Source organism: Meriones unguiculatus, chromosome 10, assembly GCF_030254825.1.
Source record: "Meriones unguiculatus strain TT.TT164.6M chromosome 10, Bangor_MerUng_6.1, whole genome shotgun sequence".
In the NCBI taxonomy this organism is placed as follows: Eukaryota; Metazoa; Chordata; class Mammalia; order Rodentia; family Muridae; genus Meriones; species Meriones unguiculatus.
In genome coordinates this window covers 6,588,043-6,871,448 of record NC_083358.1, presented here as the reverse complement: position 1 = coordinate 6,871,448, position 283,406 = coordinate 6,588,043, and the positions used below count along the sequence as shown (strand labels likewise).

At 52.1% G+C, this 283,406-nt stretch overlaps 5 protein-coding genes, 1 long non-coding RNA gene and 1 other non-coding gene across 12 annotated transcripts; 2 read left to right on the top strand and 5 right to left on the bottom strand.

The window, feature by feature from the left end:
• Nucleotides 1–46,694: 46,694 nt before the first annotated feature.
• C10H16orf95 (chromosome 10 C16orf95 homolog) lies at nucleotides 46,695–63,889 on the bottom strand. Its single transcript, XM_060393249.1, has 8 exons — nucleotides 63,872–63,889; nucleotides 55,689–55,786; nucleotides 53,969–54,020; nucleotides 53,297–53,437; nucleotides 51,177–51,323; nucleotides 50,534–50,570; nucleotides 47,627–47,843; nucleotides 46,695–46,926 (listed from the first exon to the last, which is right to left on the bottom strand). The coding sequence occupies exons 1-8, from the start codon at nucleotides 63,887–63,889 to the stop codon at nucleotides 46,908–46,910; spliced, it is 729 nt and encodes a 242-aa protein (XP_060249232.1). The 3' UTR covers nucleotides 46,695–46,907.
• Nucleotides 62,387–93,053, bottom strand: Fbxo31 (F-box protein 31). 4 transcript variants are annotated; one of them, XM_060391851.1, is made up of 10 exons: nucleotides 92,715–93,053; nucleotides 80,595–80,666; nucleotides 79,078–79,164; nucleotides 75,105–75,181; nucleotides 74,603–74,770; nucleotides 73,055–73,129; nucleotides 69,124–69,311; nucleotides 68,374–68,527; nucleotides 67,149–67,498; nucleotides 62,387–65,856 (listed from the first exon to the last, which is right to left on the bottom strand). In XM_060391851.1, exons 1-10 carry the CDS (start codon nucleotides 93,010–93,012, stop codon nucleotides 65,634–65,636), a joined length of 1,692 nt encoding a protein of 563 aa, XP_060247834.1. In that variant the 5' UTR covers nucleotides 93,013–93,053; the 3' UTR covers nucleotides 62,387–65,633. The 4 variants fall into 4 exon arrangements, with proteins under 4 accessions (XP_060247834.1, XP_021486821.1, XP_060247835.1 ...); XM_021631146.2 differs by having other exon boundaries at nucleotides 69,124–69,233; XM_060391852.1 differs by lacking the exon at nucleotides 79,078–79,164 and having other exon boundaries at nucleotides 92,715–93,049.
• LOC132656796 (uncharacterized) lies at nucleotides 85,026–92,704 on the bottom strand. The gene is made up of 2 exons (XR_009594515.1): nucleotides 89,690–92,704; nucleotides 85,026–87,430 (listed from the first exon to the last, which is right to left on the bottom strand). It is a non-coding gene; the product is annotated as an uncharacterized LOC132656796 (long non-coding RNA).
• A 421-nt stretch (nucleotides 93,054–93,474) lies between the features above and the next one.
• On the bottom strand, nucleotides 93,475–93,547 carry Trnam-cau (transfer RNA methionine (anticodon CAU)). Its single transcript has one exon. It is a non-coding gene; the product is annotated as a tRNA-Met (tRNA).
• A 9,841-nt stretch (nucleotides 93,548–103,388) lies between these two features.
• Map1lc3b (microtubule associated protein 1 light chain 3 beta) lies at nucleotides 103,389–111,904 on the top strand. The gene is made up of 4 exons (XM_021631150.2): nucleotides 103,389–103,543; nucleotides 107,095–107,150; nucleotides 109,738–109,844; nucleotides 110,406–111,904. Exons 1-4 carry the CDS (start codon nucleotides 103,504–103,506, stop codon nucleotides 110,578–110,580), a joined length of 378 nt encoding a protein of 125 aa, XP_021486825.1. The 5' UTR covers nucleotides 103,389–103,503; the 3' UTR covers nucleotides 110,581–111,904.
• A 1,187-nt stretch (nucleotides 111,905–113,091) lies between these two features.
• Nucleotides 113,092–159,683, bottom strand: Zcchc14 (zinc finger CCHC-type containing 14). Of its 3 annotated transcripts, XR_009594514.1 has the most exons (14): nucleotides 159,046–159,682; nucleotides 139,172–139,295; nucleotides 130,955–131,028; nucleotides 124,789–124,860; nucleotides 123,547–123,656; nucleotides 122,683–122,777; nucleotides 122,543–122,597; nucleotides 121,803–122,085; nucleotides 120,492–120,583; nucleotides 119,880–120,007; nucleotides 118,921–119,061; nucleotides 117,372–118,832; nucleotides 115,445–116,179; nucleotides 113,092–115,360 (listed from the first exon to the last, which is right to left on the bottom strand). XR_009594514.1 is itself a non-coding variant. In XM_021631148.2 (13 exons), the coding sequence occupies exons 1-13, from the start codon at nucleotides 159,640–159,642 to the stop codon at nucleotides 116,124–116,126; spliced, it is 3,288 nt and encodes a 1,095-aa protein (XP_021486823.1). In that variant the 5' UTR covers nucleotides 159,643–159,682; the 3' UTR covers nucleotides 113,092–116,123. The 3 variants fall into 3 exon arrangements, 2 of the variants coding, with proteins under 2 accessions (XP_021486823.1, XP_060247833.1); XM_021631148.2 differs by having other exon boundaries at nucleotides 113,092–116,179; XM_060391850.1 differs by lacking the exon at nucleotides 118,921–119,061 and having other exon boundaries at nucleotides 113,092–116,179; nucleotides 159,046–159,683.
• Nucleotides 159,684–226,502: 66,819 nt separating this feature from the next.
• Jph3 (junctophilin 3) lies at nucleotides 226,503–282,658 on the top strand. Its single transcript, XM_021631151.2, has 5 exons — nucleotides 226,503–226,919; nucleotides 246,590–247,367; nucleotides 273,651–273,775; nucleotides 276,353–277,236; nucleotides 281,211–282,658. Exons 1-5 carry the CDS (start codon nucleotides 226,538–226,540, stop codon nucleotides 281,289–281,291), a joined length of 2,250 nt encoding a protein of 749 aa, XP_021486826.1. The 5' UTR covers nucleotides 226,503–226,537; the 3' UTR covers nucleotides 281,292–282,658.
• Nucleotides 282,659–283,406: the final 748 nt, after the last annotated feature.

Below are 283,406 nucleotides of genomic sequence, written 5' to 3'. Positions count from 1 at the left end.
GGCTCTCCCTGTACCTGGAGCCAAGCACATTCGTCAGCTCCGCTCATGGGGGTTTATGAAGACCCAGTAGGTCCTGGGGCTTGTTCAAGGTCCCCGAGACCCTGAGTTAGATCTTGCATGCCTCATTTCGACACGCGCTGATGGGAAATGCCAGGGAAAACATTTTATAAGTTTAAGAATACAAACAAGCATATTAAAAGCTTTCCAAGGTGTCCATTATGAAAAGCATGGGTGTGAGGGGCACTGAGCCTGGTGGAAAGGGAAGGCCCAGAGAGACGCAGAGGGAGGCCCCTCCCCCGCCCTCCTCCTCAGTTCCCTGGAAAACTGTTTTCACAGGTGGAAAGTGACTGCATTTCAATGGGGATCAAATCCCAGCAGCCCTGGCAGCCCTCACAAGCGCCCACGCGGAGCAGAGCCTGGTTTGGCTAATTTCCCACCCTGTAGCCTATTTCTGCAGGTCTTTGGATATTAAAAAAAAGGATAAACTCAGCTAAAACCCAAATGCATCAGCTCACTCTGGCCCGGCATGTGGGAGAGTGTCTTGCAGCTTGTCTTCATGTCTTCATCCCTCTCTTTAAATGTTGCAAACTTAAGAATCACCATGCCATGTGTAAAATCCTTATGAAGTCCTATCCACAGAAATGCAGCAACCTCCCCTCTCCTACCCCACCTACCCTGCCCCGCCCCCGACCCATCCTCAGCCCCACGACCACCCACACCCCATCCCCAGACAAAGCTTGTGGTGCTCAGAGAAGAGTACAGGGACTCAGTTTTCTTAAACTGTGAGGTAATCTGGTCCTCAGGGCTATTCCTGTCCCAGCAGTCACCCAGCCGGCCCTGACAAGATTGGGGGCTGAGAAAGGGATGGCCACAAAAAGCTCTAGGGATTCTGGAGCCCACCATCCCAAGAGAAAGGCCTTAGACTGCCTTTAACAAAATCAGTAAATGCTGCTGCCAGCCAGGTTCCTGCCCCTGAGAGCCACTGTCATGCTTTATCTCACAGACTTGAAGCACTGAGAGGTTGTCCAAAGATACACAGCCAAGAGATAAAAGGGCCAGAATTTGAATCCTAAGGGACAACCAGCATGGAGCCCAGAGAGTGAGGGGAGATGGGAAGGGAGGCAGATGAGGCCCGAATCTTGCTAGGTACCCCAAGCCAGCCTTGAATTCTTAGCAATCTTCCTACCTCAACCCCCACCAGTCTGGGATTACAAGCATGTGCCTGTGCCCCCAGCCCACTCTCCGTTCTTCACCATCATGCTCTCTGCCCATCTGGGTGCCTCTGCTCTCCGGGTTGTACTTAATTGAAAGGTTCCCCACTAGACTATGACCTCGTCCTCCAGATGACACACGTGGCCCAGGCAAGACCTCTGGTGTGAGCTAGAAAAGATTTTGCTTCTTTGGAGGAAGAGACAGCCCTGTTGTGCTTTGGGGAGAGCCAGAAAAGTGTCGAGGTAAGAGTTTAGTCCTGCCGCTCCGTGATGTGATTGGAGTCATGAGGGTTGTACAGGGTACAACCTGAGCAACTATCCACACGAGCCCTACCACCCAGCCTTAGTTGGTCATTGTGCCACAGCGGGACGAGAGGAATGCAATCCCCGGAGTCACAGCTCTCAGCCTCGTTCCCCTCATCCTTCCAGCCACCTCTCTAGTTCTTCAGCCTCCAGGGCTGCCCATCTCCCCACCCTACCCCCACCCAGGTGGTTTTCACCAGAAGCCTCCCAGCACAGCCTCCTTATCATGGGCTTGAACACCATCCATACCTCCCACCCCCCGGGTTGAAAATGCCCTTGTCCCCTCATGAAAATGCCAGGCAGAGGCTTCAACCCCTTGTCACCCTATGAACAGGAAGGCACTCACAAAGAGCCAAATGGTCCTCAGTCAGCCCCCTGCACTAGCGTCCTTAGCTCACACACAGACGCTCATGCCAGTAATCCCAGCCGCACTCAGGAGCCTGAAGCAGGAAGACAGCCCTAAGCTCAAAGCCAGCCTGAGCTACATAGCGAGTATATCTCAAGAAACAGAGCTGAGTGGGGCTCGCCTATTATCCAAGCACTCAGGAGGTAGGGGCAGAAAGGTCAGCAATTCAGGGTCATCCTTGGCAACATAATAGATGAGGCCAGCCTGGGCTACATGAGACCCTGTCTCAAAGGAAACAAAACCTAGGGATCACAGCAGATCTCCTTCAAACTGGATCTTTTCACAATGTTGCTTTGGTGTTGGGATGGGGCAGAGTGCATCCCAGGGCCTCAAAGCTGCTGCTGAGCACAGAGGCTCCTGCCACTGCTGAGCATCTGTCTAGAAGACCAAGTTGGAGCCTGGACAGGGACAGTCCACCTGAGCACAGGTCACAGCGTCCTCTGAAAGCAACGCCAGCAGCAAGGGGCTGAGAACAAGGTGGACGGCCACAAGGAGGGCCTGGGGAGCCAAGGTTCCTGCCGATTGCCAGTGACACACAGAAGGTGACTAAAAGCAATGATGTGCCATCGTTTTACAGTAAGGTGAATGCTTCGAGGAAGGCTCTGGGCAGGGAGAAGAAGACCAGTGAGAAAGGAGTGAGTGAGGGTGATGGGGGCAGAATCAACAAAAGACAGCAACAGTCATCTCAAAACAACAGAATCGAAGCTGCCACAGAGAGAAGGGAAGAGAGGGGCAAGAAGGAATGTGCTCAGAGTGAGACAAACACATGAACATCGCCTTACATAACCCTATGTAATGAAAACAATTTTTTGATGTTTGATGTATGTGCACACACACGCACACACATACACACATACTTCATACACCGAAAAAGAAAATAAAAAGAAACCTATTACTTTGTATACTTACTAAAAAATAATAAATTTCTTCCAATGCTTTATTTAAGCCAGATATTTGTGCTATCATCGATATCCTTAAAATACTACTAACACCCCAACACTCTGCTATCTTTGGGATAACCAAAGAGGCCCAGAGAGCCACATCAGTGTCAAAGCCGAGACCCAGAAGATGAGAGACGCAGCTTCCCCTCCCAGAGCCACTTAGCGCTGAGCGTCCACCACGCTTCTGACGGGAGCCCTGTCGTGTACACGGCCATGTGTCCCCTTTCTACACAAGCAAACGGTCGATGAGAGGACGGGAGTGTGTGTGACTGACTCCACTCAGTGGTGAGGACTGCGGTGGCAGTCAGGGCAACAAAGGGGGGGTCCAGGAAACCTAAACGATTGACAAAGGAGAGCCCCCCTCCAAAGAATGCCTTGTACCCATCTTTCCAAAGCTAGGAGGCGCCTTCCTGGGAGGTGAGCACTTCCTTATCCCACAGGCCTTATTCCTCACCAGGAACCCTTCCCTAAACAGGTTGGATTCTTGTGAACTCTCCAACAAAGTCCCAGATTCCATCCTTGTAACCCCAGACCCGGGACCCTAATAGGACAGGCGGTTTCCATTTTCCTCAGCCTCCTACTTTTCCAAACAGGACAGGAAGATGAGTAGTCTTCAAAGAATTCTTCGTGTTCATACGAAAAGGCAGATTCCCATCTGCCTGGAGGTTGCTTTTGGGCCAAAGCCACAGAGATCATGGAGGGCCTCTGGATGCTCAGATGAGCTCCCTGCCGCCCTGCTTCACCCCAGCAAGGCGGAGGCCAGCCCCGCTTTGCAGAGGCCCAGCCCCAGCTCTGCTTCCTACAGCCTGCAGCTCACTGGGGCCCCCAGACCTGCAGCCTCTGGCAAGCCTCCCACTCGCGGGGCTGGCGGGCCTGCGAGCCCACATCTGCTGTCCTGGCCACGGTGATCTATGTTCCCACCGCCAAGGCCTGCGGTGCCAGCCCCACGGTGAGAGCTGGATTGTGGTGGTCTGTCTGTGTTTGTTGAAATTGGGCCTGGAGCAAGGGCCTCGCCGGCGAGACTCCCTGGAATGTGCGCAAGGCCTGTGCAGCCAGCTCTGTCAGCAAGCTCAGGAAATGGCTGCAGGGCTGGGCCAGCACAGGCTCCCCCAGAACCCACCATCAGGAGGGGACCAAGGGACGGACGCAGCTGCCAGGACAGAGGTCCCTTTTGTGTGGGGCACCACCATCCTATCCTCCCAGGGTTTGCAGTATGAGGCCCTGATGTATCTGGACCAAGTTAAAAAATCAAATAGGAAACTAGAATTTTTTTTTTCATTTGCCTCACAGAGCATTTTCCAGAAAGAAAACTAAGGCATGCTGTGTTTGAAGCTAGCATAGGCTCTGTTCACCGGTGTTAAAGTAAGAATAGAGATGCGTTGCCAGTCTAGAGGGTACTTTGCCTGCATTTATATCTGTGGACCACAGGCCCACAGTGGCCAGAAGAGGGTGTCGGATCCCCTGGAACTGGAGTTACAGATAGTTGTGAGCTGCTAGATGGATGCTCAGAATCAAACCTGGGTCCTCTGGAAGAGCATTGAGGCTTGTAACTGTCGGATCCCCTGGAACTGGAGTTACAGATAGTTGTGAGCTGCTAGATGGATGCTCAGAATCAAACCTGGGTCCTCTGGAAGAGCATTGAGGCTTGTAACTGCAGAGCCACCTTGTACTCCTTACACTAATCCAGCCCATTTTCCAGATTTCCCAAATTTCCAAATGAGGCTGTTCTCATGGGTGGTCAGGGGACCCAGTACCGGCTGAGGGCAGAGCGATGTGGTGGCCTCTAAGAGAGGCATGACAGAGGTGACCCACTTCCCCAGGAACCATCTTAGAAACAGGAGTGTAGGCTACAGGAGGGGAGCTCGGGCACACTGGACCACGAGCAGTAAGTGCTCCTCAGGGGTTTCCTGTCAGAGGTGGCAAGGGCAGGTAGAAAGGCCAACAGAAACAAGAGTATGGACTCTCTTCTTTTTCTCAGCTGGTCACTGTCAACTCTGGGCCTCTGTCACAGTGTCTGGGGATGAATTCGACATGATGGACTATTGTTTTTCCAATAATTAAGTAATGTAGCTAGGAAGGGTTTATGACAAAGAGAAAAAGTATGAGAAGATAATCCCCAGTTGGGGAAAAAAAAAAAGGTGCACTTCCAAGTTTATTACAACTAGAAGGAACCCATGCTTACACACTGCCCGCAGCTCTGTTCCCCAGTGTGGAGAAGCGTGAAGCATGGCCAATGGGAAAACCTCAGCCCACTCTCCACTCTGCTGATCTGAGGGTCGTCCCCAGCAGCCCAATTGGTGGTTCAGCTCTGGCTGGATGAAGGGCTCACGGAATGAGGTGCAGCTGGCAGAGGCCACACCTGTATATGACTGATGTCACTACACTCCAAAAGTGGGGCCAAGAGGTGCTCATGGCAGGGTGAAGTAGGCAGGGTACAAACAGTGGGACATGAATGGACACCCACGTTGGCTGCTGGGGATGAGATTGCTCGGGCTAGTGTGATTGAATTACACAGGGCCGAGGGATGCAAGGGGTGTGACCTTGGGTCTCAGATTGGTAGGTCATCCTGGGTTCAGAAGGGGTGGGTGAACTTGAGAGAAAGGGGGGCTTTTGGAGGGGAGGCTTTAGGATGCTCGGGGGTGTCAGAGGACCAGCAGGGCTGGGCTCTGACATCTGGTGTCTGGCTGGTCTGATTTCTCAATGTTCTGGAGTGTGTGGTGAGGGAGTATAATGTCCGCCAGCTGGCCAGTGCAGAATAAAGGAATGTGTGTCAGGCAGCCTTGTCCAGCTGCCATGTAACAAATGGTTCCCCGTCTTCTCCTGTAGCTCAGGTTACCACTGGCCAGCAGCACATAGTCTGCAGGTTTCCGGCCAGCAGACTTGGGCTTTCTGCTTGTCCTGCAGTGATGACCTGAGATGTAGACAGACTGGCCACATGGCTCCTTGGCACGGCCTCCCTTTCAACCTGTCTGTTTGTCTGTCTTTCTATCTCTGTGTGTGTACCTGTCTGTCTGTCTATCTGTCTATCTCCCCAGTGCTACTCCACATGGTTTGACCCTCTGATAGGTAGCCTGGATTGAGTTCAGGCTACTGGATTGAGACTCACAGAACCTCTCAGGGAGGACATTAATACTGTTCCCTTTGCTTATGTTGTCCCAATAGCCCCTTTGTCCATCCCAGGCTCGGGAGACAGGTATAAGCTCTGGTGGAGAGAGGGTCACCTCATTCAAGTGCAGGGACAGGAGACCCCAGGTGCATCCCGAGGCTGCCTGGGTACTGCTTTCTGGCTGTATTTGTTTGCAGATGTTTGCTTCCTGGTTCTTTCACAATGTCACTGTGACCCAGCAGCTAAGGGGGCCTATCCCAGCACAGTGGAGCCTCCAAGACCAGTCCTGGCACATTCAAGGACTGGGCAGATTACCATGGGCAGAGTGCAGTAGATCTTCAGTTAGTCGATGGACAGAGCACAGAAGGTGTTCTCCTTCAGCCGTCAGGCTAGCCTGGCTGGCCAGTGAGCCCCAGAGACTCCCTCAGTCTGTCTCCCCAGTACTGGGATTACAGGTGCACACCACCAAGCCCAGCTTTGATTCATCGCTTCGGATCAAACTCTTGAGTCCTCATGCATCTGAAGTACTTTCCAGACCGAGCTATGTCCCCAGCCCATCCGCTGGGTTTCTGCATTCCAGGCCAGGACATGGCCAGCCTCACCACCTTCAGAAGGGCTGTGGATTTCCAGGACATTTGGCAGGAGGCCTTCTGACGCAGCCAGGCTCCTAGGAACATATTCACACGTGTTCTCACACAACTGTGCCAACGCACATGCGTGGCAACACTCACACTTTGCAATAGCAAAGACTCTGAGAGCTTACTCAGAGAGAACGGGTCGGTGAATGTGCAGTGCAGCCTTACAAAGAACACCGCGAGGTTGAAAAGGAAGGAGGAAGCTCAGACATGAAAGATGGGCCGAGGCGCACCCTGAGTGAAGAGAGCAGGCTGCAGACCCCGGAGCCTCCTACAATCCCATTTGTGTAAGAAAGCAATAAATGCGCATGATTGTTTATACAGACATTGGAAGTTCTGGGCACAACGACATCAAACCCTTCACCAGCCGTTCCGAGAAGCATCGGCCGCTGTGCTCCAGTTCTCTATCGCTTGAATTGCTTCCAAGAGCGGCATGCTCGGGGCGAGTGAACGTGCCCTTCCTCTGCTTTCTGTTATGGAAAAAGTCAAACTTATGCCACAACAGAGGGGAACCTCAGCGTTCCCAACCCCAGCTTTAGAAGCCATGGGCTCCCTTCCAAGCCTGCTTCATCTCCACCCTGCCCTTCAGCCCCCCCCCCCCCTTCAGCACACCCAAAACTCACATCATGCCCCAGTGACAGAAAGCATCAAGCGGGTGCCCTGATTCCCAGTCCCTCGTTACACTGTTAATTACCTTGCAACAGCTTGCCTTCTACCAGAACTCAGATAAGGGCTGCACATTGAAATTGCGCTCGCCTTGGGTTTGGTGTATTTATTACCCTGTGTGTATGAGTGTGAGTGAGTAGGTGGATGCGTGCGTGTGCCATGGCCTCTGTGTGGAGGTGAGAGGGCAACTTTCTGGAGTCGGTTTTCTCCTTCGACCATGTGGGTTCCAGAGAAGGAGTAGAGAACCCGTACTTACAGGCAGGCAGACCCCGGTCACTGCTCTCTAGCTTTTATTCAGCGGTTTATTCAGCAGGCACGATGTCTGCCCCCAAAGCTAGCCCATCTGTATTCTACAGTGTTGAAAAGCTCAAGCCTGTAAGGGCAGCTACCTAAGATCTGTCAACGGACAGCATGAAGGTTCAGGGCTAATGGTGCAGGGTGGCACTGCCTGCCGTGCTTGAAGCATCCAGTTTCACAGCAGCCCCGGGAAAACCATCCTTTTTTTACCCCATGCAAGGTTTCCAATACTACCAAGAATAGAGTAGCACCAGCCCACAGTGAACCATCTGGGGCCACGTGCATCTCCAAGCCCCTAGGCAACAGAGTTTATTATATCTGTAGCTAGAAAAAGTAAACAAATATGTTAGGCCAAGCTCTGCTACCTGACTCCTCTGGGTCAAATTTACACAAAATGTTTCCTGGCTCTGACCTGGCTTCGCCACTTAGGAGAAAGGAAAAGTCTATCTGTGTGCATGCCATCAGTGGAGAAGGCATAGCAGTGGGAGCAGGAAGCGGCTGGTTACATTGAGGCTGTAGTCAGGAAGCAGAGAGAGAGAGCTGGATGCAGTCCAGGACCCCACCCACAGGAAATGCAGCCCTCATCTAGGGCAGGTCTTTCCTCCTCTGTTAAACCTCTCGAACCATCCTCATAGACACATTGAGGGCATGTTTCCATGGTGACACTAAACCCAGTTCTGCTCCTTAGTTCTTATCGGCAGTGTGACACAACCTGGAGTCTCCTGAGAAGGGAGACTCCTGAGTTGAAGATTTGCCTCCATCAAGGGCCTGTGGCTGTATCCATGGAATTGTGTTGACTGATAATTGATATGAGACGGACGAACCATTCTAAGTAGAGCCATTCCTGAGCAAGCAGGCCTGGACTGTGTAAGAAAGCTAAGAAAAAAGAAAAAGAAAAAGAGAGAGAGAGAGAGAGAAAGCTGAGCAAGCCTGTAAGCAGTGCTCTTCTGTGGCCTCTGCTTCAGTTCCTGCCCTGACTTCCCTCAATAACCTGGAAGTGTCCGTAGCCTTTGGTCACTGTGTTTGCCACAGCAACAGGCGGCAAACAAGAATACCAATCAAGTTGACATGGGCGTTCTCATCAGTAATAATCCAGGACCCTACACTTGGAAGGTCCTTCAGGCTGGGGAGGATTGGGCTCCATAATAGGGTTCAGGAAAGCTGAGGGGAATGCAAAGACAGTGGTCGCTTCACCCACACGCTGGCTACCAGTCACGGTGCCATGGGTCTCCTGCTCCCAGAAGCCCTTGAGGCCTGGCATTGGCACCCATACTGTGAGCACATGGTGGGCACTCTCCATTCCCCCAGCACATCTTCTTGTTCTCATAGCCTCAACCTGTGACACAAGCAGCCTCTCTCCCAGTCAAACACCACCTTCTAGCGAGGGGGCCATCTTCTTGTGACTCTGCTCTCAGGGTTGCAGGAAAGAAGTCATGGCCCAGTCAGGATCCTTCTTTGGGTGGTTTCATGGTCCTTAGAAAGGAGTGGCCACTGCAGAAGAGAAAAAGCAGGGTAAGGCCACTCTGCCTAAGGATGGAAGAAGTTGCTCAGGGCAGGAAGCTGGGGGGGAGGTGGGGGAAAGTGACAGAAAAGGATGAGGAAGAAAAGAAGATGGAGGAAGAAAATGAATAGAAGGAAAAGGAAGAAAAAGAAGAAGAGGAAGAGGATGATGGGAAAGAAAAAGACCAGGAAGAAGAGAAAGGAGGATGCGAAAGAGGAAAAGAAAAAAAGGAACCGGGAACAACAAGAAGAGCTGGAGTTAGAGAGTAGCTGAACTATCACAATCAGCAGACGCTCTCACCCTGTCCTGTGGTCTGGATTTCACTTGGGCCGGGGGGCTGGGAGGGGCACAGGGTGTAGGTCCCCACCAGGCTCTAGCAGCTGGCCAGGCACTGCCACCGAGTTGTAAATGGGAGCTGTGTTGGAAGGCAGCTTGTGCTTCTGTGTGGGTTGGGGAGTGGGGTACCTCTCCGCCCCTTCCCCCCACCCTTCCCCAACCCTCCCAGCACCTGTCAGGAAACACTGACCCCATTGCGGAGCTCAGCTTTACACGGACTCTGTCTAACACCTTGTAAAGAAGGCCACTGGTGCAGAAGATTAAAGGGCACCATTAAGTAAGTTGTTTTATTTCTTCGGAGACCGAAGGGCAGGCTGAAGCTGTGTGAGGAAACATCGCCCAGTTGTTTACTCTCTGTTACCAGGCACCGTGAGGCACCCCAGAGGCACCCCAGGCAGGTCACGGTGGTGGTTTATAAGGTGTAACTGTTGAGGGGCGGCCAGCACCAGCCTGTGGGGAAGCCGGGGCCGTCACATGGGTCAGCGTGGAAAGTCAGCACCAATAAAAGCTCACAGGGCCCCAGCCCAGTGGGACCCTGAAGGAGGTCTGCTTGGCTCTCAGGTCCGCAACAAGGCCTGTATGGAAGGTGTGTCAAGACCCTACCCATTTACACTGCTGTGCTCCTGCCTGGGGACCCCCAAGGAGCTCAGGCTGGCTACAGAGCCGCGCCTGCCATTCTGGTCACAGGGTGGGGACAGGGAGGGGGAAGATGACACAGCCTGGGACGTTTAGGTCTCTAGGTTCTGGCCCTCTTCTCACCTGCTCTACTCAGGAAGCAAGAGACTTTGGTAAAACCTTCCATGTTGGAGGAACAAAAAAACTGTGTGGATGGCTGGACTCGAACCAAGGGCTTTGGGGGCAAAAAGTCCAGAGGGGCAGGAGCCTTCCAGACTTGGTAGCAAATAGACTCTCTCTCTCTCTCTCTCTCTCTCTCTCTCTCTCTCTCTCTCTCATTCTTACTCTCTCTTTTCCTCTATTTCTTCTTTCTCCTCTCATGGCTCTCTCACTCCTTTTTTCTTTCTCTTCTTTTTCTCCTTTCTCTTTCTCCTCTCTTCTCTCTCTCTCTCCCTTTTATTCTATCTCCCATCTTTCTCTCCATGCTGCACCTGGGCATCTCCTTTCACCCTTGGCTGTGCCCATGTCTCCTGTTCCTCTGGTGCGGGGTGCCACCCACACAGACTAGGTGACGTGCCCAGCCCTAGAAAGAAATATCTGAGTCTCCAATCTCTAGATGGGAGGATCTGAATGACCAACGTGGAGTTGGCTCTATCCATCCCCAGTCCAGGAACCAAGGGCTGGAGGATCACAAGGGAAGTCACCCACTGCTTCTTCCTCCTTCCCTGAAGCCATCACACATCCCATTTCCAAAAGCATACCAAAGCCGGCCATGGTGGCACACATCTTTGATCCCAACACTCAGGAGGTAGATGTAGACAGATCTCTCCAAGTTCAAGGTCAGTGTGGCTTACATAGTAAGTTCCAGGCCAACCAGGGCTACATAGTGAGAGCAAGTCCAAAGAAGAGAGAGGGGGAGAGAGGGAAAGAGGAAGGGAAAGAGAGAAAGAGAGAGAGAGAAGCCCACTCCATGTCTTCTAACAAAAGTAAAGTAATTTCTAAAAATAAATTTATTTCCATCTAGGAACATAGCTCAAGGATAGCACATATGCCTAACAGGCACTTAAAAAAATGTTAATTTCCAAGCTGGGCATGGTGGTATGCTCCTGTCATCCTAGCTCTTGGAAAGCTGGGGCTTGAGGGCTGCTCAGAGTTCAAGGCCAGCCTGTGCTATAGAGTTAGAGCCAGAAGGGAGGAAGGAGAAAAGAAGGAGAAGGGAGGGTAAAAAAGGAAAAAGAAAAGAGAGAGGAAGGGGGAAAGGGGAGGGAAGGGGAGGGGAGAAGAGAGGAGAGGAGAGGAGAGGACTCATTTCTGAATCAGCCCCTTGCTCTCTTGGTTCTCCCTTGAGCAGCTTCCCTCCTCAACAGCTTGCCGGTGTCCTAAGTGCTACTCTTGTTTACATGCCTGTTGTATTCACCCAGAATCACAGTTTGATCTTTTGAAGAGCATGCACCATTGCCATGACCAAACCAGGCCCAGCCTCTGCCCCTTAGCGGAGCTGGGGTTAGGACTTAGGGCTTGTGCACATAAGGGAGCAGGCACCAAAGACAACAGCTCTGACCCGGAAACTCCTCAGGGGTCACTGGCATGGGGAGGACAGGTACAGCTCCAGATGAGGCGGGGTTCCCAGGGGGCTTGGAAGGAGGAAACCTGAAGATCAGGTGTGCCAAACGCTGACAGGCTTGTTCTCTAATTACATGATGCTCAGCAGCACAAAGGGATGAAGAGCGGAGCGGGAGGGGCCTGGGTGAGGGATGCTGTTACTCTAGGATCTCAGTGACGAGCCGTTTTCTCAAAAGATAATCAGATAAGGAAGCAAGAGGGAGACTTGTCATGAGCTGCCCTCCAGCACAGCACTGTCTACAGGAAACAGACATTAATGAAATGCCGGAGATCAATCCAGAAACCCTGAGGAGGACAGGGGGAGGGGCCCAGTAAATGAGCATCTAACAGCCATTTCACTGGCTATGTGACCTCCATGACAAACAGGGGTCCGGACCGCATTCCTGGACACCTCATGACTCTGGACAGCATGGGACAGTGCTGTGTGGGGCACACACGCTGCTCAGGACAGGGACATCCATGACACCAGATCTTGGTCCTGAGACTCCTCCCCTCCGCACCCAGTGAGGGCAGGCAAGACAATGCCTTGGGTCTGACTCCTGGATTTCCTCTTAAACTCAGGGCTGAGAGGGTCAGCCCTTCCTCGGAACCTCAGGCCCCAGTCTGAACAGGGTTTTGTGCTAACCTCAGGTCAATCCTCCCGTCAGAACCCCGGGATCCCATCTTAATGAGGACATGAATGGCGGCTGCCAGAAACCCACTTGCCGACGTCATGCTCACTCTTTGACTCAGTGACTCTTGAACATGACAGTGACCACAGAAGTGGTGAGATGCACATGTCACCACACCAGGGGGACAGGGGCCTTTGATAAAGTCTTTCCTTGATTTGTCCTGACCATTCTCAAACTGAAGCCTTTTCCTTTGTCATGTCAAACCTAGGGAGCAGCCTTTACTATGGGCAGGCCTGATTCCGTTCGGCCCTCAACAAATCGATGGCAGCAGGTGTTCGCCATACCTTCCTTTGACAAGTAGAGAAGCCAGGAACCAAAAGGGCCAGCTAACCTGCCAGGCCACCGGTGTGAACCCACCAGCCCAGTCCTACAAAGGCACCCATTTCAGAGAAGGGAAGTAGAAGAGGAGGCACGAACTGCCCATCAGCACCTTGGGCCTGGATGACCACCTCTGAGATAAACTACTGGAGTGCCTCATGATGAACCTAGTGCCTGCCTCTTCCCATTTGAACAAATCCATGCTAGTGGCAGAAATCAGCTCTTATCCCAGGGCCCAGAAGGATGTTTCAGCATCTTCTTTGAAGAAGGTCCAGGCCCTGCTACAGCCAGACTGAGTGGACAATCCCTCCTTGCGGACACAGTAAAAGGCAGACCTCAGCGGAGACCAACAGTCTTGTCTCCTGTCCTGCCAACAAGCAGGGACCAGTTCACCCCAAGAAGCCGACCTGGGAGCTCCATGGCAAAGGTGGTACCCGCATCATGATTTCCTTTTGCACAGGAAGGGGTGATGTTAGAAGAGTCAAACCAAGTAATTTTTTTTTTTTTTTGGCTTAGTTGGTTTTGCTTTTGTCATCATTTTTTAGTCTTTGAGACAAGGTCTTTCTATGCAGTCCTTGTGTGCCTGGAACTCACTGTGTAGTCCAGACTGGCCTCAAACTAACAATAATCCTCCTACCTCAGCCTCCTGAGTATTGGGATTACAGGGCTGAGCCACCAGGATGTATTCAATTTAAGGAGTTTTACCAAGGTCCCTCCAATGCAGTATATTGGAGCCCAACAAGGACTCTCAGAGGCTGTATGGCCCCGCCCACCCAGGGCTTGGGGGAAAGCTAAGCAGAGCTTGGGCCAAGGGCACAAAGACACCCCCAAAAGGCTGCACTGGGACCCAAGAATTACACAGGGGGGCTCCAGAGTGCCTGGGCTCACTCTGCCCAGCGAACAAGAGAGACCTTTCATTACGCTCTCAGGGGAGGGCTCAGAGAAAGCAAAGCCTTTCACGGCAGAAAGCTCAGCAAAACTGGGTTTTCTTAAAAAAATAAAATTTTAATCAATTTTTGTGGTTTCAATAAAAGCAAAGGATCCTGTGGGTTTTCCCTCCAATTTTTCACCATTTTTCATTAAAACAACAACAAAAAAAAAAAAAAAATGTTCAGAGACCATTTTCTCTCACAATGAAAGTGACAGCATTTGCCTAGGGACAACTTCTTGGAAAAAAAAAGAAATCTTTGTGACATTCCAGCCTGCAACAGCCTTGCTGGAGAGGCAAAGATGTCACAGAGCAGCATCGATTCTGCTGCAGAAGGTGTGTGAAAGGGGCTGCTTTACTTTTCAGAGGGCAGGTCACGAAGGCCCCGTGGTGACTGATGTGACTATGAAAGCTGTCCCGTCCTGAAGCCCTCCTAAATCAGAGCCACCATCTCTGAGGCCCCAGGAAGAGGGCTAACCTTCCAGCCCTACATAGCCGTCACTAACGCCAGTGCCGAGACCACCCGCAGCCCTGGGACCCGACACCAGGCCTCTGCCATTGCTCTCTTCATTTCTTTGACTTCTCAATTCAAGTATGTGCCCCTTCTCAGCAAGACTTGACAGCTGGGCCTGGTGGTGCTAGCCCATCATTCCAGCCACTCAGGAACAAGCCAGGATGATGGAAAACTCAAAGCCTGCCCTGTACTACAGAGCCAGTTTAAGGCCACTTAGCAAGACCCTGTCTCCAGGTAAGAAGTAACAGAGCCTATGAAGTGGCTCAGTGGTACAAGGCCTGAGGATCAGCCCACGTCACCAGGAAGAAGTGAAACCTGCCTTTCCCGCCATTCTCCATTCCAGGGACTAGGCTCCATCTTCACTTTTATACTAAATCCATTTTCCAGCTACCTAGAACCGAAGTTGCATGACCTTCATCTTCTTGAGCAGGAGCTTTAGCAAGACCTCCCAAACTCGACCAAATGCTCCCGTGCAGACAGCAAAGAAGAATGCTCTGCAACCATGTGCTGTGCTCCACACCTTTAATCCCAGCCCTTGGGAGGCAGACGCAGGCGAGTCTGTGAGTTAGAGGCCAGCCTGGTCGACAAAGAGAGTCCAGGACAGCCAAGGCTACACAGAGAAACCCTGTCTCAGAAAAATAAATAAATATAAATAAATAAATAAAAATTCAAAACAAAAATAAATAAATTTGTTAAAAAAAGTTTTTTTAAATACTAACATTCCAGAAACCTCTATAAGTTCCCTACTGGTGAATGTCTCCTGGATTCTTGCTTCCCAACATGCCAACATGCCAACGGCTGAGCCAGTTCCTGAATACCACACACCTCTAACTCCAAATCACAAATGCATGTGTCCATATCAGTGCCAGAGCTGGAAGGTCGCTTGGAGCACCGATTCCAACCTCACCATTGCACAAATGAGGCCCAGAGAAGGGGTGTGGCTTTTCCAAGGCCATGAGCTTGGAAGTAGTGAAACTGAGGGGGTTTACTCTGGGAACAGACCTTACTTCACAAATGTGACTGGCTCCTCCAAGCTGTGTGAGAACAGGCTTCAGGATTTTAAAAACGATTTGCTTTTATTTTTAAGTTATGTATACATATGTACATTCATGTGAGTGCAGATGCCTGTAGAGGCCAGAAGAGGGCGCCAGATTCCCTGGCGCTAGAGTTACTGGTGGTTCTGGGCTACGTGACATGGATGTTGGGAACCAGAGTCAGGTGATTTGCAAGAGAGGTAGATGACTTTAACCACTGAGCCATTTCTCTAGACTTCAAAATTGAAACTATCAACAGAAGTTCATAATTTAGACCTAGTCCATTTCTACTGATTCAGGATGATCAACAGGCTCCCAGTAGGTGCACATTTAAGCATGTATGTATGTGTGCATGTGTGTGTGATATCTGTATCAGGGTAGGAAGATCTCTAAAACCTTCACAGCCAAAGTTCCGGGAATCATGGGTAAAGCAAACCAAAGGACCTATTCCACTTCTTTAACTCCAGGAGTCTATAAGGACCCTGAAATAATGAAGAGAGGCAAAGAACACAAAACAGGTTTGGCCCCCAGGGAGCCCCAATCCCAGAAAGCTTATGGCTGAAAAACACATACTGCTCTCCATCCCAATGTGTGGAAATAAATTCTACACTCTGCCTGGTGTTGGAGCAAGAGGAAAAGCCAGCCTCTTGATGGATGAATGAGGCTTCCTTCTTGTGCACAGTGGTCCGTCAGCATAGTCCGTGAGGTGATTGGGACAATAATGGCATTTAAACTTTCCCCAGCACCATGGGTGTCAGGCCTGTGGCTGGCAATCAGGAAGCTTTGGCCTGCCCCTTCCTCGTTGCGGGGCTGCAGGGGGCTGCAGCGGGCAAGCTTGGGATCCGCAACATTAGGGCCCTGTGTGCTCCTAAGGCGATTGATTGAATATGTCGAGAATGTCTTAGTGGTAAAAGTGAGTGGGTTTTTCTTTTCCTTTCTTTTTTTTTCAAGGAAAATTTTATTGGGAATATTTTTTCCCCTTAGGTGTGAAATTTGGCAGGCAAGTGTATTCTCTGATGGACTGTTGAAGACTGGGTCAATTAGAAATGAGTCTCGGGTCCAAGGCAAACACCTTGAGCCTGCTAAGTCTCCTTACGGTGGTTGTCTGTAATCTTCTGAAAATAGTGCAGCGTTCTGTAAAGAAACGTTACCCAGCGCTTACGGAGGGGGCTGACTCCAGCCTTCAGCTCTCAGTAAATTGCTATTAGACGAGGGATTAGCCTCTGGTTTTATCTGAAAAGTCCCAGAGGAAGCCATGGCTCTCTTGGTTTCCCGAAAGGCGACTGCAGGAGGAGGCGACAGCAGGGGGAGGCTTTCCACGGTGGCAACAGGAGATTGCCACTGGCTGCTCACTCCTCCAGCCCAGGGGCAGGAGACACACTGGGCCCATGGGAAGCCCTCTCCCTGAAGCTGGGCCACGTGTGTGCACCAGCCACCACCACTCCTTTCAGCTCCCCCCTTTCTTCTCTCAGACTCCCTAAACTGAGCAAATCACTGGAGTGGGGGTGAGCCTGGGGAGTCCCTGCAGAGCACCGCCTCATTCACCCTGCTACAGGAAGCCCTTCTCCCCGTCAGAACTGCCTCCTTGGTGTCCTTTCTCTCTTCAAAAAACAACTCCTTTGTTTTCATTTTATGTGCATTGTTTTCCCTGCTTCTGTGTAAGGGTATTGGGTCCTGGAATTACAGACAGTTGTGAGTCTCCATGTGGGTGCTGGGAACTGAACCCAGGTCCTCTGGAAGAGCAGCCAGTGCTCTTAACCACTGAGGCATCTCTCCAGCCTGGTGTTTTGTTTTGTTTTGTTTTGTTTTTAAACTTTTTACTTTTTTGAGATGGCATCTTGCTATGTAGCCAAAAATGGCCTCCAAATTCATGATCCTCCTACCTCAGCTTCCTGAGTGCTGGGATTAAACGCATGTACCAACACCTCTGGTTCTTGGAGCACTTATTAAACCAAGTGAGAGGTCCAGCTGGCATGGAGGACAGAGAAAACAAAGCCCTCCGCCCCATACAGACAGCTAGCCTGGCAGGTAAGCTGTGCAGATCAATCCGTCAGCCAACCAGCAAACAGGGATCAGGGGAGAGGAGCTTCCCACAAGATGTTAGGGAAAAACATCTAGAGCTCATCTAGAAAGAAATCTGCAGAGAGTAGCAAGCAGGTACAATGACAGCCTCTTTTCTGCTGTGTGTGTGTGTGTGTGTGTGTGTGTGTGTGTGTGTGTGTGTTAAGTGTCTTTCTCTACCAGTTTGTTTGTTTGTTAGTTTTAAGGCATGGTGGTGTACATCTTTAATCCCAGCACTCTGGAGGCACAGGCAGATGGACCTGTCCCACCACCGAGGCACACGGACACACACTACCTCGCCTGGCTTTTTAAGCTAGGTATTGAAGATCCAACCACAGGTCCTGAAGCTTGAGCAGCCAGCATTTTACCCACCAAGCCACCAAGCCACCCCTGATGTCCTTCTCTAACAACAAATCTTTTCTAATCACGAGGCATTCTCCAATGCTTGGGAGCCCCCTCCCCCCCCTCCCCACCCCTAGCCCGAGATACCTGTGCACTGATGGTGTGAATGCAAGCTCACAGGCTGTCACGAGAAAATCATTACCGAAGCCATCAAAGGATTGAAAACGAACTAGTGTACCGTCCAGAAAAGCCACCACTGGGAATGTAACTGAGGAAATGGATCTCACTGGCCAAAGACATGTGCACTTGGGTTCATGACCGTCACCCATCGGGCTGAGAATGGGGCTTGACCCACACGTCCATCGACAAATGAAGGGAAGGAGCCATATGCGTGCAAGCGCACACGCACGCGCACACACACACGCACACACACACACACACACACACACACACACACACACCATGGAATGCTAGTCCATCTTAAGGAAACCCCACCCTCCGCAACAACCTGGATGAACCTGCAGGTCACTGTGCCAAGTACGTGAGGAGCCCCGTGAGGTATGCTAGGAGACCCTGTGAGGTCCACCAAGAGATCCTGTGTCACTCTGCTTGATTTAGACGTCCTATAAGGCCACCTGTCAAAACAGTCACGGAGCTGGAGAGGGCTCAGCAATTAAGAACTCCTGCCTTCTCGCAGAGGACCCGGGTTTGGTTCCCAGTACTGACAACTGTGGCGTCCCAGGGAATCTGATACCCTCGTCTAGCCTCTGCAGGCTCCAGGCACACATGTGGTGTGCATCTTACCTGTAGGCAAGACACCCATCCACCTGAAAATAAAAACAGTAAACACGGAGCGGTACTCAGTGCGTGCAGTCCACACCTGCTCCTTACACATGTGGCAGGGTGTAGGGTACCCCCTGGCACATGGGGCCGCACCAGGGCGCCCCTCTCTGGAGGCGACACAGCCTCACGGCAGGCAGCGCTGGTTCCAGCGTCTCTGAGCGTGCGTGTGTGCAGACACTCACACGTTTAAAACCGTGAAACCCGAGCCAGGCCTGCTGCGTCGCTGTTCCAGAGTCAATTTCCTGGTCCTGCAATTTTACTGCTGCTGTAAGATTCCAGCACTGGGGAAGCCGAGGGGGAGCACGGGAGACCCCGAGAGCTGTTTCTGCAGCTTCCTGTGAAATTCCCTCCATTCTGGATGATTTGGTGCTGCAGGATCTGAGTGGCACCACTTGTAACTTGTAACCTGCCCACCGTCTGGGTGGGGAGGGGTGTGGGAACTGTCACTGTACCTTCTGCTCGAGGACCCCAAGGCTTCTGAAACCCCAGATCTCACGAACTGGAGAGTGTGCTGGGCACGTTCCGCCATGGCTACATTTCAGCCCCTTCATGGTTTCCCAGGGGCTGAAGAGGTGGGCCAGCTGGGGAACCGCTCCCCGCTCCAGTGTGAGACTTAAGTCCACCTCCAGCATACACAGAAAATGCCCAACGGTGATGTATGCCTGTCGCCCCAGCTCTGTAGGGACAGGGCTACCCCTCCCTGGGTCTAGCCGAGCCAAACTGGGGAGCACCAAATGCAGTGAGACCCTGTCTCAAAAAAAATAAATTGGGGGTGGGATGCTCAGTGACGAAGTACACTTGCTGCTCTTTCAGAGGACTCGGGTTTGGGTCCCAGCACCTACATCAGGCCTGTAACTCCAGTTCCGGGGGATTCAATGCCCCGTGGCAAGCATGTGGTACACATAAACTTAGGGAGACACACTCACATGTACGTAAGTAAAAATAATAAACAAAAAGAAAGGTAGGAAGTGAAAGAGGAAGCAAGATCTTGGGCTAGAGCTCCAGTCTCAGGGGTTAAGAGTATGTAATACAGGGGAGGAGGGAGGGAACTAGAGGGGGGGATACAAAGTAAATAACGTATAATTAAAAATAAAAATTAAAAAAAGAGTATTTAATACTTCTGCTCCCAGCCCCCTGGTCAAGTGACACACAGCTGCCTATAACTCCAGCTCCAGGGGATCTGATGCCCTCTTCTGGCCGCCATACGCAATGCACTCATGTGCACATACCCACCACGTAGTTTAAAAATAAAATAAATTTATTTACACTTACCCCCCCCAAAAGTTAATTTTTTCCTGGCCTGTTCATAATCTTAAACAACTGAGAGCTGGTTCACGATCTTGAAGGGACATGAACAACAGAAAGCAATTCTAAACTAGGCTTAGCACCCTTGATCCCAGGACTTGAAAGGAAGAAGCAGGCATAGCTGTGAATTCAAGGCCAGTCAGTCTACAAAATGGATTCCAAGCTAGCCTATGGTTATATAGTAAGCCTTGTCTCAAAAAAAAAAAAATACATTTTTTTTTCTAAAATATTAGCCAATGAGAAAAACTTGCAGACATTGCAACCCTCCTGTGATGTATTGTGCCCTGACTACACCTCCAGGGCCTGGGAGGGAAGACTGAGGGAATGCACCATGCTTCCCTTAACTGCCAGCTTTGTGGGTTCCCGTCTTGCCTGGTGAACCTGGCCTACACCTCCCTTCTCTATGTGCATTTGTGTTCACGTGGGGCTTCACACCAAAGCAATGTCAGACAGGGCAAACATTTGTCCAGAAAAATGCTTCCCAGTGTTACCTCCCCCACCCCCACCCCAGAGTGCTTGGCTGGGAATGAAAGCCTGGTACACACACCCGCTGCCAGAGGACAGGAAATGGAGGCCTTTGCTCAGTATATTTTCAGCTTTCATGAGGTGGTGCTGGTGGAAATTCGTCAGCTTTTCAGCTGAAGACAGCCTGAGCAGGGCTCTCCCCACCCAGCCAGCCCCAGGCTCCGAGAAGGAAGCTCGGAGGTTGGCATCCAGGGTCTCAGGGAGCAGAGGAGTTCCTGCTCACTTCTCGTCTTCCAGGGGCCAAGTCACACACAAGGGAGATGGGGGCAGGCAGGACCCCGTAGGTCAGAAGGGGGGTCACTCTTGTCCTGGACCCCTGGCCAGCGGCACCATCACCGCGTCCCTACCACCGCACTCTCACCCTCCAACTCTTGTGTCTCGGCCTCATCCATGAAGCTGAACTGCATCCCAGAGGAGTTAGCTCCAAGCCGCTCGCCTATCTGTACTTGCAAACATAACCTGATCTGGGGAGAGTTTAGCAGGTGGGACCAAGTGAGTACGACACAGGCCACCCTGGATTGAGACGAGGATGGTCCAGGGGCTGGTGCCCCCGAATGAAGAGGACAACAGGACAGGGGCACTGAGAAGCCATGTGAAGATGGAGGTTAAGGCTGGGCAGGTGCAACCAAGCCAAGGGACACCAAGTACAACCCCCAGTGCCACAGGTGACAGAAGAGGCAGGTTTACCGCCCCCCCCCAAAGAGTTGGAGGCACGTGGCCCTGCTGACACACCTTGAATTCAGCGTTGGGCCTTCCAAACCAAAGAATTCTTTCTACCTCATTCAGCCCTCAAAGGCTTCGTGGTGCTTCCTTGCTACAGCCCTTATGGTACCCGTACTATTTTCTGGTGTTCATGGTCAGCACATGCCAGGTAGACCCTTGCCAGTTAGCACCAGGTGAATTCTCAGAGGTCAGCCCAGCATTTCATGGGGCAATACCAAGGGGGCCGTCCTTCTGAGGATGAGTTTGGGGAGAGGGGGAGTTGGAGCAACAGTGGAAGAAGCCTCCTGTTCCTCCTGACATGTCCCCCCAGAACCCCGAGGTGGCACCACGCTCTCGGATCACCCACCAGCCCCTTCACCATAAACCCCATAGCTCCAAAGCAGAAAAGGAACAGCCCAAGACACAACCACCTTTTCACAGAGATCGTACCAGTCGGAACCCGGGTCACCTGACGCTGGCAACAGTTTTGCAAACGACATAACCACGGGCATGGAGGGGCCACTTCAGAGGACATCCCCTAGTGACAGATAGGTGACACTGAAGGTATTCTCATGTTGATCAGCACAGCCAACGAACCGTTTTCTCAGAGCATACAGAACTGTGCACGCGCACACAGGTGCACATCCTCACACATGCACGCCCCCTGTCCTCACATTCCTGTGAAGACACATTCCTGTCTTCTCACAAATGCTGTGTATTGAGCCTGATCAACTGAACCTACATAAAGCTGTGGTTATTAAACATGTCCATCTGGTTGTGTGTCCATTAGGATTTTATTCCCAATGAAAGGTTATAAGCCTTAATTTATTTGCGGGAGAAAGGATTCCCTGAGGGTGGGCTGCACAGGACTGTGTGAGAACAGACGGCCAGTCAGGACTTAGGAGTCTGTGACGGAAAGGAGACTCGTTCTGCAATTTGAAACATGACGTGTTCCTGGCAATAGGTCAGCCATACATTTCAAAATTAATCTTTAATTAATTTCAATCATAAAAGAAGTCACCGAGTAATTAAATTCCTTGCCTCTAAGCATTTTCATTTAAATAAAAAGAATCCATTCGCTTTATAACTGACTCAATACAAATTCACAGACCCAAAAATACCAGACCAGAGCTGGTAGGCCTCGCCAGACCACAAAACTGGCCGTAGAGGCCACCCTGGGCCCAGCTTCAGCTCCCCCTGTGGTCCTCAGTATGTTACTGGGGCCTGGCCTTGTGGTTCTGTGAAGCATGTCCTTCTCTGGGCTGGGCCCTAGGGTTCTGGACAGGGGACCTGCCACCAGGATCTGCTAGAGGAGCCGTGGGCACCTGCTATAGACAGGCTAGCTGTACAGGCAGCACACCAACCGTGCACCCTCTGGCCGCCCACCGGAGACTAGGAGCCACCAAAGGCTCCCACCCGTGCTTGGCGCCCTTCATGGAAACAGCAGGAGTTCTGGAAGCTTCCGGTCCTTCAGGACCAGGGGTCTGCCCCTGAACCACCACAGTGGTTCTTTCTTCAGCCTGCGCTGGCTCACACCCGGGCTGCAGAGGCTCCCTTCACCAGTTCACACCCAGGCCACTAACGCTAACCCTCTTATCAGCCCGGAGGCCTTTGCACACGCAGCCCCTGCACCTACCCCATCCGGGTTCCCAAAGCCTGCTTCCTTTGGGCATAAAAACACTGACTTCAGGGCTCTCCCTAGACACCAAGCCCCCTCCCCCTCTCACCTAAGGCTGAGGAGCCTCTTCACGAGTGTCCCTTCCACACTCCATCCTGGCACCACGTCTCACTATTTCTGCCTCCCCGACCAGGCACGGGCCTAAGGGAACAGACTGCAGCCTCACGTAGCCCAGGATGCCCTTGAACTTCTGATCCTCCTGCCTCCTCCTCGGGACTGCTGCCATTACAGGTATGAGCCACCACAAAGGTCATACAGTGCTGGGATTGAACCCAGGCCCCGTGCATGGCAAGCAGTCAATCCACCAATGGAGGCGAGGTCCTGCCCAACCCCTGGACTGAGCTCTTTAAAAAAATAAAAGAGCTCTCAGTGACTGATGTATTTAATTAGCACCTAAAATATAGTTACACTATATATTTTATAAAACGACTAATCCACATGTGTGCAAATTTGCCTCTAAGGACAACTTAGCATTTTTACGATCTGCTTTCAATATTTCCCTATTGTTCCAAAGTAATATTTCTTGCTATTAAAATACATAATAAAGTTCTCAAGGAAAAAGAAACACCAGAGGCAGCCTAAGCAGGTAACTGAAGGAAACTGAGGCCTTGCACAGCCACCTTCCTTTATCCACAATGAGGGAAAGGGCTGACATTAATTTACCTCCTTGGAATACGTCTAGGAAAGCTTCAGGACTAACTGGAACCTTCCCCGCCTTAAACACAGTGATCTTCCTGGGGCACAGACACCCCAGCCCCATCAGAGAAAGCTGTGATGGCAGCCAACCTGTGCTGAGGTTTGACATGGTAAGGCCAAGTATCCTGGCCATTGCAGGCCACTGGTGACTGCTCTATGAATATCCACTGCTGCTCTCTGACTGTGAACCTTTCTGTTCTGTGGAAAGACTCTGCGTCCTGTCAGAGAGAGCCACCAAATTTCAAGTTCCGTGGGTCTCCCTGAGACAGAGCAGCCCAGGCCACCCCAGGTAGGGCCACCAAGCACATGTATGCTGAGATGCTATGGGGTCTCAAGGCAGGAGCCAGGAGAGAGGCTGGAAGTCGGGCCACCTGAAGTGTGGGGCGTTCTTGATCCCAGCCTGTACTGTGTGGCCTTAACCAAGTCCTCAGCCCTCAGGCTCCTCATCTGTAGAAGAAACGTCAGTTCCCAGACTATGGCAGGTGTGTAAAGGCCACAGAGAAAGCCCTGGCTGAACTCAGAACCACAGTCAAATGTCCACAGGATTCAGAAAGCCCTGCAGTCAAGAGGCAGCACCCACTCAGGCCACCACTGTGGCTCATGCTTACCTGGGGTCCTGGGGCAGTGTGGATATTGGGCTGCAATGAAAGGGAAGGCAGCTGGAATTGAAATCCAGCTTTATCATCATCCGCACACTGGACCCCAGAGGGGATGTCCCCAGAGGGGATGAGAGGAGAATAGAAACAGCTCACCAACTCTTTGATGTTGATGCTACATGGAAAGGACAAAGTTTTGATACATCAGGCTAAATAAAAAACATGCTTGCTCGCACCCTTTTTATTTTCGCTACCAAGAGACTACTGGAAATTTTTAACCTTGAGCTTGGCTCATGGCTTCTCTGTTGGACAGAACTGGTTAGATGGGTTGTGGGTTTGAACCATTTGCAGACCTGCAGTTAACAATGGGAGTGGCTTTTACTTGTGCCATCATCTAGAATGTAGCAGCCCCCCTCCCCAGGTATGTCTGTTGGCATCCCTTCAGCATCCCTCTAGCCTTGCAGGACCCTGGGGTAGGAGGGCCATGGGGGTGGGGTGAGGCCTTTGTGTGGTGAAGAAGTGATTGGCAGAGAGATGCTAAGCAAGAAAAGCAAACAGGATCCTCCATGTGTGGTTATTTCAGAGAAATGGCAGAAAACAAACAAGCAAAGAAAAGTAGGAGAGAGAGAGAGATCTAAGCCATTAATGAGGTCCCTTAGAACTCACTCCAAGCTCCAGGGGGTTAGGGGTGGGGCACAGGAGAGACAGGGACAAAGGAAGCTGCTACAAAGGGAGAGGGAACTAAGAGAAGGGGAAGAGAAGGAAGAGTTGGGGGATGGGAGACTGTTCAACTCTAAAGTGCATCTGGCTGGTGCTGGCTGTGGAGGGAGGCAGGAAAGAGAGTGCTCCACCTCTGGAGGTCATTTTTCAAACACCATATACCTCACAGAGCAGCAGACATCGATTTCCAGCTCCTGATGGCTTTGTGTTCCCACTTGTAGGGCCCTCGGGCCTCTCAACCCAACTGATGAAGGGGCTTTCGGCATCTGCCACATAGCCGTGCAGTATCTGATCTCAGTGGGATTGGGGACAAGGCCACGCTCCTGGGGCCTCCATGACTGCCCTGGGCTGGGGTCACAAAGCAAAAATGCATGGAAGGTTTGTCTGCTGTTGCTGGGGTAGAACCAGCTGGAACCCACCTCCACCTCACACTGGCCAGCAGTCACTCTAACCACAAGGGTCAAGAACTTGCCCTGGACTGTGTCCTGGAGGCAGTGCCATCCTTAGAGCTTTGGAGACACCCAGAATGAAAGGATGGAGGTAGCTAGCAAGGCACAAGACACAGCTCCTGAGCCATCACAGAGGCCGTGTCAGGCAGGAGTAGCTGGGTTTGCAGCACCAGAGTCCTATGCAAGTGCTTGCTTTCCATGGGAGCTGCTCTGCATCACAAACCACTTGGCAGACACGGCTGTGAAGCAACAGCCTCCGTCCACCTGAGAGTGCTCTAGTGATTCCCCTGCCCAGCCAAGCTCACCAAACAGAGGGTCTTGCCTCTCTGTGCTGCTAGCCTCCACCTCAGAGATACGAGGTGACTCCAGACCCAGAGAGTTTCCCAGAATGCACCACCCTGGAGACATCCATCTTCCTTCCTTTCAGAAGAACCTTCCTGACTCCCTTTCTGCCAGGGATGGATGATGGATGGATGGATGGATGGATGGATGGATGGATGGATGGATGAATTTGTAAATGGATGGTGGGTGGATGGGTAGATTTGTGAGTGAGTAGATGAACAGGTGGATGAAAACTGAAGAGACAGCTCAGAGCCTTCCTGAACCTTGTCTGTCAAGAACAAACTCTGAAGCGGTGGCTAGGCTTTGAATCTTCTACCACTGTGTAACCTCAGACAAGTGACTTAACATCTCTGTGCATTTCAATGATGTCCAACCCAACTGGGCTGGGGAAAGGCAGCCCAGTCCTTTACTGTACTGGGAACATGTCAAACAGGTCCAGACAGCCAGACCAGTAACCGGAATCATGTGCTTTGTGAGCACACCCCTTATACAAAGAACGGAAAACCAGAGGCTCCTTTAAAACCCAGCTGTGCCTCCGCAGCCCCTCAGAGCTCAGGACTGAGAACAGAAGGCAAGGAGTTAACCTCCAGCCCCCGGGAAAAGGATTAACAGCCTGTGTCTGTTTAGTTACTCAGCTCTCTGACTCGCTGGAGAAAAGTATCTTGAAAGATTAGATTATGCAGCACGAACTACAGGGCCACAGTGCTGAGAAGGGGCTCAGCCCCCTCCCAGCTAAGCTGGATCTGCAGGCTAATTTCCCGTAGGTGGTCTGGTTTCCTGGAGGTGGAAGGACAGAGCAGCCTTTCCAGGCCCCTGGGGTTACAGCGTGAAAGCCACTTTTAAACCTTAAATTAAAAAACCGAAAGGCCACGTCCGTCCTGTGAAATCCGGGTACTTGATCTCTCGAACAGCAACACAGCCGAGAGCTGAGCCACGGAGATGGGTCAGGGAACTATAGAAACATGTCCACAGTGAATAGCGCACCAGGCAGGATGGCATGTGCCTGACAAGAGTATCCAAAGGGCAATCGTCCTCTGAGATGTTCATCACGCTTGGGATACGAGTGAGTGAGAGGTTTAGAAGGGACACTGGCAACACGGTCCACACAGTGATATTACAGGCTTCTGAGATGCGCTTTGACTGGGTACATAGACAAGAAAATTGTCCTTGCTCCAAACGTTAAAAAAAAAAAAAACATTATGCTGGAAATGACAGAGGAACAACAGTGCCTGTGGCAGAATGTTCTAGAAGTGTTAACCTTTGAACACTCCACCAAGTCGTACATCTCCAGAGTTGCCCCTGGGGCAACGTCCGATACGCAGCTGAGAAACCGTGGCCACGTCACAGATAGAGCTCTCTTGCCGTTTCTGAGCTGTGTGGCCCTGGACCAGCTTCCCGGCCTCTCTGAATCTTAGTGCTCTCAGCTGTGAAATGAAAGAACGGGAGCCCGGGTGTAACTGGGTTGGTGGAGTGCTGGCCAAGCAGGCATGAAGCCCCCAGCACCATAAGCCAGGTGTGAGTGGCACACACCTGTCATTCCAACAACTCAGGAGGCAGAGGTGGAGAGACCAGAAGTTCAAGGTCATCCTCGGCTATATAGTTAGTTTGAAGCCAGCCTGGGCTACATGGGACCATGTCTCAAAATAATGTAATACAATACAATACAGTATAAACACGAAGTGAAAAATGGATAGAACTGCTGTTATTTCCCCACCAGCCAGCAGACCGGATCTTCACTGCCTGTGAAGATGCTGTTCTGCAACCGTGACGTGCTCCAGGGAGAGCTGTGACTGCTGTAGTCACAGGTTCAGCCCCATCTCCACAGCTCCATAGCTCTGGTCTCTGGTTGACTACTGTCAAGGGGACACCGGCTCAGGTGATTCTCTGCTCTGAGGGGAAACCGCCTTTGGCTGGCCGGGATAAAGCAGTGGTTTTTATACAACACTGCCTAGCTGCGGGCAGCTTCAGGAGTTGGCAGAAGGCCAGTCAGTCCCCTGACCTTGTGCTAGGTTCACACCACGTCCGCTTCTTGCCTGAAGTCCCATCCTCCAGGCCATGCTGCTGAGTCCCGATCTTTCCTGAGCCAGGCGCCAGTAGCTGGAGACAGCCCTTCTGCCTCGGAGCCCTGGCCACCCACAAGGAGCCCGGACACTGAGAGAGCCATGCACACACTGGCCTGTAGCTCCCACGTGATGCCACTCTGTGCGGCCCTCTCAGTGGTATCCCTTCTCCTTTCTCTTCCCTACCATTGTTATATTATGGGATGGACAGCAGTAATGACCTTTGGAAGCCGTCTGCTTTCCAGTAGCTGTCTTCAAGGACACGGTATTTTTATTCCGGACTGTTCTGATGTTCTCTTCCTTTGAGTCAGAGTCAGGAACGGCTTCTTGGTGGGCTCGGCCAGCACATGGCCGTTTACCGACAAATGTTACAGGTGGCCTGCCCCTTCTGTCTTTGGGCAGAGGACAAAGTTCCGCCAGCACTGGGCTTGCACTTCTGGGAGCAGGGAGCCCACAGGACAGCCAGAATAATACTGCTGATATTATAATCAAACTGATTAAAGAGAAAATCAAAGGAGGCCAGAACCCCTGCCCCCCCCCCCACCGTTCTAGCTCACTGCAATCATTCTTGTTAATGAGCTGCTCAAATGTGCAGCTGAGCTCTGCCCCAGCCAAGAGCCCCGATAGGAGCTGAGAATGGGGCCCTATTACCTCTTCACGGCCTTCCTTGGCACAAGCCAAGACACAGAGCGATACCTCAGGGTAGTGATGGGTTCTGGAAGGGACACATTCTCTTCTTTCTTTGTCTCTTTACTTACACAAGCACATGCTGCAGCTGAGGACTTCAAAACAAATTAATCCAGAGTGAAGGTTGGGAACAAAATCTCCCCGGGGACAGCAGTCGTGTTTGATGTTGGTTTTCTGTTTGTTTGTTTTCGCACTCTTGCAGCTTCTCTCCTGAACAATGGATGAAGCTATCTTTGGCTATCAGGCAAGGGCTGCACTGCCTTTTAGTCAAAAGCTGGACAGGTATCCAGACACCATCTCCCAGTCAAAGCCCCAGAGTTTGGTCACCCCTTACCATCTCCCAGACTCCTCTGCGGGCCGCACACTCACACTCCACCTCCAGGGTGGTTGGCTCATGTGGCCACAGTGGATATCTGCTAATTATCAGGGACTACCTGGAAGTCCCCTCGGAGTGTTGTCATGAAGACCCACCCCATCCTGCCCCAGCATGAACTCCGGATGAAAAGGCAGCTGTCATCGCAAGCTTCGTCCCCCGGCATTCCCATCCGGAACTCGGCCACCCATGGCCCTTCCCAGGTGTTCCGATCCTTATCTCCCGCCCTCTCCAAGCTCCTGGTGCTGGAATACTGTGTCTATGAATTCTGCCACCTGGCCCAAGCTCTTGGCAGCTCCCTGGAGGCTCTGGGATTGGGGGGAAGGCGGGGGGGGGGGTTGGCTCCAGATGAGCCTAAGAAACCCTGGCTGGAGAATCCCACAGAGCGCTGGGACAGTGCTGAGAAAGGCAGAGTGGACACAGCCTGGTCCGTCATGGCATGAGGGATCAGTGACTCTGAAAGTTTGTGTCTCTCCAGCCCAGGCACATGTAGCCATCTCCTGGGGACTGCTCCTCCGCCATGAAGCATTTGATCCATCAGAAGCCGCCATGTTCTTGAAGGAATCTACATCATCCTTTGCCAGTCTTAGCCCTACCGGTATCAGTGGCCACGTTTCCAGCAGCTAGAAAAAGCTGCTGATGGAGAAAGATGAGATGCCAGGGGCATGAGACAGACAGGAGGCTCGCACAGTCCTGAAGGGTTACTTACGTGTCCAGCCCCACCTTCCACCCCACGAGACGGCTGACTGAGCTGTGGCCTGGATCTTGCTCCTGTCACTCCAGAGTTCTGGTGAATCCAAGCAAATTTTCTTATTTAAGTCCTGGTAAAATGTATATTTACCAGGGGCTGGAGAGATGGCACTGGCTGCTCTTGCAAAGAACCCGGATTTGGTTCCCAGCCCCCACGTGGTGGCTCATGACTGTCTGTCTGTAAGTCCAGCTCCGGGGGGCCTGATGTCCCCCTTTTGGCTTTCACGGGAACCAGGTGCACACATGATGCACAGACAAACATGTAGACAAAAGATCCATACATGGTGTGTGGGTCCAGTCTTGTTGCTGCTGTTGTTGGAGAGAGGGTTTCTCTGTGTAGCCTTGGCTGTCCTGGAACTCTCCAAGTAGACAAGGAGGAACTCAGATCCACCTGCCTCTGACTCCCAAGCCCCAGGATTAAAGGTGTGCGATGCCACACCTAGCTAGTGTACACTTTTAATCCTAGGAAGGTGGATCTCTGTGAGCTCAGGCCAGCCTGATCTACACAGCAAGTTCCAGGCTGGCCAAAGCTACACAGTGAGACCCTGCTGAAGAAGAGGAGGAGGAAGAGAAGGACAAGAAGAAAGAGGAGGAAGAGAAGGACAAGAAGAAAGAGGAGGAAGAGGAGAAGGAAAAAACATAAAATTAAAATCTAAAAGAATTTTTTTTAGAAAATTATTTACCAACAACTATTTTCACACCAACGTGTGTGTGCAAGTATGGTTGCCTTTGTGTGCCCACACTCTCCCCCTTTTCTTGTTTTGAGACACAGTCTCAACATAGAGCGTGCCATCTCGCCCAGGCTAGCGGCTGAGAGAGCCCCCAGGTCTCGCTGCCTTCTCCCCAGCATGGGTGATAGAAGTGTGCTCCATCACACCCGCTTGGTTCTCACAAGACTAAAAAGCAAGCTCAAATCGCCATGCCTCTGCAGGAAGCCCTTCGCCAACCAACCCATGTCCCCAGCTCCATGTTAACTATTTTTTAAAGCACATAGCAGTGGCATTTAGTCTGTTTACAGTCACACAACCACCAGTAACTGCCTCTGGGGTGTTTCCTTCACCCTAAACCAGTGGATCTCAGTCTTCCTAATGCTGCAACCCTTTAAAACTGTTCTTCATGTTATGGTGACTGCCAACCATAAAACCATTCCACTGCTACTTCATGACTGAAACTTTTGCTGCTGTCATGAATAACAATGTAAATATGAGATACAGGATAGCTCATCTTCGATCCCTGTGAAAGGGCCACCCAACCTCCCCCGAAAGGTGTCACGGGTTAAGAACCGCTGTCCTAGAAGGAAACCCACCGCCACAGCATTCACCATGAATCTGCTTCCTCAGCCCCGGCACCACCATCCACCCCACCCCCGCACACACCCTTTACTACAGACAAGACTCGCAGAGGCTAAGAGAATGGCCCAAAGCCCCGGGATGTGAGCAGCCGAGCAAGAGCGAGAGCCCAGTTCCGTGTGGGCAGAAGTGCAGAAATGAAATCATATGCAGTACAGAAAGCCAGTAGACCACAGCAGTGACAGCGAGATTGGTGTGTGAAGCTCCAGCTATCACAGCTGGCCCTAACTGAGCACCCCGGACACCGCACAGCCCACCAGGGTCTTGGCCACCCATTGGACTCCACAGAGGCCTCTTCGGAGCTCTGAGCTGGTGCTCAAGACACACATCTCCAGCATGTGCCGGCTTGTAGTCTCTCGCTCCCTGTCTCAGCCACAGAAAGGTCCTCGGGAGGCCCTCACACACGACACAAACCGTAAGTGACGGTTTCGTGTGTCTGCGTGGTTTCGTGTGTCTGCATGCTCCCTCATCAGAGGATTCACCTGGCATTAAAAAACCCTTCTGCAGCGCCATCTCACAATGGCCGTCTCCAAACAACAGAACAAAGCCTCAAGCTCTGTGTTTTAGGTACCTAATGTTCATCTTCCTTTGACAAAAATATCTCCAGGGCTGGAGCAATGGTTCAGTGGGTAAAGTACTTGCCATATAAGCACAAGGCTGAGTTCAATCCCCAGAATCCACGCAAAGAGCTGGCTGTGGTAGTTCCTGCCTGTAATCCCAGTGTGGAGCACAGAGAAAGACAGGTCCCTGGACCCACAGGGCAGACTGTCTAGCTGAATCAGTGAGCTCTGGGTTCAGTAAGAAACCCTGTCTCAAAAAAAATAAGGTGGGGCTAGAGAGATGGCTCAGCAGGGTAAGGGGCTTTCTGCAAAGCCTACAGACCTGAGTTCAATCCCAGGGTTCCACAGTGGAGGGAGAGGACCAATTCCCAAAAGTCCTTTCACCTCTACAGATGTGGTATTTGCCTATATAAATAAACATAATAGTTTTGTAACTAAAGAAGATGGAGAGCGACTGGATAAGACCATGGATGTCAGTATCTGGCCCCCCACACAATGCACATCTACATTCATGCTCACCACACATGCAGACACAAACACACATATACCACACGTACACAGAATTACTCCAGTGGATGCCATATAAAATCCAGTCTTTTGCATGTATATACTGGGAGGGGAAACACATGCCACAGCCTGTCTGTGGAGGTCAGAGGGCAACTTCAATGAGTCCATTCTTTCCTCCACCATGTGGGTCCCAGGGCTTGAACTCAGGTCAGCAGGCTTATCGGCAAGTGCCTCCTACTTCCTGAACCATCTCGCTAATCCTGCATGCTAATTAAAAAAAGTTCCAATCACTAGGCGTCCATCCGGAGTCCTAGCACTCGCTAACCTGAGGCAGGAGCATACAAGAGTGAAACCCACCTGGGCTGCTTGACAAGATCCTGTCCAAAAAAATAAAACAAGCTAAAGCAATAGAAGCGGGCCTAAATTTCAGGGGGAAATGGCCACTGCTATCAGCAGGGTATCCGTCCAGCCCCGTGAACAAAGACAGAATAAACAGCGACACTGTGGCTCCCACAGCAGTACCGTGAATGGTGGGACTGGAGGAATGAGGGGGAAAAAAAAGATATTTATACCACCCTGAAAACCAAGAAGGCACCGTGTTGAACAAGGACCCTTCACGTGTGCGCAGGAAGGCCCTGTGATCACAGCTCCACGGGAGAGTGTGTCACAAACAGCCTTTCACAGCCACAGCAGCCATGGGAGAAACGGGAATCAGCTGGGGGTGGGGCCTCTTGCTCTGAACCTGGAGGTGCAGCGGGGGAGGGGACACTCGGGATTACAGACTGTCACTTGAGCGGCACAGCCAAGGCGAGCCAGGAAACGCTCTATGTGAGCAGCGAAGACCTGCCACTCTGATTTTACACTCCAGACCCCTGAACAAAAGCCACACTGTGAGGTGCTTGGCGGGGCTTCGGAGGGAAGGGCTGCTGGTTCCCTTACACTTTAACGACTTCCGGGTGTTGACTAAACCTGCAGGCCAGTCCAGGCTCCGCCTCCTCTCGGCTGCCAGAAGCTGGGGTCCCTACTCAGGGACAGTCTGCCTGTGCCTCACCTGGAGACATTCCCAGACCCTGGGGCTGCAGTCTGGTTCTGTCCCTAGAAAACCAACTCTGGCTACAGCTGACATCAGCAACCCAACAGACAGCCAAACAGCAGCCTGACGAACTGGACACACGTGCCTGCATGGGTGTGTATGCATGTGCATGTGTGCAGGCACATCTCTGGATGTGTGGATGTGCGTTCAGAGCTAAATCCAAAGTGCCCCCCGGGATAGTAGCCACTGACGCAGCGGAGCAGCCAAGGGGAGTCAAGGGGGCCCAAAGCGCTCATGTACAGTTTAGCCTGAAGCTTCCAGAATGATCCAGCCAGCCCTCCAGATACAGCTCTGGGGATTCCAAACCTTGTAGGGGGCCTGAGGTCCTGGGGAGAAGAGCAGGGGACCTAGCAAGCAGGCACAGAAGGCTAGCTGGGATCCCAAACCTCCTCACAGTAACAACAGTGGCCACCACTCAAGGCCTTTGCACAGCGAGGAAGGACAGCTAGAGGAATGGCAGATAAGCCTGAGGGTGGAGGGGAAACAAACAAGGCAGGAGTGGGCCCCAAGGAGGCCTGAACAGTCAGGGGTCCCCTGAGCTGGATGACTGATTCCAGATCTGTACTTTAGAACAGGAAACCCTAGTGATACTCTGTCCTTGCTGGACAGGTTCACTCTGCCCTGGTATGAAGTCACTCTAAAGACACAGCCAGGGGAATCTAAGGCTGAGCACATCCTTCTTCAAGTGGGTGTCCGCAGCCACGGAGCTGCCCTCCTACAGCCCCTGGCTGAGTCTCTCCACCTCCACGCCTTTGCCCAAGCTGTCCTGCCCACTGTACCCTTTCCATGTAGATACTGAAGGAATCTTATTCTCCATCAGACTTCTCTGTCCACCACCCGATGGGAGCCCTCAAAAACGGCCATGGTGCTCTCTGCCCTCAGGTCCTCAGGGAGGGTCCAGCCTGAGAGCCTAGCTGCCGCCATTCCCCATGCACCTGTCAGCAGCCCCCATAGAAACCTCCAGCCACAGAGCAGGTAAGGCTGAGCTCCTTGTCCGTGCTATCACTCCTGTGTCTGCCTTTAGCGTTGGGAAACTGGGCCTTGGGGTGATTCTGAAGCTTGGGTTCCGTCTTCACACCTGCTTCCACTCTCTGGGAAAGGTGAGATGATCTGAGATGCAGCTCCGAGGACCTCTCTGAGGGACTGGAAGCCTGGATAAGGGGCCTAATCAGTGTCCAGCCTGAGCCTTCCCTTCCTACGGGCACCCAGCCAAGAGCTGAATAAAAGTGTCTTCTGAAGCAAACAGGCCTCAAAACTTAGTGCATAGCCTGGGCAGAGACCTGAACCCATTCCTATTTTCTTGATTGTTTTTCCCTTCCACACTGCTGGCCCAAAGCCCCATCACTTCCTCTTGCCTCTCAGCAGTCTGGGGATAAATCTGGCTTCCCTGAGGTCTACACCTGGATCCATAAAGCGGGGGACAGCACCACCTTCTGGAAATCAGGTGCAGGGCAGCAGCATCCAGCGTGATGTGACCGGGTTACAGAAGCTGTGGGCTGGCCCTGAGACCAGAGCCGCCAGCCTCGGCCTAGCTGTATGCTGGGTCAGAGAGCATACAAGAGAGGCTGAAAGCGATAGGCAGGGGTACTGACACTGCAGTACTATGTGGATGAGCTGGGAACCTGAAGGAAGAAGGCAGACGAGGAAGGCCACCTCTGGTGTAATAGAAAAGATCCAGATCAGATAAGCCAGGGAGACAGAGAGCAGAGTGGTGATAGCCAGGAACTGAGGTGTTTGCATGACAGGAAGACGGGCAAGAGGCTATAGCCCCTGGGTGTAGCAAACATCTCTGTGTTTACTGCACAGATTTCCTTCTATGTCAATATGTTCAGCTCCCTGTGGGGGAGGCAGATTGGGGGAGCACGAGCTGGGTCTCGGCAGGAGCACACTCTCATGAAGGGGACTCGGGATATGAGGGACATCAGAGTAGCCCTCGGGTGTAGAGCGGGCAGTGGAACTGGGGGGAGGTCTTTCGGCAGAGATGCAGAGGTTCTGCTGTGGGGCAGACTCAGGTTTGCTCCTCAAGCGCCCAGACACTGGTATCCACCATTCCCCAGCCTCCAGTGCACCCTCAGCCTGCCCCTGCAGCCCTGCCCACAGGTGACTCTTCTCTTGCCCCATAATGAGGGGAACAACCAGAAATGGGCTTCACCCCACAGGACAGGCCCCTCCCCCAAGCTTCCCTAACCCTCAGAGGTCCCTGAAGCTGTCCTCACCCCAGCCCATCTCACTGTCCCCGGGACGCTGAAGACCATCATCTAGAGCTCACCATAGCCATGAAGCCTGATACCCAGGAGAGCTCAGAATCAGCATAGGGTCCCGGGGGACGACACACACGTTCTAAGAATGCTCCATAGTAAGTTACAAAGAGCACTCTTCCTGAGTCCTGACCAAGGCCAGCCTGGGCTACACGATACAATCTTTAAAAGACACAGGGAGGCATGGTGGAGAGATGGCTCCGTGGGTAAGAGCACTGGCTGCTCTTCCATATGGACCCGGGGTTCAATGCCCAGCATTGACATGGCTGTTTATAATGGCTGTTTATACCAGTCTGTAAACTCCAATCCTAGGGGATCTGATACCCTCTTCTGGCCTCTGGGTACCAGGGTCAGGCAAAACACTTACACACATAAAATAAAAATAAACGTATCTTTAAGAAAAAGAAAGAAAGGATCCAGCAAGTGAAAGTGTTTGCCTCCAAGCCCCATGACCTGGGATTCACATGGTAGAGGGAAAGAATCAGCTCCCACCGACTGTTCTCTGGACTCCACACCTGCACCATGGCACCCACGTGCAAACACATGCACACAAGATAAAATAAGCTAATGAGAAATAAAGTAATAAATAAATAAGGTTGAGCGAGGTAAAGACACTGGACATCCTCCTTTGCCGTCCATCTACATGTATGTATACACAAGCACATTCATGTGTGCAAATCTGCCATAGACACAATGGCACCTACATACACGTGTGTTATCCACACGTGTGTCCACCACACATGTGTTATCTGCACACACACGTGCAAATCCACCGCATACATGATGTTTAAAGCGAAATCAGAAGCAAAGCACTGTAGATTGACAGACACGAAGAAGTAGAATGAAAGCGGGTTGAGCGAGTAAGAGCGTTGGCCACAGTGCAAAGGCCGGAGTCGGGATGTAGTGACTCTGCATCCGGAGTGGCAGCTGCCACACTGTGAGGACGGAAGTCTTCAGACCGGTGTCCACCCACTGCCACCTAACACAGGACTGGCATCTGGTAGAGTTCCCAGCCCTTGTAGATGGGTGAGAAGCCCTGAAGAGGGCACTGAGGAGACTTCCACCCACATGTCTGTCACCAGAGTAGTCAGAAAAATAAATAAATAAAATTACCTAGAAAAAAAAAGACAGGCATGGAGGGCCACAAGCAGCTGGTACCGTGGAATGTTCTTGGGCCCATATCTACACGGCACACTTAGCCTGGGTGGGTGTCTGCACCTCTCGGTCTGACCTTGGCAAGACCCCGAGCAGCTCGGCTGGTGAATCTGCCAGGAAAGAACCTCTAGCCACCCTTGACGACCCCCTGGAAGCAACGGGCTTAGGTCTTATACCCAGATTCTAGGCCAGGAGCACTTAAATCCATATCTGCTCATGAAATCATCATTTTTTCCTACTTTCCTTCCTTGAGATTATGTATCCTGTTTCAGAGGAACTTCTATGGCCAACAAGGCAGTGGGAAGCCAAGGGCACGGGTGTAGCAAGAGGGAGTCGGGAGCCATCATGGGGGATGCTCACAGCCCTTATCCCATCCCTCCCCCACGCCCACCAATTTACTCAACAACATCTTGACCCCTCGCTGTACACAGGCATGGAGCAGTCCCTGGCCTGGCTGGACTCTGTGGACCTGCTTCTGCCCAGGTTCTCTCCCACTGTCCCACAGGAAGGCAAAGACATGCCAAAGGTGAGTCCACAGAAGGAAGGTGAGAGCCAGTGTCTGAGATTTGCCATCTAGAGACCATAATTTCTTATGTATCTCCTTAGAAAGTCCTAAAAGAGTGAGTCCCAATCACCATGATGTAGACTAAGAACAACCCTGACTAAAGTCTTATACCAGTGATCTTCCTGCCTTCAGAATACTAGGATATCAGGTGTGTGTTGCCTTACCAGGTGGGTGATGGATTTTCACATTGTCTTCATAACAATATTTCCCCAGGAAAGAATGGATAGATGATGGATTGATGGATGGATGGAGGATGGATAGATAGGTAGATAGATAGATAGATAGATAGATAGATAGATAGATAGATAGATAGCTGAATGAAGTGGAAATTTCTGGTTTCTTTGAAGACTCTGTTTTGTCAAGTGATGTTTTGCTGCTGCAAGCTGGGCATGTAATGTTTTTCTGGAGGTTGGCTTGTGAGAAGGCACATGATATTTGGCTGCAAGCAAGGGGTGTGACTGGCCAGCTGAGAACATCCGTGGGGGGACGCTTAGGAGAGGAGATATCTAGAGGCCCACTCACAGGGAGACGTGGCTTTTTGGATTGACATCACTGCACTGATCCTTGTGCTTCAACACTTTACTTCTCAGAGAGAAACATTCCAGAGAACTTCTCGGGACAATCCAACTGAGTCTTGTGGCTTTCGCTGACTTGTCCCAGTCTTCTGAATCATGTTGCTGCTTGGTGTTGGCCTTTGGACTGGACTGCTGGTGTCCTGATGACTGAATCTGGTAATCCCCTAAAGAGCCATAGACCCCCAATCAGCAGAAAATAGATAAAAGAGGTCTGCAGCCCTTTTCCCTACTAATCTCCTATCTAAAGTCTGGGGGTCGCAAGGGAGGTAAAGGTGTTTAAGAACCCTAAATAAAGGGCTGGAGAGATGGCTCAGTGGTTAAGAGCATTGTCTGTTCTTCCTAAAGGACCAAGGTTCAATGGCAGCTCACAACTGTCTGTAACACCAATTCCAAAGCATCTGACATCTTCATATTAATGAAGATTAAATAAATTATTTTTTAAAAGAACCCTAAATAAAGTAGGTTTGGTGAAAAATCTAAGCCAACAGATAAATGCATGATGGTGATAAATAGATGGATAAATGGTAGAAGATAAGTGGATGGATGATGGATGAATGAAATATAGATGGATGGATGGTAAATTGATAGATGGGTGAATGGTGTCTTTGTTACTTTTCTAGTGCCATGACAAACACCATGACCAAGTCAACTTATAGAAGAGAGTATTTATTCTGGGGTCTCACGGTTCCAGAAGGTTAGTGCCTGAGAATCACAGCAGGGAATGTAACAGCAGGTAGGTTTACATGGCACTGGAGCAGTAGTTAAAAGCTTAAATCTGTTCCACAAGCATGACTTAGAGAGCTTAATGGGAATGATATGGGCTTTTGAACCCTCAAAGCCAACCTACAGTAAGACACCTCCTCCAACAAGGCCAGCCTTCCACTCCTTTCTAAACAGTTCCATCAACTGTGAATCAAGCATTCAAATATTTGAGTATTTGAGGGATATTCTCATTCAAATCGCCATAGATGGATGGATAAATGATGGATGGTGGGTAGATGGATGAATAGATAATGTATGGATGGATGGATGGGTGAGTGGATAGTGGGTGGATGGTAGATGGATGGATGGGTGGGAGATGGGTGGATGGGTGGGTGGAAGGATGGATGGATGGATGGGTGGATGGGTGGATAATGGACAGATGGTGTATGGATGGGTGCTGTGGGAGTTGAATGGGAATTGTCCCCATAGGCTCGTGTATTTGAATGTTTCCTAGTTGATGGACTATTTAGAAAGGATTGGGAGGCGTGGCCTCACTAGAGAAGATGTGTCACTAGAGATGACCATCAAGGCAGAAAGCACGACGGGAGGCAGACAGGCATGACACCAGAGCAGTAGGTAAAAGCTTACATCTGATCCACAAGCAGGAGGCACAGAGTGTAACACTGAGCCTGGTTTGAGGTTTTGAAACTTGAAAGCCCATCTCTAGTGACACATCTTCTCTAGTGAGGCCACGCTAGAGAATGGATGGATGGATTGTTGGTATAATGTTCTTGTGGAATGTATACAATTCACCCTTGTTCATTCAAATGCTGATTTCTCTACTGCTGGAGCCGGCCAGCACAGTCAAATAGTACCTGAATGGGGAGTGAGGATTGAAAGAAATAAAGCAAGACACAAGGGATCTCTTAACAAAAAGTGCTATGGTCAAAGCCAAGTGCAAGGAGTGAGCCCTGAATGCCAGGCATAGGCGCACAAAGGACATTGTCTTAGACAGAATTGTTGTTGCTGCAACAAAACACCAGAACCAAAAAGCAGCTGGGAAGGAAAGGGCTTATTCTGCTCATATTTCCACATCGCTGTTCATCACCAAAGGAAGTCAAGACAGGAACACAAGCAGGGCAGGAGCCTGGAGCAGGAGCTGATGATGAAGCCATGGAGAAAATGCCTTCCAGCTGGATCTCATGGAGACATTTCCTCAGCGGAGGCTCCTTTCTCTCTAATGACTCTAGCTTGTGTCAAGTTGACACACAAAACCAGCCAGTACAACTGACTTCTTGTCACCTGGACACACAAACACATCACTATTAAGCCACAACCCTTCCTTTCTTATTCATCCCCAAGATTTCACATTAAAAACATAAATAACTTTAAAAGCTCCACCGTCTTTATGAATTCAAACACATTAAAACTCCAATGCTTTTAAAATATCCAATCACAGGGAAAGGGGGTTTAAAAAAATATTCAATCTCTTTCAAAATCCAAAGTCTTTTAAAAAGTCAAGGTCTCTCAATTATGGGTGCCAGTAAAATAAAAATTAAACCAAATACTTTCTTACTTCAAGAGGGAAAAACAGGGTACAGTCAAAATCAAATAAAAGCAAAACCAAATTCCAACCATCAAATGTCTGGGATCCACTCACGATCTTCCAGACTCCTCCAAAGGGCGTGGGTCTCTTCTCCAGCTCCACCCTCTGCAGCACACAGAACTTTGTCTTCTGAGCTCCAGCTGGCTCCACTCCAAAGCTGCTGCTGTTCTCCTGGTGGTCACCATGGTACTGGTATCTCCAAAACTGCTGGGCTCCCTTGTTGCAACTGGGCTGCACTTTCACCAATAGCCTCTCATGGCTCTCCTCCTGGTGCCAAGCCTCAACTTCTCTGCATGACCCCTTCAGTCCTGGGCCAGCAACTGCCGCTGAGGCTGCACCTTCGCCAATGGCCTCTCACAGTGCCAAGCCGCAGCTGCTCTCCATGACCCCTCCGTGCCTTCAAAACCTGAGTGACTCTTACACGTTACCAACTCCAGCTGCCAGCACAATCTACAACTGTGGCTGCCTCTTGAACACAGCTTCTCTGTGCAAAAAAAAAAAAAAAAAAAAAACAAAAACAAAAAAACAAAAAAAAACAAAAACCACTTCCCAGAAGATTTCACCTCAAAGATGCTGGTCTCCTCGTAATCACGCTAGTTTCTTAGCTCCAGCTGACCAGCATCAAATATCCAAGTGTCATAAAGGTTTCACTTGAGTAGTTCTAGTCTTCTGTTAATTGCAGCTGATTCTTCAGCTTCAGGTGCCCAGAATGACAGAATCTTAAAACAAAACATCAAAACAGCCCTGATAGTCTTTACACTTCCCTCTGGAGCTTCATAAGCTTCATAAAGCCTCCATCTTCTGCACTGCCCTCAACGTTCTTATCTTCCAAGCTCCCACAGGACATCTCACTGACGTCTCGACGCTCAATGGTTCTTCCATCCCAAAGGTCCAAATTCCATCCACAATCCTCCAAAAAACATGGTCAGGGCTGTCACAGCAGTAGGCCACTGTGCTGGTGCCAGCTTGTCTTAGTTAAGGTTGCTATTGCTACAACGAAACTCTATGACCAAAAACTAAGTTGTTGAGGAAAGGGCTTATTCTGCTTATATTTCCACATTGCTGTTCATCACCAAAGGAAGTCAGGACAGGAACTCAAACAGGAAAAGAACCTGGAGCAGGAGCTGATGCTGAGGCCACGGAGGGTGCTGCTTACTGGCTTGCTCTTCATGGCTTGCTCAGCCTGCTTTCTTATAGAATCCAGGACCACCAGCCCAGGGATGGCTCCACCCACCATGTTCTGGGCCCTCCCCCATTGATCACTAATTGAGAAACTGCTTTACAGGAAGTCCAGCATTTAGGGGGCTAAGGCAGGAAGACTGTGGATTTAAGGCCATCCTGAGCTACAGTGAGACTTTGTCTCAAAAAAAAAAAATTTTTTTTAAAAAGAGGAAAGAGGGAGGAAAAGAGAGAAAAACAGAGAAAAAGAGACAAAGTATGAAGGAAGAAGAGAGAAGTAGAGGGAGGGCAGATTGTAGGACAGATTCTGGCCTTTTGAGGCCCCAGATGACCCCCAGGTGGCCCTACAAAGCTAAGTAAGCTTGCTCTGGTCTCTGTATCCGGTCTACAAGCACAGGAGTCCCAGATCCAAGACCTCTGCTTTACAGACCATTAAATATTAGATCAAATCATGATCACGAGGGACATTATGCCATTGGTGGAGAATCACAGTGCCAGGCTGGCCTTCAGAACCTACTAGCCAGGCACAGCATCTGAAGAGAAGGACTGCGGTATCAGAGAGCTCCTGAAGCAATACAGAAGCGTGATAACTTTCCTGGTGCGAAAAGCCTCGGCCACAGACTGTCAAGCCTCCAGGCCCATGGTGAGTATCCAGGAAACCCAGAACTGCAGTTACCACTGTAAAGCATCCTTGCCCCTTTTCAAAATGACAGATTCACAAACATGGTTCTATGCGTAAAATGGTTCCTTGGTGCAGTGGCGCAAATGTCGTGGCAGTGGCCAGCCACTCTCTGATTGGATTTAAATGTCACTCCACCAGACAGAATTCATTCCTGGTACTATCTTCTGGGCCAAGAACCCATTAATGGCTAGGTTATAAGCCCTAGGCAAACATCCAGCACTATTATTCTGCTAAATGGACATAAGGATAAATTCTCCCCTAAGTTCTTAACTCTAGACTCGTAAATTAATGACCTAAACCAGCAGCTCTTTCTTCAGTGACAGGTTAACTGAGAAAGAGGACCAGGAGATGAAAAAAAAAAAAAAAAAAATAAGGAAGATTAGGTAAGTTTGGGATCAGAGAGTCTTGAACAGGCTGATGGCTCATTCCAAACAAGTTTATTATGTATAGCGTCTTATACACAGTTTATAGGTGAAAAATGGGACAGAGTCAGTATCATACAATGGAAGAAAAAAAAAAAACAGGAAGCTAATCAAGCAATGTGGATATCTCAAGTGTGTTACACACAGACCAAGAGCTCAGTGGCTTTGGGACTTAGAACCATCACCTTTCAAGGAGGGGAAAGTTGAGTTCTCTGAAATCCCCAAGGCCTGGGCTTCAGGACATCATTGGCCTTGTCAAGAGCCTTCCTGGTTCTGGGAAAAGATCTAAATTCCTTCTCCACACATCAGGGCCTGAGGGAAAATCCTGGACCAGCCTGGCTCTCTACAGATGAATGCATCTTTCAACCTTCATCAGAGAAGCTGTTTTTATTTATTTATTTATTTATTTATTTATTTTGTAGTAGATGATGATTAATGCGGAGAACTACAATTGGCCAAGGTGCCAAAAATTAGAGATAGCAGAGTGCTTGACTATGCATGAGAAATCTGTAACACACACACACACACACACACACACACACACTCACACTTCCACTATGTTTGGGAATTGTAGTGGAAGAGAGGGCAGAGACTGCAAGAGCCAGAGGGAGTAGGCACTTGCAGCAAAACCTACACAGGAGCTTACACTGGCTATGGCTGCATGCAAATACCCCAGCATGGATGTGAGAGAGGACCACAAACTCCCACCCTCATCTGAGGAGCTATGGGCAGCTGACGGCTACGAAGGAAAGGCAAATCGGTTTTCTTCAGGGATGCAGCCCCTGAGAGACTACCCAGGATTCAGCAGAGTCCTGCGCTGGTGCACACACAGGCAAGACTAGGTTCACGTGATGGGTTTGGAGTGTAGGGAGAGTGCACACATGTAGTTGGGAGGGAGAGTTTGGGGGAAATAAGGAAGGAATTGGAGCTTAGGAATGCGGGTAGAGTTAATAAAAACATATAATTTAAAAATGAAACATTCATAGACAAAAAAAATGTTCTCTGGAAGGAATAGGGAGCAGGTACCTTGGAAGGGGGCAGGAGAAGGAGCAGACATTATAGGACAAAGGAGGAGCCTTTCAGAGGCAAGAGGGAGAACAGGCATTGTGGACAGAGCAGGGACTATCAAGGGGTTGGCGGAGGCGGAGGCCATAACACGGCAAGAGGCCTCACCTAACAACAATCTCTCATGGACAATTCTGCCTGGCCCTGGCAAGGCAGCCCAAGCTCAGAACTCCCCTGCCCCCACCAGGCTTCCCTCACCCCACAAAGCCTGCACCTTTGGCAAAACACACGGGTAAACCTGGCAGCTGAGGCCCCTCGCCCGCTCGGCAATCACCTCCAGCTCCCCGAACCCTGAGCTGGAGGGCTGTGATGGCTGTGATGGCTGGCATTTCCTCCTTCCATGTGGGATGTTTGGAAAGGACACGCTTGCTTGGCAATGCTAACATGCTCAGGAATGCCAGTCTTGGCCGCCTCCAGAATTCCAGCACCTTCCAAAGCCCCTGGATCAGCCTGGGTTTTGCTGTCTCAACACAAAAAGTGGTGTCTTCAAGCAGGGCTTATTCTTAGAAATGGCAAAGGAAAAAAACAGGAAGCTCCCATTGACCTAGGGAGGCCTCTCAGGACCCCTGCCCCAGAGTTCAGTGAGAACCAGACAGCACTGAAAATTCTAGGACATGCTCACCCCTGAGCAGACATCATCAATTGATTGAAGAGCTTCCATTTCCCCCACCAAGCCAGGCTCTCTAAAATAAGCTCACCTGCCATTCCCTTGGCAGGGAGTGTGGAAAGTATCCTCTTTGGTGGGTAGGGGTGGAAAGAAGGCCCCTGTCCTGCCTGGACAGGAAGCAGAGACTGGGGTCAAGCCTTGCTGCCAGCAGCAGTGTGACTATGGACCGGACACTGCCCTCTCTGGGCCCAGCATCCCTGTTTGTGAATGAGGTTACTGGCCCCTTCCAGCCCCTTGTGATTAGGCTAGCCTAGTCAGACATAGGTAATCAGAAGGTTCTGGGAACTAGCCAAGGGGAGAGAGGAACAAAGAAATCCCACAAGGATGGATTACAATTAAGGTGGACATCCAGCCAGCATCTCTGCCCTGCCTTAGTGGTCTGGCAGAGCCACTGGGCCTCTTACCTCACAGCCCCGGAGCTGAGGTGCACTGTGGGACTGTGTGAGGGAAGTCTATGAGACACAAGAGGCCAGCAGGGGGCCCTCCTAGGCATAGGGCAAGGCAAGGGAAGGCAAGCTGCAAGGGCTCCCCCCAGAGCCTGTCCTGCCCTTCACATACCAGCCGACTTTCCCAAGGCCACGCCTGGGCATCCGGCACCTCCATGAGCAAGAGTCTGATGTCTTCTGGCAGGATGGGGCTCCAGAACTCATTCCTTTATTCAGGGAAGTTGTCACCAAGTGCCACTGTATATAAGTTCATTGCTGGGCCTTGAGGAAGACAACATGGCCTCATCAGACAAGGTCATCAAGGGCACCTTGGCTGTGACCCAGACTAGGCCCTAAGCTAGCACCATGTGGGCAAGGAGCCTCTAGCGTCACCACAGCCACAGGTAGGACCATTGCAGTCAGATACTTCCATGAGTCTACTGGCAAGTTTTTTTGGTGTTTGTTTTCTTTTTTTTTTATAAGAATGTTGGGTTCTGGGTCCTATGTAGTCATATGTGGAGATCTGGAACTAGGAAACCATTTATCAGCTGTCAGCCTTGGGATTCAGGCTCCATTTCTGACTCAGACCAGCTGTGTGCAGAGAACAAGGCCAGATCCTTTTTCCTGCAGATGGGGAGGCAGGAACAGTCAGTGTCCAGGGTCCTCGGCTGCTCTGTTCTCCCCAGCACTGAGCAAGAGGACCCCTAAATTTCCCCACCTCCTCACTAAGGGCACCCAAGGACTAGGGGTTAAGAGCATCTTCTGTAAGATGCTTGCATTGGAATGCACTGTTCAGAGCGTGGGGTACGGGCATCTAGGAGGGGTTATGGCCGAAGAATGATGACAACCCTCCCCCCCCCCGAAGCTGACCTCTGAGACCTGGGGAAGGCAGCCACTGGACAAGTCCTGAGAAAATGAGTGGGTGTCAGGTTCTGGGGGAAATTCCTCTTGTGGAGGAGCCCGTAGTCATACTGGATGCCTCTGAGCAGTGACTCTGTTGTGTTGGGAGCTAGGCACCGCCAACTTGTGTGGTCAAGCACCGCTGGGCAGCACCTGGAGCCTGCTGGAGCCTAACGGCTGCACACTTGGCAGCTTTTGACCGACCCTCTGCCAAAGGGAAGGCCTCTCTCAAAGGCTCCTTCAGCTCTTGGCCCAGAGCGCTTTGTTGCCTTCGAGCACAGAGGCCGCCATTGACCTCTACTCTGCTGTCTGAGGACAGAAGTCTCACAGCTGCTGTGCACAGTATGGGCTAGGCTTTGAGGCTGCTGCTCTCGGCAGCTGCCACCTGCTGAGAGGGAAGGCAGGGCCCTGCACACCAGCGATACCAGTGGGTCAGTTGTTCAAGGTCCAGGAGGCGCTGGTTGGGTGTGGAAATCCTATCCTGTAGGAAGGCTTGGACCTGAGGCTCTAAAGTTGTGGCAGACTGGTTTCCCAGCTGTGAAGGACTTCGGCTGGAAGGGGACCTCAGGGTGAGAGGATGGTGAGGGTCTCTTGCAGGAGCCTCTGGAGCGGCGCCAGGGAGATGGCTCAGTGGGTAAAGAGCTTGCATGCAAGTGTTAGGACCCGAGTTCAGATTCCCAGCTCTCCCACAGGCAATTTAGTGCAGCAGCACACACCAGTACCCACAGCACTGGAGATGGAGACAGGCAGATGCTGAGAGCCAAATCCTGAGGTCCAGGTCTAGCGAATGAATGGACTTTAAGATGTCGACTTTTACATCACGAATAAGAAGTCCATGTTCAGATTTCAGTACATGCCAGGCATAGCATCACTCACCTATAAATCCAGCACTAGGGAGGGAAAGGCAAGATCAGGGGTTTGAGGCCAACCTGAGAACTGTGTCTCAAAAACAAAACAAAACCCCTCAACGAGCTGGAGAAGTGTAGCAGTTACAGCACTGTTCTGCTTAGCTCTTGTACATACTTTTTAATGCAAACAGATGTAAAATTTTCAATTTATGTATAATTTTAAATGCTGCTACTTGGCATCAAAATGAGACACCCTGGGTCAGGTCTTAAATAAAATCCTTTCAGGCCAGATGTGGTGGCATACACCTTTAGTCCAGATGTGGTGGCATACACCTTTAGCCCAGATGTGGTGGCATACACCTTTAGCCCAGATGTGGTGGCATACACCTTTAGCCCCACCACTCAGGGGGCAGAGGCAAGTGGATTTCTGTGAGTTCAAGGCCAGCCTGGTCTACGGAGTGAGTAGGACCCCAGGACAGCCAGGGCTGTGTAGAAACATACTTCTTCCAACAGCCAAAACAAACTAAACAAAAAAACCCTTAATAGAACCTTTTTAATCCTTGAGCAGAGGAGAGAGATGCAGAAATGAGTGCCCTCCAGAGACACAGGCAGAGAATAAGCTCCTCCTTACAAAGGAAAACCAGGGGTCACCCTTTAAATGTGGCTGATCTGGGGACTGGAGAGATGGCTCCATAGTTAAGAGCACTGACTATTCTTCCAGAGGGCCCAGCTTCAGTTCCCAGCACACACACAGTAGCTCACAACCATCTGTAACTCCAGTCCTTCTGGTTCCATGTGCACCCAGGCACATACATGAAGCCCAGGCATGCATGCAGGCAAAGCACATGAAATAATTAAGTGGCTGGTTTAGAGTTTCACAAATAACATTTATTGGCTGCATTCATAACAGACTCATGCGGACATTCATACCAGACCCCCCTTCAACGAACAGTCACATGGCGGCTCCTAGCTCGGATTGGATCATGGGTGCAGATCTTATCATGTGTGGAAACAGCAAGTGTCACAGGTCTTCCCGATCTGAGGGCTTCCCTTGGAGGCCATGATCATGACTGACGTTCTTGCTGAGGATCTTGACCGTAGCTGAAGACTCCAACTCAGTCCCAGAACAAGTGGCTGGAAAGCCAAGGGAAAGGCAAGTGCTGGGAGCTGTCCCCAGGCTGAGTGCTTACTGTCCTTAGTGTGGGCTTGCCAGGAGCCTCCACAGCCAGGACGGTGTGGGTGTGCCCTCAGTCACTGGGTTCCCCACATCACTCAGGAACTGGGGGAGTGGACTGCGGTCAGTGCTGCCTTTCTGATTCCCAGCTGTGAGACCCAGTGAGCCTCTGACCTCCAGTACCCACCCTCAGGAAGGGAGGAAATGCCCAGTTTTGTAGAGCTGTGGGAGTGGGTGATATGGGAGCTATGCAGGGCACGGGGGTGGGGAGGGCAGCGCTGTGCGGGGGAGGATGGGAAGGTCCATAGCACCCTTACTCCTAGGAGGGTTCTGAGCTGGACCCTCCGCCACCAAGTGTCTGCTAGGCCACAGGGGCAGCCAGGCCTGTGATGTCAAAGTTCATGGGGCTCCCCACATCCCAGCTGGACAAGGGGGCTAGGCCGGCGCTGCTGTCCCAGAGCCAGGCCTGTGACGCCAAGGGCACCTCTTCCAAGTGCCTTCCAAGTGCTGTCACCATGGCATCCGAGGGCTCAATGGTCTTTCAGTAAAGGATGTAAGACAAGTGTGGGGCAGGATGCTGGTGGCAGGGACTAGATTCCAAGGGGAGTGACGAGTCTAGACACCCCCCACACACACACATTTCTCAACTCCTCAACTCACCGAATGGCCATGATGGCCCTCAGGACAGCCTGCAGCAGGGTCAGGAGGTTGAAGCTGAGGGGCAGGAGGCCTAGGCGGCCAGCATGTGCCTCGTCCTCCTGGGAACCTGACAGCTCATCTTGATGAAGGCTCTGGAGCCGCTGCCACTTGAGGAGGAGACGCTGGTCCCCACAGACCTGCCAACAGCCGTGCCATCTTCTTGAGTCCAGGGGGCAATCTAGAAGCAGGAGGAGCATTTGTTAAGGACAGGGCAGAACCTGGGGGCCCAGGAGCTGAGGATTGTGGCTCTGTGGGGAACTGGCCCCACCCAACCAAAGTACAGTTTCTTTTTTCTTTCTCTTTTCTTTTCTTCTTCTTTTCTTTTTCTCTCTAAAAGGTAGAGGCCAGTGAAGACAGCGCCTGATTGGGTTCCCACAGCTGAGTTAGGGGAAAATGGCTGATCTAAGTCTCCCTTCCTCCAGCACTGTACTTCAGCACCTTTTAAAGAGTTCTCAGTCACAACTAGAGAAATGGCTCACTGGTTAAGAGTACTGGTTGCTCTTTGAGAGGACCTGGGTTCAACTCCTAGCACCCCCACATGGTGGCTAGCCACCCTATGTACAGTTCCAGGGTCCCCACCTTCCTCTTCTGGCTCCTGAGGACACTGCAAGCACAAGGTAGACACACATGCTGGCAAAACAACCACTTGTAATTAATTAATTAATAATCAGTTGGTGGCCAGGCACTGAACAAGAACCTGACACTGACACGTGCATTTGCACCTACATGTCCACCTACATGTCCACGTGGACATACCCACACAGACAGGCTCGTACACACATCGCCACGACCCACCGGCGGTCTCTAGCCTGCGCTGTTTGCTGTGGTCCTCCGGCACGCGCTCCTCCCTTGTGCGGAGTCAGTCTCCCGTTTTGTTTTTCTGCCCTAGGAGCAGCGGCACCCTAGCGTGTCACACCATGGAACCTGAGTGTGTGAGTGGCAGGCTATTTCCTCTACACGACAATGGAACAATGACTCTTGGGCTGGAAGGTGACTCAGCGGTTAAGAGCACTGACTGCTCTTCCAGAGGTCCTGAGTTCAATTCCCAGCACCCACATGGTGGCTCCCAGCCATCTGTAAAGGGATCTATCTAATGCTCTCTTCTGGCGTTGGGCGTACATGCAGCAGCATACTCATAAATAAATAGATACAATACAGAAAAAAAAAAAAAAAAACAAACAAAAACAGGTCGCCTGTTAAGGGGCTCAGTGGTTAAGAGCACTGGCTGCTCTTCTAGAAGATCTGGGTTCAATTCCCAGCACCCACATGGCAGCTCACACCTGTCAGTAACTCCAGTTCCAGGCATCAGACACCCTCCCAGACATACTGAATGCAAAACACCAAGGCGCTAAGACTCAGTGCTTCCATAGCAAATGCTGCAGCCATGCCATGCACAGAGTCCCAACATCTGGGCCTCCTGGAAGCCCTTCCGTATTCTCGGGTAAGCTCTGCTCGGTGCAGGCTCCCCAGCATTGATATATTTTTTCACACTATTGCAAACACACTATTGGCAGAAATGAGCCCTAATTACATCAATGCAAAAACACTTAACATGTAACATGATAACTACATTTTCCTTCTGGAAACAAAACAAACAAACAAACACCACAAAAGTCCGGAGCGGAAGAGCATGGAAACATCTTTTGCAAGAAAAATGAAAGATGAAAAACATGTCTGGGGATGTAGCCCAGCAAGTGAAAGGCTGACTGTGATTCTGGCACAGGCGAATGCGAGCACGCGTGCAAACACACACACAGAGTATTCAAATGGAAACCCATTGGATTTGAAGGCAAATGATGAAATCACACTGGGCTGGAAGAGGAACAGAAGAGGAGACAGGCTGTCCTCCTAATCCTGCCTCACGTTTCCTCATGTGAACAGGTGAGAGGCTTGCTGCGTGAACTCTGGAAGTTACCTGAGCTGAGGGACATGGTGAAGCCCCTGCAGTCCCCACCACAGGGGAGGCTGAGGAGGGACAGTGGCTTGAGCCTAGGCGTTCACACACAGCTGGGGGAGAGTAAGCTCTCATCTCAACAACAAATCAACTAGAAAGCATGGTTGGAGGGGCTAGAGGGACAGCTCTGAGGCTGGGGCACTATCTTCTCTTGCAGAGGTCCGAGCTTCGAATCCGTACTCCGTGTGACAGTGTTACTTCTGTTTAAGAACAGCGTGGTTGGTGGCTGTCCATTTCCAAGCTTCTCATCCCTTCCCGGTCATTTCCTAGCTCCTCTAGTCATTTGAGCTTTTTCCCAGAATGCCATCCCCACCCGGAGATCCTGCACAAGGCACGAGACGCTGGGCCAGAGCCTGGAAGTATCTTCAAGATCAGGTCCAGGACAGCGGGTTCAAAAAACACGAGCAGCGTGGGGAGAAGACGCCTGCCCTCTCCCAGGGATCCGAGCCACGGCACACGTGCCTGAGTCCACGTCACCAGTGCAAGTGTGCTGCCGAACGTGTATGAACCTACACTGAGCACACGGATGTGATCACACGCTGTCAACATGGATACAGGAATGCATGCGTGCCAGGCCACATGCATGAGCAGCCTGTGCATGCGCTATTATGAGTGTACTGTATAACATGTGCGTGTGTCTGTATGCGGCATTAGACCTGTCACATCAAAAATACACACCAGTTCAAAGTGACCATGTGCAGACACTCCACACCGCAAGTCACAGAAGTGACACCTGAATAAAACCTCACTTTAGATGGCGTCAGCTCCGGCTTGCCACTTCGGAGACTGGTGGCCATTTGTAAAAGGATGCCAGGCAGCTGTGATGCCTGGCAAGGGCTGGGTGTGTGTCACCTGTGTGGCTCTGTCCCGCCCCCTTCCTGAGGCAGAATGAGGGACACACGGTGTGGAGTTACCTGGAGTGTCTCGAAGATTCTCCAGCCTCTTCACCATCTGGAAGATGAGAAAGTGGGTCAGTGTGTCAAATAATGATCCAGGGTGTGTGTGGGGGAAGGGGAAGAGGGAGGGGTGCTGTGGTTCCCAGTTCAGGTCTGAGTTCTTTGTGCTGGGAACAGCTTGCTGCATAGAGATGGAAAACCCAAAAGTGGAAGGCAAGAGGAGAGAAAAATTAGCCTTCTAACTAGCCCCGAACACCAGGAAGGCCCTGTCAGATGCAGGAAGGCGGGATGTGGAAAACTCTGGCATCACGGCCTGGAACTTCGGCTGTGGGGGTGGAGGTGGTACCAGAGGAAGGAAACCCACAGCCTCGGCCCCTCTCAGCCACCTCTGCGGAGCTCTGGACAGGTGCAGAGAGATGGGCACAGGGCATGGTAGGGAGAAAGACAGGGGAAGAGACAGCAAGGAGGAAAAGATGCAGCAGCCTGGCTACCAGATGGCCCCTCACCCATCCTCAGGGAATGAGGCCCATACTTCCCAGAACCCCCACAAGACAAGACCTCCACCCTCAGCTGCCCTCACCAGGGCCATCAGGGAGGTGCCGCCCCTTGGACTCCTCCCCTTTCCCCTCACTCAGTCCTGTCTCACACACCGCCTTCTTACCTTCTTCTGTGACCTCAACCCCTGGGGCACCCAGTAGGGCATAACAGCCCTATCCCTGGGCATCGGAAGGCGGCCCCCAAAGCAGTGGCAGGGGCAGCGACATGACTTTATGGCTCTGGGGACATAACACCGCATCATCTTTGAGACCTGCCGGTGGACAGTAAGAAAGGCTCAAAAGGGTGAGGGTGGCACCAGGTGTGATGGCACGTGCCTTTAATTACAGCCCTCAGAAGGCAGGTGGATCTTTGTGAGTTCAAAGCCAGCCTGGTCTACATAGGGAGACCCTGTCTTTGGGGGGGCGGGGCATAATCCAGCTAGTAGAGTGCTTGCCAACCACACACATGGACCTGGGTTCCATCTCCAGCACCACCAGATATAAGGGCCAGCAAGATGGCTCAGCAGGAGGGCAGCTGCTGCCTAGCCTGTACTCCTGTGTTCACGCCCTGGGACTCACAGTGGAAAGAGAGAACTGACCCCTGTAATTGTCTTGACTTCCACACATGCCCCTTGGCACATATATACCCACACACACAATACACACACACACACTAAATAAATGTAAAAAGATTTCCCGGCAGGCGTGGTAGTATCGGTAGTTTGAATGAGAATGGCCCCTGGAGGCTCTTCTGTTTGAATACTCGGTCTGTAGCTTCTGGGGCTGCTTGAGAAGGGTTAGGGGATGTGAGGTCTTTGGTTTGTTGTGAGTTTTTTGTTTTTGTTTGTTTGTTTTGAGACAGGGTCTTTCTATGCAGCTCTGGCTGGCCTGGAACCCACTATGTAGGCAGGCTGGCCTTGACCCCACAGGCCAAGAACTTCCTTGGCACACTGTCCATGGTAAATGGACTGTCTAGAAGCCTGTGGCAGGCATAGGAGGTAACCACCCTTGTAACCCTCCACCAAGGTCCATGCGGCTCTTTGGCCCTGGCAGAGGAGGGCGTGGGCGGGCCCATGGGTGTGAGTGCCATGTCATGGTGCCCACGGGGGAGTAGCAGGTACAAGGGAGCTGGGAGGACACTCAGGATAATGCACACACACCACAGGAATGAATCTCAAAAGGCCTATGCAAGCCAAAGAAATGGTTTAGCAGGGAAGGGTGCATGGCCACAAAGCCTGATGACGTGAGTTTGGTCCCTGGAATCCACAGGATTGAAAGACAGATCCAACCCCCAAACACAGTCTTCTGATCTCCACAAGTATACCATGGTACCATATGTACACGTACACACACACACACACACACACACACACACACACACGTATACACATACATGCATACATGCACACACAGATGCAGCCAAAAATATTTTTTAAAAAACTTTAAGAAAAGAGGAGCTGAGGAGCTGGCTCCGTGGGTGAGAACACCTACTGTGCATACATGAGGACTGAGTTTGGCTCCCCAACACCCTTGTGAAAGACAGGCATGGACTGTTGACACCTGTATGCCCAGCATTCGGGGAGTAGAGACAGGAAGATCCCAGGAGCTTGCTGACAGCCAGCCTAGCCGATGCAGCAATCTCCGGGTTCAGTGAGGGAGTGTCCCAAGTCGATAAGACAGAGAAGGATAAATAAGACCAAAGACACCGGTGGTGGTGGTTCTGGTGGTGGTGGTGGTGGTGCATGTCTTGAATCCCAGCACCCGGGAGGCAGAGACAGGTGGATCTCTGTGAGTTCCAGGCCAGCCTGGTCTACAGAGTGAATTCTAGAACAGCCATGGCTAAAACAGGATAAACCCTGTCTTGAAAAACAAAGAAAACAAAACAAAACAAACAAACATATCTGACAATATGCTCTGGCCTCCAACTTGATTTGTATGGATGCATGCAGGACCCCACAGGCAGAAACAAGCATACAACACATCCACACACATACACACACGCATACACACACAATTAAAAGGAAACAAAAGGGGTGGAGGGAAGATGAGGAGGAAGGTAGGCAGGGACTGTCATCATTCAGCAGAGAGCACTTCAATCCCCAGCATCAAATCAACATCAATCAATCAATCAAACCAAAACTGTGTCCCAGGAACTTCAGTCATAGGAGACCTGTGATTCTGATGGCCTCTGGGCCCAGTCATATGTCCAGACCCTAAGCGATGACCTGCCAACTCACTCACATACCTGCTTTCGTGGTCTCAGGGACAGAGGGACCCAGTAGGGCAGCAGTGCATCAGCCCTGGGCACAGGCAGGTGGCCCCCAAACCTGGCATAGCACTGGCAACACATGCACTCTGGGAGGACGGTGCGGAGGCCGGGGTACACCTGAGCAAGATACACAGAGGGCAGAACTAAGCGGGGTACACCTGAGCAAGACACCGAGGACAGAGCTGGGCATGGAAGGCATCTGTGACAGGACTGAAAGGGAGTTCCGGGGGGGGGGAGGGACGGGGACTCAGGATGAGGCTGACTACATGGCCGTTTGCAAGCTGGGGTCGGGGGAATCTTGGCCACTCACTGCTGCCTCACTGTGAGCAAGTCTGTCCAGGGGAGATTCGAGCAACTGGAGGCAGAGGAGCCAGCTACTTCCTGATTCACCTGTGGCTTTCTGTGTGGTGCTAACCACCTGTTGGGGCCACCACCGGCGTTCTAGGGGTACATGAAGAGGCTGATGACCAGGGTGGGACACTGTGGGGGATTTCTAGATTTTCTGGCTCAGAAGGGACTGGTAGGGAGGAGATAAGGGGGCATCGAGATGACCCACACCACCACATGCTTCTGTGGGGGCCAGCCTGAGGCCCTCATCTCCCTCCTCCCACCCAGAGGAGGGACTAGACGCTTCGGGCATGCGCTCACCGTGTGACCTGTGACGCACACCTCCTTTCCAAAGGTCTGAAGTGAACCCTTCCTAGAAAAGAGAAACACACTGCTGAGGATGTGCTGGGCTCTGTGCAAACCGCGGGCTGGGCACTGGTGAGCCTCGGCACCACGCTCAGGGTGGAGAGGCCGTCCTTTCCAGCCCAGGAGGCGCTTCAGTGTGACAGAGGGCAGGCTCACTCACGTGATAACTTCCCCATTGATGTGGGACCCTCTGTTCCGGAGCCAACTTGCTTCAAGACACTCCAGCTAAAGCCAGGCCTGGCTCTCAGGAGAGTCCTAAGGCCCAAACCTCCCAAGGGCTCCACTGAGCCTTCTGTGATGCTTTGCTGGCTACACACAGGCCTACTGCACTAAGAAGGAGATCCTGTCAAAACTGCAACAACCCAGTAGAACCGGTGTATTTCAAGACACAGGGGCACAGAGAACAGAACAGAAGAAAACAGAGACCAGAGCAGGACAGAAAACAGGAGACAGAGCAAAACAAAGCAAAACACAGGGGTCAGAGTGGGCATAGGGGGACAAAAAAGGATAGAGGGGGACACAGCAGAACAGTGCTTGGAGTGACAGTTTCTCTTCCTGGATCCCAGCCACACACTACCAGGATATTAGCCATGAGAGTCTCAGGCCTGTGGACATCCAATGTCAGTCAGGTAAGGCTGAGTTTCTGTGGTGGTGTCAGCTTGCTTCATGTCAGAAAGCACACACCCGAGCGTTTTTTGTTTTTTGTTTTGTGTGTGTGTGTGTGTGTGTGTGTGTGTGTGTGTGTTTCATTACAATAATCATAATCATTACCGTCTGCTTTGCTGTTCTGTTAAGGCCTATGTAACCCAAGCTTGCCTCGAACTCACAGCAACCCTCCTGCCTCAGTCTCCCAAGTGCTGGGATCACAGGAGTGAGCTTGGCGTGCTTCAGGCCTTTGTACTCAATTCTCCTGGCTGATAACTGAAAACAAGACACAGGGGCTGACCTACATAGCATCCGACCTACCCCAGGCAGCCCACACTGGAGGTGAGGTCAAGCTAGTCTCAGAGATTTGTCTTCACACTGTCATTACCCTTAAAACTAAGTTTAAAACTGCCTGCTGGAACCAGTGGGAGCAACTGGGCTCCCTTGCTGAAAGAGCTACCCTAGTTACCTCAGGAGGTGGTCACCTGGCCTGGGCGGGAAGCCAGCACAAGGGAAAGGGGAGGGCTGGGGGAAGACGTCCGGGGCCACAGTCCTTGCACACCTGGATACAGCCATGCCTGAAGACCTGCTCCTGACATTTCCAGGGATGGAAAGAGAAGGTCGCCTTTCCGTTTCCTTGCCACTGCGCTACCGCTGGACCGGACAGCCTCGGGGCTCCGGGCACTCACAGGTGAGCTCCGAGGTCACCTGTGCAGGCTCTGGGCTAACCTGATCTGTCATGATGCACTGTGCTGGACCAGAGCAGGCGAGGTCCAAGGTCCTCGCTAGGGCCGGAGGGTTGCGGTGCTTCAACAGCTTCCCGCTCGACCTGCTGATTGGTCCTCAATCAGCCAATGAGAAGCTGTCGTATTTGGTCGTGCACTGAGCTAACAGCTGATTGGCTACTCGCAGCGGTGGCTCATGGGAGCAGTGAGACAGGGCGGGCTCCAGACACTTGGCTCGCGCTTCCTGTCGTTCCCCATCGTCTTGTCGCCCCGATGGACATGGAGACCCGCCCGACGCCACTCACCATTTCCTGTGGATGGGCCTGTGCGCGAGTGAGGCAGCCCGGCCCCGGTCCCTCTCCCGATCCCCTGAAAAAAGAGCGAGAGAGAAGTCAGACAGGACCTAAGGGGTTCTCGTGAGCTGCATTTCCCTTTGTGGTTACCATCAGGGACCCACTTCTACCCAAACCCATTCATAATCGAATAGCGTGATATCTTGGACCCGAACTTCGTGCGCCGGTCAGATGTGCGTGAATTGTAACTTTAAAAGAAATGTTTCCAGTCAGGGCTTTGGTCAAACATAGCATTTGGGGGCAGTGAGATGGCTCAGCAGGCTCCCTGACAACCTGAGTTTGATCCCATACCCACGTGGAAGGCCAGTACTGCCTCAAGCTGTCCTCTGACCACCACACTTGTGCCACACGCACTGCACCCACCTATCCCGAAACAGCCCAAAGAACAGGAGAGAATCGTAATCCAGCTGCACTTCACGCAGGGGATAAAATTCAGAATGTACAAAAAAAAAAAAAAAATCAATCAACCAGAATGTACAAAGAATGTTTGACACAAAGGAAACAAAGCGGCCAATCAACAAATGGGCTGGTGAAGGAACATGCTTGTGCTAAGTGGCTCCTTCCAGCTCCATGCCAGGGCTGCTCTTGACGGGTGGGAATGTGGCTTCCTACCCCTGCCTCCACACTGCAGTGGCGACCACTCCAGCACAGGTCCCTACAATCTGTGGCCCTGCAGATCTCGGCCCCTGGGCCTTCCTTCTCACTTGTTTGCTGAGTTACCTCTCTGTGACTCCCTCTCTGGGGCCTGCCAGTAGAGGATTCCAAATTGAGGCAAGCTGTTCCCAGCACCCCGCTAACAGTCACACCCACCAAGTCCCACGGTCCCTAGGCCTCTCGTTATAGCAGCTGCACCACAGACCACAGACAGTCCACAGCTGGCTCAGAGACCTGGTGGGCTGGGATGAGCACACCAGTTCCCCCACACGCAGGGGTGGTGGCTGATGCAGCGCTGGGCTGAGGCCCTGCTAATAAGCATCGAGAAACAACTCAACAAAAGGAAGACCCCTATGAATGAGAGAAAGAAGAAAAGATGTTCGCCACAGCCATGCTGGGAGGTACAGCAAGCCCACAGCTGAGGTATCCCAGCTGCAGGAAAGATGTGAGCCTAGATTCAAGGGTGGGGATGGTGAGCACAGAAACCACTTGAGAACATGAGGATTGTCAAGAGTTCCAGGCCAGGAAAACTGTCTCAAAAATACAAACATAAATAAAATAAACCAGGCAGGCAGTGGTGGTGGACATCTTTATAAAGTCCCAGCACTTGGGAAGCAGAAGCAGCAGGTGGATATCTTGGAGTTAGAAGCCAGCCTGATCCACAGAGCAAGTTCCAGGAGAGCCAGAGTTACACAGAGAAGCTCTGTCTCAAAAAAAAAAAAAAAAAAAAAAGGATAGGTAGGTAGATAGATAGATAGATAGATAGATAGATAGATGATAATGAAAACAAAATGCTAAGAACACATTCTCCTGAATAGAAAGATAGACAGATAGATAAAAAGAAAATGAAAACACAATGCTAAGAACACATTCTTCTGAATAGATAGATTAGATAGATAGATAGGTAGATAGATAGATAGATAGATAGATAGATAGATAGATAGATAGATAGATAAAAAGTAAAAACAAAATGATAAGAACATACTCTCCTGCTGGGGACACTTCCCAGGACTTTCAGGCTGAATGTTGGAGGGTTCTAGGTCACCCCAGTGCCTCTGACTACTGTCAATTTACATTTCTTGTCTAGCGCTCTTGCTGCGGGGCTCTTGGCTTCTTGCCCCGACTGTGGTATCGCTCTGTCAGCTTGGCTGGCTTGGCCATTACCTTTTCCTCTCGCGGTCACTGGTATCATCGCCACCCCTTTCCTCCCTGTCTCCAACGGTGACGCGTCCCAGTTTTTCAGTGGGTACGCCTGGTCTTCCTTCACTCTGTCCTGCTCCAGTGTGCTGTGGGATATGGTGTCACTGTCATTGTCCTCACTGCCATCAGAGCGGGAAAGGGAAGAGACCCACAAAGGCCCTGATATATTGCCACTTCCCAAACGCCTCTGTCAGCCTGCACACCGTGGCCCTAGGGCACCCTGAGAAGTATGCGGAAGAAGAAGCCACCTACTTGCCTGTGCTCCCTCTGTGTCCCCCACAACCATGGTGCTCTGCGGGAGCTGGCCTTCCAATGGAACTGGAATGCTGGGAACAGAAGCTCCATGGTGATGATAGGACAGGCCATCCCTCTCAGGCAGCCCTTGTCCCCCTGCTGGCTCCAGAAGGGCAGCATAGGCCCAGGAGTCACAGAAGCGGGCAGAAACGAGGTCCACTGTGCTAGGCTCACGGTGTGGAAAGCTCAGTGGTGTGACTCTTTGAGTGAGTGTCTTCAAAAGGGCCCCTAGCACAGGACTCCAGCAGATGCTTTCTGGAGCCAGCAGAAGCTGTCTGGACCTGGCGTCCACTGAGTGATCCGGCAGCTTCATGCAGCAGGCTCCAGACTTTAGCCACAGACTGGTGGGACACAGGCAGCAGGCAAGTGAGTCAGACCCAATACCCAGCTCTTCCCTCAGCTCTGCCCCACATCCAACCCTCCCTAGCTCCACGTTCATACCTTGATACCTCACCCATTGATCCAGGCCTCACAGCAGCTGCCTCAGTGCCCTTCATACCTGTAGGCCATTCCCAGCAAGGAGGCCATAGCATAGCCTCAGCCCCTTCAGGGGCTTCTGTGGTGCTCACAGAGCCAGCCACCGTTCTTATCATGACCTCCAAGGCACACACATCCTCGTCCAAATGGCCACAGACTCCATCCCACTCTGCAGCTCAGCCTCCCTCCCCAGCATGCTGCTCCTTGCTGCTCCACATGCCATGTGATCCCACCTGGACCCTCAGCCCAAATCTCTGTGCCTGTCACTAGCTATCTGTGGGCTTCATTCTGTGGGGTCCACAGAACAGGCCTCACTAAATGCTGACCGAGCCAGGCAGACTGTGAGTTTTGGGAGGTGAAGATGCAGCTAATGGCAGCCGAGGTTTGGCGGTGCAGGGGCATGTGTGTGCTTTCTGCACTTACTTCCCATAGTCACCTGAATCACCTGAAGAGGCAGAGACTTGTGGTCAAGCGAGTTCTCAGCACTCAGGCTGGACTTCCTGGAACCCGTCAGAGTTCACCACCAGGCTGGGTATGCATTCTCTGCAGTGTGGCAGAGTCATGCCCCACTCAGGCTAGCCACTGGTCCATATGGACCTGTCCCCAGGCTCCAGCCCCAGGGCTCCTTACCCAGCTGGCTCCTTGTGTCTTCTTCCTCCCTCCCTCTCACCCTTCTCCCCTGGCATTTCCCTCGGGGATAGTGCAGAGACCTTAAACAAACATCTTGCTGTGTGTGGCCATCATCCAGATGTGCGCAGAGAAAGAGGCCACCCTGGCCATTAATGAATGGGCACCATTGTGGCCTTTAAGGATGGGGGTGGAAATCCCCAGGGATAATGAGGAGCTTTGAGATGAAGATAGTACACCCTTCATCCTGTGCTGCTGGGAAAGCAAGATGGTGGAACCACTGTCAAACATAGGCAGGGTTTTTATAAGCGTTTTATTTTATGTATGTGTCTGCCTGAATGGATGTATGTGCACCCTGTGTGCATAGTCCCCACAGTATCAGAAAGAGGGCATTGGAGTCCCCAGAACTGGAGTTATAGATGGTTGTGAGGTGCCATATGGGTGCTGGAAAGAAAACCATGTCCTCTGCAAGAGCAGCTAGTTCTCGTAACGAGGGAGTCATCTCTCCAGCCCTGGGCAGGTTCTTAAGGCTGTGTGGTTCCCACAGTCCCTCTCCCTACTCTGAAGACCCTGTCCACACAACAGCTCTCCCGGGGTGCAGACGACCACTCACAAGACAGCCACCTGCAAGCAGCCCAAGGTCCGTCAGCGGGAGAGAGACAACCTGTCACCTCCCTCCCCCCACTCCCGAGTGCTAGTCAGCCATGGAGGAGTGTGACAGGTGTAGCAGGATGGGAGAACCCCACCATGGGGCTGCGTAGTCTCAACAGGGGTGACCTGCATGGGACACAGGGCTGTAAGTGTGCAGCCCAGTTTTTTCCCTTTAGCTGTATACAGCACAGATAGATAACAGCCATATAGTACCGGATTCTTGTAGGATGCGCAGGCATGGTGGTACAAGCCTGCAATCCCAGCGCCTGACAGACGGACACAGCAGGAGCATGGTCTCAAGGCAGCCTCATCTAGTCAGAGGTCTCTCCCCTTGGAAACACTTGGGGGAAAAAGTGCCTAAACGGCTCCTTGGAGGGGACAAATAACGGAAACTACAGTGTGCCCAGACTGAACACTCTGGAGGAGGGAAAGGAGTAAAAGTGTAGGTCGGCTTGGAAGATCCACTACCAGCCTTTGTTAAGGACGGAGCTGCCTGAGAACTGCCCGGAGCCCACTGCTTGGAGGGAAGCAGACACACACACCAGGTCAGCAGGCAAGAGGTGACGGCTAAGGCACGGGTCGCGCCTTCCCTTCCAGATCAAGGTCAATGTAGGACAAGGAGGCAGAGATCTTCCCCGTTTGGAAGAGGGCCGAGGATGGCCTTGCTGCATAGCAGCTACCCCAGGGGACATAAGACACTACCTTGTGCCACTGTGCCCTGAAAGCCCTACTAATGTCTTCTTTTGCTAAGGTTCTGTGGGCTGCAGTGACCCTGAGCTTCCACTAGAGGTCACACCACAACTTCCTTGAAAAGAACGGTTGGGGTGGTGGCGAATCATACTGAGATTGCTAACTAGACACTTGACACAAGTAGGCTACATCGGCGCCAAGTGACAGGTCATGGCCCTGTCTGTAGTCTCATGAGACCCCATCTGTAATCTCAGCTCCAGAAGGCATCCATTCTGCCCTCATGGCTGTCTGCTGTTTCCCCTGGGACAAAAAAAGCCAAGTTCAGGCTCAGGAAAGGAAAGGACAGCTGGGGCCACCTGTATTTTGCTTTAAAGCATTTCAGGCCGGGAGCTGTAGGCCACCTCCCCACCCTTGTGAAGACAAAACTGCTTCAGGGAGCTGTGCGGAGACACTCTCCCCCTGTGGACACCATTGTCTTGTTCTGACAGGAGGCCATCACCTGCAGCAGTGGCTCTGCCCTGGGGGAGGGCAGAGGCCCCAAAGTGGCCACGGAGCAGCATCACACTGCTACATCTGTGTGTGCGCGCCTGTTGTGTGTGCCTGGCTATACACGTTTGTGGAGGCCAGAGGTTGACATTGAGTGTCTTCTTCCATGGCTCTCCACTTTTTAAAAAGAGTAATTGTTAAAGATTACTTGTGCATGTATCCCACCTGACATGCCGAGTGGGCCCTTGCCCATACATGAGCTTCCGGATGATTCCCAGATCTTCATCTCACATCAGATGCAACGCTGGTTTTAGACTCAAGCCATGGCATCAGGGTTTTGTTGTTTTAATATGGATTCCAGGGATCAAAATTCAGGTCTCCTGATTGCACAAGCACTTTTATCCACCGAGTCACCTTACTGGCCCCTCCACTTATTTTTTTTTTTTTTTTAAGATTCGTGTGGCTGCATACCAGAGGAGGGCACCAGATCCTGTTATATGGTGGTTGTGAGCCAGCATGTGGTGCTGGGAATTGAACTTGGGAACCTTGAAAGAACAGCCAGTGCTCTTAAACCACTGGGCCGTCTCTCCAGCCCTCTTACTTTTTTTCCACAAAAAAAAAGGCAGGTTATCTCACTGAGTTCACTCACTAGGAGGCCCCCAGGGACAGACCTTCCTGTTACTGCCTCCCCAGTCCTGGGATTACCAGCACGTGGGTGTTGAAGATCTGAGCTCAGATTTTCATGCTTGCAAAGCAGTAAGTTTCTATATGGATTGGTCAAACACAGTTATTTTGTTCTTATATTTTACGTAAGCACAATACTGCACCTCTTCAACATCCCATGATGCAACAGTGACCCATGCACACTGGCCCTGAGCCCTGCCTGCCAAGCAAAGATGGCTAGGGTGCTGCCCTCTGGGCTTTCCTGAGGCCCCCAGCCAGTCAGCAGAGTCCTCGGAGCTGTCACCTTGCTGTAGATGCCTAGCAGAACCATGTACTGGTTTCTGTCCTGTGTACTAGTGCCTGTCCTCTGCACCAATTTCTGTCCTGTGTACCGGCTTCTGTCCTATGTATCTATTTTTGTCCTATGTACTGATTTCTGTCCTACAGCAGCATGACTACCCTCCAACACATTGCCATTGTCCTCAGGGGAATTGGGTGGAGACAAGGACACAAGCCAACAGTTTCCTGGGATCTAAGGAGTCACCTTGATTCCTCTTCATTTGGAAAAGCTGAAGCTTCTCATCAGATCAACATAGGGGCTGGAGAAGAGTTCTGTACCTAAGAACGCGGCTGCTCTTGCAAAAGACCCAAATTCAGGTCCCAACACGCACGTGACACTCAAAATTATCTGTAACTCCAGCACCAAGGAATCTGACATCTTCTGAATTCTTCAGGCACCGGCCATGCATGTGATGTACACATGCAAGCAAAACACACATATAAAAAGTGTGTGTGTGTGTGTGTGTGTATGTGTGTGTGTGTGTGATGCACAGCACCAACCACCCTCCCTGACTGGCCCCCGATCTCCATCTTAGGAACAGCAGAGAAAGAAATCAAAGGCCCACAACAAGGCTTCAAAAACAGGTTTACTGAAAACTGAAGAGAAGCAACCACACGTCCCCACGCGTCCTTGGTGACAAGCGTCACAGGTGACGTTGGGCACCAGGCACACAGCAGCTACTCTTCAGGGCCCTTCCCTGACCCTTAGGCAAAGCCGAGCTGACCTGAGAGGTTTTAAGAGCCACCCTCTGTCCAGAGCTCAGGGGCGCTCCACACAAGCCACACTTTCCAAACAGGCTTGTGAGCACAGGCAAGCGGCCTGGAAAAGCACAATTTGGCTCTGTGTTGGTCTCCAGGCAAACGGAGGGTCCAGCCACAGAGACCAGCCCCGCAGGTACCGTCAGAGCTGCTACCCACCCTTAAGCCCTTCTCTGGAGTTTGGCCATATGGGCCAAGGGGCTGTGAACACCAGTGCCTCATTTGCAAAGTTCCAAACCGTGGCCCCCGCCCCCGTTTCCAGCTTCTCTGGGGAGGATACCTACCCCACTTTCCCCCAAATCCACAGGCTTGGTCTACAACAGCAAATGGGTGACGGTGACCCCAGGAGCAGACCCAAGCCAGACGAGTGTTCCAGGGGACGCCTCCCAATCTGCAAGCGGCTCAGCACAGCCAGCCGCTCTGCCGGGCATCACACGTCACATCGGGTGCTTGACATTCGTGCCCCACTGTCTTGAGAAGACAGTCTCAAACTAGGAAGTACGGACGACCCGAGGCTCATGAAATCCTGGCAGCTGAGCAGGACGGGTCCTCTCCACAGTACTAAACTGTAAACATACAGTGGGTGTGTTGTTCACAGGTGGAGGGCTGGAGTAACCGGCGGCAGCTGGGGAGGAGTCCTGGCTGCCCAGGCCACAGTGGCACTTAGCTCCCAGTTCATGGTGAAGGAACAAGCAAGTGCCCCGGGGCTCACTGCATGGCGTGAGGGAGGGCTGGCTGGCACAGCATCTGGCCGGGAAGCCACTGCCAAGCACCTCTCTATAGCAGACATGCGGGGACAGGGAGGTCCCAAGAGGAAGCGCAGCAATGCTACAGAGCTGACAGCCCAGAGCCTGAACACATGCCACAGGCAGCCAGACAGCCGATGCCAGAGGGAGACGAGGGGAGTCACAAGGCAAGGAGTCTAGAACTCCCACCACTGACAAGACTGCTGATGCCGGAAGTCAAGGCCTAAACAGACACCAGCAATATCTTCGGGCAAAAGAATTCAGTCCCCACTAGAAAAACTTCCCGAGGCTTGCCCATAACAGTAACCACACCATCTCTGCAAACAGCAGGGCAGGTCAAGTGTTCAAACCCACAGGAGGCCTTCTCTCCATGGGCTATGCAGCCTGAGCAGCAAGGCCAGCCAATGGTGGTGACACGGGGAGGCCCAGGGACACAGATGGCCACCTGCAGCCTGCCACCTGCGGAGTACCAGGGCCTGGCTGTTCCCTACAGGAGGCAGCACGGTTTCACTGCATCCAACAGTGCCGTAAGCCCTCACCGACCCTCACCTGCAGCAACCGGGGCATGTGTTTCGGAGAGCCAGCGTGTGGTTGGCTAATTCGATGTGACTGCCCCTACTTAATGGAAGTTGCTGAGGACTGAAGAACACTCTGAACTAGCAAGCCTCAGGCTCTGTGTGAAACACACTCTCGGTTTTCTCCCAACTCGGTGAAACCTCAACAGCAGCCCTACCTGCATGCCCAGCTGTCTCCACAGTCCCTGAGGCTTCACAGTCACATTTATACTGTCTAAAGCATGCCTCATCTGGCACAAGAAACAAGTGACTGACAAGAAGTAACAAAAGGCTTGGGGCTCAATTCTGCCAAAGATGATAGAGGCTGAACCCAGCCTGGAGGCTCACCTCGGCTTCCGCTACCGCTCCTGATAGAAAGCCAGCATCCTAAAGCCGGCTTGCAAGGGTCCTCTGCCACGCCACCCTCCTGAGTCTGCAGGTCCTTCTGGCGGGAAGGGCTTGCCACCATCGGGGAGGATACAGCCGTCCTCACACGGCTGCCACCTTCCTACAGCCCCTCACCGGAAAGATGAGTTCTAAACCCCTAGCTCGAGGGCTTGCAGCGGCAGTGCCAGTTATGAGCAAAGAAAGGGGCAGCCTGGAAGTATGCTAAACACCGCAGGGGCTGGCAGGAGTTCCCAAAGGTCTGCGCTCTTGGTGGCTGCACCGTCTTGCTTTCCCACATGGTTCCCAAACAGACATTAGCCCGGGCCAGCACTCAGGGTCGCTGAGCAGGTGACAATGGTGCACTGCAGTGCGCTGCCATACACAGGTGTGCCTGTCTACAAAACTGTCCCCTCCCTCTGCCTACGAAGAGCTCCACAAGCGTCCACCGCCGACACCATCAAATCCGTGAGAGGCACCTTCACAACCAGAAAATGAAAGCAACGGGGATGTGGTGTCCAGCCAAGGCAGGGCCTACAAATAGACAGGGCAGGCTCTCCATAATAGGTAGGAGCATGTGGCTGCTGGGGACAAGCAAGAGGATGGCTGAACGGCCTGGCTCTAACGCCGGGGCAAGTGGGGCAGAGGCCACCAGGGGCTCAGGACGGATACTGCCATGACAATTTTTGGTGGCTCCAATCAGCCAGGGCAGGAAAACTGGTCCTGGCAGAATGCCCTTATCCAAAATCTCTTTTTCATGGATGGGGGATGGGGTTCAAGCCAGGGTTTCTCTGTGTAAGCCCTGGCGGTCCTGGACTCACTTTGTAGACCAGGCTGGCCTCGAACTCAGAGATCTGCCTGCCTCTGCCTCCTGAGTGCTGGGATTATAGGCGTGCACCCACCGCTGTACCTGATTCCCTGTCCAAAATCTAAGAAGCCAGTGAGGAAACAGAAAGCCCTCGGGGTCCCACAAGTGACACTCCAACTCCCCTGAGGCTACCTCCCAGCAGTGACTGTTTAGGTCATCCAATGGAGACAGGTGCAGCAGAACACCTAGCCTCCCATGAGCCTCCATGGGTGTGTCATAAGCCTCCCTACAGACAGACTCACGTTCTCCTGAGGACCTGTGGGCTTCCATTTGATTCTCACCACCACTAGCTAGGTTCATCCTGGCTCAACTTGTTTATTTCCCCACCATGCTTAATGTCCGCCTTCACAGCTAAAGACAAATCAAATATACAAGAGTATGTTACACGCTATACAAGGAGAGAGTCTCGGGGTGACCGGGACCCTAGTGCGGAGGTGTGCGTTCATTTCTAAAGTGCATGCTTCCCCCACCCGGGCCCCGTGCAGCCCCTCCGCCCACGTGGAGGTCAGGAGGTGAGAGACTGGATGTTCCTGAGCATCTCGTCAAAGGCCTGAGGCGACGGCGCGTCGGCATTCTGGAAGGTGGCCTGGACTCGGCTGTACAAGCTGAAGGACTTGAGTTCCAGCCAGAGAAACCCAAAGCGGTCCTCATCGAACAGGACAAAGACACCGGGAGTGCGCTCAGGGCTGGTGAAGCCATGGCCCGCGATGAGGCCTGTGCCATAGAAACTAAAGAGAGGAGAGAGAGCCATCAGAATGGGTCCAGACAGCATGAGCACACAGCACATGGAACATACCCAGTGCATTCCCTGTCAGCCTTTTCCATAGCTTCCGGCCACATCACAGCAATTCATAGTAAGTGGTGCCAAGGAGGGCCTCACCTTACAGAGCTAGGCTCAGAGGTCCCTGACTACAGTCTGCTAGGAATAAGCATGAGGGAGCCCTGGACACAGACCAGGGCTCTGAGCCACTTAGTCTGTGTGATCGAGACCAAGATTTGCCTATTTATGGCCCAGAAGACATAGGAATTCTCCCATGCCCCTACCTCCTGAGGCTGCTCACGAGAGCAGAGAGAACAGCACTATGGATCAGAGGCTCCTCAGATGGGGAAAGCACGCCCTTCTCCAGGTAAACCAACAGCCATGGCACCTAGAGAGGGCCACAGAGACTTCCTGCCTCATAGAGTGCAGGGGCCTGGCCCTTACTCATCTATGAAGAATGGCCTAAATGACGAGGATGGTCCCAACATTAAGCTGGAGACAGTGGCCAGGGCTAAGGAGGCGAAAGTCAAAGAAAGGGGCGAGCACTGGTGCCCAGCAGGTTGGGTTGCGGGTCAGTGGCCCACCACCTGCAGGGGTGGACAGGGAAGACAGACACTACCCCTCCCTCAGCAGTGTTGGCACATAAGAGGGGCTGGCTGAGCTTGGAGGCGGCAGATACAGCTAGCCGTGGGAGGAGAGAAAGGAATCACAGAGCCCACCAGCCGCAGTCACCAAGCCTGAGACGTGCGCGATAGCGCCAACTGCAGGACAGCCCGCATACTGCAGTAGCGGAACCCTCCCCTGCTCCGCCTACTTGCCAGATCTGCGGGGCATTTTCCGTGTCTTTTAGTATGTCATCTTTTGAGCCACTGGCAGAGCTTTGCTGCCTGTGCCACTGAAGTGGCCCCCTGTCCTGGAGGCTCTTGGAAATCCCACAGTAGGTCCTTCTAGGAAAAGTGCTGTGTTCCATCTGCAGGGGCGTGTACCCCGCCCCACCCTCAGGCTCAGGGATCGAATGCTGCTGATGCTGCTCTGGAAGACTTGGGAGGGGGGAGCTGTAGGAGTTTACGGGGGACAGCCTAGCCCATTTCTGGCTTATAGCCAGCATCCTGGTCCACTTGTGAGCTGCTTCTGCCACGAGTCTGCAGCGGGAACACAGCCTAGCAGAGGTCTCCTGACTAAGCCGTGAGGCAGGGACCCCTCCACCCTGCCAGGAGCATCCGCAACTGTGTCGGCTGAGAGCTGGCCCTCGGTCCTCACCATAGCCGGCAGGTGCGGGGGTAGTCCTCGTTCCTCGAGCTGACACCCACAGGCAACACGAACGGCTGCCCCTGCCCGGACGAGCCCGACTGTTCAGCAGCCTCGGCTCCACCACCGGGCTCTTTGCTGTCCCTGGCAGGTGGCCCAGCAGGACCCTTGGCTGCAGGCTCCCGGGGTGGGGCCGGGCCCTCGCCAGCCTCCTGCTGCTCCTGCCGAACCTGCTCTCGGACTTCCAGAACGATCCTGGACAACTCATTGAAGTTTCGGAGGTTCTCCACATCCGGCAGCTGGATCCGGCGCTGCAGGTCAATCTCTACGGTCTGCTGGCCCGCAGGGATGTTGGGGTCACCCTGGAAAAGGAAGGTGACAGTAAGCAAGGCTGCGGGACCCCGGAAACCTCCCAGCCTGCGGAGCACACCCTAGCTCTGCCAGGTTTTTGCAGCAGTATCTCACAAGGCAAGAGAGTCTCAAGACTTCCTTAAATCAGCTCCCACTGGCCAGTGAGTGACGAGAGGTGTCTGGCTGGACTGCAGGCACACACTCCTATGCCTAGGGACTCCTGCTTGTGAAGCATGTGGAGACCTCCACCAGGGTCTGGCCAGAAACAGGCCAGAGAAGCTCAGCTCAGGCTGGCCTACCTGGAACACAGTTCCTGAGCCTGACTAGAGGGAGCTCTGGCCACCACCCCCTGCCACTCAGTGCCGGTGGGGTGCTAAAACCTCAAGGGAGGGGCTGGTCCCACCAGGCAGCTGGACCTTGATTTTGGACCCTATCAGTCTCTCAGAGCAGATGGACATGAAGCCCGATGAAGGCTTTGATGCTCAGGACACATTTGCAGACCGGAGGCTGCCCCCTCAGAACTCAAGTGACAGGGCAATGTGGTGGCAAAGAGGCCCTGGCAAGAAGCAGTCATGTGTGCAGCCAGCGGTTCCAGAGCTCACTTTATCTGAGGCTCAGAGCCCAGCCCAGGCAAACCAACACAAGATGCGGGAGCCTGCAGAGGCAGAGGGTGCCAATGAGGCTGCACAAGGGGGTTAGCTAGGCAGCTTGGGGTTCCTTTTCCAAGTTCCAGCTCCTAAGGACAGAGGATGTCTGGGTCATCGGTGCAGGAGAGGACCTAGAACTTAGCAGCCCAGCACTGCAGGGTCCTCATGCACCGAATCCTACATCCCACAGTGACCTCCTGCCTGACCACAGGTAGCTGTGAGGGAACAGCACAGCTCACCGTGATCTTGGTGCCCCTCGCACGAGATCCGTGGAAGCTGAGCATCACAATTTCCAGGCCATGGCTGCCATAGGTGCCCTTAAAGAGGCCTGGCTTGATGAGGTCATCAGGGTGGCTGGGGGGGAGGTAGATCCGGCGGTAGGTCAGGCAGTTGCTGTGGGAGGAGAAGAAGTGAGGGGTTCAGCTTGGACAGGCAGCCTCTTGGCTAGGCCACTGGCCCTAAACCTTGGACACAGCACTCCTGGCACCAATCAGTGTGCACTCTTGGGGCCTAGGAGGGCAAGCGCGTGAGCACAGCATGGCTCACCACAGCCCTCAGAAAAAGAAGCCACCCCATTGTGAGGGGTCATGGCCAGGCATGGAGCCAGAAGCCAGGGGGAGGCTTCCCAGGGACACTTAGCTTCAGCACACGCTGGCTACTTGACACCTGTACTGAGGTGACAAAGACAACAGATACCACAGTAGGAGTAAAAGATAAGGCTGTACTCGTAGCACCCACACTGAAAGGGGACCTGCACCCACAATTCTCACACTTTCAGAAAGGAGGGGCTAAGTCCACAGTATACCTACCCAGAAAAGGGAGTACTGAGTTCACAGAACCGGAAAAGGGGAAGACAACTGTGTTCATGGTATCCACAGAATGGGGACAGCAGTCCCCACAGAGACAGGCCACACTCACCCCGATAGGGCTGTGCTCACACCTACAGTGATGTGGACTGCACTCACAGCACCACAGAGGCCCAGACTCACTCGTACTGACTGGTGTAGATGAACTTCATCAGAATCAGCTCCTGCATATGCTCGTGGAAGATGTCTTCCAGCGTGCGGCCCCACTCCTCCCTCAGCCACGTCCGAAACTCCTTCAGAGAACAAGGGCAAGAAGAGAGCTTTGCTGTGTGCCACCCAGCAGATGAACACGTCCAAGCTGAGGGGGCTTCCTGTCGGCAGGGATGAGCAGCAGCTGGGGATCACCGGGGTCTGGGTCTGAGGACGGCCACACAGGAAGAAGCAGAGCCGCCCTCCCCTTCCCAGGGTGCACAGACTCCAGAGAGGGCAATGAGGTCACAAGGCTTCCCCCAGGCAAGGCTGGGGCCAGAGCCTCTGTCCTGGGCGGCACCTGTGCCCGTGGTGGGAGACAGTGGTACCCATGCCGATCCAGCTCCACCATGCAGACCCCAGGAGACCTTAGGCACCAGAAGAGCACAGGAGCAACAGGTCCCCTGTCCTAAACTCTGCCATCCCAGCCAGTGGGGCCACTGCCTGCGGCTGCCAATGACACACACACAGGACAGCCTGACAGTTCTTTCCCACAGCACTGTCACAGCCTGGTGAGTCCATTCAAAGTGTATGTACAGAGAAGAGGCCTTCATGAACACAGTGTGTGTGAGGCACAGCAACTCACTATGCATTCTGCTGTTGTGTCTTGCAAGTCCTGCTCGATCAGGACAGGACAGGCCCTGCCCACTCAAGACAGGACAGGCCCTACTCAGGAACCCAGGAGCCATTACAGGGCCCACAGGAAGTCAGGGCCACAGTATAGTCAACACCAGCACAGAACAGGAACACAAAATCTTACCAATTTCTATTTCCAGCATCCCTCACAAAGTGGGGCTTGAGACCACCACATTCAGGGTGACTATTGCACAAGCCACAGAATGAGGCTGGTGAGAGGAAAGGCCTGAAGGGGAAGTTAAGCACACTGTCTAGAACCACCTGGGCACAACACCCTGCAAAGACAGAGATCCTCTGCAAACTGACCCTCAGGTACAACACCCCACACACAAGCTCACCCCACACCACCCAGAGAAACCGAAAAACCCGTGCAGGACTTTTAGAGAAATGCAAAGAACCCAGACACGTGGACAAAATGGAAAGACACTGCGAGCTCATACTACCATCCAGCTACAGTCAGACCTGAGCTGTTATGAAGACTGGCAGGTGGGTCCCTGGAAACAAGACACACAGGGCCACAATCTGGCTCTTTTTCAGCCAGGATGTCCAAGCCCTGACTAAAGAAAGTCTTCGACCCTTCCTTACTCATGTGGCATATGCAAGAGGCCACAGCCAGGACCTCAAAGCAAAACCTTTTCTACCCCAATCCTGAGGGGAGGGGTCAGGACACTAATGGGGGGCCACCATGCCTCTGTTTAAAAAAGGGGAAGGGAAGATTGTCTGCAAACCGAAGGTAACACTTTTTAAAACACAGAATAATTTTTTAACTTTTATTAATTACACTTTATTCACTTTGTATCCCCCCTTAAACCCCTCCCTCCTCCCTTCCTAATCACACCTTCCCTCCCCCTTCTTCACGCATGCCCCTCCCCAAGTCCAATGATAGGGGACGTCCCCCTCTCCTTCCTTCTGATCTTAGTCTATCAGATCTCATCAGGAGTGGCTGCATCGTCATCTTCTGTGGCCTGGTAAGGCTGCTCTCCCCTCAGGGGGAGGTGATCAAAGAACAGCCCAATTAGTTTAAATGTCAGAGGCAGTCCCTTTTCCCATTACTATGGAACCCACTTGGACACTGAACTGCCATGGGCTACATCTGTGCAGGGGTTCTAGGTTATCTCCAAGCATGGTACTTGGTTGGAGTATGAGTCTCTAGAAAGACCCGTGTTCAAATTTTCTGGTTCTGTTGCTCTCCTTGTGGAGTTCCTGTCCTCTCCAGATCTTACTATTTCCTACTTCTTTCATAAGATTCCATGCACTCTGCCCAACAGTTGGCCATAAGTCTCAGCATCTGCTTTGATAGTCTGCAGGGCAGAGCCTTTCAGAGGCCTTCTGTGGCAGGTTCCTAATTTGTTTCCTGTTTTCTTCTTCTTCTGATGTCCATCCTCTTTGACTTTTGGGATGGGGCTTGAGCATTTTAGTCAAGAGTCAAATTAGGCTCCACTGAAATGAAGCCCTTCCGGCTCAAGAGATGTCTCAGTGATTAAGAACATTTGCTGTTCTTCCAGAGGACCCGAGTTCAGTTCCCAGCACCCACACGACAGCTCACAATGACCTTCAACTCCTGCTCTAGGTGACCTGACACCCTCGTCTGGGCTTCTCAGACATATTCACACTAGCGCACACAATAAAAATTTAAAAGGCAGAGGCAGCGATATCTCTGCATGCTGGGGGCCAGCCTGATCTACACAAAGAGCTCCAGGATAGCCTGGCTGACTTAGTAAAACCTGCCCTGCCCTCAAAATCAAATCTTTCCTTACAGTGGCTGTTCTTGTGGAGGAAACATTTTTTATAAAAATCAAATAGGTAACAGACAAAAGCAACTGAGTGGAAGAAAGAGACTCCATGAGCATCACGCTGAGCTCAGCGGAGCTAACACCACCCAGAGGCTGACCTGGGAGTATCATTAGGAAGCCCCCAGCCCACTGCACAGTCAGGCTCTGAAGCAGACTGGTCACCGCTCGTCCTGGCCAGCCCCAGCTACACAAGCACAGCACCCAACTCAGGAGTGACCGTCCATCATATCCATCCAGGGACACACTGTGCCTGGCACTCAGCAGTCACCATCACATGCTCCCAACAGCCCTGGGAGACGGCCAAGGGTAAGGACATGGCCATGCTGCCTCCTCTCTCCCCACCTCTGCTCTTCACGGCGCCCTCACAGCTCCAAGGCTGCTGTCTGCAGGAAAGGGGGTCGGCTAGGTGAGAGGGGGAAGAAGCTGGCTTGGCTGCTGCAAAGGAAGCTCAGGAGGTGTCTGTGGACACCTGGAATGGACACACCTGTCTGAGAAGTGCTGGAGATCTGAGCCAAGGAAATCCAGAACTTAGGAACACAGAACATCATCTTTGGTCTCACTCCTAACAAGAGATACTCAGTTCCCAGTGAGAAGTACTGCTTGTTTCAGCCAGGAGCACAATGCATTTGTAATCAGAAAATATCCTCCAAGGCCAGGGAGCCAGGCAGAACCCTAGAATCCCATCCCACATCTCCAGACACTGAGCCCATGACCTCCGTCTAAGGTCATAACAGCTGAGGGCCACAGTGGAAAAAAATAAGAACTCCCAACAATCTCCCCAGGGCGGCAAGTGGAGACCGTAGGAAACCCACACCAAACGGCAGGGTTAGGATGGAGACTTCACCAAGCGCAAGTGCTGTTCACTGGAACTCACCTGCGGTGCTCTGGCCACCAGGAACCCTGGAAACTCAGGTGGTGGATGTACACCCATCATAAACAGCTCCAACAGACACCCACACTCAACAATTCCAATGTAATGGTGGTGTGGCTTAGATGCTCACAAATCAGACCCCAAGAGCAACATAAACTCACTTGTGCAGGGGTCAGGAAGCCCAGCACAGGGGCATCCACTGTGCTGCCATGGTCTAGAAGTGGACCAGGCAGCTCTGAACAGGCCTCAGGGCCCGAGTTGCACATCTAGAAGCAGCTTCCAGACGTTCAAGCGGGTGGGCTCCCACCAGAAGGTGCAGGAGGGCTCGGGGTCGGAGAACATAAGCAGAGCTCATGCATGTGTTCTCGTGAGTGTTCTGTACGGTGGATCGCAGGCACACTCTGCACAGACAAGGCTGGGGAGACAGCATGCAGCAATGATGCTGGTCTCGAGGCAGCAATTGCAAACCATGGGACCTCACATGCTTCGCCCAACAGGAGGCCAGGTCGGTGCCCCCAAGAAAAGACAACCAGCCACAGCCTCCCTCCCAGACTCTAGGACTCACCTCCTGCCTCCCACCGGACATCCTGTGGTGATCCGTCTGGTTGCACTTGGTGGAGAACTCATCCCTCTTCACGATCTTCAGTGTGACCATGGAAGGAAAAGAACCAGGGGAACAATGACTCCCAGCATCCACCACCTTCCCCTCCAAACCCACTGAGACCCGAATGTGTCAGGTCTGGCAATGCGGGCCTGTAATCCCGGCTACCTGAGAGACTGAGGCAGGAAATCCCAGGTCTGCCTGAGCAAGAGTGTGTCCTCCAGGCCAGGCTAGACAATTCAGTGAACTGTCTCAAAGTAAGAGGATGGCTGGGGTGTGGAACTTGGCATCAGTGGTGATGGCCGTCGGTAAAAAGTTCACGGTAGAAGCATGGGGACCGGAGTGGGAGTGCAGTGGCTAGGGCTTGTAATCTCAAGAGCTGGGGAAGTAATGACAGGTCCATCCCCAGGGCTCCCTAGCCAGCCTCCCATAATCAGGTCACAGGAAGAGATGCTGACTCGGAACACAAAAGGGACAGCTCACAGTTAACATCACCTGAGGCTGGTCCCACGTCCACATGCTGCACACACAGGCCCACAGGCGCACACAGGCTCACAGGCCCACAGGCGCACACAGGCGCACACAGGCCCACACAGGCTCACAGGCACACACAGGCCCACAGGCGCACACAGGCGCACACAGGCCCACACAGGCTCACAGGCACACACATAGTCCCACAGGCACACAGAGGCCCACAGGTGCACACACAGGCCCACAGGCACACACAAGCCCACAGGTGCACACACAAGCCCACAGGTACACACACAGGCCCACAGGCACAAGCCCACAGGAACCCACACACAGTTGGATACACACACACACACACACACACACACTCACCCAAATAAAAATTTTAAGGGGCTAGTGAGGTGGCTTGACAGCTTACAGCACTTTTCATCAACCAAGCTTGAAGCTCTGAATTTGATCCCAAAACCTACAAGGTCCTCTGACCTTCAAGTGTACACTGTGGCTGGCCCATACACACCCCCACAAAATGATTTAAAAAAAAAAATTAAGCTTTAGGAACAAAAGAGACCAACATGCACTTATAACAGGCCACTGACAGGAAGACATCAGAGGCCCGCCTCCCAGCCTGCGCACTCTTGAGTGACTGGCACTGCATTTCTCCAGGCGCTGCGTTTCTCCTGCAGGGCTGGGGGGAGCCAGTGTCAGGGTGTAGCTAGCCTCCGACTGTGACATTCAGCCAGCAGGAGGGAAAGCTGGCCTCTGGGGAGAGCAGCAGAGCTCTGGGCAAAGCAAAACCCAGTGGATTCCGGCAGCCTCCATCTTCACACACACAGCATGGGGGAGACCGGGCCCCCACCCCACGGAGCTGGACAAGCCACTGCCTGCAGCCAAGGGACATGGTAGAACTGTGACAGGCTGTAGCTGAAGGTAGGATAGCACACATGCCTGGTGCCCACCGGGATGACACTGAAGCTGTGACAACCCAAGGACAGCCCCTCACTGCACATGCATGTCATGTCACAGGGGCATCCAGCGCTCGGCTACCTGGATGTGGCCGTTGTGGGGCCCTTTGTGGCCGTACATACACTCCACCGTGGCCGACTTCCTCTCCATCAGGTGGATTCTAAATAAAGGCTTGAATCGCATGGGGTCGCCCACGTGGGGGTCATGAGGAGGTAGGTACATCCAGCCGATGATGAACAGTCCGTCCACCTGCGGCAAGGAGACAGAGGTCACTCCAGGCAGGGGAGGAAGGTCTCCCCTTCCGTCAACAACTGCATGCCAGAGCCTGCGGCCGCTGGCATGAACCTGCAGCCTCCTCCACATCCACAAGCAGAGAGCCCTGTGGCTGCTTGAGCTGTCTTTAAACAATCCAGAGGAATAGCCAGAAGGCTGGAGGACTGGTCACAAGTCTTTGTTCACTTGGAAAGGAACATCCGGCCCTAGTGGCAGCTTTTCAATCTCCTCTACTAAGCCAAAAAAATGGCCGCTCCCCAGCGTGGGCACCTCCTCCACACACAAGAACCACCATGAGGCTTCCACTCACCACCACGTTCAGCAGTCCTCCATATGGCCCAATGTCCGGCTGCCACAGCCCCAAAATGTGTCTGTATCGGTGAAGCACTGTGGGGAGAGGAGGGACACAATTACCCAGCATGCTCCACTCAAACAGCATGCTCATGGGGCACAGGAAACACCTCTGCCATGAGCCACTAGAGATGATAGTCCAGCCTGTGTCCTCACCATGACCATGGCTTGTGCTCACAAGGTGGTAGAGGGGTGAATCAGGTACTCCTGAGGATCCTGACTGTCCAGTACAGGGGCACGGGGCAGGGGCGTCTCTGAAGGCCATGGAGTCACAGATAGCTACTGAGCACAGCTCACACTCAGGTTAACCAGGCAGGACCACAAAGGGATAGGGACCAGTGGCCTTGGCCTGGGCTACAGTGAGGGACAGCCCGGACTTTGGACACTGTTGAAGGACTTTGGACACTGTTGAAGAACTTCGACTACCCCAGGTCCAGCTCAAGACCATCACAGGGGTTTCTAAAGACAAGGTGTGGGTCGCTGGCTCAGGCTCTCCAACTTTTGGAAACAGGGAAGCAGCCGTGACCAATGCTCATACCTGAACTACTGACGAGCAGCTCAGGGACACAGGCAGAACTCACACAGGGATGAGCCGAGGGCGGGCCACGTGCAGGGCACACTAATGTGGACATCTTACTCTGAATGCACCAAACCCCAGCCACATCCTCATCAACTCTCAGTGTGAGGCTAGTTAGCTCTGGATGTTGCCATCTCCAAAGAACTACAAGGATGCACTGGCCGCAGGCACACTGAGCCACAGGGACCACGGCTTCGCCACTGCCTATCTCTGAACTCAAAAGCACAGCACGGTGTCTGAGCCTGGAATACAGGGTGATGGGGGCACAATCCTAAGAGTGGCCACTGTGCCACCCTGCAGTCTAAGGAGGAGAGGGTGTATGAAGAAAAGAGTAACATTTGTCATTTACAGTTGAACAGAAAAGCTGAAGAAATCACCCATTTCAGAAGCATTTTAGAAAACAGCTGCAAACACACATTGTGAGTGTGTGCTGCAGGAGCAGGAAGGACACCTCACGGAAGGCTCCGTCTGGTGGTGTGGAAGCCCTGGGAAGACACCGGCCTCCTCCCTCCAGCCCACACAAGTGAGAGCTGGACACCCGGAGAAGAAACAAACTGCTTCTCCCAGGGGCCAGTGTACAGGTGCTTACACAGTCAACTGAAACACTCAAGCTGCCTCCCAGGGTGAGGCCTGTGCTGCCCAAAGCGACAGCCCAGGTTCACCCAGAGGAAAGACAGTTACACAATAAAACAGCCCCAGTTCCAAAACACAGCCCTGGCCCGAGAAGGAAAAGGAACTGAGTGTGTTTGTGTCTTCAGCTCTGTCCGCAGACAGTGGGTAAGGAACCTGAGAGTGGCCCCTCTGGTCTAAAAGGAAAAATGCAACTAACAGGCCTCTCTGTCCTAGTCACTAGGTCAGAGGCAGCAGTGCCTCAGTACACAGTAAGAATGAGAAGATGAAGGCAGGCCTGGTGGCACACACCTGCAATGCCAGCACAGGAGGCAGAGGTAAGTGGATCTCTGAGTTCGAGGCCAGCCTGGTCTATGAAGGGCTCTGTTACACAGAGAAACCTGTCTCAAAAGAAGGAAGAGAAAACGAGCCCACCCCGAGTGTTTGTTTTTAGACTTTCTGATGCGCTCCCCTTCACTCTGGGGGAGGCACTGTCAGTGGCCTCCGGGAGAGGAGGGTCTGGAACTCCGCAGGGGGCTGCTCAGCACACTCCACTGTGCAGCCCAGGCTTTACAGGGCCTACGTCCTGGATCTTGCACCTGCCATGGAGCTCTGGAGCACCACCCCAGGCCTGGCACCCACAGTCACGCCACGTGACCTCTAAGCCCAGAGCACTCTGCAGTCACCCTCAACCCACACAAGGAAGGCCAGACAATAGCGCCATCCGAGGACACGAGTGTCCCTGAATGCTCTAACACTACAGAGGCCACTGGCATTCCACAGACCTGTGGCAGACTGACTCTGCCTGGAACAGCCCTGCACTCAGGATGCTTCTCACTACCCTTCTCATCCTTTCCACCCAGAAGCCTGGGCTCCAGAGGACTTTACACACAGGTCCCGACTCGGGCAGCAGCCCCTGTGGGTGACGGAAACTCAGGTAGGGCCAGGTCCCAAAGCGTTCATGTGCAAGTTGCCACAGCAGTCCGGTGAGAAAACACACTGAGGGCTCAGCTAACACTAAGAGCCTGGAGGCCAGAGACATGAGGGCACCAGGTCAGGTGGTGGACCCCATTTTCTTCTTTTTTTTCTCATGGGCGCTCCATGGGCCACCAGGGGTTCACTGCCAGGGACGCTCCTTGTGCTGTCTGGGCTTTCCGAGCCCCTATCAAGTGTTGTGTGACTCAAACATACTCACACCTTGGCAGGACGGCAGCAGTCCTCATCCTGGCCCCCGGCTGCCATTGTCAACCGGTAAAAAAACCCAGGCCCTCAGCAGCCCCTCCCAGGAAGGAGGGAGAGAGAAGGCTCTACACAGACACACTTCTCCACAGCCCTGGGAGGACTGGGCTTCCGTGCTCCTCAGAAGAGTCTCACTTGGTCCTGCGAGGCGTCAGTTGTTCTCAGCGCCATGCCCTCCCTCCCCGTGGGGCTGGCAGGACCTGCTGCTCTCTCCTCAGCAGGAAGGGCTGCCTGGCCCAGGACACAGTGTTCTAGCAACACTGTCCAGCACAGTGTGGGAAGTGCCTCCCAGGCTCAGCCCTGCCATGCCCAGGTCTTCCCATACCCCCGGGTTATGACCTCGGCAGTTAGTCCACCTCTGTGGCAGCCAATGTAAGCAAAGGTGTTTGTTAGCAGCTATTCAAAGAGCCCACACACCACCCAGGAGCACGCTAGCCAAAGGCAACATCTCAGGAAGCTGGGACTGCCCCCACGGGGGAGCCAGAACCTGGTGTCCAGGCCTTGACAGCACGCTGGGAACCAAGTCACAGCTTGACTCGTCGTCGTTCTACTGCTTTTGTTAGACAGGAAGTGGCCATCCATGACTTGTTTGTTTGTGGGGAGGGGTACTGGAAACAGGACTCGCCTCACACTTACCTACAGCCAATGCTGGCCTCAAACCTAACGCCCCCGCCTCCACCAAGAGCTGGAGAGGCAGGCAGGCCATGGCTGCCAGCTCTGATCTCTTTCTTGACAACTGACACTCACTCTCCCATCATCACTGTCGAAGAAATCTTCCAGCACTCAGTCAGAGCAGGAGAGCAGGTAGCTTTAAAAAATTCATTGTAACTGTGTGTGCGTGCGTGCAAGTATGCATGTCAGGCAACTCCAGGGAGAGTTCACCCCCCTTTTCAAAGGTTCCTGAAATTGAACTCTGGTACGCAGGCTTACGAAGCAAGCATGTTGAGCCATCCTGTGTCTGACCAGGGGGGGTCAGGGTTGTCACCTCACATGGCTCTTCTGTAAGATCACATGATTAACTGACAAACCTCAGAGGTTGCTCTACGTCAAGGTTTGTTTGTGTTTTTGTGTGTGTGTGTGTGTTGTTGTTTTGGTTTTTTTAATCTTATTTTGGTTTTTTTGAAAGTTGTCTAAAACTCAAGCTGTTCCTGAACTCACAGCAATCCTCCTGCCTCAGCCTCGAGAGTGCCAGGCTTACGGACATGTGGCACTGAACCCAGTTACATGTCATTTCAGAATGCAGGAGCCTTAAAAGCCTCTGCACAGCCTTCTGCCCTCTGCTCTACCTCAATTTTTCTGTCACTGCCTTAAAAAAATATTGGTGAGATGTTCCAAGATGTGCTGCCCAAGACACTGGAAGCTGCAGCAGAAACCCAGCCCGTACACTCAGCGCCTAGGCCCACCACAGCCAACCGTAACCACAGCACATGAGAAAGGCCGGGGCTCAGCACCTCCCGTGACCGGCCATGCAGCGGCAGCAGCCAGAGCGCAGGGTGCGGGTACGTACGGCAGGTGTAAACATCCCTGTACTCCATGTGCTCGTAATCGGGGAGAATTTTCATGACGCGTCCTGACTTCACGCGAGGGTTTATACCTGAACAGACACAGCGGGGAAAGGCTGAGGGTCCCCCTCAGGTGGGAGCGGCTGCCATGTGACCTAGCATCCTCTTCCTCCTGCCACTCCTACTTTGGGGGGAGGGGGCTGTGCCAGGCTGGCTACAGAGCACACTGCGGGCTTGCATGCCCTGTTTACTGAAACTCAGCGCAGCCATCAAGGCAGGTGGCACCTGAGGCTCCCTCACTCCCTTGTCACAGCTCACTGGGACCTAGAATTGGGGGAGCAGGTGTGGCTGACAGGGCCCTAGAGAGCTGTGCAGGGTTGCTTCAATAGAAAGACACTGGCCCATGGCCAGCCTCACACTCTCCTTGTCCTCACGCTGTGTCTTCTAAAGCAACGCCACACCTGAATCAATACCACTGCTGAATTCAGACTGACCGGCTCAGCCACCTGCTCAGGCTGCTCTCTTCAGCCATTAGTCCCAGGAGTTAAGAGTGTTCACAGACTTTCAAACTCTCAGCTCCCACACTGCGAGAATCACCACTCAGAATGCCGAAGCACGCAGGTGCTAAGACGCAGGCAGAAGCCATCGGCCCTGCAGCTGCCGCACAGTCACAGAGCTGAAGAGCAGAACTCTGCTGTCTCCACTGCCTGCCTCCGCCCTACGATGCTGTCTCCAGGCCCTGTGCCCAGTCGGCTTCTCCCACAGGACAGAGGAGCACAGCTGAGGAACCCCATCCACACGTGCTCCGTCACAGGACACTGACACCTGGCCAGCATCCACAGCTGCATCCCTCAGAAAAGGGGGACGTAGTGCTGCAGAAGGGTGTGGAGCCTGAGGCAGAGACAGCCACTCTGAAAACTGAGGGAGCTGACGAAAAACATGGTTGCGCATCTCCATTCCCGTAGGCTGTCCATGTCCCACCGGGCTGCAGCCCAACTCTACCCCAGAAGACCAGAGTGTTCCTACCCAGCCCACACTTCTCAGCGACGGTCTCTGCCCTGCCGGTCACGCAAGCTGCGGCTGAGCAGGAAGCGCAACAGTGAGCTTCCGCACAGCAAACAACTATTTATTACACAGAAATGTGTCTGGGGTAAGGGCAATGCCATCCACCCTGACCTGACCTAACCTGATCAGTATATGCTGTGTGCATGTACTGCGGCCACTGTATCCCACAGATACAATTATCATGCATGTTAGAAACAGAATATATGGGCCGGGATGTGGAAAACAGAGGATTTGCCTAGCACTGACCCACCCCCCAGCACCACCAAAGTAAAATATAGATTAAATAGAAACGCAGGCCCTGGATGCCTCGGTTAGGATGCCGTTAGCCATTATGAACTTAAAAAAGCGGTATGCCCAAGACAGCAGAAAGTAGCACCCCACCAACAGTCACAGCTGCCACCATCTACTGCGCCCTGGTACGAAGGCAAGGGGGCAAAAAACAAGGGGACTGACTCACGCTTTGCATAGACATCCCGGCAAGACACGCCTGTGATCTCCAGCTTCCGCAGGTTCTCACAAACGCCATACTCTGCAACGAGAAACAGGCGAGGTGTAAAATGGAGAACTCACAAGGCAGCAGGCAGTGTGGTGCACACCTCTGGTTCCATCACTTGGGAGGCGGAGGCAGGCAGATCTCTGGGTTCAAGACCAGGGTGGTCTACAGAGTGAGTTCTAGGACAGACAAGGCTACACAGAGAAACCCTGTCTCGAAAAAAAAGAAAGAACTCACAAAGCAGCCAAGATGGTGACTGCTGACAGTGAGTGAGGAGGGGCAGGCACTCCTCTGTCAGCAGGGATCTGCCCTCACTGTGTGACCTCACTGCTTGTTGAATCAGGGACCGCCCCCTCAATGCACACCCACCTGTGTGGTCCAGGAACCTGACTGTACAATCAGATGCAATGGTGGCCATCTATACCTACACAAAGTCTACACTGCTGTTAGGGTCCCAGATGACCAGAGGCCTACTTGGCGCACAGTAGGGGCCCGTCTTGCCCTCACAGAGACGCTGGAGAGCAGTGGGGCACCCAATGTCCCTTTGGCCAAGCTGCCCTAGTCCCACTGAGAGAGACACGCCATGGGCAGCGCAGCCCTTCCTGTCAAAGGGTTCAATGGGCGTTCCATCCTCAGAGAGATCCGTAAAGAGGTGTCTGGCAGAAAGCCCTCCCCAGTCAGCACTTCTCCAACAGCGAAGTGGGCCAGGGCTGCACCCCACCCTCACAGGTCACGCTTTGCTAATCAGCTGTCCCTTTAACTTAGTCGATGGTGTAGGAGGGTGAGGTGGAACTCTGATCTAAGAGACACAAGACCCCTTCTTTGCCTTAGGAATAAAAGCCAAGTGGGACCCGCACTGAATGCGGCTGCCTGTTCCATCTGGCACAGCTGCACACACCCTTCCGCACAAGGCGATCATCCTTTTCTAAAAACTTTGGACGATTCAGCATTTTCTTGACAGCCCAGACCCGTTTAAACACCACATTAATGGAAAGGTCCTCAGCACCCTCCCGCCGCCTCCACCCTCCCACAGTCACCAACCCACTGATGTGTGTCCTGTCGCCTTCATCTCACCACAGTTCCACCCACACCCAAGTCACCTCAGCCAAGTGCCAGCCCCCTGCCTCAGGTCTCGGGTTGTGGAGAGGAGGGACAGTAAGCAGTTGAGTGCACCACTGGGCAGCCTCCACCCACAGCATTTAATCCTGCCAGAAAACCCAGGAAAGGCCCGTGTCCTCTCCATTAGCACTGAGGCAGGAGAGACACAGGACCAAGAGCCGGCACTGGGACACAGAAGTAAAGCTAGGCCAGAGTCCCTTAGTGGTGAGCACACAGCATGAGAAGGGGCAAGAGGACCCTTGGGACCCAAAGACAGCTACAGCTCACACCTCCAGTGTCCCACCATGCAATGTGTCACCAGAAGTTCAGTGACACCCCCTTGTCAGGACTCCAGCCTTGCCATAGGGTGGGACACGGTGCAGGCGGTGCTACACCCTCGATGGCATTCTGATGGCGCCCAGAGGCCAGTCTTTCCTCCGCAGTAACGGATGCCACTGGCCTCATGCTCTGGGTGGGAGGCTCAAGCCAGTCCTCGTGGGCTGCCAGATGCAGGCATCCAGGAGGCTCTCTGGGCAGCTCCGCTGAGGCCAGGGGCTGCAGCTTCCTAAAGCCCCTCCTTCCACCCTAGGCCTCAGAGAGCTCAGTTCCACACAGCATTCCCCTCTCGGCTGTGTGGCTGTCCCCTCTAGTGGGAAGATCCAGGCAAGGTCCCAGCACTGAGGAGTGTGTGTGTGTGTGTGTGTGTGTGTCTGTGTGTAAATGGAGGCCACTGATGAATAAGCTCAGAGGCTGAGCTGCACAGGGGTCACGGCCTGGCTCCAAGGCTGTATACCTTGGCACATCCAACTGGTGAGCTCATCTCTCTGGCGCATGACAGGGCCAGCTGTCTATAAGGCCCTGCCTATTCACAGCAATTTTAACCGTTGATGAGGATGCTCATCAACAAATGTGCGGGAGAAGACAGGAAGTAGAGAGACCACGGGCCAGCTGGGCCAGGATGTGGGCATTCTCAGCCTCGTACCTCTGGCTCACCTTCCAGAAGGCCACCATACCCCCACAGCCCGGATACAACTTCAGATGTGTTGACCCAGCACAGTCTATCCCTGCCATTGATTGTTGGAGCTGAGTGGTTCCTATACAATCAGCTGAGGAGAAAGGGGCTGAGACAAGGGCAGCACCGTGGCACAGACCCAGCACCTTGAACTTGACCTCCCTGGAGATGTCCCTGCCAACTCCACCAGGAAGAGCCAGAACTGACCACCAAGAGAGCTGCACCAGCTCTCAGAGCACAGCAGGTACACACCACGGGGGAAGACACTGGGTCTTCCTGCTCTCCAGCCTGAGCCCCTAAAAGCTGCCTCTGCTTGGGTCCTCAGGCCTACAACTTATCTGTACGACTCGCCTTCCATAGCCAGAGAGCTTCATGCCCAAGCCACCCGATATGGGGTAACCACAGGCTGAGGGACATTTCAAAGCCTACCTGATTATCAGCCCACTGGGTTGAAGCACCCACAGTTGGGATCCAGGAACCGGGCTAACCGGGCTAAGAGGAAGTCTGACCACTGACATGACTGACGTTTGCAAGTCAAACTCAGGAGACTGTTGTTGTGGGCTGGGAGTAGAGTTCGGGGGTAGAGCACGTGCCTCCCGTGACCAAGGCCCTGTGTTCCAGCCCGGCACCAGGGGTTGGGGCATTCCTCGGGCAGGCTACAGTGATTTCAGTCGCCACAAGGCTTCCACCAGTGGCTGACACGGAACAGCGGCTGTGCCATTCGGCCAAGGTGAGTGGTGGCTTGTCACAGTGGTGCATTCCACGGTGCTCACACAGAACCTGTCCACTGGTCAGGCAGCGGGCTGTCCTGTGGGATTGCATTGGATCGCCCTGAGAAAACGACACTAAAAACCTTTCTGCCAATCACCACCACGCCAGCGCCTCAGGACACCTAACGCTGTGACATGTTTTACTCTGTCCTTTATTTCTGTGACACGGTCTCCCTCTGTAGCCCAAGCTGGTCTCCAACTCACTACACAGCCCAGGGTGGCCCCAAACACCCAAACAGAGCTCTGTTTTGTTTTGTTTGGTTTTACTGTTGCTTTCTTTACTCTCAAAAAAGTAAAATTTGTGCTAGGGATGTAGCTGTTAGTAGAGTGCCTGCCTGACATGCCCAAGGCCCAGGTTCGAGTCCCAGCACTGTACAAACCAGGCATGGGAGCTATTCCAACACTTGGAAGGAAGAGACAGGAGGATCAGGAATTCAAGGTCATTCTCAGCTGTACAGTGAGTCAAAGGCCAGCCTGGGCTATAGAGTGAATTCCAGGCTAGCCTGGGCCACAGTGTAAGAAAAAAAAAAAAGTATAGGTTAGACCTATACCTTTTTAAAGCTGTTAGGGTAAATACTAACCACTCTCGCACCTCTCAAACCTGCGGCAGCCAGACTGGGAGGAGCAAGAGTGCAGGGTTTGCAGGATCCAGACCAATGGCAGTGGCCGTAGGGACCCCGACAGAACGACCTCGCAACCCAGGCGGGCTCTGAGGCACAGCGGCTTCCCAGGAAGCCACCCAGAGTGCAGAGCCCGGACACACTATCGGAGCGGCATTCAGCAGGGTGCCGGGTCAGCTGGAGCAGATCTAGACGAGTGGGTGGCAGCCTGACGAATGTCCCTCAACACGTCAGCTGCCTACCACCGTTGCCGCGGTAAAGTGATCTCGCAAATTGTGGCAAGTTCTGAGCACGCACAGCTAGCTGTCTCTCAGCAACACTGAGTGTCAGGCTGCGCCGAGTGCAGCCAGGCCTGGTCGAAGGCTACAAACAGAGGCCTACCCACTAACGGCCAGAGGACGGAAACAGCTAGTGCACCCCCATGCTGCCTCTCCCCACCCACCAGCAGGCCACCTTCAGGGACCCCCTGCTCCTAGAGACCAGTTAGGTGGCACTGCCGTCTGACTGCTGCCGACCCCAGTCACTCATGCAGTATCTCTTTATTCATTTCCCTGAAGGTCGGTGTGATTTTCCAACCCGACAGAAACCTATCAGAACTGAGAGCAGCCATCAAACCACAGTGCTTTTCTCCTTCTCAAGGGCTCGTGGCCACCAGAGACAGGCAGAGTCAGGAGAGCGGAGTCATTCTGACCCCACAGCTCCGCCTGTCTACAGAGGGCTCAGAACAATCCCACATCCTGGCACTGTGCATCCTTCCCACGAGTCATCAAAAGAAGCTGCCCTCAGCTTAGTAAGGCTCCTGGGCCCTGGCCAGCAGCTAGGTGGTTGGTAGCTTCCCTTCCCTTCATTCTGCAGCAAGCTCAGCCAAGAGGACTGAAGTCAGCATGCCAGCCTGCTTTGTTTTTGTTTTGTTTTGGTTTGCATGGTGCTGGGGTTGGAACCCTGGGCCGTCCATAGCCCATGCACAGTCCTCCTCAAGCGATGGATTTAGTGCTGCAGGTTGGCAGTTTCACTCACTCCAGTGAAATGGTGTAAGTGATTCTGAGAAGCGGCTCCGCCCCCACACACAAAAGACAGCACAGCAAGAGACAAAACCCGGGAGGGTGTGCACATGAGCAGAGAGCAGGCGATCCCCAAACCTGCACTGCCACAGCCCCACAGACAACCTGGCTCATGCTCACCAAGGGCCAGCGTGGCTGCCGCCACCCTTAGGCCCAAGGAGCTGAAAGCAGGGTCTCCAGAGATGTCACAGCCTTGTACACACACCCCTCCCATCAGCCCAGCAGTTCTGTGAAAGGGTCAGCAAATCCAGGCACAAACATGCAGCGAGGAACTTCCCTGGTCAACACTGCAACATGGATGAGGGCTTCACACAGTGTAAACCAACCACAAACACACACCGCAAGATGAGATTCCGCTCCTGAGCTCCCTAGGGCAGGCACCACTTTGGAAGGCACCAGCAGAATGAGGAAGGGGCTGTGGGGGGCAGCGCTGAACCCCAGCAGCGCCTGGAGGGACAGTTCTGGAGAAGGCAGGCCGACAACTGTACTCCAGAAGGTACCTCCCACCCCTGAACTGAGGCCATACATCGGAGGGAAACCGGGCTTAGTGATGAATGCTGTGTTGAGTCTTCTGACGTCATGGCCTCAAACTTGTGATCCTCCTACCTCAGTCTCCTGAGGGCTGTCATGGGCCTGCACCTCCATACCCAAGCTGTTACATATAGTTTTATTCCAATAAAAATAAACAAATGAATAAAAACCTGTTGCTGCACTTCAAATACTACAGAAAAGTTCAACAATAAAACAAAACAAGAAAAAGCCTGGCAGTGGTGGTGCACGCCTTTAATCTCGGCACTCAGGAGGCCGAGGCAGGCAGCTCTGAGTTCCAGGCCAGCCTGATTTACAGAGCAGCTGTATAGAAAGGGAGGCAGGCCAAGTGTGACGGTGGGCACCTTTAATCCCAGCACGTGGTGTCAGAGGCAGGAGAACAGATCTCTATGAGTTTGAGGCCCGCTTGTTCTACATAACAAGTTCCAGGACAGCCAGAAACACACAGTAAGACCATGTCTGAGAGAGAAAGAGAGAGAGGAAGAAAAGAAAGAGACAGGCTATCATCCTGGTATGGTTGGGACTGAGGCAGGAGGATCACCTATGGATCTAAGGCCAACATAGGGCTACAACAGTGAGTTTCAGGTAAGCCTGAGCTGAACTATATAAGAGGGGGTTAGGGGTGTTAAGGGACAAAATACTCCCTTATTTAGAAAAATACTTTGAGGTCAGGTGTGGCAGCGCACACCAGGGATCCTATCACTCGGGAGGCAGGGCCAAGTGGATCTCCTGTGAGGTCAAGGCCAGCCTGGTGTACAGTCAAACCACTGAGCTCCACCTCTCAGGGCTCCATTGCAGAGCTGCAGCCTCTGGACACAGACTTCTACCCAGCCAGGAAACTCGGCACACAGCTGTCCCTGAAGATGGCTCCATCTGTCCATCACTGTCCCCAGTGATCTCTTTTGGGAACCCTTGATGTGTGTCCCAGAGAAGTCCAACAGAGACAGGCAGAGTTCAGGAAGAAAAACAGCCTGGTGGCTCTAGGTACAGACAAGGGGCCAGCGAGTGATCCTGGACTCCCACAAGGGCCTGGAAGGCAGATTCCCAGTCAAGTCACAGGCCCAGGCTGTGAGCTAGGTGGTGACAGATGAACTTGGCAGTGACAGGGTGGACACTCAGATCACGCCTCCACCCAGGCTTTCAGCCTCAGACATGGTTGTCCATCAGCCAGCCATGGACCCTGGTCTCGGCCACTACTGTGGCTGCAGGAGACGCCTGTCATTTTTGTTTGTTTGTGTTGCCTGAATTTGTGTCTATGCACCATGAGTGGGCCTGTGCCTAAAGAGGTCAGAAAAGTGTGTTGGATCCCTGGGACTGGAGCTACAGAAAGTGGTGAGCCACGATGTAGATGCTGGGAATTGAGCTGGGCCCTCTGCAAGAGCAGCCAGCGCTCTTAACTGCTAAGCTGGCTCTCTACCCCTACCCCTCCTTTCTTTTCTTAAGCAATTACATATCTGTTTTTAGTTCCTGTTTACTCCTGCTTTGCCTGCGTGCATGCGTTGTGTGTGTGTGTGTGTGCGCGCACGCACACGCGTGCGCGCACATCATAAGCACACAGTGCTTGTGGAGGCCAGAAGAGGTCACCGATGGTTGTGCAGACCACGTGGGGGCAGGGAGCTGAACCCAGGTCCTCTGGTAGAGCAGCCTGAGCTCCAAGCACAGAGCCGTCTTCCCACCCTGGACATTCAACCTGAAATAAAGCAAGCCCAGATTACCACTCCTGCAGAATATCATGCCCACACTGTCCACAAGCACCTCAGCATTCAGGGGCTAGCAAACAGACCTGCCGAAATGCACACAGGGCCGATGAAGCCTCTCAAGCAGCTGGCGGAAGGCAAGAATCTTCCGGTCTCAAGAAGCCCATTTTGTCTCATGATGAGTACCGCTGGGCATCCCCAAGACACCTTGGTGGGAGGGGAGGCAATGTCGGCAGAGCCCCCACTCCCCTGCAGTCTTAATTTAAGAGTAGGCTGCCCTGGACCCCTCATAGGTTTAGGACATAGGACATTCCCTCACACCAGTGCCAGGCTTATGAGTCCTGCTCAGCCCTTCCCTTGTCACTGGGGACAGTTGGGCATCTGCCAGAGGACAATGACTCATAAGGCCCAGGCGTCACTGAAGGGAGAGGGAGGGTGTGCGGGTTTCAGGAGGTGACTGTCTCCTCCACACAGACCCATATGCTGTGTTTACACTCTGTCCAGAAGGAAGACACACCCAGTTCCTCAGATGCCCTGTGACCTGGCTCTGCCCACCCACTCACTGTGGCAAGGCCAGCCTTCCTCTCCACCTGCAGAGACAGACTCACACCATCCAGCCTCTGGGTCTGTGGCACAGCAATCATAAAGACCTCTCACACCTGTTCCTCCCACCTCTGCTGCCAAGGGAAAGGCCACAAGGTTGCATACGGAAGTTAACTTTTAAACACCTAAACTGGCTATCCCAGTTCAGAAGGCTGAGACAGGAGGGACGTTCAAAGCCAGCCTGGACTACCACACAAAAAGTAAAACAGGTTTAAACCTGATGTGCTGGCGCAGGCCTTGTGACCCCAGCACCGTGGAGGACGAGGCCAACTAGGACCACAAAGCAAGAACCTGCCTCAAAGAAATGGAAAGCAGGCCAACAGGGAGAGCTGGTAGCCAAGCCCAACGATAGAAACTCACCTACCAGGTACAAGGCCTGTGATCCTCGACCTCAAGCCCCTGTCCCCCTTCCCCAAACCTGCCCTACAAAGATTAAAAACAAAATAAAACAAAAAACAAAACACTACCACCTAGGTTACAGGCTCACACCTGTAACCTCAGTACTCAGGAAGCTGAGGGAAGAGGGATCAGCCAAATTTGAAGACAGCCTGGGGCTATACAGAGTGTGACCTTACCTCAAAAAGAGAGAGAGAGAGAGAGAGAGAGAGAGAGAGAGAGAGAGAAAACCAAACTAAAACAAGAGCATAAAACACAACCCAGGAGCTGAACCTCTTCCCCACCAGGCCTAAAACTAGGGGTGGCGCTTCTCAGCTCCCGGCCTTCTGCCCCTCCAGGATGTGGATATGCCAAGCCCTGTCCCTCTGTTTCCTGGACAGCCTGTTTTCTCCACTGGGTCCTCTACACAGGACAGGTGGGCTCTGCATGTCCACTGGACATCAGACATCCTCCTGAGACACGGCCTCCAAGCGCAGCGACCTGACAGAGCTGTGGCTCTCGCACTGACAGTCAAGCTGGGAGTGGACGGGGCGCTGGCCTCTCCTCTCCACCACCATAGGGTCAGACAGTGAGCAGCATGATGGACAAGCCCACGGTAGACTCCTGCTCACAGCACTGTCCGGGAACTACAGGTGTCATCACAGCAGGAATCAGCGCCCGCCCCACAGTCCCTGCAAGGTGCCAAGGGGAGAGCAAACTGTGACTGTCTCCTCGTTTTGAATTCCACCTTAAGGAAATTATTACGTTTATTCCATCCTGTCACGTTTTCTTATACTTGTGTGTCATGGACCACCTGCAGGAGTGTCTCTGGACGGGATGCAGGGCTTGAACTCAGGGCACCAGGCTTGGTGGCAGGCGCTTTACTCACAGAGCTGCCGTGCCAGCCCCCATATGAATGGTCTGATCCAGAATTAGGACCTGAGATGTGAAAACTCAGTAGCCCTAGGCTTGCTCTTAGGGAGCACATCCTGCCACAAGGCATCAAGACTGGCCAGCGCCAGATCTGGGTGAAGCATTAAGCACAGAGGCCTGTCAGGCAGGGCAGGTACTGAGGATCCTGCCCTCAGACAACCCTTCCCATATGACCTAAGCAGGTGGCCCTTGGCCAGCAGAGTGACACATCAAAAAAAATGTTTATGCCCCGGGGGGCTGGGTGCTAGGTTCTGTCCTTCCCCTCTGGGGACAACATTACCACCTATTGCACTAGTTCTAGAGGCAGGACAGAATTGGCTTAACAAGAGGCAATCACTGACCTGCCCAGAGAAAGACCCAGGAAAGGATTCCAACAGTTCTCAGCTGCTCCAGGTCACTCTACATCCTGACATGTGTGGCACCACAGCGGAGGGACCAAGTAGCAACTGCTTATGTCACTAATGGGACACAGAAGGTTCTGAGTTATCAGGAGTCTAAATGCCAATGACACCATTCTGGGTTCCTAGCGTCCCCAGCCCCAGACCACCACACCTGACCCCTAGAGAAAGCCACAGTTCGGCTTTTTAATTTGTGTTTGTTTTCATTTTCAACAGTAACAAGCCAGGGACTCACACGCGCTGGGCCGCTGGGCCGGTGTTCATCCTCTGAGCTGCACCCCAGGCTCTGTTTACTTTCTGAGACAGAGCTAGCTCTGGACTCAGTCTATACCCAGCAGGCCTTGAATTTTTGATCCCTCTGCCTCGGCTTCCTGAGAGCTGGATTACAGGCCTGGCCACCACAGCTCACTTACAAACTTATTAAAGCAAATGGCCTGACAGTTAGTCATGGCCCAAGTCTCACACACAATCCCTGCAATAAAAACATAAACACTTAAACCAGTCTCACCCACTCCCCTGGGACACAACACAAGCAGAGCCAACATCACAGCCCTGCCAGGAAAGCCAGGTGCTGGGAGGATCCAGGCCTGCTCACGGGGTGGGGCCAGTGCTGCTTTTCACCTACATCTTCTTGATTTTGGAATCCAGGAAAGAAGATGCCCAGGGCTCAGAGAAGGCTGGGCAGGACTGTCTCACACACAGCAATCTCCCAGGGGTTAGGCACAAAGAGACTGCGTCAGTGACAACCACAAATCCCAGGCCTGCCAGGCAACCTGTTTTAACCTGCATGGGTTACAGTACACCTGCCTGAATAGCCGGGTGTCCTGAGCCAGCTGTGACCCAGTGTAAGGTGGTAGAAACAGGAGAGAACAGAGTTCAAGGCCAGCCTTCGGCTACATTGGGAGACTGTCTCACAAAAGGATGCCAGGAACCCAGACAGCACAGCCACGGGCCAAGTTTGGCACCTTGGAGTGCCAGAGGCCACCGAAGCACAAACTTTTAATTCAAGTCGTAACTAACACAAGAGACAACGAAAGAAACATAAACAGAAATCCATCCAGACTGCCTGACTAAAACAAATCAGCCGAGTGCCGTGGCGCAGGCCAGTTACCCCAGCATTCACTCAGGAGGCAGAGGCAGGCAGATCTCTGTGAGTTAGAGGCTGGCCTGATCTATAGTGAGGACAGGCAGAGCAACACAAACAAACCCTGTCTAGAAAACAAACCCCACAAATCAAAGACAAAGAAAAAAAAAATGCTGGGTGTAGGGGCCTGCAGAGACTGCTCAGCAGTTAGAAGCACATTCTGCTCTTGTAGAAGCCAGTTTGGTGCCTAGCATCCACATGAGGTGGTTCACAACTACTTAACTCCAGCTCCGCAGGTTCTAATACCCTCTTCTGAAACCAGTGGGTACCTACACGCACGCACACACACTCACTAATAAAATATTTTTTTTTTTTTTTAAATATTAGGTGAGGTGGCTCACACATAGAACATCAACACTCTGGGGACTCTTGGTTCTCGTGCCTTTAATTTCTCAAAACTGGAATTCTGGTGTAGGTGAACTGGTTCACTCTCCAGTCGTAGCTCTGGAGTCCCTGAGAGCTGAAGCAGGAGGAGAGAGGACTACAGAGACCCTCCCCTCGCTTCTCGGCCTTCTGGCTAAGATCAAGTGTAGAAGAGAGCCTTCCAACCTGTCCCCACCGCTCTCCACACTGGCAATGGAGCGCTGCCCACTTCTGTTCTCGAGCTGAGTGTCACAGGTATACATGCTAAATAAACACCGGGTGAAAAGCCAGTCAGCTCAGCAGGTAAAAGCGCTTGCTGCACAGCAACCTGTGCAGCAGAGGTTCTCAACCTGTGGGCACCACCCTCTCACGGGGATCACCACAGACCACCGGAAAACATATTTATATTACCATTCATAACAGTGGTGAAATTAGTTATGAAGCAGCAACAAAATAACTGCATGGCTGCGGGTCGCCAAAACGTGAGGAACTGTATTCAAGGGTCTCCTCTGACACAGCCACATTTCACGCACACAATAATAATAAACAAAAGAAGTTATTTGTAAAAAAAAAAAAAAAAGGGCAGTGCTCAGAGAGAAACCGAAAACAAACTAACCGGTCCTATGTGACTAAAGGTTTCTACTGAGGATTCTCACCAGAGAAAATTAGACAAAAGACAGCTCGGACAATACACATGGGCCAACGGACATGCCAAACAGCCATGCTCAAGAATGAGGGCTCTGCACGCTTCTCCTTGTAAAAGCCCCCAAGTCGCCCCTCAGGTGGGGGCACCACCAAATGCTCCCACGCAGACTTGGGTAATCTGCCCAACATCCCACAGCGGGTGAGTGGAGCCGAGGCCAGAACTCCGGTGTCAACCATGAAATTACACAGCAAAGGTAAAAGGACCCTTCTATAGGGGAGGACCTGGGGAAATCGCTTTTCTCACACAGCCTACCATCCCACAACCCCACTCTGGGAAGCACAGGCCCTCAGAGGTTCCAGAAGGGAAATGTAAATGGATTTCTACAAATGCACCAATGTCTTCAGGGAGCTGTGGCCAGGAGACAGAAAACGCTGAAGCCCTCGGGCAGGACACTAGCCGGTGTCGGGACCCCTTCAGCTGCGAGGCTCTAGGACTCGCATCAACACTCGGGCTGAGAGTACCCTGCTGTATGGACATGAAAGGGAGGCCTTCCTAACGGGACTCCGACCGCTTCTGCGTCCTCGTTCTTGTGGGTAGGTGGGCTGTAGGTTTGGTTTTGGCTTGTTTGTTTTGTTGCTGTTGTTTCGGCTTTATTTGTTGGTGGGGGTTGGGATTTTTAAGTCTCACTCTGCAGACCAGGCCTTTCGATTATCTGGTTTTCTCGGAGTCTCACTCCGCAGCCAGGCCTGGTCTGGAACTCCGCACCACGCTCCTGCCTCGGCCGAGCGCCCGCGGTATGGGATGCCCCCGCTCACCCTCGCGGCAGCGCCGTCTCCAGATGGTGTCCGTGTGCAGGATGCGGCGGAACCTGCTGCAGACCTGCGCCAGGCTGGGCAGGTCGGTGCCGGGCAGCGAGGCGAAGATCTCCACCAGCAGCTCCGGCGGGAGCTCCAGCAGGGAGCAGCGCGCCGGCCCCGCCTCGATTCGCTCCTCCTCGGGGTCAGTGTCCGCCTCGCTGTCCGCCGCGGCCGTCTCGGCAGGGCCGCGGCGCTGCTGGCGGCGGCGGCACCCACGCGCGGGGCCCACGCCGCAGAGCCGAGCGCACACCGCCATGCCCGCCACCACCGCGGACGCGCGCACGCGAGCGCGCACGCACAGCGCACTGCGTAGGCGGCGGGATGGCCGGGGACCGGCCGGCTGGAGCCTCGAGCTCCGCCCCAAACGTGACCACGCCCTCCGACCCTTCCGCGGACATTTGCCCCGCCCCGAGAGGGAGACAAGCCCCGCCCCTCGACTTGCTCACTCCCTCGCTTCAAGCCCCACCCAGATGCCCCGCCCCGCCCCATGAGCTGGGGCCCCGCCCCGCGTGTGGCCACGCCCCCTCCGCGGCCCTGGCCCCTGGATGTCACCATACCCTATTTCCAGGTTCCGCCCCAGAGCGTTGGGCTGCTCGCTGAAAGAAAAGGTTGGCAGGGCTCAACTCCGGAAAGCCCCGCCCTCGGCATGACCACACCCTTTTCAGAAATCCCTCCACTGACCCCTTTTGCGGCAGATTAAAGGCAAAAAGTTGCAGGATGCCCCGTGTGAGGATCGAACTCACGACCTTCAGATTATGAGACTGACGCGCTACCTACTGCGCTAACGAGGCTCCTTGGTGAATGCCGCGCTGCCAGGGCCTTTGCACAGGTGGCGGCTTCGCAGCTACCGTCTCCTAGCAACGCTGGGCCGAAACTAACCGGTCCCGGTGGCTGCCTTGGTTGCAGAAGAAAGGTCTGGTGCTCAGGGACGTGGGAGTTCCTGGTGTCCCCAACCTGCTCTCCAGCTCGCGTTTCCCTGCGCAGCACAAAACATCTAGAAACTTCCCTTTCTGGGAAGGATGACTCCTCCGCAGCACCCTGTTTCATGACCCTGTGTGACTATACAACTTCTTTTTAAAATTAGCCGTTTGCATGATGGCCTCTAATCCCAATTTGGGGACCGTGGACAGAGGCAGGAGGATGAGAATATCAGGGTCACCCTTGGCTACTTAGTGATTTTGAGGCCAGCCTGGGCTACATTAGACCCTGTCTCAAAAGAGCCAAGGTGATGTTCTGGTTATCTCGGACCTGTGCCCCGTTGTAGCTCATTTATATACTGTTCTCACCCACCCACACACACACACACACACACACACAAGCGAACAGATACTGCCCTATCCATTAACTGATTTGACTAACCACGTTAAGCAAAGGCTCCATTTGGTGACCTGTTACACTAGTCCTTAGGTAGATGAGGCAGGAGGATGGGGACTTTCAGGACAGCCTGAGCTACACAGCAAGATTTCATGTCAAAAATAAATAGATAGATGATAGATAATAAACGTAAATTCCGTAATAATATGAGCATCGTGTAAGAGTGTGGCTGAGCACAAGATGCCTCTTCATCCGGTGTTGAGGCCCATGGGGAGAGCAAGCTTCGTGTGAGCATGTGGCTGGAGCCTGCAGTGTCCACTCCAAGCTGAACCCTCCTGCCCAGCAGTTCATGGGCAGCTCTGAGAGCCAGGGCCCACGATACACTGACCCCTGAGACCGGATTCACCGGCCCGCGTGCTTCATGGGCGCTGTTCCTCTGCGTGCTAGCACATAAACAAAACGCCAGCGCGTTCGGTGTTGCTCACTTACTGGAAAGTATTCCCTGACCTCGCTGACTCCTCCCCACGTCACAGGCATCCTGGCCCGAGCTAGTGCCGCCTCCATTCCTGTCCACCTCCTCACTGGCTACCCTGGGGGGCGGGGAAGCAGCGCTGTCCCCTGGAGACCACGGTTACCAGTCTACCCGGACCCCACACTCTCCGCCCAGGTTCAAAACCACCCCTTCTAGGAAGGCTCCTCCCGTGTTGTCCCCAGGGGACGCCACGTTATCCCTGAGCAAAGGTTAAGGGTTATTAGAAACACCTCTGGGCGGGGCAGCACGTGGGGAAGGCGTGTTTGCTCTCCCAGTCCCTGAAATGAAAACAAACAAGGTGTCACGCTGAAGAATGAGGAACCCCGGGCGGCAGTGGACGGAAGGTGCTCGTGGTTGCATCAGCCTTTGCAGCTGCTGGGCTAGACTGGGCACCACTGCTCTGCGCGCACCCCTCCTTCCAAAGCGCGACACTTGCTCTGTTTACATCTTGGTCTGTCCGAAATCAAAAACAAAGCCGGCTGGGATGGGGGGCGGTAAGCTCCTGTAACCCAGACCCTGCGGAAGAGAGATACTTAACCTTCCAAGTTTAGAAAAGCAAAACATGCCTCTAACATGTAAAGCCCTAGCTTGGACAGGCTTAGAACTTCGCTTTTCCCCAGACACTGAAGTCTATTCTTGTTTGTTTTGTTTGTTTTTCAAGACAGGGTATCTCTGTGTGGCCATGGCTGTCCCTAACTTGCTCTGCAAAATAGACTGGTGTAAAGGTCAGGGATCTACCTGCCTCTGCCTCCACAGCCCTGGGATTAGAGGTGTGGCCCAGCAAAGAGTTTTCTTAAATTGACCCATCTTGTAAATGTTGCTGTTCCAGCAAGAACGCACAGTAGGTCATAGCCAGGCATGGTGAGGCACGACTTTAATCCCAGTGCTTGGGAGGCAGAGGCAGGCGCAGGTGGATCCCTGCGAGTCTGAGACCAGCCTGGACAGCCAGGGAGCGATACGGAGAAAACCTGTCTTGAAAAATCAAACCAAAATAATTAAATAAATAAATGAAACCGGTCTTAAACTAACTACCATTTCTGCTTTTCAAACCAAACTTGTTTACTCTGCTCTAAAGATGACTCCGTGGATCATTGTGAGTTGAGGCCAGCCTGGTCTACAAAGCAAGTCCAGGACAGTCAAGGCTACACGGAGAAACCATGTCTCAAAAAAAAAAAAAAAAAAGCAAACAACTGCAAAACATATATGTCAAAATTAGATCCTATCTACATGTAGACAGAATACATGTACTCTTACGATTTTTGCCTTTATAAACCTCAGGTGCAGATCTGACTCCAATCAGTCCAGTGCCAGAAATAAAAAGCCTCCTCTTATTAAACTTTATTAGTGGTCATGGCTAATGTCTGAACAACCCCAGACCCATAACAGAAGCTCAGGCAGGCAACTCACTGGGCTACAGGTGACAGCCTGCCTCAAGAAATATCCACAACAAAGCCGGGCACAGTGGCACACGCCGACTTTGAAGCCAGCCTGGTCTACAAAGTGAGTCCAGGACAGCCAGTAGTACACAGAGAAACCCTGTCTTGAAAACAAAAACACACACACACACACAAAGAAAGAAAGAAATATCAATGACCCACAATATCAATTGACCCACAATGTCAATAAGAGGAGCTGGACAGAAAAGGCTTAACGCAGCACAGCTTTCCCTAGAGGAGCTGAGAGCTTATTAAAACATCAAATAATTTGATTAAGTTTTCCTCTTTAGAAAAATAATTGTGCGTATGTTCACAGTGTGACTTCTGGAACTCAGCAACTAAACAGTAACAGACAAGGCTCTCTGAACTGAAGGCCAACACCAGCCTGCTCTACAGAGTTCCAAGAGGGCCAGGGCTACACAGAGACAGCCTGTCTCAAATAAATAAATAAATGATACACAGACTCAAATCTACACAGCATACGTTATTCTGCAAGTCAGTGAATAATGCTTAAGGAAACTGTATTTGTTGGGATGCTCAAAAAAAAAAAAAAAAGGATCTTTGGGGAAGCAGCATTTGTGATTACAGAAAGTGCATAGACCTTGATTTCAATCCCCAACATCAAACATTATAGAAAACAGAGAAGGCCTCTGAGGTGGTACACACCTTTAATCCCAGCACTTGGGAGGCAGAAGTGAGACCTGTTTAAAAAAAAAAAAAAAAAAAAGAGAAAAATTACAAAGGATATAAAATATAAAGAATATATACAGGTATAAAGAAATGAAGTTATCGAGAAGAAAAACACAAGAGGTACACTGTTCTAGAAAGAATGGGCAGGTACTTGCTAAGTACTAACTCGGCTAAGCAAGCTGAAAGCTGAGCCAGGCAGTGGCTTTTTGGAAGACAGGAGAGCAAAGGCCTGCCAGGAATCAGGGGCTGAGCAGACAGAGAGGATGGAAGGAAGGCTCAGGCCAGACTGGAATCTGAGCAGAAGATGAAACAGGAGATGAAGCCAGGCCATGGAGGATGATGCAATGCTGAAAGTCGTGTTTTGGGAAGCCAGCTCAGGCTTGTAGTACAGCGTGGCATGCTGATAAATACGCAAGATTAGGTTACGTGCTACACAAACACATTTTGTTTTGGTTTAGCATTTGATATGCACAAGTGAGAGTTAAATAGTGCATAAAGTTTATCAATCTCTGTTGCATAGATAGCTCTACATATAACCAAGTTCCTCTTACAAACCTTCTGATAAAAAGGGGGGCATTTGAAAGAAAAAAAAATGGTGAGGCCAGGCAAGGTAGTGCTCCCCTGTAGTCCCAGCAGTCTGGGAAGCAGAGGCAGGCAGATCAGATGGCTGTGAAGGAGTTCAAGGCCAGCCTGGTCCTCCAAGTTAGTCCAGGAGAGCCAAGGCTACACAGAGAAACCCTGTCTCAGAAAAACAAAAAAGGAAGGAAGGAAGGAAGGAAGGAAGGAAGGAAGGAAGGAAGGAAGGAAATTGTGGGACTCTTCATAGTGCTACTGGAAATAAAAACTGGTGCAGATGCTATGGAAATCATTATCAAGGTTCCTCCAAAAATCTAAAACCAGAACTATCTCTAGCTATGCCACTCCTGGGTGCACACCCGAAGGACTCCTCGGAGGGCATGTCCACACGCCACAGAGCCACAATGGAATTCCATTTAGCTGTAAAGATTAACAAAATTATGGCGTTTGCAGGAAAATAGATGGAACTGAAGGTAGGTCTATCAAGAGACACAAGCCAGATTCAGAAAGAATCTCTCATATGTGGACCCTAGATTTAAATGTGTGTGTTCTTGGACATAAAAGTAGAAAGGGAACCCTGAAGGGGATGAAGACTGTGGAAAGAAACGAGAGGGAAGAGTAAGGGAAGTGACTGAAGGGCAGAACGCAGGCATTGCAAGGTTGCCCACCACCAGACACAAGCAACCAATGGGTCCTGGCCAGGAAGGAGAAAGAGCAGTGTAGACTCTGGCACAGATTGTGGGGAGATGGCAAAAGACACCAGCAGTGGCCACAGGCCCTTAAGATGCTTTTGCAGCCTTGAATTCCTACCAAAAGGAAGGATTGCAACAATGATGTGTTAGTGAGAGGAAATTAAAAGAAAACTGTATTTTTCAGTGGGTTGCCTGTAAAGATGAAAGAGAGAGAGAGAGAGAGAGAGAGAGAGAGAGAGAGAGAGAGAGAGAGCTGTAATCCCAACACTAGGAAGGTAGAGATTGATGAATCAGGAGGAGTTTACCATTGGCTACACTGGAAGTCAAGCCTAGAGTACATGAAACCCAGTTTCAAAAAAACAAGTCGACTTCGGGTAATCACGGTGGCTCATGCCTGTGCCTGCAATCTCAGCACCCAGAAGGCTGAAGCAGCGGGTGAGAAATGAGTTCGAGGCCAATCTGGGCTACAGTATGAGCCCTCTGAGCTACATAAAAACATAGCCCATGCCAGGAGTCAGATGCACAAGTGTAGTGGCAGAAAGTGCGGGAAAGGCCCAGCACAAGGCGTCGGGATGGAGCTGACGCGCAGCCACCTTGCAAGCCTCAACGGCCCCGCGGCGAGTATGCACTGAGCGACACCGCAGCCTTGACCCAGACGCCCCGAGGCCACCGTCGCCCCCGGGACAAGCTGCCCCACTCCCCTGGACGCTCTTGAGCAATTCTTGTTTACTTGTTCTAAAGAACAGGTGACGCTAAGATTGACTGCACAACTAGTCAATAGCTTCCCAGATAACAAAGCCGATGGCCGGCTTCATCCAATCAGAAAGAGATGTTGGCGGGGCGGGGCGTGCGCTGGCCCCGCAGCCCTGAGAGCGCTCGGCACCCCGCGTTCTCCATGTTGAGTGTGGCACCGCGGCTCTGCGCTGCGGGCGGAAGTGTCCGCCGGCTTCTGGTGTACTGGCTCCTGGCTTTCCGTGTTCCGGAGTGCTCAGGTTCCCGCCTAGGTTCCTCCCTGGGAACAAACGTTGGTTTCCAGATGTTTTGTCATTCACCTACTCGTACGAACTAGCAGTGGGGTCGGAAACTTTCAAAGTGCCACTGCTTGGGTTCAAGAAGAAGCAATTTGGTTGATACGCTTGTTTTTACTTCTTATGTCTAGACAAAGTCTCCTTAGGTAGAGCAGGAGGGTCTGGAACTCACAGAAGATCCTCCTGCCTCTGCCTCCAGAGTGCTGAGCTTAAAGGTGTGCCCTACCACACCCAGTTAGTAGTTAAATTTAAAAGCCCGAGAAATTCTGTGAGTAAACAATAAATCTATTAAAAGGCTGTGTTCTTGCTTTTCTGTATGTGGACAATCTCAGGGAGAAGAATACTATTACATATTAAAAATAAATTATACTGTGGGGCTTGAACGATGTCTCAGGGGTTAAGAGCATCCAGAGGACTTGGGTTCAGTTCCCGGAACCCACAGGGCAGCTCACAGTCTGTAACTCCAGTTCCAGAGGATCCAATGCCAGCTTCTGTGGGTGCCACACACACACGATGTACAGAAACACATTCAGATAAAACTCATACATAAAAATAAATATTAAAAATAAGTCGTGCTCAATGTATTATATAAACCATGCATCTTTTGACTGGGGATAAAGCTCGGGGTCTTTTGGAAGCTAGGCAGGCACTGAGGGTGCTGGCTTACTTGCCTAGCAGGTACCAGGCCCTGGCCCAACTCCTTGCACTACTGAAGAAAAACCAAAGAGAGTCAGGTGAACTGATTCGTGTGCACTCAGGCACATTCTTGTTTGCAAATCCATGAGTTGGCTTCTTGTGTTTGTATGTGAAGAAAACTTAACGTGGTCTGAATAGAACCTGTACTGTAGGTCTAAACTGCCTCTCTCCTAGGGAAGGCAAGACTTGTAAAGCACCATTACGCGCCCCCACCCCCACCCCTCTTTTGGTTTGTTTTCTTCTCACAGTGTTGGGATATATGGTTCTAGAGTCACTGCAGTGAGAATTTGGGGAGGCTCAAAGGAGCTTTCAAAGGTGTAAGATCAGCATTGCAAAACCAAAGAGCAACCCTAGCCATCACTTCTGCAAATCTTTGTTGATAAGAGAGAATCCTGGGGTTCTGGGGTTGCCTGGGGAAGGCAAATATCCTTCTTTCCCTCTCCCCATTTCCACAAGCCAGATATGACATTTTCTTTCCTTACATTTTGTGTAGTTCAGCAACACAAAACCCGTCTTTCTTTCTTTCTTTTTTCCTTCCTTCCTTCCTTCCTTCCTTCCTTCCTTCCTCCCTCCCTCCCTCCCTTTCCTTCTTTCTTTCTTTCTTCCTTCCTTTCTTTCTTTCTCTCTTTCTTTCTTCTTCCCTTCCTTTCTCTTTCTCTCTGTCTCTTTCTGTTTCTTGCTCTTTCTCTCTCTCTTTCTTTCTTTCTTTCTTTCTTTCTTTCTTTCTTTCTTTCTTTCTTTCTTTTCTTTCTTTCTTCCTTCTCACTCTGTAGTCCAGGCTGGTCTCAAACTCAGAAATCCACCTGCCTCTGCCTCCCAAGTGCTGGGATTAAAGGCATGTGCAATATCACTGCCCAGCAAAACACACACACACATACATTTCATACACAGCAGTAGTTAATAAAGTCTTCAGCAGGCAAGGCTTACTGTCACAAACACCCAGAAAAGTAAGCAGCTCCTTTGTTGTTAGAGAACAAAGCTACAACCTGAAGGGTTTTGTTGTTGCTGTTGCTGTTTTGTGTTTTAGGACTCAAACCCAGAGTCTTGCACAGAGAACACTATACCACTTGGTACCATCCCCTGGGCCTTGAAGATTTTAATTTGCTTTGGTTTCTGTTGTTCTGAGGTCAGGCAACAGTTCATTCTACAAATCAGTACTGTGTTTTCCTGGGCCAAGTGCAGGAGATGAGTTTTATAGCTTGAAAAGGCTAAAGAAAGCATCAAAAACAAACAAACGGAAACTAAACTAAACCAGCAGTGCTACACTGGCCATTTCAAGATCACTTTCCTACTCAAGTGTGGACAGACAATAGGAAACTGACTAGCTAACACCAGACTAGCTTGGATATGGCTCTACATTCCCTGTTTTGTGTTTTTTTTTTTTTTTTTTTGGAGGTTTTTTTGTGGAGGGCATCTCACTGAAAAACTCTGGCTGTCCTGGAACTCAGCAAATCTGCCTGTCTCTCCCTCCTGGGTGCTGGATCAAGGGCCACCACGCCTAGCTAATCCCAGTTTCATTTTAGGATTGAGCCATCAATTTTAGCTAGGCTGCCTCCATTCTTTTTGTTTATCTTTTGAGATAGGGCTACAATGGGTGGGGTAGGGAGGCTCACATTTTCAATCCCAGCACTAAGGAGGCAGAGGCACGTGATCTCTATGAGTTCAAGGTCAGGAGGTTTACCGAGTGAGTTCCAGGTCAGGGATTCATAGAGAGACCCTGTCTCAAAGGGAGAAACTGGGGGTTTATCAAGTAGCTGAGGCTGGCTTTGGACTATTATTGTTTGGTGGGTTGTTTTAAAGATTTTCATTTTGTGTGTAGGAGTGTTTGCTGGAGTCCGTGTGGGTGCACGGTGCCCGAGGATGCTGGAAGAGGGTGTCAGATCCCCTGGAGCTGCAGTGTGGGTCTGGGTCCTCAGCAGGAGCAGCCAGTGCTCTTACCCACTAAACCATGCCATTAGCCCCCTACCTCACCCCTTCCCTTTTTTTGTAGAGGGGTTCTCACTGTGTAGGAACCTGCTGTGTAGAACAGGCTGCCTCAGACTCACAGAGACCAGACTGTTTCTCCCCTCCTGGTGCTGGGATTAAAGGGCTGAGCCCCCAACTTGCCCTTGAATTTCTGATACTCCCACTTCAGCCTCCAGAGTGCTAGGATGCCTTCAGCCACCAGGCATGGCTTCCCTTTTGACTTTCAGTCTGCTCTCTTTTGCCTCAGGCCAGGTGTTTCATACAAAACACAGCCCTCAAGCAAACAACAATGCCAAGCAAGGAAACAAACAAACACAAATGAACAGTCCTGTGAGTTTCCTAGATAATATGTTTTGGATGTTTCCTGTACCCTCAATCCCTTTGACAAACAGCATGTGAAAGAGGTTGCTTCCAAAGTCAAAGGAGGAAGTCTGCGGTGCAGGGCCAGTGCAGGGCCAGGCAGTAGAGCTACAAGGACACAAGCTGGCACAGACGCGGCATTGCACAGAGGTGGGTGATGGCTGCTCAACACTGTTGGTTTGCACTCTATACCTCTCACCAGCTCTTACAAACTGAAGTTGCAAGGCAGTGTTGCCTCTCACAGGGAGCCCGAGGCTTTAAAGAAAGTGCTAAGACTGGCTGACACACTGAGGGCCCCATGGGATTGAAAACTGTCCCAGACTGGAGGCAGCCATGGCTGAGGAGCCAGGCGCAGCAGTGAGGCAGTCAGCAGGGGTCAAAGTGGGGACAGACCTGTGATAAAGCCACCCGGGGGTCACCTGAGGTGGAAGTATGTTACAGAAGGGACCGATGAGATAAAGGTCTCCAGACAGAACTGTCCTTCTCGAGTTTTCAAGGTGGATCCTAGCTGGATCGGGCCTCTGCTGGTGCTCCTGGACCAGTCTGATTGCTCACACATATCAAAAGCTTGGGAGGAGAGGTGGCGGAAAGGAAGTGAGGCTGGCACCCTGGGAAGTCTAGGTGAGCCCTGCCCACAAACTCCATGCTCAGAAGCTTCGGTACACAGAAGGGCTGTACAGGAAGGGAAAGTGGGCATGACTAGGTGGGGTTGTCATTTTTCTTTTTTGCTAGAACACGTAATAAATGACCTTGCCGTCCAGCAAAAGTCTGTAACTCCTGAGACCTTGCTTTTCTGCAAGTTCAATGTGGAGGTACCTATTTGTGTTAGTGGCCACAGAGGACCCGCAGGGGAAGGGGCCACAAGATCAGATTCAACAAAGAAGTCTCCTGACGTCTTGGAGCCCATAAACATAAAGATTAAGCAGGCAAGCCCTCAAGTCAGCCGTTTTGGGCAATTTAGGAATGTCAAAAACAGGCGAAGCCGGGCACACCTGTAATCCCAGCACTATGGAAGGCAGAGGCAGGCGTTTTTTCTGTGAGTTCGAGGCCACCCTGGTCTACAAAGACAGTCCAGGACAGTCAAGAAAAACCTTGTCTCGAAAAACAAAACAAAACAAAAAAACAGAGGCGCAGGGGCGGGGAGATGCGTGGGCAAGGGGGAATTAGGTCTGCACGTCAACACCACACCGGCACCCAGCACAGGGACGCACACAAAGATGCTCGCTCACCAACAAGCGCCCACTGCAGCCGGCGCATGCGCAGGAGGGCTGTCCCTGGGCCGCTGACACGCAGGCGCCCCGCCTAGGATTCCGCCACGCCAATCATGGCGGCCGTCGGGGCCCTCGGTCCCGCCCTCACGGACGCGCCGTGGGTCACCTGACTCGGCTGCGGGCTGAGGTAGACACAAGGGAAGCGGCCGTCGCGGGAGCCAGATCCTCGCCCTGGGACCCCCGCGCCATGCCGTCCGAGAAGACCTTCAAGCAGCGCCGGAGCTTCGGTGCGCGCCGCGGGCCCGGGGGAGGGGGTGGGAGGGCGGGCGGAGCCGGGACGGCAGGAGGGCGGGATCACGGTGGGTGTCGTGCGGGGCCGGGTCGCGGCGGGGCCGGTGGGGTCTCCGTCTCCCTCCCTCGGCCTGGCGCTCCCCGCCGGCCAGTCCCCCGGGGTAGCCCGGGCCCGGCGCGTGGCTTTGGCCGTCTGTCGTCGGTGGGCTCGGCGTCCCCCGCGGGACTGGAAACCCGACCCGGGTGGCGGAGGGCACCGCAGCCGCGGCGCTCAGGGCTGTGTCCTTAGTGGGCCGAGCGCCCCGCAAGCCCTTGGGGCAGCACCCAGCCGCTTCCGCGCCCGCAGGCGCCTAGGGACGTTTGTGTAGGAGAGGTGGCCTTTGTCTCGGAACGGAGACTTAACAGCTGTTTTGCGTGCTTATAGTGGTCTTTAGTTATCCTGGGACACTCTTCGAGAAACCAGCGAGGGTGGGGAGAATGAGGCGAGCACGGCTAGCCGGGACGCGGGTCCCCAGAGTGGCCGAGGGGTGAAGCCCTCCAAGGCTTCGTCTGGTTTGGCGTGTTTTCCCCGAGTTCGCCTTCGTTCTCTCCGCAAGAAAGCGCGGGCATCTGATGGCTGCGGCTTTCCTTGCGCTGGACTTTCGTGGTCCTGACTGTGGGCACTTGACAGTTCAGGCGTTTGCCGCACAGACAGGCGGAGCGGCCCCTTTGAGGAGGCCAAGACCAGTCTTCTTCAGTGAGTCTAGAGATATTTCTTTAGGAACTCTGGAGTGTCCTCTAATCCAGACCGAGGGGTGTGCTTACTGTAGGGCTCACCCCAAACAGACCCTTTGTAGCCGGAGAACCTGGGTGGGGCCTAGGGCAGTGGCGCTCAGGATCCGCCTAGTGGCAGAATCCCATTAGCTTTCTGTCATAAATTCTTACGCTTCCAGTAAGGAGCCATCATCCCCAAGCCCTGGAAGGGGACTGAGACTGCCTGGAGGCCGTTCACCCTTGCAGATGCTTAGACACGACCAATTTCAAGTTAGAATTCATCAAGTGATTTTGGGGTTCACTTTTCGCAAAGTGGCTTCACTGTCCCCCCCCACACACACCGCCCTGTGGTGACCCAGTGTTTGCCTCCCCTTTTTATTTTTATTTTTTCAGATGGTCCTAAACTTCAGTGAACTGGGTGTGTTTCCTGGGAAGTTTGTGTGCTGAGACGAAATAAATAGCTCTAGGGAGAGCAAGATTCCCATCAAACATAAGCTGCCAGCTGTTGGGATCCATGCCTTTAATCCCAGCATTGGAGAGGCAGAGGCAGGCCAGTCTGAGTTTGAGGCCAGCCTGGTCTACATAGTGAAGCCGTCCCTCTCTCAAAACAAACAGAACACCTAGGTAGTTCAGGAATCTAAGCTATCACTCAGGGCTGGGCTCAAGTCAGGGATGTAACTGAGCAGTGGGGGCGGGGTGGCATCTATTTTTCTAGAACACTAGTAAAACAAGACTTCCTTAGACGTCTCCCCTCTGCTTATCTGGGACTCTTGGTTCCCAGAGGCTTAAGGAAAGGAGTCCAGGCTTTAACCTTGCTGGCCCTCCAGCAGTTCCCTGCCGTGTTGTGGCTTTTCTTTGGTTGTTGGTCATGTTCTGTACAAGCCTGGTTGTGGGACATGGAGATGCTGAAGCTGTCTCTGGTTGCCCGGTCCAATGTCTGCAGAGAGACCTGATAAGCATGTCATTGCAGGCTTTGATACAAAATGTTGGCCCCTGGACAGCCGTGTGCTTTGAAAGGCCACCAGCATGCCTGAGCATCCCAGCTCTTCCAGGCATCCCCCAGTTCCGGTTCCCCACAGCCAGCAGGGGCAGAGCAGGTCCTACGGCCATCAGTTCTGTCCCTTGTTTCATTAATGAAGACAGCTATTCCTGTCTTTCCCTTTGGGACAAATCGGAATGACACTGTTTTCTGTTGGTTTGATCCCTGTGGCCTGCCACTTCTCCTTCTCCAGTTACCACCTTTAACAGCACTTTGCTCTGAGTGCTCCCATCTTATGTGCTAGGCTAAGGGCTTTTGTTGTTGTTGATTTAAACACAGGGTCTCATTATGTAGGCTGGGCTGGCCTTGAATTTACCGAGACCTTTGTGTCTCTGCCTCCTGAGTTCTGGGATTAAAGGTGTGTACCACTGTGCCTGGCTTTCTGTTTGTTTGTTGTTTTTCGAGATGTGTTTTTTGATGTGGCCTTGACCTGGCTGGCCTCAAATTTGTATCCACCTGCCTCTGCCTTCTGAATGCTAGGATTAAGTGTGTGCTACCACTGAGCACCTTTTTAAGTTTTATGTTGTAGTTCACACTGACCTTGGGCTTCCCCAGCTGGGGTTAGAGGTACTGTGAATTAGGCTTTTCATTTTTATTCTCTGTGTATGGGTCTTTTGCCTACATGAATGTCTATGCACCATATGCATGCCTTGTGCTCATGGAGGCCAGAAAAGGGAGTTGCAGATGGCTGTGAGCCACTGTGGGTGCTGGGAACTGAGCCTGAATCCTTTTGGAGAGGAGCTGCTCTCAACTGCTGAGCCAGTGCTGCAGCTCCGAAGCGTAGAATGTATGCCAGGTATGTAAGCAGCTAGAATTTGTAAGAATGACTTAATTGCAGTGACTAAACCTTGGAGTATTCCTCGGGGATGCAGTGGAGGGTTCTTCTGGACTGAGGCAGAAAGCCAAGTGTAGATGGTCCTGTCCCATCTGTGGGTGCCAGGGAGAAGTGGTGCTGTGAGGTCAGCCAGTGCCTGAGAGGAGCGAGCAGGGCAAGGCCATCTCCAGCAGTTACAGCCAGCTGCCACTGCCTGCAGTGCAGGAAGCCTGGTACAGTGTTGAGAATGAAGATAAGAGTGGCTGCAGGCCTTCCCCCCCCCCCCCCCCGCACTTGTGAGGTAAAGGCTGAGAAGGAGGTCAAGGTCATCCTTAGCTACCTGGTGAGTTTGAGGCCAGGCTGTGCTACAGGAGACCGTGTTTCAAAAACCAAGCAATGCAAAAGGAGACAATCTCAGAAAAGTATTCACCAGTAGACATTATGGTGTTCCGATCTTGGGGCTGTGTTTTGAGAACATTTCACATGGTGGCCCGGGTGGCTGCACAGCTCTAATTGCAGCTCTGGGAAAACTCAGGCAAGAGGGTCTCCAGTTGACGCAGCCTGGGATCTAGACTGCCTCAGAAAGCAATCACCGCCAGTCCTCTCCTTCCGACACTGATAAAAACTGCATCAGTCCTTGGTTTACCCAAGCTGAAAAATAAACAGACTTGACCGGGGTGGTAGAAGTAATCAGAGGGGGGATTGAGAGACACCCCCTTCCCCAGGTTACCCAGTCAACCTGTTCTGTGTGGCTGTACATCTGGGTTTGCAGCCCCTTGCAATGGGGGCTTTACCCTCTGGCCCTGCCAATAGATCTGCCATTGCTGTTGGTTCCCCTGACTGCCTCTGTCACTGCTCTGCCCTGCCTCAACGCAGGACAGTCAGCCGCAGAGACTGGCAGCATGGCCCCTGACATCACTGTGTCCCTTCCTTTCTTGCAGAACAAAGAGTGGAAGATGTCCGCCTGATCCGCGAACAGCACCCCACCAAAATCCCGGTAGGTTCTCTTGCTGTGATACTGGGGGGGGGGGCTGATCCCACCAGACTCTCAGGCTTGTGTACCCACTAACCATATGCCTCCTAATCTGCTTGCTGCTTGTGAGCATGTCAAAGGGGAAAGGGGCGTGTGGGCCAGACCATTTTTGCTTTTTCTTTGCTTTTCTCTGGTGTCAGGGATTGAACCTAGGGCCCAAGCTTGGCACCACTAAACACCAATCCACTAAGGCGGTGAGGGTGGCTCCTGTGGGAATCAGTAGTCCTCCACGGTGGCCCAGCTGCGTTACAGATCAGAGGGGACTTACCGCCAGCCAGCCATCAGCACCCCAGACTCAGTGTCCCCTGGATGTAGACCTCACTGCAGTCAGGCATGGACAGGCCAGCGCCCAAAGTGGCTGTGCTCTCCAGCTAGTCCTGTTAGGGGGTCAGCTGTCCCAGTGGAGCCCCAGCCAGGTCCTGCAGGTGTGTCCTGGTGTGGTTTTCTCACCAGCCCTGTCCATCATTCTTTACTGCAAGGAAAAAGTTGATAAGGGAGGGGCTGGGACTGTTGCTGCAGGGTGGGGGAGGCGGGGCATGTTCTGCACTGGTTGGACACTTCCTGTCTGTCCTCACATGGGGTAGCCCTTCTCCAGAGTGTGCTTCCTGGGCCAGGTCCTGTGAGGAGCTTTTCCTGGGCTGAAACAGTCCTTCACTTTGGAGTGCCTGCCGGACCTACTTGTAGGAAGCACAGGCGCCTGAGCCTGCCAGGGTTTGCACACAGTTTCCTGCAGGGCTGTGGTCTCAGCGGTACCCAAGTGGCTTCCTTCCACAGGAGCTGAAGGATCTTTGAAGCAGCTCAGCTTCTCATGACATGAAGGGAGCATGAGAGCCAGCCCAGTGGGGCCTAGCTGAGAATAGGGTGGCCACAGTGTCTGGTGGCTCCCAGGCCTTCCAGGCTGGAAACCTTGAGGGCAGAGGCCTATTTTAGAGCAGCCAGCCTGTTTTCTACCATGAACTATACATCTTCTCAAATACGAGCCTAAGGGGAGAGCAGATGTTAGGGAGTGGAGAGGGAGCTTACATGATGTGTCACTCTGGGGCTTCCCAGCAAGGGGCTGGGACCTGTCCACAGCCCAGCCCAGCGGGTGGTCCCTGCTTCCGCTCCTCTCAAGGAGCACCGTGGTCACGTGTTCCTTCACTGGTCTGTGCTCTGCTGCTGGGGGGTCTGCCCCGGGGACCCGGGTATGTGGCACCCACAACTGGCATTTCCTGTGGATGCCATGCTTCCAAGCAGCCCACTGGATGGAGCTCTCAGTCTTTCCAGGGATGGGATTAGCAGCTTTAAGATTTATTTATTTATTGGGTATACAGTGTTCTGCCTGCATATGTGCTTGCTCGCCAGAGAGTGGCACCAGATCTCATTAGAGATGGTTGGAAGCCACCATGTGGTTGCTAGGAATCGAACTCAGGACTTTTGAAAAGCAGCTGGTGCTCTTAACCTCTGAGCCAGCCACCTCCCCAGCTTGAGACCAGCCTTTGAAGGAACCATGTGTAGGGGACATGTACAGACAAGCACTTCCCTCCAGAAACAGCATGTGGTGGTAACGCTCCACCACGCTGCGACCAGGCATGGATTTCTGTTCTTCAGGTGGGTGGCCATGGCACCTGGAAAAGGGTGCACTTGGGGTTCTAAGGCTCATCCGTGTTCAGATCTTGTAGCAGCTCTTTGGCTTGGCTTGTTTTTGAGACTGGCTAATCCAGGTTGTCCTTGAATTCAAGGCAGTTCACTGCCTCAGACTCTAAATTCTAGGATTACAAATATGTGCCCCATATCCATTCCTAGTGTTTAACTTCTTTTATTTTTTATTTTCTATTTGTTTATTTATTAGGATAGGGTCTCTATGTGACTCTGGCTGTTCTGGAACTCTCTATGAAGACCAGGCTGATCTCAGACTCATAGATAGCAGCCTGCCTCTGCCTCCCAAGTGCTGGAGTTAAAGGCGTGTGCCACCACACCAGTCTGCTTTTAATATTTCTTAAAAATTATTTTGGAGGGAGAGGGCTATATAATCAGCATATAAAGTGAATAAATTATAACAAATAAATATGCTTTGGAAAAATTATTTTGGGGGCTAGAAAAATGCTCAGTGGCTTAGAGCGTTTGTTGCTGTCACAGAGGACCTGGGTCTGGTTCTAGCACCCACATGGCAGCTCACAACCATCTAATGAGCCACAAAACTTAGAGCCAAGTACAGTGGGTATGAGGCTTATGTCTGTAATCCTAGAGCTTAGGAGGCTGATACGGGTAGGTAGGGCCATCCTGGACTCCAGTGTGGGATTTTTTTAAAACTGTAGCCAGGTGTGGTAGCATGCAGCGTTAATCCTGGCACAAACAGTTTAAACAACAAAAAGGGTACCTGCTGGCTCTGTTACATGTCCCGTGCAGATTTTGCCAGGGACAGTGGCAGGACGTAAATGAGTGCTGGTCATAGGAGCACTGTGGGGAAGACAAAAGGCTGGGTCAGGCCCAGCTCTGCACGACACAAGCTGGGCCACCCAGCATGGGGGGTGGGGAGGGTGTCTGCTCTAAGTGTCTCTGGCCTCTACAGGTGATAATAGAACGATACAAGGGTGAGAAGCAGCTGCCCGTCCTGGACAAAACCAAGTTCCTTGTACCTGATCACGTGAACATGAGCGAGCTCATCAAGATAATTAGGTATTTGGCCACTTGTCCTATTTCCCAGAGTGACACTTCTCCTTTACCCATCTTGGCAGCTTTAGGTCCTCTGCTTTCGAGTCCAGCCTGCAGCTGCATGTTCCAGGACAGCTGTGAATGCAGTCTGCATATTTAAGACATCACATCTGAGGGGCTGCGGGTGGGACATACCTGCTGGGGATGAGTTTTTAAAGTACTACAATTGCTAGGTGTGGTGGATTGCAGATGACCCCAGTTTGTGATCCTGCCGTCCTGGTAAACTGTTGGGGACACTTAAGTTTGGACGGTGGGAGTTGGTAAGAGAATGTGGACTCAAGAGTTGCAGCAGGCTGAAAGGCTGTGACCAGTTGTAGATTTTGACTACCGATAGCTGTTTGGATGACAGTTTTAAACTGGCATCAGATAAAGAGCCAGTCCCTGATGCAGCCATCGCCAGGGCCTGTATCAAGCTGAGAACAACGCGGTGGACATGCGTGGCTTTGCCAGTCAGGGGCTTTTTTAGTTACCCAGATTGGGCACACGGTAGGGGACCTCAGTCTCCCCACTGTTTTCTCTCCACAGAAGGCGCTTACAGCTCAATGCCAATCAAGCCTTCTTCCTCCTGGTGAACGGGCACAGCATGGTGAGCGTGTCCACGCCCATCTCTGAAGTGTACGAGAGTGAGAAAGATGAAGATGGCTTCCTGTACATGGTGTATGCCTCCCAGGAGACATTCGGGAGAGCCCTGGCTGTGTAAGACCAGAACAATGCGTAATGTTTGTTAAGCCCTTACCAAGGAAAAAAGGGACGTCACCAGCAGAAGCTGGTCAGCTCACCTCTCACAGATCAGAACGTAGGCGCCCACCTAGGGTGTTAGGAACTGTTTATCAGCCAGAAACTGAGCTCCATGCAAGCGCATTCAGCTTGGAAACTCATCTAAACTAGGCTATCTTGTGTTCAAACTTTAGAAGTTTAAAAATAAAATACTTTGCATCCTAAGTTGCCAATAAAAAGACCAAGTTATTTTGACAATTTTCTCCCCAGTAGGGACTTAAAAATGGAACAGCAGCATCAGGGGCAGTCTCTTCCTGGGACCTGTTATCTTCTCTAAAAGGGCTTGAAACTCAGTAGAGAAGTCTCCCTAAACAGTCCCTCGGCACAGGTTGCCTAGTGGAGGTCTCCAGGGGGGCTCTGGCTTTGCCCAAACAGGTCAGATATATAGGTTATGACTCCAAAGAGCCTGGTCCTGCCCCGCAGCTGCACCGCCATGTTCACCCTCAGCAGCGCAGGCAAGCTCACAGACACCAGTACTCTGAGGCCAGTTCCAGCCTTGGTCAGGGTCGATTGGTCCAGCTTAAGAGACTGCAGAGCAAAGTGGTTTTTTTGTTTGCTTGTTTTTCTCCTGGTTTGGATTTTTGTCTGGTTCATGCCTGCACGGAAGGGAGCACGCAGGTGTGCAGTGCTGGCCTTAGGGTGCAGCTAGCAAATGGTAGGCTGGACTTGGAAGTTCAAATGCCTCTGCACTTGCCTCACAGCTACAGCTATTTGCTAGTGTATCACTGAAAGGCTGGTTGTCAGACAGCTGTTGGGGTTTTCCCACTTCATGTCAGAACACGTCAGCTGTGAAGACAGCAGCATCAAGAGACACGTGGTCTTGAAGGACATCTATGGCCAGTTCCAACTAAAGCAAGTCACTGCTTCCTGCATGTGGTCCACTGGGACATTCAGACCACCCTGCTCACTCTTTTGTCTGAGAATCTGAGTGAGAGAGCTGCCTGCTGTCATGGAGGGAAGCCCATCTAGCCACCTTCCAGCCTCGCTCCTTACAGGCACCCCCACCCCTCCCTGCATGCAGCTGTCCAATTGCTAACTCTCCATGTTATTTTACGTTGTGTAAAGCCTCACTGCCCTGTCCTGTGTAGGTTGTGTGTCATTATGTCCCTGGTTTTTATAACTATGGTGCGATCAGTAAGGATTCCTGTAATACTGCTTTAAAAAATGCTGCTCAGAGGGCGGCTTCATTTATAGGACGCCTGTACACTTTGATGCACTAAGTGAATAAAGGCACAACTGAAACTCAACCTATCCTGGGAGCGGTCTCATGGTGTCAGCGTGTCAACTGGGGCCTGCAGTCTGCCCGGGCTGCTCTTGCTGGGGAGGGGAGGGGAGGGGCGATGGACAGCTTACTCTCATTGGCCAGCACCTTGCCGTCAGCTCCTGCTTTGAAATTCTCTGGATAGCTGACCCATCTGCCAGCTGTCAGGGCACACATCGCCGGCAAGGGATGAATGTGATGTGGGAGATTTTGCCCGTGCGGGCCACTAGGGGGCAGCACGACCAACCTCAGTTTAAAGCAGACAGCTGGCTCGGCAAAGCTGCTCCTGGGTTGCGCCGGGTGGCAAACAGGCCATCAGGTACAGCACCGCCTCAGCAGCTCACAGCAAAGACACTGACCAGTCAGCCCCAGGCACTGCTGCTACAGGCTCCCTTCCTGAAGAGCAGGGCAGGCCATACCACATCAGAGCTCTGCGAGTGCCAAAGAGTGTGCGGCTGAAACCTCAAGTCAAGCGTGTATACTGGGAGGACCCTGTTCAAAGCTGGGAGCCCTAGGAATGGGAGGAGAAGGAAGAACCTCCCTCACCTGGAGAAGAGGCCTGAGTTGGAAAGGGTCCTGCCTCACTAGGTGACAAGAGATCTGGGAATGTCGAACACTTAAGTTTTTTCAAATTTTTATTTTCCGTACATTAAATTTACTCATAAAAACAGTCTAAAAATGTACAATTTTCCTTTTTTAACAAAGTATAATAAAACATAAAAACCCCAAAAACAGAATACTTGACATTTACAATTCAAAATCAAATTAGCAGAATATTAAATATTTACAAAACTATATCTTTTAAAAATATTTATAAAGTTACATGCAATTTTGTAGAACTGACAAAAGAATGGCTCAAAAGTGGGAGAATTGTCCTTCATTCCTAAAAAGAAAATATGCCCAATAGAATCTGAAGGTTTCCGTCTTGGTACCAACCCTCCTCTGTGTGTGCGGGAGAACTGACCTGTGTTGAGGGCAGGGCCGCTGCACCCTTGTGACAGGGCAGTGACCTGGACCTAGCCTTGCCAGTGGTACAGTATGTGGTTTCCTGAATATTGCCAAGTGTTGACTACAGGTGCCTGCATGTTTATTCAAACCCTGGTCAGGGCAGCAGTCCAGTCTCTGGACCCACGGTTTCTTGGGCCACCTGATCTGCTCTATGGGAGTCACCTGCACTTTGGAAAGGACAGCTGACCCTGCTCAGGCTCCCCAAGACTGTCTGAGGACTGAGGCCCTGCAACCTTTTAAGACTTCAGCAAGTAATGTCACCTGTGAGCTGGCTGTAAAACTAGCACGTCAGACCAAACGCCAGGAAGCAGAAAGAGCAACAGGGACGGAGTGAGGGTGAGAGAGACCCAATTACCATCAGGCTGTCCTCAAGGGACTGTCATGGCACACATGCACGTGTGTGTGGTACAAGCCAGGCGGACCCACAGGACTGGAAACCTAACGAGTTCCACACAGAAACTGCTGAGCACGGCATTAACAGGCAGGCTGCTATGGTCTTTGGAGATGAGCGTGCCACCGGTTCCCTAATACCCAACTGCGCATATGTTCAAGAAAACATTCTGTCTACTGTGAGTGCTAGCTCCCATGCCTCGGTGCTCTTCAGCAGTTAGGAGTTTTCAGCATTAAAACACTTTCCAATTTTCACTATTGACCATGAAATAAAAACTAGAAAGGTAGAAAACTGAGTATTTTGCTTAACAACAAAAAGGTCACATAGCTATTTTTGTCCCAACATAGTGCCCTCCTTCCTCTCTGAATATCCCACTTTCCACCCTGAGATGTCAACACAGGCTAGAAACTGACACTGCAGCCCCAGGGCCATGCCAACCTGGGTATCACTGCCATCTGACACTGAGCAGTTCAGGAAAATGACCGGAAAGGGCTGTCTGTTAACTGTAACAGTGAAGTCTCCTGGTGAAGAAGTGCTGGCCACGCTGACGGCATCCGCAGGCTCTGGGGGCGAGCCCCACCTGCCAACATCCAGCCGTGCTTCCTTGTTGTGCATGCTCCTGCAATCCTCGTCGGCTTCACAGAAATGCCACACCACCACACAGCTCTTCCAAAGGCAGCGGGCGGCCTCCAGACACAGACTTAGGCAGTCTGGATGGCTGAGATGGTGCTGAATCACCTCGGCTGAATGCCACAGTTATGTGGGAGTCGCCACAGCAGACTGCTGTCCTTCCGGCTAACAGCTGTAAGGGGAACAAGATACTTCCATTCCCTATACTGACCACAAAACAAAAAACTTAAATATGATTTTTTTCTTTTGCTATGAGACAGTTTTCAACAATTTCTGTGTTGAAATAGGATTTATTTAAAATATTTCTTTGTTTAAAAAAAAAACCAAAAAATTTAAAAGTTTGGCTTTCAGCACATATCCAGGCCACTGTAACGGCCTTCAGAAATATTAAAATCGTAAACATCAATGACCACTCTAAGTCTTCCTTATTAACAATGCGACCAATCCCAGTCTGGTGCTCTTTAAGGCAAAGTTGTGTCAGTTCTTGTATTTGACATTTGTAGTGTTTCTGAGTGAGAGATCAACAGAGCATCCCCTAACGCCTCATCACCATCACCTCAGAACAGATGTGATACTGTGTGCCATGGACAGAACAGAGGTCTATCAATCCTGCATTGCATAGAATCCACAACACTCAAGCCTTCCAGGTGGCTCTCCACAGACAGAAAGCCCACCTTAGAATATGAAGCCTTACGTCACAACACCTCCAGTTCTAGGCTATTTTGTGATTTACACTAATTCTGCATGAGGATGACTGTCCCAACTGAAGAATGGTCTAAGGACTGTGATTTTCTTCTCCATAACTAGGAAGCTTGGAAAATCCTTGGCAAGATCTTACCATCAATTTTTTAATACCAAAGGCTTCAGCAAATTTAAATAATGTTATTGTTATTTGAGCATAAAATTCCCTTTAACCTCAGAGGTCTAAGTCCCTCATGCCTCCACTGTGTAGGCTGAGAAGTTCACCCCCTGATCAAGCGTGAGGACCCACCCCCACCCCTGGTCTGGATGGTAACTGGTGAGCGGTTTCGAGGAGTCTTGCATCTCTCTCTACTGAAGTTTTCCAGGCAATTTTAACGGAATTAACTATCAACACACAGCCTACTACAAAAGAAGCTGACAGTTTCCAGTCTTTTGTTCATAAATCACAGGACTGTATTAGTGTTGAACGTTTGTCTCAAGTGTGAATTCATCAGCAGTGAGCTCTGGGGCTGGGGTCCTGGGGAAGCCATTTGAGACACGACAACTTGCCAACTTCCTGAAGAAATGAGGAGCATCGGTCACAGCCAACTCAACGTCGAGTCATTCCCACGTCCTCAAGAGTTGGTTCTTGTTTGGAGAGAGCAGGCTCAAAGCCACCAACGGGAGGGGTGGTCTCAAGCCTCGGTGACTGGATTCCCTGGGACTTGGACCCTTAGAAATGAAGTTGTTGAGAGTGAGCTATGTCTTATTTACTAATATAGTGTAAATTTGTTTACAGAAAAAAATATTAAAAACCTGGAACTGCTCCAAGTGTCTACAGGACACTCTGCAACCTCTGGGTGTACTAGGCCGAGCAGCCTGCTGGTGCCAACTCCAATGCCCACCGATGGAGTCCCCTACATTGTCAGGTCCCAGCAGAGTCTGCCTCCCAGACTGCAGAGGTCCTCGTCAGGTAGTGCAATCCTTAAGAAGCCGGATGTGGGGCTCCCCACTCTAGGAAACAGCAAAATCCAGTTGGCGCTTCCTAGGCCAAAGGTCCTGGATCCGACTGGGGAACTCCACTTGAGAGAACCGACCCGCAGTCTTGACTCAGGTCGTGCATAGCTGCCCTGGAATTATGCATGAGCCTAGAAGGACCAGCGATCTTCGGGAGACGGGTCTTCACTCTGCAGCAACGGTGTGCCGGCCACATTACTGCCATAGAGATGCCCACTAGGCAATCCTTGTATCAAGCTCCACACTAGGAATTTGGCAATGAAATCGAGTTTGACGCACTTCTATGCTAGATTCTCTATCCAGTATAGTAAAGTAAAGCACCTTTGGGTTAAAAATATTAAGCTCCACAGCAACTCGACTTCAGCTCTCTACGTGATTTCCCTTAGGTCTTCATGGCTCCACAGCAACTCAACTTCAGTTCTCTACGTGATTTTTTCATGGCTTAATAAAATGTTCTGTTGCCAAAAAAAAAAAAAGATCAGTCCGTGGAGTCCAGACTTTCTGCTGGAGGGGCGTATTTCAACCTAAAAGTTCCTGGAGAGAGAGAGAAAGAAAGAGAAGAGAAAGAGGGAAGAGGGTGAAGCCTGAGTCAGTGGTAGACGTGCATACCACCCACCTGCCCTGAGGTGTCACTCAGGACTGACCGCTCCATGCACAGCTGGACATCAGAGGTCTACAAGACCTTCCGGGGGAAGTGACCAAGACAGCACTTCAGCCATCTCTCCATGCCTTGGATCTGCTTCTCTGGACATGGACCCTGTACCTAAGATGGCAGCGCGCGCGCGCACACACACACACACACACACACACACACACACACACACACACACACGGGCAGGGAAGGCCTGGGCTTAGAAGATGCAGGCCAGTGCCGGGAAGGGAAGGGAGGTGGTAACCTGAACCACCAACTGGGTCCCTGCTTAGAAGATGCAGGCCAGTGCCGGGAAGGGAAGGGAGGTGGTAACCTGAACCACCAACTGGGTCCCTCGGGTCAGCTCTGCAGGTGGGGAGCATCAAACTGAGCAAACTGCACAGCCTGAAATGGAGGTGCTGGGAACCCAGAGATGGACAGAATGGGACCAACTTTTCTAACCATACTGTGATTTTTTTCAAAATAGCAAGAGTAGAATCTAGTGATCCAGGTGTGTGGAATGTATTAGTCATCCCAGCACTGTGGAGACCAGACCAGACAATTGAACAACAAAAGAGTAAGACATTTGTATTTGAACAATAAAGACAAACTATAAGAAATACGAAACAACGGGAAGGAAACAGCCAATCAACAAGAAACAAACACAAGGCCACACAGCCACACTGAATGGCAGACCAGCAGAGAGGGCTGCGCTGGCTAGGACTCCTTAACTGGCTACAACCGCCCTTAATGTTTACCTATCCTCCAGGAGGTGGGAGAAATCACTGGCTGCTCCAAAGCCTTGAGCGCCACCCAGCTCATTCTGTTTAGACAAGTAGGATCCGAGGCAATGATTTTGGATTTTGCTATTTTTAAGGCATGTGTTCGTGTGTGTGTGTGTTTGTGTGTGTGTGTGTGTGTGTGTGTGTAAGGCCCAACATGGGAATAGGAACTGAACCCACATCCCTTTAAATAAATAAGCTGGCTTTAAAAACAAGTGTCCCATGTTTTCAAAAAGCCAAGCAGCCATGGCCATTTCTCCCAGGAGCCACAAAGCAGCAGAGCAAGCAAGAAGTAGCACCTTCCGGTGCTTACCTTGCCGGTTGAAGTCCATGGACGGTTGCTTGCAGTCCTGAGCCCGGTGGCCAGTGGCCCCACAGTTGTAACAGGACAGATTCCCACTCTTTTTGTGACTAGAGCCATTGGTGCTGCCCACCAGGCCTTGGGTTTGGTACACCCCCGCTGTCCCAGCCATGAAGTTCTGCATGGGTGGCACCGCAAATGTAGACTGCCCACCTAGGACAGGGTCTGGAGTCACACTGCCACTGTAGGGTGCGTGGACGACAGGGAAGGCGGAGCCACCACCATACTGCTGGGTACTGACATAGCCATTGCTGCACATGGGATTGAAGGGTAGGAAAGGGAAGGTAAACATGGACGGCCCAGAGAATGGGTGCTGGAAGTAGTTGGCATAGCTGACTGTCAGGCCGCTAGAGCCACAGCTGCCACTGCACCCACAGGATGTGCACACGATGCAGCCAGGTGGGGGTGGCGCAGGTTGTGGGGGTGCAGGGGGCTGCTGATGGTGGTGGTGGTGGTGGTGGCTCTGACTCGAGGCAGGAATGTTTCCCGGGGAGCTGCTGCCAGTACCACCACTGTAGAAGCTGCTTTCAGGGACAGAGGAGAGGGCAGGGCTGGAGCTGGGAGCTGGGCAACTGGGCAGAGTGGCCATGCTTGCAAAAGATGTGGAGGGGTGGCTGCTGGGGGAGGCAGTGTTGCTATTGGCGCAGAAGCTGCCCTGCAGCGGGCCCACAGGCACACTGCTCACTGCAGAGAAGGCAACTTTGGTGTTGGCTGTATACAGAGCAGTCCGGGGGTTTATTATTGCAGGGGGCACGCTGATCTGTCCGTTGTTGGGACAGGAAGTCTGCCCAGAGATGGCAGCATCAGCAGGAACAGAGGAGGACAGCAGCAGCTTGATAGGTGGCCGGGCCACGTGCAGGACGGTGCTTGGTGTCCCTGTGGCGGCGGAGCTGGTCTCTACAGTCAGGGCTGGCTGCTGCGCTGTCTTCAGCACCCTGTCCAATGTGGCTGCATGGACAACTTTGGCCCTGGGACCAAAGGAGACCGTGGGTGACACAGAGTTGTTCTCTACAAGGCCAGAGAGGACCTGCACTGGCGGATGAGGTGCTGCTGAGGGCAGTGTGTCCAGCGCAGCTCCACCAAAGCTCTTGTCCACTTTCGTGCCACTTCTAGGACCAGGCCCCTTGTTCCTTTCTTCCAGAGACAGGAGCGAGTGGACAGAGGAGGAAAGGAGCTTCACGTCCGTGTTACCTCTGTCTGACTTGTGCACCGAGTTCAGCATGCGCACAGGTGCCAGGTGTGATGCTGAAGGCATCAGCTGTGGGGGCAGAGGATGGTGACCTGCAGGGCTGGAGCCAGCCTCATTCTGCACAGGCAGAACCTGGGCTGTGGGCCTTGCAGAGCTGGATGGGAAGTGCGTGAGCAGCATCACAGGCTTCTCCTTATCAGTCCCCTCCACGTGTACGTCCACACCTAAGGATGGAGAAGACTGTTAGCACCGCGACTGCAGGCTCAGTAAGCAGGGCAGCAAACAGGCCAAAGCACAGGTGTGATGTCTTACGTCTATCGCTCTCCTCAGCGCTATCGGAGCTCTCCTCCCGCACCTGCACACCCATGGGGCTAGAGGAGGAGCTGGAGTACTCAGAGGAGCTGCCTTCCCGGGGAAGCTGGTGAGCTGGTGGCTCCACCTCCACCCGCAGTTCTGTGGAGAAGGCAGGCAGAGGTCAACAGCTGTGTGGCACTCGACCACAGGCAGGAGAGCCCTGCCACAAATGCTAGGAAGCAGGGCCATATTGTCAGGTGAGAGATATGGGGTACTTCTGACTCAGGCTAGTCAACGCCCAGTCACTGTGGGGCGCCCTGCTCCATCCTGTACGTACAGAACAGCACTGTGCTATCTGCCATGAAGGCTCCATAGTATGGCAGACTGAATTGTCCACGATGGACATATATTTATTCCCAATCTGCCACGACCTGCTACTCATCACATCTTGTTGATGAGGAAAGCAAAGCTTAGTGTTTCCTGCTGAACAAAGCAGCCATTATTTCATGATCCCCCACCCTCCTCCACAGACAAGGAATAAGAGGAGGATAGAGGCTGAAAACTCAAGTCCCTAAGTCTCCCAAGTCTCCAATGGGAAGAAAGGAAGGACAACAGTGGTCAGAGAAAGGGCATCAAGCAACAGCTTATGCGTGACAGGCACCTATGTGGCAAAGTACCTTTCTTTTACCTCTCTGGACCATACCTTGCTTCCCCAACGCCCCCATTATAAGAGTTCAGGGTCTAACATTGGTGCCCAAATAACCTGAGGCCAACCAGGCACCACTATCTGCCACCTAAGGCCACCCATACAATTACTTTCCTGTACAAGGCACTACTGAGTCAGGATAAAGAAAATTAAACTTTCAAAATCTGTAAATAAAAAGCAAGAGTGATCTGAAGTCTATATCCTGATCCAAAACAACACCATACCACACCTGTATACATGCCATATATCTGATGCACAGGTCCTCACACACCTGAAGCATGGCTGCTACGCCCAGGCTGCACAGGCCCCACGTGGCTGGTCGGGGTGACTCGGGCTACTCCACTGCTGGTGACCAAGGATGGGGCTGAGGAGTTGAGGCACCGTCTCTCAGACTTCTCCCTGTGAATGACAAGCACAGTCAGAAAGCTCCTGATTCTCCATGCTCCAGCTCCCAGGCCCGTCCAGAGGCCAGAGCATCACCTGAGAAGCAGGTTAAGAAATAAAATAACCTAGACACTGACATTAAAAACCCTGCAGGTTCTAATACTGCCTAGCACATGAGAAACTAAAATGAACAGTTTTTTCCATATTGATTTGGTGTTTTGAGACACAGTCTCACTATGTAGCACAGGTTGCCACAAACTCAAATCCCCATGCTCCTGATTCAGCACTAGGATTGCCACCCAAGCAAAACACATCAAAAAAAAAAAAAAATTTTTTTTTCTTTTTTCTTCTTGGTTTCTCAAGACAGGGTTTCTCTGTATCGCTCTGACTGTCCTGGAACTCATGCTATAGACCAGGCTGGCCTCGAACAAGGGATCTTCTGGAAGTGAAGGTGTATGCCCATCACTGCCTAGCATACACCAAATGATGTCGTGCTTACTTTTCTAGCTCCAGCTGGGTCTTGAGCTTTTTCTTTGCTCCCATGGTGAGGGACTCAAATTTATTCAGATCTTCTTCAGTAAGGCTCAGAAACTTACATAGGAGAAACGAAAGACAGTTACTGAGATGATCACAAGGACTCTGGAACCAACAAACTTGGAGCTGAGTGCAGAATAACAGATTAAAAGATAACAACCAAAAGCCTGAGGGCAGACACCACTTGCCACCACTCTGAAGAGTTGGGGCCTCTATTCCCTGAATCTCAGCACAAATGCAGCTGACAGCCACCGTATAGGCCTCTGGTCCCTGTACCCCGGTCACTAGGCAGAGATGCACAGTTTTGACCACCAAGCATTTACAGCTGGAGATAGCCTTGTTGGTGTGCATGAGCCTCTGCACAGAGAGGCAGAGTCTAGCTGCCTTAATGCCGGTCCTCTCACCAATCAGCTTCAGCAACTTTGTGAGGACCCATGTGATGGGTCTAGACTTCTAGAAAGAAGTCATTGTCCAGATGAAATGATAACTAAGGCACAGGTCTGACACCCAGGACAACTAGCAATCAAGTGGCTTACCACATCACAGCTAGCTGTGGGATACAGTCATTGTAATTCTGAGTAGAAATTTCAAACTGAAGTGCACATGCTCTGTCCTTCCCACTGTCTACAAAGCTCCAGCTCCAGGGTTAACAATGACCTTTTAGATGTGTGGAGCTGTTAGTCATCTTGGCCAGCAGATTTTAAATCCCTTGTGCAGGTATCGTTTGGCTTAATCAGTGACACTGAGGCTTAGAATAACAACATGCATCCCTAGTCAAAACTGTCCACTAAAACACTGCTCTCGGGGCAGGCCATCTGTCTTCCATGACTCCAGCTCCAACCAGTTAAATGCAACCTGGTTGTCTGAGCCCCACTTGCTTCTGTCCATGGCAATGACCCTGTGAGCTGGACAAACTGCCACATGAGTTAAGACTAGAGCTGCTTTAAAGCACAGCAAATGGAATCTGAATGAGTTTTGGCCTGTGGCACCATGAGACATGAAGCCAGTTGAAGTCAGGGTTTCTGGTTGATTAAGACCTGAAACATCTACAAAAGCTATTTGTTGATAACGAAACCTGCTTTCATTTGTTTTGGCTGCAGGCAGTCTGGCAGTGAAAGCCTGGTCCCCTCTAACCAAGCCACGTGATCACCAGCCAAGTTCTTCCATGCTATGATCTCTAAAAGCCTAGCCTGACCCTCTAGGGATGAGGCCGGGGCACAGACTGCTAGAGAACATGGAACTCACTGTGCTATGACTCTCTGAGGAAGCAACATACCTTCTCCATGGTGAGCTGTTTAAAGACAGGGTAATACTTGTGCAAACGCAGCTTCCTAAGCCAGTCTAATATCCCATTTTGCTCCTGGGGCTGAGGGGCCTGCAGACCAGAGGGCATCAGGATGGTAGGCGAGTTGTCCACTTGGCTGCGGTAAGCAAGTGCTGAGCCCGTACCCCCCGTGTGGGAGCAGTGGGGCAGGGAAGCCGAGGCACTGGCTGAGTGCTGCAGGTGCTGCTGGGTGCTGCTCTGAGAGGATGGGATGCCGGCTACTCCACACACAGGCCTGTAGGACAGGGGACAGCGGCATGCAGGCACTGTTGTACACGACTGCCAGCTGGTGGCACATTCAAGGCACGCCATGCTGGCACCTACTCCCTTATGGCATCTGGTGCTCAGTTCAGGGCACACTCAGGCACACCACCCCATTACAACTTCCCTCCTCACAGCACAGTGCCCACAGGACACTCCTGTACTGTATGTGCCCACGTACACCAGACTTTCAGCTAAGCTACTTGGTGTCTGTCACCTCCAAGGAACAGAATGCCACCAACAGATCATGAGTTAAAGCAGCCACTCAGCACTGAGAAAACCAATGGGAGAGCCAAAAACTGGATCCTTTCAGCTAACTCCTCTCCTGGCATTATCCAGGATGTAGGCCAGCAGACAGCCCTGAGAGCAGCTGCTTGCACACACATGGGAGGCAGTGCTGACCATGCTGGCTGGCTACAGGGGCCGCTCACCTTCCAGAGACGCCCATCATGGCACCTACTTTAGGAAGGGAGGGGTTGCCAGGACCTACAAAGTAGAAGGAAAGTATCACAGAAACTTACAGACAACAAGGTAAGTTTATTTTTATTTTTTAACTATATTACAAACTTACTTGGACTCTGGAGCTGTTGGGACGGAGATGAAGTGCTGAAGAACTTCCTAAAGTGGTCGTGTTTCAGTGTGTGTGAAGGTATTGAAGCCAAATACCTGGGGAGTAACACAGTAGCTTGTCAGCATTGAAATGACACCCCAAAAACAGAACAAACAAAAAATTAACACAAGGAGAATCTGAAAACTTCATCCAAGAAATTAAGATGAGCAAAAACAAGCAAGTCCCATAGCCTGACACTCTTCTCACTTTTATCCAAATTATAAAGTCCTTTCTCTTGTCTCTTACAGTGAACGAATCAAGTTCTACAAGAGCCTGTGACATGAGCACTAGAACACTTGTGCCCCTGAGTGTGCTGGAAGCAAGTCACAACATGAAGACATTGGTCTCAGGGTGCAGACAGGACCACGATTCTTACACGCTAGAGAACCAGCCAGAGGCTGCAGCTGTGGGCTCGGGTGGTAGAGTACTGATCCAACCTACACAAAGTCCTGGTTCTGTCCTTAATGCCACGTAAGTTGTGTGCGGTGAGGCACACCTGTAAGCCCAGCCCTCAGGAGGTGGAAGCAGGGAGCACAAATGCAAGGTCATCCTAAGGCTCATGACAAACCAACAACAGACCCAGTGAGGCCCAGTGCTGCATGTGTAGGGCCCCGCTGAACACTCAGGGAGCCCATGGTCATTCTGCCACAGCACAGCTGCCTGCCTGTATCACAAGACTCTGCAATATGAATGAGCTTTGATTTCTTCACCTCATCCTCAACTCACTCTAAGGTTGTCTGTATCCTTTAAACCCTCACTGGAGATAAGGAACAGACCCATACCCGAACAACCACAGCCACCTGGCCAAGAGCCTCACTAACTTACCTCAGGCCTGCTTCCAAATCCACATGGTTACGCTCCACATAGAAGGAATCTGGGCCAGCCAAGCAAGGAATGAGTTTGTCCAAGTTCTCTTCAGGGCAGAGCTGGGATAACTGAAAGAAACAACAAGGCAGAAGGTCTGTCTCTGCAGCACACTAGCACCCTGCCTTGGTGACAGGCCTCAAGAACATCTGTGGTAGAACAGTTTAGACCTTTCCAGCTGCTAGGGTTCTACACACATACAAGACACCCCACCATGTGCAGGTGAAGCCCACAATCTAACTCAACCCTAACTTCCCCTGAGTCTTGGTTCTTGTGTCTAGAACCAAGAGCAGGAGAGGACAGTGGAGAACCCTTCTCCCACCCTTACCATAAGTCTAGCACCAGGTAATGGGCATTGGCAGCCATTTGAGAAAGGGCACAAACAGGTAGAGAAACTTCTGTGCCTCAGGTGTACTGACAGCTGAGAGCTGAGTGTTAAGCAAGGCTCTTGAGAGCCCTCCAACACTCCAGGTAGCCCAAGACCCAGAAAACAGCAGCTTATCAAAGATGTCTGATTACATCCAGAGCTAGCCATGCCTGCCTAAACTGACCCAAGGGATGCATTACTCTAGACATGACTACTGTTTCCTCAGATTCTACAGCCTTCCACAGATAATGCCTAACATCAACAAAAATCTCAAAGACGCTGGACAATGGTGGAGCACACCTTCAATCCTGGCACTTGGGAGGCAGAAGAAAAAGGATCTTTCTGAGTTTGAGGACAGCTTGGTCTACAGAGCTAGTTCCAAGACTGGCAAGGCTACACAGAGAAACCCTGTCTCAAAAAACCAAAACAAGAAAGAAAGAAAGAGAAAAGAAAGGAAGGAAGGAAGGAAGGAAGGAAGGAAGGAAGGAAGGAAGGAAGGAAGGAAGGAGAGAGAGAGAAAGAGAGAGAGAGAGAGAAAGAGAAAGAAAGAAAGAAAGAAAGAAAGAAAGAAAGAAAGAAAGAAAGAAAGAAAGAGGAAAGAGGGAGGGAGGGAGGGAGGGAGGGAGGGAGGGAGGGAGGGAGGGAGGGACCTCAATGATATGAGAAAGTCCAGGGCCAGGGAGACTATGTCAATGTTGTCAAGACATAAACTGTGGTAGCTCGCTTGTGGCCCCAGAACCTCTCCACTGACTGTCATGGCTAGCTGAAGGTTGGAGGCCACTGATATCACTGTGCCATGTACTTTTCACTGCTGGAAGAGCCCTTGATCACCTTACCTTTGAAATAAATTCAATCACTTCTGAGGAAGACTTGGTTACTGATGTTATTGAAGAATCAGACCATAAGACCTTAAAAACAAATAAACAAGCCTTAAAAAAACAGATGTCCCATACTCAGAATCAACTGTCCAGGGTGCAAAGCTAGCAACCACTGCCTGGTGAATGGTACGCTCACACCCATGACTCACTATGAAGATAACAGTCACATAACTCAAGTCCATTCAGGTGCCACCAAGTCACTAGAGCACGAGGCCACTCCTTGGGCATCGCCTGCCATCTGTGCACCCATGTGTACCAAGCACGCTTCCTTCTCTTCATAGTGCATATGATGCTGCATACAGCATCAAATCACCAGAAATCAGCTTCTTCGCCTGGAAGCAGGTGTCTTGTGCCACACAGGTACTGTGGCTATGTGAAAACTTGAGCCCAGGCCTGGCTTGGGCAGATGACAAATACGGAATATGAAAAGTCCTCCCCAGGAGGCCTGCCAGAAGAGCCTGGGAGGTAAGCAGGGCGTGGTGGCGGAAGCTGCGCATGCATGTGGGCGTGGCAGCTGCTGTAACCCCTAACACTGTGGCCCCTCATCATCTTCTGACTTCAGAAAGCTCTTAACACTGGCTGAACTCTCCCGTCACCCCTTGATTGCAACGCACCTATGCTTACAACAGTGCTGTGCAGCCTGAATGCAACAACTTCTGCAAGTGTGTATGTGAGGTTTTGGGTTTTTTGGTGGGGAGAGGTCTATGCAAAAAACAACCTGCATCTGCTTAGAAAGGCAAGGAGGACATAGGCATGAGGAATAGGCTTCCTGAGAGATACAAAACACACAAATTTCACCTGAAAGCCAGAAGTCAAGCCTCCAATCCCTTCTCTACATAGCTGATACCTCCACCCCTCACCTGGGTCACTTGAATTTGTCTGCTTCAGCATTGGCACTCTGTATGACGACTCCCATGAAACCACAGCAAATGGAGAGAGGCCCCAGGACTTCATGGGAGGAGCAGCTACAGTCTCTGAGCTACCTTCCAGCACTGTGGCTTCCATCCCAACTTGTGTGTACTTGGTAGAAGATGCCTCAGTGCTTCTTGTCTTCCAATAATCCCACAACGCTGGGGTTTCTAAGTTTGGGACATATGTACCCTGGATATCCCAGATTTGAGGTGAAAACTGAGCCTCGCAGAGCCTTGAGTAGAGGCGGCTTGCAACCTGTTTCTAGCAGGGGTCTTTGCTTCCAGATCCCTCCCACAGAATACATCAAACCCAAGGAAAGCTCCACGTCCACAGCCAAACAAGGGCAGCAGGACAGCCATGCTGAAAGCAGTACTCCAACCCCTGCCAGGACATGGCTGTGCCTTGTGCGTGTTCCTCAGGTCCTCATCGCATCCAAGAGCACAGTGTGGGGGGCTCACATCCCTCTCTCAGAAATCCACTGGTTCGCTCCAAGCTGCCCAACTTTGGCCAGGCTCCAAACCTGCACTGGCCTCGCACTTACTCTCCACCACTCAACACCAGGAGGAAGACAGGCTACCACAAAGGTATGGAGATGTAATAGGACCCGTATGCACCCATCAGAGTTGGCATCTGCCATCCACCCCTAGGAGACCGCTCCTTCCCACTCCATCAGCAGGCACTTGAGGAGAGCTGAGGCACATAGCACCAATCACTTCCTCCAAGAGCTGCAGGGCAATATTGGGGTCGACATGAATTTTTCATCACACAAGAAAGAGAAAATAGGCAGGCAACACACAGGCTCAGACCAGCCCCACATGTAGCCTTTCTTCCTATTCACTTGCAGCACCTTATGAATTCCCATAAGGTAGATGAGGCAGATGACACCAAGACTCTCTTCCACTAGTGTAAAACCCTTAGCTGGAGACCCCACAGCTGCCAGAGGACCAGCCAAGGTAAAATCAGGTATGCATGCCCCCACATTCCTCAGGAAAGTCATGGCTAGGCCAAGCATGATGGCATACTCCTTTGACTCCAGCAGTTAGGAGGCAGAGGCAGGCAGATCTCTCTAAGTTCAAGGCCAGCCTGGTCTACATATAGAGTTCCAGGGCAGTCAAGACTACATAGAGAGACCCTGTCTCAAAAAAAAACAAACCAAACAAACAAACAAAAGAAGCCATAACTGCCAGTGAGGGCTGATGAGGCATCTCCAGCAGGAAGCATCCAAATGGTATTGTCTGGCTAGCTCTTAAGACCCTGCTAGACGCTCAAAGATGGATAACTCAGCAGGCGGTGGTGACTCATGCCTTTAATCCCAGAACTGTGTTCTCATTAGATTTTTGTCAACTTGACACAGGCTAGAACAGTAGTTCTCAACCTATGGGTGTGACCCGTTTGGGGGGGGGGTCACATATCAGATATCCTGCATACCAGATATTTAATTATGATTCATAAGCTGGGCATGGTGGCACCCACCTTTAATCCCAACATCCAGGAGGCAGAGGCAGGTGGATTTCTGAGTTCGAAGCCAGCCTGGTCTACAGACTGAGTTCCAGGACAGCCAAGGCTACACAGAGAAACTCTGTCTCAAAAAAAAAAAAAAAAAAATCTATTCATAACAGCAAAATTACCGTTATGAAATAGGAACAAAAATAATTTTATGATTGGGGGTAACCACAACAGGATGAACTGTGTTAAAGGGTCGCATCATTAGGAGGGTTAAGAACCACAGAGCTAGAGGAATTCTGGAAAGAACAAAACTCAACTGAGAAGAAGATTCCAGCAGAATGGCCTGTAGGCAAATCTGTAGTGCATTTCGTTGGCTGATGAGTTATGTGGGAGGGACCAGCCCACAGTGGGCAAAATCACCCTGCGCCATGCAGGCTGAGCAGCCCATAGCAGTCAGGAAGCAGCCCTCCTCCAGGGCCTCTGCTTCAGTCCCTGCCTCTGGGTTCCTACCTTGAGTTCCTGTCCTGACTTCGCTCAGAGTGTGAGCTGAAATAAACCCCTTTCTCCGCAAAGTTGCTTTTGGTCATGGTGTTTATCACTGCAACAGACAGCCTAACTGTGACATACTGGGAGTCATCAAACAAAGCTCTAGAAAACCAAAAACGTTACAGGCAGAAAGCTCTAGGCATCTCCCTAAGCACACAGAGCCCAACAGACACCTCAAATGTGGCTGCCACCACAAGCTGTCCAGGGCTCCAGTCACAGTGCAGCAGGTACTGCTCCCATTTCCTATTCTCTCTACACCTCATCTGTCCACATCTGTGGGTCAGGGGAACGCTGATTCTCAAACAGTATTATAAGATTCTGATACCAAGTTTGGTAAGCTACACTTGAGAGGCTGAAGTAAGAGCAAAGCCAGCCTGGGACACACAGTAAAACTTTAGACTCTATCAAAAAGAAAGAAAAAATAAATGTTCACTTTAATTTACAGCTGATGATAAGCCACACGTGTGTAATCACGTTTCGGCACCCGTGAAACCCCTCCCATTCAGGACAGTTGAACACATCACCCCTGGGCCCTAAGCAGACTCTCATCCTTTCCACAGAAACTTCCATGCTCCCTCAGCATGGAGTAGTTTGCACTTTATAGAGCTGCATGTCACTGGCTTGCACAGTATACATCTGTCTAGGGAGTCTGCGTAACCATGCCTCTCTGCACCCATCTCGAGCAGTGTTCCACCTGTGGACAGTACAGCCCTGGGATCCAGGTTCCTAAGACAGAGACTCATCACTCACCTCGCATCCTGAAACATCACAAAGCACACAAGGGTCTACAGGACACGTGGACTCAAAGGCCATGCTGAGGAGGGGGGTCCCTTTGCCTTTTGAAAGGGGTCACTTGTCCAGTATGCCTAAACCATTCCCCACTCCCAGCAGAAGCACACAGAACTCCAGTTTAAATCAAGTGTGGTCAGCCTTCCTCATGTCAGCCCTTTCCATGGCCAAGAGCTTTTCCATAGCTCTTTAACACTGTGTCACAGCTATCAGGCTGCTGGCACACCTTTCCATACAAGCTCACTGCCAGCCATGCCTCTTTCTTGGTACTGTCTGTCCAAATCTTTTGCCAATTTTTTCTTTTCTTTTCTTTTTTTGCTTTGTTTTGTTTGAGACAGTGTCTCACTGTATAGCTTGGCTGGCTTTGAATGTATGTAGATCCAACTGCCTCTGCCTACCAAGTACTGGAATTAAAGACATGTGTTATCAAGTCTGGTCCCACTTTTAAATGCATATGCTTATTACTGAGCTCTGAGAGCTCTTTGTAGACTTTGGATATCACCTCTTCATGTGCCCTCCCACCCTGTGGCTAGTCAGTCCATTCTCTTCAGAGCCCTGGCCAGCAGCGTTACAGCAGACAACAGTCCTAGCTACTTGCTGTAGCACTTATGAACCATGTTTCAGCCTGGGACTCTGAGCCTTTTCCTAGTTTGTTCAAAGCTTTCTTTGCTTTCTTCCAAAAGTTTTCCAGCTCTGATTGCCAGTCAGGTCTGGTCATTTTTGAGTTAACACCTGTCAGAGAGGTCTAGGGCCAATGTCCGTTCCAAGCCAGCCTGTCCTCCTTGACACTGTCCCCTGTGGAGCTACCAGTTCAACCTCTGAAAGCATCTCTGTGGCCTAATAACACTGGTTAGTCACGAGAGGAATACCAAGCAAGTGTGCTCCAGAGAGCCACACTACTCCTCTGCTGCTGTCTTTAGCACACAGCAACTACTCCTTCCCTCTCAGAAGAGGGGTCTTCCAGAGAGGTCAGGCAGCTACGCCACCAACATCCATCCCTATGTGGAAAAGGTGCGGGCAGTTTTGGGTGCCACGTCACCAAAGCCCCGACTCCCTTGCCACAAGTAGCTACACTGAGGCCCGGAGGTATAGCTGCCTACTGTGACAGACTAGCAGAAGCAAGGTGGCTCCATGCACATTATCTCTGCAAACAGTCACTGCCGGACCAAGAACCTCCCCTTCAGGTATACCAGAGCAAAACAGGACAGACAGAAAGGAGTGCCGTGAGAACACATCCTTCAAATGCCAGGAGACACCCAGGCTCCTCAGGGTGTAGACTGCTATCACAGCATGTCCTGGGTCCTTTACAACCTGCCTGCCCACAAGACCCTGACCACGGGCTTGGTGAGTTCACGGGACTGCAGTGTTACCCACCAGTCAACAGCCTCCAGAACCCACACCACGAGTTCTCCTTGTGTTCAGAATAGACCCACCTTCAATACAACAGGTTCTCACCACACGGCACCTCCTGAAAAACAGCTCCAGCTTATACCCAGTACTAACACCCAACAGGAGTCTTCTGACTGTGCTTGCCAGTACTGCTAGGGCAGATTCTCATGACTTGTCCATGTTTGAAGACAAAATCTGAGAAATGTCTGGCCTGCCATGCCAGGTGAGTAACAGAATCCCAATACAAGCCAGCAACACATTCCCAAGCTTCCTCTGCAGCTAAGGGATGCCAAGAAAAGGAATTCTCAACAGAATGTAAGTGGAAACTCCTCTAGTTGCTCTTGAGCATGTTTTTCCTGTCATATCCTGCCCCTACTAAGGATGAAAGTGTGAGAACTAGAGCCCTAGCTGCCATCTTAGATATCCTTTGGGCATGCACAGGGTAAGCTGGAGTTAGCCAGGACTGAGCTCTGATGGAGGCCTGGGACTGCCTCCCTGAACATCGTTAACAGGGAATGAAGGGAACTTTTGGACTTTCTAGGCCTTTGTTATGGCGGGCTTCTCATGATACCTAGGACAGCCCTTTCTTCATGGAGTGTCACTTTGAAGCACATTCTCCTGTATAAAGACCAAGTGGCCATGGCCATACAACCAGCATCTACATGTGTCTCACCTAGGGACACACATCTAGGGACTTACTGCCCCAGTGCCCAGTGCACCAGCCTGGGTTTCATTCTCTCCAGACCCAGGGTGAATGCAACCATGTCTCTCCTCCCCCAGGGAGGGAGCCATAAACAGGTTCAGCCACTGTCCTAGTTACGTGTGACAAGGACTAAATTCATGTATTCGAGAGCTTAGCTTCTCCCTGAGAAAGCGGCTATTCCCCAACACCCAAGCCCACCCCAGAGACACCTGCTTCTGCCAGGCTCCAGGCCCATCTCACTCAGCACTGCTTTTCAAGAGGCAAAGTTTTTACCCTGGTACATGAAGTGACATGTGTGCCCTCAATACCACCAAGGAAAGGGGAAAGACAGCATCTTACCTCAAAGGAACACTCAACACTTCTGTCATTTTTCGTGTGTGATAATCCTTTCAGGTCTATCTTTTCAACACTCACTGTAAAAAACAAACACAAAATTATAAGAAGGAAATTATACTGAGTACTCATGATCGCTGGGCACATGACAAGTGGCTATTCCATACAAGGCTGCCAGAACCAAGACCCATGTAGTACCTGTACCAGCCTCACCCAGTATTGGCATTTGGAAGACTAAGGGATACCCAGATTTCCAACCAAATTCCAAGAACAAAGTGTAGGGCACTTGTGTGGGAATGCGTGTTTCTGAGCCCTTGTGCTGTCCTTCAAGACAGTCATGACCCGGGTCTAATTCTTGAGAAACTTATGACCATGTCTCCCAAAGTGAGTGGTCTGTTTGAGATGCCTAGCACATTCTCTGAGGGTCTCTCTACAGGCCTGCACACCATTGCTCAGTTTTACTGCCAGGGCAAAAATGGAAGCCTGAATGGCAAGGTCTGGAAGGAATCACAGCGGTTCCCAGACAGTGTGACATGATTACAAGGCTGGAGACACATGCTAAAGGAGACTTTCTGTCACCACAGAGCTCTGAAGCTTCACTCTACATCCTGTCCCAAACCTTTCTCCTCAGAAATGCAATGACACCATTAAACTCTAAGCACTATTTCTAGGTAAGTCCAAACACATGCTCACAATCAAGCTCTCCTCCTGGGCACACACATCCTCCTCCAGACGACAGTGATGCTGTTTGCTCCCATCCAGGGACTCAGCCTCTCCCTCCAGGCAACCACTTTCCACAGGCATGACACTCACATGGCCCGCTGCGTTAGGCAACTAGGGAAGACCACGACCACCTCCATTAGTGCGGAGATTTCCGCACATGGTGAAACCCCTGACAGGCTTTACACTCCCCACATGTGCAGTCTTCTGGTCAGAAAGCCAGTGCCTTCCAGAAGGCCAGCCCTGTGAGATGCTGAGAGATAGGCCACAAAGTTTTATAGACAAAGATCTGGAAGGAGGAAAACCTCAGCAATGCAACCTGCTCTGTGTGGCTGCACAGAGAGCAGTCCAGCCTAGGCACTGAGCTGTACTGCAGAAAATGGAGGCATCTCAGGAAACATGGGGAAAAAGCTGTGCTGTCATCTTGATGGCCAGTGTGGTGCCCTGGCCATTCCAGCCACTCCTTCAGTCAGAGGCCAGCAGGAAACAACCCGCTGCAGACACTCGGTGACATCATTCTAGACCACCCTCTTTCTCTAAGCAACACACTGAAGGACCAGTGCCTGCTCTGCCCAGAGAATCAATGTGTACCCAGTGTCCCCAGACCAAAGAGCACCAGGGTGCATGAGAAAGGAGAAAGTTTGGAAAAGCCCATTTGGACCAAGGGAAGTGACTCAGAGCTGGACAGGAAAACAAGCAAAACAGATAAATACCATGTAGCTGTTTGCATATAAAAGCATTTTGGAGCCAGGTTAATTACTCACAGCCAGTTCACTGCCCATGAAATAAGTTTTAAACCCAAATCCAGATCTCACTGCCCTACTGCTGGCAGCCTCAGCACCCAGCTCTTCTTCCAGGCTCCTGATGCCCAGAGAAGGGTAGTGGCTTAGCAGGCAATGATGCCTGCCACCAAGCCTGATGGCCTGATTCAAATCTCCAGGCCCCAAGTGACAGAAGGAGAGAACCAACTCTTGCAAGTCCTTTGACCTCCACAGATGTGCCATGTGACAGCACAAACACTAAACACGTAAATAAATAAATAAATAAATAAATAAATAAATAAATAAATGTAGTAAGGATGTTTTGAAACAACATGTTTCAATGTGCTTTCCAACTTTTGGAATCACTTGGAGTGGCTTTGGAGACAGAGTGCAGAGTTCCAGCCTCAACACCACAAAGGCAGAACAAAACTCACATAACTGAACAAGATGAAGGATGCAGGATGCCAGAGACCAGGCCTCTCCCCTGCGCAGCACCATGTACTGGGAGGGTCTCAACTCCCAGGAAACTGCTGGGTTTTCAGGAACTGGGAATTGTGACTCTCACTCAAGGGCACCTTAAACATGCAGCCGGCCTGAGCAGCAGCCCATGATTGCTGCCACCCTTGTCCGTTGGACAAGAGAGCCAAAGACACCCACACAGTGGCACTGCAGCTTTGCAGCTGCCTTTAGGGCACCAACAAAGCTGCACCTGAGAACCCTGCCTACTGCTCTGAGCAGCACCCAGGGCTGCAGCATAGGGTAGGTGGCAGTTTGGAAGCTTTGTGGGAGCCATGGAATGACTTCCTCAACTTTTCTTTAAGATTTATTTCAAGACATATTTATATGTAGTCTTCACTATCCTAGAGATATTTATTTCCTTTTTTATTTTTATTCTATGTGGTAAGTCAGAGAGGGTTAACTGACTTTTCCTGGCTGTGACTGTTCCACCATTGTTCCCTCACTGCTTCATTCTCTCTGACAGCCATTGCTACCCCAGGCATGATGGCTGTGTGTGAGTGGGGGGGGGGGGGTAAGCTTTAACAGGCACCAGATAGTTAGCAAGCAGTTCCTCCCAAGAATGCCATGCTAATGGGTGCTGGGTGCAGGCCCAGGGAACCATATCAACCCAGAAATGCATGCTCCCCAAGATGAAACTAGGCTCACCATCTCAGGAGGCTTTTAAGACAATGGTTTGTATAGTCTGTTTTTATGCTCAGCTTCAAAATTAGCTTAATTAAATAATGAGGGCTATAGGGAAGCATGTTCAAGGTTATTCATGCTTCTAATGCTGCTCAGAAATCAAGCTATGTAAATGCTCAGGAACTACTATTCCAAATAAGGAAGGCATTTTGTCTCCTGCACAGTGTACAGCTTGGTTTTCACCCCACAGAGTGTTTTAACTCTTTGGGGCAAAGCTTACACAGAACAAATATAGGATCTCAAGCCCAAAATCCAGTCAGTCAGAGTTGACAGATGGACCCCTGGGTCCAGTCCTTGAGTCAAGGTGGTTGTGAGCTACTGGTGCACTGGCACCCGCAGGCTGAGGCAGGGCAGGCAGATACACATACTCCTCTGTTCTGTGCAGGGTCTTGATTCTAGACCAACTTCTACACAGAGGGTAAAGAAAGGACACATACCTCCTACAGTTGCTGGTAAGGTCTGAGCATAGGCTTCCATTGCACTTCCTTAACCCCCAACCCCCGCATCTTTTGGGAATACATTGTACTACACTTATGAACTCTGGCAGTGTGTGGGTTCTTATGACCTCCCAGCTCTGCACTAAACTATGTGATCTAGGGAAATAGAGCTGATAGCAGGTACTCAAACAGTCATGTAAGGGCTAGCACTGTGCCATCTGGATTTTAACCAGTACTAGCATGGATTAGTCACAGTTGATGCATGTCAAGGTCTAGGGGCAGGACACCACAGCTGTCCTCAAGCACCTTGAGAGTTAGTGTCAGATGAGACAAGACTAGCGTCAGGAAAAAGATAGAGGAACATAGGCCACAACCTTGGCAGCATGTGAAAGAACCCTGAGCTCTCCTGTATGTTCTGGTCAGCTCGTGACTGTTCCGACGGCATGCTGCTGGTATGAGGCCTACTGCTCATAGCATTGGCAGTTACGGGGTTCTTATAAGCTTCATGTACTCACCTCAGAAGAGGAACCCTAGCCCCAACTTCAGGGGACTACAACACAGCAGACCAAACCACATAGCACTGGGATGCTGCCGGGCTGTGAGCTAGGACAGTGGCCTTCCCCGGAGGACAAAACCAGAGGAACACAAATGGAGAGAGAAGAGCCCAGAATGCTGGGATGAAGATGCAGAAACAAAAAGAAACTGAGTCCCAAAGGTCCAGGTTTGCCAGGTTCACAGGTTTGGGACCATCTTTTTTTAAGATTTATTTATGTATTATTTATACAATATTCTGCCTGCATGTGTTCCTGGATACGCCTGAAGGGGGCACCAGATCTCATTGTAGATAGTTGTGAGCCACCACGCGGTTGCTGGGAATTGAACTCAGGACCTTTGGATTAACAGCCAGTGCTCTTAACCTCTGGGCCATCTCTCCAGCCCCCTGGGACCATCTTTTAAGAGACAAGCTGCCTGACAGTTTCTTTTTCTTGATTTTTGTTTTCAGTTTTTACATTTTATGTGTATGAGTGTCTGCATGTACATGCACCGAATGTGCCTACGGAGGCCCGGAGGGAGCACAGAGTCCTCCTGGGACGAGAGTTACAGAGGGCTGTGAGCCACCATGTGGGTGCTGGGAATCAAACTGTGGTTCTAAGTGGTAGTTCGAATGAGAATGTCCCCCACAGTCTGGGGCACTTGAACACTTGGCCCCCAATTGATGGCACTGTCTGGAGAGGTTTGTTGGCACTTCTTTCAACAAGTCACAGAACCAGGCTGACAAACAACATATGTCACTAAAGAGTTTTAAAGACACGGCATGGTAGCGCACTCCTTTAATCCCAGTACTCAGGGAGGCAGAGGCAGGAGGATCTCTGTGAGGTCAAAAGCCAGCCTGGTCTACAAAGCGAGTCCAGGACAGCCAGGGCTACACAGAGAAACCGTGCCTTAGAAAAAAATAAAAAGAGTTTAAAAGACTTGTGCCATTTTCAGTTTGTTCTCTGTTTCTGTGGTTTAAAATGTGAGATCTCAGTGTGCTGTCCTATCCACCATGCGACCTCTGCTCTAACATTATGAACTCATAACTCTCCAGAACCTTAAGCCAAAATGAACCCTTCCTCCCGTGAGCTGCCTTCTTCATAGTGCTTTACCACAGCAACAAGGCAGTAAGCAAGGCGTGGCGGAGAGACGGCTCATCGGAAAGAACACTTGCTTCTTGTTCAGAGAACCTGAGTTCAGTTGCCAGCACCCACACAGCAGCTCACAAGAGTTTAACTCCAGTTACAGAGGAGGATCTGATGCCCTCTTCTGACCTCTGTTGTCACCAGATACAATAGGGTGCACATACATTCATGTCAGCAAACACCCATAAAAAAAAACCCCAAAATTTAAAAAAATAAAGTAAAAAAGGCAGGGGGACCATCTCTAGGAGCATGGGTCACTGTAAGATATTTTTCCTTCCCAGAATTCCTACCCTTTAGAGTAGTTCCTAAGAGCCACCATGAGGTTTGGCTGAGCCTGCTCACCTTCCTGGGTCCTACCTTAGAAAGGTGTGATTACTTCTTTTGCTTTTCTTTCTCCTAGAGATGGCCAGGGCCTATGTGTGTGCTCAGACTTCCTCGCTAATACTCAGGCTTCTGTGCTCTTCCTCAAGTTCCCTCTGTGTGGCTGCCCCCGTGTTAGCTCATCTCTATTCTCCAGGCAGCTATGAAGTTTATAGCTGACTTGCTGGGACTTTTCCTTTCAGATCTTAGTAAATTGTCTTCAGGCTTCCATTGTACCACTTCTAAAATTATTTTATCAATGAGACCAAGAACACTGAAAGGGGATCAAATTTCCCTGTCATCACACAGTGCTCTGCTAGGACTCCTGGTCTCCAGCCCTCCCCACTATTGAGGCACCTGCTTTCCAGCTTACTGTCACTGCTAAGAGAATCTGCCTTTGCAAACCTTCTTTCCTACTTTTTAGGTCTGTACTCAGTGGAGAAAGGAAACCATTTCTATACCCCTAATTATCAGAATTAATTACCAGAAGTATCATTCTATCTGCTGGGTGTGGTAACTAAACCTTAATCCCAGCATTAGGGAGGTAGGAACAGAGGATCAGAAGTCTAAGATCATAATCACCTATGCAGTTGAATCTGAGGCCAGCCTAGGCTATGTGAGATCCTACCTCAATAAAGCAAAGCCAAACAGCAGCAGCAGCAACAACAACAAAAGAATCAAATGAATATTTAAAAATGGAGAAACACATTTGATGTATGACTAGCCAGTGGACAGCAGGCTGGGAATAATAAGAGGAGCTGAATTTGTAGAGCAAAGAAAAGTGTCCTGTCTTAAAAGGAAAGTAAGGGTGAAAATGGTGCATATGGCTTCCAGGATCCAACATGGTGAGGGAATGGCACACACAGCCCCTGGAGTCACAGCTGGAAAGGAGGAGGAAGAGTGAGTTCATAACAGCTGGAAATCTTCCAGACTTGGTGAAGAACAAGAAGCAGAACTATGAGAAAAACCATATGTAGGGTCCATATAGTCAAATGACTCCCAACCAAAGCAAACCGTAAAAACAACCAGAAAAAAAACAGCACTGGCATAAAGACAGCAAATTGCACACTGCAGGAAGACTCCAATTAAAGGGGGCCAGCAGACAGAACACCTCAGGAGAAGCTAAAGAGCAAAATCAATTCAGCCAACCATTCCATGATCAGCAAGAATGAAGTCACAGGGAATGCACCTTCAGGCTAATGAACACAGGCAAAGTCCATACCAGCAGAGCAGTGCAAAATGAACTGGGAGCACCAGCTTTCAGGGAAAAAAAGGCAGCCAAGGCAGTTCATTTAAAGACTCCTTTTCCCTTCTCAAAATACATGCAAAAGCTGGAGGTTTCATCATATTGCTGTAAGACTTCTAGGACAACAGAGAAAACCTGAAACTGGATAAAAATTCAGGCTACAATGACCACAGACAAGTGTCCAGCACAGAGGAAGAGACCATGAGAAAGGCACTGAAAACTGAGCTAACTCCTGGGTTTAGCTGATGATGAGTGATGCTAGAAGAGGCAGCCAGTCTTACAGGACAGCCTCCCCAGTGTACGCCTCCACAGCCAGTGCCACAACTGCTCACCCTTCATCCTCTTTGTCACTAAAACATACAATCAGAGAAAAGTAGACAACAGCCATGTTCTTTAATTGTTCCCAGAGCCTAGAAAAGTTACTCAGCAGTGAGAGCACAGACTGCTGCTCTTTCAGAGGACCTGGGTTCGGCTCCCAGCACACCATGCAATGGCTCCTAATTGTCTACAACTCCAGTCCCGGGGCGCCAGGGCCCTTTTCTAACATCCACAAGCACTACACAGACATGGTACAGACATATATGCAGACAGAGCACCCATGCACATAAAACAAATCTTTGAAAAAAAGTATACCCCACAACCCAAGGCTTTGGTTATATCTCAAGAAAAATCACTGCGGCATGAGGTGAATGCCCTATATAGTCTGGAGGGCATGCAGAGGAAGCAGCGCTCACAGGAGGCCCTGCTCTCAGCCGACCCTCCCCAGGAGGCAGCCCTGCAGTCCCGGTGCCAACTCCATTCTGGAGTCACACTGCTGGGAAGGCGGGTGGGATGAACATCAACAGAGGAACACAGTCTCCTGGGAGCCACCTGCACTGTGTGCACTGTGACTTTGTGGGAGAACAGGCTTCCAAGGATTGCTGTCACCCACTGCACTCCATTGTGCAGGGTCTCAAGACACAGATGTGGCACAGTGGCAAGGAAGCAGAGTATCCTGAGCGTCGACCTAGCAGAGGAGACAGCACTCAATGCAGAGTGAGCGCAGGCCTTTAAAGCAGCAGCATGGAATGCACCTGTGAGAAAAAAGCTGGTGCCTGGGACACAGGCAATAAATAAGGGCAGAAGGACCAGCTCAAGTTACAGAAGGCACAGACACATCAGTGAGGAGCAAACTCAAGCAAGTCAGGAGTATGGATGGGCAGCCTCCCAGGAGCCTCAAAGTACATGAGCAGTCAGGACAGGCCTCCTGCCTAACTCTGCTAAGATCTGGTCCCCACCAATAAGCTCTTCTAGTTTAAAACACTGACTCTGTGACACCCAGTTGCTTCCTGAATCAATCTGGCAGAAAGTCAGGAGGACCAGGTCTGGAGTAAGAAGTTCCATCAGCTGCAAACCCACACTGAGCAACCCACCCTCCAGTTACATTTTTAAACTCGTACTTGCTCAGTGGCACAGGCAGTATGGAACTTCACTGAGGTTGGTGGCAACGGTTAAGTGAGGACAGGAGTACCCCTCAGCGTATCAGCATGGAGTAAGCCTTAGTTGGGAAAGAGGTGTTCTACAGCCCAGCTGCTTAGATTCTAGGCCTTGTTCTGCTGTAAGGAGCAGAATATACTTAAACCTTTTCTTCTCCCTTAATAAACAACATTTAAAGTTTACATTGCTTAAATGTGGTCACAGGCTCCTTGGGAGAACCAGAAAGATAACAGGCCCCTCTGAGCACACTGATGACACTGTTCCAACAGCCCACAGCTCTGTTGAGTGCATGCCTTCTCCCCACACCTGGGATCTCCTACGAACATCCAGCATAACTCACCCACCTTTGCCATGTTTTCCCAAAGGCCTTTTGGGCAAGGAATCCTCCGTGGAATGTGCTGATGTATGCAACGCGTTCTCCAGACTATTGCTGATGCTGCTGACAGGGGTCTCAGTTCTGGGCGCCATCTGAGGAGACAGAATATCATCTTCTTACTTTTTTTTGTACAACTGTCTGTTGCTGAAAGTCATACACACAAACATAGCTTCAAGTTTTCCTACCATAACACAATGCACTTCCTGAGAAACCCGAAACACTGCCATCCACTCCTCTCCTCAACCATAAATGGTCCTGGGCTCTGTCTAGGTTGGGTCATCAGACAACAGCAGTCTTAGCCATGGTGGCCTGCATCATATGCCTTCATCCCACACTCTGTTTTTGCATCTTTGAAATGAATGCTTTCCTGTGTCAAATTCCACAGAGCTCTGGAAGCCACAGAAAAACAGAGAACAGCACATCTTCAGGAAGTCCCTGAAACTGAACAGATTAACTAGGCCCCCTCCCTGCCAGAGTAAACAATAAAAGCTGAGAGTCCCTTCAGATGGAAGACAGCCAAGCAGGAAAGACTCTCAGCTGCCAAGAACAGGGCAGTGAAGCTGAGCTGGAAAGATGAGAACAGCTGTGAAGAACACGCTAGGACCAGGCCAGCTGCCTGGAGAAGCACAAAACAGCCGAGCTGCCTGGAAGAGTAAGTTTAGAACAACTGGGGAAACTGGAAAGGACACTCTCCAAGCTGTTGAGCTGCTTGGAGGATGTGCAGCATGCTCCAGGTTCCCAGCTTTATGAGCCGTCACCGTGCTGGAGCAGGACTTGGTGATGCAAATGTCTTTAAGTCATTTCTTATAAGCAACCTATCACTATATTCATGTAAGTAACCCCAAAACAACAAATTGGTTCACCAAATTGGACTTTGGTGGTATCCATACTTTGGACTGTCCTGGGATCACTGTCTGAAGTAAGCAGACCTGTGCAGTATCTCCCCAGGAAAAGTTTTGTCACCAGCAGGATCCACCACATCAAAGCTTCTACGTAGGAAGCGACCTGACACCAAAAACTTCATTATCCAGAGACAGGGACTCTGTGATATATACCAGGGAACACCACAGCTGGACTGTGTAACACAGCCAGTCTCTGCCTTTTCTGGGTGTAAGGAGAAGATTCTCGTGTACACACACAACTGGAACCACAAGCTCTGGTCAGCTGACTGGTCCCTGGGAAGGAGATGGACTGCAGTATCCTCCATTTCTCCCCTTATCAGTATTGGAAAACTTTACAGCCCAAATAGACTAGATATAAAATAAAACTTAAAAAAAAATAGCAATGCTTTCATTTCAATTTTATCTTAAAATCTCAATTTTTTCTAATATTAAGAAAAGGCTCAAGATTTTAAAATTTTGGCAAAAGACTTATGGGTTCCATGACTGAGCAGCCTGCTGTGTGTGCCATGGGAGCGTGAAGTTGAGGAACCAGCAGCTACTTCTGGTCCAGCCTTTAACCTGAGCAGTGAGCAATTGAGATATGCTCCTCCTGATATCCTAGCCCTGTGTCCATGGCTTCCTACTATTACCTGCCTGGTGGTGACAGGTGTCACTGGCCTCTGAACAGCCTGAGGCTGAGGTAAGGCATATGCATGAAGGAGGCACAGTCAGCCACCGATTTGCCAGAGCTACCCAGAAGAAGCCTGGCCAAACTGGGGTCTTAATTGGGCATGACGGGATACACCTTTAATCTCAGTACTTGAGAAGTAGATGCTGGTAAATCTCTGTGAGTTAGAGGCCAGCCTGACCTACATTTTGAGTTCTAGGAGGGCCAGTTCTAGGATCCTGTCCTTACAATAGCAAAGGCTTCCTCTGTGTCCGGTATTCAGTGAAACACAACAGGTGCCTATAAGCAGTGTGCCACCAGCCAGTTTCTATGAACTTTAACAAAACTCAAGAAAATAAATCCTAGTCATTCATTCACTTTAGCAAGATAATTCACTGTGGCTAAAATTACCAAGAAATTTAAATTTGGGTCTGGGGGTGATGGTAGAGTACTTGCCTAGCATAAATGAATTCTTAGGTTTGATCCCCAGTACTCCATAAACCAGGCAGAATGGAATAAATCTGTAATCCTAGCACCCAGGAAGTGAAGACAGAAGGATCAAAAGTTCAGAGTTCCCCCTGGTTATATAGCAAGGTTCAATGCTAACCTGGGCTGCATAAAATTCTGTCTCATGAAGAAAGGCGAGGCGGGACAGAAGAAGAGAGGGAAAGAAGCCAATGAAGAGGGCTGGGCAGAATGTCTGACTTACAAGTTTGAGTTTCAATCCCCGAAAATGAAGTAAAACGGTGGGAGAAGTGATCCCCCAGGGTTGTCTTCTGGCTTCCACGTGTATAGTGTTATACACGTACCCCATCGTACACATACACACAATCACACAGTAAAACTATAAAAGACACCAAAGAACATTAAGTTTATAAACCTGCCATTTCACATATGCCTATAATCCCTGTACCTGAAAGTCAAAAGAGAAGAGTCCTGAATTCCAAACCAGTCTGGACTATACAGCAAGTCTTCAGTTTAGCAGTTTCTTTCATCATTCAAGAGTTGAACATTAAAATATGAATGCCTTTTATAGTAATCAACCCAAAAGTAAACAAAACACACCCTTAATGGGAGACAGATTCTCATACAACTTGGTGAGCAGCTCAGGTACAACCTTTCAGTATATGGCCACAAGCCACCCACAGCATGTCCCGGCTACCTGACTTACACAGCTCCTGACTCTACATCCTGGTTCCAAAAAGAGACCAGCGTTGTTCTCAGCAGTCACAGGAGACCAGTATCCCCCATCACCAGAGAGCCCAGCTTCCCACACCAAGCCTACAAGTGAAGGCAGCGTAGGGTGTGTGCACAACTCACTGGAGTAGCCCTACGCACCCAGGCCAGAGTCCTCCAGGGGCTTATCCTTGCGCCAGGTATTAAGACCCCAGGCTGATACAAGGACCACTTCACAAAGTATCAGTCTGCCCACAACAGGAAGCACTTCCTGTGTTCACGTACACTCAGCCCAAAGCTAAGGCTGCTGCCCCCAGGCCAGCCACCAGGTCTAGGTCAGGGCAAAGCTGTGAGCTGCCTGATGAAAACACATGCAGGTGGAAAAAAAATGCTTCAAAAAGTGAAGACCCTGAGGCCAAATGTGCCTATGTAACTGCCTGCCTGCCTGGTCTTCCTCCTCACGCCTCTTGCTCCTCTGTTTACACTGAATGCTGCCTTCAACTGCAATTCCCAGAAACACTGTTTTACGTTATTTTTGGTTAGGCTAATTTGTCCGCATGACCCGCAGTTCGACTCAGATGCTCTCTGACTCATTTTCAGCTCCAGTGGCCTGATGTACACTGCCCTCCATCCTGTGCAAGGCCTGTAGACTAAGCCACAGCACCCCCTTCCCCACGCTTCTTGTGAGTTCAAATCCTCTCTGAGCAAAGCACCTTACTTTATTTCCAAGGAAAGGTCACAGGCTTTGCTGTCCAGCTAACTGCCCTTTTTCAAGACTACGAGGGCCTGCAGCAAAGCCCACAGAGACTCAGGTAAGCACCTCATCCCATTTACCTAGCCCTTCTCCTCAACCTGGCCCAGTGGACACAAAATCCCTTCCAAAGGACCTTGACTCTATATTCCTTGTCCATGTGGCCCTCAGTAGTATCTCTCATCACTGTACAACTGCATCGCCAGCAGCCTTAGTAAGGCAGGGGTTTTGTGTTTTTTGTTTTTCTTCTTTGGGGCTATTCTGGTCATTGAGGGGTCCCCTGTGTGTACAACAATACCTACCACTTAGAAGCACTAGGCATCCGTAAGACACTCAGCTATAGCATCAAGTTCCAATGGTCCCAGTGGCACTGATTTACAGGTGATGCTCTGTCCTCCCATCTTGCCTGGCTGTCACCACTAGAGTCTCAGCAGCTCTGCTCAGGCGCCAACAGGCCATGGCTATAGGCAGATCTGATGCTCAGCACCTGCTGGAAGGCCAAGGCATACTTCTCCCTCCTGAGGGCCCCAGGAGAACTCATCTGAGCTCCAGCACTGCTGCCTGTTCAAAGGTGCCTTGCTGGAATGGAGTTTAGGCACCCAGCCCCAAGCAGCACAGCCCTGGTTCTTGATGTACGCCTGTTGGGTATATAGAGAAGACCTTCCAGACGTAGCATGTAAAGACCTGTAAGGTCCCACTGGTGGCATGGGATGTAATCTCAGATAATCAGTAGACTACAAGAGGATGGAAGGCTCAGGGCCAGTTTAAGTTAGAAACCAAGATCAAGGACAGCCTGGTGAAGCAGCTTGTTCCAAAATATGAAAAGGCGCAGAGTGTCCCCAGCTCACTCAGAGAGTCTTACCTGGAACATGCAAGGCCTCAACTTGATTTCCAGGACCACATAAAATAAAAATAAAAAAAAAAAAACAAAAAGTTTATAGATCATGGTACACGCATGACTCGGGTCCAAAGTGGAGTCTGAGATTCTGCATTCCTGTATGCCGGGACACTTTAAAATAAAGGATTACACTTGGGTCAGAACAAAGGCTAGCCCCACAAGAAGGGGCATGAGCAGAAACCTGGTGCTATGCAGACAACCAACTCAGATGGATTTGTATCCCTTTCCAGGGAAGTCACAGGGGTCATGTGGCTTCACCGCTCATGTTGGTCCCATCATGATAGCTAACAACTGTCCCTCAGACATGGACAATCTTTTTTTTTTTTTTTGAGGCAGGGTATCTCTGCAGCCTTGGTTGTCCACTTTATAGACCAGGCTGGCCTTGAATGTACAGAGATCTACCTGCCTCTGCCTCCCCAAGTGCTAGAATTATAGGTGTCCTCTACCAAGCCCAACTTGACATGGACAATTTTTAAAAAGATTTTCCTCGGACTACATGCCCTATGAGAAAGCTCACACAGGCTTCTTTAAAGTGGCATGTAAATTCACTTTATTATTCATAGATCAGGAACACAGCACAGCTACAGAGGGTACAGACGGCAGCACAGGCCTCCATCACTGATGAGACTGCTCAGAAGATTTCATCTTGTTCTGTCTCAGCCTTTTTCACTGAAACAAGGAAATAACAGCAGGTAGCTCATGGGGCTTTAGTGGTAACTGAAATGCATTTACTGAGCTTACCATGCTGGAGGGCACATGCTGGACGCTATTACTGCTAATGCTGTAGCACACACAGTGTGGCTGCTAAGGCACCCAGTGGGCTGCAGTACTGCCACAGACAGCACAGTGAAAAAACATGACCACACAGAAAGGTCACAAAGAGCCTCCCTTCCCTCCTGGGCAGCCCCTGGGCACTGGACAGAACTTCTAATAGTCACTCAATGTCCATATCCCTGTGCTAGAATCAGGGGGTCTCTCCTCAAATAGACCTTATAGGTCCGTCACAAGAGGCTATCACCTCCTCTAAAACTAGCAATGACAGTTTGAGAATTCATTTCATCACGTGAACTTCATCACTGCAAGACAGGTAGCAGGCACCCTCAGCTGGCAACTGGCAACTGGTGTCACTTCTGGAAAGCTAGGAGGTAAGGTACATCTAACCGTGACAACCTCTGCAACCTTCTGACTGTTTAAAGCCACCTGGAAAAAGCAGATTCCTAAGCTGTCACCAACCAGCAATATGGCCAAAGACTTGTATGCAGAAAGACACAACTCACCACCACAGGGTGAAAACCAATGACAACAACATGCATCAAATTTTTTACAGGTGACAGACAAGCTGCAGCCATATGACTGCAGACCAGGAGTCCTTTAAAGAGAATCAGAGGAAATAAAATGTTCACAGGTAAGTGACAAGAGTAAAGTGTCTACAAGCAGACAGACACTGGGAAGCAGTAAGAAAAACTCCGGGTTCACAGCACTTACATAGGTGACTATTAATTTGTTTAGCAACGTTTAAATAAACTTTATTGTTACAGGAGGAACTCCATCAAGAAGAGCTTGGTCTTAGTTGTCACCATGGAGACATCAAGACATCATGATTGCAGAAAAGGTAACTCAAATTGAACCATGACCTTGGAGAAGGCCAGACATGGCTGCAGGATCAGGGTTAGGAAAGGCTGGCAAAGGTAGTTCTTGTAGTTCTGCAGGAATGACAGATCTAGCCTGCAGGCAGGAGGCCACAGAGGCAGCAGGAAGTGAACCGCCCACCCCACCCCCAGCTGCTCCTGCAGCAGCTTGGAATGGACCTGGGCAAGAGCACTGCCAGCCACAGGGTGGAGCCAGTCAAGCACCTCTGCACTTGGTATCAGAACAGATACGACAGTGTGAAGCAGACAAAGAGTAAGTTTTCAAAACTGCGTCTTTGTGATCCATAATGGCCTCAAACTCACAGTGATCCTCCAGCCTCAGCCTCTTGAGCACTGAGGTTATAGGCACATACCACCATGGCTAACTTTATTTTCTAGTTTTCTGTTTTCTACAATTTTTCTACAAAGAGCAGACACTGCTTCTAGAAAAAGAAGCTAAAGATCTAGTCTAAATACAGATGCATTCCTACCAGGTACCAGCAGCTCAGAAAAGCACACATAGCTATGTGCTGTCAGCTTTCTACGGCTTCCATCCCACCCCACAAGTCAGGCCCCAGGTGCTTCCCCAAGAACTGTAGGAAGGGCGGAGACACCTGATCAAGACCCAGATGTCCTGTTTCTGACTGGGAAGATGACAATTTTAATCAAGTGGTCAAGAAAGGCCTAATGGGCAGGAAGAGCTAATCCTGGGGCTGGGCCTTCAGGCATGAGAGTATGTGTAGAGCCAAGGCAACAGACACTGGTGCACTACTGCCCAAACACACTCTAGTCAACCAGTAGCCAGGCCTGGGCAGGAAAGAGCAACATCTGCTATATGCTTTCAAGTCAATGTAAAAAAGTAAAAAGAAAACTGATCTGTAAGCACTTTACTAAAATAGTCATTATGTGTCTCTAAACCAGAACAAGAAAATAGTTTAATAGTGAAAGCTATTTGCTGACTTAGGCCAAATGAAAGCCAATGCTAACCAAAAACCACTTTCCACACAAAACATTTTAATGTTTCTTACCAGACAGAGAAAGAGAGAAAGGGCAGACTGCTCAATTATGGCAGAGGGATCCCTAAGGTGGCAGCAGAGCAGGCTTCTCCCACAGCCAGTGACGCACACAGATGCCCCTACCACAAACTGGCCCCACATCCCGCATGGGCAGCAACTCAACTCAACACAGCCAGCAAAAAAGCCGAGGCCTGCCAGACATCAAAGGAGGCTGGGAACTGTGTAAGAGGCTCCTCCTGGTGAGCACACACTAGTTTATGGTGCTGAAACGTGTCTCTCCACAGATGTGACTGAGGGCTGAGCTGGTGCACAGAAGATGCCCCTGAAAGTAATAATCTCATCACCATGACCTTTCTGATATGGTCTGAGGCAAGTCCAAGGGCCCTCCATTACTGACTGGGGCTTGCTACCACCTAACAGCTTCTGCCTTATGTGGCAACTCTATGACACAGCATTGCACCCAAGGTTTGCACAGTGAGTCCAGGCACTAGAGACAGAAAGGAACAGAGTGGTGGACCCCATCAGCCTCCCACAGTCAAAACCCATGGCCTGCACTCATGCTCTTGGGAGCCCTGGGCCATACATTGGTTGTACATGCAGCCAGAGGACTCAGGTGGCCTCTCTAACAGATTATATCAAACTCAAGACTAACGCTGCTGGCTCTCAGGGAACAGTCCAGAACAGGACCTGTCATACAGACTCCATCAGCTGCCACACAGCATGGTCAGAAGACATGCACAGGCAGAAACAATTCTGTGCAAAGCACCTCAGACTCAGGCTGTAGCTTCAGTGTCTCCTGTGTGATGACTCGAGGGGGGCTGCCTGGCTAGGGTGGGGCAGTAGGAAGCGATACGGTCGCCACAGAAAGGTCTGCTATCATCAGTGAAGTGTGGTCGTGCGCATGAAGGTGAGGGAAGGTTCGGAGGCCATGTTGAAATTGAAACCTTGTGTCTGTGTATGAGTATGTGCACCTGCATGCAGAGGCCAGGAGTCACACTCCTGGAGTTCATTACACACGGCTGTGAACTGCTTGGTGTGAGTGATGGCAATCAAACTCAGATCCTCTGGAAAAGCAGTATGTACTCCTAACCCAACTTACCTCTCCAGTCCATAAATTTTGTTGGTTATTGTTTGAAGCAGGGTCTCCCTATGTAGCCTTGGCTGGCCTGGAGCTTTTTATGTAGACCAGGTCAGCCCTGAACTCACAGAGACCCACCAGCTTCTGCCTCCTAAGTGCTAGAATTAAAGGTGTGCACCACCATGTTTGGTGATACATTTATTTTTACTTTATTCCTGAGTGTTTAGTCTGTGTATATACCCATGTACCACACATGTGCAGGGCTCCCAGAGGCCAGAAGAGGGTGTGAGATCCCCTGGAACTGGAACAGACATTTTGTGAACTGCCATGTGGGTGCTGAAAATTGAACCCAGTTCCTGGTCCTCTGGAAGAACCAGCACTCTTAATTGATGAGCCAGAGGCCAAGTTTAAAGAGCAAAATAAACCCTGGTAACAAGAAGCCCACTCCAACACACCAAAGGCTGCCGTCTGAAGTAAAGCAACAAACCATATCTCAGCACTCCTCCCCTAGAAAACCTCACAGGCAGACACCCAGGGCGCCCAACTCAGGCACCTGGTGCTATCCTCTGCTCTGTACCTACAAGTGGGAGCCAGGTCCCTGACCCCACACCCAAGGGGCAGCAGAGGGGCACTAGCTGTGGGTGTTAGAAGGATTGCTGACACTGAAATCACACTACACACAATACTGTTACAGCGAGTACTCCAGCTAGAAATGTTTCAGGATAGCCTCAAGCCCCCAAAGTCTTTGGCTCAAGCAATGTTCCAACATCAGGCTCCCAGGAGGCTGTGACCACAATTGTGCTTCACTGAACCTGGCTCAGAAGCATGTCTCTTTGGAGTTTTGTGTGAGAAACTGGCCAAGTCACAGTAAATCCACTAATGACCCAACTGCTTAACATAGACCCTCCACAACAACAAGAACGCTAGAGAGACTGCTGTGTAGCCCTAGAACATGATCCCCACACCATCAAAGCAACTGTGCTATGAGGTAACCAGCCCAAACCTACAAACACTGACAAGCAGAACAGCGCCAAAGGCAGCAGACACCAATGGGACTATCACAGGCCAGACAAGTGGAAGCATCTTATCCTGTGGGCTGGGCCCTGCACCCATCAGAGAAGGCAGAAGGAACCCATGAGCTGATCCAGGGTGCAGCCTATTTGTAGCATTCCAGTACAGCTGCACAAAGAGACACCCCACACACATACTTCTAAGAGACACACCCAAACCCTACCTATCAACTGTGTCACACTTCAGCATGAGATCTGAGAAACATGGGTATGAGGCTGCTTCCAAGACACCCCACATGTACAGTGAGTGAATATTTAGAACACAAAATAAAGAAAACAAAGATGGAGGGACTCCTGCTCAAAGTCTTGACATCAGAAGCAAGCACCAGCAAAGCCCTAAAGACCCCCACCAACTGGAAGCAGGGGCCCCAAAAGCTCTGAAGGACTCTAAAAACCGAGGCACCCAGCAGCTCAGCAGACGCTGATCTCCAACATACCTCATCTCAACATACACTAGCAACAAGGGACCCTTTCAGTGACCATCCATCTCCCACCAGGATCCACTTCTGGCTTGGCTCTGACCTTAGTGACTATTGAGTGTCCAGCACCCTCATTGACCTGGATAAATACAAACTGAGGCCATAATCAACCTCTGTCACTCTCAAAAGGCATCTTGTGCAGAGCCAGCATCCACTCACCACCCTTTCTTCATCAGTGGATGTGAACATTGTGGCTTGCCGTGCACTGGTCATTCAGATTTGTGACTGGCTTGTGCCAGCTCTACCCACTGTCCATGAGTGAACTCTCCCTCTGAATATTGTGACATCACTTAGAGCTAGACTGTCAGGTCGTCAGGTTCATTTGCTGAGTCCTCATGTGTCACTCATTAAGTTCAAGACAACACAGCATCTAGAATTGCTGGGGGAGATCACAGCTGATCATGGGCTAAGAGGAAAAACCTGTGGTATGCCCAGCCAACCTGAGCATCCTTATTCTCCAGAACCAAATCCATAGTTCCTACATTATCCCCCTCTCAGAATCCAAGAAGCAACCATAATCAACAGATATCAGAGAAACAAAAATAGGCCCCTGGCAGAGCAAAAGGCTCCTGGCAAAGACCAAGATGGTCAAGAGTCTCAGGTGGAAAAAGCAGGCAAGTGTTATTAAGCAATACAAAAGGGAGCAAAGACTGAAGAACCAAAGGTATCATGAGAAAACCAAAACAGTTTGGGAGAGGATTTTGGTTTGGTTGGTCGGGATTTTTTGTTTTGTTTGTTTGTTTGTTTTTTGAGAGAGGCTCTCGCTAACTCTAGAAGGCCTAGAACTCACGGGGAAACAACTGTCTCTGCCTCCTGAGTGCTTAGAATAAAGGTGTATGCTACCATACTGCTCAAGAAAATGGAAGTTTGAGAGCCAGAAAATGCCATTTCTGAACTAAAAATCCACTGGAGGGCTTAGCAGCAGGCTCAAAATGCCAAGACATTGTGACTCAGAGCATGGATGTAGGAAGGTGTCCCAGCAGCAGAGGAGGAAGGTCCTGGAGGGCACCTATGGGCAACAAGCAGGTAACATGCCTGCAACTGCATCCCCACAGGAAACAGACCGAGGACTGGAATGTGTTACTGAACCCCAAATTTCAGCAAAACATAAATTCACAGCTCCAAAATATCTGGATATCACCCAGCAGACCCATCAACACCACAAGAAAATCCTGAGCCCAGCCTGAGGGTGACACAGGCACAAGTAGGCACAGAACAGCCAGACAGAGCTCTGCTTTTCAAAGTGCCAGGAGAGAGGAAAAAAAAAAAAAGCTATCAGCCAAGAGTCCTAAACTCAGTAATAAGACAAGCAAAATAGACATGCTGAAAGGACATATGACCCAGGAGGCTTCTAAGGAAAGACAAATCTCAAAATGGTGGCGAAGGTGAAAGACTCTACGCTCTTCGCTCACGATGGTTTTGTTCTGTAGCCAAAGCCGGCCTGAAACTTGTGGTCTTCCGGCTTCAGCCTTTCAAATGTTGGGATTACTGGTATATACCACCATTTCCTGGCGCGCTTCAGCCCAGCCTCTATCTTCATCCTGATTAAAAACAAACCAAAAACCTCTTCCCACCGAAGTATACTGCTATGCTGTACTCTGGGGTTTAGGGCCTCTATTGCTGGCATAAAAACTTGCCACCCCCTTCCCTGGGGTGTGTGGCCTCATCACAGGTGTGAAGTACCGAATACTCAGACCACAGACTAAGAGCCCAAGAGCTGCTGCGAAACCCCTGCAGGGGAAGGAAGACAGGAAAATTAAAAAAAAAAAAAAAAAGGGAGTCCATGACTCTGCTAAATGAAGCCTTCCAAGTACACAAAACTAACCAATAGTAGAAAAGTACCAGAAAAAAAGAAAGAAAGCAAGTAAAAAGGCCGGAGGAGGGCAGAGGATGAAGTAGGAATGGAGGAAAAAATGGCCCCTTCTCTACCCTGACAGAGCTTGTGTCACACCAGCTCACACAGCTGTCAAAGCACAGGGTTCAGGGAAGACCGTGCATTTCGCCCAGTGTAAGTTTTTCCTTTAAATAAGTCACAGCAAACTACTGGTGTGTGAGGGCGGAAGGCTCCAGTGCAGTCCTGGAGGACTGTGGGTCCCAACCAGAGCCCTGCGGGCAGTGCCACTCCCCTGAATGTCCACCTCTGCAGCCTCAGCCTTCCCATCTCACTCTCCTGAGATTCCTTTTCATTTCTATCAAGGAACTAAAACAAATGCCATCATTTTGTCCTCATATAAACAGCCACCGACTGACGCCACCTTTGCAAACTGCTAAGGCGTACCTGTTCTCTGGGTGTCAAAAGAGGAACATGGGTCAACTAACCCTCTGTGGTGATGATCCAACACATCCCTGAACTGCCACTGAGGGTGGTGTTGAGCGCATGGCAGGTGGGAGCTACCACTGTCCTCCCTTCTTGAACCTTTTTCTCTATCTCACATTTCACTTGACCCTGAAGGGGAAGCCAACGTGGTGTGAGACCCTCCCTGTCCACCCCTGGATGGCTCTTGCTCTCTTTGCAGTGTCCCCAACATGCTCTCAGAAGACTGCCTTTCCACCATGCTATGCCTGCTGACCTTCAGCACCCTGCACAGAAGCCTCTGCCCCACCTCAAAATGCCTGGCACTTGGCAATACATGGGCGCACCAGACCAACCTTCCCACAGCTGCCACCTGACACCTTCAAATGGCCCTTCAACTTCACCAAATACAGCCACAGGAAAACAGTCCACTAAAGTAGTCCCGTGCCTCCCAGGGCCCTCACCAGTGGATGTACTTTCTCAGGACTCTGTGAGTTCTATGTGTTGGCAGTGAAGTCTGAACAAAGCCAAATGCCACATCACAGCAGTTTTTTGTTTGTTTGTTTTGTTTTGTTTCTCCTGGAGAGCTGTGCAGCCAGCATCGGTGAAAGAGCAAGTCAAAGACGATTTCGTAGGACACAGAGGATGAAAATTCCTGGGAACAGCCCACAGTGCAGGAGAAAAACAGTTCCTGCCATGCCACTGAGCTGCACCAGGTACTCAGCACCAGCCCCTCCCTCTGACTACTGGCTGGAATAGATGTCCCTCGGGGCGGGCAGTGCAGGGATGGTGGGCAATCACCATCTCTGTGCTCCAGTGAGTGAGTCTTTCAACAGAAACACAAAGACATCTATGATCATAACAGGCAGAAAATTTCTAAGGATGTAATGAAAAGACTGGCATGTGTGAACCATTAAGTGGGCAATGGGGCAGGCACACCTAACAGGCTCATGGTTTGGGAATCAGGAACTACAGAAGAAGATGGCACGCAGAGACAGGCATGCCATACTGGGAACTGCAAGACAGACAAGAGTCCACAGCATCTTTCCAAGGCCATATGCAAGCACCACCCACCACAACAGCTGCCATTAGCAACCAGACCCAGGGCAAGGTCACAAGTTAGGCACACTGCTGTGAATTCTAAAAAAGATAAGGGAGCAAGCTTTCTGGAGATTTAACTGAAAAAAAAAAAAAATAAAGTCAAGAAGCTATAAAGTTGTTTCTTGTCCAGGTTGAACAATGAATAATGACACCAGCTTATGAAGAAATGTATCAAATTTGTGCCACACACAATGGCCCCTCCCTGGCTGTGTGCTATGCACAGCACATGCCCAGGTAACATCTGTGCCCTATGCATACATATCAGACCATATTATCTGTCCCCGTAAGTGTTGCAGGGAGCAAGAGGGGATGAAAAAGGGTGGGGAAGAGAAGTGGACAAGGATGTGGGAACACTATCCCAGGCTATGATGCTATACAGGACTTGCCAAGTAACCCTCAGAGGGGACAAGGCTGCCTAGAAAGCCTGGGATGCTGACTGGGGCAGGAGCGAGCAGCTTCCCTCGCTGCAAACCAACTGACTGGGGATGCCCACATAGAGCTCCAGCCCTGGTTGGGCAAATAAGATAAGGGGGCATGGTTAACAGAAAGAATGGCAAAATCAAAGCTGAAAACACCATGAATTATACAGCTAAAAGAAAGAAGACAAACCAGCCTCATCATACAACTGCAGTGCAGCCGACCAAGCCCCACCCCACAAACCACCATGTGGGGAGCTGCTCAACAGCCATGTTTGCTCACAACTAAAACCGAAAAGCTGGTATTCCCTGAACAAGGAAGGAATGGCCGGGAGCAAGAGGCTTAGACTCAACTGACAGCTACTAAGAGCTCACCCTGGGAAAGACATTACAGGAGCCAGCCTGGGGTATACAACTGCAGTCAAAGTTCTAGGGAGGCTGAGGTGGGAGGATGAGGAGTTCCCAAGCCTAGGCTACTAGCCACAGGGACTCCACCTCAAAATAAGCAAATTAACTGACTAAAATTTAAAAACGACAACAAAAGTCCTCCCACACACCCACAAAACCATGCAGGCAGTTCAGCAGCAAATGCAGAAAGTGATGGGTGTGCTGAGAGAGCAGGTCCTTGGGGAGTAGAGACCATCATCTGGCGGACATGCTGAGAAAGAGACAGGCATGTGCAACGCCAAGGTCGCAGGAAATCAATTCCAGTTGGGGCAATTCAACACAGACTGAAGAAGTTCTGGCCGCAAGACACAGGGGAGCATCCTCACTTAAGCTGTGTCATGTCATACATAACATGCAGGCATCATATACATGTCCTTCACAGTACAAGTGATCTATAACATGTTTCTACTCAGGCCACAAAACCAATGGCCACACGACAAACCAAACTGTGTGGAAAGTCAGATGGGAAAACAAACCCCAGTCCTTCTAAAGCCCAGGTGCTCCTAGACAACAAAGGACCCTCCCATGGGGGAACGAGCAGGGGACATGTTGATGCACCAGTAACTGGTGAAGTAGCCACCTCAGAAAATGTGCAACAGCTCTGGAGAGGACCCTGAGGAGTGTTCTCGCCCGAATGGCAATGAGCAAGGTGTGCTACTACAGTAGCAGGTGTGGGGATAGGAGCAGAAAGGCACACCCTGCTGCAGCCTTAAAGAGCACAGGCAGGCAGGCAGGCAGCATACAGCAGCCTTGCTGATGAGGTCACCCTGACAGGCCCCAGCTAAAGTCCTAAGGTTGAGAACTTTTTCTGAAATCTCAGCCTGCTAAGGGAGAGAGGGAGCCCTAATGTAGAAATTATTTTTCCCAGGCAAAAAAAATAATTTATAAAAATGTGGGGTTGGAGAACTGGCTTAGTTAAGAGCACGGGCTACTCTTCCAGAAGACCTGTGTTCAATTCCCAGCACCCATATGGCAACTCACAACTGTAATTCCTTGGATCTGATGCCTCTTCTGTCTCCAGAGGCACCAGGCATGTATATTAAAGAAACAAACAAAAAAATAAATTAAAAAAAACCACAATTTTTTCTAATACATGTATGTGGCACAGACAGACACAGAGGCAAAACACACATAAAATAAATCTTTTAAACAAATTTATTGTTTAAATTTATTGGCCTTCCAGAAGCCAGCAGCCATCCAGTCAACAGATAGAGCATGTATAGGTGGCACCTATACATTAGCAGTTTACATGCCAGTTCCTGAGTGTGCCCTCAGCCCAAAGGCAAACTGAGTAAGGCATACCCGACTGAGACACAATGGACAGAATGGAGTTTCAGCAAACAATGGCTTCAGCAATGTTTGTCACTGTTTGTTCCTGGTCATTTGCTAGTGACCTGTGTACACACTGCCACTGCACTATGCATCAGACCCTAATGTGACAGGTTCCAGGTTCTGAAGCACGGTGCTCCAGCAGCAGCTCAGATGAGGTTCAAATGGTGGGGTGGGTGCATGTGGGCTGGCTACTGTGAAAGCCACAGCCTTAGAGCTCAACGGGAGGCGAAAGGCAGTCACTTGAGAGCCATACAGCCATACCACTCTGTGGCAGGGACTAGGCCTGCTGTAACTGCAAGACATGACTAGGTTTCTGCTTGCTGTTGGAGAAATGCCACTAAGGAGGCCATTAAAACAGAGTTTGAGGGTGTCTAAAAGCCCACAGCATGTACTTCACTGTGAACAAGACCATGTGTTGACATACCCCCCTGGGTGGAAACACCAGGAATAATGTATACAGACAATGGACTCTGTACAGGGACTCAGGGAGGAAACTGGCTGCCTTAGAGAAAAATGGTACCCTCAGTCCCAGGTCTCTGATGAAGACACAATCTGTTCTATCTCCTCTGGAATGCTGGGGGCTTTTGGCAGCAGTGTGCAGGGACAAATAAGAAACCAAGCGAAGCCATCTACTCCTCACATGATACCCACAGAACGAAATGCCTCAACACCTAACCTTTGACCTGTAATGACTTGCAATAGCTTACTACAGACAAGTGGCCAAGTGGAAGCGTAGCCTGTCTCAGGCAAGAGCTTACTAGCAGTTTTATTGCAGTCTGTGGAGATTGTTGTAAGTCTGCACAGAGCTCACCCCTAGGGCACACATGGCTAAAACCAGGTGGACAGCTCTGGAACTGTACAGATACCCACCAAATGCAAGACCAGAACCTCAGTATACCCCTCATGCAGCACACCATTTCAAACCTCCTTTAAACACACACACACACACACACACACACACACAAGTTCTATTTTGGCTTCCAAACCGACAGCAGGGTCACTGCAGTGTGTCCCACCACACCTGCAGCAGGACAGACCTAAAGCCAACTCCACCTGTCATTGTGTCATTGTAACCACAGTGCCTAGAGGACCTGACAGCTATGCAGCACTAGCAGGGAGCAGCCCGTCCTAAAGTCCCTTAGGATAGCCATGTGCAGACAGTGTACCAAGGAGCATGGAAGTTAATGTCAGACATTAAAGTTTACCATGAAGAATGAACTCAACTAAGCTTCAATCCAAACCTCCACCTCCTCATGAACAGATAAACTGTGGGCCATCCATCCACATGATGAATGAATATTACTCAGCCATTAAGAAGAGCAAAGTGCTATGCACATTTTCACAACAGAAGCCTTAAAAGCATGCCAAGTAAAAGCAGCTTGTCACAAAGGGCAAATATTCCATTTACATGGCATGATCAGAGGAGACAAATCCACGGAGACAGAAACTTAATCCTGTGTGTCTGCTGAGGGGCTGGTAGGGAGACCAGGAGTGATGATGGCTCACAATTACTGGTGTCTTTAAGGAGTGATTCAACAATGTTAATGGCCACACAGCACTGCATAACACCCCCAACCAGCACAACTTAGAGCAAATGCTCTCCTGCACCAGCTCCCTGCCACCAACCAGCCTTTAAATGCAGCTTGTCCTTCTTCAGCCTCCTGAGCACTAGGACTGATTACAAGCTGGCACCTTGTGCCAGTTAAAGATCTCGATTTAACCTGCTTCCAAAATCAAGGCTTTCTATCTAAATAAAATGCAAACGCTGGGACTGGAGAGATAGCTCGGAGGTTAAGAGCACTGGCCATTCTTCCAAAGACCCTGAGTTCAATTCCCAGCAACCACATGGTGGCTCACAACCATCTATAATGAGATCTGGTGTCCTCTTCTGGTGTGCAGGTGTACATGCAGGCAGAATATGTATATATATAATATATCTTTTTTTTTTTAAATGCAAACACTGTTCTCACCATAGTATCCTGAGACCCCGTCTAAGGAACAGAACACGTTCAGTAGATTAAGCCTGGCAGAACCATCATCCTCCATACCAGTGGATACATCAAATGGTTTTCTGAAGTAAGCAGTGTCTATCTAATGTACCCACAGCTGGCAACTGGGCTTGGTGTATATCTATCCTCTCAGCTTTCTGGAAGTTGAGGCAGGAGGATAGCAACTCTCAGGGCAAGGGTGAGCAATACAATGAAACCTTGATCTTTAAAAATGAATAAGCCACATTTAAACTTCTAAAACTCATCAAAATATTATGCATTTTTAAATAAAAGGAAAGTGAGAGCTTAGAGAAGTGACTACTGAATTTTCAGAAAGTTCGGTTAAGAGAAATAAACAGCAACATCCAAAAGCAACCCACATATTCATTTCTGAGAGCAAAGTCTTAAGTTCTAAGTTCAAGAGCAGGTAACACTGCTTAGGAAGGAGTGCAAGGGCCGACTTCTCCCGAGGACATGGAGGCCCAGGTCCAGCACAGTGCTTAGTGGGCACTCAGCTGGACTTCACCCTCCAAGGATCTCCTACCCCCTCCAAGCACACCATCAGGCTTCATTTTCAGAGCTGCATGCAAATGAGCCCAAAGTCCAGTTAGGGAACTAAAGTGCTTTGGGAGTGACTCAGAGCCAGGGAAAAGAAAGAGAAATGGGTCTGTTTGGACCTGGGCAAACAAGGTTCAGCCTCCATTACGAAGTCAAGAGCCCCTGGTTCCAGAGTCAAATAATGTCCCTAACTTTCTAAAGAGTGTACGAACCCTGTCAGGCTCACATGATTCCTTAAAATTGCAACAGCTACAACGCTCAGGGTAAGACAGATATTTAAGCCAGACCAACCCACACTTCTACAAAATGCACTGAAAAGCCAGCATGGCCAGGGAGGCCACACTGATGGCACAAGCTGCCAGCTGCCCTGTCACCTCTGGAGTACTTTAGCCCAGCCTTCTATTGCAAAGGAGACAAAGCCTGAGGTTACACAGCTGGTGACCAGTTCCCAGAGCCTGGGGACTAGATTAACTCCATCTCTCAATGGACTTTTGCCTGAGACAATGGCTATCTTACACAAGATGTTCTGAGGGCTGGTTGGAGGGTGGTGGTGCTCGGGTGGCAGAGCACCTGCCTGGCATGCTCCAGGCTCTAGGCTTCATCCCCAGTGCTGTGTAGGTGGGAGAGGACCCAAGACCTTTCTTCTAAACACTTCTATTCTGAATTCACTGCCCTACTAAAATAAGTCACCACCCTCTTCAGCAAGTGATTCCGCCAGGTGGGCCATGAGCTTCACTCACATGGTGGTCTGGCTGCAACAAGGGTGGGAAATGTCAAGTTCAAGGTCTTGGGTGAAACTAATCAAGTCAGGAAACCATAGCAACCTAGACTCCCCAGACAGGTGAGTTTGCTGGACTGGGGAACTAAAATTTCCTTGGGCCCCACCTTTCTTTTTGACAGCTGCCTAGCACACAACAGGGAAGTGAGGTAGGAAACTGTACAGATGTATTACTGTACACAGAAAAAGAAGAAGAAAAAAAAATCCAAACAAACCAAAAACCAAACCACAGTCTCAGAGGCAAATGTCACTGAAAAGATAAGACACCATAGAAACCCATTCAGGAACCACAACCACTTCTCAGTGAAAGACATTAAAAAGGAGAAACCACAACCCAGGGTTCAAAGAGAGCTGAAAGAAAAGAAAAAGAAGTCTGATTTCCCGACTACTCCACCTTATTCACCTTCGGCAAAGGAATCGTGTTAAAGAGTTTTCCCTTCAAAAAACTCAGACTGCACAGCAGCTGGGCAGGAGTCCCGAGTGTGGCCTCCGACTGCCAAGGACACTGTATGGCACCTCAATGGGCCCCTGGCGCTGGAGAGCCTTTCTCTCGCAGCAAGCATGGGCTGCTGAAGACCTCCAAAGGCCCATCGACTCACTCCATCATCCACAATTAAGGGCTGCACAAGGCTGAGTTCCTTCTGCTCTTCACCACAGCCTCCAACAACCCAGCCCCCAGTTCCTACCAGATGCAGGTGCTGTGCCAGTCCTCAGACACTTAGGCCAAAGCTGGTGTTTCTGAACAGACGACCGGGCTGCCCTTCCTACCCAGAAAGCTGACAGGCGACCTTATCACAGTGGGCTTGGGCTCTCCCCAATGGCGGATCACCAGTGACAACTAACATCCAGAGGCGCCGAGGCCGCAAATCCCGTCAGTGGCCAGGCCCTCCAGACAAACATACTTACGAGCGTGCACAAACCACACGAACGCACACGCAGACACACGTCCCCGTACATCGTACCCCTGCCACGCACGCGCGCGCGCCCTCCCGCCCGCCAGGGGACACCTGTGCCAGGCAGGCATGGGGCAGGGCCCACGTGGGCCCAGGTTCCAGCACCTTCGCAGAAGCACCAGATCTGGCCAGAGCAAGTCGACAATATTGTTGGGTGTTATCTGTCACCTAAGAGCCGAGTTGACAGGACAAAGGCCTTATCGCGTCTCCAAAGCGGACTGTGACACAACACACAAAGGGGCCGCGCGCTGACGCCGGCCACCGGTCCTCTCCAGGCCGGCTGGTGAAGCACCCTAGCCGCACTGACCCACCGCGCGCGCGCGCGCACTCACCTTGTGACAGGCCGAGCAAGTGGGCAGCGCGCCGCCGGGCCCGGGAGCGCTCTTGCCACCGCCACCACCGCCGCCGCCGCCGCCACCACCGCCGCCGCCGCCGTTCAGGCTGCTCTGGATCTGCGTGAGCTCCTGGCGCAGCACCTGTTTCTGGTGGAAGCTAAAGGCCGGGTGGTTGGAGGCCATGGTGAAGAGTAGGAGGAACTCATCGCCCGTGCGGCCCTCGTTGAGCTGCAGCCCGTAGTTGTGGATGATGGAGTCGGTGTGCGTGAGCGTCCGGTACAACACGCCCGCAGCCTCGCGCTGCTCCGAGCCCAGCAGCGCCAGAGACACCAGCAGCTTGCTGCGCACCACCTCGTCCGTCAGGTTGGTGAGGCTGCCCAGGTCCGCCGGATTGTTGGCTTTAATCTCCGAGTCGCGCAGCGAATGGTAGTCCTTGCGTGCCAGGTCCTCCAGGCACGAGCCGAGGAAGCGCAACTCGAGGGGGATGCACAGGTCCAGCAGGCCGCACAGGAACTCCACGCGCTGCGGCGATGGCAGCTCGGAGAACCAGCGGTACACGCCGTCCCTCTGCAGCGGGCAACGCTTCTCCACCATGCTGCCGCCCGCGCCGCGCCCGGGAGCCGCGCGCGGGCGGCCGGGGGGCGCGCAGGGCCGCGGCCGGGCGCCGGGGCCGGGGCCGGGGCCGGGCGAGGCCGCGCGCGCGCGGACCGGGCGCGGGCGCGGGCCGGGCGCGCGCGGGCCGGGGGAGCCGCCCGCCAGGAGCCCCGCGGCGGCCGGGGCCGGGGCCGCGGCCGGGGCGGCCGGGGGCGGCGAGCGGCCTCGGGGCCGCCGCTCACGGGGAGGCGCCCTGCCCGCGCCCGTCCCCAGCGGCGGCCGGTGCGCGGCAGCGGCGGCGGCCGCTCCTCGTCGTCGTCGTCGTCGCCCGGGAGGCGGCCGCCCCCATCTCCCCGCGCGCCGCAGGGTCTGTCAGTGCGGGCCGCCCCCCGACGGAGCCGCCCGGGCCATGCCGCCTCCTGCGCTTGCGCCCAGGCCGGCCGTTACCCGCTGCGAGGCTGGGCGCGGCGCCCGGACGGGCCTGGCGCGGCGGAGGGATCCAACCGGACCCGCGGACGGATCGCGGCCCGGGCCGTCGGAGCTGAGCAGAGCGCGCTCGCGAGCACGGGCGGCCGCGGCCAGCGGAGTGGGCGGGGTGGCCGCCTCTCGCGACAGCCCGGGCTGGCCGGGCCCGCCCACCCACGCCGATTGGTCCGGCCGCCTGTCCTGCTCGCGGGCTCGGTCCAGCACCTCCGCAGGATTGGTTGAATCCTAGGCCCCGCCTCTGATAAGGACTGTCGATCACGCCGGGCCCACCTGCACCCGCCCCCTGGCGACCATCGCTACCGGATTGGTCGGTAGGAATCGGAGTAGTGGAAAACCCGGGATGGAATTTTGGGCGCTTTTGTTCCCTCAGATTAGCCCGGAGCCTTGTTTCTGGGCAAAGCCGGGCGTTGGGCCTCGGTGCTTTATTCACGAACGTGATGGCAAGGAGGCTGCGCTGGGCCTAGAAGAACTACTGGCGCCGGGGTTCCCTCTGATCTGCCCGAGCCCAGCTGTGTGACCTTGAGCGAGTCGCTATTTCTCTCTGAGCCCTGGGTGCCTCCCGGGGAAGATGCGGGTAATAATACCCTCCCGGGGGGCTGCTGAGAAGGCGGTGAGCTCACAGTGGGCGAGCACCTGCGTTTTTGAGGCGGCGGGCCCGCCTAGGGCGAGGATGATGGGAGGAACAAGCCTTCTCCCCAAGATCCGCCAGCCAGGTCTGTCACCCAGTCAGCTCGCCCTGTCAGCGGGCACCTCGGGCCCTGGAACCGAGAAAATGCAAACCCGCGGGCAGGGGCAGGGCTCAAGGACTGCCACCACCCTAGCTTTTGATTGGCACCGGGATGCAGTTGGGGGAGGGGGAGGGAGGCACCCAACCCCTTCCAGGGTTTCGGATGCAGGGCTCGCCTTGTGCAGACAGAGAAACTGAGGCCCGGGACGAGACACGCAATTTCCATTTCTAGATGGCGTCCTCTGACGTCCTGGGGGTGTAGGCCGGCTCTCCTTTCCTTGGCATCGGGTGTCGGGACCTGGGCTAAGCCGAGCCACCGCGCAGAGCCTACAGCCAGGTCTGTGGAGTCAGTAAATAGATCCTCCAGTCTGGTCCAAGGTGCTGAAAACTCTCGGCAGAAAATTCCTGGCCTTGGGTCTCCCGCCTCGAGCATTTCCCTGAGCTGGGGAGCTGTTCCCCGGGCTTTACCCACCTTTTTGGGCGCATTTCTCTGGCTACCCCACTGTGCTGGGAGGCTTGGGGAGGGCGAGCAGGATTCCTGGGGAATTCGCTAGCCCTCCACACCCCATCATCCCACCCCCAACCTGGGTTTCTTAGGGCAGGCTACCAAATGAATCATAATTCTCTGGGTTGCAAGGAAGTCATCCATTCCTTTAGCCAGAAAGCAAAGAAGCCTGGCTTGGAACACAGCACATCCCTACTTGCTGCAGGGGTGCTCCAGAACCCATGGTCACCTAGGTGCCTTGTCTCAGCTCTGGCTGGGTGTGTGACCTGGGCCATCTATTCAACCCTTCCAAGCTTCCGTTTCCTTATCTGTAAAAGCAGCCCTTTCTAGCTGGAAAGCAGGGACCAGAACCACAGAAAGCCCTGAACCTTGCTTCCCTAGCTCCAGCTGTCTCCTTGCCCGTGTTAAATTTAAGACCATGCTGGATTAAATAACAGCCCCTAATGGCCATTATCCACCTGAAGCCTCTAAATGTTAGCCTTATTTAGAAATAGGGTCGCTACAGATATAATGAAGGTCAGACTAAAGACACATTGTGCCAGGTTAAGGATAGGTTCCAAATTCAATGAGGATGTCCTAATAGAAAAGCTGTGTCTTCCTGGGCACAGGAGACAAGGGCAGAAAGGTCATGTAAAGATAGACCCTATAGTAGAGAAATGGCAAGAGCTGAGGAGGCTGGCCTGATCCTCCCCCCATCCCCACCCCATGCCCTCTGTGAGGGGTGCGGGGACATTGGCCACCACACCTTGACTTCTAGATCAAGGCCTCCAGGGAGAAGGATACAGCTTATGACTGAGGTTGGTTCTGTGGGCATCCACAAGAAACCAGGGGAAGGGTTGCTTCAACTATAGGACCAGACCTCATCTGGGGATTGGGGCCATGGAGATGAGTAAGACCCGAAGTCCACATATCCAAGCTATAAAGATCACTCACTTCTCCCTAGCCTCCCTTCCCAGCCTCAGCTTGGTCCTAGGCACACTCTTTCCTGGGAGAAGGTAGCCACTGTCCGTGCCAGTGTTGCTGTCCCCACTTCAGCACACTCCAGGCCTCATATTGTTTGAAGAGCTCTGTGGCTGGTCTCAGTCTCCTAGTGCTCAGGGCTCCCTCCCTGGCACAGCCTTGGCTCCTCAGCCTTCCATGTTTGCATAGGGCTGAGGGATTGCAGGCTGCAGGCCAGTTCCAACCTTCATCTTCTCACCTCACCCTCTACCTCCTCCCAAAGTACTAGAGCACAGAATAATGGAGAGGTCTGGGGACCCCTAGGGAGCTCTGGGAACTGACCCTGGGCTCAAGCTGAACCAGAAAAGCTGCTGAGCATCTGTGGGGGCACAGGAAAAGGCCTGCCGTGAGTGGAATGGCTGTAAACGGAGTCCAAGTCCAGCTGACTGGCATTCAGACCTCAAGCCCCCATGCCTCCGCAGGTGTGGGGGTGCTGCTGATGCATGTGGACCCTGAAGCCACCCAGAGCATGATACAGCCTAGGATAGCTTGTCTTACCTGCCTGCATTTGTGTTTGTTCTAAATTGGCTTTCTTGGGGAGTAAAATTGGGAAGAAAGGGCCCCCTTCAGAAGAACTGTATAGTGCACAGATTACTTGAGGCAGAAATGTGGTGTGCACCCCCAAACTCCCATAGCAGGCCATCCCGATGGTGTGAAGTACCTGCATTTGTTTCTGGGTCGGTACAAGTAATCCCAACTCTGTGGGACTGGGACTCTCCCTGCTCCCCGGGTACCCTTCCCCCAGTGACAGTGTCCTGCTCTGCCTCTGCCTCAGCATCCAGCCAGGGAGAAGAGCTAGCGTAGGGACCCAGCAGCCATTGAACCCTTGGAGACAAACCAAGACATGGCTCTGATTAGGACAAAGAGCTCCATGTAAACTGGATATTAAGCAAAGGGAACCATCTCTAGCTGTGCCTCTGTCCCCTAACCCAAGCCTGCTCTCCCATGATTTAAACCCCTAAGTGGGGGCTATTCCTCAACTTGATCGTCAGGTTCTTTTTTAATTCTATGTATATGAATGCTTTGCACTTCTGTATGTTCACATGCATGCCTGGAGCCTGCAGAGTTCAAGAGAATGTGTCGATCACCTGGAACTAGACAGATGGCTGTGAGCCACCAGGTGGGTGTTAGGAACTGAACCCAGGTCCTCTGCAACAACTGTTCTTGAGAGCCATCTCTTCAGCTTCTACTGATGGGATGCTTACATGAGACCTACATACCCAGTGCCACGACCTCAGCAATGGGTCCTAATGCTGTCATCCACATCACAATTCCAAGATGGGAGCGGTCCAGACACCAGCCTGGTGGTGCAGCTCATTCATGTTGGAAGTGGAATGTGGAACTGATGACAGCTTTCCCAGGGCAGAATTGGAGGGAGCCCAAGGTGACAAGGCTGTCTATATGCTAGCTTCTGCTGCCGAGTTCACCTGTAGCCATAAGCAGGTATCTGTCCCACCAGAACTCTCCCGGACCTGGCATCAGCCCAGCCGAGGTTTGTCCCCAGCAGAACTGTTCTCCCAGGGGTCTGGGGCAGGGCCAGATGCCTTCTTTTCCCAGTGGAAACAGAAAAAGACCAAAAACCTGGGCTCTTACTTAAAATGGAGAGTCCTGCCAAGTGTGGTAGTGCACCTGTCACCCCAGTACTCAGGGAGCTGAGGCAGGAGTATCGAAAAGTCAGCACTAGCCCAAGGTGTGTGAGCATTGCCTCAAAAAAAAAAAAAAAAAAAATCCGAGGCCAGCGAGATGGCTCAGTGGGTAAAGGTGGCCATTTGTAATCTGAGTGCCCATGCAGCAAGATGGGAGGAAGATGGAGATGTAGATCCTCCAGAGCTTCGAGGACCAGCTGGCATGGAATATGCAGCACTACAGAAACATCAGGAGACCCTGCTGTAAAAAACAAAGGAGCAGGCGGGTGTGATGGTGCACACCAGTAATCCCAGCACTTGGGGAAGCAGAGGCAGGCAGATCTTTGTGAGTTGGAGGCCAGCCTGGTCTGCAAAGCAAGTTTAGGACAGCTAGGGCTACACAGAGAAACCCTGTCTTAAAAACAAAGCCAAAGGAGCTGGTAGGTAGGTAGAAGCACCTGTTGCCAAGCCCGACAACTCAAGTTCAATACCTAGAACCCAGATAGTAGAGAGAACCCACTCCTGCCAGCTGTCCTATGACTTCTACATGTGTGCCATAGTGTGTGCTTACACATACACGCACACACACAATCAGTTGAGTTTTTTAAGTGGAAGCAGAGATTCAAGTCCCGAAAGTTGTGTTTTCACATCTAAAAACAAGCCATGCCACAAGCATGCCTGAATAGACACTGACACACATGTAAACAGCAGAAGCACTCCTGGGAGGTGGTGTTTTGCTTCCAGGCCCCCTAGAGTGCTTGTTCTGTTTTCATTGTTTGTTTTGAGACAGGGTTTCTCTGTTTAGCCTTGGCTGTCCTGGACTCACTTTGTTGACCAGGCTGTCCTCTAACACACAGCTATCCGCCTGCCTCTGCCTCCCAGAATGCTGGGATTACAGGCGTGCCCCACTGTGCCTGGCCTTTTTTTGTTAAATTATCTCAAGATATTTATTTATTTATTTATTTATTTATTATGTATACAATGTTCTGTCTGCATGTACACCTGCAGTCCAGAAGAGGACACCAGATCTCGTTACAGATGGCTCTGAGCCAACATGTGGTTGCTGGGAATTGAACTCAGGACCTTTGGAAGAGCAGCCAGTACTCTTCGCCTCTGAGCCATCTCTCCAGCCCTCAAGATACTTATTTTAAAATAGAAATATGTTCTTTTGGTTTGTTTGAGACAGGGTTTCTCTGTGTAGCCTTGGCTATACAGACCAGGCTGGCCTTGAACTCACAGCAATCTGCCTGCCTCTGCCTCCCTGAGTACTGTGGAAAAAGTGGAGTTTTAAGTACATGCCACTTGGCAAAGACACTCCTTGTCTTTCAGAAGGGGAAACAGAGTTGGCATAGTAGGCTCCTGAGCTGAGATCACACAGTTCATAGTTTTGGGATTCTCTCAAGCGTTCTCTCTCTCTCTCTGTCTCGTGTGTGTGTGTGTGTGTGTGTGTGTGTGTTCGTTCCTTCTAGGTTTGTGCTTCCTGCATTCCACAACAGCATGCTATTAAGGCTGGCGCCTGACTCATTACCCTCACTGGGTATTGGACCCTGCTTGTTTTTACCCTGTCCTGACATGAGGGAAATGTCAGGTACCCCAAGATTTCAGGAGTAGTGCAGCAACTCCTCATACCCTGACGTTCCAGTGTCATCTGAGATGGAGTTGTTCTTAGAAACCTTTGTATAGCAAAAGTGTTTCACCACTTTTGTCAAATCTGTGGATAAATATGTGTGGGTATGTATTAACAATGTGATGCCGAGGCTGCTTTACTTTTATGTTTACGTGAGGAGGTGTGAGCACATGAGTGAGGGTGTCCATAGAAATCTGAGGCGTCAGAGCTCCTGGAGCTGGAGTTAAGGAGGTTGTGAGCTTCCTTGTTACATGCGTGCTGGAAACAAAACACAAGTTCCTTGGAAGAGCAGTAAGTGTATAGCCACTAAGCCCTGTAAATAGAGGCATACATACATATGTAATGTGGGTTACAGGGTTCTCTGTGTGGCCTGGCTATCCTGGAACTCTGTCTGTAGACCAGGCTGGCCTCAAATTCACAGAGCTCTGCCTACCTCTGCCTCCCCAAGTGCTGGGATTAAAGGGGTGTACCACCACCACCACCAGAAAATACATATATTTTTATCGGATCCCTGACAGCTCCCCAAGCCAGTGGTGCTATTGTCAGTGATGTACAATGACAGCACCGAGCTTTGCTGTGCCTTAACCTATCAGCCAATTCTCCAGTTCCTGGCACTTACATCTATGCTGAGGAAGACTCCAAGGACAGTCTTAACCTGCCGTGGACTTTGTCCCATCTGGGTTGGGCTGAGGTTCACAGAAGGATCACATTCCAGAGAAACAGGAAAGATGGAGGAGTTACCTGCCTCCCAGGGCCACCCTGTCAAGCCCTCCCGGCCCCACTGCTGTTCTGCTGCAAGTCTCAGAAAACACACCCAGACTAAAACATGGGTAAACACAGTCCATAGGCCAGGAAAGCACCAGTTGGATGGGGGAGTGCACCGCCGAGATACTGGAGACAAGACAGATATGTAATCCTTGCACCTGCAAGGCTGAGGCGGACGAGGGAGAGGTTAGGGCCAGTCTGGATTAAGTAGCAAGTTCAAGACCAGCTAGAGCTCCATAAGGTGACCCTGCTCAGAAAACAGTGGGCAGGCGAGATGGCTCAGTGGGTAAGGGCACTTGCTGTGCAAGCCTGTCACCTGAGTGACAGGGACCCACATAAAGGTGAAAAACTGAACTCCACAAAAATGCCCATTAACCTCCATGTGGCAGCACTACAGAAAGCCTCACCTTCCTACAATAATAAAATTTAAAGTAAAATCCCTTTATTAGGCTGGCCTCAAACTCATCATATACCCCCAGTGGCCTTGAACTTCTGGCCTGCCTGGTGTGTGCCACCATGCCATTTATGAGATGCTGAGAGTCAAACCAAGGGCTTCACATGTGCTAGATACTCTACCAACTGAGCTAAACCCTCAGGCCCAAATTTAAAAAAAAAAAAAAAAATTGTAACACTGGTTTTTAAATTTATTTTTAAAGCATTTCTTTTTAAAAATTATTTAAACCTTTTTTTTTTTAATTGTGTTTGGCTGTTTTGCCTGCGTACATGTATGAGCACCATGTGTGTGCCTGGGGCTGGAGAAGGCCAGAAGAAGACATCATCAGATCTCTGGAATTCAGGTTACAGAATGCGAGCTGCTGTGTGGGTATTGGGAGCTGAACCCAGGTCCTCTGCCGGAGCAGCCAGTGCTCTTAATGGCTGAGCCATTTCTCCGGCCCCTTAACTCCAGCTTTAATCCAGTTTGTTAAGGCGGCTACGAAGGGTCACAAGCTTGGTGGTTATGGAAGAGTAAAAACGTACGCTTTGCTGACTCTGCAGGCCAGAGGTCAGCCCTTAAAGTAGGCAAGCTGCTGCCTTCTGTGGCTCTAGGCCCTCCAGCTTTTGGTGGCTAAGCCCTGTTACCCCTTGGCTTTCGAACAACCCGTCCCTCCAGCCTCCACCTCATCCCTCGGCAATACCACTCCCCAGCAGGCCTCTAGTTCACAGCTAGCAGCTCCCCTGGCCTCAAGCCTGCCTTCCTGTGAGATGGAGAAAAGAAGCTCAGGCCTCACCTGAGAACTGGGAGGAATGGAGATAGCAAAGGTGGGTGATCCTTTACAATAGCTTAGAGGGTGGGCTGTCAGGGTTCTTGCAGTGGCAAGCACCTCTCGCCTCGATGTGAGTCCATCTGAGGGGGGGTGTCTGTGTGCAGGTGGAGGGGGAGGAAAAGGGGTGTGTGTGTGTGTGTGTGTGTGTGTGAAAGGGAGAGAGTCTCTGTGTGTGTATGTGTGATGAATTGTTAATTCCTATGGGCTAACTCTAATGCCCACAGTTCTGCATATCATGATTTTGAAGATAAAAACAAAACAAAACAAAAAACTGACCACAGACAGGCCGAGTCACTTGCAGAGAACACACAGCAAATAGCAGAGCTAGGTCTTGAGGCTGGCACCCTTCTCATGCCTCCCGCCAAGGCTACCAGAGTAAAGGTTTTGGCACCAAGAACAGGAAGGGGAGCAATGCCAGAAGACAGAGCACCTTCACGGCTCATTTCACCCTTGTGGCACACTTTGAAGTCGATGCATCATTGTTCCCACGTGCAGAGGAATTCAGGCGGTGGGGATGGCATGTGGTCCTGATCCCACTGCCCTGTCCCCCAAGAAGGGCTGCGGATGGAGGCTGGGTCCTGATGGCATCTGTGTGGGAGGGGAGCCCACAGTGGCAGTCAGCTCCTTGGATCCTGTGGATGAGCCAGGCAGATACCTCAGGCCTGCTCAACATCTCGTTTCAGTAGTGTTTCACAATTTTAGCTGTGTGATACCCTCTCACCCCATACAGATAAACCTGAGCTCGGAGAGGGCAGCAGCCCAGCGTAGGCAGAAAGGATAGACCAGTATGATTACAATGCCTGTGTTCTCCCCACTGTGTGATTGCACTGGGATTGTGTGTGTGTGTGTGTGTGTGTGTGTGTGTGTGTGATCTAGCTCCAGCCCATCTGGGATAGTGTGGGCGTCTGCATTTCTCTTGTGTATGTGTGTGTATTTATGTGTCCATCTGCACATGCATGTACACATGAAGGCCAGATAATTGCAATCTCATTGTCTGGGTGACAATCCACCCTTTTTTTTTTTTTTTTTTTTTTTTTTTTTGCAAAGTCCTCACTGGCTGGAACTTGCCCATTAAGTTAGCTGGCTGGCTGTCGAGCCCCAGGGAGCCACCTACCTCCAGTTTTATAGTCATGAGCGTGTGTCGTCATGTCCGGCTCTTTTTTTGCATAGGTTCTGTGGCTTGACGTCAGGCTCTCTTGCTTGCAGGGTGAGTGCTTTACCAACAGCCATCTCTCCAGCCCCGGGTCTGGATCTCCTCACACCTGCATCTCCATATGTCATCCCCCGTGGTTCCTTTCAGCCCTTTGATCCTCATCGATATTCCAACATATTCTTTTCTCCAGGGATGACTTCCCTGAGACACCTGACAGCCATCAAAATGGCATCAATGTGAGCAAACCCCATGCAGCTTGTGGGGTCCTGCAGAAGGTCAGCCCTGCTGCTACACAACACAGGACCTAATGAGGGCAGAAGCTCCTCAGGAGCAAGGACTTCCAACTCTTGGTGGGTCCTGTGTACACAGTAGGTGCTTATATAGCGCTTGTCAGTGGTTGGTCTGACTTCCTGCGTAAGTCTTGGTGATGCTTCCTCCAAGCAGAGGCCACATCTGTGCAGACCATGGACTTCCACCATTCCTTCCGTTGATGGTCTCATCCATCAAGTAGGAACTAGCCACATATGTCTTTAGTTTCTCTTGGAATGCTTGCAAAATGGAAGTTTTCCAAAATAGTGTTAGTATTTCCTTATCTTCTGGCAATAATCCCAGGATGCAAAAGACCTGTGCTGGAAGCAAATTCCCCAGGGCCATCAAGATTAACCCTTTAGCTGGCAAATGAAAAAACAAAAAAAGGAATTCCCAGATGCCTGGGGAGGCAAGGGTGGTAGAGCCCTTGCCCAGAGTGAGGAAAGCTCTAGGTCCCGTCCCAGCTCTGCATGAATTAGATGTGGCCACACAAGCCTGTGATCCCAGCACAGGAGGTGGAGGCAGGATGGTTCCAAGTTCAGGGTCAGCCTCAGCTATATGGTGAGTTTGAGGCCAGCCTGGGCTACATGAGACCCTCATGACAAAACAAACAGAACACATTTTTAGCCACTAATCACCAACTGTACTAGGGAGCTGACTGGCTTGATCCAGCAAATTCATTAAAGTGTGTGTGTGTGTGTGTGTGTACATGTGTGTATGTCTGTATATGCACTCATACCTGAGGTTAGGAGCATCTTCTGGAGCTGAAGTTACAAGCAGGTGTAAGCTGCCTAATGTAGGTACTGGGAATTGAACTCAGGTTCTCTGAAAGAGCATGCTCTTAGCCACTGAGCCCTCTCCCCAGCCCCATGCAGCAACTTCAGATTTGTACCCGTTACATGTTGGGCCAGACTCCTCCATGTCCTGGCTATAACAACCTTTTGAAAGGACACAAGCTACTTGCCGTCCAACCCCGCCCCCACCCACTGCTGCCCTGTGTCCTTAGAGAAGACATTGTCCGTGAAACCCGCTCTCCAGACACCCTCAGAGGCAGGCTCTAGGTACACCTGCTCCTGGGGACTGGCACGCACGAGGCAGTCAGGGTGTGTGCATTGTTGAGTGCCCAGTGGAAGGGAGTGCCCGGAAGGGAGCTGTAGTGCGCTGTAGCCCGTCGCTGAACCCGAGGGTCCCCACCTGTGCTTCCAGTCCGTGCTGTTCGCAACGTCTAAAACGTTTCTGTGGTGGTTTAGATGTGAAGTGTCCCCACAGACTCATGTGTCTGAACACTTGGCTCCCAGGGGTGTTGCTCAGAGAGGTTGTGGCACCGGTAGGAGGTGGAGCCTCCCTGCGGAAGTGGTCACTGGGAGGCAGGCCTTGAGGCTTCTGACTTGACCCACTTCTGGCTCCAGTCCTGCTTCCTGATGAGTTGTGAGCAAGCAGTGAGTTCTCTCCCTCATGCTCTCCCTGCCATGATGGACTGTACTCTTTTAAGTGTGAGCCCAAATGAATCTGTTAAGTCATTTAAGTCACTTTAGCCAAGCGTTTTATCCCAGTGACAATAACAACTGCGATGTTACAATGTCATTGGCTACAATGAATAGTGACATAAACATGGAGTTTATTTTCTCACAGGACAGGAAGCCCAGTGTTGGTCAGTTATGTCAGGGACAATGTTTGCAAGTCTTTGGATCTTTTCTTACAATACCAACATGGCTGCCATAATTACAGACATCAAGTTGTGCAGTCAAGGCAGGACCAGGAGACAAAGATGTAACACCTCCTTATGGAGGTAAAACCAAACCTGTTTTCTTCTCCTGAGAGACAATCTGACAGATTTCTGCTTAAATCTCATTTGCTGACTGTGAGGGCTAGAATGAGTTGTTGAACTGACAAACTCTAGAACCGCCTGGGAGATGGGCCTGTGGGCGTGCCCATGGGGGATTATCTTGATTAGATAAATTAATGTGGGAAGACCCTTCTTGATGGCGGGCAGGACCGTTCCCTGGGCAGGGATCCTGAACAGTACAAAATGGAGGAAGCCAGCTGAGCACCAGGTTCATCTCTTGCCTGTGGCTGTGACGTGACCAGCTGCCTCAAGCGCCTGCTACCTTGTCTTCACCACCAGAATAGGCTACAGTCTTGACCCCTGAGCCAGAATACACCCTTTCTCCTTTAGGTTGCCTTGTGAGCTCGACTGGACCCAGGAGAAGCATGAACTGAGTGGGGCAGAGGCACCCTCAGCAGGTCAGCCTGGAGAGGCCGTCAGGAAGATGTCAGAAGGACCAGCAGAGCCCGCAGGCCTTCAGCTCACCTGGGGAGGCATAAGAATCGACTGTGAGGCGCTCTGGCCAGTGCTCTGTGGGAGGGCTGCGGGTGAGGCAGACAGTGCCCTAGGTCTCACAGTGAGTCAGGACAGGAGCCTGGGCCCACCACAGACAGGAGAAAGGCAAGTGTGAAGCTGCCAAGAACAGCTGCCATGAAGTGAGCCTGCCCTCACGCCACAGTGAGGTGGAGACCACGGCACACAGAGGCTGACAGGAGACAAGAAGGTCTGGGAGGGTCTTGTGTGTTTAGTGTTGGCTTTATTCAGGCTTGTGGCTGTGTTAGGACACAGAAGTGACTCCTGTATTATCTTCCTCTTCTGGGTAGTTTGCAGGAGTCAAAAGTAGCTGGAGGGGGCTGGAAAGATGATGGCTCAGTGTTTAGCTGCCCTTCTAGAAGTCCTGAGTTCATTTTCCAGCAACCACGTGGTGGTTTACAACCACCTCTATTGGGATCTGGTGCCCTCTTTGGGCACGCAGGGATACATGCAGATAGAGCACTCATATACATTAAATAAATCTTTTTAGTTAAATGTTTATTTTTTATATTAATTACAGTTTATTCACTTTGTATCCCAGCTGTAGGCCCCTCCCTCATTCCTTCCCAATAAATAAATTTTTTAAAAAAGTAGCTTGAGGAATCTTCAGCTTCTAGTAGCCAGACACTACAGGGCAGTCCTGCCCACCACCCCCAGCCTCTGCTTAGAATTTTGGTCCTAAATGTGCCATACGGCAGCAGAAGGTACGGTTCTGGATCGTTCTGAAGAGAGTCTGATGGAGAAAAAGTCCTCCCAACATCCACAGGCCCTGGCTGGTCACAGACACAGGGGAAGTGATTTTGAGTGACTGATGACATTCCTGATGTCCAGACAAAAAGCTGTGAATTTAAATACATCAGCACCCAATGAGGCTCCTGTTCAGTGTGTGTCATCTGTCTGTCTTCTGGAGGCCAGGAGGCTAGAGGTCAGCCTCGGGAACCATTCCTCAGGCTTCTTGTGGATTTTGTTTGCTTGTTTTTGTTTTTGGCTGTTGACACCGGGTCTCACTGACGTGGAGCTTGTTAAATAGGCTTGGCCAGACAGATGGCCAGGGAGGCCTGAAGGATCTGAAGAATCTGCTGTTTCCGCCTCCCTGGTGCTAGGATTACGTGTGTGTGCCATTACACCCAGCTTGGGTTACTTTCTTCTTTGTGTGGTTCTGGGGATCAAACTCGTGCTCGCAAGGCTGGCACCCTCTGCAGAGTCTGCTCCTAAACCCCAGGCTGTTTCCTCTGAAGGCTTCACAAGATGCCGAAGGACGTTGAGAATGTAAAGAGCAAATATGAGAGTCTGTGTTCAGCCTGGTATAAGCCACGGCCCCCAGGGCCTCACTCCCTGAGTCTTGTGCGGTAGGGACAGGCCTGCCAGGGTGTGGGCTGTTTGTTGCACTGCCTAGACTCCAGGAGCCAGCTGCTAGCCACAGAGCCCACAGCCCACAATCCCAGGATCCCAGGAACCACTGACTTCCTCCTCCTCCCCATGGCCGCGCCAGCCTCCCTGACCTCCTGGCCACGGTTTCCCAGCAGCCTTTTGTTTATTTGGACAACGTCTGGGGTCTCCTAGAGAAAGAGGCTCAGCTGAGTTCCAGGAAGTGAGCCCGCGCTGCCTGCTCTTGGAAGGCTCCCAGCTGTCCCTCAGAGGCTCCTCTGGGCAAAAGCAGCTCAGCCTGCAGCTACTGCAACTGAATACCCACACTGCCTTTTCCTAGCCCTGCCACAGTGCCTGACCTCTGGGTCCGATGGCCCGGCGCTCCGTGCTTCTGCTGATCTGCTCAAGCCACAGGGACTGCTTCGTGTCTCAAAGCACGTCACAGCATCACAGCCGACAGGAGGCATTTTTCTTGGATGCTCTTTGCACTGTAAGTTGAAGTGTGGTCTTAAAGAATAATAAAAATAAATCATAAGCCTTTTACTTATTATTAGGCAGAGGATACGTGTCACAACACATGTGGAGGTCAGAGGACAGCTCTGGGAAGTCAGTTCTTCCACCTTCATGTGGGTTTCAAGGATTAAACTTGGGTCACCAGGACTGAGTGACAAGCCCTTTCAACAGCCTTCTCTGTTCTCTCTCCTTCCCTGCCCCTCTGCCTCCCTGCCTTCCTCCCTCCCTCTCCTCCTCCCAGCATCTACAGGGTGGTTTCCATTTGTAACTCCAGTTTCAGACAATCTGGATGGTCCTCTGGCCTCCAAAGGCACCAGGCACACAGACACATAAACCAGCAAAATATCCATACACACAAAATAAAATGAATCCCTAAAGAAGTGTTTATTCCCAAGTTACCACATTTTACTGCAGCATGTACTTTTCACAGTTTAATATTTATGAAAATAAAGATGTGTTTGTTGCTTGTTGGTAGGTTTCCTTTTTTTCTTCTTTTTTTCTTTTTTTTTTTTAGAAATAGGGGTTTGCAGGAGGGAGGGTGGGGTTGGGAGGTAATAAAGGAGGGGCCTACAGCTGGGATACAAAGTGAATAAACTGTAATTACTATTAAAGAATTAAAAATGTTAAAAAAATAAATAGGGGCTGTATAGTCTAGGATGACTTTGAACTCCTGACCCTTTTGACTACACCTCTAAAGTGCTGGGATTAACAGGTGAGAGATACCTTGCCTTGTCATAGATTTGTAGGGTTTTGTTTTTGTTTGAGAACTGTCCTGGACCTCACCACATAGCCCACACTGGCCTCGAACTCATCCTGTTCCAGCCTCCACCTCGCACGTGCTGGGTACACCAACACGCCAGGCTCACAGATGTTTTACAGTGAGTCTCAGAAGATACATTCCAGCCATCTCCTCCTCCCTCTGAAGTGGAGCTTACCAACTCAGTGACATAACATGTGACAGCGTCTAAGGCAGAGAGGAGACAAAGACGATGTGCTCAGAGATCATAGGACAGAGTCCTCAGTGCCCTGTCACACCCACTGCAGGCAACTCTAGTTTCCAGCTGTCTTCCGACACACACACACACACACACACACACACACACACACACACATAAAACCCACAGAGGTCCGCCTGCCTCTAACTCACAAGTGCTGAGATTAAAGGTGTACACCACCGTGCCCAGCTTTTCTTTCTTTTGTTAATCTAAATTATATTTACTTTCAAGACAGGGTTTCTCTGCTTTGGTTGTCCTGGACTCACTTTGTAGACCAGGCTGGCCTTAAACTCACAGAGATCCTCCTGCCTTTGCCTACCAGAGTACTGGGATCACAGGTGTGTGCTACCGTGCCTGACTTCAATCTAAATTATTTGGGTGTATGAGTGTTGGCCCTGAATGTATGTCTGTGAACTATGTGTGTGGCATAAGTGTGAAGACCAGAAAAGGGATTGTATCCCCTAGGACTGAAACTACTGGCACGTGTGAGCCACCTTGTGGGTACTGGGAATCGAACCCGGTCCTCTGCAAGAGCAGCCAGTGCTCTTAATCACTTGAGCCATCACTCCAGCCCCATCTTCCACTATTTTCAATGATGCTGACAAGACACGTGATCAGGGGGTTCCAGAACCAAGTGATCAGGGGGTTCCAGAACCAAACCATGGGGTGAAGGGGAGGCAGAGATATGCAAGTACTACAAACTCTCTGTCTGGTCATGGCCTGTCTCCCTCCTTCGTCTCTCATGACAGAGCTGAACCCAATGGGATTGGAGGGCCTGGAGAGAGGCTGCCTGGAGAGAATCGAGGAGTCCCTGGAAAGACAGAAGCAGAACCAGGTGCCCGAGCCGTAAGCAGAAGCCTGCTGACAGCTTTCCCTCTGTTTAAGAGCAGAAGGCAGAGGCAGGCCCTCAGCTCAGCTTCAGGGTGGACAGCTCATGAATGGCTTGTACCAAGGCCCAGGGGGAAGGCCGCCTCCTCTTGTGGAGTTCCGCCTCAGGCCTCCATTTCAGGCAGGCTGCTATTTTTAGGGGCCTGGCACTGTGGATAAGTGCTGGGTAGGGAGCAGAGGGGACCTGACGCACAGGGGCTGGGCATGCTGCGGCAGGGTGGGGCAAAGGAAAGGGGGCTGCTGGGCTGCTGAACAATGGGCTTGGGGGCTGGCAGGCAGGAGGACTGTCACACCCACTTGCAGCAGTTAATCACATCCTGCCTGGCATCTCAGCGGCTCTGACACATGTAGCCCCACCCCACGCAAGAGCACCACCCCGGCAGACCGAGCAGGGGGGTGTTTCCCATCCTGGATCCCTTGAACGCCGAGCTTCTTTTGTCTCCTGGTACCACAGGAGGCAGGGCCCCTTCCATGAAGGCCTGAAGGCCCAGAGTGCCGCCTGTTCCTTCTTGAACCTCGGCAGTTGTGGGCTGATGCACAGGAGCCCTCACTGATATTCCAGCCAGGACCTTGGGGCTGGAATAACGGAAGCAGAGCCTGGCTAGCCAGGGTGAGGCTGGGACAGATGCTATAGGGCTCCTGGGGGAGCTTATCAACGGAAAAGGCAACAACCAGGTCTCAGGGGGGCTGCCTGGGAGTGGCTCTGGGAATGGGGGGGGGTGGAGCGTGGAGGCCGTAGGGGGATTCTGCTTCCTCCAGGCTCTTCCACTGTGCAAAGAAATCAGTCTTTGTACAGACCTCTGTGCTCCACAAAGGACCAGGTTCCCATTCCTGGACACCTGGATCAGGGCTTCCTCCCAGATCCTGCGACCTCAGACACACATTGTTTCTTTGGATCATGAGACTAAGGACCAGGCAGAAGTGGGGGCCACGCAGGCATGGGGAGTGTGACTCACTCGTGGCCACCCAGCCAAGAGACTGGCAGGGGGCCGGTCTGAAGCCTCTCAACCCCAGCTCAGCCGGCTAGGCCGGAAGCCAAACCCCTCCCCTCCTCAGCCGAGCTCACCCTCCTTACTGTACCTCCCCCCCCCCCACCTCCTGTGCTTCTCTTCCCCATGTCCCTTCAGGCTCCCTGGGCCTGGTGTGAAGGGAGTCAGGGCTCACACCCAGCTTCACACCTTGTCGGCTGTGGATCTTGGATGTGTTGTACCACTTTTAGCTGCGTCCACGTTCTGTTTTGATCTGTGATGAACACCATGGCCACAAAGCAACTGAGGGAGGAAAGGGTTTATTTCAGCATACATATTACGGTTCATTATCAAAAGAAGTCAAGGCAGGAACTCAATACAGAAGCCTTAAGCAGAAACCACAGAGGAATGCCTTGCACTGGCTTGCTCCCTCTGGCCTGCTAAGCCACCTTTTTTTTTACACAACACCGGCCCACCTGCCTAGAGCTGGCATCACCCACAGTGAGCTGAGCTCTCCTGGATCAGTTAGCAGTTGAGGAAACACCTCACAGATATGCCCACAGGCCAATCTGATAGCATCAGTTCCTCACCTGAGGGTCCTTCTTCCCAGGGGTGTCAGGCTAACAACCAGGATGAGTCACAGCCTCGGTAACACAGGCATGGGGCTTCTTTTGCAGGATCATTGTCTGTCACCAGGTGGGTACCAGCCACAGAATGGATGTTAGCTCTGTGGACTTTCTGCTCTTCCCTGACCTGACCAGAGGGGAGGAATGTTCCAGTCTAGAGCTGCCCACCCCTGGACCAGACCACTTCACAGCACAATCCAGGGGGTATAGATGGAGGCTGTGTTGCCCTCAGGGCAGGAAGAGAATGCTCTGGGTACTTAAAACCTGATGAAAGGCTAGCAAGACAGCCCAGCAGGTAAAAGCACTGGCCACCAAGCCTGACCATCTGAATTCCATCCCTGAAACATACTCGTTGGGAGGAAGGAAGCAATACCCTCAAGTTGCCCTCTGACCTGTACATGGGCACCATGGCACGTGCATGTCACTCCTTCACTAAACACCCAGATGAATAAATGAATGAATTAAACAACAATGAATGAAACCTCACTGCATGAAAGCTTGCAACCATAGGGAGTGACAGCTCACACTAGGGCAGCAGAAGAAAACCGTCCCTTCAAAGCACCAGCTAGGCTAGGCGTGGTGGCACCTGTCTATAACATAGTTAGGAGGTTGAAATAGATGGATCACAGATCAGAGGTCAGTCTTGGCTTCATTGAGTTTAAGGTCAACCTGGGCTACAATAAACCTGTCTCCAAAAAAAAAAAATCCACAAACAAAGGAAATTTAACAGCACTAAATAATGTTCTGGTACCAAGTGGGCACTCCATGCACTCCTGGTTTTAATCAGGACTCTCTTGAACATCAATGGCAGAAGTCCAGCCGTAGCTACTAAGCATGCACACGCATGTGCACGCACGCACATGTATGCATGTGTGCGTGCGTGCGTGTGTGTGTGTGTGTGTGTGTGATTTAGGACTCAGGAACTTGTTTCATCTACATTAGCCACAAACTCTGCCAATGAGCTACATTCACAGCTCCAAATAATTTCTAGTGGTCTAGTAAGTCTCTCTTTCTTAAGACAGGGTTCCATAAGCTCTGGGTGGCCTCAAACTCCACGCACCTGAGACTGGAGCAATGGCCCAATAGCTACTCTTCATTTTGTAGCCCTGGATGTCCTGGAAATCTCGTGGACCAGGCTGGCCTTAAACTCACAGAGATCTGCCACCTCAGCCTCCTGAGTGCTGAGATTAAAATAAAAATATCTATTTTTTTGGGGGGGGGCATTGAGCTACCTGTATGTTTGTGCACCATACGGGTGCTTGGTGCCCTAGGTGGCAGAGGGTGTCGGATCCCCTGGAACTGGCTGGTTGTGAGCTGCCATGTGGGTTCTGGGCATTGAACCTGGATCTTCCGAAGGAATAGTCAGTGCTCTTAACTGCTAAGCCCTCTCTACAGCGGTGGCTTCTCTTCAAAAGGACTCGGGTTCGATTCCGATTCCTAGCATCCACCTGGCAGCTCACAACTGCCTAGTACCAGGGACTCTGAGTCTCCTTTTCTGCCTCTGTGGGTACGAGGCACATACAGTGCACAGACAGGGCACAGACACACACGCAGGTAAAACACTAATACACACAAAACAAAATAAGAATTAAAAAACGGGCTGGAGAGATGGCCCAGCAGTTAAAAGCACTGTCTGCTCTTCTAAAGGTCTTGAGTTCAATTCCCAGCAACCACATGGTGGCTCACAACCATCTATAATGTGATCTGATGTCCCCTTCTGGTGAGCAGGTGTACACGCAGACAGAGGACTCACACATAAAATAAATAAACAAATCTTTTTTAAAGAAATGAAAAATTCAAAAACATCCTCTATCTGAGGATGAGCTTAAGCTTATGATTCTCCCACTTTCACCCCCTAAGAGTTCTGGGATTCCGGGCGTGTACCACCACACTTGATTTCATGAGCTGTTGGGCATTGAACCCAGGACCTCATGCACACCAGACATGGACTCTTCTGACTGGCCCACAACAAAAGTCCCTTTATTGGCTTATTAAATGGAAAAGAATTCCACGGGGGTGAGTCTCGATTCAGGTCCTACTGGATACAGGGGCTAAGACCCTTGTCTTTGTTCTGTGTTGGGGTCCTTTCCTGGTCAGGCATGTCTGAGAAGGGAAGATGGCAGTCTTCCACTTCAAAGAAGGTTGTATGTTCCGAATGCGGTCTCTAGCTTAGGGCTGTACAAATGTCCTTACAACCTCAGCAAATGTCCTTCAGCCCTCTCTTGACCTTGTCACTGGAATGGTAGAAATGACGCATGGTGCCTAGTAAAATTCCCTTCTGGCTCACGGCCTTTGATGTCAACTTAACTGGACTGAGAAGAGCCGAGGAGGGCAGTAACACCAGTGTGTCTGAGAGAGTGTGAGGAGCCTGGAATGTTGTTGGTACCATCCCATATAGTCTGGGAGGCCAGATGGACGAAAAGGGGGAAGCGAAGGGCCTGCTACGGACTGTGGGTGTACTCCCTCTCCCTGTCCATCTCCTTCTCCCTTTCACTCTCATTGTTCTCCATAGTAGGAATCAATCTTACGACATTCCCCACCATGACAGACCTGAGCTTCTGAAGCAAGAAGCCCAAACAAGTGGCAAACTCCAGCTATCTGCCTGTGCTGGGTCACAAGCGGCCCTCTGTCCTGACAGAGGGTGGGGACAGAAAGGACACCTCATCGGGCTTTTGGGGAGCTGGCCAGATGGCTCCTTATGGAGCAGTAGGGAAGTCTGTTAGGCGAAGGGAGAAGGCACTTAGTCAGGGCCCATGACAGCATAGGAAGGCTTGTCTGGGGCTGACTATGAATGCCTTGGCCTACCACAGGGACATTTTATCTAGTGGGGTGCAGGTATAGGGGAGGGAGAAGAGTTGTATTTTTCCTACCCTTACCAGCCAGGCTCTGATATACAGGCTCTGTGCTGAGCCTTGCGTTAGGCACTCAGTCCACATCCCCAATTAGTCAGCCTGCTGCCCTCAGAGGACAGAGACAGCCTCCCAAACCTCCCCCAGCAGCAAGGAGACAGAAAATTAGGGTACATCAGCATTGCTGCCGAAACAAAGGCCAAACTAACAGCGGCTTATAGACAAGAACAGATTATTTCCTATGAAACTGTCAAGGATTAAGCAATTCTAGCCAACAAGCCAACGCTGGGCCTTGTTTGGTGTTCATTATCTTTGTCTGCCAACCCGGAAGCGTGGTTTCTACCCTAAGACTAGATGCTTCTACCAACACATCTACATTCCAGACACACAAATGGAAGGGGAAATGAATGGGAATTTTCTTCCTTACAAAGCATGATGCCTAGAAGGGTGCCCCTCTTCTGAGGATATCCAATCAGTTAGAATGTTATCACATGGCCACATGGAACTGCAAAGGAGGCTGGGACATGTAGTTTTAGTGAGTGATCATGTGCCCCACTGAAGACTCAGGGTTCAAATGTCAAAAGAAGGTGGGAAGGATGGATACAGGACAGTAATAGCCGGCACAGCCCGAGACAGTCTGCACTGGAGAGCTGGCAAGCTCTGTAGCAAGGGTGGAGGTGTCGACAGTACCAATATACTCAGGGCCGGGAGTGTCATGTTGGAGCTCCCTTGGAACAGCTACATTACTTTAGCCTCACATTCCTTCACCATGACACAGGGTGCTGGTAACGCCAGATCTCACCAACTCTAAGGTTGCACTTTAACACCACTAAAGTTAAGTGTTTACAGGCAATAGCATGTTTAAAGGACACTTTTAGTTATTCTTTTGTTGTTTGCTTTTTTTTTTTTTTTTTTTTTTTTGAGATAGGGTTTCTCTGTGTAGCTGTCCTGGACTTGCTCTGTAGACCAGGCTGGCCTTAAACTCAGAGATCTTCCTGTTCCTGCCTCCTGGAGTGCTAGGGTTACAGGAGTGTGCCACTGAGCAGCTAGTTTTAGTCATTTTAAAATAGTCTATAATGGTTTATCTTGCAAATTGCGGCACCTGATAGTTAATGACCTAGGATGCGATTGTGTGGAGGGTAACTTCTTCAGTGGAGTTCACATCTCCCCTGCACTGTTCAGTTATTAATGCGCAGACTTGAGACAGACAGCTCAATACGTAGTTAAGACAGTCCTGTTCTTGCAGAGGACTGGAGTTCAATTCTCAGCACCTACATCACAACCAACTGTGACTTCAGCTCAGGGCTATTTAATGCCCCCTTTTGGCCTCTGAGGGCACTGCACTCATGTGCGCATATGCCCTGGCTGTCCTGAAACTTGCTCTACTCTAGACCAGGCTGGCCTCAAACTCAGAGATATGCCTGCCTCTGCCTTCTGAGTGCTGGCACTAAAGGTGTGCGCCATCACCACTCAGCTTAAAAACACGCCTTTCAAAGTTATTAATGAAACAGATAGAATATGGGCTGTCTACATTTGTCTGTGCTCTTTTGGAGGGTGCCAGGGGAGCATAAAGAACTCCACGTGCATCATTTACTACAACCGTCACCAAGCTCACCTCTGGAAGAAAGGAGGCAGCTTCACTTAGCAGGTGCCAAGCAAATGCCCAGGGCCCAGTGAGCCTGTGAGCTTCCTAAAGGCCAGAAAGACAGGCTGACCCTTTCCCAGACCCACATTCTGCTCTAGCTCTGAAACCAGATTCTGCCATTGTTGGCTAGACAGAGGGACAGTGGGGGAAACGGGACAGGATGGGGAACAGCTCACACGCTTCTTTGTTTTCCATCATAAGCTTTGGGTGAGCTTCCCGTGGCTGCCATTACAGATGACCAAGGAGGAACCTAACAAGAATGCATTTCCCTGCAGTTCACCGGACAGCTCTAGGAAGGACTTGCTGTGGCTTCCCAGCCCCTGTGGCTCCTGAAGTCCCTTAGCTTTTGGCCATACCACTCCAGCCTCTGCCTCCATCTTTACATGGCTTTCCCTGGTAACAAACCATTTGGGCTGCTGCCTCTTCTTACCAAGGCATCCCTGTCATGTCCAGGGTCCCCAGACCCAGCCTGACTTTATCCCCAACTAACTCCACCGGCACGGACCCTGTTTCCAAGCAAAACAACAAGTGGTTACGGGTGCCTGCGGAGTTTTGAAGGGCACTGTACAGCCCTGAGCACCCCCCTCTTTTGCAGTGGGCTTGGCTCTGTTTGGGTGAGTTTCCTTTTCCCACGCTTGCCTTTCCCTCCATCCCCCCTCCCCCACCCCCTCTCACCCTCCCTCACCCCATCCCCCACCCCCCGGATCTGAGGGTTCTGCAAAGCGTCTGTGACACCAGCCTCGCAAACGATCTGTTCTGGGAAAGGTGGCGCCCAGCCAGCCCATTTGGGCTGCTGTCAGCGAGCCTGTTCGCAGACAGGGACTAGCCCAGGAGCATCAGCAGAGGCTGTCACGCGGTGTGAACCGCACGAGCACGTGGGGATTTGTTACCAGACACTTCCTTGGAGCTCTGGTTCTTCTTTATTTTTCCTTCCAGTAAAGCAACAACGACAAAACATTCCAGTCAAGCATTTAACTTGTCAAAGCTCAAAGATTGCCTAAGACCTTCAGTTTGGGCTATCAGCCTCACCCTTCATCCCTCCTGAAGGGAAAGGAAATAAACCAGACAGGCTCGTTGCTGCCGAAGGTCACGTGCTGCCTCTGAACGTCACGTGTGAAGTTCTCTTGCAAGGCAACTACGGAGACTTCCACTGAGTCTTCACAGCCAGGTGTGAGAATGTTCACCTGTCACTCCAGCATTCAGGAGGTGGAGAAGGGGATTGTGGGTTCCGGGACAGCCTGGGCTACATAGGGAGACTGGATTTTAAAAAACAGACGTGGGACCTCCGGGAGCAGGGGCCCACACTGGTAATCCCAGCACTCAGGGAAGCAGAGGCAGGCGGGTCTCTGTGAATTCCAGGCCAGCCTGGTCTATAAAGCAAGACCAGAACAGCTAAGGCTACACAGAGAAACCTTGTCTCTCAAACTAAACAAAAAACAGACATGGCACCATACCTTTAATCTCAGGAGGCAGAGGCAGGTGTATCTCTTCGAGTTTAAGGCCAACCACAGTCAGACCCTGTCTTAAAGAAAACAAAATTAAACAGGAAGGAAGAGCCCCCAGGGCCAGAGAACCTTGTCAACTAGAGATGCAGCACTTTGCCCTTCTTCAGGATGCATGCCCTTGAAGGGCATTGTACATTTTGCTCTGTCTAAATCAAGGAAAACATGTTTGTTTTTGTGGTCCAGTTTCTTTTCTTTTGTTTTGTTTCTTTTTTTGTTTTTCAAGACAGGGTTTCTCTATGTAGCCTTGGCTGTCCTTGAACTCACAGAGATATGCCTGCCTCTGCCTCCCAGAATGCTGGGATTACAGGTATGCGACAACAGGCCCAGCCAGTTTCATTATTTTTTAAAAGCTAGAAGGAATTAAATTACCTGTCTCAACCACATTGACCCCATGGGAACCACATTGACCCCATGACATTAAATGGTTTTTAAAATTACATAATAGTGCGTGCGTGTGTATCCACCATGTGGTTCCCAAAAACCAAACTCAGAATACCAGGCTTGGTAGCAAGCCCTTTACCTACTGGTTCCCAGTGACTTTTCAAAACTTAAGTGTATGAATATTTTGCCTGTGTGTTTGTCTGTTTGCACCACTTGTGTGCATTGCTACAGGGGCCAGTAAGAGGCACCGGAACCCCTGGGACCAGAAGGGACCGGAGGGGACTGGAGTTACAGACATTGTGAGCCATCATATATATATGGGTGCTGGGAACTGAAGCTGGATCCTCTGCAGGAGCAACCACTTCTTAACCACTGATCCACCTCTCCATTCCATTGTCCAGTGACTTTTTAAAAAAAGACTTGTGGTTTTTTCTTTTGTTTTGGCCAGGCATAGAGGTACACATATTTAATCCCAGAAGTTAGGAGGCAGAGGCATGTGGAGCTCTATGAATTTGAAGCCAGCCTGATCTACATAGTGAGTTTCAGAACAGCCATGTAGAGAAACCCTGTCAAAATATGTATATATATTATCTTTAATTATACATACGCATTTGTATGTGCGTGTGAGTACAAATGCCTGTGGAGGCCAGAGGTGTGGGATCTCTCTGAAGCTGGAGTTTCAGGTGGTTATGAACCATCCAATGTGGGTGCTAGGAACTGGACTTGGGTTCTCTGGAAGAACTAACCGAAGACTAATCTCTCTAGCCCTCCTCCCCCATCATGGCTTTTAAAAATACTTCAAGATGATGCTTTAATTATTTTGAAACGAAATATGCAGAAAACACATCTGTGGAACCAGAGAGACGGCTCATCAGTTAAGAGTGCTGTTCCAGGAGATTTAGGTTCGAGTCCCATCATCCACATGGAAGTTTACAACCATCTATACTCGGTCCCAGAGTATACTCTGAGGCCCCCTTCTGACCTTCAAGAACACTGCACCATGTCTGCATGTTTGCAACATGCAGACAAAATACCCATGCACATAAAAATAAACATTTTTTTAAAACTCACTTTACTTACACACTAACAAAAATGCAACGCCCTGTCTGTATCTTAAAGGAGACTCAGTATCAATGAAATAAAAGGAATTTATAAAAGTATTTGGGTCTGACATCCCAGACAACATGGCAGGTGCTTGTGACCCAGCAGACTATCCTGGTTCGTGTATGTCGCATGAAGACCCAGAGACTATGGCAGCCTTGCTGCAGGACAAGTCTAGGGGGGTGGAAGAATTTCCAGGCAGAAGAAAGGACTCCTATGATCACATGGTGGACACATTCCTAGACCATTCCAGCTGTGTGACAGCTGTGGGAAAGACAGACAAAATCCTTCCAGACTTTTACAAGAGGAGCTTTGGATTGCTGGGGTAGGTGGTAGACAGGGGAAAGTGAGGAGTTATAAGTCATGAAGATGCTCCCAGGGCAGCACTGATGCCCCCCACGGAGGACCACAGATCTTCTCTGTCTGGAGTGGGTCTCTCTGTGTCTCTGTCTCTCCACCTCTGTCTCTGTTTCTTTCTCTCTCTCTCTCTCTCCCTCACTCTGTTATGAGTGTGTATGCCTGAGTGCACACATCTGTGAAAGTCAAAGGTCAATGTCAGGTGTCTTCTGTCATTCACACCTATTTTTTGAGACAGGGTCTTTCACTGAACTTGAAGCTCAACGTTGTGTCTACACTGGCCAATCAGCAAGCTCCACACCCCAGGCACCCTCCTGTCTCCACCCCCACCCCAGTGCCCAGCACTAGAGGTGTGTAACACCACAACTGACTTTTATGTAGAGGTTCGGATCTAGACTCAGATCCTCATGCTTAGGAAACAAGAGCCTACTTACTAAGTCATCTCCTCAGATATGTTTTGATTGTGAGACAAAGTCTTCCTATGTAGCTCAGGCTAGCCTACAGCTCCCTATTTAAGAGCAGGCTATTGTTAGAGCAATTGTCTTGCCTCTTATCTACTGAGTGCTGGGATTCCAGGTGTGCAACCTCATTCTTGGCTGTTCTTTCTCTCTTTCTCCTTCCCTCCCACCCTCCTCTCTGTATCTAGCTGTCTCTCTCTCTCTCTCTTTCTAGCTCTCTCTCTCTAGCTCTTTCTCTCCCTCTCTGGGTCTCATAGGTAACCCAGGCCAGCTTTGAACTCAGGATATAGCCAAGAATGTCCTTCTACATCTATCTCCTGAGTTCTAGGCATGGACCATCATGCCTGAGAATTGAAACAAGACTTTGTACATGTTTGGAGAGTGTTCTACTCACCAAGCCATACCCAAGCTCCTATCTGGTCATTTAAAAATATTTTACATGTATTAGTGTTTTGTCTGCATGTATGTCTGTGTGCCATATGCATGTCTGGTGCCCAAGGAGGCCAGAAGAGGGCACTGGATCCCCTGGGACTGTGGTTAAAGATGGTTGTGAGCTGCCATGTGGCTGCTGGGAACCGAACCCCAGGTACTCTGAAAGGGCAGCAAGTGCTTTTAACCACTGAGCCATCTTTCCAGTCCCTTATCTGTTTTTGTTTGTTGCTCTTGTTGCTTTGTTTTCTTGTTTTGTTTTGTTTTATTGAGATAAGATTTCTCTGTGTATCCCTGACTGTCTTGGAATTCATTCTGTAGACCAGGCTGTCCTCGAACTCAGAGATCTGCCTTTCTCTGCCTCCTGGGTGCTAGGATTAAAGGTGTGTGCCATCACCACCTGGCCATCTGTTTTTGTTTTTTTCGAGACAGGGTTTCTCTGTGTAGCCTTAGCTGTCTTGGACTTGCTTTCGTACCCCTCCAAGTGCTGGGATCACAGGTGTATGACACTATACCTGGCTCATCTGGGTATTTTTTTAAGATCAGTAAAATGAAGGTGAAAGTGAGGCGGAGGCAGAACACACACCACTCGCTTGCTGGCAGGATGGTGATGCAAGGGACCAGGACATGCCCTCTTAGCCCTGGCTCCTTCCCCTTGGCACCTGGTTTCTACTTTCCTGCCAAGGGGAATACAGAAGCTTCTAGCCTGAGCTTCTAGCCTGAGTAGTCTTATAAACCAGCGCCGTGAAAGGGGAAAGAGAAAGTCCCCTAGGGACCTCCACCCCACTCTCAGAGGATCATTCAGACTGCACTGTGAACCAGATGGGTCTAGGTTCATGCCAGCTCTCCCACAAGGCTGCACGCCCATGGGTAAACCATTCAGGCTGTGAACATGTACAAACTTGGGTCTGCCCCCCACCCCCCGTGTGTCACTGTGCACTGTGACCTCTCTGACCTCAGTTTTCTCTCCTATCACAGATAGCTGTGGATAGAGATAGTATTTGAAAGTGACTGGCATGGGGGGGCAGGACGGGGCAAGAAGTGTTCACTAGATGCCTCTCATATGCCTGAAGCAATCCCTCAACACCACAGTCATCCTTAGCCAGGATGTCCTACTCTCTCTGCTCAGAAAAGGCCCAGGGATTTGGCCAGGGCTGCATGAGCTTGCTGAAAGCCAACCGCACCCCTCCAACCCCCTGTCCATGCCAGGCGCCTGGGATCAACCAATACACAACCAAGAACCACAGATCTTCAGTCACAGCTTCCTCCAACCCTCACTCCAGAGAGTCAGGTTAAGTGCGTTATCAGCAACCACAACTTTCAGTGTTTTCTGCCAAGCTGCCCAGAGCCCAGGAGAGGGTCAGGCAGGACAGTCCAGGTGAAGCCACATCTAGCTTGCTGCCCTAGGCTCTACCGCACTTCCGATGGCCAGGCTGGCTTCCTCATCCATCACCTGAAAGCTGTGTGTTTGCTCTCAACAGAACCTGAGGGAGTCTGCAGGGGGTGGGGATGGCTGGGGAAAACTTCCTTTCTTATTGGAAGGGATGCAGAGGGAGAGACGCCTCCTCTTCTTGGATATTTTCATGTATATGCACACGCCAGCTGCAAAAGCCATTATGCCACCATGTGGAGAAGAATGTGGGCCTGCCGGTGGTATTAGTGCCCTGGGGAGCCCGTTCTGGCCCAGGACAGCTTGCATCTAGGCTGCTTCTAACATTACAGTGATCCGCCTGCCTCTGCCTTCCTGAATGCTTGCCACCGCACCCAGCTTATTTTTTTTTTAATTATGTGTATATTTGTATATCTACACTCTGGTATAGGCACATGAATGCAGGTTTCTGGCCAAGGTCAAAGGCATCAGATGCCCTAGAGTTAGAGTTCCAGGCAATTGGGAGCCCCTCAGGCCAGATGCTGAAACTCTGGTCCTCTGCAACAACAGTCCAGCATCTTAACTGCTAAGTGGTCTCTCCAGGCTTTTTTTGTTTTGTTGTTGGGCTTTTTTGTTTGTTACTTTTGTTGTTATTGGTTTTTTGTTGTTGTTGTTGTTTTGAGGCAGACTTTCACCAAACCTCCTGAACAACCTAACAACAACCAACCCCACCTCTTGGGGAACCTCGCATTTATCTACCCTCTGCAAAGTTCGAAGAATTCCAGACGTCACACAATCGCAGAAACTATCTGCAGCTGACAAAAAATCACGCCTCTGCTAGAACACGAGGCGAATCATAGTCAGCTGCTACGGATAGTCCGAAGCAGCCCCATACCCCCATCCCAGACCTGGATTAAAACAAAAAAAAAACCCATATTTTTATAATATTTGTTTGTTTTTTCTTTTTTTAAAGAAACCAAAATTCCTGAATTGTCACTACAGCAGGGGAATGGGAAAATGATCCCAAGCGGAATCTTCCCAGACCCACTCATAAAGAAAGCAAGCCTGAGAGGTCTGCCAGCCAGTAATGGAGTAGCTTCAATAGGTTTGTTCTCATTGGTCATCCAGAGTAACTTGCCACAGTGTCTTGTCGCCTTGCCCTCAGGGGTCATTTGGAGTCGTGGCTACGGTCTAACCAGCATCACCAGCCCAGCCTCCCGGCCTGGGTTCATCAGCCTGCTGCGGAGGCTCCATGGCTGGAGCTGGTAAGGTTCCCTTCTGAGTCTGTTCATGGCTGCCTTCACTTACACTCCAGAGGAAGAGGAGTGAGCGCCCCCTGGTGCCTTCTTGTTACCAGGGTACTAATCTCATCCTCAGGGCCCTATGGCCTCATCTGACCTTTTTGCATCCTGACTTCAAATCTGTACCTGCATACCCATCACCCTGCATGTGGGTTTAGCCTGGGGTTCTCTAGCCTGGCTGCCTCCCAGCCCTTGTGGAAAGCTGACTATGCCCTCCTGAATCCCCAGGTGGAACTTGGCATTAGAAAGGTTTTTTTATTTTTTTGTTTTTTTATTTTTGGTGTGTTTATTGTTGGTATAATGTTCTTTTGGAATGTATACACTTTATCCTTGTTCAAATGCTGATTTCTCTCCCCCACTCTTTGGACATTGCATTGTGATACTTATTCTAAGCATCACCTGTCTCAACTTTGTGTAAACATGCCAAAATAAAGCAACTAGCCACAATGTTGAGCAAGGAAAAGGAAGCAGGAAGAGAGGAAGGAAACAGGAAGGTGGGAGGCAGAGGAGGGAAAAGGGCAGAAGAGAGCTGAGAGAGCAGAGCTGGAGAGAGATATCTTGGAACTACGTGGAGAGATGGACTGGACCTAATATAACACTAAAAGCAAGTATAATGTGGGAAATCTAAATGTTAGGAAACTATGAGGACTTGGAGGTTTAGGATGGAGTAACTATTGCCCAGCATCGTGTTCTAGGTTAATTAAATAAATCACAGTGGTGATTTGGTTACACAGCTGTTTAGGATTAACCACTGCATTACTAAAAGATAGTCAATAATAAATTTTAACAGCTTACTAAAAGATAATAAAAGGTAAATTTTAACAGCAACCTACAACAGTTTATTGTTGTGTTTTTTTTTGTTTGTTTTTCTTAAAACAGGGTCTCATATAGCCCAGACTGGCCTCAAGCTCCTTATGTAGCTGAACCTTGAACTCCTGATCCTTCTGCCTCTTCTTAACCAGGTACTAGGATTACAGCTGTGTGCTACACTGCTTTTTACTATCATCATTAGACATGTGTGCATGATAAGTGTGTGTGTACACGTGCCGCAGTGCGCATATGGAGGTTGTTGGGTCTCAAACCAGGGACAAACTGTTAACTGAGGTGCCTATTTGTGTATCAAAGCGGACCTGGCTGCCAGGTTCTCCCAGCATTCCTCAGCCCCTGCCTGTTACAAGGTATGGCTGGCAAACCTCACCCTCTGCCCTAAACGTCTCCAGCCCAGGGGTTACACTGCCCTTCCCTGTGTAGCCCAGCCGTTTTGTTTTCCCTGGTCCTTTTGTTTACCCTTTTCCCTCCTGTTCTCCCGCTCTCCTGGCTCTCCTGCCCTACTCCTCACATGGCCCCGCTCAGGGTCATGTTCACTTCAAACTCTCCCAAATGTCACTGCCTCTGGCTATGCTCTTCCTCATCATATCTGCAACAAACTTTCTCCCCTACCAGAGCAATCAGGTCCTTCCTTTTTGGTTTCTTTTTTTCATTCAGAGGTTGGAGGACAACTTCTGACAGTTAGTTTTCTTTTTCTGTCATAGGATCTGGGGGTTAGCACTCGGGTTGTTGGGACGGCACAGCAAGCCCCGTCACTCACCGAGACATCTCCATAGCCCTGGCATCTGTTCTTGATATTTGGGAAGCATTAACTGAGGGGAAACCCAGGACTCACTGGGTTCCACCAGCCACGAATACTGCCATGCCAGGGTCATCTCTACCTTCTGGATCTTTGGACTTTTTGGGCTAACAAGGACAGTGTCACCAAGCTGACATCCAAGTGACCCCAAGAGCATCAGAGTCCCTTCTTGAGACACAGAAACCTTTGAAGCCAAGAAGGCATGCAGTGCCCAGGCCTGCTCTGTGGCCTAAAGAGGGATCACTTCCTCAGCTATCAGTTATGATTGGCTTATGACACTTGACATTTGACCTTCTCAGGAGTCAGTGTGCATGTAGCCACACTGACCTGCCAAAGCAGAGATAGTAGCTGTCCAGGCCAATGGCGATCGGCCTTCCCCTAGGAAATGAGGAAAGCAAAGAACTTGTCCTCTTTAGGATTTTTTGTTATTTTTATTTTGTGTGTGGGTGTTTAGTCTGAATGTATGTCTGTATACCACATGCATGTCTATTGCCCACAAAGCCCAGAAGAAAACATCAGATTCCCCTGGAGCTGAAGTTACAAAGCTGCCATGTGGGTGTTGGGAATTGAACCTGGGTCCTCTGGAAGAGCAGCCAGTGCTCTTAACCACTGAGCCAGCTCTCTAATATCTTGCCTTTTTAGTAATTAATTTTTAAGATGGGCTCAAACTGTGTATTAAAGGATGACCTTGAACTTCTGACCCTTCTGCCAGTGCTGGGATATGGTGTGTGCCACCACATCTGTGTGCTGATGGCGATGGCGCCCAGAGCTTTGTGCGTGTTGAGCAAACACTCTACCCAGAGCCCCCTTTTTCCTCTCCCCGACCCTTTTCTCTGAGCTTCTGCCCTCTGAGTTCTCCTTGGAACCCATGCCCAGCTGCCCTTTGCTGTCCACAGCGAGGCCCTCCTTAGGAGGCCTGTGGAACACCTGGCCAGCATTTTTTATTGAGCCTGCACGTTGCACGGAAGCACCCTCGATCTGTCAGCTGCATCCCTGAAAGCCTGCTCTGGCTGCTTCAGGATGAAAAGACTCAGCCAGCCAGGGCAGAGCCTGAGCCAATCTCTCCCAGAACAACACCTCACTTCCCCTTCCCTGTGGAGGCACTGGCCACTGAGAACCTGCCAGCAGAGCCCACCTCACTCACATCACGCTGACCGATCTAGAAATTATTTATAGAGCCGAACTCTACAGAAACCATTGTCTGCCGTTGCCATGGCAGCAGGGATATGAGAAGCAGCAGGCTCCCAGGGACTGGTGAAGGCCTTGATGATGGTCGATTTCTACCCAGGAGGCCTGGGCTCACAGCCACCAGAGAGGCCTTGGGTGGACACTCCCCACCCCCAAACCCCTCAGAATTAAAGGCCTGCTAGTTGTTGGGTTTTGTTTAAATCTATCCATGAAGCCATCTAGAACTGAATTAGGCTAACAACACACATGAAAAACAAGAGGCAAATTCAGCCAGGTGTGGTGGCTCACTGCTGTAATCCCAGCATTCGAGACAGAGGCAGGTGGATCTCTGTCGGTTCCAGGCTAGCCTGGTCTACATAGTGAGTTACAGGCCAGAAAGGGCAACATAGTGAGATCCTGCCTCAGAAAAAAGAAAAGCAAGCAAGCAAACAAACAAACAAACAAAACCCAAATTCACAGTCATGGGGGCTTGACGTGGACAATGAAGAACCACCAGAAGGGCTTAAACAGGGAGAGCAGAAGACAGTCCAAGCCCAGCATGGCGGAGCACACCTTCAATCCCAGCACTCGGGAGGCAGGGGCAGATGGATCTCTGGGAGTTCAAAGCCAGCCTGGTCTACAAAGCAAGTCCAGGACCGCTAGGGTGGGCTACGCAGAGAAACCCTGTCTTGAAAAACAAAGACAATACAAAATGTCTGCTTAACCATTCTCTGCTTCATTAAAGAGCTTCTTCATATAGGCAGCGTCACACACTTGTCTGTTCCCATTACACCTCTGAGGACAGGAAAGTGAGCAGCCTCTTCCCCCAGCTTAAGTCATGAATAACCTTCCCTCTGCTAGAGCTATGGGAGATCCCGCTACGACTTCCCCGGAAGTTCGTGCTCTGTCCTGAGTGTGTGCCTTTGCTCTGTGAAGACACCTCTTGCTTTGTCTCTGATGGCAATGAAAACTGCAGGCAGGGGTCTCAGGAAGCCTGGTCATCTCTAAGACCTCCACAGCCGTCACCACAATAGCAGGACCAGCTGCTCAGCCTGAGAACCCAGATCCGGCTCCTCACCCTAAATGGGGCACAAAGACTCCTTGGACAATGGGCTTGGCAAGCCTGGGTTTAATTTTCAGATTAGTTCGAATTTGCAGGACCCAGTGAGTTCCATGTTAGAAGGTAGGAATTCTCTCAGCAAAGGGAAGCCCGTGGCTCCTGGCACCTGCATGATGTGTATGTAAAGGAGAAAGCCACAGGGCGGTGTTGTAAGCAGGCATTTGCCGATGGGTTAGAAGAACCCAGGGTAGTAAGTGTAATGGAAGTTTTGGTTTCTTTAAAAAAATAACTCAGTTATGTTTTTTGTTTTAATCCCAAGTGTGGGATTGTAGTTGGGTTATAGTTTGTCCACAGCTGAAAATTGTCTTGTGTGGGGTGTGGCTTTTGACAGATGGTAACGGAGAACCTCGTGCAGCACAGGGAGGGGCGTGGTCTAGGGCTCTGAGAATATAAAAATGAGAGTCCAGAGAAAGAGAGGTTGTTGTGGGAGGGTGTGTAGCAGTTTAGAGAGACTGCAGACCAACAGTGTTTCGGTTTGGAGCAGACAGACAGAGAGAAGTGCTTTTGGGGCACAGCAGCTTGGAAATTGCTGGCTGCATTTGCTCTTGATGGAGATTGGTAGATCCCCAAAAGATCCATCGACCCTAAACAGCCAGGAGAAGTAAAGGGGTCTGCATCCCCTCTCCCCGATAACCTCTCTCCTACACAGGGCTGGGAGTTTAGAAGGGAGGTAGAGGCCCGAGCACCCCAAATAAAGTAGAGTTTTAGATAACGAGCATTGCAAATACAGCAGCTGAGACCAACACGCAGCCATCACCTCAGTGCCTCTGAGGGTCCAAGGTCATCTGGCTCAGTTTGTTCGGGGCTGCTATTCAAAGAGGTGGGGATAGGGACTGAGGGGCTGAGTGTTCAACTGCAGACTCAGTTGCCAGAGCGTCAGCTTCCACGTCCGTCAGGCTGCTGGCAGGTTTCGCTTTCTGCAGCAGCAGGCTGGAGAGCCTGGTTTTGTGGCTGGCTGTCACTTGAGGTTCCTCAGGTCCCTGACCCTCTCTGCTGCCTGCTCTGCGCCCACCCCCCAAGGCTTCTACAGCTTGGCAGGCGTCAGGCTTGCACACTGGACAATGTCGCATGTGGTTGGTTGGAAGCAGGTCTCAGGCCTGCTGCCTCACAAAGACAGTGTGACTCACAAGGACGCCGTGCAGGCCAGCCCAGCATGAGTCCACCACTGTCAATACTGTTCCAACACCCAGACGGCCTGACGGGAGGAGTTTTTCTGTGCCTGCTGTGTCACCTTCTCTGGGTCTGGAGTGTACAGCCAAGGAGTACAGGTCAGTGAGCCATCACAACCCCAAGAATTCTGCACACACCTAATGTTTTCTCTGGGTTTGAAGGATTCCTTTATCTGTCTTCATATAATGGGCTGGAAGCATTCTCCAGCTCGGACCAAACTGAGAAAGCTGGTGATGGCTGACAGCTGCCTCAGGCCCAAGGTTTCCCAGTCATCTTTTGGAATCCTGTCAGCCATTCTGTGGGAGGCTCAGAGGCTAGGGGTCTTGCCTGAGCCACCCACCCAGAGGGGCAAGGCCCAGAGCTCTGTGTGGGTTCAGCTTCAACCGCTCACCCTGCGGTAGGCACTGTCTCGCTGGCAGCCAGCTGTGCTCTGCTGATCTGCACCTTGCCAGCAGACAGGGGTGCTCAGCTAGGAAATGGGCTCGTGGGACCGAGCCTGGCTCTTCTGTTTTGTCATTGCTGTCATGTAGGAAGGCAGGACCAGGCCCTGGACCTTGGAGGACAGATGATTCTGCAATAGATTGGGGGTTGGGGCTCAGAGGTGGAAATGTGATATGAGACGTGGCAGGAAGGGAAGAAAGGAGGCAGCAAAGGCCAGGAGAGACAGTCTCCATCTATATCCCAGGATAGTTTCAAGCTAAACAAAAGCATGTATGACTCAGGGAAATGAGTCCTCTTTCAAAACAGTACATCTATTTACTTAGTGTGTGTGTGTGTGTGTGTGTGTGTGTGTGTGTGTGTGTGTGTGTCACAGCATGCATATGGAATCCGGAGGAATCTTTCAGGAGTCAGTCCCTTCCTTCCACGATGTGTGCCCACATTCAAGCCTAGGTCTTCAAGCTTGGTGGCAAGCGCCGTTACCCCCCGAACCAGCTCACCTGTCTGAAAGACTTCAGCAAGATCTCAAAGTCCAAATAGTGGAAGGTGTGGTGGCCAGAGCCTGCCTCCCAGCACTCTGGATGTGGGAACAGGAGGATGAGGAACTCATGGACCTCTCGGCTGTGCAGCAAATTCAAGGCTAGCCTGGACTACATGAGACCCTGTCTCAAAACAAAAGAACCAGACCCAGGAAGGCGCCATACGCTTTTAATCCCGACACTAGGTAGGCAGAGGTAGGCTGCTCTCTGAGTTCCAGGCCAGTGAGGGCTACAAAGAGAGACTCTGTCTCAAAATTAACTAACTAATTAATCAGTCAAAGCCCCCAAAACCAGAAATAAAACCAAATAATGGAAAAATATCCTGATGACTTTGGCATTATGTTAAAAAAAATCTGTTTTACAATTGGATGTGAAGTGTCTTCCCAGAAGCAAGTCTTGGGTAATGCCTTTGGGGGCATGCCTTGTCCCCAGTCCCTCTGGGGTTGCTCTTTCTGCATCTGCCGAGAGGTTAGCATCCTCTGTCATATGCTCCCACCACTGCATGACCTGCCTCACCCTGGACCAGAATCTTCAATGCTAAGGACTGTGGACTGAACCTTCGAACCAGAGAGCCCAAATAAACCCTTCCTCCCTAAGTCATTTATTTCAAGGATCTTGTCACAGCACTGAAGAGCTCACGCAGCCCGAGTAATGGAAGGCACAGGTATGGGTTAGAAGCTCTCAGATGTCAGTCATGGGAGAGGGGAATTATCCAGACTGTGTCCTAGAGGCGCTGGAAAGATGGGTGGAAGGCATGACGCGCCCTCAAAGGGGAGGGAACTTGACAGTTGGTGTTTATATGGAAAATACTCTCATGGGTCACAATGCTGTTCCTCTCCACACCCAGAAGACCGGCAAAGAAAGCCTAGAGACACCTGACCACACTAGGAGGCATGGAGAGGGGAAGGAAGAAAAAGAGGTGCCTTACTCTGCCAGAGCGTCACGGCCATCGCTGTCCAACAGAGGAGGGGTGTCCATCCTGGCTGTGTAGGGATTCCCTCCAACTTTAAACACTTCCTTCTGGAGAGAGGCTCACAAGACTCAGGGGGTAAACAGAACCTACAGGAAACTCCTGAAACACGCAAGACTCACAAGGCCCTGCCTAAGGGTTATACGGGGAGGGTAGCTCTCCCTGCACCTTGTGTGGAGAGCTCCAGGAATGCCACTTTCTGTCCTGAGGTGTCACCCATGCTGCAGCGGACAGTTCCGTGAGGCACCCATGCTGCTATGGGCCACCTCAGTAGACTCACTGACTCAGTTAGCTGGACGTGGGCAGAGTCCTTTCTTGGGTCTGTGGACGTTTGCTGTGGACTGCTCTCCAGGAAAAGTCACACAACAGGTCCACAGTGTTCAGCGGACAATATCACTATGCTGGCATGTACACATGTGTGCTCGCACGTCTATGCTAACAGACACCATTAACAGGATGAATAAACCACAGCAGACTCCTTCGAGGGGATTCAGGAGTGATGGCTGTGGATGAAGAGAAGCTACCTAGAGGAACTTCTAAACGTTGGGTGGAATCAGAAAAGCTGAGCAGTGGATGCGAGATAGTGCCCTCTGCAGGAAGTCTGAGAAGATCCCAGAGGAGGGGCGCTGGGTCTTCCCTCCCCCTCAGGAGCTCCCGAGTGAGGGTCCCTGCACAGTGGAGGCAGGAGACAGGTGTGCCTATGTAAGTATGCACAAGTGTGTGTGTGAGTGTGCGGAAGGGTTTGCTGCTTGCATGTGTGGGTGCACGTGCGTGGGCTCGTCCACCTATGGGTGTTAGTACTCGAAGCAGTGCCGATGAGAATGTGGGTAAGAGATGCTTGTGACAGTGTGTGTGTGCCCCTGCTGAGAATGGGGCCTGGGCTTCAGGTATCCTTTGTGGCTTCCAGACCAGCTGTCTCTGGGCTAGCCCTGAGGCTGGCCCTTCTTCGGATTTCCTCCCTGTCACAGGCAGTCGGTCCATTCTGTCACCACAGCCTGTGGTCCCTGAGGGCAGAACGCAGCAGCACAGGAAGGATCGTAGGAGATGGGCCTCTGTGAGCACCTGATGGTCAGGGTAGGCTGTGGAGCCTACCTGGTGCAGGCTGGTGCACTACCTAGGATATCCAGCAGGTGGCTCAGCCTGGCCCACTTGCAGCAGGCTATCCGCTGATGAGGAAACTGAGGCTGGAGCTGCGTCTTCCCCTGGCACATTCCTCAGTCCGAAGTCTGAGGCTCTGGATCCATGCTCGGCCCGGTAGCTGTGGTGAGCTGAACCGCCATAGCCTCCTCTCCAAACTGTAGGTGCTGAAGGATAAGAGTGTCGCGCCCTGTGGGAGGAGTGCCTGACCCCAGATATCACTGTTCAGCCCACACCACACCAGCACATCTGAGTTGCCCAGCTCCTGCTGCCCTTGGTCCTCCAGGACCATTTCCGTGTGTGCCTGTCATCTCTCCCCGCAGATTGGGAAGCCCCCCAGGGAAGCCCCTCCTGTCCTGGGAGACAGCTGTGGCGCTGTGGGGTCTGCAGGGTCACTCAGCTGCACGGCACTTAAGCTGTGTGGGTTTTGGTGTAGGCTGAACTTCTCTGAGCCTCTTTTGTATGGATCGTAACTTTCCCCAACACGGAGAGTCCTGGGAGGACTGACTGGATTTGTCTAATGGCTCCCGGGGCCTCCACACAGGCACCCAAGCAGCTTCTCCCGATCTCACTGGACAATGTGGTGGGCTGAATTGTGAACAGTCATGTTCAAGTCTGATGCCACTGCCCGGGACAGGAACTTATTTGGAACTAAGTCCTTTACGGTTGTCGTCAAGGAAGATGAGGTGGCTTGAATGGGTTGGGTCCCCATAGACTCGTGTTTGACTGCTTGGCCACAGGGAGTATCTCTATTAGGAGGTGTGGCCTCACTGGATTACACGTGGCCTTGTTGGAGGAAGGGTGTCAGTGTGGGGGGCTGGAGAAGACTGGAAACAAGGTGCTGTGAGGTATGTAGCGTAGGCAATGCTGCTTCCTTCAGATGGAATACTAGGGTGTCAACAAAAGTGATGGCCAGACACTGTAAAGTGCCTGTCCGGGGACCCAGCAATTTTACTTCCTGGAATTCATCCCAGAGATTGATATGACCGAATGGATAAAGAAATAGGCATGTCAGGTTACATGGCTATGGATAGGGGGGAAGCAGTGTCATCCCCAAAGAGGAAACAAAACAAGGCTGTTGAGAAGAGAGCAGCCACCAGGCCTGGGAAAGAGCACGGTTGCCACCTACAGTGACACGGGCTGAGGAAGCCCGGGGGATAAACCCTGTCTTCTCTACTCTGTTTCTCTCTGGCCAGGCTCACCTGTAAGTCAAGAGGACAGGGGACTCGGTGGTGTGGGGACAAGTCAGCCACCTAATCAGGCATGCAGTGGGGAAAAGGGAAAGAGAGAAGACGTGGACCAGACAGGCCTGACAGAGGGCATTCTGGGAAAATGCCTGCAGCAGGTGGCCATAGACACAGTGTCAAGTTCTAAAATGACAGTTTCTTTTTTCTTTTTGAGATAGGTTCTCATGGCCTCAAATTTGTTGGCTTCAGTTTTGTTACGTGGCCCACGTTGGCCTTGAACTCTTGATCCTCCTGCCTCTACCTCCTAAGAACTGGGATTATAGGTGTGCCGCTGGGCCCGGTTTACCTGGTGCTTTATCAAGCCCAGAGCTATGCTAGGCAAGTGCTCTACCTACTGAGCCATGTTTTCAGTTACTATTATACTTTAAAAAAGCCTCTGGGATAGTTTACAACCAGTATGTGTGGTTGTTTTGTAATGAAAATAATGTTGCAAGAGGAGGTGCTACACTGAGATTCCCCACACCCAGAGGAAGACACCTAAGTCAGAAGTGGGGGAAGGGGCTCCTCTCTGGTCTAAGATCTCTCCCTGTGCCGGGCCCTGTGTCTCTGGACTGTGGCCTCACCTTTGCCCGGGCTCTGCCTTTGCCTGGAATGCCCCCGTTGCTCTTGTCTGTGAGGCAGGAGTGTCTGGGCATGGCTCCAGGGCCTAGGGCAGAAAGGCCAGTGGCAACAGTCTGGACGTTTTGCCAGGCAGCCTCAGGCCTGGCCATGTCTGTGCTTACTCATGGCTGGCTGATATCTCCACCTCTGGGCCAGGCCAGCATGACCCATTCTGCCAGGCCTTTCAGGAAAACAGCTGGGTGGCGGGTGGCAAGGGGGGCTTGGCCATCTGAGCTAGAGGGTTTTCTGGCCAGCTGGACCCTAAGGGCGTGGCGGGCATTCCTTGTTCCTGATCTTCAGCACACAGCCAGCAGTCTCGTAAGACCTAAGGCCAGGCCTACTTCCTTCCGGGTGGAACAGATGGTCAGACATCAGGGGATGTGGCTTAGTTGGCAGAGACCTTGCCTAGCATAGGCAAGGCTCTGGGTTCAAATCCAAGCTCCACATAAACTGAGTGTGGTGATCCACACCTGTAATCCCAGCATTTGGGAGGTAGAGAAGGGAGGATTGGAAGTTCGAGGTCAGCCTCAGCTACATACTAAATTACTATAAGAGACTCTTCCTCAAATCAAGGAGTGGGAAAGGGGAGGCAAGAAAAAGCAGAGCACCAGCTCACTGGTTGTGGGGAGGCCTGGGTGGGCCAAGGCCTATCTATGGAGATCTGTCCAATCCCCTGGACTGCTGTGAGCTATTATGTGGGAACTCAACCTGGGTCCTCTGCAAGAGCATCAAGTGCCGATGATCACCAAGCCATCTCTCCAGCCCCTGAACCCTTTTAAAGGTTCCCGCTGTCCAGAGGGGAGCGTGAGTAGGTTGGGTTCCTGCCCAGTTCCCACAGGCTTGGTTATAGTAGCCCAAGTTGGAGCGAGACCCTATTATCACACCTGCTTACCTCCGGCCTCCAGGGAGGTGCTGCAGGATAAAGCAAGCCCCCCACTAACCTGGGGCCCCCAGCATGTGCACAGCGGATCTGTTCCCAGGTCTGTGCACCCTGGGACTCCTACAGTTAGAGGCCAGCCTAGGTTACATAGTGCTACTCTGTACCAAAAACCATCATGGATTTATTCCCTCATCTCTTCACCCTCCACTCCTCTGTTCATCAATATACTGTTTACCCTTCCGCCTAGCCACCCTTCACTCACTTGCCCATTCTCTATCTTCATTAGCATCTTCACTCTCTGTTGTGATTAAATGCCTGACAAATAACAACCCAAGGAAGGAAGAGTTTAGTGTGGTTCTCAGTGTGAGGAGACAATCAAACATGGCAGGGAAGGCATGGTGGCAGAAATGTGAGGCAGCGCCCACTGCCTATTCAACCATCCGTCCATCTATCCATCCACCATCCGTCCATCTATCCACCCATCCATCCACCACTCATCCATACGTCCATCACCCATCCACCCATCCACCCATTCATCCACCATCCACCTATTCATCCATCCACCCACTTACCCACCCATCCACCTGTCCACCCATCCATTCACCTATCCATCCACCCATTCACCTATCCTCCATCCACCTGTCCACCTATTCATCCACCCATCTATACACTACCCATCCATGATTTATCTACCCATCCATCCACTACCTACCATTGTACTTCTGATGTGTTATGACTATTCCCTTCCGTAGTTTAGAACACATACCACTAACAAAGCTTTCTTTTTTATCTGATGGGCATTCTGCCTGTGTGTATGTCTGTAACCGTGTGTATGCCTGGTCTCTTGGGAGGCTAGAAGAGGAGGGTGTTGGATCTTCTGGAACTAAAATTACACAGTTGTGAGCCTCCATGTGGATGCTGGGAACCAGACCCCGGGTCCTTTGAAAGAGCTATTAGTGCTCTTAACTACGGAGCCTTACCCCAGTACCTCTAACAAACATTTTAATATCTTAAAAGTAGAAACTTACTTCTAGAAACCATGGTCAAGTCCTGCCTCTCTTTCTGGTCTCTCCCGTGCTGCTCCTGCAGCTCCAAGCTGGGAGAGATCCCAGACTGAGCCCTGTCAGGGAGAACCCTCTCCTCCCCCTGTGTGGCTTTGTCTGTCCTGGAACTCACTCTGTAGACCAGGCTGGCCTCAGACTCAGAGATCCACCTGCCTCCTGAGCGCTGGGAGAAACGGCTGCGCTACCATGACCAGGCTTCCTTCCTCCTTCTGTAGAGACAGGGGCAGAATTGAGTGTCTCAGTTTACTGGAGGGCTATCCTAGAATAGCCGCTCAGTGGGAGCCCATTATTCCTTTTCTGGTTGAGCTCTGTACTCCTCCTCCCCTGCCCTGCAGCCAGCCCTGGCTCTGCTGCATAGCTTACTACCTCAGGCCAGCAGTTCCTGGAGGCAGCATGCTTCCATCACAGGAAGCAGACAGACAAAGGCTGAGACAACCCTGCGGGGGTGGGAGAGGCATAACCCAGAGCCGGGACTGAACTGCTTCGGGGCTCAGCCTTGACGTCATCGATATTCTAGGCCAGATAGCTCTTTGTGGTGAGGGTGACCTGTGCGCCAAAGCGATGGCCTACGGTCACCACTGAATGTCCCTCAGGGAAAATGCGCTCTAGCCAAGGACCTCTAGACTAGAGGAGATCCAGGCCCACTCCTGTCTTGAAAGCCTGCAACTTGCCCCCTCCCCAGGGACTGATACTTCAGCCCTCACTGTTCACAGAAAGAAGATCAGCTCCCTTGGTTCACAGGACTACATCCTTGTTGTTGCTATGGAAACCAGGGATTTTCTTTGCCTCCTCTTTCTCCTCTGCTCAACTCATTTATGTGTTCTCTTAACCAGCAAGTCCCCGGTGTGGATCCCAAGGGTGCATACTACAAACAGGCTGCGTAACAACGGTCTGACCTAGAAGTGTTGGAGAATTAAGTGAGAAGATGGCTGGGGAAACAGGATTAGGAAGCCCCGGGTCACCAGCTCTGAGAACTGGGCCAGAAGGGGTAGCTAGGGCAACGGGGGGGGGGGGGGGGGGAAGGGAGGGGAGATCAGATGCAGAGGGGGCAGGCTGGCCCTTCAGGTGACTGTCACTGTGGAAGGGAGGGTGGGAGCAGCCGACCTTGAGGTCTGCACATCCCTGGTGGGAAAGTCTGACCAGAGGTGTGAGGCACACACAAGTGTGAGTCCAAAGGAAGCCGAGTGAGAACTGGGAGCATGTGGGGCTAAGCAGCTGGGAACTAGAGGGTAGAGCCTGACCCGGAAGGAGGTGGGTTGGAGGAAAAAACGGAGAGCAGGGTCATGTCTCTTGAGGAAGGAGGTGTTAGCCAGGACTCCCAGGAATGAGGGGAGGACCAGATACATAAGGATGTGACCCTGTCTCCTGGGGGGAGAGACCAAGGTTATAGGGCTAAGTTGGGGTTTGTAGCCATTGTCCTGTGGGGTGTGGCCAGGTCTCTCTCCTGTGATAGGGCAAGAGCCAGCCTTCCTGGGGTGAGGCTAGCCACAGGCAAAAACAGTGTTGGCAAAAGCCAAGCTCAGGGGTGGGGCCTGGCCTCCAAAGTGGTATCCTGCTGGCCATCCTGCTGGCCATCCTGCTGGCCTTCCACTAGTTGTCACTGGGCCACCTCTGTGCACCAGACTTAACTATCTGACCCAAACCATGGCTGACAAGTTTGCTAAGATAGAAAAGAGCTGGGTCCTCTCAGTGGGGGTTGGACAAGCTAGCTTAGGCGACACACACACACACACACACACACACACACACACACACACAGTGGCTGCAGAGGGCAGCCCCTCAGAGGAAGGCCAGGCGTCTTACTAGGTAGAAAAGCAAGGACCAGAGAGCGGCAGCTGGTGCTTGGTTGTCCTTTGGGTAAAGAGAGAAACTGCTGAGTATTCTCGCAGCCCTGCATCGGCTGGAGACTGGTCACATGGCCCACCTCTGGGGAGGCTGGGAGCCTGGGGTCCTCAGAGAAGCTTCCCCCTTTATCTTATCTTATCTTCTCTCCTAATTTTCATTTGTTCTTCCTGCCCTCTCCCCCTTTTTTTCCCTCTCCCTTTTACTAGGTCCTTTCTTTTAAGACCTAGGCTGGCCTTGAACTTGCAGAACATCTCCCGCTTCAGCCTCCTGAGTGCCGAGATCACAGCTGTGAAAAAGCACACCCACTAATCTGTCTTAGATGGCATTCTGATATGGACAGCCCTGGCCAGGACAGCCACTCCACAGTGGCAAAAGGGACTTCAGCTGGCTGCTGTGCTCATGGCTGCCGGCGGATCTCTGTCAAGGTCCAGAAGCCCTGGAAGGAATTTGAGCCATGGAGCAGGGACTGCTGAGAAGGAAGGGCTTCTTCCAGAAGCCAGCACTGACTGGGGTCTTGTGGAGGAGGATGGTGAATGCTCCCAGCTGCGCTTGTCCTACACAGAACTGAGAATCTGTAAAAAGCGTGGAGCTGTGGAAAGGGCCTTGGGCACCAATGAATTCTGTTCTCTCTGACTGTTACCTGTTAGCTTAGAACTGAGCTAACTGTTACCTGTTAGCTTAGACTGTTACTGTTAGCTTAGAACTGAGGCTGGAAAACAAGCCCTGGGCCACCTGCCTGTCCCCTCCCCCAGCGTAGCCTTGGCTCTGGTGTGTTGCAAGTCAGCCATGGTCTCTCTTGCTCTGAGCCCCCTGTGAGGCAGGATGTAGGCACAACTAGCAGGAAGGAGGTCCAAGGCACAGGGCTGCCCCTTTCTGGCAGGAGGATGGGGCTGTGCCAGGCGACAGGTGAGACAGCAGATGGTGGCTGAGGGGGGTGTCAGTCTAAGAAGGAGTGAGGTAGCTTGTTACCAGGCCATGTTTTTTAATGGCTGAGTCGGTCTGGGGACAAGGTCAGAGCTTATGGCTGCCTATGTGAAAAACTGGCTAACCTTGTCTGCGTGTCAAACGACCTTTGATGTCCCCTGTAAACCCAGAGCTGGCCCTTAGTCCCGCCCATGCTTCCTGGGTACTGGGTGTGTTTCAGGTAGCACTGGATCTCCTTCACCTTGCAGGCCTGGCGTCTACAGCGCCCACAACTGCATTTTCAAACCCCCAGGTGCTTGGTAGCTGGAGGCCTGTGGCTGTCTGCACAGTCACACTCGGGTGCAGTTTGCAAGGTGCTTGCTGTGGTCAGGCCCCATAAATTACACTTGTCATAAATTACACTCTGTTTGGTCCCTGAATGATTACCACTGCCAAGGTGATACTGTCAGTACCCTGCTTTACAGCAAAGCAACTGGAAACCAAGACTGGAGTCCCTGGGGTAGGTTTATAGCTGTTCGGGACAGCCTTGTGTTCCTGCCTGCTGCTCTGTCATATTCATCTTGAAGCCACGTGAAGACCTGGTGCTGTTGTTTGCTGTTGTTCACTGGGTTCAGATGGGCCAGGTGGGAGCTTTAGGAGCTGGGCAGTCCCCCAAGTCCCAGAGTTCTAGGCCCATCCCTCTCCCATAAACCCTGGGTTTCTGCCTCCGACAGGGCCTCAGAGAATCTGTTGATGGCCAAGTGCAGGGGACTCAGTGATGCTCCTACTTGAGGGAACTGGCGTAAATCCTTCCCCATCTCAGGCCTCCATCTGCCCTTCAGCAGAGAATGGAGTCCAGGGAGCTCCTCTGAGCTCTGGGGAAGCTGGGATGGCTAGAGAGCAGTGAGCCCACAGACTCTTTTGAGTACAATTCCTCCATCCTTCACCCCAATCTTGTGGCTCAGCCAAAGCTGTGAGGGTATCTGCATTCCAGAGCCAGGAGCCTGGTTCCTGGAGACCAGCCATCCTGTCTAAGGAGCACAGGGCCTCCCTGTGTGGAGGAAGGGAAGAACTTGTTCTAGAGAAGCCTAGAGGCTATTTTGACTAGCACAGTTTGGCCCAAGTGACAAGGCTGACTGCCTTTCCTTCTGAACACCACTCCCCTCTGAGTTTGATGGTCCCTCCGATCGGGAGTTTACTATTGGTTAGAAGACAGCCTCCTCCTCTTTTACTTATTCACACAGTGAAAGACACTGAGGAATCTCACAGTCAGATGCTGTGGGCTCCTGGCTGTAGAGACAGCTTGCTTGGTGAGTTTAATCCCCAGCACTAAGGCCTCTCTGCCTCCCTCTGCAAGGACCCTGTGGTGACTCTAGGTATCACCAACCTTGACTCACTCCCCATCTTAGGGTCACAACCTCCATAGGTTAGGATGTGGGCAGCCTGGAGCCTGCTGTTTTGCTGACCACACCCAGCTCTGCACTTCTCCTTCCATTGACATATTCCTCAGGCAACCGGAGAATGATCTGGAAGGAGTCATAACCTGCTCTGCTGGCCGTTTGGGGGGAGGCATAGAAGGTGGACATTTATATTGTGCCGAGCTGTGTACATAATGAGACAAGGCCCTCAGGGGGCCATAGGCACCTCATGGGGGTGGTGTCGGGAAGGCTTCATCCAACAAGTCCTTGGGATGTGCCCTCAGCTGGCACCTGCTCGTGTGTCCGTGAGCCACGCTGGTTGGTGTTTGGTCCCGGACTTTGACTTGAGCCTCTCTGAATACTATCTGTGAAATGGGCACATAGACAGACCTCTCTGCACGCTAAGAAAAAGAAGACACGGCCTGGGGAGGATAAGACCTCAAGGCTCCCAACGCCCAAGTGGGTGTTCTTCTTCCATGACCGCCATTTCAAACAGGTTTAAAGCGATTTCAATGACAGCTACTCTGCCATACCAGTTCTGGTGTGTTTTCTGACCGATGACTTTTCTTTTCTTTTTTTTTTTTCATATGCTCTTTTTATTGAATTCTCTGATCTTTTAGAATAATTATATGAGCATAGTCCTTTGTTCCAAGCAGTTAGAAATGATCAGGGTTGAACATCATTGGACATGAATAGCAAAATAATGTTTGGGCCTTACTTTCTGTGTCTTGGTTAACACACTAAAGGTGTAAGTGGAAAATCATTGATACTGGGGTCCCCTTCTGGGGTTCTTAGTCTCCTAATTAAAGAAAGAAATCAGAAGTAAGTTTGAAGACAATTTTACTAGAATTTGAGAGAAAACCAATAGAGCAGGTAAGCTGTAACTGTTGGAAGTTACCCAGTATATAGGAAGGAGGAGGAGAGAAAAAGCCATGTCTTGCACAATTGAAGGTTAGCAAGCGGCCCAATGTGGAAGGTGGGGGTTTGAGCTTCAGAGAAGGAGAAGGCCTAGCTTGTCAAGGAAAGAAAGCCCAGGCTTAGTTAGCATCTCAAAGAAAGGAAATAAGCTGGAGAGGTGGTTCAGCAGTGCAAAATTCTCACTGCTCTTGCCAATGACCTGAGTTTGGCTCCCATTACCCACACTGAAGAGCTCACAATTTCCTGTACCTCAACTCAGAGGACGCAATGCACAAACAGAAAGTCAGAAACACACATATCTATAATCATAATAACCGATGACTTTTCTTAACAACACATGCAGCCTCCGCACGCTGGCATCAGTAGCCAGGAGCTACATTTCCACACATGATCCAAGACTCAGAGTCATGCTCAAATATCTTCAGCTACTCAGTGCTGCTTTTTATGGGGTTTCCTTATCATCAGGATCCAGACAGGCCTCAAATCAAGTCCTTGTGCTAAGGCCCCTCTCTGCCCTGTCTCGGCCCCCTAGCCCATCCACCTGGGTAATGGTGGGAGCAGCCTGGTCCCTCCCACCTCCCTACCCAGTAGCTGTTTTTGGAACACCTTCTGGGGATGTGGTCCTGACAATGGCCCTGGCTACCTGAATAGCAGAGGCCTGGGGGAGAGGGGCAGGGGTGGAAGGACAGAGTGGCAAGCTGCCCTTCATCACCTGGCCTACAGAGCATCTCTGCCTCTTCCCTGTGCTTCCAGCCCGCCCTCAATTCCTCACTCCTGCCCCAAAGGACCTGCCTGTTAATTACTTCTGCCTCTCTCCAATGCCTTTGCTCACTCCCAAGTGCTTTGGTCTCATAGCCCAAAAGAGCATCCTGTCCCTTCCAGATGACAGCCCACTCCGCCCTGTTCAATGGCTAGGCTGAGTCCCATCACGACAGCTGTTAATCCAGCCACACTCAGGAAGCGGTGTGTGTGTGTGTGTGTGTGTGTGTGTGTGTCCAGGCACTTGCTGGGGCTAGGAAAACAAGCTTTTCACTGCGGATCCACAGCCTCACTCCTCCTTTCTGAAGCCAGGTCCTCAATCGGTTTCCCAAGCTGGGCTTGAATTCAACCATGTATCCCAGGCAGGTCAACAATCTGCAATCCTCCTGCCTCATCTTTCCAATGACCTAGGACTACAGCTTCCTTTCTGTCAGGGTAACGTTGATGACTTGCTGGAGCCACACAGCTGATGGATACTGAGGTAACTTGGTCTTTTCCGTCCCCCCAGACCTGCTTTGACAGCACTTCGTTGTTTGAAGGCCCTGGAAGCTGAAGCGAGGGGCGCACTGAGGGTGTGAGGGCAAATGAGCCACATTTGGGCTCGATTACTCGCAGGCTGAATCTAGCTGAGGCTGGTTCTGTGGATGAGGTTTTCCCGGAGACCCAGTAAATCTATAGAGGGTGAGTCATAGGCCTGTGACCCCAACTAATTGGGTGACCAAAAGCAGGAGGATTGCAAGTTCTACACCTGCCTAGGCTACTAAATAAATTTAAGGTCACAAATGTTTGTCTCCTGTAGTTCTACAGGGCAGAGCCTGGTGGCTGTGACAGAGGCCACATGTATGCAAAGCTAAAAATTCAGGTATTTTCTTGAGCCATGTTTCTCTGTTACAAACTGGAGAGGAAAATATCATTTTCCGCCCTCAACAACCCATAGCACTTCAGATTTAAACACAGAAACAACAGGATGATGGCTGTGGTCCACACTGGTGACTCTGACAAGGACCACTTCCATGAGAGGCAGATGGTAGCACTGTCATGGCATGAAACACAGGAGTCGGAGTCCCAGGGCCTGGTTACCGTGCGATGGGAATTCCCTGCACAAAATGTAATTTCGCTGTTTAACAGGGGATAGCAGCAACCTGAAGGGGCTCAAGTGTGGCAAACTCAGAAATACAAGGAGGATCTGTTTCGGAACTGAGTCAGAACCTTGGGAGATGGTGTTGAAGCGGAAGATCACGCCTCTGCAGCATCTGAGCTGATGCTTCTCAGCTGGGGTGTGGTGGGTGCCGAAGCCTGTGACCCCAGCATGTGGAGCTGATGCAGGAGGATTGTCAAGTTACAGGCACCGTGTAAGTGAGCTCCTGATTCAAAATGGCAAACACAAACCTCAAGAGATGAGAAGAGGAAAGCAACCTTCCCCCTTCCCTAATCCCAGCTTCCTTCCTAATGCATGTGTCCGTGTGTCTGTGTCTGTGCTCTAAGTGTCTCATGGCATGTTGAACAACCACATATTCTAGATGAGTCCTAAGCATTTGGGAAGCTTTGTTTGTGAGTAACTCTATATTTGGGGTTTCCTTATAAACATTTATGCATAAATGCCATTTATCTAGAAAGATGTTTAGGTTAGGTGAAAAGGCGGCTTGTTGAGTTTGTTTTGTTGGTTGATTTTGATGGTTTGAAACAACAGTCTCACACGTAGTTCAGGCTGGCCTGGAACTTCTAGCAATCCTCTTGCCTTTGCTTCCATCCTGATTTTGTTTCTTGATGATGTGATAAAATACCCTTTCTCAAGGGGAGGAAGGGAATTTGTTCATAATCCCACATTATAGCTCATCACTGCAAAGAAGTCAAAGCAGCAAAACCTTAAGCGGTTTCACATCTGCAGCGAAGAGCATGTATGCACACCAGTGCATGCACATATGTATGTACGTTTGTATGCATGTATGTATACTATGTATACATGTATGCATACCAGTGTGCAACCAGCTCTCTCCTTTTCATCCAGTCCAGACCCGCAAGCCCAGGGGATGTTGCTGCCCACAGTGGGCAGGTCTTCTCCTATCGATTAACATAATTAAGATAATACCTTGCAGATACTCTCAGAGGCCCATCTCTTAGCTGACACTAGATTGCATTGGGTTGACAATTAAAACACAGCACCCCATTTTAAAGCATCTTTGTGGCTCAGGAGGGGGTCACTGTGGAGAGCTCAGGAAGGACTCTGCAAGTCCAGTTTCAGCATTCCTCGGAGGGAAAATGAAGTGGAAATTTCTGGTTTCTTTGAAGACTCAGTTTTGTCATGTGATGTTTTGCTGAGAGCTGGGCACGTGATGTTTTGCTGTAGGTTGGCTTGTGAGAAGGCACCTGATATTTTGCTGTGAGCTCTCACGTGCTAGGGGCGTGGCTTTGGCCAGCTGAGAACATCCGTGGGCGGACTCTGAGGAGAGGAGATACATAGAGGCCCACGCACAGTGAGACAGCGTTTTTTGGATTGACATCGCTGCGCTGATCTTTGTGCGTCGACGCTTGACTTTGCAGAAAGAAACAGTCCAGAGAATTTCTCGGGGCAATCCAACTGAGTCTTGTGGCTGTCGCTGACTTGTGTTGCTGATTGGTGTTGGCCTTTGGACCAGACTGTTGGTATCCTGATGACTGAGTCTGGTAATCCCCTAGAGAGTATGGTAATCCCCTAAAGATGCTAATAGTTAAAGAGGTTTACAGCCCTTTCCCTACTAATCTCTTACCTAAAGTGTGTGTGTGTGGGGGGAGGTTGGAAGGGAGGCGAAGGTATTTAAGAACCCTAAATAAAGTAGGTTTGGTGAGAAATCTAATCCTACAGGAAAATATGATTTTATCTTTCCATGAAGCCTGTTTGTGTGTCTGGTTGGAAAAATCTAAAGAAGGGTGTTGAAATATTATAGAGACAATCGCCTGAGAGCAGGGGGATTTTGTGGTAAAATGTTATTAAATATATTATTTAATATTTATGTGGAAGAGTAGCCTAATCAAGAACAGACAGCTGGATGAATTCTTGTACATGGTGGTACATGCCTTTGATCCCAGCACTCAGGAGCCAGAGGCAAGAGGATCTCTTGAGTTCAAGGGCAGCCTGATCTACATAGTGAGTTCCAGGATAGCCAGGGCTATGTAGAAAGACCCTGTCTCAACAACAGCGATAAAATATCTTGCAGGGGGAAAACTCTGTGTATAACCAGTGCCAGCTTAAGCCATACAACACTCCAGTTTCCCCATCTGCACCCAACTCCTCCCTTTAAGGTAACCCTCCTAGTTCTAAGTCCGCTGCACCCAGTTCTCATTCTAAACAAACAACAGAGCCGCGGTGCCTGGCTTCTTGCTGTCCACACCATGCTGGAGGGAGTCACGGTTGCAGGAGAGCTGCAAAGAACTCTATTCAGACAGGGAGGGCACCCACAGACTGAAGACAGGGTGCCGTGAAGCACCGTGAAGCACCGTGAAGCAGTGAGCTTGGTGGACTCACAGGAGACCGTGTGACTTCTGGCAGTGCCCCTGACAACTCCCGTCAACGGCTCACCTTGGAACCTCTCCCCTCTCTACTGAAGGAATGCCCGCAGGTATGATATGGTGAGGGTGTCCATCGGCGATCACAGATACTGTGCTTCAAGATGGCTGTGATCACATCCAGCCCCAGGGGGACAGCTGTAGGTGTCCTCCTTCCTGCTTGTACCCAGTTCCTTCCCGCGTAGTGGAGCAGGGAGAACTTCCACGTTTCTTCATACACCTCCCTCCCCTGCAGTGGATCTGTGTTTCTTACACATTGAGACAAATGTCTGAAGCTCCAGTGGACATCCAGGTATGAGACAGTGCACGCCTGTGATCCCAGTACTCAGGAGGCAGAGGCAGGAGGATAGCTGCAAGTTCCAGTCTAGCCCAGTCTACATAATGAGTTTGAGGCTGGTCTAGTCTACATAGCAAGTTTCAGGCCAGCCACATACTGCCACTCTGTCCTCTCCAACAAACAAAATAGAAACAAAAGGGAGCTAAGTCAAAAGTACTTTTAAGGAGAGTTCAAAAACCTAAATGAAGCTCTCTCCTGAACCTCTGGGGCAGGAAGCTCTTGGGACATGTGACTTCTAGCTGAGGTCAGCCTGTGTGTAGGTAGCTGTCATGGCAGGACCTCTGTGTAGGGTCCATCCTTGCAAGCAGAGGAACCTGAAGCTGGGCAAGCCCATTATTCTCCTCCAGCTCAACACACTTGGGAGGCCCTTCCTCCTCCAGACCAGGCTTTACCTGCCCTTTGCTTTCTAGACACTTCTACAAGGGGAGACAAATCCACCACCACACTCCCAAGAAATGGTCAGGCACAAGGTGCCCCAGAGAGTGCCATAGCAGCTGACCTCACTAGAACACTCTCCCCAAGATAAGATACTCAAGCATGTGACCTGTGTCCCCTTGAGGCACTGGCCAGGGAGGCCCAACCAAGTTGAGTGGACACTCAGACCAAGACACAAAACGGAGAACTGGCTGCTTCAGAGAGGCATCCCACAGCTCAGATGTCTGGTACCAATCAGGAAGTATGTCAGGTGTGCTGGCCTACTGTCCAACAGCTGTGCGGCTTTGGGAAAGCCAGTCTGCCTCTCTGTGCCTCAGTTCCCTCAACTGTAAGATGAGGATAGTGGGTCACTGTGAGGGTTGACAGGCTTAGTGAATAGAAATCTCTCAGAGTCATCCTGAGCCTGAGGAGAGCCTTCAATCATTTTCATAGGATACACACAAAAACACATTAATACATACATGCGTGCACACACATATTCATACCCAGATACACAGGCACTGAATACACACGTGTGCCCACACACCAATGTACGCACAAACAGAACTATATACATATACATACAGTATACACACGTACATAGCAACACAACCCTCCTGAGTGCACACTTGGGTTCTCTCTTAGGTTGGAGCCATGGGACCTGGTGATATTGGTACCACCAGGTTTGTGTGTACATTGGTGTGTGGGCTCACACTCCTTTGCTCCTCCCACTGCAGACACATACACTGAGTACCCACAAACCTGTAGCCTTTCCTTGCTGCCTCCCCTAGGTCAGAATCTTCAGACAAGCTTCGGGAAGAAGACAGGATGGTCCAAGTGGCAGCTTCAGCTCCACCATGCTGTTTAGCCTGTGCTGGAAAACTGTTAACCTGGTTGATTTTTTTCTAAGTGAAAAAAGAGCTGGGGTGGAGGTTGGCACCTCCAGACTCTGGAGGCCACAGTGTCCACAGGACTGGCAGGCCATCAAGGTACAGTGGCGGGAACTCTGAGCCCAAGCCTCCTCCTGCCACCCCATAGCTTGCCTGGGCTTATGCCCCGCATCTCAGGAAAGCAGAGTACAGCACCATCACGGGTCTTCTAGGCTCGGCACATGGTCTGCTGGTGTTGTAGCCACAGATGACCATGTCTGAGGTGGCCTGAGAAGTGGAGGCTCTGGTGTGTCTGCTCACACACCCAGCCTTCCTCACCCTGGCCCATTTTACAGAGGAAAGAAGCAAGGGTCAGGGACTGAACAGGAGGTGGGGGTGAGTAGGAAGCCCAAATTCCACTATATCCTCCTTCCCTGCAAAACTGCTTCTGAGGGGTGGGCTGCTGGCACTGGGAGGAGCAAGCGCCACTGGCAGGTAAGCTCACACAGGACATGGGCTCTGCAGAGCAGAGCTGCCTCTGAGCTCACTCCAGGATTGCGGTGGTGGTGGGATGTATCTGTTACCTACCGACACCCGGAGCCTCAGCTCAGCACAATAGCTCATCTCAGTCTTGGTGAGGCTGGAAGCAGGAATTGTCTTGGCAGTGTCTGGTGCATGGAGTCTCTGGCAGGAGAGGCAATGGCTAGGGCTTTGATGTGATGCTTTGACTGGCTGAGGCCGCCACACCCAGCCGAACTCTGTGGGAAGCCTGTTCTCTGCTCCGTGGGAAGCTCACAGCAGGTGGCTGCCTTCTAGAAGAGTAGAGAGAGTTCCCACAAAGATGAGGAGGAGGGAAGAGGGAACCAAGAGAGACAGAAAAGGAGGGAGGAGGAGGGACCCCCATCTCTTTGAGAGGCAAAATATCCAGGAATTTTGAGAACAGTATTTAAAGTTTGAAGAGTCTTGATAAGGGCTTCGGAGCAGCCACCACCTTAAAAGTAGGCTGCCTAGAGATGTGGCCCAGGCGATGTCCTGTGAAGTCCTGGGGACAGTCCCCAGCACACAGAGCAGGACGGGATGTAAATGGGAATGCCTCACTGTAACTTCAGGGACAGGTTTCCTTGGTCAACGGGAGGCCCGGGGACAGTGCCAATTTTCTCCAAGTTTGCTCTCCTAAAAGAACATTCGAGAACAAATGTGGAAACATGAGCATTTGTTCATTCCACACTGTGGTCCATATCATCAGTGCACGTTGAACTGTGCATGATGGGACATCTTCCCTGCATTTTAACAACAGGCCTCCCTAAGGACACTCCACAGAGACATGGCAGAGAATGCAAGCACCCGTCCCCCCCCCCCCCCACATGCACACTGATATTAGCTTCCCCAGCTGAAGCTCAGGCATACACAAGTGCCATGTCTCAGCATGACAGCAAATGATCAGCACTCCAGTGTGTTCATCTGGGAGCGGGCAGTGGGTAGGAATGTCAGTTAATGCCTGGATGCTGGGAACATGTACAGCCTGGCCCTCTCTCCTGGCAGGAGGTTCAGATCAGGCGAGCTCCTTTCCAGACAGGAGACCCTTACTTGGGCCACACCCAGGCACAGCGAAGCCCCAGCTGGCCTCCTGTCTTTGATCCCTGGCTACCTCATGTCAGGAGCAGGTGGGATGCCATCCTGCTCCCTCACAGAATCTCATTCCGTGGAGATGAACTCCTTACCACACCCCATGCCTGAGCAAGCCTGACTTTGTTGTGCTCTTGTTTTCTTTAGTCCAGGCTGGCCTCAAACACATAACAATCTTCCTGTCTCACCTTCCGTATCCTGAGATTACAGGTTTGAGCCACTCTACCTGGCTCTGAGTTTAACGTTGACAAGACTCTGCTGTGACCTCAGTGCGGGCTCTACATTGGGATGCCTGGACATCGGGTCCAGGTGCATGAGTTAGGTTTTTTAATCCATTTTTGAGCCAAGTTCAGCTCCTCCTCTGGGTTGAACTTCTTCAAGGACTGGAACTCTGGCCTTGATTTTCTACCTCTAAAACTCTTCTCCAGGACTGAACCCCACTCCAGCCACCAGAGCTTCTGGAAAGAAAGAAAACTAGGACCCAAAGGGGACTCAGCCAGAAATGTGCTGGCTTCACATGCACGAGAACCCAAGTTCAAGCCCCAGACAATATGGAAGAAAGCCTGGCCTGAGATTCATGCCTATGATACTAGCACTGGGAGGGTAGACACTGGGGGCTCTCTGGGACTCAGTAGCCAGCCAGGCTAGCCAATGGCCAGCTCCAGACCCCAGCGAGAGAACTTGTCTCAAAAAGCAAAGTGGACATCTCCTGAGGACCACACCCAAAGTTGCCCTCTGACCTTTACATGCGCCTGCACACATATGCACCTACACATACCAGCCCACCACACGAAATAGTGAAGAGAACACCAGCTCTGCTCGTCTCCCCAGGAGACGGGGCTCATGTCTCAATAGCTCGGCAATCCTGCCTACCTGAGTTCTGCTGTGTGTGTGAAACCTGGCACTCTGAAGGGCTCATCTAGAACCCTTTCCCAGCTCCTCAGCCTGCCCCAAGCTCTCCCGAGGCCACCTCTGTCCAGGAATGAGGGTCCTGAGCCCTCGTGTTGGTGACGATTCAGTGGCATTCAGAGGGGAACGTCGTCTGTCCCACAAGCCGTGAGAGTGTGTGCCCGTGGGTACAGTGACCGCAACGTCACACCTCTTGGGAAAGCTGCCTCAGAGGTTTGCTGGAGCTTGGCTGTGAAATTTCTCTTCTGGAGACAGAAAATGCTCGTATGCCGACGTATCAGGGATTCAAATGGGAAGCAAAACAACCCAAGTTCCAGCACCCTCCCCGGACTTTTATCTGAACACAAAGCCTTCCAAACACTGAGAATGCAGGGGGAGGGGCAGTCGGGAGTGGAGGTGGGGAGTCAATTGGTGCAGTACGCATGCTCCCAAGGCGAGGCTGCGTCTCTGGGACAGCGCGGCAGCAGCTGCAGTGTCACTCCTGGGCCAGATGGGGTCTCCCTCGATCTGTGAGCCTCTGAGAGCCTCCTGCTCAACCAAGCCACCAGAGAGAAGCAAGGCCACAGGCCCCGGCCCCCCTGAGACCTCGCCTAGCTAGCTGATGTCTTTAACCTCCCAGCCTCTGTGTCTCTGCGGAGCTGGTCAGGTTCAGGCACTGGCTACACAGATACCCAGGCTGCACCGGCAGCTGATGGCAGAGATTCAGGCATCACGGAGAGGACAGAAGCAGAGCCTGGATGTGAGCAGTGTCCAAGAACCGACAGCCACATGTCTGGCCTGGCTATTGACATACTGCTCTGGGAGGACGCCCGCAACAGACTTCCTGCCTGACAGGTGGTGGGAAAGAGGCTGTCTGTGCCGGGCAAGCGAGTAGCAGCCTCTTACGGTGCAGTCTGTGAGTGGACTTCAGCAATGCAGGAAACTAGGAGGTGGCCGCATCGATAGAGGAGACACAGACTTGGCAGACATTGGTGGACTATAACTGTTTCCAAGTCTTCTGGCCCCACCGGCTATCACCACCACTTCCCTGGACAGCATGCTCAGTGCGGTACAACTCGGTAAGAGCAAAGCATCATCTCTCTCTCACACACAAACACAAGCTTGAGAACCTCTCCTGGGCAGCAGCCTGAAGTTTAACGCCTCTCTCCAAAGTCTAGCCCCACCCCTGAAGTCTAGCCCCACCCCCTGAAGTCTAGCCCCACCCCCGAAGTCTGGCCCCACCCCCCGAGGCCTAGCCCCACCCCCGAAGTCTAGCGGGTCCTCCTTGAGAGTCCAGAAAGGAAGAAACTGCTCGGCCGCAGAGGCTGCCCTGTCTCAGGCCACTGCTGTCTCCACTAAATGGCACACTGTGTGCCAACCTCTGGCATCACTTGAGCAGCTGGGAGATCTTCGTTCCAAACCCTGGTGCTTGGGACCAAGGAGACGGGAGGGGAGAGCAGAGGAGATGCCGCCTCCTGCCTCTGTGTCTCTGCAGCTACGAAGGCTTTGAGCTCTTGGATGCACACGTCCACACGGACAAGAACAGCCACCAACACCACGCCCCCTCCCCGCCCCCAGCCCTGGGACTGTGGTGGCTGTATGCACATCCCAGAGCTGGCCAGTCTCTCTGACTCTGTCAACCAGCGATCCAAAGAAAAAGAGGCTTGCCTACTTTAGTGCTGCCCACACCAGTGTAGGGCCCCTCCCATGCTGTCCCTTCCAGTTCTCCCAAAGAGAGACCATGTGGACTCCAGAGGCCAGTCGTCCAGGTTCAGGTCCCAGCTCGAGTCTGAGCTGTGTGACCCTGAGCAAATGCCTTGCCTCTCTGAGCCTCAGCTTCCTCCTTCACAAGGGAGCAGTTAACTACGTCACACACTGGTGCCAGGAATCAGTGGACAGGTGGGCGCATGCACGCTATACACTTGACAAGGCTCCGAGGCACTAAGCAATTGATATAGATTAAAAAAAAAACCCTGCCATTCCTGCTCCTGTGGAAAGACACAAGTCACCGATAAGTCCGGATGAAGACAGTTTGATGAAACAAGGAATCTGCCAGGAGAGTTTGCAAAGCAAAGAGAAGGCGACGCAGGAAGACATGCAGTGTACCCCTATCTCTGTTAGCAACGCCATAGAAGTTCAAGAACTATGCTGATCGAGCATTAGCTGTCTGAACTTTTAGGTAGTGGGAAGGTGATCATCTTTTCGGTGTTTGTTGTTTTCGCAGTCTCTGGGTTGATTATAACACAAACCAAGTATGTTTTAAAAAGACTGTCCTCTAGGCAGGAAGCAGGGGCCCACAGGGTCCCCACCTCTTGTCATAAGGAAGCTGCTTTCCCAGGCCTCACTTTATTGGAAGGAAAAGGTGATGGGGTCAGGGGAGCATAGGACAGGTAGCACCCACAGACCAGTGAGTAGGGAACATCCTGAAAAAGAGTGGGTGTGTTGGGGTTCCCTGGAAGCCCCAACATAAGAAAGGAACCTTGTTGTGGATATAAACATGGTTTTGTTTTGGTCCCAGGTGTGGGATGTGGGACTGATTCGGATGGTCCACAGCAGCAGACTATTTGCCTCCTGCGAGCTCTGAGAGGAGCGCTTTGCCAGCTGCAAATAGTTTAAATTGGAGGACTCTGGAGAGAGAATAAATGCGAGAGCCCAGAGAGTATAGAGATCAGAGAAAGAACAAGGCTGCTCCTGCTTCCCCCTTGCTGCTCCTGGTTGCTGATGTGAAACAAGATGGAGATCTCCTGAAACAAAGCTTGGACTGGCTCCAAGGAACCCAACAACCAGCAGGAAGCAGCTAAGTAAGAACTCTGCCCCCTCTCCCACTAACCCTTTCTCTCTCCTACCTGGGGTTAGGGGTTGGAGGGGATTGGGGTGGAGTAGGGAGAAAAACATAAAAGAAACGTAAGTGAAAGAGTTTTAAAAACTAACGCCAACAAAACCTTGCTTTTCCATGAAGTGAAAACTTGTACTACACACAGTGAGATGAACTGAAGGTCAAGGCACTGGCAGCTAAGCCTGACAGCCTGCGTCCATCCCTAGAGCCCACAGAGTGGGAGGAAAGAAACAAGATCTGCAAGCTGTCCTCCGACCTCCACACGAACAACACTGGAACACACAGCGGACCCTCCTGTAAATGAACAAAACTTAATTAAAAAACTCAGAGAAAGAAAAAAAATACTGTGTTGCAAATGATGTCATGAAGAAAGCAAAGCACCGGTTTACCTGTGATTCTAGGAACAGGTGAAGCCGAAGCAGGAGGATTGCCATGACTTCTAGATCCCCTGAGATACAAATCAAGATCCTATCTCAAAAAAACAAGAAAGGAAGGAAGAAAGATGTGGTGAGGGAGACAGCTCACGGAATAGAAGGGTTTTACAACCATACATCCAGTGAGAGTCTTGCTACAGAAGGACACGGCAAAAATACAAAGGAATGTGTTTCACAGCGGGAGAAGGACCTGAACAGACATTTCTTCAGCGAGGACACACAGATGGCCAGGAAGCACATGAGGAGATGCTCAGTGGCTGATTGCCAGGGAAATACAAATCACAGTCTCACAGAGGTACTGCTGCACGCCGAGGCACAACCATCATCAAAAAGACCAATAATGGCTAGGGAAGGTACTGGAAACATGGGAACGCCCTTGCTCTCACACCCTGCTGGCCGGAATGCAACTGAGGCAGCCATGGTGGAAACTGCCGCGCAGCAAGCATTTCAAAAAATAATGCACAAGGTTGTCATGGGGACAGTGACTCCTCTCTCAGGTCATACCAGAGACATTAACATTTTGTGTCCATGCAAAAACACAAGCATACCCCTGCAGAGCAATCTCAAAGCAAAAACAGCCTAATGTCCCTCCTCCAAGGGATGGACAAATAATGGACAGACGGTGCACCATGCCCGAATGACTGGCAAATGGCACATTCTAGCCACCTGAAGAAGAGAGAATGAAACCTGTTCACATCACAGGATGCTGTGCGGCCATGGAAAGAAGTGACTCGTGGACACGTGCACAATGCAGATAAAGCACAATGTTGTGAAAGAAGTGAGCCCCCCCGGGGGGGCAGGTGCTGCCCAATGGCACTTGTGTGTCCAGAAGACCATAGAAACAGAAAGCCGAATGGTGGGTCCTAGGAATGGGGAGGGAGGGTCTCAGGGAAAGGCTGCTCTTGGAGACAGGGTTTCTGTCTAGGGTCATAGAAGGGCTAAGCGTCATGACATGGCGGCTCACGGTCTGAATCACTGTAAGCATCAATGGTACCCTCTCAGCGGGCGACTGGCGCAGCACGTGAATCGCACCTGTCCTAGTTAGTGTCTGTCACTATGATAGACACCAAGTCCAAAAGCAACTTGGGTAGGAAAGGGTTTATTTGACTTACACATTGTAATCACAGTCCATCATCGAAGGAAGTCGGGCAGGAATCCAAGGCAGGAAGCTGGAGGCAGGACTGAGGCAGAAGCCCCGGAGGAATGCTGCTTACTGGCTTGCTCCTCCTCGCTTTTTCAGCCTGCTCTCTTAGAGAACCTAGGACAATCTGCCAAGGGATGGCACCACAGAGTGGGCTGGGCACCCCCCCATAGGTAGAAAATGTTCCATAAACTTGTCAACAGGCAAATCTATTTTTTGCTTTGTTTTGGTTGTTGTTTGTTTGTTTTCAAGATAGGGTTTCTCCGTGTAGCCCTAGCTGTCCTGGAACTCTCTGTGTAGACCAGGCTGGCCTCAAACTCACAGAAATCCGCCTGCCACTGCCTCCTGAGTGCTGGGATTAAAGGCGTACGCCAACACTGCCCAGCTTACAGGCCGATCTACAGGAGGCATTTTCTTAGTTAAGATTCTCCCTTCTCAGATGTATCTAGTTTCTATCAAGTTGACAGACCAAACAGCATGGTGATTGAGTGACGCCTCCATCCCCTTGAACACCCTTTCAATCGCCATAACCCCCAGGGACTGAAACACAAGCAGCCATCAGTGTCGATTGCCCTTTGGTTGTACTTGCTGAGCTCATTTGGCTTCAGGTACTGATGGATCCAGGGTCTGAAACACCGGGGAAGCCCACCGACTGTACAAGCTCAGGAGAAAAAGGTCTGAAGGAATTGTCTTTGCCTAGTGGGCTTGGGTGTCGGCACCCTTTGTGTCCTGAAGGCTTCGTAAATGGCACAGGAGACAGGGGAAAGGAAGAGAGTGGTGCCCTCTTGGTTGTATAGGCAGAGGGCAAGGCGGGGAGAGGTGTGGAACAGGAAAGGGGAGTCCTCAGCCCCTCCTTCCCCCCAGGGGCTCTGTTGCCACCCACCCAGAGGTTCAAACACAGCTATTCAACATCTGGTATGTATGTATGGACACTGAGTTGGAGCCAGATGTAAACATGGGGACTCAGGCTGTGTCTTTAGTCTCCCACAGAAAATGCTGACGGTGACTGGCCTGGGCCATGCAGAGACCCCTGCGCTGTGATATGGAGACACTGGACAGGAGAGGTGGAGGGGTGGAGAGCTGGGCAGCCTTCCTGGAGGAAGAAAGCTATAAGCTGAGACACCAGCAGGAAACAGCAGCAGAAGGAACCTGGTTAAGAGAAGGCTGGCTGTAGCTAGGGGTGATACAGGTTGAAAAGTAGAAGTTGTGGGACCATTGAGAGGGCCAGCTGTCATCCTAAATTCAGGGAGTGGTGTAAGTTCCCCTGGGTGCTTGTATGTCTGGCTGGTCCTCACCAGCCAGGCCCCAGTCTGTGATTTCTGACCCTATGTCCACCTCACAGTCTCAGCAGCCACCACCTCCTGAAGCCCTCTCTCGGACTAGCCTTTCCATGTGTGTGATGAGCCTTTCGGCTCCTCAGCTGCTTCCTTCTGGCCCCTCCTCCAGGTGGATCCGATCCCCCTTGGACAGGAGAGCGGGATGCAGAACCCCCTGGCTGCTCCTCACGAAAGCTGATCACACTGAGGGGCTGTGGGAGCAGGGAGGAGGGAGTGTGTGAAAGTAACGTGTTTGAGAGCAATGGCAGGGAGGCGGCTCCTCAGATGGCTTATATGTCCCCCACACCATCTGCCGAGCGGGAGGGGTGAGCAGGGGCTCCACAGTCTCCCCACAGTCCGTACGTTGTGTCCCCAAGTGTGGTGTTGGTGATACCAGCTGGAGTCTAGCAAGTATGAAACGTGGGTCAGAAGTAGCCTGCAAAGCACCTTGAGCTTCCGCTCAGTGATGGGCTTCCGCTCAGTCTGTATTCAGGCATACAGGCTGTTTGCTCATCTACCATCCGGTCAAAATCATCTGCGCCAGGCACGGAGCTCAGTGCCATGTGACGGGTCCACTTGGCCGTACTCTCCATTCCATTTGGGTGGATGAGACCACGGATGAAAATGACAAGTGACTCTCGAGGTTCAGTGGGCTGACTGAGGTCAGAAAAGAGGAGCTAGCCTGGCCTGGCTCTCCCTTTGTATTGGAGGGGAGCTCAGGGCACAACGTTTGCACCGCAGTTGGGCAAGAAGTCCTCGGGGGTGGTTTGAGCGGAACAGCTGTGCCTTGAGTGCATCTCCCTAGGGTCTCATGGTGAAAGGCTTCGAGCTCAGGGTGATGTTGGGAAGTAATAGAACCTTTGGCGGGTGAGGTCTAGTGGACTGTCCTTGGTCACTGAAAATGTGCTCTTTGGAGGGGAATTATGGGGCCCAGCCCCCCTGATTCCGCATCTGGAACGTGAGCTCTTCCATGCATATGCTTCTGCCTCTGCTGTGATGTGATGGCTGAGGGAAAGGGTCCCCCCCAAAACCTAACTGATGCAGGCACTATGCCCTTGAACCTCTAGCAGCTACAGCTAAATAAACCTTTTCACTTGATAACGTTAACTGCCTCAAGCATTGGGCTGTAGTGTTTTTTTTTTTTTTTTTTTTTTTTTTTTTTTTTTTTTTTTTTTTTTTTTAGCTGAGTAGTACAGCCCTAAAACTGGAAACAAATATCTATTCCTGGCAGAATGGTGGAGTCGAGAGGCAAAGCTGTGCAGAGGAAGCTTAAGCACAGTCTCAGGCAAAAAGAATGGATATGGCATGATCCCACACACATGAAGTTCGGAAGCAAGCAAGACAAAGCTACGCAGCACAGGTTGTTAAATGATAACGAAAAGCAACAGTCGCTAATTTAGGTTCCTGGTTTTGTCTGGGAGGAACAGAAAGTAGGTTATGAAAGTAGGTTGTACGGGGTTTGGGATCTTGAAGATAAGGTTCAACTCCCCAACCCAGGTGCTCCTTCCATGGGCATTCACTATAGAATTGTCATGCACATGGGCAACACTCATCTTTCCCAGGGAGTCGACATATGGGGTGGAAGGAAGGAAGGTGGTGCATGCAAAAAATGTGCTGTGGTGTCCACTGTTTGCTCACGTCTACCTGGGCTATGACTTGACGTGTTTGAGTCTCATGGTTCCTCATCTATAAAGGGGAACAACAATAATAACATAATGCGTGCTCCATAAAGTTGTTCTAGGACTAAACATGACAGCAAATTCAAGTGCTGACCGCAGTCAGGTACATAAGCTTAATTTTTTCATCATCACCACCACCATCATAATCACTATCATCATTATCATCATCACCACCACAGTCATCGTCACCATCATCATCACCACCACCATAGTTATCACTACCATCACCATCACCACTACCATAGTCATCATCACCATCACCACCACAATCACTCTCATCACAATCACTCACATCACCATCACCATAGTCATCATCACCATCATCACCACCGCCAACACCATCATAATAACCATCATCATCACCACTACCATAGTCATCACTACCAGCACCATCACCATCATAATCACCATCACCATCACCACCACCATCACCACCATAGTCACTCTCATCACAATCACTCACATCACCATCATCATCATAATCACAATCATCACCACTACCATAGTCATCACTACCAACACCAGCACCATCATCATAATCATCATCACCATTATCATCATTATCACCACCGTAGTCATCACCACAAGCACCAGCACCACCAACACCATCATCATCACAATCACCACCATTACCATCACCACCACTGTCAACTTGAAATGAGCCATGCCATCCACAGATGGCCCACCATGACTTGGTCATGTACCTCCTCCTGGTGCACTAAGGAGCAGTCAGTCACACATTCTTCCTGCTGTCACAAGACAAGACACTTCCTTGACTGGGGTTCCCAGACCATGAACGGACATCTGGCTTTAGCTGTCGCAGGCTGAATCTGTCTCCCATGATTCAAGAATCCACATAAGTAATACTTATGAAGGGGAGAGAAGATGGCAGCAGAGAAAGCAAGGCCACAGAGAGCACAAAGATAAAAGCCTGGCAGGTGGGTTGACTGCAGGATTCAGAAGGCAGAGACTCAAGCTCCATCACAGTAAAAAAGTGGCCATGACTGCAAATCAGGGGGAGAGCCTTGGGAGAAACTGAGTCAGCTGGAACCTTGAACTTGGACTTCCAGACCCAGAACTTTGAGCAATAGATTACCATTGCATAAACCCTTTGGTCTGTGGTCATTAGTTATGGCCGACTGACAGCCCCATCCTAGGACTCGGCATGATATTATACAAGTCAATGGCAGGGATCAGCCTGGCATGTAAGAAGGCCTGAGTTCAGTCCCCAGCAGCATGTAACCCAGGCATGTGCACACTTGTACCCCCAGCTTTCAGGAGGATCACAAGCTCAAGGTCAGCCTGGGCTATGTGAGCTCTTGTCTCACATAGAGAGTCACTCAAGTGTCAAATGACTTCAGCTCTGTGAGCCATGTGGTGTCTAATAGAACTGCTCGATTAGCCCATGGGAGTGTCAGTGTTGATATAGAGTTAAGGATGTCTTAAGTGGATGTCCGTAGCTGTGTTACAAGCAAACAAACAACAGAGAGCAGCTGTATCCAAAAAGAAGCTAGACCCTCGGCTTAAAACAGCAATCCATTTCATTCAGCGACAAATACGGTGAGATTGGAACAGGAGAGTTCTCTCTCAGGATGGTGTGTGTGCATGGCTCTTCCCAGATACTGCTTCTGAGAACCCCTTTCTCCTTCCTTCCTTCCTCTTTCTTTTTCCTTCTTTCTTTCTGTCTTTCTTTCTTTTTCTTTTCTTCCTTCCTTCCTTCTCTTTCTTTCTTTCTCTTCTCCCCCCCCCATCCATTTATTTATTTCTGCCTACACCATCTGTGCTTCCTTACAGCATGGCAACTGCCCCAAGATCCAGCAGCATTCCAGGAGTTCCAGGCTGCCATTCACCGCTCATGAGCTAAATTCTGTTGCACTTGCAAGCCAGTCAGAGTTCAGGAAACAGGCAGGCAGAGTCCACCTAGAGGTGGAAGGAGAGTTGACCGTACACATACCTGTGGGAGACTTTGCTTTGGGGGTTGGGGAGTGTGGGCAAGGTAAATACAGGTCAGACTAGATGGTAGCTGAGTTCTTTTCTAAAATATTTGTGTTTTTATACTGTGTGTGTGTGTGTGTATACCATATGTGTGCAGTGCCTATGGGGACCAGAAGAGGGCATCTGATTCCTTGGAACTGGTGTTAAAGTTGATTGCCAGTCATCCAGCGAGTCAACCTGTTTGCTCTGCAAGAGGAAAAAGTGACCCTAACCTCTGAACCATCTCCCCAGGCCTGAGATACTGTATTTTATAATTGCTTTCTTGACAGTGTGAAATAATTTCTACGCAGTTCTCAGTTCTGCCTCAATTAACACCTTCTTCTTGGGATGAGCAAGTGATGGGGATTGGACCGGAGGCCTCCTGCACACTGGGCAAGCATCCTGCCCCTGTGCTAACCCCTCAGTCCGTGGGCTGAGCTCTTTCAAGGAGACAAGCAGGCTCGTGTGGGGATTAGAGGGGGGGGCTTTGTCTACATAGAGGAGTCGGGGTGTCCCCACCACTACACGTCACAATCAGAAAACATTCTGGGCATTGGGGAGAGACCATCAAACCACAACTAATCATACCGGAGGCTAGAGAGCGCTGGGACCTCAACGGCCATTATTTTCCCATTAGCAAAGCTCTCACCCAGGAGGGCCAGCTTTTGCGTCTTCTAGACGAGGAGAACGTGCGATTCCACATGAGATCAGTGAGGCAAGGTTTCCAGCCCAGCCCAGTCCATGGGGGACTGAGCCGGTAGCTCAGTGGTAGAGCACTTGCCTACCGCACATATATACAGGCCCTGGCTGCATCCCCAGTGAGAGGCTGCAGAATCCTGCTTGCGAGGGCAGCTTTGCCTCTTCCTTGGCTCTTGTTTTAAGTTGCTGGGTGGTGCTGTGTTTAAATCACTTTGGCGAAATTCCTCTTAAATGCAATCAATACCTCCAGCCCTACTTTATGGGGTAAATGGTTCCAAACTGCACAAACACGCCTCAGACATCTGTACTCCAGAGACTACAGCAGGTCACACTGCCTGAACAACCCTGGCAGTGGGAGATGAGAGGGGGAGTTCAGGGGAGGGTGGGCAGGATGGCAGAGAGCAAAAGGCATGCGTGACTGGGGGTTAGCAGTACCCAGTATCTGGCCGGAGGCCATCACCACTTCCCAGAGGGATGTGTTCGCCATGCAGTGCTGTGCAAGCGAGGGCTGCCGAGTCAGCAAAAGGGGGCAGGAAATAAAATGGAAGATGCAGTGTGTTGCCAGGCATGGTTTATCCCGACAGTGTAGGGGAAGGGGTAGGTTGAGAGCTGGGCATTCCCATGACATCCCAGTGACTGTCCTACTTCCTCATACTTACTAGATGCTGGACACCTGGTCCTTGGATCCTCACTGCTGTTAGCTCCATTTTATAGGTCAGGCACCTGAGCTCGGAGACATGAAGTGGCCACCCAAAGCCACACAGCCCGGAAACCGAAATCAGGATGTGACCCCTGGCCTAAAGAAGATGAGTCTGTGGCCCATTTGACGGCCCACTCACAATCAGTGGTTTTCATTTACACCTAAAAGACTCAATATACTGTTTCACACCCCTTTGAGATCAACACATTAAAACGCACAGAAGCAAAGTGAGTCTGAGGATGCCTCAAGCTGTCTGTGCCCCCCAGGTGTATGGCACGCGGAGGGATGTATTGCTTGGTGGCGGCTGTGTGCCAGCTTCCAGTAATGTCCAACATTATGCACCCAGCAGTCCACCACAGGCATTTGGGGGCCATCTGAAGGGGAACCCTGAGTCAGGGACCGGAGTGACTGGAAACCCTGGACACAGGAACTGGCAGCTTCCCAAAGTCTTTAATGGGAAATGAGGAACCTACGGCTTGACTGGTGGTCTTTAAAGAGACCTAAGACAAGGCGTCGGTGTTGAGGTTGAAATCTGGGATTCTGGAAACACCCCAGTGATACTAAGTCCCTGCAGGCGCAGGCTACTTTCCCGGTAGGGACCCTGGCTAGCTGCAGGGGCCATCCTGTACCTCTGCTGAGCTCAGACTGGGCTAGTGGGGGCTGGTGGCCACCAGTCACCACCAGCCCCCACTAGCCCCGACCCTGTGAAGCTGTGAAGCCATACGAACCCCGCCCCCACCCCTCCCCACCTCCTCAACCCACTGCACCACCCGCTGCCATTCCCTGTACGCATCCTGGGAGGGAAGGGGATGTGGGCTTCTGTCTTCGGATTGATGGTCCAGGAAATGCACTTTTCAATTAGTCCCAGGACGCTAAGGTCCAAGAATCAGACAGCGTCTCTTGGTGGGGGTGGATAATAAGCGGGGAGAGAGAGAGAGAGAGAGAGAGAGAGAGAGAGAGAGAGAGAGAGAGAGAGAGAAAGTCCTAATTACCATGGAGTGGCGACCCCAACAAGCAATCGCTTCTGAAGTTGGGGGATACCTGTTGGCCAGGGCGCACAGGCTTTGGGTGGCTTTGCTCCAAGATGCAAACGTGTGGCCCAACTTTCTATTAATTTTTGGTGGGGGCTAAAGGCTATCCGCTAAAGGTGTGTTTTCCGAGGCGAGCGCCTCCCCGGAGACCCCCAGCAGCCCTGAAGGAGGAAGCAGGGAGTGGTGTCACAGGGCTAAACCACCTGTGGTTTGCAGGAGCCTCGTAGTCAAGTCGTGGCCGTCGCGGACCGCTGTGCGGGTGTCCCTGGAGCTGGCGAAGTGGGGACCGCGCGGTCCTCCACTGCCTCCTGCGCCCGCGACTCCTCCCGGCTCCCGACCGCGGCGTGCGCTCTTAGTGCCCGGTTCCTTCCCGTTACGCAGTTCCTGTCCCTTTAAATCCCAGTCCCTGCCAGCGGAGGCTGGGGCGCGCGGGCCGGACCCCGGGCCAGGGGAGGGGCAGGGCGCCCCGGGGTCCCCGCGTGCGCGCGCGCGGCCGCCAGCGCCCCTCTCCAGGCGGCCGCGCGCCTGCCGGGCCCCGGAGCGCACGCCGCCGCCGCAGTGCCGCCGCCCGGCCCGGCCGGAATCGGTGCAGCCGCGCGCGCCGCCGCCCGCGGCCCCCGCCGCCCGGGCCTGAGCCGCGCCCCGCGCCCTCCCGCTCCCGGGGCGCGCGGCGAGGGGCCCTGGCGGCGAGGTGGAGCCGCGGGCACCAGCCGCTCCCCCGCCCTGCGCCGCCCCTCCCCCGCCTCCTCCCGGTCCTGTCTCCAGCGGGAGCGCGAGACGCTGGTCAGGCTCCGGCGCAGCTCGAAAATGAACAACCGCCGCGGGCGGACCTAGACGCCGCCGCCGGTCCGCGCGCGGGGTAGCGGGCGTGCTCCGTCCTCCCCCCCCACCTCCACCCCCCCACCCCCCCCGAAAAGAGCATCGCAACAAAAAGCCAGCCAGCCAACCAAGACTCCGGTTTGTTGATCGCCTTGTTTCTTTTTTTTTTTTTTTTTTTTCACCGCTTGCGGGATTCGCAAACCGCGTTACATGCATGTCCAGTGGGGGTAGGTTTAATTTTGACGATGGAGGGTCCTACTGCGGAGGCTGGGAGGACGGCAAGGCGCACGGCCATGGCGTCTGCACCGGCCCGAAGGGCCAGGGCGAATACACCGGCTCCTGGAGCCACGGCTTTGAGGTCCTGGGCGTCTACACCTGGCCCAGCGGCAACACGTACCAAGGCACCTGGGCGCAGGGCAAGCGCCACGGCATCGGCCTGGAGAGCAAGGGGAAGTGGGTGTACAAGGGCGAGTGGACGCACGGATTTAAGGGGCGCTACGGGGTGCGGGAGTGCACGGGCAACGGGGCCAAATACGAAGGGACCTGGAGCAACGGACTGCAGGATGGCTACGGCACGGAGACCTATTCGGATGGAGGTAGGTGCGGGCAGCGGGGGCGGGGGAGGAATGGGGACCGTCCCTCTCTTTCTCCTGTTTATCTCCCGGGAAGTTGAGCCTCGCCTTCCAGTTGAGCTGTGGGCTCCTGGGGCATCTCCTAGGTTCCCAGGAGGCCTCAGCGGGCCCCTGGCCACAGGTTGCCCCGTGCTTGATGGGGCCAGTGGCCCATTCCAGCCCAAGGGTTGGGGGCTCTCCACTAGCAGGGCCTGGCCCCTGCCGCAGCAGCTGAGCCACGATCTCAGCACATCCTGAGGAGCAGGCCAGAGGATTTACACCTGCCAGAAGGCCAGGCCGGGCTCTCTGCCACTTCTGGGGCCGCCAAGGCAGGAGGGGCCTGGACATAGACCCTTCCCTTCCTTCGGTGTTGCCCGCCTGGCATCCCCGGTGTCAGGCCCTGGTTGGTTTTTTGTTTTCCTGCGGTGCCCAGGGCCTCCCTCCGTCCTAAAGCAACCCAGGCCAATAGAGAGGGAGCGCTGGGAGCGCCAGAGGCGGGGGATGCCGACCAAACCAAACAGCAAGGCAATAAACTTCTAGGTGGTTGGACACAGGCTGTCGAAGCAGGCTGCTGGAGGGAGGGAGGGAGGAGGCCCATCTGTTTAGCGGGAGCCCAGGAATCTGGCCGTTTAGTGGCTGAATCATTTTCACCTTTAGTTTAGGGAATCGCTCTGCGCCTCCGGTGTAAGATGCCACCACAGTCAGGGCAGAGCCGGTGCCGGAAGCCAGGGCAGTGCCAGTGTGATGGTTTCTGTTCAGAAGTCCTGGCTGCCTTGGCAGCCTCCACCTTACCTGGACACCTCAGTGTCCGCTTCGCAGCAGCACTGAGACCTCGGGAATAGTTGGAGGTCCTGGAAGTCAGACCCCAAAGCCCACTCTGCCTGAAAGCCCCCCTCCCCCTCGGGGGTGCTCATCCCAAGAGGCTGTTCTCTTGCCTCCCTCCGGGCCTGGGCGGCTTCGGATTTTTCGGCACGGATGCCTGGGCAGGGAGTGAGACGCAGCAATGACTTGGGCTTCTGGGGGTGGGGGGAGGTGGAGAGCTCCATGGAGCCCGTGTGTGTTCTCCATGCCTGAAGCCAGCTTCTGCCTGAAGCCATCACCTGCTCCCGGCCACATCCAGCAGCGATGAGGGCTGGAAAGTAATTATTATTTTGGCTTATGCAACTGAAAGGCAGGGTTCGTTATTACCCGAAGAGGAGGCGGAGTCTGGGCAGTTAATTATATAATGCTCCTGCCTGTCTGCGCCTTGCCCAGCCCTGGTCCCAGGCGGCCTTTTCTGTACTGTTGTTTTCGTGGATGAAGCTGGAGAGTTTCCCTGACCCTGGAGCATTGAGGCCCTCTTGAGGTCCCAGGCCTGTGTGTGTGTGTGTGTGTGTGTGTGTGTGTGTGTGTATACACGTGTACTCACACACTTACACACACACTCTTGGTTTGGGCCTTGCAGCAGGTGTGGGCGGCCCAGGTGGGTGGTCCAGCAGCCTGGTGCTCCTAGGAGGGAGCCTTCACAGGCAGTTGTCACCCAGGGGTTTGGCTAAACTGTTCTGCAAAACTGCTGTCTAGAGGTTCCTGCTCTGGAACAGCTGTCTTGGTACCCTGGGCTGACTGGACCCATAGGGAGGGGAGAATCCCAGAATCCTCCAGGGTGGGGCCCTGCACGAAGGCCTGCCCACACTCCATTGGCCTAAAGCAGTCTTTCCTTCCACCAGCAAATACTTATTCAGCTCCTCCGATGGCCAGATGCTGTGAGCTCCAGGCACCCAGAAGCAGGCAAAGCAGACATGATCTTCCCAGAGTGTTCACTTAGGAGGAAGGTGGTAATTCTCTATGGGCACTCGGGGACAGGCGCTGGCTCTGCCAGGGACTCGGGGCCTGGTGTGCTGAGACTATGCCCTAAGTGATCCCCGGAGGATCTTGTTCCTTCATTGGGTACTTTCCAAGCCTCTGGCCTCCTCTGGTACTTCCTTGCCCCCAAACTGCCTGGTCCAGTCTACTTTGAAGGGAAGTCAATGGGGCCATAGCTATGTGTGTGCAGAGGCTTGGAGCCTAGCCTTGTGGCAGAGTCCCCTTGTGACTTTGCCCAGCCATGCTCCTTTTGCCCCGAACCCCTTGAGGAAATTACAGTTGTTAACTGTTTCCCTGCAGTGCATGGCAGAGAGGTAGGCATGTTGTAGTCGGCTTCAGGGCCTGTCCTCCTTCTTAGATGTTGACATAACATGGCTGAGATTAAGCTGGCCCTTCTTGCTTTGGACATTCAGGTACAGGCGTCCAGATACATACTTCTGCGGATGACCAGCTCTTCACTACGAAGGGGGTGACCTATGAGAACTCAGACCCTGGGAAAATTGTCCTGTGAATGCTGGCTGGCATGAGGTCAAGTGTGTAGCAGCTGATCAGGGCCTGGGTACCCCTTACATGGTGGACACCAGGTCCTCAGTTTTGGGTGACTGGTTCTCTTGAGTGAGCAGTTCCAGCTTCGGCCTGCCTTTGGCTTTACACAGAGATGGAAATTGGGGGCAGACACTAGCAGTACCCCACAACTTTTGCTCAGGGCCTAAGGCCAACTTGGAGAAGTGGCCGTTGTCATGAGCAGAGAAATGTATTCTACATTCAGCTGCAATTGGTATGGAATCCGTTTCCACTGGGGACACTTCTGCCAAGTCCTCCTTCAGCTTGCTCTCCCCCAGGCACATCAGGCATTGCTCCTGATGTGAGCTCCTCTTGAAGTCTGTATGGAGGCCTGGGGATGTGGTGGGGACTGCAGGAAACCACGCTTTTTGGGCGTTGACCACCTGGCCTTGACCACCTGGCCTTGAATCCTGGCCTCGCCAGGGATCTGCTTCATGACTTTGGGCAAGTGACTTAGCCTCTCTGAGTTTCTGTCCCCTTGTCTTTAAAGGGTTAATACCATGGAGTGGGCGAGGATGAGCCTCTGCCAGGAACGGAGTGGGCATTCTTTTCATCTTTATGGTTCACTCGCAGAGAACATAACTGTTAAGAATTCTCAGAAGAACCAGCAGACAGGCAGGACTGAAGTGGACGTACAGGTGACAGTCAGAGGTGACAGGTGGTACCTACTGTGTCTCTTGCACTCCCCGTGTCACACCTGGGCAGCAGAGGCTTCGAGCCAGGAGCCTTGGGGAGAGCTGGGATTCTCAGTTCCCCTTGCTTTTCTCTGCCTCCTTATAAACTCCCTCTGTGAACTGCCTGCCCCTGTGCCGGGGGCAACACCCCTAGATACAGGGGCAGATGCTGTCGCTCTGTTGAGGCCTGGAGACCTCCCTACTTTCTGAACATAAACAAGGCTTCCTCTGAATGTCTTGGACCAAAAAGTCAACCCCCCCACCCAGATAAACCCTCCCACACTCTGAGAGATGAGTCATCATACGCCCCGGCCTCCCCACTCCCCATACGAGCAGGTCCCGTTCACCGGCCCAGATTCCACAGCCCACACACATCACACACACCCACAGTAAGAACTCAGATCCACCCAGGCGCCTGCGCACACACACGCGCACACACACGCGCACAATACACCTGCCACCCTCGGATCTTCCACCCCGTCCCCCAAAGCAGCCACGTGTATCTCCTGGCTTTGTTTGCTCCTTCATAGGCAAGGGCCGGGAGTCCCTGCCACCCTGAAAATACAGAGTACTAAAGAGAAGCTGGGCAGCTGTGTCCATTTTGGACTAAGCCTCTGGCGTTGCTGTCCCTTGTGAAGAGAAACTGACATCAGACAACACAAATGTGTTTGTCTCTCTATTGACACCAGGCTTTGAACCTAAGGCCTTGCTATGCTAGGTAGACACTCTGCCACTGAGCTGCATCCCCAGTCTTTTTGGATAAGGTCTTTGTAAGTTGTTTAGGCTGGTCTTGAACTGGTGATCCCCCTGCCTCAGTCTCCTGAGTGCTGGGGATTCCAAGTCTGTGCTACCATGCCCAGCTACTTAAAAACTACTTGCCATGCCATGCTTGGCTATGAGAAAAGCTTTGTTAAAAAAAAAAATCTGGGCGCCTGAGTTAAGGGGATACAACCCCATCAACCCATCCACACATAATCCACTGGGAGAAGCTTGGTTTTGAAAGGAGCACACACCCTGCCTCGGAAGAGGAAGGCATTCCTTCCATCTCCCTTCACCAGTGAGGGAGGGGGTTGTTGACAGGTGAAAGGAGAAAGAGAGAGCGAATGACTAGTTCTTTGTTCCAGCTATAGCTGAGAAAGAAGAGTTTGTGAGAAGTGTTCCCTCCCCCACCTCAGCCTCAACTGCTGGCATTAGGGACCAGATGTGAGCTTGAGGGTCATCATTTCCCTCCAGAGTGGCATCTGAGAACATCTGGTGTGGAGTCCTGGGTGTTAATGTCACTGACCTGGGCTAGAGAGACGATTACTCTAGAAAAGATAGTTTCGGGGGTGGAGCACTCCTTCCTCAGCACCCCAGGATTCCCCAGTTCTCAGTGTAAATAGTGGACTGTGCTGACAAATATTCTCTATAAAGCCCCTTCGTGCTGGCCACGGAGGACATGCCACCATACAGGATTCTGGTCTTTTTGTCGTAGTTGTTGTGTTTTGTTTCTTTTGAGACAGGGACTTGCTGAGTACCCCAGTCTGGCCTAATATTCACTCTGTGGCCTAGGCTGGCCTAGGCTTGGAGAGATCCTTGGAGAAAGCCTCCTAAGCGAAGATCCTCTTTTGTTTTAATGCTTAACAAGTTTCCAGTTTGTCGTCATTGTGTATGAATTACGGACGAGTGTGAGTGCATTGGTGCCACACAGCATGTGTGTAGAGGTCAGAGGACAGCCTCCTTCCGCCTTTATGCGGGCTGTGGGGATTGAACTCATGTCATCGGGCTCACACAGAAAGTGCCTTTTTCCACTGAGCCATCTCTCTGGTCCTTGTGTTTTGTTGTTGTTGAGACAGGGTCTCACGTAGCCTGTGTACTTGCAGATGACCCTTTACCGTCTTATCATCTGGCTTTGAACTCCTGATGTTTTGGGATTACAGGCGTGGGTCACTGCCACCTACCTTATATGTTTCTGGGGTCAACCTCAGGGTTCTCACGTGCTTTGCAAGCCCTCTCATAACTGAGCTACATCCCAGCCCTGGGGTCCTTTTTTTTTTTTTAAACGTTTGTTTGTTTGTTTGTTTTGGGTCCCTGTGTGCCAAGCTGCATGTGGAGAAAACAGAGGACTTTGCAGGAACTACTTCTCCCTTTCACCGTGTGGGTCCAACAGAATGAACACAAATCACCTGGCTTGTCAGCAGGCAGGCATGTTTACCCACTGGGCCATCTCCGTCCTAGGTCTCCCTTGAGCTGGATGGCTCCTGGCTGAGGTTTCTTCAGCACCTTGGAGAGCGCTCAGGCTCGAAGGTTGCGCTGGACTCTCTTGGATGTCCAGCAGGTGAGGCCATACCCAGCGGGGGTCAAGAGTAAGCCCCTGGCCCCAAACTCCCCTGTGTGCTGTATGCCATGTGAGTGTGTGTGTCTCCTGTTCTGTCCACTGTTCATGCTCCAAGGAATGTGACCAGTCCAGCTGCTGGACTGTCTCGCCCTGTGCTACACATCTGCTCACCTTCCAGTGTTGTTGAGGTGGATCTGGGTGGGGCTTCAGACAGTCTGGCTGCCCTGCCATCTTAGGTTGTGTGCTGGGCTCATGGAGGGCGGCGGGTGCACAGCCGAGGGCCGATGGAAGAATGGTCTGTCTGTGGTGGCTGACGAGAGAGCATCTTGTACTTTCTCTGTAGATCAGACTTAATGGATTAATCACCTAGACCAGTCCCGTCCACCCCCCTGGCCGCTAGCCACATGCAACCATTTGCATTTGAATCTAATTAAGTGCAATACAATGTAAGGAGTCAGCTCCTTGGTGCAGTCATAGCTCAAGTGCTTTATAGCTCACGGAGCAGTGGCCGCTGTGGTGGACAGCACAGAGAGGGACTGTCACTGTCACTGCAGAAAGGCCTGTAGGACACGGTGGCTTGGAGTGTATCCCCCTGCAGGAAGGAGTGTTACTGGTGGCCATTGCCAGGTGGCCAGGATTAAATATTGCCAGCACGTAGTGGTCACTCAGTGAACTTGAAAATAAAGGTAATATTTAGTTTCCTTCACTGTTGTTCCTGATGTCCATATCCTCTGGGCAGTTGGAATGCCCAGATGGAAACATCTCTGGAAGATGTGTGTCTTCAGTCAGCCTCACCTTGGGCCTCTGTCTACTGTATTACAGTATTATGGTATTTTGTTACCGTCTTGAACAACTGGCATTTGAGACGAGGAAGGCAGTGGCACTTGGCAAACGATTAACAGTGATAATGGTCTAACGGTATGATGTACACACGTCTTGAGATGGTTCTGGATCTCCACTGAGCAAGCCCATTCCTTGCAGAGTGATGGTAAGAGGAGGTGCGTGGCTCTCTCCTTGCCTGCGTGAGAACCACCTCTCTGCTGCTGCCCTCCTCGGCTGGAAGCATCTGGTTGTAAGAGGCTCCCACGGAGGGGGCCTACATGTTCAGGATATGGTTCAACATTGGAGCCCGCCTTGAAATTGGCTGCACTTGTTGGATGGGCCTGGCTGTGTGCAGGGCGAGGCTTGCAGGAACAGAGAGGACTAGATAAAGGAGAGACGGAAAGAAGAAATAGGGTGATGTGACCACCTGGGAAAGCAAGCCATCCAGACACAGATGCAAAAATAAGTAATACAATTTGGGGTCCCCTGCCAGACTTTAGGGATACTGAAGCAACGTCCCACAAATCAGAGTTTCTGTGTATCCTGAGGGAAGAGCAGAGACCTCCCAGGGCAGGGAGGGCCCAGCTGTGTTTGGAAGTCCACCCTTTCTCCCTCCTCCCCCCGCTACACACACCCTCCACTCCCCCACTCATGCCCTAGGTTCCTGCCTTCATGGGAACCCTCTGCCCCTTCCTCTACCTCAGTTTCCCAGACTTGGTGGTAAGGCAGTGACCTCCTCCTGCCCAGCAGGTGCCATCTCCTCCCTGCCCAGCAGTGTCGCAGGTAGTCACCTGAATCCAGGAGGGACTCTAAGGTGCAGACACTGGACTGAGAACCAAGACCGGTGCTTGGCAGCAAAGCGTGGGCCACCTCTTTGAGTCTAGGCCAGCACGTGTGACAGAACCACCCGGAAGGAGTGCCTGAACACAGATCGCCAGCCTTCTTGAATTTCTGGCCTGGGATATCACTCAGAGCTTAGACAGAGCCCAGGTGAGGCCGGTGCTGGCTCAGGGGCTCTGAGAATCACAGCTTGGCCAGGTGCCTCCCAGCTCTGCTGCATACTGCCTTGTGGTTCCTGACCCATGGGACAGGGCCTGTGTGTTCGCCAAGTGACTTGTGTCCTGATTTGCCCATGTCTCTGCTGAGCACAAAGTCTGTCCAGAGCACCCGTGGGACACCGTTACCTGGACTCACCCAAACGGTGAGAGGGGTAGTTGAGCCCTGGGATGCTCCATGAACTCCCCAGATGAGACTGGTGCCCTTTTGGTTCAGATGCTCCAGCTTTCGTCAAGCCTGAGAGCGTGTCCATCCCTAGTGGTGCCAGGATCTTCAGGACTAGAAATCAGACCCTTAGGGAGTGGCATTCCAGGCTGGCATTTGAGAAGAGCTGAAGGCCCCAGGATGGTTGTGGGTGGGAGAACTGTTAAGCTCTGGATCAGTGCTTCGGGGGCCTCGTGTAATACAAGCAAAGGAGATTGGACATTTCCAAGCAAAGTGGCTGTGGTTTAATCTCCGCCACCATCTTCAGGTGGCCTTTTCTGTTGCTATGTTGGCCAATTTTGTTGACTGTAGACTTGATCGAATTAGGAACTGCCTGGGCACTGGCGAGTCCACCATTGAGTGTGTCTGTGAGAGCACTTCCACGGAGGACTAACGGAGGAGAGAGGGCTCCCTGAATGTGGGACCCTTCATCTCATACTGAGTAAAAAGTGGAGATGAAGATGAGCCCTCATCTCTCTCTGCCTGAACTGTGAGCCAGCAGCCTGCCTCTCCTGCCGCCACAGCCACAACCTCCCACTCACAGGTCCGTGGCCACGGCCACGAGTGGGGCGGGGCTAACAGACACATCCAAAACAAGAATGCATAGACAACGTACTACTACTCCCCTCAAAGAGATTAGAAAACTGGGGGCCACAGGGTTGTGTGGCCTGCCGAGGTCACGTGGTTGCTCGATTTGGATAGCAGGACCCAACTGGTCTCCACTCATCTCCACCTTCCCTTGGCTTCCTGAGAGAGGGTCACGTGTCGGCCACCCCTTCCTGTGTAGAGAGCTGAGGAGCTGTGGCTGTGGTGTCAGCTTAGCAGAGGAGGTTGGTCCCTAGTGCCCCTTGACAGAACCGCTCTCCAGCAGAAAACAGGCAGGCCCCTGCAGACGTGCAGTCCTCCATGCTCTCCTGAGTATTCCCAGAACCTCAGAGATTGTGCTTGTCACAAATGCCTGACCAGCTCCGATAGGTCTCACCTTGCACAGTGAGGACAGAAACGGGTAGATGGCCAGAGCCAGGAGGTACCTCCAGGAGAGTAAGTCTGAAAGTAGGGACTGAGGTCATGTTGCCCCCTTTTATTTGCCACCTCCACCGGGCACCCCACACCTTCTCCACAGCGTAGGGGGGCACCCCACACCTTCTCCACAGCGTAGGGGGCTCAGCATCTTTCTCAGACCTGCACCTGGCCCGAGTGGGGATTTAGCAGTGTGGACTTGAGTGTTCTTGACTAGTGTTGCGCCAGCAGCATACCGGAAGCTTCCAGACTCTTCCTGCTTAGCCTCCGGGCAGGGGAAGCAGGACATCCCTCACGCCATTTGCAAACAAGCAGCAGATGCCCCAAGAAGCTGTGGACATGGGGAAGGCTGGGTCAGAGACACAGCCTTGCCTACTTGGGGGAAATCTGGACAGGCTGCTTGCACTGTGTGCAGGCTCAGGCCGTAGCGCCCCTCTCCTACTGCTGTGCTGAGGTGCCAAGGGCTGTCACCCCTCAGGGAGCATCGGTCTCCTGCCTGTTGCCCCTGGGAAGGGGAAGTGGGCGGTTCAGGAGAGGCCGTGGTCAGCTTCCCCAGGAAGGGTTTCCAACACAGAGCCTTGCCAGGGAACTCCAGGTGGCGCTGCCTTGGGGGCAGGCATGCTGGTTTCGATTTTATCAGCTCTAACCAGAGTCACCTGGAAGGAGGGACCCTCAGTCGAGGAATTGCCTCCATCAGGTTGGCCTGTGGGCAAGTCTGTGGGGCATCTTCTTGATTAACGATTGATGTGGGAGGGCCACATTGTGGGTGGTGCCACTCCTGGGCAGGTGTTCCTGAGTGCTGTAAGAAAGCAGGCTGGGTGAGCCCTGTAGAAGGAGCCAGCAAACGGTGTTCCTCGGCCATGGGTTCTGCTTGGGTGCCCGCCCTGGACTCCCTCGGTGACAATGGAGTGTAAGCCAAACGAACCCTGCCCTTCCCCACGTTGCCCTTGGTCAGGGTATTACCACAGTAACAGAACCGAAACCAGAGTAGTCAGTGCCACGGCCCCCCAGGCGTGCTCAGAGGGAGAGGGAGAAAATGGCATTTGATAACATTTTTGGTGATAACTTTGAGATATCATTCACATAAAAATTTCATTCTCTTCCAATACACGCTGTAGTATTTCTAGTGCAGTCACGGTTGGGTTCTCACTATCTAAAACTTTTTTACTTTTTTTTGTCTGTGTGTGTGTGAGAGAGAGAGAGAGAGAAAGGAAGAGAGAGAGCACCTGGGTACATACACAGTGTGTATACATTACAGTCACATCAGCCCCAGGGGTTTCCCGTTAGGGGCCATCCTTGTTCTGCAGGAGTCAGGGTCTCTCACTGGCCTGGACCTCGCTGGCTAGGCTACGTGGCTGGTGAACTCTGGAGATCTGCCTATCTCTGCCACCCTAGTGGGGATAACTAGTGGGTGCCGCTGCTTCTGGCTTCTTGAGTAGATTCCGGGGACTGAACCCTGGCCCTTGTTCTTCCACAGCCAGCACTCTGCCAGCTGAGCAGCAGGGTCTCACTGTAGCCCAGGCTGTCCTGAATCATGGGTCAGCACCATCAGCCTGTCTGGAACACTTTCCAGCTCCAACCATCTCTGCACCCTCCTTCATGCCTGGTGACCATTAGCCTGCTTCCTGTCCCTTGGTTTACCTGATTCGGTCATTTCACACATGTGTTCCTGTGTGACTGGCCCCTTCACTGAGCATGACATTCCTAATCCTCGGGATCCATTCTTCGTTTCTTTTTTTCTGTCTGAGCAGTACTCCATTCTTCATTCCTTTTTTCTGTCTGCATAGTACTCCATTGTTGGGTGAACGTGTGGCTGTTGGGCCTTTGCAGTGGTCCCACCTTCAGCTGCCAGAGATATCCTCTGGGCCATTTTCATTCTCCCAGAGCTCCCTGTACTGGGCCAGGCATACAGTGGGTGCTCAGCAAATGCTCACAGTGATGGACTCAGGGTCATGGCTCAGAGTCTTTGTCAGGGTTTGTGATTCTCATCAGAGGCCATGACACACAACCAGCTGGCTCTGGGGATGGGTGCACAGAGCCCAGGACTGTTTGGCTGGTGGTCACTCTGGAGCCTGTGTTGGTTCCTTGCTTGGTGTTGGTGGAGCAGAGGGCACAGGAGACACGGTGGTTTCTGTGACCTGGAGAAAGCCATCTTGGGAAGCAACATTGGATGGAGAAGCTGGGTGGTGGGAGCAGGGCTGGTGGGAGGGGCGTCCTACTCTGCAGAAGGACCCTTGCCACCTCAGGGAGGGGTTTGTTACCCACTTGCCAGGAGAACCACAGCAGTCTGGGCTTCTGCGTGGCCAGCTCTGTTCAGGACCTGAAGGACTGCACCATGGTGGCAACCATGGGCTTAACTATGTCTTTCTGAGAACGTGTGACAGAAAAGCAACAGGCAGGGCTTTATTGGACTAGAGTTGGCTTCAGCAACACCAACACGACCATGAGGTAGCTTGCAGCCTCAGGTCCTATTAACCAAAAGTGCAAAGAGAGGAGATGTGTGAGCTCCGGGGAGTTAGCAGCGAGTCAGGGGACAGGAGCTAGGAGGGAGGGGAGGAAGATAGAGGTAGAAGCAGGTTCTCAGGAGTCAGGTGACCCAGTCCTCCTGTCACGACCCCATTTTGAATTCCTCACTCCACTCTATATTTTCTGGTGTGTCTATGCCTGAGAGCCTAGAAGTATCTCGGCCTGCTGTGGAGCAAGACAGAGGTTTGGAGATGAAGCTGTGGACCACAGCGTCATGGGATGTCTGTACAGCCTAGGACCCCTAGAGCTATAAGCTGGGTGCTTTATGACTTCAGGACTTTGCCTACCAGCCTCAGGCTCCAGGCCCTGGAAGAGCTCATCAGGACTGTTAGTGACTGTTAGTGCTCAGTGGGTCCCCACCCCTGTACCAGGGAATTTAGCCAACTCTCCATAGGGCTATCTCCTACCCTCGCCCTAGAAGGTGCTGGCCTAAATCTCTAGATAGTTTCATCTGCTGGATCCTGGGTGTGGCTGGTGCTCTGGGGAGATGGTTACCCTGAGATTGGATGAGGTAGGGCACCTGAGGTAGCTTCTCAGGGCCAGGCCTTGGATGGGTTCTTGGCATCTTGCAGACGCTGGTGTGCTTGGGCCTGTAGAGCAGCTCCATGTGCCACCCTTGGGTGGCTCTGTTGACCTGCCCCAGGCCTTCCTCCTCCCTATCTGTCTCTGACAGATGACTAACCCTCCCACAGCCACCAAGGTCCCTCTACAGAAAACCCCAAAACTCCCCTGGCCCCTGCCTTGCAGACACCCGACGGGTGAAGATTTGGGCTTGTTCCTGGAGTGAGGGTGTGCTGTCGGAGCCACTGAAGGACTTAGGCTTTGGGGGGGGCAGGTGTTGGGGGAGGCCCTAAGCCAGTGGGGTTTACTTTGGGCTGGTGCTGTCTGAAAAAAGAGGCAGCACTCTAGAGAGGACTGTGGGGAACGGGGCTGTGATTGGTTGGGAAGCATCCGTTTTGTTTTTGCTGGAGAGGGATGGTTGGTGTTTGTGGGTGGCACAGTGACCTGCTTTTTGCTCACTCTCCTGATCTTGGGGTGACCTTGTCTGCAGTTGATACTCTAGAAGGTGGTTCACATCCAGAAAGACACTGATGGGGGTCAAGGCAGGAGAGGGTAGTCAAGGTGCTTGCATGGCCACTTGATCTCCTGCTGATAGGCTTAGGGCCACCTCAGGCCTGCACTCTGCCCCCTCCAATCTCCTTCTTGCTCCTTCTTCAGCCCCTTTCTGGTATCCTCAGTGTTTCTGTGCCCCAATTTCATAACTGAGGGAAGTTTCCAGAAAGTTCACCTATTTCCTTCTCTCCTCCTGGCTTGAGTCTGAGCTCAGCTGCCCAGTGGCGCTGTCAAGCCTCCTCCATGCCTCTCAGGCAGTAGCCAGAGAGAACCTCTGCCTGGGGATCTCTGGGGGGACCCAAGAAGTTTGGCTTGGGCTGCCGGAGAGCCAGGCTTTCTTCTGACTTCCCTCATGAGAGCTGCCCTGTTCCTCAGCTTCTCCACATGAGTGTCCCTTTTGACTGGTGTCCGTGAGGACTGCAGGGGCAGCTGTAGGCACAGCGTCTGTTGTCCTTGGCCCTGGGCCGCCTTGGCTGACCACTGCGGGTCAAGTGTCCGGTCGGGTGGGTGTAAGGCTGATCCCCAACTTCACAGCCAGGTCAGGCCACCTGGCCAGTGCTGTGCAGGGTTGTTTGTGCTCACTGGGACTGGATTTGCTGTTTTCACGGGGGACAGTCACAGGCTGTGGGCCCCAGAACAGGGATTTCGTAGTTATGAATATGACAATAGGAGGTCCCTGTTCATTCCCACTTCTAGAGTAGATGGGGGATTTTAATGGACAGCAGAAGGGGCAGGACCCTTCCACTCTATGGTCAGGGCAAAAGAAGGCTATCACTGCCTCCTCAAACTGGTGAAGCCCACCCAAGGCCCAGCATCCCTCTGACTGATAGCTTAAAAGCAAAACAAACAGACCAGCCTTGGAGAGATGACTCAGTGGTTCTTGCAGAGGATCCAGGTTCAGTTCCCAGCACCTACATGGTAGCCCGTGACCACTTGTAACTCCAGTGTCAGAGGACCTGACACCCTTTTCTGGCTTGCATGGGCACCAGGTACACACGTGGTACACAGACATCCATGCAGGCAAAGCACCTGTATGCATAAAATAAATTAATCTGAAAAAATCCTCGGTTTTATTGACATAAAATTTACATGGTGCACAGTTCACTCATTTGAAGTGTTAAGCGTGACAGTTTCTAGAAGATTCCAGGAGCCATAATCCATCAGCACAGGCAGTCGTCTGCTGGTTTCACCATCTCGGCGAGACCTTGCACCTAAGCTCACATCTCTGCTCTTCAGTCTGTCTTGCGGATCTGCCCAAGCTGGAGTGGCTTTGAGCAGCTGGTTTCTCTCACTGACCTTCATGTGTCCAAGGTTCACCCACACGGTAGCTTGTGTCGGTGTTGTTTCTTTCCACAGCTGGTAATATTCCATTACCAAGATGGACCGCACTGGCTTTGTCCTTCCGGAGTGGACATTTGGGTTGTTTCCGTCTTTGGGCTATCGTGGACATCGTTGCTGTGAGCATCGTGTGCGCTGTGCTTTCTCTTCTCATGGGTTAGGTCTCCAAGCGTGGCGGCTTGCTTCCTGTGATGAACAGCCGAGATTAACCAAGTATATAGCGAGCAGGCTTGGAGGTCCCAGTCCATGGTGAGAATATCATTCGCCTCGTAGGGGACACACGAGAGGAAGAGGCAACCGGCCCCGTTATAGTCTTCAAGGACACACCGCCAATGCCTTAAAGACTCCTGCCCCCTCCCTTTAGCTCCCTTTGAGGCATCTGGCCTTTAACCCCTGACCCCAGGGTGACGTTCCAATCCAGACCGTGGCTCATCCCAGGCTCACCTGAGGTTGGGCTTCTCCAATCACATCTCACTCAGGGAGTTCCAGAAGCCGAGCCCTCATCAGGACCACCTACATTTAGAAGTTTTAAGGGGATGGGAAGGCTGGGGTTACCAAGAACGTGGTGCTGGATAAGGAAACCCTTGGTGAGCGTGCAGCTCCCTCCTCCCGGCACAGGCCTCTTCCTGTCATCCCTCCGTGCCCCGCAGCCCAGCCTTTGGGTCATGCCAGCTTCCCACGGAGAGTCCCTGAACCCTGGGTGCTGAGTATCACAGACCGCCATGTGCACAGTGGGCAGAGCCAAGGTCACTGAGGGTCATGCCTCCATCCCTGAGGTTATGAGCTGCCAGAAACCCACTTTGCATCAGAGAGCCGGAAGCTTGAGAAGAGTGATAAGGATACAGGGGCATGTGCAGTCTCTGGGGCCTCTACACGGGGCACACGAATGCCCTGGGGATTTCCGTAGGGACACGCAGGCCTGGGGATTTCACGAGGGGCACATAGAAGCACCCTGGGGACCTTCGTGGCTATATTACAGAGACCCTGGAGACCTCCATGGGGACACAGAGTGACCCTGGGGACCACCATAGGGATACACAGAGACCCTGGGACCTCCTCGGGAACACACTGTACTTCTCTAAACCTGGAACTGCTGGGAGAGTCATGTTAGTTATCCTGCCAGGACAAGGAAGAGCACTTCAGTGCAGACAGTGGTGAGCCAAGAGAAAAGTGTTACCATCAAGCCCACATGCTGGGGACCACTACGGTGTAGCCTGTCATTCACATGGCTAACCACATCTCAGTCTCGTTCTCCCCCAGGCTGAGGTGGATCACACGGGTGGATCCTCAAGCTCATTGTCCGGTGCTGTTAATGGAAGCTCTCGTTCAGGCAGCATGGGGGTGAGGATGGGTTGTGTTCGTAGCCCCACTGGCCTCTGGTCTTGCCTGTGACCCCTTCTGACCATGCTTGTGTTATGCAAACACAATGCACGTGTCCTGTGCACTGTCTACCTTCTGGTCACCATCCTGCTTCCTCCCCCTGTTGTCTGACTCTCGCCTGGTGGCTCTTTTCTCTGGTCAGTCTTCTGGCCTCCTTCCGTCCCTACTCCCTTCTGAGATCACATGCCCTCACGGTTTTATGAAGCCTGTAAGTAGTAGAGCCGGGACGGTGCTGTGAGTTCAGGCAAGATGTGCCACATTGCGCAGCTGGATGCCACATTCCTTCAGAGGCTGACTCTGACTGTCTAGGGTAGTTGGCGTCAAATCTTCAACATTCTACCCCAGAAGACAGAGAGCTTCAGACTCTTGCTCCCCTGCCCTGCCCTTTTCTCTCCTCCCCTCCCCTTCCCTGGCCATCCCAGCATTATAGCACAGTGTAAAAGCTGAATCCATGCTCAGTGTTTTTCATCCTTGCAACTGCAAGCTGGATTAGTGCTGAGCCAAGCAATGTTCCTTTTCCATGTTCCTTTTCCATGCACAGTTCATTTTCCATGCACAGTTTGAGCTGGCAGTTGACTCTTTTTTAATTGCATTGTTTTATTTAAATCATTGGTCAGTTCCCCCCCCCCCCCCCAGATGCTCAATAAGAAAGTCTCTCCTCTAACCACACAAGTTCAAGTCTGTTTACAGGTTGAGGTCTCTTCCCAGAGCCCTCACCCTGGAGCATCTCTCCCTAGTTCCTGTTTGATCATCATGTCTTCCTCATTCTTAGGTTCCCCCCTCATTTTGGTAGACAATATCCTGCAGCAGCTTTCTGAGAGAGGATGCCTAGAGGATCACATTTCTGTGGCTTCATCATTTGCTTGATGTATTGATGTTTAATGCAGATGGAAAATAATTTTTATTCAGAATTTGTGCCACGTGGGGGTTACAGTTTCACACCAGGGAAGCCTTGCTGCTCTAAGGTCCTATGTCATTCTATCTGTTGAACAATGTATCTTTTATTTTGTTTTGGTTTTTCAAGACAGGATTGGCTGTCCTAGAACTCCTTATGTAGCCCAGGCTAGCCTTGAACTCAGAGCTCCACCTGTCTCTGCCTCCCGAGTACTGGGATTAAAGGTGTGCATGCTGACAACACCTGGCCAGGCAGAGTGTATCCTGCATGCTCTGCTTTTGTGTCCTTCTAGAAGCTTCCTACTGCCACGTCCTCCCCTTCATCATTGGTGTGATGTAGGCCCTCAGTCAGAGCACCTAGACCCTTCATGTTCTGGGAGACCGTCATCTCTGTATTTGGTCTTCTCCTTTTGTGCTTTTTTGGGCTTCACCCCAGGGCTTTGGTTCCTTTGAGACCTTAGGTTCCTGCCTCGTTGTCTTGCCCACTTCTTTCCCAGCTTAATCATCTCCTTAAAGAGTGCGTATCCACACAGTTCCTGGGTAAACATGCTCCAGTCCATACCTAACTCTGTTAGCCGTAGCTCTCCAGAGTTGAGCGAGGCTTTTGAATGTCACTTTGTGGCTGGTGATGGCCCGAGGATGGCCTTTTCTGAGGATAACTTTCCAAAGGCCTTGAGAAAAACCTTCCTTGTGACTGAGGAGTTTAGGTCTAGGGACATGTTTTAAGGACAAGGTTTGATCTTACGCATGAATATCAGTTATTATAAATAGGCTGAGAGTTTAACTTGGTGTGTAGCATGTGTAAGGCCCTGGATCCAGTCCTTGGCACCAAAATAAATAAATAAATATGGAGTGAGTAAAGCAAAACAATGAGGTAGGACCCATAGGTCAGACCCAGCAGTAACTTCCATGACAGGAGACACCCATGTCGCAGACTGTTATAAAGCCTTTATTAATAGTGGGGAAGAGGCCCGCTGGCAAGGAAAGAAGGTTCTAGGACATGCTGTGACTAGGTGTGCTATGGCAGGCGCAAAGTTTCTCTAGCTCCCTGTTCTGTGTTTGTCCCTAAGACACTGGGATGCGCTTCTGTGATGACAGGACTCACCCGTCTGGAATCCTGATTCCATGGTCAGAGCCAGGGCCTCCGAGAGTTGTGTTTCTCTTCTCGAATACAAGCTCAGCAGGTGATTTTCATTGTCAGGGACAACAGTGCTGTGTCCATTGTGGTCACTTGAGAGGCCAGGCTGGCACGGTCCCTGCTGTGACAGTGCCCCGGTGTCTTCTTTACTCTGGGTGACATGGGCACAGCCTTTTCCCCCGGAACAGTTGGGAAAATCACGTCTTGGCGGAAGCCCACAGACACAGCTTGAGCCCTCGGTGCCATGCACGCGGTTGCCAAGACAGCTGCCATCCCCCTCCTCCCAGTCTCCTAGAGCACCCTGCTGTGGGCAGAGGGCTGCTGGGCAGCAGGCTACCTGTCCTTCATGGATGAGGATGGCTACAGATCAGGTTGGAGGCCCTTGCAGGGTGACTGCAGGAGGGATGTTCACAGAAGCCTGTCCTCAGGCTCCTACGCTCCTGAGGAGGGTGCGTGCCTGGCCCTCAGACCGGCGGATTCCAGCCTTTGGGACAGCGGATTGAAGTGCTGCTGCAGCTTTGCTCCCATCCCAACCCAGCCTCGAGGCTACCTAATGAGCAGTGTGGGAATACAGATGTCTGTCCTTGCCTCCAGGTGGGGCGGATTCCATGGTGCTCTCTGTAGGACCCTCTGCACCCTGTCTCTTCTCCCTGACCCCACCCTGCGTGTGACTGCCATGGTTAGCTACGCCTCAGACTCTGCTCTGGAGAGGCCAATCTTGCTATATTGCTGGCCATCTTTTTTCTTCCCTTCCCTTTCTCCTTCTATTTTGTTATTTTGTTTGTTTTGTGATACTGTCTCACTTTGTAGTCAAGCCGGCCTCAACTTTGTCGTCATCCTCCTGCCTCAGCCTCCCAGCTCCTGGGATTGCAGGCATGAGACATCGTGGCTTTTTCTTTCTGTGTAATACTGGGGATGGATCCCAGATCCTCTCATGTTGAGTGTGTGTTCTGTCACCAAGGAAGCCACAGCTCTAGGCAGGTTTTCCAAAGCTCTGAGCAGATGAGCACTTTATGCATGTCTGTCCTGAGCCAAGAGCCACATTTCAGTAGAGAGTTACATGCCTGGAGTATGGACTTGGTGCTTGGGTAGCCAGGAAGGTTCTTTCTGGGCCATTTAGGGACCTGCTACTATCCTGGATCCATGCAGTTGTGTGGATGGTTGGTCCAAATGCCTGGTGTGTGTTGCTATTGGCTGGAGAGAGACATGAGCTAGATTGACCCGGAGGAGTTGAGTGGGAGAAGTTTGGTGAAGGAGATGCTCTGTGAACTCAGCCTCAGAGACTAACAAGCCTGGTGAGGCCGGGACCACTGACTGTTGGGGCTGTAAGGGAAAGACAGCTAGGAGTAATGATGGTGCGTGGACCCTAGGTGGCGCTGCCTGGCCCATGCCTGACAGTGGTGTGCAATTATCTCTGAGGTCTATAAATGAGGAAGGGGGCTGGGTGATAGAGAGTAGGGAGTGGGGTTGGGGTGGAGAGGAGTAAGGGGTAAGGGAGGCAGCTGCTATGGACTCCCAGTCATTTCACATCTGAAAAAGAAAAAAAAAAAGATCCTGCCTCTCCTGTCTCACAGGAGAGACCCAAAGTTGTGCTAAAATCTTTTGGTTTGACTCCTGGTGCTTCAAAGTGATACCAGTGTCTGCCTCAGGGCATCTGCTGGAGTGGGCTGGGCGATCCCTTCCCAGCGTGGTGAGCCCTTCTGCTGGGTCCAGGTTAGGTCTACCCTGTAAGGACAGCTGGTCTGTCTGCAGATAGGGAAGCTGCAGGGGTCACCGAGTAAGATGAGAGCTAAGGTGTGGGAGGGTGGGTGAGGCGCAGCTGAGTGCCCCCTCGTTGTTTTTAGGGCCTTTATAACACCTTGGGGGAGATGGCTCAGTCAGTACCATGCTTGTCACTAGTGTGAGGACCCCAGTTCAAGCCCAGCACCCAGGTGTGTGGTGCGTGCCTGTGATCACAGCACCGAGGGTGGAGACAGAAGGGTCCTTGATGCTTGCTGGCCAACCAGTGTGCCTAAACTGGTGAGCTCCAGGTTCCGTGGGAGACCCTTCTCAAAAGATAAGGTAGAGCATCCATAGAGACAGCTCAGTGGTTAAAGGTATGCTGCTTTCCCAACAGACGCAAGTTCAGTTCCCGTTACCCATGTTAGGTGCTTCACGACCTCCTGTAACCCCAGTTCCAGGGGAGCTGATGTCCTCTTCTGGCCTCTGAAGGCATTGCAAGCCTGTGGACAGTGCAATGTCCGGGGGAGAAGGCTGTTTCTGTGCTCCCGATTCTACTGTGTGTTTGTGACCTGCTAATTTTAATGTCCCTTTCCCGTGCACCTGAAGCTCTTCTGGGGCGTCTCCACTGTGTGGGCTGATAAACTTCCTGGGATATCTCCCATAGCAACAGTGGGTACCGCGTTTCCCCAGAGGTGAGCCTGTGCCCTTAACAGCCTCACAGCCCTCAGCATCCTGTGGGGGCAATGCTTCCTGACCTCTGTGACCTCCCTCTGAAGGCTCCCCAGGGTCACTCTGGACTCCACCTCTCTGTATCAAACCCCACCCCAGCCATAGGTGACAAGACAGGAATGCCTTTAAATATGACCATCAGTAAGGTCAATTTACGGCCTCGCTATGGCCCCTCTGCCTCTGGGCCCAGGTAAACCCACCCGGGTTTCATTCTCACAGAGAGGTTCCTAGAGGGGCAGGTGGATGTGGGTCCTCCACAGGCCTGTCACTCACATCCTGCCCCAGGAGCTCACCCCTCTCTCCTTTGTCTCCCCAGGGACGTACCAGGGCCAATGGGTTGGTGGCATGCGCCAGGGCTACGGTGTGCGCCAGAGCGTCCCCTATGGCATGGCCGCGGTCATCCGCTCGCCCCTGAGGACGTCCATCAACTCCCTGCGTAGCGAGCACACCAACGGCGCGGCGCTGCACCCAGACGCCTCCCCGGCAGTGGCCGGCAGCCCGGCCGTGGCCCGCGGCGGCTTCGTGCTGGTGGCCCACAGTGACTCCGAGATCCTGAAGAGCAAGAAGAAGGGACTGTTCCGGCGCTCGCTGCTGAGCGGCCTGAAGCTGCGCAAGTCCGAGTCGAAGAGCAGCCTGGCCAGCCAGCGCAGCAAGCAGAGCTCCTTCCGCAGCGAGGCGGGCATGAGCACGGTGAGCTCCACGGCCAGCGACATCCACTCCACCATCAGCCTGGGTGAGGCCGAGGCCGAGCTGGCCGTCATCGAGGACGACATCGACGCCACCACCACCGAGACCTACGTGGGCGAGTGGAAGAACGACAAGCGCTCGGGCTTTGGCGTGAGCCAGCGCTCCGACGGGCTCAAGTACGAGGGCGAGTGGGTCGGCAACCGGCGGCACGGCTACGGGTGCATGACCTTCCCCGACGGCACCAAGGAGGAGGGGAAATACAAGCAGAACGTGCTCGTGAGCGGCAAGCGGAAGAACCTCATCCCCCTGCGCGCCAGCAAGATCCGGGAGAAGGTGGACCGGGCCGTGGAGGCGGCCGAGGGGGCGGCCACCATCGCCAAGCAGAAGGCCGAGATCGCTGCATCCAGGTAGGGTTGGGCAGGGTGTCCCGCAGGATCTGTCTTTGATCACCAGCCGGTGTTCGTGACCCGCTCTGCCCTTCCGTGCTGTGCCCGGTGTGAGGCCTGCACAGAGTTGCGCTATCTTTCTTCCCCCACGGGTTCTTGGTGTTCCTTGGAGAACCCCAGAAGGTGGCCATGCGCAGGGGTGGGACAAGGAAATGGTCTCTTGGGGTTGGGGACCCACGGCCAATCAGGGCAGGAGGGAGTCGGGAGGCTACACACAGGGAGCCCTGCGTGTCTCTGTTTCTGCGTGTCTAAGAGTGTTTCATTCCTGTACACCATTGATAGCTAGAGAAGGCTGTGGTTGGGTTGGCTTGTATGGGACACCTGCTGGCTGGTGCCCTCTGCTTTGGGGGCACAGGAAGAGGCTGGAAGCTTCCTCAGTAGCCTGGATCTGTGCCTGAAGCCCACTCAGGGGCCTCAGGAGACATTTCTTCCAAGGAAACAGAGCCACTGTGGGTAGCAGTGAGGGGCTCACATGAGCCAACAGCTGCCCCACTCAGGCTATGGGGCAGCTTGTGGGCTGACCCTGTGGTTCAGCAGGACTACCAGGCCCCAGGGCATAGGTACAGAGGTGGCTGTGGGTGAGCATCCTGTGATATTTTCTTCTCTAGGTGTCGGTACAGTGCGCCAGCCTCAGGGCTGGAGAAGGTGCCCCAGGGTGGCTCCCTGGAAACCCCGTAGGCAAGTGTGGGGGTCTGGGTGGGACCCAGACAATCTGTGAGACAAGGGAGCCATCAGAGCCACATTCTCAGGCTTGAAGGTGCCACCCTGTGGGAAGCCCAGAGCTTGTCTGCGTGTGCCTGTGGGCTCTGCCATGCTGCACCTGTTAGATGGTTTTGTGAAGGTCTTGAATAGGGTTATCATCCGAACCAAACTGCCGCCATCATCACCAGATCACCTGTGCCTGCTTGCAAAAGACTCCTGTGCGCTCACTTGCAAAAGATCCCCTGTACCTGCTTGCAAAAGATCATCCCAGCGTGTCTCATTATTTGTTGACTTTCCTTTACAAGGGGGAGGGGTCATGGGCACCTCACCTGAGTAGTAGCCATCTCCTCTGTATCCCAAACAGCTGTGTGCTCTTCTCCCTAATTGCTCTGGGCCTCTAGGTTTTGGGGGAGGGACTGGAGCGAAAAGGTGGAGGAGGGTAAGGCACAGTTCAATCTGTGGTTCTGGAGAAGCCAGCTCCCGTGCTAGGTAAAGACTTTCCCAGGTGGCCCCTGGAGAGAGCACCCACATTCCTATTGGTAGCTCCCACCCAGCCTCTGTAAGGAAGCCCGAGAATCGTGTTTGCTCCCCAGAATGAACTCTGATGGTATGTGCCCTGCTGGGCTTGTTGTTGGGACCTTAGGAGGAGGGGTCAGAGTTGCTTGTCTCCCCTTCAGCTACAGAAGGCCTCAGATATGTTAGAAGCTGAAAGTCTCTTTCATTCCCCCCTGAGGGCCTGGGGCTGGGAGCCACTGCAGGGCCCTGGCTCTTCTGGGCCAGTGGCTTCAGGGTCCTGTGTCCATCTGGAAGAATTCTCAGGCAGTGGTGGGCCATCTGAGCATCCAGGAAGCTCCCACCCAGCCTTTGCTCGTTCTGGGTGACCTCTGATCACAGTACAGAGCACAGGTGTCACCTGGGGTCGGCTGGTGGGACACCTGTCCCCGCAGTGTCTGTGGTCTAGAGGGGGACACTGTAACTCTAAGGGACTGAAAAAGGGACAGAGTTTCTACCTGGGTCTGAGGTCTGATCATGCCCATCCCACATCCCCACCATCACCCAGAAGTGAGTGATGAATGAGGTCTGAGACTGCCCTGTCTTGGCCCCTCCACATCCCCACTACCACCCAGAAGTGACTGAATGATGAATGCAGCTGCTCACCTGGGATTTTAGGAACCTCCTAACATCCGGGTGTTTTTACTGTTGTAAACATAAACATAGCCCTTACTTCATACAGAAAGGTGGGAAGTGACAGCCATCAGGAGACCATGGTACCGACTGAAGGCTGATGTGTGCACCCCACACCCCTGGGCATCCCATGAACTAGCTCCCAGGTGCTTCATTTTCCAGTTCCCCCTTGTACTTTAGGACTCTGGTGGATGAGAGACACCCTTTCAATAGCCCTGTCAGGTCCCACGTGGATTCTTTGTTGTTTTGGAGATGAGATCTATTTATGTAGCCCTGGCTATCCTGGAGCTCACTATGTAAACCAGGCTGGCTCTAAACTCACAGAGATCTGCCTGCCTTTGCCTGCTGAGTGCTGGGATTAAAGGTGTGTGCCACCACGCACAGCTTCAGATGAGTTCTTGAATGAGGAGGGTTTGAGAAGCAGAAGCAAGCAAGCATCATGGGAGACCAGACCTTCCACAGACCTGATGTCCCATTCAACCCAGCACCAGATGCCCAATGTTAAAAATGAAAACGGGGACCCTGTGGTAGTTTCTACATAGATGCCATGGGATGCTGGAGCAGGGAGGTGCGGTCAGACCTAGGTACATTGAGGGGAGTCTTCCCCCCTCAGTGGTTGGTGTTTCTCTCTGAGCCTCCATTTCCTCATCTGTGGCAGAGGAGCCATGCTGCCCCAGCCCCTATCCCTGCCTGAGCCAGCCCCTGTCTTTGGCCTGCCTTCCTCAAAGTGTAAGAGTCAAGAACTGAATAGGGCTTGGCACACGGCAGTCTGCACAACCTCAGGAAAGCCCAGAGGCCGGGCTAGGAGGACAAGAGAGACTCAGGGAAGCTGGGGTCAGCCTGGGAGTGAGTGTGCATCTGAGTGAGTCACCATCCCCTTGGGTCCTGGCCAGCCACTCAGTGTGGCTGTCTCCTCTGATGCTCTGTCGTGTTTCCCTAGTGGGCGAAGAGACAGGTAGAGGGAGGATGAAGGGAAAAGGTGTGTGTATCTTTGTGCACCAGCAGACACACACACACAGGCCAGTTGATGGGTGTGTCCCCTCCCAGACTACCTCCACATAATGTGGGACCCACAAATGTATAGCATGTGCAGGTATGCTAAGTCCCTTAGTCTCCTTCTGGGTAGTCTTAGGTTACTGGCAGGTGCCAAGTTGTGGGGTCTGGCCTGAGTGTGGCTGATAGGAAAGGCGGGAGGCATCAGGCCCTCACCAGCCATCAGAAACCAGCCGCTTAGACTCTGGCCTTGAAAACAGCAACAACCTGTATTCAACTGTACTCACTGCCAGATGCCCAGGGCAGGCTACTTGCTAAGCAAAGGTTCCCAGGAGAGGATGGTGGAGCACGTGATGTGGGGTCTGGTGTGTGGTTGGCTGCATTGTCATTGCTGATGTCACCTCAGCACCACTCTGAACGCTGACTCCTGGTGCCTGGCTTCTCCTGTTGGAGGTAGGGAGGCAGCCCAGGGTCATGTGGAAGACAAGCTGCCATCCTAAGCTTTAAGCCTGAATCTGTGTTATCTAAATCCCCCCAATGGGCTTTGAATGTGGAGACCAAGGTAGGGAGCCGGAGGCCAGTGTTAAAAGGGTAGAGATGGCAAATGACTGGCAGAGCCTTGGGTCCAGCAAGAGCCACCCACAGCTGTGCTGCCACCGCAGAGTGACTCTTTATCCCCAGGGATCATCACTGTGGCCATGGAGAAGGCAGAGAGTCATGGGGCCATCTTGCTCCATTCTCAGCCTGCAGGTCAGGGCTTATCCAGTAGTGAGAAACTGCCTATGGCATCCTTGTCAGACATTCCAGGCCATCTTGGCAATGGCTCCAGCAAGTCTGGGGACAGGAACAAGGAGACCAGCTCTAGGGGTGCCATAGGCTCCTTGGGGAACCCCTTAGACCTCTCTTGGTGGACTACGATGGCCTCTTGAAGTACCCTTTAAATATAGCACCAGGGCTAGAGAGATGCTTGGTGGCTAAGGGAAATCTAGTTCCCAGCACCCTCATCAGACAGTTCACAACCACTTATAACTCCAGCTCCAGGGGGATCAGAACCCCTCCTCTGCTCTCCACCAGTACTGCATGTGTACACGTGAGAAATAAAATGTAAGCCTTTAAATACAGCGCTGCTCCTGGGGTGGGAAGGGGAGGGAGGCCTGCGCACCTGGGGAGAGGCCTGCTCAGGAGGATGGCCAACCCCTGCCGCTCTCCACGAAGATAGTCAAACAGCACTTTCTTGTTAAAGGATCTGTCTGAAGTCGCCGTGTGCCATGCTGCGATAAGCGTATTCCCTCAGCACTGCATGCAAACGCCATGGTCTTCCTCATCCATGCGTTTTCCTGTGGTCGGCTGTGGTCTGTCTGAAAGTGTCTTGGGGAAAGTTCCATACATAAATAATTCACAATCCCCTCCCCCCCACCCCCTTTGGGACAGGCCCTCCTTATGTACTCCCAGGTTTTTCAGTGTGCACCTCGATGAGGTGTCCAGTGGCATCTGGCACCGCCCCAGTCTGTCCTGCCCAGTCTTGGCCAGCATACCCACACCATGTATGATGCCACCTGTGATCCGCCGCGTTGCTGTCTTCAAGTGACCCTATTTGACTCAGTGGGGTGATCATTCTGTCACCAACAGTTATTGCCAAGCCCCCGCAGGCGACTGGAATAACTGTTCAGAATGGGGTTTAGGGCCGGAACCTGAGATCTGAACCCTCCCTGCGACAAGGGGACTGCTGCCCACGTGCCACGCTTCATGACTTGCTTGGCAAGGCTGATGTTGCCCTGTGTCTGGTCCTCTGAGCCTGTCTAGGAGTCTCCACACTGGCAAAGCCCTGTGTGCGCCTCTCTTCATCATCTGAGATGTGGGCGTTCCGGCTGCTGAAAGATACATGCTGTAAGCCTGTGGTGGACACAGCTCCCAGGAGGAGGTGTGGGGTCCTGTCCGTGTCCCGAGGGGCTGCATAGAGGCCCCTGAAGGTCACCCACATCTCAAGGCTGGAACCTGCAGCTGTGTTACCTCTTGTGACAAAGGGACTTTGCAGATGTTGCTGAGGGTATGGAAGTGGGTGACTATCCTGGACCCCTTAGGTGGCCTTTATATATGAGGGAGGCAGTGAAGGCAGAGGCTAGAGCCGTGAAGTGCAAAGGTAGAAAACATGGACAGGAGCCAAGGAATGCAAGCAGCTTCTAGATGGAGAAGTTAAGGGAAGGGGTTTTTCTGGAGCCAACACAGGCCACCCCCCTCCCCAACGTCAGCCCTTCTGAATTTTGGCACATCTGTGCAGCAGGTGGAGTTTTATTGCAGTGGTGGCAGGAGGCATGCAGTCTTGCCATTCTGGCCTCAGGCCTGCCTGCCTCAGAGCACCGATGAGAATGTTCAAGTCTCCTCCTCCTCTGGCTGAGCTGCCCCACGTATAGCTTCCTGGTCCAGGACTGAGCTCCCGTCCCCGTGAGAGGCTGGTCACTTCTCTGGTGGGCAAAGGCCCATCTGTTTGGGCTTGGCCTTGCGACTTGAACAGGGTGGGTAGGGATGAGTCTTAGGGTCCTGGGAAATGACTAGACTCAGGACCAGCTGAGAGGACACAGGAGACAAATGGTTGGTGCATGTCATTCAGGGTTCTGGGTTTACTCAGAAACCTCAGTTCTGTCCCGGTGAGCCGAGAGAGCTTGACCTTGAGCTGTGTCTGGCACCTTCTGTGGTACTTCTCAGAGGCTCGTAAACTTGGGGATGTGGGCAGCCTCTGCCTGCACCAGCACCGCCTCCTGGTCCCCACCCCGAGGGCTCTCACCTTGCTGCAGTCAGAGCCGTTGTTGGGAGCCACAGTGAGGACAGCTGTCACATGCCCTTCCTATGGAGCTGCTGGTCACACGGTTGTCTGGGATCTCTGCGCAGTCTCAAGCATCTGTCCCCTGGATTCCCAGAGCCGCCACAGGAATCAGAGAAAGGAGCCGGCTGGAACCTCCTGCTTCCAGAGGCTCCCGGGGCCAAGAGTCCTGCAATCCTGAGCAGGGAAGGAGCCGGAGGACCCAGAACCATGAAGCTCTCCTTTCGCCACATGAACTCACTTCTGTTTCAAAGACCCCTGGGGTGGGTCTCAGTGACCTGACACCATGGTGTCTCCTCTGAATCCAGCCTGGCCCTCCCACTCAGTGCCCTCTCCCGCCTGTCCCTCCAAAGTGCCAAGTGGCTCTGCTGTCTGTGACCTCGGCGGGTGTCTAAACTCCTAGACCTTGCTTTCCACTGCGTAGGACGGCAAGCGGAGCCCTGAGCCGCCTTCCAAGTGAATTGCCTCTGGTGTGTCAGCCTGGACATCCCAGGTGTCGAGCTGACCCCGGTGGACTCAGAGTGGTGTACAGTCGTTTATTATTCTGGCCCCAGCTCCCGGGCCTCTTGTTCCCACCCAGGGCCACATGTGCAGGGTCTCTGTGTCTGTCCGTGGCAGCCTGTCCTCCTTTGTTGGTTGTCTTCTGTGTCTTCTCCCTTCCCTAGGCCCACCTGGACCCTTTGCAGGGAGCTTGCAGTGCCCCTGCTGGGGCGGGTGGTTTGTATCCCTGCAGATGTTGCAGATGTTGCTGAGGAGGCTCCTGCTGCAGCCTCCTAGGCTCCGGGATGGCGGGTATGCACCGCCAGGCCTGGCTCGTCCGTTGCCGTTGCTCTTGTGCTCGGTGAGGTTGATATTAGGCCTTGCTGTGACATTTGACATAGCTGACCCCGGCCCTGCGGGCTTCCCACACACTGCCACACTGATTCTTCTGGGAACCCCTCCATTCTGCTAAAAGGTCTCATGGCCGCCGTGGCAAAGTGCCACAGACAGGGCCGTCAGGGCAGTAGGAACCTGTGCTGTGTGGGGCTCTGGAGGCTGCTGTGAGTGAGCCGTGTTCTCTATAGGGCCAGGGTGGGGCCTTCTGGTCCTGTTGGGTGTTCCGAAGGTTTCCAAGGTTCTGTGGCTTGTGGCCCATCCATCACTCTGATCTCTGCCTCTGTCCTTTGTACTTCCTTTCCTTTCCTTTCCTTTCCTTTCCTTTCCTTTCCTTTCCTTTCCTTTCCTTTCTCTTTCTTTCCTTCTTTCCTTCTTTCCTTCTTTCCTTCCTTCCTTCCTTCCTTCCTTCCTTCCTTCCTTCCTTCCTTCCAACTGGGGAACGTGCCCCAGTGATTCTGTGAGGGTAAAGGGACCACTTTACCGAGTCTGTTCTCTCCTTTCACTTTTATGTGGGTTCTGGGGACTGAACTCAGGTCATCAGGCTCATATGACAAATGCCGTCACTGCTGAGCCATCTCACTAGTCCTGTGTTCTTTTTCTCTGCTAAAAAAATATCAGCCGCTGAATCAGGGCCCATCAGAGTCCAGAGTGGCCTCATCTTAATTACCTCTGCAATGATCTGTGTCCCAGGAAGGCTGTACAAAGGCTTCGATTGGCAGGAGGTAGAGCTCTATTGGGCCTGCCTGCTGCCTGCTCCTCTTCCACAGCCCAGGCTGCTCCTCTGTGCAGTGGGCCATCTGTCCACCATTTGGGGACTTCTGTAGGCCAAGGTACCCAAAGCTGTGGCATCCCCAAGACTCAGAGCCAGGGGCTGGCCCAGGGCTTTTACTGCATGCAGCCATGTTTGTGTTCTCAGTGTGCAGGGCTTCTACTCTTGGGGCTTTTTGCTGATGAAGTTCTGTGAACATCTACCCACAGAAGGTGCGTGCATGCGTGCATGTGTGTGCATACGTGTGCACGTGTGTGTGCCTTTGTGCAGCTGTCCAGATGGTTCAATGGGGTGAGAGGCAAATTCAGCTCAGCCCCTGGAATTTCACACCAGTGTCTCCCGCCCTGGCCTTTCACGGTGCCCACTGTCCTCCAGGCTCAGCCCTGAGGCCTGTTGCCATTCATAGACTAAGATGGCCTCTACTCCTATAGGATGCTGCTGCTGCCACCCCTTGCCCGGGGAGTCACCAGCCGAGCGTAGCTTTTCACCCTCCTGGTTTGGAAGCAGAAGGGAGAAACAGGCAGGGATGAAAGGAGCCAGGTGGGATGTGGGAACAGCTCACTTACCTGGTCTCCAAGGCTTAAATCTCTGTGTGTGTGTTGTGTAACTGAGCTCTGAAATGCATGATTCTGCAGGATTTTAAATTTCAACAACTTGGGGTTTCTCTGGTCCATGTGTAGAGCACAGTTGACCGTGTAGTTAGGATGTGGTTGATCGGACAGGATCCCAGGGTAGTTAGCACAAGCAAAATGGCATTCAGTGAGGGCACAGCTGGGCCCACCACTGCAGGCAGCACCGGGCTCTCTGTCCTCGGGGTAGCTTTCCCCTGTGCTCAGTGTCACTATCCAGAAGGTTCTCAGCCCCAGGTAGGGAAGGCTGGCTGGGGTGTGTGCTCCAACCCCCGGCAGTTCTCAACCTCCGTGGGAAGGAGATGCACATCCGCTCCCAACAGCCTTAGAGACATCCTCTGAAGTGTCCACGGTCCACTGCAGCATGGAGTCAGTCACTTTCCCTGTCCCTCTGGGGAAGAGAGCTAATAGTCTGTCACGGAAGAGGTATGGTGGCAAGAACCCGAGGCCACCAGGGGAACTGGTGTCTGCAGGCAGGAGGTGGGGCCGAGTTATCACACCGTGACCCACTTCCTCCAGGGAGGCCACCTCCTGAAGGTCCAAAGCCCTTCCAAAACAGCGCACACAGCTGCGAGCAAGTGTCCGGCGGAGCCCTAGGGAGGATGCTGGGAAGGGCCCTGTACGTGGTGCTGAAGGAAGCCTAGAGGCTGAGCCAAGCCCGAGACAGGGCCAAGGCCGTAGGCCCACATGTTGAGTGCCCCGCTGATGGGCCGGTGTGTCCTGCCTTCACTCACTCCCAACATCCTTAGGACCTCAGATACACCATCATCCCCGCTCTGTTCCCAAGCCCGAGACAGGGCCAAGGCCGTGGGCCCACATGTTGAGTGCCCCGCTGATGGGCCGGTGTGTCCTACCTTCACTCACTCCCAACATCCTCAGGACCTCGGATACACCATCTCCCCGCTCTGTTCCCATCATGGAATTCTAGTCTGATTCCTGTCTCTGTGGACTTCTGATCTACCAGCATCCTACCCCATGAGGCCTTTTGTTCCTGTTTCACTCTCAGTCCACCTCACGTCCCTGGTGGTCATTCCTGTTGATGAGTGGGTAATATCCCTCGTGTTTACATATCCATTCTTGTCTACTGTGGATAGGGCTGACTTGGACATTCATGGACATGTGCGCGGTTTTCTGAGTCCCGTAGTGACTTTGCTGATCTTTTTCTACAGCTGCTGGGTGGCATGATGTGGATCTTTCTGTTCCTTGCCGGCTCTTGGTGTCGGCTGTCTTCTCTATTCCGTCACTCCAGTGGGTGGGAAATGATGTCTCACTGTGGGTTTGTGGCTCAGACTGGCCTTGAACTTGTGACCCTCGTGCCTCCCCTTTCCCCTCTCATCCCAGCTTTGACTTGCATCTCCCTCATGACCAATGGTGCTAAGCATCTTCCCTTGTGTTTAAGGGACACTTTATAGCTTCTCCAAGGAAGCTGTTCCATTTGGCTTTTTAGCAAGCATTTGCGTCCTTTGAACGTCTGTGTGTGTTGCAACCAGGCTCCCTGGCATGAGACTGAGCTCCTCGAGAGCTACCTGACCCTGTGCCTGGAGCACGCAGGAGGACACCGCAGAGGCCTCCTTCCAGGAACAGGGCCATACAGTGGCTCGTACTGTATGCTGTCTCACCTAACTCTGACCCTCCCTGCAGGCCTGTCTTGGGTGATCCCTGAGACACGAGACAGAGGGAATGAGACAGATGCCCTGCAGGCAGAGCCATTTCTACCTGTCCATGGAGGATGAAGCAAGCCTCAGGACCTGTCCATGCTGGGCCCAGCTGCTCAGTGAGGTCGTGCCCAGGTCTCCAGTAGCCCACTGCTGAACATGACCCCCTGCTCATACCATGATCTTAAGAAGGAGGAGAGAGAAGGCAGTCATCTTGGTGGGGGGGGCCAGGGGGAAGCTGGGAAACGTGGTCCTGAACTAAATAGGGCCCATGAAACTGTTGGTGGCTTTAGGATGAGAGAGAAGGGGGCCAAGCCACGGGAGACAGACAGCCACATTTGCCACTCTGACCGGGGGCAGCCACTCTCGGGGCCTATGTCCCTCAATCAGCAGCCTTTCCTGGGCACCTGGCTGCTCCATCTCTACAAGGCAGCTGCTCTACCCCTGTGGAATGTGCTTGTTCTCTGAGCACAGAGACTCTGCTTGTGTGTCACCTTGGGCCTCTGGGCCTCTGGGCCTGGACCAGACTGGGTCAGGGTAGATGTTCCACAGTGAGGAGTGAGTGTGGGTGGCTGTGTTAGATTTCCCCAATCACAAGAGCTAAGGAACAGCCAAGACAGGCTGTCCCCAACCCAGAGCAGATGGCCAGCTGGGGCCTTCTGTGCTCTGTCTTCTCCTTCTGAGGACAAAGGTGAGGATGATATTCCACCTGTCACCAGCCATAGCCTCTGTTGCTGTCTCTCCATGCCTGCCTCTCCTATCTCCTTCCTTCCTCTCTCCATGTCTCCCTCTTTTTCACCTGTGGATTCCCGTCATGGACCCAGGATGGCCACAGTGAGCTGAGTCAAGCCCTTTGCCACCCAGCTGACAGCCACACGTGGGGGTTTATAAGGAGCTGGCTAGCAGCGGATGGAGGGAGGTGCTGGCTGAGGGGTAGCCTCACTTCTCCAAGCCCCCAAGCTGGAGGCACAACTGACGGGACTGGCTGCTGAAGGGGCTGCTGCCTTCCGAGGTGCTTAGGCCTCCCCTTTGCAGCCCCAGGGCTCCGTTAGTGATTTTCCCAGCAGGGCGGCCTGATGGCTGGTGCCTTGAGAAGCAATTATGTGAAGTGACTGAGCAAGGGAGCTATTACCGGCAGGGCGCCACAGTGGCTGTGACCTCAGTTACCACTTAGCTGTGCCCAGCTGGAGCCCCCACAGTAGGCCCAGACACCCCACCCTGGCGTTGAAGCCTGCCTCTTGCAAAGAGCAGCTGCTGGGGAGGCTATCGCTGATAGGATGGTAGTGGCCGCCTAGGACATTGGGTTGAAAAGGATTAGAAGGCCAGATCCGGTTGAGAAGCGGGCCTCCATTGATTAGGAATGTCTATCACAGGCTCACCGGGGGTGTTTCTAGGGGAGGTTGTGTGCTGTCTCTGAGCTGTATTGTCTTATAGCTCTGGAGGTGAGTTTTCCCTGGTGCCTCAGCATGGTGTGTGTGTGTGGTATGCATGTGTGTTCCCATGTGTCTATACGTATGCTCACCCATGCCTGTGTATGTGTAGGTCAGAGGTCAGTGGTATCTTCCTTTATTGCTCTTGACCCTTGAACCATCCTCCCCAGTCCTATGGCATTTTATTTGCAGTTTTTCATAACTACAGTTAAAGGGGCCAGGAAGATGACCCAACTGTTAGAGGGCTTGCCTCGAAAGCATGAGGACCTGGGCTGTGTCCCCAGAAGCTATATTAAGAAGGCAGGCATGGTGGCTCATCCTTGGAATCCCAGCACGGGGGTAATGGAGGCCAGATCCCTGAGGCTCACTGACCAGCGAGCCTAGCTTAGTCAGCAGTGTTGGGCCAGTGAGAGACCCTATCCAAAAACCAAAACAAGGTGGCTAGTAACTGAGGAAGATGCCCACAGTTGACCTTTGGCCTCCCCATGAATGTGCACATGTGAGAACGTATGCACATAAGTTTTTATAAACTCCCAGAACAAAATTATCATCTTAGCCAGCATGCATGATGTCAAATATGTGCAACCATGACCAGCATCCGTCTTCAGAATGAAGCCTCTGACCTCATTAAACATGGCTTCCCTCTCACTTACCAGCCTGCCGGCCATCATAAAAGCTGGGGTTTGAGGGATGGTAGGGCTGAGGAAAATGTGGGCTCCTCAGTCGTGGCTGGCAGGATGCCTGCTCAGCCTCAGGGGAGAACCCCAGCCCAGTGTCAGGGTTCCAGCAGGCCCGGCCCAGGTGGCATGAGGATGCCCTCTCTCCCACGGGAATGCGCTCATTGACCTTTAGTTGGGGGTTTGAATCAAGGTCTCCCTACATGTACCAGGTGGGTCTTGAACTTGCCTCACCCTCTGTGCCTTTTTAACACCTCCAGCAGCTGTGACCATGGTTGCCCTCTCTCGCCTTAACGATCCTTGGGGCTCCTTTAGCTGCAGGTACAGAGCCTGGTACTGCCAACCTTACCTGCCCCAACAGTCACAGCCTTCAGTTTCCGCTCTCCTGTGGCCACAAGGACACTGCTGTGGCAGGACAAAGGTCTACTGTGGAGAGGATAGCCCTGGTGCTTCAGTATTCATTTCTTGTTCCTGTCTTGGGGTTGACGAGAATTGAGCCCAGGCCTCGTGCATGCTGGCCAGGCTCTACAGCACTGAGCTCCGCCCTGCTATGATGGCAGCTGTTCGGGCAGTTTCCACGTCGAGTATTTGTACCCAGAAGAGACCAAGGACTCCTCCCACGCAATGAAGACTTTGTTTCCCTCTGCGCAGCCCCATGCCACCCATGTCAGAAGACACAATGTGGATGACTGCACCCTTGTGCCCAGTTTTTTGCGGCATCAGGACTGGCCACCCAGCCCAGCCTGGCTTCATGCCCCTTCGCAGCAGCTGCCCAGCAGCACCCCCGAACTACTGCCATTTCCAAGTTCAGGGGATGTGTTTGTGGGTGCAACAGTGTTCTTGACCCTGCTGTGCTTTCACCGGCTTCCTGCCCTGCCCCATCCACACAGCCCCTGTAATTGGATGGTGCAATTTGCCCGCCCAAGTGGTGATGTCTAGAAGTTTGAGCATACGATTCAGCAGCAACTCTGTTCTGCGGCATGTGTGGAAATGACCCGTGTTGCAAAGTCACATGACAGTGTCCAGAGTTGGAAAAAAATGCCTCCCCAGGGGACCTGAACTCTGGGTCATGGCCAGAGTTGTGCTCCTTCCACAGGCACTTGAAGGATGCAATGAGGAGGTGGAGGCAGATGGAGGCATGCTGGTGAGGCAGGGAGGTGAGGGCCTGTCACTAGACTCCCCCTAGACATACACCCCATGGGGGGTGCTTCCCGAAGTCTGCTGGGCTTGCCCAGGTGCTGGTGGGTAAAACCTGAGCTTGGGGTGAAAAGCCAAGCCTTGTGGGGGAAGTCCCTCCCTGCCCTCCCAGCCCCCTCCTGTGGGGCTTATTTGAAGCATGTATCTACTCAGTTAGTTAGGTAGCTAGTTGGGTTTTGAGATAGACTCTTTCCATGTAGCTCTGGCCAGCCTCAAACTGATAGCAATCCTCCTGCCTCAGCTTCCTGAATGCCTGGCTGTCAAAAAAAAAAAATCAATCTGATGTTTCTTGCCTTTCTCCCAGATGCTCTACTTTTTTATGTATTTAAACTTTCTTAGACACAGACCAAACCAATGCTAAAGCCAGCCTCCCTAGCCAGCCTCCCTGGCTCTTCCTGTTTCATGCCCTCACCTGGCGATTCCTTACACGCCCGTCGACGTTAACCAGGGTTGGTTCGCTCACTGATGGCAGGTGGCCAGCAGCTGCTGTCCTAGCATGGACTCCATGTCTCCTCCACAGTACCAGGAGCCACGCAGGACCCCAGGCCTGTCCGGGTCTAATAGCACTCCTCACCCACCCCACCCCCCAGGCCTGGAGGGTCCCTAAGACCCACCTCCGGCAAGAGTGTCCTAATGAGACAAAGAGGCAGCCACACAGCTGGTGTGGTGGCTTGAGTCTTAGTTGTCCAGGTTACAGGTTCATCATCTTCCTCGTCTGTCTGTCACCAGAGGTGGAGATGTTGGGTGCCTGCAGACTGGTCGGGCAAAGGCAGGGGTGAGGGCTGCCAGAGAGTGCTCACTGGCAGGATGGGATGGGGCCAGGTGACAGTCACCTTTTAGCTAGTCAGGTGGGGTAGAGGAGCCCAGGGCAGCCCCCTCCCCGCCCAGTTCTGTTCATTTCCATTTCTCTCCCCCAACGCACATGGGCAAGCCAGGTCTCCCCAGGCAGGAGTTTGACTTATCTAGGCTCCCAGCACCTCACTGGCAGAACCAGACCCCTGCCTGGTGTCTGGGTGAGTGTTGTAGGGTCCAGCTGAGTGCTACGTAAAACCAGGGTGAATCTTCTCCCAGACCTGTGCTGCCCAGTACCCTGGGCATCACTTGCACTCACAAGTTGGCACCCTTGGGCTTCTGTCTTCGCTGGCCCTGGCAAGCAGATGGCACTCAGTGGCTGCTCCCCTCAGGGAGACACTCAGTGCTCACTGTTGTTCCCCTTCCTGCCCCAGACTGGCCCTCATCTCAGCCCCTGCACAGTGGACCGACTAGAACCTTCCTTCCCAGGGAAGCACTTGGGTGCTCACCCAGGACACCTGAGCAGAAGCCTGGGGTTGCAAAGGCTCAGATGACCTCAGCTTGGACCACACAAGGTCCAAGGAGGCTTTGGTTGGTCCCACACATAGGTCTCAGGGCAGGTGGCCTGGTCCCCAGGGTCCCTTCCGGCGTTCTGAGTGCTGCCCCCACAGAGGCCCCCAGTTCAGGTGGTTGGGTTCTGAGACAGCTCCTTTGAGCTTCCTTCGCCCCCGACATGGCAGGCGACCACACTGCAGATGCTGAGACAGCCAGGGAGGCAGAACCCAGCCTTCTTCCCCTAGACCCAGACTCCACACGCAGGGGCAGGGCCTGCAGAAACTGGACTTGGCACAGTGACAGGGAAGCCTGACTCCCCTTCTCGGTCACGCTGAGTCTGCTCCGGCTCAAGCCCTGTGAGCTCCGACCCCAGATCCATCCCTGTCCCAAACTGTTTGTCACGGGACCATCCTCAGCCCTGAAAGGAGATCTTGGTACTGACTCACTCCTGCCTCCAGCCCCCTCAGCTCCTAACTTGCTTCACCCTCAGATACTGAACTCGGATCTTCAGGGGCAGAGTCAGTGGCTACAGACGTGGACAGTCAGACAATATGATTTCTGATGGACGCTGGTCAAGTCTTGTGTGAATGTGCAGAAACCTCTAATTTAACTGCCGCCATAGACCTAGTGACATAGGCACTATGGTCATCCACCTCTTACATCAGCTAGAGGGCTGAGGCACCCACCTGGGCCACCCACTTGCAACCTGGCAGCACCTGTGTGTGCTGCAGCAGCCAGTGTGCCCTCCATCCCCACTCCCTACTGCTGCCCCTCAGCTTCCTGAGCATTGTAACGGAGGGTCAGAGGGTCGGAGGGTCACAGAACAAGGGCTCAGTGCAAACAGGAGCTGTGCTCTCAGCCTAGAGGCCTGGAATGGGAGCTGCAGGTCTACAGAAGGCCACACTCCACCTCAGGCTTCAGGGGAGCCTCCTTCCTGCTCTCTTCTGGCATCCAGAGCACCGTTGGCGCCCCTTCACTTACGGCCACGTCAGTGCAGGCTCTGCCTCCGCCTTTCCATGGCTTCTCTCTGAAAGGTGCTCCCCTTGCCCTCTTCTTCCTCCCTCTTTCTGTTGTTTGTTTTGGTACAAGGTTTCATGTAGACAAGGCCAGCCTGGAACCTGTTGCTTAGCTGAGGATGGACCTTGAACTCCTGATCTTCCTACCTCTGCCTCCAAAGTGCTGGGATTACAGGCATGTGTCGTGAAATCTGCCTCTTTTAAGGATATTGGTGGTGACAGCTAGGGCCTAGTCATGTGGCTGACCCCATCTCAAGGTCTTCACCTTTTTTTTTTTCAAGATAGAGTTTCTCTATGTAGCCCTGGCTGTCTCTGTAGACCAGGCTGGCCTCGAACTCAGAAATCCACCTGCCTCTGCCTCCCAAGTGCCAGGATTGAAAGGCGCCTGGTCCTCTGTCTTTCTGTCTGTCTCTCTGTATAAGTGTGCACGTCCATGGTGTACATGTGGAGGCCCGAGGACAGCTTGAAGGAGTCAGTTCTCTCCTTCCACCCTGAGGATTCTGGGAATTGAACTTGGGTCATTAGGCTTGGCCGCAAGCCCCTTTTACCAGCTGATCCATCTTGCTGGCCCCTCAAGGCTCTCACTATAGTCATACATACAAAATCTCTTCTGAATACTACAGAGCATTCCTTACAGGTATTAGGGGAAGAGTAGGCCATGTCCTTTGGGGGGGGGCTACCTTGTCCAGTATCAAAGAGAAACTGAGTGAGGGACTGGGCATGGAGTGATACCTAGATAGTGCTGGAATAGCTCACAGCCTGGGTCCCAAGCCCTACCTCTTCCGGCTTTGGCACAGCAGACCAGGATGGTCTGTGCCTGGGCCTCCCCGCCTCCCCCTTGGATATCAAGTTCGGCTCTGCTACAGTGTGTACTGAGATCTGGTCCCCTGAGGCCTGGTGAATACTACAAACACCTCATTAATCCTCTCCTCGGTCCCGAGAGGCCAGGCGGCTACACTTTGCCTTTGGAGAGCCGAAAAATCGCCAAGAAATGGCTCCCACCAGCTCCTGGTGGGTGCAGGAGCTCTGCAGGGCTGGCTGCCTGTGTCTTCTGCCAGGTCGGACCCTGAGCAGGAGGATCAGGCAGCAGCCGGATCCAGGGCTAGGTGGTCTCCATCCCTGGGCCCCCTTTCCTCTTGCAGGAAGCTCCGTGGGGGTGGGGCTTGGGATTTGAGTGCCTACCTGCTGGGTGGGATGGGCAGTGAGTGAGCTGAGGTTCCACACAGGAGGGACAATGACCTCCATGCCCAGCTGTGGGGGTTGCAGTGAGGAAAGGGCCTTGGTCACATTTGAGCAGCAGCTCAGGCTTATCCCTGTCTGTGGCAGCAGGGATGTGGGACTTTGGACTCCAACCCCTGCCCCCTTCTGGCTACTTGCCTGCCATCTGGGTCATTGCTCATGTCCTGTAGTTCTCGGGGTGACCCAAACATAGTGCAGGGCTTTTAATCCCAGTACTCAGGGTGGCAGATCCAAGTGGAGCTCTAGCTCCACTAGAGGTGTGGGGTGTCGGTGTCAGCAGCTGTCAGAGAGCCCTGTCCCGGCCCCACGCTGCTCCTGTCATGGGAGAACTGGGTGGCAGATGGGGTTCGGGACTGGGCCCCTGACAAGCCCTGTTCAGGACGAGAGAAACAGATTTTCCCAAGAAGCCTAGGCATCCTGAGCCCCCAGTAAAGGCTGCAACCTGAGGTCCCGGGAGGTCCGGTCTGGCCTGTCATTGGTTTCCCCTCGGTGCTTCATGCCGAGATCTGAGTGGAGGAGCCTGAGGCAGTGCACAGGCCTGCTTTGCCCTCTCACTCTCTCCCCTTCTTCCTCCTCCTCTTTTTCCCTCCCTCTCTCCCTGCTCCTCCTCCTCCTCCTCTCCCCCTCATCAGACTGGGATCTCTGGCCCTACTCTGTGAGCTCCTGCTGACAGGCCTCTGAGCTCCACCTAGCCCTGTCCTTGGTGGCCGATGCAGACAGCATCATGGAGAGTAACCTTCGTCTGTTGACTGAGTTCAACCCGCACTTGTGGGGCTGCCCTGGGCCCTTGGCTCGTAGGGATGTGTTCTGCTGCCATGTGAGATCCAGGGACACCAGCAGGGCTGGGAGGAAAGGGCCCCAGAGGCGGCAGAAGCTGCCACCAGGTAGGTGGCAGGGTTGGTGGCAGGCCTGTGCTGCACCCAGCAAGGCCTGCCTCACGGGGACTACGCAGGACTACCGCCTTGAAGTTCCCAGTAGTTGTATCTGGGTGAGGGAAGCTTGCTGACTGGCATCTTGAATGCAGCTCACCCCAAACAAGCGTTCTCTGCTCTCCATTTCCCTGACCTTGGTGCTCAGGCTCCACTTGGTCCCACTGAGCTCCTGGGAGGGTGCTGGGGTCCCACTAACAGAGGAGGCTGACTTCCTCTTTGTGCTCTGCCCTGTGGGGATCTGGGTTCTTGATCCGGTTAAAAGATTAGATTCAAACTGGGCGCTAAACTGGCCCAGCAAGCAGCTGGAAGAGGCTTCAGGATAGTGTGTCTCTGTTCACACAAGTGAGGTCTCAGCATTCATGTAAACCCATGTCTGACCCCTCCACCCCTACCCTTGGACTCCAGTGTCCGGGACTGGCCTAGCCACCCCTAGGAAAAGACCCTGAGCCCAGCCTGGTGGGCAGACTGCCCTGTTTAGTGGGCCTCTAGGCTGTTCCTCGTACAGTTCGTGTGGCTTGCCTGCTATTCCTGGCCACGGGGGTGGGTTGTAGGGTGAGGGAAAAGAGGGGGTGCTGGATCTAAAGATAGATAGGCGGCCTGAAGGTGAGGGGAGGCACCGGAAGGAGGGTGAAAGAATGCTTAAAAATCGACCTGCCCTGGCATTTCTCAGGCTTCCCGAGCTCCTGGAGCCCTGGGGTTGTCATGACAACGGAGATACATCCTCTCCATTCTTCCACACACAAGAGAAACTGGCTGGTGTGGGTGGTGCCTATTCTCTGACTGGCCAAGAGCTCTCTGACCCGGGAGCTCTGGAGGGGCTGAGCCTCAGTCCAGCTTCCGTCCAGAAGCAACTGTTTCTCCCCTGTGATGTGGGGTGAGTCTGCGGCCTGTGGGTTCCAATGGCAATATTCCGAGCCCGGCCCTGCCCGTGGGGGACCTCACCGTCCCTAGCTGCCTTTCCTGCCGGTAAATCCTTACCCTTCTCTTGTTGGACTGTGTGGTTTTATAAAATGGGCTTTCTAACCCCCACCTCCAGAGCGAGCCCCGGGGTTCCTCGGTGGCACTGGCGAGGTTCCAGCCAGTAAGGATGTATCCACAGGAGGAGGAGGGCACTAACTAGGGAAAAGAGAGGCCATGGGGGACATAACTCTGAGATGGTGGCATTTGGTTGATGCAGGTTACGGCTGTTGTTCGTTGACTAGGCCCATTTGGGCTCCATTTGGGCAACAGGACAACGGGAATCTCCGCCTCACACCTCCCTCACAGGTGAACCCCAGTTGTGCAAACTGCTCGTATATGAAAGCATGAAGAGGTTGCTTTACCCTGCCCCTTACCACGCGGGGCAGAGCTGTGAAATCAAACTCTGCCAGCCATGGCGGTGCCCTCCTGTGGTCTCAGCACTGGGGAGGCTGAACCAGGCCCACAGGTTTGAGAGCAGCAAGCTCCTTGCCACAAAGCAAGGGCCGTTTCAAAAGCCCAAGGCTAGGCTACAGCTCGCCAGTAGAGCACGTGCCTACGCGCGCAAAGCCCTGGGTTCAGTCTCCAGAGCCACGGAACCCCCGGCGGAGGTGTTGGAGAGATGGCGCCTGGCTGAGGGCACTTCCTGCTCATCACGAGGACCAGGGTTCACACTCCAGCATCCACGTTGCACAGCTCACAGACACCTAGAACTCCAGCTCCAAGAGGTCCAATGCCCTCTTCTGGCTCCCATATGCTCTTTAATGCATGTGCACATGCCCACACACAGACACACACCCATTAATAAATAATAATAAATATAATAAACAAATTATTGTTTGCATTATAATAAATTATATGAAATATATAAATTAATTACATTATTATTATTATTATTATTATTATTATTATTATTATTATTACAGGCATGGTGGTACATGCCTATCACACTAGCACTCAGGAGGAAGACAGAAGCTCCTATGTTCAAGGTCATCCTTGGGTATGCTAAGCTGGAGGCTAGCCTGGGCTACGTGAGTGCCTGTCTCAAAAATAATAAAAAGGGAAAACAGAAGGAGAAAGGCACATGAAAGCCCCACTGTGATTCTGCTTGTCAGCTTGGGGGAGATGGGTGAGCTTTGCTGACCACTGAGCAGGAGGGCTGTGGACAGGCCTCCCAGGAGAGCCGTCCTTGTGTCCAATACAGCACAGGCCTCAGTGTCCCTGCTGCTCCTTAACTCAGACATCACACTTCTGGAAGTGGATCCCAAAGGTAGATTCGTGTTGCAAAAGTCAGATATGATCAACAGATTATTGTTGGACCAGGACTTGGGGTCACAGGAAATGAGTGACATGTGGCCGCACTCAGGCGGGGCAATTGGGGCAATTCCTTGAGCAGAAAGGAAATTCTGTACTTCACCGGTGTGACACAGACTCCACAGTGAGGTGTTAAGTTTTAGTGACAAAAGCCAGAAGCAGCGCAGAGCATGTGACGTGACTTCAGCATCGTGTCCCGCGCCTGATGTGTGGGAACCTAGGGCTCAGGCTGGCTGGGACGCTCTAGATTTCAGGCTTTATTGGGTATTAGAGCATTTGCATATCCACAGTGAGGTTCCTTGGAGCCATTGAGGGGGCTGAGGCAGGAGGATTGTGAATTTGAAACTGGCCTGTAGTACATAGTGAGACCCTGTCTCAAGAGAAAGTATTTCTTGAAGATGGAAGCCAAAGGTTTGTTTAATCTCCAGCGTGCCGTTTCTATGGCCCGTTTCCATGGCTCACAGATGTTACTGTGTCTACACTGGCCACGCTGCTCTGCCACTGCCAGCCTCCTGTGAGCCCTTCCTCGCCCTGGGCAGGCCCTGTCCTGTGCCCAGGCCCCACTGCCGGCCTGCATCTAGCATCTGTGTCCACGATGGACAAACCTGTCCAGTGGGCATTGCTCCCAGGGGAAACTAGTGAGCAGAGGTGTGGGACCTTTGCTGCCTTCACCGAGTGCTGCTTGCTTTTTAAAACTTTGTTCCTTCATAGCAGAAAGTTTCTTCCCACTTAGGAACCTTCAAGGAAAGTGAAGGTGGTCCCCGGTGCTGCGGGAACAGGTCAGGGGCAGCTGCTGCACTGGCCCTGTCCTCTTGAGTCACTACTGACCCTAGAGGGGCTGGGCGATGGCTATTCCGTGCTCTGTGCCTGAGCGTGCTTGTTGAGCCAGGCGTGTCAGGGCAAATAGGCTAGAGCTCTGTGAAGCCACTCAGGAGTGAGCCCACAGAATATCCACAGTGAAGCAGCAGGCCCACTCAGGCTCCTTTCCCACAAAGGCCCCTCTCTGTACCCACTTCGCAGGTGACCTGAGTCCTAGAGACTGAAGCTCTTCCCCAGCAGTGGCCAGTGAAAGAGGAGGCCGTGTGCTGACCTCAGCTTGTCAGAGCCCCACTGTGACACTGTGGTGACACTGTGGAGGGCACACAAGGAGAGCTGTGGTCAGGAGTGTTCTCTGTGTGAGTGTACACTGTGGAGGGCTGTGGTCAGGAGGTTCTGCTTGTGAGTGTACACCAGTGCAAGGTGACACAGAGTCTGAGCCAGGGGCTTCCTCCGATTCTTGGGAGATGTTGGGCCCTCCATAGTGTGTACACTCACGCAGAGAACCCTCCTGACCACAGCCCTCTACAGATGTTTAAGCCTATGGGGCTGGTCCCCAGAGGGCACCTGTATTGGGACAGGGCCTGCAGGTACCCTGCCTGGGCATGGTCCCTCCCCAGCAGCCTCTCTGGAGGAGGGGGGTCGCCTTGACAACTGTAGCCCAGGAAGAGAAACTTGCTGGGCACTTCCGGTAGAGTCTCTGGGAGCCTGGCTTCCCGGGGGTAGCCACTACTCTTCTTTGCTAAGCAACACTGAGCCACCAGGACCATGTGGTACTTGACCACGAGCAGTGGCTTTAGGTGGACTGTGCGTGTGTGTGTGTGTGTGTGTGTGTGTGTGTGTGTGTGTGTGTGTGCGTACACAGCTCCATCACTCCCTGTCTGCTTCCCAGGGCTGTCACCTTGACCCACTACCAACTTGGGTCTTGACTGTTCCATCATGCTGGGAACAGGAGTCCAAGATCAATGTGTCGGCAAGGCTAGCTCCATGACAGGCTGCAAAGAGCAGCCTGTTCCTGTCAAGATGGTGGCAGGCTCAGTGTATTCATTGGGTTCTGTGTCTGTCCATGTTGAGGTTTTATCTCTAGCCCAGTGGGCTGGATTAGGGCCCCTCCTGGTGACCTTACCCTCCCTGAATAAGGTCAATGCCACAAATACCTGGGGCAGGACCATAATATGCTATGACTAGGGCTATGACCCAACCTCTGTCACACACACTTGACCTTTGTAGTTCAAGGCTGTCCCTAGAAGTATAAAGAAAAGCCACATCTACAGTCAAGGAGAAGGGCAGGGTGACACATCCGAGCACTAAGGAGGTTGAAGCAGGAGAGTTATGAATTCAAGGCCTGCCTGGGCTAGAGTGACACCCTGTAATTAAAGAGTGATTAAAAAGGCAAGCAAGGCCAGGTGGTGGTGAGGCATGCATTTAATCCTAGTGCTTGGGAGGCAGAGGCCGATGGATCTCTGAGTTCAAGACCAGCCTGTTCCACAGAGTAAGTTCCGAGACAGCCAGGGCTACAAAGAGAAACCTTGTCTCAGAAAAACAAAACAAAACAAAAAAACAAACACCTAAATAAATAAATAAATAAATTTTAAGAAGCAAATCGTGTGGGGGCCAGGATGGGAAGGCTAAGAAAACCATCAAGCTTAGCTGGCCTCGTGAGGAACAGAGTCTACGTCAGTGTGGACATCTGCATACAGTGTTCTCTGCCCATCGCTGCCCCTGCTCCTCCTCAGACCAGTGCTGAATTTTGGAGACAGCCATTGTGAGCAGCAGCTGTTCAGTGTGTGTTCTGTAGCAAGGCGTGTGAGCTGAGCACAGAGAGCCCTTAGCTCAGCTGTGAAGGGCCTTGGGTTGGGGGAGGGGACCTGCCAGGGGTTTTCATGAGAGGTGTAATAAGCCGGGCTGGCGGGAGACATGCAGGGTGTGTGATGGAGTAGACTTCCGGGAAGCAATAGGAGCCAGAGACCCCAAAGGCACAAGCCTGTCTTGATGGAACAGGCTCTCCCTGAGGGTCAGTGAAGCCTGGGGACCATATCTGGAGGAACCCTGACAGCTGTTGCCAGTGCTGAGAATGGCCCAAGGGCATATGTGAGCTTCTGAGTTCGGTAGAGATTAGCGAGCAGTGCTGCTGTGGGCAGAGGAGAGGTTAGGAGCATACACAGAGTTGGTGCCACTGGGTATCAATCCCGTGAGATTCCCGAGGAGCAAAGGCTTGGAGGAGGGAAGCCGGGATGGTTATGACCCTTTGCCCTCCCTTTCCTACCAGCATAGGCCAGGAATGGATTCAGAACAAAAGACAGAGCAAGACACTGGCCAGAGAAGATTCAGTTCCCATGGTCCAGGGGAAAGAGGCACTTCCCACAGACACAGAGAAACACAGAAGGGCTGACACAAGGCAGAGGTGGAAGGCTCTGGAACCCAAGTTCCTTCTTCCAAAGGCTCACTGTGACTCCTGACCCTCAGTGGCCAGGAGATCTGAGTAGGCCTGTCTTCTTAGTAGCTTCTTGGAGGCCTGCTCGGGCCTCCAGAGTCTTTGAGTCCAGTATCCAAGCATCTACAGTGAGTCTGGCCAGAGGTGAGCAGAGGCACAAGGCAAGATGGAAAACTGCCAGGGAAAGCTGGGTAGTCTGAAGGAAAGAGCTGCCCAGGCTCTGGAGCCTTGCTGGTGAACAGTGCTGGTAGAGAGAATGGGAGAAAGGGTTGAGGGAGAAGGAGGGTCTCCTCATGGATTCACAACTTCCCTTGGCTCTGGGAGTCTCATAGCTGCATGTTGACAGGAGAGTGACCTGGGCTCAAAGAGCCAGGGAAGCCGGAGTGTAGAGTGACTTCCTATGGCTCCCAAACAAAGAGCCACACGTGGTCAGCACAAAAGTGTGTCCCCAGCCTCCAGCAACAGTTTCCGTCAGCAGCTCATTTGTCCTGTGTTAGCAGCGCCGGCTCCCGTTGGCAGCCGTGGGCACAGTTGGTTCTCTCTGGTGACTTCCTTTGTAGTCTCTCTCTAGCCAGCAGTATATGATTGGTCGCATGCCCTGTGTGTGTGCTGAGCACCCAGCACTTGCTCCGAGGTCCCTTTAGGAAGGATTAGAGCCTTTATTGAGGTGCATGCTGTGGGATCAGATGGCCTGCCTCTTCGGTTGCCGGGGGCCTGCTGGTTACCCACTCTTCTCCATTTTTCTTTCCAAGACAGAGTCACACAGTGTAACCTGCCTCTGCTTCCTGCATGTTTGTGTGATGGAATTGCAGGTGCGCCACCTCGCTCCACCCTACCACTTTTATTTTAAAAGTATGAGGTCGGCGTCACCTGCTGGCTGCCCCTTGGCCCCTAGGCATTCCCTGGATCCCCACTGATGCACTTCCTGCAGTTAGCTCCTTTATCTGGAAGATCACTGGCCCTAGCTGCCTTCTGATCTACCTTGGTCTCTTCCATCCAGAATGGGTCCCTGAGCCCTGCCCTCGGTTGCTCTGGACTTGAAGTCACCTCCCCCTCTCTGGGTGTCCGAGTCTAGGTGAGGACCACAGGTAGAACTATGTGCAGACACAGGGTACCATGCAGAGGGCCCAGCGAGTGATGCCAGGCACAGGGGAGCCCTTCATAAGCTGAGTGTCCCATCTATGTCACTGCAGCTATTCTCAGGTTCCCAGGCAGTTTCCACAGAAGAGGCCTGCATCCACAAGTCTTCAGCTGATCCAATGTCAGTAATTAATCAGGTGTAGATAGGGCTATGTTAGTGTGATGCTGTAACGACAACTACCGGACACTCAAGGAATATTCTAGAAGGTGCAATTTCCATCTTACATTCCTTGGAACATGAATGAGGTCATGGCTCCTCTCAGAAGCAATTGTCTTTTCCCGGTTCTAGGAACTAAAGCGCTTAGAGGGATAGGATCTTATTAACACTACATTTTAGCATGTTGAGTTTTCCTGGCTTCTTGGGCTGGCTCCCTGGTGTGTGGCAGATAACAGGAGGTCATAATGCCACATTAGCGGAGAAGCTGGGGGCTGGCCGGGCCTCCTGTTTCCCCTTCTGGACACTCACTCATGCCTTGGGCTTCCATCCCTGTATCTGGGCAGCGTGTTTTCTTCTAATACGATCACTTGCAAACCGGAGCTCAAAGTAAACGTTGTGAGGGGTTCAAGGGTTAGCTTGGAGACCCCAGATCCCAGGCGCTGTGAGACACGGGAACCAGGCTACAGGGCAGAGCCTTCCCCCGAGAGCTGCGTGACAAAATTCGGTCCTCCCTGTGTTTGTGCTGGGAGCCCGTCTCTGGGAAATGATGAGATTATTATCGGAGTGGAGCCCTCAAGATGGTATTAGTGGCCTTTAGGCCAAAGCATGAGAGATGCCTTCTCTTCTGTCAAGGACACAGCCGGAAGATGCTATCTGTGAACCAGGAAGGGGGTCTTCCCCAGATGACACCCTAACTTTAGACCTCCAGCCTCAGAGCTGGAGAAAGACGTCTGTGATTGAAAGCCACTGTCCCCTATTGCCTGCTCTGGCAGCTACGTGGACCACAGGCAGGAGGCCTGTGAGGAGAAGCCACCTTTATCTCAGGGACTGGGGACTGCTGCTTGCAGTGTTCGGGAGGTGGTTCTCAGGTGTGGCACGGTCCAGCTCTGAAGTCAGCGTGCTAGGAGGAACATATGAGGAGCGCTCCATTCAGCCCTGGAACTCTAGTCTCTTATTCAAGGGCAAGGTGGCCCTGGCGGACTCAGCAGAGACCCAGCCCAAGCAGAGCTGGCACACATGCAGGTCCTGGCCCATCCATCCCCATAATGGCCTGCGTCCTCTTTGCCAGCATGGGAACCTCCCCACCACTACCCAAGGCTGGCTGGAGCTTGTGGGAATCCACTGGTGACCCATTACCGCCTCCAGCCTGGGACGGGGATAGCCCAGCTCAGGCTCCCACAGTGTGGGGGGTTTGTTGATAAAAACACATGTTCTAGGGCTGCTTAACAGTATGCACAGCTCTTGCAGGGGAGCCGAGTTCCATTCCCAGCTCCCACGACCAGCAACTCACAGCCACCTTCAGCTCTAGCTCCAGGGGAGCTGACACGCTGTTCTGTCCTCCAGGGTACTCCACAGTGTGCAGCAGATACTCATGGACACACAGAAACACACAAATAAAAATACAATCTTAAAAGACAACAGGACCTCTCCGTGGTTTGAACACTTGCTGCCTTTTGCAAAGAAACAGGGTTCAGTTCCCAGCACTGCCTGCAACTCCAGTCCCAGGGGATCTGATGCCCTCTTCTGGCTTCTGCTGATACTACATGCACGGACACACAGGCAAAGCACCTATGTACATAAAGTAAAAAAAGTAAAGAAGAGCCAGAAAGATGGCTCAGAGGTTAAGAGCATCTGGCTCCTTGTGCAAAGGTCCTGAGTTCAATTCCCACAACCACATGGTGGCTCATAACCATCTATAATGAGATCAGGTGCCCTGCTCCGGTGAGCAGGCATACATGCAAGGCAGAACACTGTATACATAATAATAATAAATAAATAGTTTTTTTTTTAAGTGAAAAAGAAATACCACACTTTCTCCACAGGCTGCTACCCTAAGGCCAGGGATGTTTATTGAGTGACTAAATGATAGATCCAAGGGCAGACACCCAGAATGCTTACTGCAAAGAGTCCCTTCTGGGCCTCTGCTTGATGCCCACCCTTTGCCATCTGTCTCCCAACAGGACCTCCCACTCACGGGCCAAGGCTGAGGCAGCACTCACAGCCGCTCAAAAAGCCCAGGAGGAAGCACGGATCGCCAGGATCACTGCCAAAGAGTTCTCGCCTTCCTTCCAGCACAGGGAAAACGGTGAGTTCTGTGTGGCTCCGAGGGGTGGGGGCCTGGGCAGTGGCTCCTGCTGCTACCTGGGGCTAATTGTCACTCACCCAGAGCTGATGCCTTACAAACATTTATGTGGGTGTGCATGGACTATATCCAAGTTCTCTGCATGTGTAGACACTGCCTTTCTTCTCCTGGGTCCCATCTACAATGGTGGCTTTGTGCCCTCTGCAGCAAGGGTGACAGATGAACTGAATCTAGTCTCATTTGATGACTTTTTTTTTTAAAGATTTATTATGTATACAGTTCTGTACTTGCCTTTACACCTACTCATCAGAAGAGGGCACCAGATCCCATGTGGTTGCTGGGAATCGAACTCAGAACCTTCAGAAGAGGGGCCAGTGCTCTTAACCTCTGAGCCATCTCTCCAGCCCCCTGTTGCTTGTTTCTAATACAAGGTCTTATTCTGTGGCCAAGGCTGTTCCATGGCAATCCTCCTGCCTCAGCCTCCTCTGTGCTGTCTTATTTCATCTTAATGCACCCTCGATGAGGCACAGACAGCCATGTGTGGCCAGTGGCTGCCAGCTTGGGGTTCTCTGGTGAGTGGAGGCTTGTGCTGTGTCCCTCAGAAGTCACTCCCTTTTGGGAGATATGTGAGGGCTGCTCTGGGGCGGAGTCTCCAGTGTCAGGACAGTCGACTGTATGGGGGCCGGGCTGTGCCCACTCAGTCCCAGAGTGCCCAGACTGTCCTTCCTGTCCACTCCCAGCTCCTGTACCCTGTATGTATGCATATGTGTCGCTGTAAGGGCAAGGATAGAAAGTCGAATAAGGCTATGAGACTAGGGTGTGCTGTGCCCAGTCTGTTCTCACACATCGATGAAGGAGCCTCTGGGCTCCGGGGCTGAGGAGCAATGCTCACATAGCTGGTGCTGGGCCTATCCCGGTCAGGTCAGATGAGAGTCTTGCTGTCTGCTCCTTCTGGAGCTCTGTCTGGGCTCCACTCTGGTATCCCACTGCGTGGTGGCCACAGCTCCTCTCTGAGATGTTTCTGGTATAGAGGGGGAGGAAGCCATCAACTCGGCATAGTCTCCATCACCCAGCCGCTCCCAGCTTTAAGAGAAGGTCAGGAGAAGCCCTGGTCCCTGGTGGAGGGCCGAGTTCCTAGTCAGACTGAGGTATCTCAGGTGAGCCCCGTGTAGAACACGTAGGCGGACAGCCATGCTAGTAATTCCCACAGGTCCCCAGCCCAGCCCCGAATGCTGCGGAGTCCTTCCCTGGGTCCTGCTACACTGCGCCTAGGAGCTTCGGCTGGAGGGGATGCCATACTGTCTGAGGCACTTACGTGCAGACTGGTGACCAAGAGAGGCATCCACTGGGTGTTCCGAGGTGCCCTGGGCAGAGCCCACAGGATCCAGACCTGCCCACAGCTGGCCTGGGATCTCTGACAGCCAGCTGTGTTGTCTTAGGCCCCATGTATGTGGGCCTTGGAGCATCCAGCTGGCCCAGGATGCCGTTTCTTCCGGGGAGGCCTCAGCTGGTGTCTGTTTTCTGTTCAGAGTTGCCCCCTTGAGAAAGTCTGTGAGGAAGGCCCTCAACCCGAAGGATCTCAGCGGCCCCATTACTGGGATGGGACCGGAGCATGGGACTTGGCTTTGCAGGACCCCTTCCTGGCTGTTGCTGTCTGTGGTCTCTGGCCACGCCTGCTTCCTGGGAGACTGCCATGGCCACCCCTCTCCAGCATTGTGTTACCTCCAGGTGTCCTTAAATCCCTTCTGGGATTCACTTCCCCACATCAGGACATTTCCTAGAATGCATTAATGGCCAGTGGGGCCTCGCTGGAAGGGAACTGGGTGTCAGGTGTCCCCCTCCCCGGTCCTCCAGGCCAAGCAGCTGCTGTGATCTCTTACAAAGACTCCCGAGGACAACTGACTGCTCGCAGTCCTGGGAAGAGTGTAGCAGAACTGGCATTTATAACGGGTCCTGGATCACGAGCTCAGCTAGTTCTAAAAACCATTACCCAAGTGTTTATCAGCCAGGGGCAGAAGGCTGCCTAGCTTCGGGCTGCCTGCTTGGGGCAGACCCTGGTAGCCAGTCCCTCTGTGGCTTCCTGAGGCCACAGGGCTGGGAGGAGGGGGTTCAGGCTGGGCCAGGGCAGTACCCAGAGCACCCAAGCTGATACCCCATCCCTAAAGCCTGCGCAGACCTGTGCCTAGGACACAAGGCAGGAAGGAAGGCCCTGGAATTAAGTTGCAGTTCCCCCAGGTTGCTTCTTGGACTTCATAATGGTCTTCCAGGGACAGCACGTGCTTTGCAGCTAATTTTAGCTGAGAATGACCTCTGCTGTGCTGGGAGCCAGGCGCGAGCCACGCTCTAAGGCGCAGGTCTAACAGGCAGGCAGCCTCACCCTTGTGAGGAAGGCCACACAGCCACCAGCAGGCTCAAGCCCTGACTGTCCAAGTCCCTGATGTCTGGCTAAGGGACTGTGGTGACAGGTGCCTGGCTCTAAGGTCCTGCCGGTTATCCTTGTTGGGTGACCCAATCCACACTGGGCACAAGACCTCTTTATGGGCTCCATGTGACCCCGTGCTCTTTTGTCTCCCACCCAAGGGCTTGAGTACCAGAGGCCAAAGCACCAGATGTCCTGTGATGACATCGAGGTGCTCTCCACGGGGACCCCCCTGCAGCAGGAGAGCCCCGAGCTGTACCGCAAGGGCACTACCCCTTCTGATCTGACCCCCGACGACAGCCCCCTGCAGAGCTTCCCCGCCAGCCCCGCGGCTACCCCTCCGCCAGCTCCTGCCTCCAGGAACAAGATGGCGCACTTCTCCAGGCAGGTCTCAGTGGATGAGGAGCGAAGCGGGGACATCCAGATGCTCCTTGAGGGCCGCGGAGGGGACTATGCCCGCAACAGCTGGGGCGAGGAGAAGGCGGGGGCCTCTAGGGGTATCCGCAGTGGTGCCCTGCGCAGCGGCCAGCCCACTGAGGACTTCCGCACCCGGGGTTCGGGCCACAAGCAGCCCGGGAACCCCAAGCCCCGGGAGCGGCGGACGGAGTCCCCCAGCACGTTCTCGTGGACTTCTCACCACCGGGCAGGCAATCCCTGTTCCGGGGGCCCCAAGCTGCCAGAGCCAGATGAGGAGCAGCTGAGCAACTACAAGCTGGAGATGAAGCCCTTACTAAGGATGGATGCCTGTCCACAGGATACGCACCCTCAGAGACGGCGTCCCAGTCGGGGTGCTGGGGGAGACCGGCGCTCTGAGGACCGGGGCTTCGGGCTGCAGAGACTGAGGTCCAAGTCCCAGAACAAGGAGAACCTCAGGCCGGCCTCCTCAGCAGAGCCCACGGTGCAGAAACTGGAGAGCCTGCGGCTGGGGGACCGGCCCGAGCCCCGTCTGCTGCGCTGGGACTTGACCTTTTCCCCACCCCAGAAGTCCCTGCCTGTTGCACTCGAGTCTGATGAGGAGACTGGGGATGAGCTCAAGTCCAGCACGGTGAGTGGTGCCCACCCCTTGCTGGGCAGAGGCAGTGAGACCCAGGGCCAACTCCTGGGTCTCTTTACTCTGCTTTCTGTGGATTTCCTCTCCGGGGGTTGGGGTGCAGCCAGTGTGGGTATCTACAGTAAGTAGAGATAGTGTGACATATGGGGTCACACTGGCTTTAGAAGGATCTCCAAGAAGGCTCCTCCTGGGCTCACCCTTTAGAAGCAGCATGGCTGCCTGCGCTGGCGTCTTGCTCTGTCTTGTGCAGACCTGTTGCTGCCATGGTTTGTGTTCTGGGTTTGGGCTGGAGTGGGGCTGAGGCCCCTCTGTCCAGACAGCCTTTCTCTTCTGAGTACCTCTCATTTGTGCTAGATGCCAAAACTGTTGAAGGGTCCAGCTCCCAAGAAGTTGATGCTTTACACATGGGACAGCAGGTTGGAACCCTGCACACCTGCCCTGAGGCCAGCCTCCAAGGCCTCTGTGGAGCTATAGTTGCCCAAGCAGTAGGACACTGCTAGGAATGCATAGCATTGAGGTTCCTGGGCCCCTTGGCCTTTGGAGGTTTATTACGTCTCAAGGGGTGTAGGTCAGACTCCCACATGAGTTCCCCTCACTGGACCCTGGGAGCAACTCTTTGCCTGGGCAGGCAACCCCCAGTTTTCTTTCCCTGTCCCAGGATGGGCCTTTTGGAGGAAACGGCAGCCTTCCCTGGGCTGGCCAGTGCTGAGATACTTATGGGGCCTGCTGGGACCTCTAAGCCCACAGCTGGCCCCGTGGCAGAACGCAGCTGGAAGGGATGCTGGCACAGAAGCCTGGTGTCCTGTCCTGTGTACCAGAGGACTCGGCAGACAGGCCCCGTTCTCCCACCATGACAAAGACAACCACCCTTTGGTGCCTGAGCTTTACATGACAGGCTGGGTTTCTGAGCATCTAGCTGTGTGGATGGAGGCTGCAAGGCCTCACACACCTGTGCCAGGCCCAGTGGGAGTCCCTTCGGGGTTCTTATTGCTGCCATAGCAGTGGTCAGTGTCCATCTCAAGGGGCCCTGGGCATGCTGTGGTTTCATCTCACAGCCCTGGGAGTCCCTTGCTGTAGGGAAGCAGCTTCCCATGGCCCTGGATTCTCCTTGAAGAAACTATGTCCTTGCTGCTGCAGCTCTAAAATGCCTCTTCCACTCGGTTGTTGTGGGCCACAGCACTAGCTTGGGCCTCACCCTGCCGCACACAGCCTGCTGCGCAGTTGTGGGCACGCAGTGTGTATGGCTATTTCTGGAGCAGCACAGCAGTGGGCAGGGGTGGGAGGCTCAGGAGTAGTTCTATATTTAGCCCTCTTAACCATGTTGGCTTTTTTTGGGTGCCTTAAGACGAGGTTTCTGGCTGGGAATCTATCTCAATGGTAGAGTGCACTTGCCCGGTGCCCGTATGTCCCTAGGTTCAGTCCCCAGCACCACTGAAAAGGAAAAGCAGTTTTAGCCACGCCCATAACCCTAGCACTGCAGAGCTTGATACTGGAAGAGCACCATGAGGTCATCCCAGCCTGCTCTCTCTTAGGAGATAATCAACCTTGTAAATTGGACCTGAGGGCATGAGTTTGATCCCTGGAACCAGGCGGCAGTGGTGAGGCACGCCTTTAGTCCCAGCACTTGGGAGGCAGAGGCAGGCGAATCTCTGACTTCAAGGCCAGCCTGGTCTACAGAGTGAGTTCCAGGATAGCCAGGGCTACAGAGAGAAACCCTGTCTCAAAAAACAAACAAAAACATCAGCCACAGTGACAGCACTGGGGACATAGAGACAGGCAGATTCTCTGTGGCCAGCCAGGCTGGCCTACTTGGTGAGCTCCAGGCCAGTGAGGGCCTGTGCCAAGTAAAACAAGGTGGGAGGTTTCCTGGGGTCGTTCTGACTTCCACACGCATATACATACATGTGGGCACTTATACATGCACATACATGCTCACATACTTACACACAACCAAAACAAACACCCAGAGTTCCCTCGGGTGGGTGTGCAAAGCATGAGGACTGGCCACAGGCTGGCTTTAAGTATGGGGGGAGCCAGAAGCTTACAGTGCTGCACCCTGTGGCTTCCAGCTGGGGTGATCTGGGACACTCCCTCACTGCCCAAGGCCACCCACACTCCAAGGAGAGAAAGTGAAGCGACTCCAGCCCCACCCTGTGGTCACAACTTCCTGAGAAAGCAGATGGGGTGTCTGTACTGTGTCCCACACTGTCCAGTGGAGCCCAGGCTTCGTGGCAGATAGGTGACTGTCCCTGGTTCGAGTTTAGTGATGACCATGAGTGGCTTCTTGGAGGCTGGCTGCCAGCCATCTGAAGACCTGTGTTCCCTCCCAGCACAGGGAGGGCTCTGTACAGTATGGCCTGCCCGATGTCCTGGTCAGGGAAGGTGGTTCCTGGCAGGAGACATCCTCCAAGTTGTCTGGCAGTGGTGGATGGCTGGGAAAGACCCTCTGGCTGATAAGGGGCCTGGTCATGGTGAACTCTGAGGCCCTCTCTTGAACCTCAGGAGCCCCACCTCTCTCAAGTGATGGGCAGAACACGAGGCCCCTGCTCTAGACTTACCATGCCTGGTAGCAACTGCAGATGATCCCTGATGGTAGAGTCACTTAGGTGGTGGGTGAACTCTTGCTGGGATGGGGATCTGGTCCCAAAGCTATCCTGTTACATGCCAGGGCTCCTCTGCCCTTTGACATACCTATGGGCCTGGGGCTTTGTAGAACATCTATAGAATGGTGGGGAGCAGTGGGCTGCCAGCAGGGACCAGGACCCAGTCCTTGACCAACTCTGCTTGCTGTTAAGGCTCTTTCCATTTCCTTGCAAGGCTGGCTCAGCCCAGACGTCATGGACTCCTCAAAGTCCACACCATAAAAGCACCAGAGTTCAGGAGGCCAATCTCCTTGTTCCTTCCTGCCAGGCCGAGCCTGGGGCTCCATCCACCCTTCAGCAAATGCTAACAGGAGAATGGACTGGGCTGCTGGGGTCCTAGGCCCAGATAGGACTGGCTACTTGGATCTTCCTCCCTTGGCCAGGGCCCAGAGTATTTAAAAGCCCTGTGGAGGTAACTCATTAGTAAAGCACTTGCCTAATGTAATCATTAGCATTGCAAAATAATAGATATACTTAAGAAGCCCTCTGTTCAGCCAGGCATGTGGCACACACCCATAACCCCAGCATCCGAAAGGCAGAGCCAGGAGAACCAAGTTTGAAGATACTTGGGTAGATAGCAAGAAATAAGGGGGAAGCTCCCTGAAGCCTGCAGTCTGGCTGAGCAATCTTCAGCAGACACCTTGCTAAGTGGTGTCTCTTGGGTCTGGGATGTGAGCTAGAAGGTGCATGTGTGTGGTCAGCAGGTTGGGCATCATGTCTGCTCAGAGGATGAACTGCAGGGCGGTGGGCTGGGAGCCAGATGTGCTTGCTCTGCACTCACGGAGCCTGGCTGAGGCCTCTGCAGTGCTGGCTTCTCTCTGGACTGCTGGCTGTCCAGGGCAGATGCAAAGCCTCCCGCTATGATGGGGCTGTGGGGGCTTCCTCCCCTGCTCTGCGTGCAAAGTCCGGCCCCAGAAGCTGCGACAGGCAAGGTGCAGGCAGCTTGCCAGGCAGGTGTCTTGGGGCTCTCAGGGCCAGTGGCTGTGATGGGGGTGACAGTGAGCATCACTGAGAAAGACGGAGCCAAGGGCTTCAGGAAGTGCTGGGAGAAACTAGGTACTGGGTGTATGTCAAGAACTGGATCCAAAAGAGCAGCCCGTGGGCAGCAAGTAAGTCTGCAAGCAGGAAGGAAGGAGCACAGGAGATTCCAAGTGACCCACCGAAGAGCCTCCCCCCAGGTTACTGAGAAAGAGTAGTGTAGAGAGCCTTCTGAGGACACCAGTGAGTGGCCCTGTCCTCTCTGCCGTGGGCATGGGCCACTCCCACCGAGGCACCTGTGGTAATGCCCTGCAATGGTATCACTCTCACCTATCCTCTCTGTTCCAGGGCTCCGCTCCCATCTTGGTCGTCATGGTGATCCTGCTCAACATTGGAGTGGCCATTTTGTTTATTAACTTTTTCATCTGACGAGATTGTTGTGACCACGGAAGCAATGATGTACAAAAGGGACATTAAAAGCAAAACAAAAAGGGAAATTCTGACTTGGACAGCCCCATGACTCCTGTCTTTCCACAGAACAACATGATTGGGTATCACTCACAGTTTGCCTTTTTTTCTGGGTAATGTTTTTTTGGATTTTAGCCAAAATTCTTTGCTTGTATAACAGGATGCTGTGCAGCATGGCAGGAGGAGGCCGGCATGCCACCCCTCCAGCTTGGTGTGAAAGGGTCCCGGCAAACCAGCGGCCTAAAGATCGGGATCTTTACGTTTCCTGCCGGCTGTGGAAGGTGGCACTTGAAAGGAGGCACCTTCACAAGGGTGCCCGGCTACCCGGGGGAGGGGGAGAGCAGCTAGGTAGTGCAGTTACGGAAGGCAAGTGGCTCTGTCCTCCTGTCTGGAGTAGCTGCTGGGAGTGTGGGCCCAGGGACAGGGACAGGGTGTCCTGGTCTCTGTCTCCATGGAGTCTGTGCTGCATACCTGTGGAGGGAGAGGGAAGCCCCTGCTCTTCTTCCCAGAACAGACCATGATCCCTCTTCTCGGCACTGCCCACGGCCCTCCTAAGGAGGCTGCCTCCCCACACTGAGTCTTACGGCAAAGTCTGTTCCCTGCTGTCCTCCGCTCATCCATTGTCAGCCCTGTCCAGCCATCCTCCCTCCAGACCCAGGGAGGCCATGCTGCAGATGTCCAGGGCTGACCCCAATCTGGCCAGGCACACTTGAGCCCTGATGCCAAGGGGCTGTGGCCCACATGCCCCGGACAGCCTGACAGCACGCCTGGGCTGAGCATGTGGCGTTTTGCACCTAGTATGCAGGATGTATATTCAGGCTTCCGTGTCCCTGGCAGTGACGCCCCTTGGAGGACGTCACTTCTCACTGACCTCCACGGGGTCTCACATCTTTGCACTGTGCCTGCCTCGACTACCCCTAAAAGATATGCATATTCCCTCCAGATGCCTCAGTGCTACTCCAGAGTGAGTCTGGTCCCGGGACAGGAATGTGGTTGAAGCCAGTGGCTTGAATGTCCTGGAGACTGTTGCATACCCAGCACTCCCCGGATGTACAATGTAACTTGTTTCAGTCAAACAACAGGTTCCTCATGTCTCTGCCTTCTCTACCAGGGTTGTTCCCTCATCCAAACAAACGAACAAGGGATGCCAGCTCGCCTGGTACCCATGGCTCCGTCAGTCTTCTTGGGTGCAGCCCGTCTGTCTTATGGACTTTGCCTTGCTTTGCTCGTGTTCAGCTGTTCTCTGCTACCTTTCGAGCAGATTTCTTTACTACAGTGCACTGGATTGCTATATTTTTAACCAGAAATAAACTACAGATTAGAGCATGTTCCAGCGACACTCAGCTTTATTGTTTCCGTTATCCACCCTGTTCCCTAGCCACTGCCTGTCCCTCCTCCCAGGCTGGTCTGGATCAGCAGTTGAGGTGGGGGAGGCAGGTGACCCAATGCACTTCTGGTGTTTCTAAAGGGTTCCATCTTTTTGTACAGCTTACTTTTCCATCCACCTTTTTAATATCAAGTGGTTGCTACAGAAATGGTATGAACCAAATAAAGATTCCTGCTCTTTGCAGCCAGGAGAGCCATCCATACTGGGCTATGTGAATTATAATTGTCTGCGGACATGAGGGAGGGACTCAGTGTGCATCCCATGAGCTGCCTGACCCGCAAGGGTGCCTACTCACATAGGTAGGCACGTTTACACACATCACCCTGACACATGCACAGCCCAAATGTGCTTAAGAGGCTCTCACAGAAAAAAAAAAAAAAAAAAAGGCTCTCTCAGAGGACAGCACACATCCGCTGTGAGTGATGTTACCACAGAGCCAAACCCACAGCCTGGCACTCCACCGGCAGCCTGTGGTAATGCAGTACACGGTCATTTCTATAGTCCTAGTGGACTCTAGGCGGGTGTGATGGAGCCTGAGATACCCCTGGGGTCTTGAGAGATATAGCAAGGTGGCCGCAGTGAAGGAGACGCCATGCCGTGGTTACTGTTCTCCCATCTGTGCAGAGCCTACCTCCTCTCCCAAGGCTTAGTAGATGCAGCATGTTGAACAGGAGGATGACGACTGCCGG

What these genes read in the sequence shown, in the direction of transcription:
- C10H16orf95 (XM_060393249.1), bottom strand. An exon ending in TGTGCGTCACAGGTCACACG is followed by an intron (nt 53,438 to 53,968) that starts GTGAGCGCATGC and finishes TATCTTGCTCAG; the next exon opens with GTGTACCCCGGCCTCCGCAC. An exon ending in CCCTGAGACCACGAAAGCAG is followed by an intron (nt 51,324 to 53,296) that starts GTATGTGAGTGA and finishes GTCCACCGGCAG; the next exon opens with GTCTCAAAGATGATGCGGTG.
- Fbxo31 (XM_060391851.1), bottom strand. Translation starts at nt 93,012, where the DNA reads ATGGCGGTGTGCGCTCGGCTCTGCGGCGTGGGCCCCGCGCGTGGGTGC. An exon ending in GAGGACTGCTGAACGTGGTG is followed by an intron (nt 74,771 to 75,104) that starts GTGAGTGGAAGC and finishes TCCTTGCCGCAG; the next exon opens with GTGGACGGACTGTTCATCAT. An exon ending in TGTCCGGTGGGAGGCAGGAG is followed by an intron (nt 69,312 to 73,054) that starts GTGAGTCCTAGA and finishes CCCTGCCGACAG; the next exon opens with GAAGCCCCCTCAGCTTGGAC.
- Map1lc3b (XM_021631150.2), top strand. Translation starts at nt 103,504, where the DNA reads ATGCCGTCCGAGAAGACCTTCAAGCAGCGCCGGAGCTTCG. An exon ending in CAAGCAGCGCCGGAGCTTCG is followed by an intron (nt 103,544 to 107,094) that starts GTGCGCGCCGCG and finishes CCTTTCTTGCAG; the next exon opens with AACAAAGAGTGGAAGATGTC. An exon ending in GAGCTCATCAAGATAATTAG is followed by an intron (nt 109,845 to 110,405) that starts GTATTTGGCCAC and finishes TTCTCTCCACAG; the next exon opens with AAGGCGCTTACAGCTCAATG.
- Zcchc14 (XM_021631148.2), bottom strand. Translation starts at nt 159,642, where the DNA reads ATGGTGGAGAAGCGTTGCCCGCTGCAGAGGGACGGCGTGTACCGCTGG. An exon ending in AACAGCTCACCATGGAGAAG is followed by an intron (nt 120,584 to 121,802) that starts GTATGTTGCTTC and finishes CTCCTATGTAAG; the next exon opens with TTTCTGAGCCTTACTGAAGA. An exon ending in ACCCAGCTGGAGCTAGAAAA is followed by an intron (nt 120,008 to 120,491) that starts GTAAGCACGACA and finishes TGTCATTCACAG; the next exon opens with GGAGAAGTCTGAGAGACGGT.
- Jph3 (XM_021631151.2), top strand. Translation starts at nt 226,538, where the DNA reads ATGTCCAGTGGGGGTAGGTTTAATTTTGACGATGGAGGGTCCTACTGC. An exon ending in GCCGAGATCGCTGCATCCAG is followed by an intron (nt 247,368 to 273,650) that starts GTAGGGTTGGGC and finishes GTCTCCCAACAG; the next exon opens with GACCTCCCACTCACGGGCCA. An exon ending in ATGAGCTCAAGTCCAGCACG is followed by an intron (nt 277,237 to 281,210) that starts GTGAGTGGTGCC and finishes TCTCTGTTCCAG; the next exon opens with GGCTCCGCTCCCATCTTGGT.